Source organism: Notechis scutatus, chromosome 1 (assembly GCF_049901735.1).
Source record: "Notechis scutatus isolate UNSWTSFEM ecotype Mainland chromosome 1, rNotScu1.2, whole genome shotgun sequence".
Classification (NCBI taxonomy): domain Eukaryota; kingdom Metazoa; phylum Chordata; class Lepidosauria; order Squamata; family Elapidae; genus Notechis; species Notechis scutatus.
In genome coordinates, this window is record NC_142009.1 from 173,784,533 (window position 1) to 174,072,890 (window position 288,358).

The following is a 288,358-nucleotide window of genomic DNA, read 5'->3' on the forward strand; positions in this document are numbered from 1 at the left end:
CTCACTATATACCAATGATTGCATCTCAAAAGAGCTCTCTGAAGTTTGCAGATGATACAACAATGATTGGTCTCATTCGAGACAGCGATGAATCTGCACACAGACAGGAGGTTGAACAACTAGCCTTATGGTGCAACCAGAACAATCTTAAACTAAATACACTTAAAACTATAGAAATTGTGGTAGATTTTAGGAGAAACCCTCCTATACAACCACCTCTTACAATACTAGACAACACAGTATCAACAGTAGAGACCTTCAAATGTCTAGATTCTATCATATCTCAAGACTTAAAATAGGCATCTAACATCAAAAATGTCATCAATAAAGCACAACAAAGAATGTTCTTTCTGCGCCAACTCAGATCAAACTGTCCAAAGAACTGCTGATTCAATTTTATTTATTTTTATTTATTTATTTATTTTGATTTGTCAATCGCTTATAAGATAATAGGTATAAGTAAAAACATAGTTATGAATACATGAAATGGGTACATATAAGAAAAATAAAAGAAACAATAGGACAGGGACGGTAGGCATGTTGGTGCGCTTATCCATATGATTTTAGTTTTAGCAGTTTGTTGTGTACCACTGAATCAAAGGCTTTATAAAAGTCTATGTAAATTGTGTCTATTGCTTTGCCCTGATCGAGTTGTGTAGTCCATATGTTTTTGCAGTGTAAGAGTTGCAGATTACAGAATAGTTTTCTGAAACCAAATTGTTTATTAGAGAGTAGGTTGTTTGTCTCTAAGTGGAGGATAATGGATTTGTTAATAATTGATTCCATGACTTTACAGGTGACACAGCATAAGGAGATTGGTCTGTAATTTTCAACTAGGCTGGGGTCTCCCTTTTTGAAGATGTGGATGACCGTGGCTTGTTCTACAGAGGAATTATTGAGTCTGTCATCTGCACCTCTATAACTGTCTGGTTTGGCTCTGCAACCAAACAAGACAGACACAGACTTCAACGGATAATTAAAACTGCAGAAAAAACAATTGCTACCAACCTGCCTTCCATTGAGGATCTGTATACTGCACAAGTCAAAAAGGGCTGTGAAAATATCTACAGACCCCTCACATCCTGGACATAAATTGTTTCTACCCTCAAAACGACGCTATAGGGCACTGCATACCAGAACAGCTAGACACAAGGACAGTATTTCCCTGAATGCTTTCACTCTGCTAAACAACTAATTCCCACAACACTGTCAAACTACTTAATAAAACTGTATTACTATTATTATTCTCATCCTTCCTATTACCTATTCCCACTTATGGTTATAACCGTGTTGCTTATATGTTTACAATTTATATTGTTTTATTTGTTTCCTAGTATGATTTGATGCTTATTAGTAGCCTATGACTATCACTAAGTGTTGTATCGTATGATTCTTTATTAATGTATTTTATTTTTTCTTATGTACATTGAGAGCATATGCACCAAAGACAAACTCCTTGTGTGTCCAATCACACTTGGCCAATAAAGAATTCTATTCTATTCTAAAGAATTCTATTCTATTCTTAGGTCTACCAAAACAAACATTGTCTGTTTCAAGTGATGTTGGTATGGCTGGTTTACAATAAAACTGTACAATCATTGATCTAATTTCACATGTGTGCTAGCAGGGACTTTTATTTATTTTTAAAAAGGACATTAAAAAAAACTACAGCACAAAGAGAGAAAAGATAAATTCATTCATTTCATATGTCATATGGTGAAATTTCATTTGAAAATTCATTTCATATGTTCATATGGTGAAAAGAAAAAAATGAGTTTAGAATGTGACTAAAGGGTCTACCTAATTAACAGGAAAAAAAATATCCATACAGTTACTACTGATAATACAAATGCAATCCTTAAATTTAACATTAAATGTAGACCATATAGAAACATATGCTTCCTCTTCCTATTGTTAAAGGAGACTTTCCTTTTCTTAATACCAGGAAATACATTTCCATTTGCATAAAATTATCCTCTTTGCTATGTCCCCAGCTTGAAAGAGCCAAAACTCTTTGTGAGATGACAAATTCTAGAACTAATTTTTTTTTACTGGTTGTTTTTTGCTCTCGCATCCCAAATTACTGGTGTACTCAGACCATATTACTTGGTTAGCAGATGTTCAATTATATATATTGTCAAGCAAATGTAGATAACTTATAATCAACCTACAATGTCTCAAAGTCTTTAAAGCAATCAAGTTTCATCAAAGTTATTGATTCCTTGTATAGACATATTTTAGTTAAACATCTCCCCTGAATTTTCAAATTGGATTATTCCATAATGTTAACTTCTCATGTGATTTGGAATCAAAACCTCATTACTTCGCTATTAATGGTAAGCTTTCAAGGCTGGAAGTGAAGACCACTGTTCAATATATCAGAATGGATTTGTCCTTTTCATAGTAATGTCATCTCTAGTGCAATGAGATTGGTGCTGAGATTGAACATAAAGGTTTTATAATAATCCCAGTATTGCAATTAGGGAATTGGTTCTTAAAAGACCTAAATTGTGAGAATTACCTTTAGATTAAGGCAGTATTTCTAATAAAAGGCTGTCAAAAATGTCAAGTTATTCAATCTTTATTCATTAAAGAATGCACACATGTGAGACTCCACTAAAATTCTACATAGTATATGTGTTCAAGAAGACGGATAAGAGAAACATTTTAATATATAACATTATAAAAGAATATACAGCTATTTTTCAAGTGCTTTTTTTTATCAGTGTCACATTTATGTTGAAAATAACCAGCTTTCTTGCAGACTAATATACCTTTGGAAATCACCAATGCTTTGCTTGAATCAATAATTGTGTTGATAGCTGCTTTTCATTTCTAGCATGTGATGTCCTTAATAAGCTTACGTTAGTTGCCCACAAGATGAAATTTCCTCACATTTAATTCTGTGTTTCCTTTTCCCACAGAAGCTGTACTGTTTTAATCTATTGTTGACTACCTTATCCTGAACAGTTAGAGCCCTTCACAACCATAGCAACTCGTTCAATTGATGAGATGAGATACGCAACAGTTAATAGCATTAAAAATTTTATACTATTATTACCACACAGGTAATATTTATTATAATACAGTATTATACATCTGTAGGTAAATTAATTTTATTTATTAAATTGAAATTAAATTTATTTGCCATCTATCAAGGCAAATACTCTAGAACTACTATAGGTGACTTACAATAATAAAAAGGAAGAAAAATGAAAAGATACGTAAAATATCTTTCTTTACATCTCATTTAGCAGTTACAATCTGTTCCTTAAATCAGAAGCAACACCAAATGACCTTATCACAGAGAGAGAGAGAGGTGTTGCTAAGATTTGTTTCTGCTGATTTCAGTCACACAAAGATCTCTCTTACAGCTTTACTCTCATGCTGAAATGTGTCTGTTGCACCAAATTTGCTCATGCATGGTTGGAAAATGATTCAAAGATCAAACTGAACAAGTTTGGCCAACAGTATCCTAAACATGGTTCCAATATTATTGTCTTGACAGACAGTTAAGGATGCAGTCCTATAAACGTTTATTTGGAGTGTATGTCCCATCGAAAACCATACGATATATTTCTGAAGTGGTATGTACAACATTACGTGGTAAGAAAATCACAGCTTCATTGAAAAATAAGTAGAACAGAGGTGGTATTCAGCAGGTTCTGACCAGTTCTGGAGAACCGGTAGCGGAAATTTTGAGTAGTTCGGAGAACCGGCAAATGCCACCTCTGACTGGAGATTTTACAGTATCCTTCCCCTGCCACACCCACCAAGCCACACCCACAGAACTGCTAGTAAAAATTTTTGAATCCCATCACTGAAGTAGAAGATTAATCAACTTGGATAGCCCAAGGTGTATAGGTCCCAGGCTTGTCTCTTGGAATCTAAACAAGAAAGGAACATGAAAAATTATTTAATCATGTGATTGTTTAGTATGAGATAAAACATAATTATTATAGTCGACATTCTAGACTGCATATTTAACTTGCTCAATAAGATACAACACAACATACTGGCTCTTGTGGGCTGTTACAATTACGTGCAATGTAATAACCAATACATACTGTACACAAAGCATTTTCCTCCAATCTTGAGAGCCATAAGGAAAAGTGGGGTAAGGAGATAGAAAACTGTACTACTGCAAACCACGTGCATTCTATTAGGTTGGGAAGTTTTTATTGAAGCATAAAAATACCATAAAATGCTATTGTAATAAAATACATTTATTTTGCTTTATTTTAACTGCTTCTTTGCAAGGTTAATCTTAAATATTTCCAAAATATTTGGAAATCTGAAATCTGCTTTTGGTTAGTTTATTGACTTACTCTATGCATATATATCCTGAATCTTTTGTAAAACCTTGGATTGCTAGCTTTGCTCCATGAACACTGAACCTGACTCTCTTGAGCTGATAACAAATGGAAGTTTTGTTTTGCTCCAAATTGAAGGTCAGTGTTTTAAGAAGGCAACTATGAAGTTACAATTGCATGCATACTAATCTATGGTGCACGACATTTATGCAACATCTTTCAAATGTCCAGATTACTTTGCTATGAAATGAACTTTTCATGTTTAATGGGCAATAAAATAACATGATACTTTTTTTACTGCATTGCCTAACAACACACCAAAATTAAACTTCACAGAAACTCATAACATTTGAGTTGGTCCTGGACAAACTCATAATACTAAATTTCAGAGTGCGTAATTCATCTGAATGATCGAAAGCAAGGATAGCAAAAAACAACACCATTTTAGATTAGTGATATCAGTGAATTGGTGGTTCATTGAATCACCCAATCTTTATTACAGTCGTGGACCAACACTACAAACAAAAGCATTAAAAAATAGTAAAAAACAAAAAAAGGCAGACAAAATAATATATTGCAGTTGGTGGTGAATTATCAGTGGGCAGTTAAAGTTCATCTAATTTTACATACATCATAGCAAAATCAAAATCACATTCAAAAAAGCTATTTTGTATTGATCTGATAACGGTAATTGCATATAAAAATATAATTATTTCCCATATATTTTATTAAGCAAGTTGTTATAAATTGAGTCTGTGAGTCCTTATAGAAAATGCAGTATAGCAAGATGTGAGCTATAGTTTCAATGGCCCTTGTCCACAGGGGCACAGTCTCAGCTCATATCTTATTTTTTTGCATCAGCCCTCCAAAACTGCTGAGTGGTAAGGTTAGTGCCCTTCAGACTTTTGGGATGGTTATTTGATATAAATATCTTGCTTTAAGAGGGGAGATTTGACTGTTCAAATAAACAATCTTGAGAAGAGCAGCTTGATCTTGCTGGATTTCCAGATCTTTAATATGTGGTTTGTGCAATAAGTGCACATTCATACCCCATCATTTAAAAAATTGGTGGTTCAGAAGTGGGGGGAGTTTTGTAACTTACACAGTAAATCACAATAAAATAATATAGCAGAGTTTTAATCACATCAGGCAGTGGTATGATTAAATGTCTACATGATTTTGGAAACACAGAAGTGAAAAAGTAACTCCACCTTAATTTCGCTAGGTATCAGTTGACTGGCAGGCTTTCAAGATTCTGTTACATTATTCTATGGGTAATCAAGATTATTCCAGAAATCCAAGTGGTTCTTTCCTAAGTTTGCCATCTCACAGGGCTTGATGGGGGTGGGAAGATGTTGGGAGTCCCTCCCTCCCTCCCTCCCTGATTCCTCTTCCATCTGAATCCCCTAATACCTTCTGCAAAGTTGCTGGAAGAAGAGAAAGAAGATACTGAAGAGCAGCTTGAGAGGCAAGGCTTCAAGAACAGGGATAATTGACAGTCTCCAAGCCCATTCCTCCCATGGGAGCCTTTTCTGACTACAATAAAATTATCATTTATAGAGTTGATAATCTGGAACAATTATTCTGTCCCCCCTCCCCCCCCATCTTAACTTTTCCTTACTTAACAGTACTGAGCATTTAAGACTATGGTTTTATACTCTTTCATTTACAATCTTTGCCTTTCTGGTTGAAGTAGAAATGGTTAGAGGAAAAGGATAGAGGAAATGACAGGGCAGAGTCTTACCATTTCTGTAAAGTAATCAGCACAGGCCATGCGAATCCTCTCTACATTCAGTGGACTGTCCAGTGTGAAAGCAGAGTTTAATCCTCTTTCCTTCCGTGCAGTACCTACTGCATCTCGTATAGCAAAAAATACAGAGGATCCGAGGAATACTCCAGATTCCCCCAATCCCTGAAAAAAAAAAATGAAGGGAAGGGAAAAAAATATTGATGCAACATTCTTGTACAATAGTGTTTAAGGCTATACAGTACAGCAATTTCACACAGCTAAGAGTCTGATACAATCATCCTATTCTGTTAGTAGCATTCTAAAAATTCGGAATATTTTCAGTGCATAAAAGACAAAGCCCCTTGTGAACTGAAAATATAGAAAATGTATTACAGTTTATAGAAATTGCATCTTTTTCAACACTATACTTGGCAGATACTGAAGCTCAAATACTTTGGCCTCCAAATGCAAAGAGATGACTCATTGGAAAAGTCCCTGATGTTGGGAAAGATTGAAGGCAAATGGAGGAGATGGCAGAGGATAAGATGGCTTTAGATAGTGTCATCAATGCAATGGGCATGAGTTTGGACACACTCCAGGAGATAGTGGAGGACAAGAGAGCTTGGCATGCTACAATCCATGGGGTCATGAAGAGTTGGACAAGACTTAGGGACTGAACAACATCAAATGTAGTTAAAAGGTTCTTACAAACTCAGCTTTCACATAAAACAACAGGGAAGTCTTTATGGAGATCTTGCACTTTTAATTTGCATATTAAGTAATAAGTAAGCAAGATCCTCTTTCTTGGTCATCAATAAACATTTTACCTGTAATCACTTTATAAAACAAAACTTCTTTTCTTTTCAGGAAAATGTTTATTTTTACATATGATGCATACTTTACACACGATTTTGATTCTTTAAACCTATTTTATTACTTTTATAAAAAAAATATAAGATTTACTGCACATTGTCAGACTATTGAACCATGGTTTCTAAATTAATATATAGATTTTACTGTCCATATGTAGGGTTAACAGTCTAAAAATGTTCTGCCCAGATCGCTTTAACATGGAAAAAGTCCCTGAATTTTTTATTTTTTGAATATCTGATTTTGCTGTTTTGTTTTTAACATTAATTTATCACACAGACTTTAATTGAAGGGTTGTTCCTTGTGCTGTTATTTTTATTGTATCTTATTGACATAAACTGCTTGGAGTTTGGGCAAATCCAAATTGTTACAATAAAATAAAATAATAATCATGCCTCCTAGAAAAGTAACTCATAAACCTGGAGCACTCTCCAAGCTGTTCTTTATCCATTAGTGGAGAAAAAAAAATCGAACAAAATGGAGGTTGCATCCTTCCTCCCATCCACCTCCATCTTTTGGACATGATCAGGATCAGACCTTGCCTAATCCTATGAAACTCAAATTGACCCTTGGTCCAAGACAAAGCCCTCTTGTCATCCCATTTTAGCCAAATAATAGAAGTCCTCTCACCAGCTCATAGTACAGCCCAAGGGCAGCTCTAGGAACAACATAATAATAATCCTCAAAGTTCCATCCTCAATCAGCCTGAAGAATCAACATTCCATTTGTTTTAACAGTGGACATCCCTGGCTCAGCTGCCTTCTCCAAAGGCCCATTTTGCCTAACAATAGGTAAACTGACAAGTCCTGCCTAGCTTCCACAAACTGACTTCCAAATCTGATCTATAGGATTTCTTGATTTATAGCCCTTAACCTCAATAAAAATATTTGCTTACTCATATTTTGGGATACCCTCTTTCTTGCAAAGCAGGCACCCAGCAATCATTAAATAAGTAGATGGCATTGTCTTCTTGGAGTTGTGTTCCTTACTTCAATAGTCCCAGGACAACCCATATTATTTGCTTACCCTGGAGGAGTAGATAGCAATGGGATTTCTTGAGTTTGGCAGCAAGTAGGTTCTAAGATCTTCTGGAATATCACAAAGAACCGGTATCTTATATGTGTCAGGACCCAATGTATACTGCTGTCCTTCTGGAGAGAATTTTATCTCTTCTGATGTATAAAGTCCAAGTCCCTGAATAAAGCCACCTTCAACCTGAGAAAAATAAAATCCACACTTTGTTTTTTATATATATTTCTTCTAAGAAAATAATAACTTCTTAAGTTTTTCATACTAAGTATATTTCCTTGGGAATGTGAATATATACTGTAAAATGTGCTGTAAAAATAATCTTTTTTGTTCTTCTGCAGAACAGTAACTCTGACAATTTTCTTAAATTTGGAGATACCTATTAGACACTTCTGTTGACTTGTGAGAATCCACTAAAAGGAAGGATAGGGTAGATAATATCCTGACATGATAAACACATCCTACACAATATGCTTGCTTTCAGTTCTTGCTTAATGGTTCCATCCTATCCCAGGGTTTGGGGGACTTAAGGAAACTTTCCACAAAATGTAGAAAATGCATATTGGCTTTCTATTTCTTAACTGCCATGCACTCTTAATTTACATTCACATTGCAAGTTTCTTGTTATGTATTTTCTTATTTGCCGGTTAGGATTCTTTTGTTGCTGCATCATATTACAACTTCATCACATAAGCAATATTTGTCTAGAATTAAATGAATAGTAAGCAGCAGCAAGAATTGTGACTTCTCCATTCCAACAAGTCCATTCCCATGTCCCATTATATTCAATTACCGTATTTTACTATTACTGAAGGAAGACAATTTATTTATTACATTTATTCTCAACCCATTCCATATTGAAATGACTTTCAGGATACATTAATACTTTAATAGTAGGCTATGGCCTAAGGATAAAGAGAATCTCTTTCTCAAACATCCATTCTGAGAAATCCATGGATGCTTGAGATTCTGAACACAATATTTTTCAGCTGCAGCCTGAATGAATCAGCTACTACCCTTTGTTCTTCCAAGCACTGCTTCTGTTGCAAGTTTATCAGGCATCCATGAATCCTTCTTGCAAATATTTCATTGCTATAATCTTAGGCCCTTTACCCTAAGTACATCCCTCCTTCCTTCCATTCAGGTTTTTTTTCCAGAGGCAGATCACATATATCGTAGTTTGGTTGGAAAGTGAAAATAAAAAAGGATGCAAAACTAAAGAATGTCTTACAGTAACACATGTTTGTATACTAATTGTGATACCATAGGACAGCAACACTATTAAAGCAATCTGGAAATAAAAATGCCAAGATGAACTAAAAATTAATGCAGATTTGCACTGTTTCTCTCTACAACCATCATGCTTGGAAGCTTCTTAATATTCAAATGTGAAACAATACAAAAATAAAATAAAAAACCCAACAGTGTAGATAACCAAATCTATAAGAATGCAATGTGATCAATAAGAGAAAACTGAATTCTGCAGCATGGATATATGAAAACATCACACTCTTGTTTAATCATTCCAGCCTATCCCAGGATTGATAAGAAAATGAAATGATATGGTATCATTTAATTTATCTTTTCACATCTTCTATCTATTTACTACTAAAATTCTCATTGGCATGACATTTAATTGGGCAAAATAGTATATCATAGGGCAAAAAGCTAGTTCAAATGGACTAAATAACAGAACGTGTCCCAAAATCCAGAATTCATGACTCCTGAGGAAATGAAATTCAGGAAAGTCTACTTGCAGTTGCTGCACTGCAGGGCTGCTGCTGCTGCTGCTGCAGTCACATGATCTTTATTTTCAATATTTTGTAACAGTTTCCCAGCCAGTCTCACAATCCCTTGCCCCTTCTCCCATCTAACAGCAGCCACTTACCTGCCTGCTAGAAGTGGAAAGAAGGGAAGAAAGGAAGGAGGGTGAGAAGGAAGGAAGGATCTGAACAATAACATGCAACTGGGATTCATTTCTTTGATCTTTCAAGAAAGATTGTTGGCTTGTAGTTACAATAAGGGGGAATTTAAAATACGTACCTGTCCTATATCAATGCCTGGATTGATGCTGAAACTACCATCTATGACCATGTCAGTTCGGAGATTCTGTTGCACAGAAAAAATATCATCAAGACATTTTATAGCAGTTCAGGTAAAAACTGAAAATTGTGGGAATTCAAGCCTATGATATTATATGGACAAATTATGTTATTACCATAAAACTTTTGGAAGTTTTTCCAGCAGGCATGATAATATTTGGGGGCTTTGGCTGGAAGGCACTGCACCTTTGAACTTGTTCTCCTGGAGTCTCTAAGTATGGCTAAAGGTCTGCTACTTGAGGAATAGGCTAGGGGAAGGAGGATTCTAAGCACAATATTTTTCTCCATTTGATAGCTCTAATAGGATCTGTCCTGTCCCCCCCCAAAAAAAAACATCACTAACTGAGACCATAGAACAAACGCTATTCTTGGACACAGCTACAGAAACCACTTGGGAGTTCATGACAACTCTGGACCTGACCCAAGTAATTTGTGACTCAACTTAAAAGTCAGTCCACACATCAGGCCTGGCTTATATCTCAGTGCAGTGGCAATGTTATCTACAGTTGGGGAATATTACTATCAATTCCTTGTCATGGATGGATTTTCCTTGCTGATTCTTGATTATTCTGATGTCACAGGGAAGCAGAGCCAATTTGAACAGTCTGCCTCAAGCACCTGATAGATTCTAATGAGTTCCAAAAGGAATTTGGAGTGTTCCTGTGGTTCTGGTGCATGGTTCAACTGAGTCTCTAGTTGCTGCTTGAAATGAAGGCAGCTTTGGCCTTGGATCAGATTGTGCCTAAGTAGTTTCTCTAGGCACATGGATCCTGGAGACCCCTAGGCTTTCAGAAGAGTGTTGGTGATGAAATAAACTAAGAAAACTGTATAGTGTCCCTGAAGGAAAACAAACAGTGAATTTGACCAAACATGGGTAAAGCCTTTTGTAAGGATTGGCAATAAAAGCCATTTAATAATTATTTCTCCATCCCTATTGTATCTGTCAATAACCTCATCCCTTCTAAGTAAGAAGGAGCCCTGGGAATTCTTGTAGGGCTGCTGTGAAGACTATTTTAGTTAAATGTCAGACAAAGTTGCTCAGTTTGTCTTAGAGTTGGAATTCGGCTCTTCAGATTCCATGGAATTGCCTGAGGCAATTGGTGATCTGTGAAGAGTTTGAACTAGTTAGTCTTAATGAGATAGATGAGGCAGACAATGTCTTTCGAGCAGTGAATGATGTTCTGGATTCCTGTTCCTCCTGGTTGATTAAGGTTTCCTGGGAAGTGACAGGCAATGGGGTCCATGCAATGGTAAATACTTCTCTGTTGGAAGGGATGGTTCCATCCGCCTTGGAGGAGATGGTTGTGTATACCTTCTCCTTAAGAGATCATTGCTGAATGCAATGAATCTGGACAACTTTTATTCAATGTTCAATATTTCCTTTTTAGGAAGATTGATAATTGGTTGGCTTAAACTCCAAAGATCTCTGGAAGATGTAGATTATTTGAACTCTTTTCAATCAAGATTCAGGCCTGATTATAGTGCTTGTTGATGATCTCTTGGAGGCTCAGTATGTGAAAAATGTATCCATCCTGCTCACCCTTGACCTCTCCGTTGATTTTTGGTCACTGATCATGGTGTCCTACTATGCTGCTTTAGGGTATTGGAATAGAAGTATGGTGATTTTACTCCTTTCTTTAGGGCCGCTTCCAGTTGGTGTTAGCAGGGTGGAAAAAGTCAAGCCTGAAGCTCTGCTTTGTGAGGTGCCTCAGGGCGCTGCATTATCCCTTCCCCTATTTAACATCTACATGAAGCTGCTATCATCCACTGGCACAGGGTGCCATATCATCAGTATGCTAATAATACCCTATCCCAACCCCATCCTGAGCCAGCCAAGTAATGTCAAGATCATTTCCTGACGCCTAGAGACTGTAAAGGTCTGGGTCGGGGTTCAGTTTTAAGCTGCCCCCGCATTGTCAGTTCCTGATATTTTCCATCTTTAACTCTGTCAAAGGTACACTTCCCCAGTCAATGTGTAATTTTGGATTCATACTGGACTTACAGTAGGAGCAGGTAGTAGCTGTAACTGTGGGGGTGGGGGTGGCTGCGGGGGGGGGGCTGCGGGGGGGGGGCTTTGCACAGTTTCGTTCATCAATTGCGCCCAGTTCTGGAAGGTCTTGCTCATGGTGACTCATACCTTAATTACTTTCTGTTTGGATTATTATCACTTGCTGTACCTGAGGCTGCACTTGAACAGGACTTGGAAGCTGAGCTGCTCCAGGGAGCAGCTGCGTGGGCAGTCTTTGACATTTTTTGTTAATTTCTCGTATAACACTTCTGCTCCACAAGCTGCACTGGATTCCAGTAGGCTTTCTGGTGTGATGAAAGGTGCTAATTATCACTTACAAAGTCCTATATGACATGAGGGCAGGCTAGTCGTGGGGCTGCATCTCTCCCACTGTCTCTACTTGGCTGTCACCTCTTTGCCCAGATCTAGTAGAAGGTGTATGCTCTATGATGTGATTGGAATTTATATAAATAAATTCCAAACAGCATCAGGTGAGGAGAGGCCATTGTATGGTGTGCAGATGGGCACCTGGTTGTTTTAGGGCAGCACGGACCTGTAGAATCCCTTTTTGCAGGCTCTGATGCTCTTTCTCACAGTGGCAATCTTCCATTATTTTGTGATGCGACATATGGAAAACTGTGGCATAAGATCTATGCTAAAGGTAACATACTTAAAAAAAAACAACCCCCTCCTCTTCCCCTCTGAAAACTAGTCTTGTCTATGGACATCACCCTATTCCCCAGTTGCATTAATGTTCCACCCAGTGAGGATCTTCATTCCCTAATCCATCTTATACACAGGCCCCCAGCCACCAAAACATTTCCTGTCTTCTGCTAAGAAACCACCTACCTGAAAAAGATGCCTTTGCACATTTCCCATTTCGCCTAACATTGTCTGTGCCAAAGACTGAACTTGGAGCTTTCCACATACACTTCCACATATACTCCCTTTCCTGGCTCATGAATTCTCTGGTGGCATTGTCTAATTCCACAAAGATTGTTTTATAGTGTTGACTACATACCCTATAAAACTTTCCCCAGTCTGGTACAGCCTTCCTTGACGAGACACAACATGGATATTTCAGACAACTGCTTCCTCCCCATATCTGTAGGAGATGACCTGGCACTTGGCAGTATCCAATTGAAATAGGTTTTGATTTAATTGAGCCAGTAATTGCAAAAGTTTCCCAACTTGAGTGGCCAATTGTTGATATCTTTGAAATACTTGCTGATGTATGTTATGATCTCTCCATGTTTATCCTTCAAAATGTTTGGTGGTTGAGCATTGCTCCAGCACAAAATTTTCTGATCACTCAAACCTAAAAGGCAGGAGGGCTACTTAATCACCCCATAGGCTATCCCATGGTTGAGCAGAAAAGTGGAGATTATGATGGACTTACCTTATGATCACCAGTGAGACAGTCAATCTCAACTTCAGAACACGATGCAGCAAAAATAAAATATGGAAATGCATGACCTTCTCCTTTCTCCCAGTCCATATTGACAACATATCCTCTGGGAAAGGGGAAAAAACGAGAGTTTCCTTTAGAAATCTTTTGAAACAGACATACACAAGTCATGTGAAAGGACCAAATTAGATACTCTGAAAAAAATAAAAAAGAAGGATCTGGGATGAGATGAAGAAACTCCCCCTGTTTCAGTGGAAAATAACAAAATGGAAATTGGTTGCTAGATAGAAAAACCAGTGATAGTAGTCATTTCCTACTGTAACTAATTAAGGATTCAAATGAGACCTAGAATTTGCTGGGGTTAACTTCTGAATTGCCCAAGTTTGTGACTTAAATAAATAGGAAGCACAGCTTTTGCTGTGGACTAACACAGTGGATTAACACTGTGGACTGAGCTGCTCCAAAATAATAGCCTCTGCCTTTCCCTTTGAGTCTGTCAGTGACTTTTCCCAATCCCAATCCCAAAATATTTTTAGACCTCACCTGTTGGCCTATTTAAAACATTCACATTGAGCAAGATAATATCAGAAGGAAATCCTTCCCTTCTGTTTCTCTGTGCCTTTCCAGAAATTAAGGCACAGTCAACCTTCCTTTATGTCAGGATAAAATATATACAAGCATTACATTTTCTGACCTCATTATCACTCTCAATCAGGCTCCCTTGTGCATCAGTGCCCAATGGTTTTGTTTGTAATTAAGCTGATTATGCATATGCAGGGTGTGATAAGCAAGGCAGTAGCTGGATTCATCCCTTCATCTTCAGCATGGATCTGTTCTGTCCCTATTCATATCAGAAGCACCAGCAAAGCTAACTGAAGGGTGCCTCAGAGTTGAAAGGATTTGCAAGTAACAACACTGTTTCCCAAGGGACACCCAATTGCCAAAGGTAATTTGGGGAGGCTCCTTTAATGTCCCCATGGATCTGTTAAGAATTACTGGGTTAAAGTTCTTAAGAGTTCTATTGGCTGATTATTCTAATGCTGTTGTGCAATTGAGCCTTGTTTGAATATACTTGGTCATCAACTCTTTTCACCATTCAGAGGTCAGATAATAACAGCTGCAGATCACATTGTATTGCACAGGTAGACAGAAGCAGGGTCATTTGCATGCAAATGAAATGTGGTTGCTAAATAATGTAAAAGAACAATGAATTTGTAACTGGCTGACCAATTGCACTCAACACGTAGTCCTTAATGGAACTGCATCTACATGGAGGGAAGTATACAGTGGGGTACCCCAAGGCTCTGTCTTAGACCCCGTACTCTTCAATATCTTCATCAATGATTTAGACAAGGGCACGAATAGCCAACACTCCAGAAGATAGGTTCAAGATACAGAAGGATTTTGACAGACTTGAAGATTGGGCACTATCTAACAAAATGAAATTCAATGGTGAGAAAAGCAAAGTTCTATATTTAGGCAAGAAAAAACAAATGCTCAGGTACAGAATAAGTAGTAGTACCTGGCTCAATAGTAGTAACTGTGAGAGGGATCTTAGAGTCCTAGTGAACAACCACTTAAATATGAGCCAGCAATGTGCTGCAATTCCCCAAAAAGCCAACACAGTCCAAGGCTTAACAGAGGGATAGAATCAAGATCACGCAAAGTGTTAATACCATTTTTAATGCCTCAGTAACACCCCACTTGGAATTTTGCATCCAGTTTTGGTCACCACAATATAAAAAAGATGTTGAGACCCTAGAAAGAGTGCAGAGGAGAGCAGTAAAGATGATTAAGGAACTGGAGGTTAAAACATACAAAGAATGGTTGCATGAAAAAGAAGGCTTTAGGAATGATGTGATAGCAGTGTTTCCATATCTAAGGGGCTGCCACAAAGAAGAAGAGGGGTCAATCTATTTTCCAAAGCACCTGAAGGCAGGAAAAAAAGCAATGGATGGAAAACAATCAAGAAGAGAACCAACCTAGAACTATGGATAAATTTCCTGAGAGAACAATTAATCAGTGGAACAACTTGCCTCCAGAAGTTGAGGGTGCTCCAACACTGGAGGTTTTTAAGAAGAAATTGGGCAACCATTTGTCTGAAATGAAATACGGTTTCCTGCTTGAATAGGGGGTTGGACTAGAAGACCTCCAATACCCCTTCCAGCTCTGTGATTCTGTTTTCTGTTAACCTCCATGCAAAGAAACACACCTCTACCACATCTATGCAAATTAGAAGGATCACTAGCACTGGAGTCTAACTCTTTAGGAAGACACTCTTTAGGAATGGCAGGAGATAAGGGGATTAGAGGGATTATTATCCTAGAATGGCCCATAAGTGCCTTTTTCATACTGGGTGGTGAATAACAATACATTTTGCATACCTTGTAGTTGTTGAATTTTGTTAGTTTAAGGGGGGAAATATATTTTAGCACTGGTACAGCTAAGTGTTGCTTATGAATGTATTACTTACTAAGGGGATGGCATGAGATAAAGATAAAGACAACTTCATATAAACCCATTAGAAACAATATATGTGAGTTTGTATCACGGCTTACATTCAAATGGAGGTGGGGAAGGGTCTTCCCTAGTAATAGGGCCTTTGAGAACAATCATGTTTGCTCTTGCCCTCCCAAGACTGCAGAGATATTCAACATGTTAAACTCCCCTTAAGTCCTGATTTATCACCTTTGATATTGAAAATAAAGCCATTTAGGAATTCAGAAAAAGGAGACTTCCGGTTTGGGCTTCTTTGGCAATGGACCAAAATCCGCGATCATGTGTGGTTTCGATCCGTGCTCGCTGCTGGACCACCCCAAGCCGCTTGGATTCGGGGCTGAAGCCATCCTATAGAGGTGGTGAAGAAGAGGGAGGCCACCAGAAGGGTTGAGGAGAGCTGCATCTCTCCTCCTCGGCTGGCCATTACTCCCTTTCCCAAAGGCGGTTGTAGCAGTGGTCAGAAATGGCCACTTTAAAAAAGAACCCAACGGGACAAGATTGTGCAGGAGGAAGTTTAAAGGAGAAACTTTGACTGATTGGGTTGAACAGAGGAAACATCTATTTAAGGTACCTGGAGCTTGAATTACAAAGACTAATACTATTCCTAAAAAAGATTTTTAAAGCGGTGAAAGAGAAAGGGAAAGGAAAAAGAACTGGTTTTTTTTCTCTCACACTGACAGCTCTAATTGACTTTGAACGTTAAGAAGAAGAGATCTAAACAAGAAATTGATATTAATCCACTTTGATATTAACAGACTATTTTTAGCTGAAAATAAAGTGTCAAAGGGATAAAGACTCTTGGATAATTTAAAATTTTCAAAAAGAAAGAAAGCAGAAGGGAAAAAAAGAGGGTAGAATCTGGAAAAATGGAGGAGACCACCTGGAAGTAAAAAGAATTGATAGTGGAATTTTAACAAGACTTCTAAAGGACACATTGTAGCTGAAACTTTGTTACAAGATAACAAAGCCCCTGGAAAGGGAAAGTGAGAAAAGAAGCAAGAAACAGCTTTGGATTATTGAGTGATTCCTGGAATTTTGGATGGTGGATCCTAATGAAACAAAATAAAATCAATTGGGAGTTGTTTAAAAATCTTTAAAATGGCATCACTCCTTGAAGAGCTAAAATGAGACTTAAAGAACAAAAAGAAGAAGCACAAGAGGGAAGAGGATCTTTTGGCTTCATATTTCAATTTTTAGAAATGGAGATTTTGAACTATGAAAAAGAGCAAGAAATGCTTGCAGAAAAAGAAGGGCAGGACAAAGAAGAAGCCATCTTTAATGACCAAGCAATTTTAAGCAGGGTAAAAAAGGGAAAGGGGGGGGGAGTTAAAAACTTAAGACTTGAAGCAACAACTAAAAAAAAGAATAATTTGAAAAGTAACTATAAGATTAGGAAGAAGCAGAAGGGAGGATCACAGAAGGGAGAATTAGATAGAAAAGGGAACAAAAAGGGGAGGGAGAAGAAGAGGGGGAAGATGGAAAGGAAAAGAAGTTATAAAGGTCAGAAACAAGATATAGAGAAACAGGAAAAATGTACAAGAATTAAAGGTATAAGCTTATTTAAAAGACACAGAGACAATGGTTAAAAATTTAATTTAAAGAGAGGATTCTGCAAGGGTATATGAGATAGCATTGTTATACTAGAAATAGAAAATAGTTAGAAAATATGATAGATTATTAAAGTGACATAAAATTGGCATTGATATGTAATGGAATATTTGTTATTAATTAAAGGAAATAAAGAGGATAAGAGAATAAGACTCTCAATGATTTTTAAAAAAGGTATATAATTGAAAAGAAACATGGAAGATTTTTAATATCAGTTGACAGGATGAATTTGAATAAAAATAATAATTTTATTGACTACTGTTAATGACTATTGTTTTGCTTTTTGTTTAAAGACAGTAATGAGTAAAATATGAAATATAGGTGATTAAAGTGAATGAAAACTGATATTATTAGGTAATGTTTGTTAAAAGATGGAAATATTCTAAATAGAAATGTAAAAGATTGCTATCAATATTAATGGCTGAGCTGAACTAGATCACTAGAGATGTGCTATGTTCCTTCCTGCTTCAAACGTTCTACCATCATCTCAGTGCCAAAGAAGCCCTCCATCAAGGAACTGAATGACTACAGACCAGTTGCTCTAACATCTGTAGTTATGAAAATATTTGGAAGGCTTGTGCTGTCCCACCTGAAAACCAATGGAAATTAATACGTTAGTGAGAGTGTGTAATTCTGTTCTCAGGTGGTCTTTGTCGGCTAGGCGTTTGGTTCTGGAGATGAGGGTCTTGGCTACGGAGTTGATCTGTGCAGGGTGGTGATGGGATTGTGCGTTTAAGTAGCGGTTGGTGTGTGTTTTCTTCCGGTGGATGGTGTGTCCTAGGGAGCCATTGGGTTTTTTGTAAATTAGGATGTCCAGGGAGGGAAGTTGGTTGTTGGCTTCTGTTTCCATGGTGAACTGTATTTTCGGGTGTAGGCTGTTGAGGTGTGTGAGGAAGTTGTCCAGTTTTTCTTTCCCATGTGGCCAAATTACGAAAGTGTCATCTACGTATCTAAGCTAGAGTTTGGGTTTGTGTTCGGATTTGTCTAGAGCGTTGGTTTCAAAGTGTTCCATGTATAGGTTAGCGATAACAGGTGAGAGGCGTGATCCCATAGGTGCTCCTTCTATCTGTTTGTATCTTTTTTCATTGTGGATGAAGTATGTGTTGGTTAGGCAGTGGTTGCTCATATATATATATATATATGTGTGTGTGTGTGTGTGTGTGTGTGTGTGTGTGTGTGTGTGTATCTTTGGTTATTCGGGTTTTCTCCCGTGTAAGATTGGAAGTATCTAGGCAACGTTTCGATGAAGTCTCATTCATCATCTTCAGGCTTGTGTCTTCTGCTCTGTGCTTCTCAGAGTAATGTGAGCTTGCAGCTGCTTCTTCCTTTTAACTGCTAGTGGGGGTGTGACTTGATTGGGGGCTTGGCTGTGTTCTGATTGGGTGGGGGTGTGTTCTCATTGGCTGGGGGTCTGGCTGTGCTCTGATTGGCTGGGGGTTGGCTGTGCTCTGATTGGCTGGGGGTGTGTTCTGTTCAGGTGGGGGCTTGGTTGTGCTCAGGTTAGTCTTAGTTGCTGGGGGATTTGAGCTGGTGAGCTGTGATCCTGCTGTTTGGCTTCGTGTTCGTGGTAGTGCCGCATCTTCATGGTGGGTGTTAGTTCGCTTCATGTATGGCTCGGAGGGGTTTGAAGCGGGTAGTGATGCAGCTGCAGTGCGGCTTCTGGTCCGTGGTCGTGTCTCATCTTCTGTGTGGGTGTGAGTCTGCTTTCTACGTGGAAGTGTGGTGGTAGCATCTTGTGTGGCCCTCGTGGGTGTGGGTCTGGTGTCATTCTTCATGTTAGGTAAATGTTTGTCAAATTTCTTGCCAAACAACTACAGCCCTATGCAGAATCCATCAGCTCACACGTAAGAAACTCATTCCAGTTCATCGAGATCATAAAGAAACAAAACTTACAACCCAGCGACCTACTAGTGAGCTTCAATGTCATATCCCTCTTCACCCAAGTGCCAATAAAAGAAGCCTTGACAGCCATCCAAAACAAATACAACCCCGCCAAGCACATCCTAGATCTGACCAACCACTGCCTATCCAATACATACTTCACCTACAACGGACAAAATACAAACAAATAGAAGGTGCACCCATGGGATCACTCCTCTCACCTGCCATTGCTAACTTCTACATGGAACACTTTGAAACACAAGCTCTAGAAAAATATGATCACAAACTCAAACTCTGGCTCAGATACGTAGATGACACCTTCATAATCTGGCCACACGGGAAAGAAAAACTGAACAACTTCCTCACACACCTCAACAGCCTACACCCCAAAATACAATTCACCATGGAAACAGAAGCTAACAATCAACTCCCCTTCCTAGATATCTTGGTATACAAAAAATCCAATGGCTCCCTAGGACACACCATCTACCAGAAGAAAACACATACAAACTGCTATCTATACGCACTCTCACACCACCACCCAGCACAGATCAATTCCGTACCTGAGACACTCATCTCTAGAACAAAATGCTTAGCCGACGAACAACACCTAAAAATTGAACTACACACTCTCACTAACGTATTAACAGCCAATGGATTCCAAAGAAAGAAGATTACTCACCTAATCCAAAAAGAAACCCCAACCAAAATCCAAGACAGAGAACAAGAGAACGGCAAAGCCCTCCTCCCATATATAAAAGGCACTACAGACAAAATCAGCAAGATCCTCCAAAAACACAATATTAAAACAGCATTCTGCACAAACAGAAAAATATCCACCATCCTAAGAAACCCTAAAGACAAAATCGAGTTAGAAAACCAAGGAGTATACAAAATCCCTTGCACCGCCTGTCCCACCACATACATCGGACAAACTAACAGAAGAATAAGTGCACGCATTGAAGAACATAAGAACTCAATCAAAAAAGAAGAACCAACCTCTTCCCTGGTCCAACACCTCAAAGCCACAGGACATGAGATTGACTTTAAAAATACCAGAACTATCGCCAAAACCAAACACTTCAACAACAGAATAATCAGAGAAGCCATAGAGATAGAAAAACACCCACACAGCATGAATAAACGAGATGACACCTCCCGCTTACCAGCCATTTGGAAACCCGCCCTCACAAACAGACGAGTACCTAACATGAAGAATGACACCAGACCCACACCCACGAGGGCCACACAAGATGCTACCACCACACTTCCACATAGAAAGCAGACTCACACCCACACAGAAGATGAGACACGACCACAGACCAGAAGCCGCACTGCAGCTGCATCACTACCCGCTTCAAACCCCTCCGAGCCATACATGAAGCGAACTGACACCCACCATGAAGATGCGGCACGACCACGAACACAAAGCCAAACAGCAGGATCACAGCTCACCAGCTCAAATCCCCCAGCAACTAAGACTAACCTGAGCACAACCAAGCCCCCACCTGAACAGAACACACCCCAGCCAATCAGAGCACAGCCAACCCCCCAGCAGAGCACAGCCAGGCCCCCAGCCAATGAGAACACACCCCCACCCAATCAGAACACAGCCAAGCCCCCACCCAATCAAGTCACACCCCCACTAGCAGTTAAAAGGAAGAAGCAGCTGCAAGCTCACACTACTCTGAGAAGCACAGAGCAGAAGACACAAGCCTGAAGATGATGAATGAGACTTCATCAAAACGTTGCCTAGATACTTCCAATCTTACACGGGAGAAAACCTGAATAACCAAAGATACAAATACCCGCGAGAACCTCAGAGTATATATATATTCTTAAGTTTTCGCGGGTACTTACATGTATGGCATTCAGCTTTGTTCGGGTATTTTCCCATGTCATAGTAGTTGTGCTTTTAAAGTTGTAGCGACATTTCGGCAGAATCTAATCTGCCATCATCAGGCTTCTGTATAGACTCACAGATGAACACTATACAGAAGCCTGATGATGGCAGATTAGATTCTGCCGAGACGTTGCTACAACTTTAAAAGCACACCTATAATGACGTTGAAAAATACCCGAACAAAGCTGAATACCATATATATATATGTTTTCTTAAGTTTTCGCGGGTATTTATATGTATGGTATTCAGCTTTGTTCGGGTATTTTCCCACGTCATTATAGTTGTGCTTTTAAAGTTGTAGCAACATTTCGGCAGAATCTCATCTGCCATCATCAGGCTTCTGTATAATATTCATATCTCTCTCTCTCTCTCTCTCTCTCTCTATATATATATATATATATATATATATATATATATATATATATATATATATATATACACACATACACACACACTTTTTTTCAAGAACTTAGTGTGTATCTTTAATGGAATGTACCAAGCAGAATTCGGTTGATAATAGTTATGTGTTATAAAATAGAGGTTAGAAAATGAATGTTATAACTGTAAAGGCATAATTTAAACTTTAAACAAGATTTGAATGGATCATAATTAAAAGATACAAAGGTGTTACACTCCAGTCTAGTAATTACAGGGGAAAATTTGTTTTATGAGAAAAGAAATTATGAAATTGTAAACAGGATAGACAAAAGTATAAAAATATTGATTAGAAAGATACTGAAATTAGAAAAATATATGTAATTGAACTTAGAAAGGAATGAGATTAAAAATAAGGTTATAGAAAGCAAGGAAAGGGAAAAACTATTGAGAAAACTGTGAAAATAGTTATAAGATATGGATTAGAATACAGAATTAGAATAAGATGAATATGTAATTGAGTTTATGTCTGTATGGAGAAGTGATAACCCGGGAGCATGCTGTTCTAAAAAAAAGGATATTTTATTTGTATTTGTATGTTTTGTGAAAACCCAAATTAAACTCTATTTTTTAAAAAAAGGAATTCAGAACAAATTGCTTACTTGAAGAAGCCAGTAGCAGAGAGGCTGATGCTTTCCTCGTGGGCAGCTTTAATCTGAAAATGGTAAATTGTTAAGTGGCAATATTTGTAATACTGACAAAAATGTATTTGTGCATAAAATAACCAAATTGGGGATATTAAAGGTCAGCCTTTCTCCTTTGCATAAGAGAGGTGAGAAAAAAGTTAGGTTGAATTTGTTCTCCGCTTATACATCTAGGATTACCTCCCCAGAAATGTATCTTTGCTGACATTAAACAACTTCCCTGGATCCACATCATGGAATTTTAAAGACTGTGTATAGAAGATGCTTCTAGACAAATTTGCATGAAATAGCCACCTTACCTCAAACATTAATTTTATGAGTGCTCTACACACTTTCCACTTCCAATGTTCTTGAATTTACTTATAGCTTCTTACTCTTTTTTTAAAAAAAATATTATCCAAAATGTTCATTTAAAAGGGAAAGGATTATCTCCAAACGATACTGAGTTGATTATTCTATTCTTAGGCTCCTAAGAGAGTCCCTAGCACAGAGCATCAGTAAAGATTAGATGTCACTAGAATGAATTCATTGCTGAAATTAGATAACTTAAATAATCCAAAGCTCAGTAGATATCAAGAAGTGCCATATATCAACAATGCTCCATGTCAGATAAATTTAGAATTGCTGACTATTTTGATAGGGTGTTCACTTTAACTTCTGTGCTGTTCCTATATTTATGGTTAATGTGTCAAAAACTATTCTCCTGAAAACGTGCTACTAAAAGGATTAAAATTATTCTGTTTTTAAAATGTAAATGATACCTACCCAGTCTTCCCACTTTCCTTTAGGATTTTTTTTAATGATTGGCTCAAGGCGCTTCCTTAGAATTTGACACGCATTCTGTAGAAGATGATACCAAAGAAAACAGGAAAAATTAGTCCCAAAGAATACATTTATTGTTAAGATGTTATCCAAATTTTATTTTTAAAAGACACATTTAAATATTGCATTTTCTGCAAGAATTGGACATTTTTAATGTTAACCTTCATGACATGAATAATCGAAGGACTTTTTCTTAACAGAAACTACAATTTTGTTCAAAATTCTTCAACCATCACAGAATCTCACATGCCAAAATGCAGCACAAAAGAATACAATACTCTGCTTTGCATATCACAACAGAAAACGTGAGCACTTGTTATGAGGAAAAGAATAATAAAGCCGTTTAATTATTTTTGAAAGCAAACATAACTGAACTTCAATTACTGTTCTGCAACTACACAATAACAGAGAGCAGTGGAATGAAGATGCTATTTTACATGAAGTCAAAATGAATTTCTCTGGCCCAGTATTGTCTACTAAAGCTTCCCCAAGCAGATCCCCAAGCAGATTCTTTAATTCCCAAAAATTTCTGTGAGCTTTTTGCAAGTTTTAGCCCAGACTTGTTTGGATATTGCAGGCATTAGAGCTCAATCTCTTTGTAAAGGAAAAAGGTGCTCTATTTAAAAAAAAACTGATCTGTTTTGTTTGTTAATAATGCTCTAGCAACTTAAATATTTGATTAGATAATACCTGTTCCTTTTATTGAGATATTAAAGCATAAATTTGTGGTCTACTGTACACCAATTGACTAAACACAGGCAAATGAAGCATGGAAAGATATTGAGTAAGTTCATATGTTGCAGTAAATCATATTTCGTATGATCTATAAAATCACAATTATTTTTTGTATTTGAAACTCTGGTTGGTGAAATTTTGAATTAGCACTAAGGAGAAAAGGTTCTAGCTCATCCTCAGCCATGGAAACTGGGTAATATTAGACCAAACACTTTCAGCCCAACCCACTTCATAGAGCATTGTTACTGCGAGAAAAAAATAAAAGGGTGGGCCATTATGCATCCATATAGAGCTCTTGAAGTAGACAGAATGTAAATCTAATAAATAAACACTCCTCGCCCTATTCCCCCACAGACGCTGCCTAAGTTCACAAGTGTCAAAACCAAATAAATCACATATGCTTCAGGATGATGCGTGAACTCAGTTTCTGTATAAAGGCAGAAGAAACTTCCACTATGACTGTAATATAGCTGTGAAAACAGAAGGATCTTTGTTAGAAAAAGATGGCAACTTCTGGCAGTGCCCTATCTTTTAAAGTGAAAGATATAAACAATTTAATGGGACATTAAACTATTTCTTTTAAGACAAATGTCCTATATCAGGTTGGAACATTTTCCCATCTAGTTCAGCACTGCCTACTCTCACAGCAAGAAGCCTCCAGAGGCATAGGTCTTTCCTTTCACTACCGGTAATGGTTTGATCTTTTAAACAGCAGAAGCTCTATCGTTGAGCTTCTCCCCATCTTTCATATCTAGCAACAGCTGGAAAAAAAGGAAGTTTCCTATTCACAAAAAGGTATATTTTAATATCAGAAGGATTAAGTTCCATCACATTTCAAAATAATTGAAAAGAACACCACCAATTATGCATCTAACCTGGACTGCTTTCCCATTGACATCTGCGCCGATTGATCCCGCTGTAACAATTGCATTTGGTATTGTGACTGTCGTTCTTTCATACTGGTGTATGTAAGATAGCGGTATCTTTAATTCATGACTAGCCACCTTGTGGTTTTAAAAAAGAAAAAAATATTAGCATTTGTAATCTCCCTGGAGTTACAATCCAAAATGAAATTACAATTACTATTACAGGGAAAGTTTTGTTTAAATAATGTATTATTATAAGACATAAGTACAGGTCACGACAGCAGTTGGGACTGGAATTTCAGTTGTTAAACATGTGATCATAAAGTGTGTGACCTCATGTGAACTCATTGTTTAGCAATGACAATCTTGGCAGTCCACAGTGCCATCAATTAGTGGTGAACCCTGCGGGTTGTTAAATGAGAATCCCCATGTGACTGTGACATGGGAAGAGGTGCTCAAAACCAAATACCAGGCAAGCAAGCTGGCAGGGAAGAGCTACAGGTGGGTGCTAAGGAGTATGAGTGGGTGGATGCCATGGAGTTCGAGCAGGCCGTTGCCATGGACAGAAGTTACAGAGTGCAGGTGGTTTGGAGAGTGCCACAGAGTGCAAACAGATGCCGGAGGGAGATGCTATGGAGTGTTGGCAGGCGAGTCCTAAGAAGTATGAGATCCCCATGCAGGATCCTCTGGAAAAAAGGATCAGGACCAAAAGCAACTTGCAGGGACAACTTGTGCCATCCTGCCACAGAGTGCAAAGAGATGCTGTGGACATGCATTAAGGAGTCTGGCCTGGTGGGTGCCATGGATATGTACAATATCCTATGACCTGCATAGGGTATTCTTTGGCAAATAGGAGGCAGAAAAAAAAGTGACTTATAAGAGCAGCTTGTGATCTCCTGTCAGCTTTCACATTGATTTTGGTTGTGGGAAACTGGCAGGGAAGGCCACAAATGCTGATCATGCAACCATGGGATAGCACAACCATTGTAATTTTGAGCCAATTGCAAAGCTTCCAACTTGTAATCATGCAACCAAGGATACTGCAACGTTTTCAACTTAGAGCACTGGTCATAAATTCCCCTCATTCAGCACCTTTGTAACTTTGAATGGTCACTAAACAAACAGTCGTAACCTGGGGACTACCTATAATACTTTACATTATTTCAGTACAACATCTATACAGTAATGACTAGAGATTACTGAAACTCTAATGTTTAGAGAACCTAAATGTTTAAAGTTAGAGGAAAAGAAAAATCATAGTGTTAACTATAGTTTGAAATATGGATGTTGAGAGGTTCTTTACATTTTACATCCATAGTAAATATAGCATTAAAAGCAATTGCAAATAACATCAAATTTATTGTACAATAAAGGTTTCTGTCTTAAGCTGGATATTTAATACTGTTACTGTCAATATTGTTACTTATGGATTGTGTATGTTAAAGGGGAAAAAGACAAAACAAAATAAACAGGAACAATATTTTTAGAAAGGTAAAGGAAATAAGGCTATTTCATTTCTAATTTCCCTTTTTGTGCCTCTACTATTTTGCAGTGTTTATAAACATTTAGATCCCCTTAGAAGTCAAACTATAGCCATTTACATTTGCCAAGCTGCATAATATATTCTGTGTATGGGAACCATCCTTGCTTAAATGTACTTAATCTTCTATTGTGAATATGTGCTGTTAATTTTGCCATTGTTGCATATTCTCCAAGGTTAAATTCCCAATCAGATATTGTCAGAACTGAATCTTTCTTCTGGTGTTGTGCAAAATTTATTCTCACTGCTATAAGCATGTATATCTCACTAAATTATGATATTTCTTGTTAATGTTTTCTGTACGTTCCGTAAGAAAAATATGATTTCATTTCAAATATACAAATTTTCTGCATTGTACTACATACATACATACATACATCTCTCTCTCTCCTTCCCTCCCTCCCTCCCTCCCTTCTCTTTCCAGTACAGGTAATCCTTAACATACAACCACAGTGGAGCCTATCCATTGTGGCTGTAAGTTGTGACAGTCATAAAATGGTCACCCATATGACCAACCTGATTTTAAGGCATTATTTTGCAATGGTCATTAAGTATACTCCATGGTTAAGTGAATGAATGGTTTGCCATGGGCTGGTTTTGCTAAAACCAGAAGTAAATGTCAGTGTTTGGCAAAACCTTTGTAAAATGTGGTCACGTGATTGCAAAATGCTGCAAACAGTCATAAATATGGGCTGGTACTAAGTGCCCAATACAGTCAGATTACTATTGGGGGTGTGTGGGTGACCACCTGAACTTCAGAATTGGTTCATAAATATCCACAGGGAGGTTCATTATAACTTTGAATGGTCGCTAAATCTTGGAAATTATTGATAGAGTTGTGTGCCATCTAGAAAACTTTTTGTTTCCAATTTTCTTTGGAGTTGTATTCGGGATAAGCTTTATGGATTTGATCCATAATTTTTCCCATTGTTCCGATTGTTTCTTTGAAAATTTTCATCCATTTTTTCATATATATTTTTTTGTTCTGTGTCTGTGTCAAAATAAGAATTTATATCTGTGCCATAACAAACAGCATTGGTATGCGGGGTAGGTGGGGTGGAAATGTGAGGTAATTTGATAAACAAACAATGGAACATTCATTCATATTTATTTTTGGACAATAAATATATTGTAACCTATATGCATTCTATAGTAGCCCTCCCCAGCTGCTGCCTGTCAGATGAGTTGGTCATGCTGGAGAGAAATGATGGGGGTTGTAATTCAACACATGGAAAGGGCACTCAATTTGGAAAGATTTCTTTGTGCAAGTTAGGAATATTAGATTTTTAAAATATCTTAATTACCTGTAACATCTTGGTATTAATTCCTTGTCCTAGTTCACATCCTCCATGGGACAGTAGCACTGATCCATCTGTATAAATATGAACCAGAGCAGCAGCCTACAAAAAATAGAGATGTATTTATTTACTTATTTAACAAATGTTAGTTTTAATCTTTTAAATCTTGTTATACAGAAGTAACATATAGAGAATTGCCCTAGAAACAAAGTATGCTTTATCTACCGGTAGTATATAACATTTTTTTTTTAAAAAAAGGATAAAATGAGTCATAAAATCAAAGCATAATATTGTAGTATTATACATGTTACAAGTCTGTTTGGACTAGAAGTTGGAAACTATGAGTTCTCCCTTGAATCACCTGGGTCGCTCTCGCTCTCTCAACCCTAGGTAGAAAGAAGGTGCTAGCAAACCATTTCCAAAATGTTGCCAAGAAAGCTGCATAGATCTGTCCATGTAGTCAACAGGAATCATGGTTGACTCTTAAGATGGCTAACAATAACAAAGATTAAAGAAAGAATTCTCTAAAATGATGAGATACAGACTGGACTTCGTGATAAGTGATGGGCTGGAAAGCCTCTGGGGGCTTTGCTTTATTTGAATAGTGAAGTAACAAACATCTTATGATTTGTTGATTTGCATCTCAAGTAGATCAGTTTACTACTATTAGTCTACTTAATGTTATGACATTGTTCAAAATTACAATATAGGTAGTCTTCAACTTACGACTGTTTGTTTAATGACAATTTAAATTTATTCCAGCCTCAGAAAAAGTGCCCACCAAGAGGATGAAGGTTGAAGCTGGAATCTGGGGGAAAATGCCCTTCAAGTCACCAAAAGGATTTATAAAATGGTTTACCTTTCAATATGACATGGGACCGACCGATTATTCAAGACTTCTCAAATAATTAAAATTTCTAAATATTGAAAAGTAATCCTTATTACAACTTATAATGAGGGCAATATTCTTCCTAAACAACATATCATAAGAAGCTTGTTACATATAAATATGCAGAATATATAAATATATATAGCAGAAGAAAGAGCTGTGCCCTGGAAGTCTGGAGAAAAGAGAATTGTTTCTCACTGTGGCATTTTCCCAAAGGAAATGTACTCATCCCTTCAAAACTGCTGTTCTCTTGCAGTTATTATTTTACTTTTTTGGGAGGATCACATTCTGAAAAGTGAACATCTTGCCTGGTGGTAGAATGTGACATTATATCCAACTGAAAACAACATGGGGATGATTGCAATTCCTTTCTTCTTCCAGTAATTTTGTTTATTGAATTCCTCAGCAGCTTCTTTTCGGATGTAGTAATCAGACTTCTTCAAGCATTCTTTCCAACATGCTAGCAGATTTCTGGCATCCACCTTTTCTTTGTAGGGGGTTTCAGATATCGTTTTATATATATTCATCTCCCTGACCTTCAGTAGAGACACAGAAAATACTTTTAATTGCTCCATATGTTTAACAAAGCATATAAAACTTGGTATGTGCATTTATATATCCCGCATTAATAACAATTACCATGCCTTTAGTATGCTAAAAAAAATCACTGCAGTCCAAAGGTTGAGTCCACAACAGCCATCTGTTCTTTGAGCAGGAAATGAGAGTCCAGGAAAACCATCTGATTATGTGCAGCTCCGGTGGCCTAGAGGTGGAGCTCTGGCCTCACAATTGGGAGGCAGTGAGTTCGATCCTAGGCAGAAGCTAATATTTGGAATAGACTGTCCTGCTCGAGCAGGGGGTTGGACTAGATGACCTCTAAGGTCCCTTCCAACTCTGTTATTCTATGATTCTATGTCTCAGTTCTAAATGGGTTAGTGCAACCCCATTCAGGACCAGAGGGGACGTTTCCTGGAAGTGGGTAGTCAAAGAGCCACAGCCAGTCTTGCTAGTGCTCAGCTTGAGTCTGTCCTTCCCAACCACTGTTTCCAGGGGTAGGAGAAAACCTTGACAGAATTGCTTGGTTGGCCAGGGTCCAGCTGTACAGTTGAATATAGTCACCATACTGGTGATTCCTACCCTAAACATCTCCCACTGTAGATATTAAACAAGAGCAGTGACAATGTCAAACTCTATGGCACCCCACAAATCAGGAGCTTTGAACTTGACTTCTCTCCCTTCATCCCCCAACCTCATTATTATTCCCATGTCGACTCTGCCAGAAGCTCTATCAGTGATGTCTCAGTACTATGCCCTGACCTAAAAAGAGTCCAGATAATTTTTTCCTAGATTCTCAGTAGTTGTACCCTGACCATCTTCTTAATAATCCTCTCCCAAAAGATTGAAGACTGGACAAAAAATTGTGCTATGAATAGAAGTGGCAAGCATGCTAGCCATTGTGCAGAAAATACAGACGTCTGTCTACCCAGTGCTTTGGCCTTACTTCCTACTCTGTCTTCCCATAGATGCTTCCCTAGGTATACTATTTTCTGTTTGTGTTCAAGATACATTATGCTGAGTTTAAAAACATTTCTGTTCAGAGTGTTCTGTACAACAATAAGAATGTGATTTATTATGTTTCCTAAACATAATATAAATCTCCCACCCTTGATATTCATAGTAAAGATGAGAAGAAAAGTACTGGTGGTAAACGGCAACTTTGTATAAATTGTTCAGTATATTCTAATAGAACATGCATATAGTTTTCCTATGTATTCCTTTGGTGGATTCCCCCCTCCCAAAAGATACTACTAGCTATAGGAAAGCAATAAGTTTCATAACAGATTAATGGCCAACTTTGGAATGATCATTTTATAAATACAAGTCCAATGACCAAAGAAGGAGGCAGCAGGGACCACTTGCCCTAAGTCTTCTTAAAGCAGAGAGTGTCCCACACTGAGTTAAAATGATTAGTCTGTTCAAAAATTCCCAAAATTAGTACTCAAGAGAGTGTTCTAGAAGCATTGTTTCAGGACAGTCACTCTTAAGATATTGTAGGATGTTTCTTTGTAGAAAGATCACAGTTTGTTTTCACAGTAAGTATCTTTCATATCCGTTTGCTCTCAAAAAGGTGAATTATTCTATAATACATCCTAGTGGCTATAAACTAGAAAAAGCTAATTGTGCTTTAGATGCACTGAAGCACCTTTCTCAAGACCCATGTCAGAGATATCTAGAATGTTTTCTTGGGAAAATCCAGACTGTAACTCATGGAAGCTACTTTGTGGCAACTCAGTTTTCACCATCAGAATGAACATTTGTATAAATGTTTAAACTGGGACAGAAAGTTATCTCCCAAAGATGAATCATGGTATAAAATATTGTAATAATTAAAACAATAAATAAATCATGCAATTATTCAGCATGATGATAGAAGTTTATTTTCAGTCTTATCCAGTGGTGGGATTCAAATAATTTAACAACTGGTTCGTCCAGGGTCAGATTGGCTGTTTTGGGAGGCGTGGCCCATCCCCGCCCTCCAGCTCTGCCCCACATGTAGATGAGCCTCCCATGATGGCCAACCTGACCCTGGGAGAACCGGTTGTTAAATTACCCCCCCCCCCATCAAAGTAGATCCCTGACATTGTGCTACAATGGAGAAATGGGCTACAGAGTGGCCAGCATGAGGGAAGAAGGAGGGAAAGCGACTTTCTCCTTCCCTCCCACCGGCTGCTCCATTGCCCATTTCTCCATTGCAACACAGCACCCAGTATCCAGTTTGATGGAGAGGGGGGGGAATTTAACAGCCAGTTCAACTGAACCAGTGCAAACCAACTGAATCCTACCACTGGTCTTATTTGATATTTGTCATGAGCCTGTGGTACTGTTTGAGATGGCATAGTAATGATAAAATGATACACTGAGATAAACCTGTTGGTGCAAGGAAATTATCTCTGTGACTTACTGTCACAGAGACTTACTCTCTGTCTTACTGTAGCTGTCTGATTTTGGTTCAAATATAAGAGCAATTTCCCTGGTGATATCAAAGGACAGTCTGTCAATGGAAGCTGTGAAATCTCTGGAGATTTTTAGGAAGGGGCTGGACAGCCATCTTTCATGAATGGTATAGGTGGTTAGATCAGAGGAACTTTGTGTTCCCTTCCAAAGCCATGAATCTTTGATTCTATGAAGTATTGTCTATCCACGGCCTTAGAAGTTTTGCCTCTTTCAGCCAAGCTCCCCAACTGGAAATAAATCTGTCTGGGAGAACAGGCTTAGGAGTATTTACTGGGAGAAATATTCTGGTTTCTCTTCAGATTTTATAAATCTTTTACCTTTTATTAGAAGGGATTCAGATCCCTCCCCTTTCTGTCAATTCTATTCTGCAAATGAATACTGACATATCTGTGTTACATATGCAAATGCCAAAGCAACATTGTGGCCCTACTCTAAATTACTCTAAACACACCTTTTTTGCAATCCTTTATTTACCTTATCAGGTGGAAGATCAAGGCAGTCAGCCACAGCTGCTATCCACATTTCCGCACTTAAGGCTGATTGTGCAAATCCAAACCCTCGAAATGCAGTATTTGATGGTAAATTTGTCTTGCAGGCCCATCCCTGGCTTCGGAAGTTGGGGATATCATATGCATTAAAAGATTTTAGCACCACATACTCTATTACCTAATGGATTGGAATAGATAATAAACCTGTTAATTGTCATATCTTATGGAGTTACCCTCATATTTTAATTTTCAGCATCCTTAGGTTCCTGATGTCACTATCTACCTTTTATTTTTCTATTGTCCAAAAGATTATCACCTGACATTCACCAGCTAACACCAGTGGGGAAAGACAGTGGGAATATATACCAGTGCCATCCTTCATCATATGAGAAGTAGTGACTACAGAATTCAGCCCACACTCCTTTTTTAAAAAAAACTTCAAGTATTAAAACATGATGATTTGATGCGAAAGAAACTGTAGTCATGACAATACAGCAGCTTGCAACTATGATCAAAAAGAAAAATCTCCAAAATAATACAATACGTTGGCAAATCACAAAGTGGAGTTGGTCTGCTACACATGAAGAGCCTTCTCTATAAAACATAGGTCACAGGAGGATTATGTATATGAAAAAAAAAATCACAAACAGCACAAAATGTGGATGAAGGTGGAAAATAAACAGCTAGTTTATAATCAAATTCAAATCATTTGTTATTGTGGTCATTAAGCAGCAGAAGGCAAACATAACCCTGGGCGTAAAGTTGAAATGAAAAGGAGGAATCATATCTAGCAGACTATAACCATGAGGGTTCTACTATTTTTAGTTATTATATGCCTTATTTTATATGGGTAGTCCTTGACTTATGACCACAATTGGGACCACAATTTCCATTGCTAAACGAGGAGGTTGTTAAAAAAATTGCAGCCAATTTTATAACCTTTGTTTAGCACAATTGGTAAGTGAATCACTGAAGTTAAGTGAATTGCAGTCATTGTGCAAATCTGTCTTCCTCCAAGGCTTTGTTTGTCAGAAGCAGACTGGGTAGGTTGCAAATGGCAATCATGTGACCAAATGACGTGGCAATTATTGTAAATACATACTGGTTGCCAAGTGCCCAAATTTTGATCATGTGACCATGGGGATGCTGCAACACTTGTAACTGCAAAGAGTGGTTGTAAATAACTTTTTTTCAATGTTACTGTAACTTTACTAAATAAATGGTTGTAAAATGAGGACTACTTGTATGCAGCTATGCAGGACTTGGCTAGCTTACCTATTGTCATGAGACTGATGTTAAGTAGCAGGAACTGTGCAAAGAGGTAGTCCTCAACTTCTGACCTTAACGGAGTCCAGAATTTCTGTTGTAAGTCATGACGGTCATAAGTCAAGGTTTCACTTGACCAATGTGATTTTATTTTATGGTAGTTGTAAAGCTAACTAACACTAAGTCAATTCATTCCTATGTTCTGGAATCTGGCAAAAAATACTAAATTGCTATCACATGATCATGGAACATAGCAACCAGCCAAAAAAGTCAGCTAGTTCACAAGTGCTCAAAATACGGTCATGTGACTCCGGGTGTGTGTGCCATTGGAACTCTGAACTGGGTTAGAACTTTTTGTTCGAAGTCTCCACTGTGACGTTGAATGGTGACTTAGTAACTGGTTGTTAAGTGAGGACTATTTGTATTGCTGGGTGGTAAATCCTTTAATATTATTCAGAAATAGAGTAATTGGGTTGTTAAGCTCCTTGTAAAATTGGCAAAATCGCTGAATAAATCCTACCTATTTTGATTCACAGGGACATACTTGCCATGACCAGTACAATATATATATTGTATCGACCTTCTGGCACTGCTCCCTGGAGGGCACAGCATTGGACTAGAGTGTGTGAAAGCCCTTCTCCAGTTCAGGATATCCAACTGCAATGAGATATGCAGTTGGTGCTATGATATTTTCACTCTATCAGTCAGAAAAAAACAAAGGCTACATGAATTTGGCATACTAGATCCAACAGCTTCTGCTTGAGCATCAGGGTTGCTTGTTTGAAATCCACTGATAGTAAATAAGATGAAAGCCCTACAGATATGACAGCTTGCTATACAGTGTTTGCCTCCCCATAGTTTGAAATCTGTGCTCTAATATCAAGAGGTCAAAACTGTGTTAGTCTTAGCTAACAATTTAATACAGTCTGCCTATTCTAGTTCTCCTACTCACCATTCTGGTCTCTATGTGTATGGTTCCATCAGAGACACAACACTGGACTTTGATGATTGCTCTCAGGAATTTGGATTGAGTGAGTTCCAGTGGTACAATGTTGGGAGATGGCTCTAGCTATGCAATGTATGGTAACTATGCTGTGAATTTGGCTTCAGGTCAGAGAAAACAGGAGAGAAAAGAAGTACCATGTATATTTCCTTTTTCAATAAAAGGAAAAGTCTTCCTAAAGCAACCCTACTCCAATTTCTTGGACCTTTCCAGCTTTTTACACATTGCAAATTTTTGTCAGAGGCTGTAGCGTGCAGTGGAAACTCAATTGTTTTCCAGTTTCTCACCATTCACTTTAAAAAGTCATTTTTTTCTGAAACCAGCAGAGGAAAGGACTGGGGTAAGCCTCTACACAGGAGACAAATTCCTTGTGTTTCTGATCACACTTGGCCAAATAAATAAAGTATTCAAATATTCTATCATCAGCAAGTATAAGCAGTGGTGGGATTCAGTCAGTTTGCACTTATTTGGGAGGACTGTTTGTTAACTTTCTGAGCAGTTCGGAGAACAAGTTGTTTTTTTCCACTTTACAAGGCTAATCTTGTAAGGAAGGCTGGTAGGAAACATTCTGGTGTTGTTTCTAGCCTAATCGTTATTACTCTGCTTACAGAAACTGCTTCTCAGTTAAGCCTTATTACATTGTAACTGTTAGGAATGATAGTCACCTAACAGTTGGGTTGGCAATATATAAACCAGGATAGTTATTTAATACTGTTGTATCTTTAAGAGAGTGCTGTAATTGTGATTAGCTGAGGTTCCTCCGACGGCCATAAGATGGAGCCAGAAACCTGGTTTGCTCTCTCTCTTCTTGCATTTCCTGTTTTGCCATTTTGCCTGATCGTCGTTCTGCTTGGATTGCTGTGAGTCTTGCAAACTGTTCGCAAACTCCATTTACTGAACTTTGTTTATGATACTGGACTTTGTTTTTGGATTATCCCTGGACTGATACTAACTGTTTTAACCACATATGATTTGGACTGTTTGTTGGACTTTGTTTACCCATTTACTGGAAGTAAAACCTACATTTTACTATTCAGTGTATCTGTGTGCTGGTTGAGTGTTATTCAACATCACACTCACTACGTTTCCCTGAGTGCACTCATTCTCCTAATGGGGAATACCTCAACAGTAACAGCTAAAGGTTCTTGGCAGTACGCCCAGATTTACTGTCACCTAAGCTTCTCTGGAGTTTCTTTTTCTTTGCTGATACTTTGCTTTGCTTTATTAGGGGCTTGACTTTCTTAAAGGGGAAGGGGTATTTTAAGCTTTTTACTCTGCTTTAATGGTTCCTGGCACTGTCCTTTGGGGCTGTGTTTCCAAGAGGCAGGATGCAAGCTTGGGACTTATTTTTTTACTACTTTTCTGTGGGCATATGATCTTTCCTTAAATCTGGATGGTTTCCTTAGGACATCTTGTGAGGTGAATGAGACCAGCTAGTATCTTTAAGTGGTGCAAATGGATCTAAGGATTGCTTCTCCTGGGTGTGAAAGGGTGCTTTGTCAGTTATTTATTTTTCCACTGAGCACAGGAGTTCACTGAGTTTCACTGAGCACAGGAGTCTCTTGTCTATGGGGATTCTTCAGTGATCCAGGTCTGTCCCAAAGATTCTTTTTTCAAGAGACATTTGGACTTCCTTGGTTTCCAGAAAGTCCAGTTGCCTCTTGAAAAAGCACCTTTGGTGCTTTTGCATTGCTTTGGAGTGGCCAAGGCACATAATTGCTCATCGATAGTAAGATTTTTTTTAAAAAGGATGTAGGGGTGTGGATCCTCCAATTCGTTTTAGCTTTTTCTCATGATGATAAGGCTCAGTAAAATGACAACAGCTTATTTAGATATCTGTGGCATATACTAATTTTATTGTGATCCTGACAAGCTTGGGAGTCTTGAACCTGGGTTCCCTATATAATTTGTTAATTTGTCACTTTAGTTTGGCATTTTGTAGCCCAAATATGCCCACCCACTTTCTGGAGAGCTTAAATGACCTCTCTGTTAAAGGGTTTCACTTTATGAGCAAGAGTTGGCTGCTGATAGTTATCATTGCATTCGAACTATTTTAATTCCTCAAGATGTTCTGGCACCCTGCCTGATTTGTAACTCCAGCTTGCAGGTATTTTTAATTTAATGATTGGTACTTAGGGCAGCTTTTTGCAAGCGAAGAAGTTTTTTGTATTTTTGTACTTGACTTACAACACTTCTTTTAGTGACTATTCAAAGCAATGGTGGCATTCAAAAACTTTTACTACCAGTTTTGTGGGTGTGGCTTGTTGGGCACGGTCATGTGACTGGGTGGGCGTGGCTTTTTTTGCAGCCCCCAACCCATTTTTGGGAGCTTCCTAGCCACAGAGGAGCCTCGGGGGTGGTGGTGTCATTTTTGTTCCCCTAAAGCTCCTCTGGGGCTCTGGAAGAAAAGGAACAGAGCATGGGAGGGGCACACAGCACCCCTCCAAGCTCCGTTTTGGGAGCTTCCTAGACTCAGAGAAGCCTCTGGGGGGGCTTTTTGCTCTGGGGCTCTGGAAGGCAAAAAATGGAGGGGAGGCTGAGCTCCTCCCTCCATTGTTTGCCTTCCTGGGCCTCAGCAAGGGGAATCCTGACACAGCTGATCTTATCTACAGCTGATTGTCGGGAGGGAAAAAAAAGAAATACCTTAGGCGAATGTCAGACAGGTGGGCAGGGTGAGCGAGCATCAGGCGAGCATTAGGTGGGAGAGTGACCAGGTGGGGGGCATGGCCAGCCAGAACTTATTACCGGTTCGGTGACCCACACCAAATTCTTGCTACTGGTTCGCCCGATCTGGTGCAAACCGGCTGAATACCACCACTGATTCAAAGTTACAATGGCACTGAACAAAGTGACTTATGACTGTTTTTCACATTTACAACTGTTGCAGCATCCCCATGGTCACAAGAGGTGGGCATGGTGGGTGAAGTGCCCCTCGACATGAGTGATGTTGAGTTGGCCATGCCCACCCAGTCACATGTCCACCCAGCCACACCTACCCTGCTGGTCATTAGGACAGAGAACCAGTTATTAAATTATTTGAATCCCCCCACTGAGTATAAGATTATTTTTCTCTCAACTAGCACTAAATATATTGTTCTCATCTATGAGTCTTCTATTATAAAGGAACTTACCATTTCAGATTCATCTGGTGTACATCCACCATTTATGAAGATCAGAAGGTCAACAGCTTTAATTTTGCCATCTTTCATGAATCCCACCTAAAATCATAACAGTATTGTTAGAAACACATTATCTCCTTCGTCTGAATCCCCTGAAGTTTATTGGAATTTTCTCTGGGCAATGAAAGCACCAGCATTTATTACATCTTTAATTTTTTTCTTCAACAATTTTGATGGTCCTGAAAGGACAATAAGCTGTGTGTCAGATAAGCTTTTTTCTTGGGGAGACCATTTGATTGCTAATGTGTCTCCACTTAGGGAGTTTTCTTGACAGCTACTCATGTCTTTTGCTTAGGAGGAGATCCTGGAAAGATATAACTGAAAGAAGGGAATACTTCAAACTGTTAATAGATTGGCAGCTATTACAGGTGATGAAACACTAACATGACACACTTAAAACTGTCCAATTTTTGAATCTTTCTCAAAAACAGTCACAAATAAAACACAAGGAAGGAAGGAAGGAAGGAAGGAAGGAAGGAAGGAAGGAAGGAAGGAAGGAAGGAAGGAAGGAAGGTTCTGAATGGGAGATTACCAAAGCATGCATGAGAGAACTGACCAAAATAACTCATTAAAATATTTTTTTTTTGCCTTGGGTTAAACCTGCCCTATGTCTAGAAGATGGCTGATTTCTGCATGCTTTTCTGCACAGTCCAAGACATTGTGTACAGTATCGGTATAAGGGGAAAGAATAGATCAGAAAAAGAAATTGTGTTTTTGCTGATGGGCAAGGACAAAGTAAGTCTGTGTGAGGTAATAATTTAGGTATATAAAAGTGCTGCTTTTATAATAGCTTACTTTATATTTTCCATAAAGCGGATGTCGTCCTCCAACTATTAGCATGTCATCTTGTCGCTCCAGGATAAAACGAACTGGACAACCAGTTCTACAAAAATGTATGCAACATTATGTTAGGACACCAAAGAGCATATGTCATAGTGCAGGAATTTCCAAGCATTTGGGCTACTTTTGTATCAACTTCTTATGGGCATAAAATATATTTTATGATAGATAAGTGTCAATTTTATCACTAACATATCTTTCATAAAATATATTTTATGCCCATAAGAATCAGCAGGCAAACAGATTCTTCTCATTCTAGTTCACATTGCTTTTTGCCCCCTCAACATTTTTCTGTCTCTCTTCCCCTATCCCTCCCCCCTCCTCAGCAAACACAATATATAGTTGGTCCCAATTAATTTTATACCCTGCCTTTCATGCAAGTTAGAGCAGGGGTCCCCAAATTTGGCAACTTTAAGACTTGTGGACTTCAACTCCTGGAATTTCTGGGAGTTGAAGTCCACAAATCTTAAAGTTGCCAAGTTTGGAAAGCTCTTAGTTAGAGCCTGGGTATCCTCAGTGCCAGTGTCACATTTTAGCTACTGTACCTCACTGGCTTTTTATCTTTTAAAAATGCTTTCAGGCAAGTGCAGCCCTAGGGATATTCTTAAAAAGTTATGTTTGAAGCTGCTGCTTGGTTAATAGCATTCTGATTTTCCATTAAATGATTTTAACTAAAATGATAAACATAAAAACAGGTGAGGTACCCAAGATGACAAAAGGGCCCCAAAGTTGTGTATGGACACACTGGTGTTTATGGGAGATACATTTGGAAATCAAGCCATTAGATGTCAAAAGTATTATATATGTTTTTATATGCAAGTAGTATCAATATAATCACAATATTCATATACAACAGCTTAACAGACATCAAGTTTCTACCTAAATCCAAAGAAGATGATGTGTGCGAACTGGAGCACCTCAACAAATTCTGTATCAGATTATTAGGATATTTAACTACATTTCACTGATAACTTAACTGTAATATTCAAAAAAGCTGGTGAAAGAAAGAGAAGTACAACAATCTAATTTATATGGAAGGTACATTGTAGTCAATACTCTATTGCAGGAATGTCAAACTTACGGCCCGTGGGCCGGATGCATCATGGCCACGCCTGGTTTAATGAAGAGAAAAAAAGTGATGATATGTCATGTGACTCCACCATGATGACGTGGGTTTGACAGCCCTGCTCTACTGTTATTAAGTATGATGCAACTTTAAAAACAGTTAACTTTTAAAGCAGCCACCTGTCTTCTTATATAACATAAGAAGAATGAGGTGACTGAGTATCAGTTTAGGTAGAATCTCTGGGCCTTTATAGCTCTACACCCTAAATAAATAATTTTCTTCATAGCAAATTGGTGTCCATAATTTTAGAAAACCCGAGAAAATAAACAAGAAACCACTAAATATATGAACTGGGTTTTAGTTATTTGAGATGGTTGCACTTTAGTTTAGTACTTACTTCTTTGCAGCCACTGCTGCTGCCGCTGCAAAAAATGGAGGTTTAGTTGTTTTTCCGCCAAAAGCTCCTCCAACTCGTTTTGTATGACACATGATCTTATTGCTCTGAACATCTAATACAGAAGCCACCATATTCTATAAAAAAAATGCATTCACAGGTTTGTCTACACCTGTCAAGCAGCATATCCCCATTTAATTATTTACAGCATCATTACAGCTTTATTAACAAATATAACTCCAACTCTATGTATGGGGATTCTATCTGTACATATTTCTTTAGATCTACTGTTATTGTCAGTTAAAATACTCCAGACACTAAAACCTGTCTTGTGGAAGTGATTTTTGAATTATGCTCATTGGAGCTTCCCAATCTCATCTTAATCATTTTGCAAAAGGCCTTCTAGTTACTGCTCACTGTGATGAAAATAAACAGAGGAAGCATGTAGGAGGTGGGGTGCAGGGTTTCTTATCTATCCTCTCACAAAGGATAGGATCCTGTTCCAACAGTGGTTCACCTCAAACTGAAAAGTAATTTTAATGGCCTTTATTGCCTTCCTTGTTGTTTTAAATCTGTATTTAATTTTTGTAAATAACTGGTTATAACCCTAAATATGCTTTTCAAACAGTGGCTGGGCTGTCTTTCTCTGAAAACACTTTACTTCTCATTCAAAAAGCTCTTCAGTTCCGAACTGAAGAAGCTTCTTGGATGAGAAGCAAAATGTCTTCAAGGAAAAAAAAAAGGAAGCCCAGTTGCCTTTTGAAAAGCATCTTTGGGACAACCATGACATGGATGACAATCTCCATAGATACCTGGTTGTAAGCACAAAATAAACAGAGGTCATAAAATCAACTAATCTTAATATTATTATTAATGAACACAAAAGTCTTTGGATGAGTGGGTTTGTGATTTGTCTTGCCTCATAGTTACTGCTGAAGCAATGGCAAAACCTCAGGTTATCTCACCTGTACACCTGCAGCATCCTGAGTGGACACATATATATCCATAGTATTATCTTCTTTTCTTGGAATGATACACACACTATTTGTTTCCAGGTAAAAATGTTCTTGACCCCCAATATGGACTTCACCTATTAAAAACAATAGTACCAGCAAGATAAGTATCTGATTTCATTACTTAGTTCAAACTGGATCCTAACTTTGCCTTCCTCGGTGTGTATATCTCTCTGGATGCATTAGATCAATTCTCAAACTTCCCTTGGCAATACAGATTGGGAATTCTTGAAAGTTCATCAAATAACAGACCAAAAACAATAAAAGCAGAATGACAAACAGCAAAGAAATATCAAAGCAGGGAATATTTCATGCCATTATCCTAGGATTAATATTTCATTTTAGGCAAACCTTCTGATCCATAGGTGAAAAATTCACTTGTACTGAGTTTAAGCAAAAAGTCAATGAACGAACTGAATCTACACTATAGAAATATACTGGGGGAGGGTGGAACTGGCGTTGCGACGATATGGCATGCGATCTTGGACGTCTGAGATCGCTGCCGATATCTTTGCTCCTGGACGGTCCAATCGGATCTAAACTGTCCCGAAGAGATGGTGAATGTAAAGAGCGCATCCTGTCGATCTCAGTCCCTGGTAGATCCAGGAGAAGCTCTTTTTGCCAGCGGCAAAAGCTGCTGAAGTTGGGACGGCTCCGAAACGAAAGAGAACAGAAAGAGAAAGTGTGCCGGTTTGGTGAGAACTTTTTCTTTATTATAAGATTTGAAAGGGCACCCTAAGGAAAAGAACGAATCTGTAAATGTTTTGACAGAAGTGATTAAGCAGCGATTTTAAACAGGAATGTCAAAGTAATTTTTTTTTCTCATTGCTGGATTTTCTATACATGATTTTATATTTTGAAACTGGACTGGTTTTTTCTTCTTCCACCTATACTTTCTCTCCTTTTTGACGTTATAATATTTTAGGCTAGAGACTCCCTTTTAGTCATCTTTTTAAATATCTTTTCCCCTTTTTAATTAATTTTCATTATATTTTGTTTGGAAAAGGAGGGGGAAAGTGAAAGCAAAAGAAATTTTGTAACACTGCCAACTAGAGGCTTGGAAATATTTTATTTTATTTTTTCTTGACCAGACAAAGCTGAGAAAGAACTGAGACTTCTTTTCAAGGACATTGCCTGTTTGATAAGATAGAGAGAAGAGCATGGGAGAGTATTATTGCAGGTGCTCTTCTGGGTTTCTATTAACAGCTGGAGTCTGGTGTTGTAGCTTATAGAAAAAAAAGGTGATAAGACTCTGGAGAAGAGAGTTATAAATTTTAACAAAAGCCTTGGACAATCAAACAAGGTGCAGTGTGCTCTTTTTATTTTTTTTAAGCTGCGCTATTTCCTACTTTAACAAACCCCCTCCTTACTAGTTTACTTTTCGTAATAGCTATTTGGATTTTTGCCCTTTTGGAACTTGATTTTTGTCTTTCTTTTTGTCTTTTGAAGTCAAATTTTTATGTTTGCATTTTATTTTAAAGGAAAAGCTTCAGTATTAATGATTTCTTTCCTTTTTTTAAAGGGAGTAGTCTCTTTTCTTTTTTCTCTCTCCCTCCCTTGTATTTTTTCTCTCTATTTACCTTACATATTGTTTTTTTATTTTTATTTTTGTGGCTTTCTTTTTTTTCTTATGCATCCTTTTATACCTGAGACCTCTTAATTGGATTAAGGTGTTGAAGAACCTGAAGAACTTTTCCCCCCTCTTTTTTAGTTTCTTACCTTTTATTTTTCTGCCTTTTTCAGGATTTAACAATTTTTTCTTTTTTGTGTGTGTTTATGCTTTTTTCTTCCATGTTTGAGTTTTTACTGCTATCTAGCCAATCGATTGGATTAAGGTATACAAGAACCTGAAGAAATTATTATTATTATTATTATTATTATTATTATTATTATTATTATTATTATTATTATTATTATTATTATTACTACTACTACTATTTGGTTTCTTTTTTCCTACTATTTTTATTTGGAATTACAATTGGTTATTTTACAAGTGGATTAAGGTCTAGAAGAACCTGAAGATTTTGAATTGTTTGAAATGAGTAGGAAACTAGCAGCCCCTGGTTCCTCAACTTCTACTTCTTCCTCTTCACCATCTGGAGGACAATGTTCAATACAGACAATGCTACAGCAAGAAAAAGAACAGGAAAAAGTGACCCTGCAGACGATTATGCAAGGAATTCAAAATATTCAAATAAGAACAGAGAATATTGAAAAAAGAACAGAGAACATTGAACAAAGAACAGGGGAAACTGATGAAAAGGTGGAGAACATTCAACAAATGATGATGAAGTATGATGAGAAATTCCAAAAAATTGAAGAAGATAAACAAAGAGATTGGAGACATTGACAGCAGATTAACTGTGGTTGAACAAGATAAAAGTGGGATGCTGAGATGGGAGATGGACAGATCAGAATTTTATCTCAGATTCCAAAACATAGAGGAAGAAAAAGGACAAAATCTAGCTGAGATAATGATAGAAATATTGGCTGAAGCTTTGGAAATAACTAAAGAGAAGATGATGGATGGAATAGATGAAGTTTATCGAGTTTTCACAAGATATGCAATGAGAAATAGCTTACCAAGAGAAGTTCACATCAGATTTAGAAAGAAAGCCATTAAAACGCAAATATTGCAAGTGGCAAGAGAGAAAACATTGAAATATAAAGACAAGGAGATTGTGGTTTTGAAACAAGTACCCAGAAGAGTGAGAGAGATGAGAAGAGAATACCGATTCTTGACCAAATTGCTACTTAAAAAAGAGGTGAATTATAGATGGCTGATTCCAAAAGGTTTAATGTTCACATGGCAAGAACAGAGATACAGAATTGATTCAATTGAGAAAGCTGAATCATTTTATACAGAATTTTTCAGAGGGAAAGAGGAAGAGGCAGAAAAAGAAATTTTACTAATTGAATTCCAAGAGGACTGCCAAATGACGACTGAAAAAGAGGAAGGTGCAGTAGGTGGAAAGGAGGAAGCCAAAGGACAACGTGAACCAAGATCCACGAGAGCTGCCAAACCTAATTATAAAATATAACCATGGAAGAGAAAAAAATTGATTACAATTAATATAAATGGACTTAATTCAGCCGTTAAAAGAAGGAAAACTTTCCATAAATTAGAGAAATTAAAATTTGATATAATCTGCCTACAAGAAGTACATATTAAAAAGCAATATGAACAATTGTTGATACAGCCAAAACTAGGGAAAATATTTACCTCCTTGACACAATACAAGAAAAGAGGAGTGGTTTTATATATTATATTAAAGAGACCATTCCAGCGAAATTGATTTATACTGATGACGACAGAAGAATACTAATGATGGAAATAATGAATAATAATATGAAAACACTCCTGATTGCAATCTATGCCCCGAATGACAAACAAGAAGAATTTTATAAAAAATTACATATCAAAATAATTGAACTGGACTATTCTAATATAGTTATGATGGGAGATTTTAATGGAATTGTAGACAACAAACTGGACTATTCAGCACAGAAAACAATAAAGCAAAACAGAAAGACTCTCCCTAAATACTTTTTTAATATGGTAGATGAAATAAACTTAAAAGATACATGGAGAGAAAGAAATGCTAAAACTAAACAATACACCTTCTACTCAAATAGACACTTATCATGGTCCAGAATAGATATGATATGGATGTCAACAGAATTGTTAACTAATATTCAAGAAATAAATATTGAAACAAGTACTTGGGCAGATCACAATCCAATGACAATTAAATGGAAAGGACAAAGAAGAAGATCTAGATGGACGCTAAATAATACTATTTTAAAGGAAAAAGACTTCACACACTGGATGGAGAAAGAACTGGCTTTTTTCTTTAGAGAAAACAAAAAAGAAGATACATCAATTCAGAATGTATGGGATACAATGAAGGCATATGCCAGAGGCTCGATAATAGACTATACAAGGAAAAGAAATACCATGAAAAGATTAGCCTCTAAGGCATTAGAGGATGAGTATAAAGGACTTGAAAAAGAGCTACAGAAAATGCCACAGAAAAAGGACATTAAGTTAAAAATGGATATAACCAAACATAAAATGGGTCTAATAGAAAAAGAAGAATTAGCACAGAAAATTAGAGGTGCTAAACAGAATTACTTTGAAGATGCAAATAAACCAGGTAGATGGTTAGCATATAAATTGAGAAAGGAGAAAGAATCAAGGAAAATATTGCAATTAATAGATGACCAAGGCCAAGTTTGCTATGGTAGTAAAGAGAAGAAGGAAATCATACGAGACTATTATGGGAAACTATACGCACAAGAGAATATTGATGAGGAAAGAGTTAAACAGTATTTGCAGAATGCTAATTTTCCCCAGATACCTAAAGAGATTGAAACAATGTTAGAAAGCAATATAACAATGATGGAGTTAACTGAAGCACTCAAGAAGCAAAATAATGGAAAGGCACCAGGCCCAGATGGACTTCCGGCAGAATTTTATAAAACACTACAAGAATCGTTGAACCTTCCATTGCTAGAAGTTATGAATGAAGTTATGTTAAAGAAGAAGATACCTAAATCATGGTCAGAAGCTTATATTACACTTGTCGCAAAAGAGGAGGCCGATCCATTACAAATCAAGAACTATAGACCTATTCCCCTACTAAACGCAGATTATAAAATTTTTGCTTCAATATTGGCAGAAAGACTTAAAAAGTACTTAAACAATTTTATCCATCCTGATCAAAATGGATTTCTGCCAAAGAGACAAATTAAAGATAATATGAGAGTAATCTTGGACACTTTGGAATACTACGAGGCACATCCCGAAAAATAAATGGCTTTGATATTTCTAGATGCATAGGCATTTGATAATGTGAATTGGTGATTCATGTTATTACAACTGGAACAGATGGGCTTTTCTAAAAAATTTATTCAAGCAATAGAAGTTATACATCATAAGCAAAATAATGGAAAGGCACCAGGTAAAAAGGTAATGATAGAGGGAGAACTGACAGACTCTATTGATATAAGAAAAGGAACAAGACAAGGGTGCCCACTATCACCTCTGTTGTTTGTGTTAACCTTGGAAGTGCTAAACATTAGAGAAGAAAAAGATATAGGGATGAAAATTAAACAGGAAGAATTTAAGTTGCAAACATTCGCAGATGATCTGGTTTTCATTTTAGAAGACCCACTAGAAACAGCATCAAAACTGATAGAAAAGATAGAGGCATATGGAAAAGTGGCTGGTTTGAAAATAAACAAAGATAAGACAAAGATCTTGACAAAGAATATGCTATCAAGACAAAAGGAAGAACTGGCAGATCTCTTAAAAATTCAGGTCACGAATAAGATTAAGTACTTGGGGATACATTTGACAGCAAGATGCAGTACACTAAAAGAGAATAATTATATCAAACTTAAGCAGCAGATAGTGTTAGATCTGGTGAAATGGGAAAATTTACAACTGTCATTAATAGGGAGAATATCAACAATCAAGATGAATATACTACCCAGAATTTTATATTTGTTCCAAACAATTCCAATTAGGCTTGGAAAAGATTACTTTGAAGATTTAAATAAAATCGTGTTGAAATATATATGGCAAGGAAAGAAAGCGAGAATAAAGCTAAAGCTTTTGCAAGATGCTAGAATAAGAGGAGGATTTGGTTTACCTAATTGGGAGTTGTACTACCAAGCTACAAATTTGATGTGGGTTAAGGAATGGATAACGTTAAGAAATACTAGATTGTTGACATTAGAAGGACATGATCTGTTGTTGGGGTGGCATGCTTTTCTATGGTATAAAGGAACTAAAACACAGGGGTACTTTAGAACAGGGATCCCCAACCTTTTTGACGCCGCGGCCCGGTACCGGCATCAGCTGGGCGCCGCGGCCCGGTACCGGCATCAACTGGCTTTCTACCCGGAAAAGCTCACCGGAAGCGCTGGCGCCGCCATCTTTTTTTGATGAAAAAGTGCTTCCGGTGAGCTTTCTACCCGGAAAAGCTCACCGGAAGCACTTTTTTACCAAAAAAAGATGGCGGCGCCCAGCAACCAGCAGCCCGGTAAGAGTTGTTCCGCGGACCGGTATCGATCCGCGGACCGGCGGTTGGGGACCCCTGCTTTAGAAGACATTATATATGGGAGTCTCTGTGGTTAAACTGGGAGAAGACTAAAAGACAATGTTATTTGAAAATTCCAGTCTGGCTATCGACTATTGAAGCATTTTCTTATCCTATAATATATAAAAAGGAACAAACAGTTAGATATGGTAAAATATTGAATGAAAAGAGTGAACTTAAATCTATACAAAAATTAGAGGAACAAGGTATAATGATGAATTGGTTTTCATATACCCGAATACATTCAAGGTATGATAAAGACTCTAAAACAGGAGGTTTCTATGATAAACTGACTGATTTAGATAAGATTTTGACAGGTACTGATGAAAAGGTGATTAAAAAATTGTATGGATATTTATTAGAAATTAAACTAGAAGAAGAACAAGTTAAAGAAACAATGATTGCTTGGGGGAAGAATTTTGGATATGGGATTGATCTAGAGCAGTGGTTCCCAACCTTTTTTTCGCCCCGCACCCCTAAAGAAATTTCACTAGAACCTCGCACCCCCTGAAATAAATAATAAATAAAAATGCCAACTTATAGCCAATATCCTATTATTTACCTGGACTTTTCTCTCACCCCCTGAAATATCGTCTCGCACCCCCAGGGGGTGCGAGCATCCCAGGTTGGTAACCCCTGATCTAGAGAAATGGCAAAAAATGTGGTTTCAAAATTATAAAATGACAATGTCAACAGCATATAAAGAAAATTTGTATAAGATGTTTTACAGGTGGCATTTCCCCCCGACAAGAATAGCAAGAATGTTCAAGAACAAATCGGAAAAATGTTGGAAATGTCATCAGACACCTGGCTCATATTACCATATGTGGTAGACTTGTGCGGATGCTAAAAAATATTGGACTAAAATCCACACATGGTTGGAAAAAATGACAAAAAAGCATATAGATTTGAAAACAGAGATATTTTTATTGGGAATTTTACCTGAAATATATAGTAAAGAATTGAAATACCTGATTATAAATGTATTAATAGCGGCTAGGATTGTATTTGCTAAAAATTGGAAAAATGAGAAAATACCATCACAGGAGGAAATCATTAAGAAAATATTGGAATGTGCTGAAATGAGTAGACTGACATTTGAAATCAGAGAACAAGATGATAAACAATTTTATAAAATCTGGGATCTATTCTATCAATGGTTAGAAAATGAAACATGGTAATGAAATATGTAGATTCTTAGAAAATAATAAATATATAAAGATGTATTCTTTTCTTATTACATCTACAAAATGATTGTAGGATAGATTTGAGATGATAATATGAACTGTCACAAAACAATTTAAGTAAAATATGATTATTTCATAAAACATGAATGAATAGAAATATACTGCTTATCACTGGGACTTCATGGTTATTCAGGACTGATACTTCTTACCTTCAATAATTTTGTCCACAGTCTTAAATGCTTTTTCCACATCTCCTCTTTCAATTTTTTTATCTTTTGCTAAGAAGGAGTCATGATTAATTGCTTCCTGAAACAGAGAAGGAAATTTTGAGACCAAGTTCTAGAACTCAGAAGATAATACAGAATTAACGTATCACATTTTGTCTTGGTACAATTGCATTGATGTTACTCTGGTTAAGAAATTGTCTCATTGCAACTATGTACACAATTGGCTTCTTCTCAGTTCATGAAATAGCTGATCATTAAAATAAAATGAAATACCTGTCATGAAAAATAAAGAAACATTTCCCAAACTGTATTATTTCATATTGGCCAAAGGTAGGGAGACATTACCTGTGTGCTGTGAGTAGCACTCAGCTCCTAATTCTTATTCTGTAAAGATGCTCATTCAGTTTCATGTGTATAAATGGGAAACATATTTCAGATAAGCGTATGGTATAGCATACTGGCTTTGTTGAGTTGTACGATCTTTATGTGAGCCAAAGTATCTCTATCTTTCTTGACATCAGCAAGAAAGCAATGCCTGCCCCTTCTTAGGGATGCTTGGTGAATGTCTGATCCACACTGCCTGGATTAATGGTATTTGAAATTAAATGTCAAGGTTCTGAATGCCAAACTCTGATTGTCTCGGAGTGCTGACTCACTTGGGTTTGTCAATCGGAACCTTGACATTAAAATTATCTTCCAATTTATACTTGTGTAATTTTTAAGATGAGGTCTTACTCAATTACAAAATACATTTAAAACACATCTCTTACAAACAAATATCCAAACATGCATACAGGATTTTTTGACCTACAATACTTGTATTGTGCTAAAAAGTGTGCTTATAAATATACTTTTTTCTATTTTTAAATTATACAAACACAATAGAAGAAACCAGAATTGCATATGTCAAAATGAGGCAGGCTGAATATATATGATTTGACTGTTTTGGGGTTGAATTAGGAGTCATGTCTTTGAGCAACTGCTGAATACAGATCAGAGATTTTTTCATTTGGAAAAACCTTAAAATTGGGGAGATAAAATTGGGATGTGAGAGAAGGGATGAAGCTTCCCTAAAACCCATGGTGCAGATGGGAAACCTACAGAGGATTCCTGTATCTGCTCTTGTTAGCACATGAAAAATAAGCCCCTGATGTATCAGTTAAACACAATCTATTTTAGGTTCATCTCGGCTTTACTGGCCAAACAATAGATAAATAATAAAGGTGTCATAGAGTTCTTCTCTTCTTCTTTCTCTGTTCTTTTTGATTTGATTCTTTGTTGCAACAGACATTTCTCAAAAATGTGTAGAGAGACTTGCAAAAAGAAAAGAGCACTCCAAATAATTAAAGAACGGGAATAGCTTCCTGTTCGAAAAGGGAAAGCACTTTGAAGTTTTTGGTTTTAAAAAGCAAACTAATGGAGGAAGGGATGTCAGAATTAAATAAATGTTGTTTTCTCCTCTCATAATACTCTATTCTTGTGCAGTTGATTAGCAGTAGCTTAAGGACTAATATACAAGCCAGGATTAATGTTCAAATTCACTTAGCAATGGCAGCGAAGGCCCGCCTCCTAAGACTTGCCAAATGTAAGTCTCTAGCAGATGAGATAAGTGTTAAGTGAATCACATGGTTGTTAGGTGAATCACATGGTCTTTACATGAATCCAGCTTCCCTCATTGATGTCCCCCCCCCTTTTTTGCCAGAAACCAGTAAATGGGAAACCAATTAGAAACCAGCAAAAAAGGTTCCAAATCACAATCACATGATTTTGGGGCACTGCAACTGGTCATAAATGTGAGCAGATTGCCAAGCACCCAAATTGCAATCATGTGAACCCGGAGATGTTACAATGGTCTTAGTACAGTTCATAAAGCCTTTTCTCCAAAGGCTGTTGTAACTTTGAACCATTGTTAAATAAACAGTTGTAAGTTGAGGTCAAACTGTAGTTCAATCTGGAGGTGACTAGGACGTAACTAACTGTAAGTAGGGCCTCCCAGTCTAGGAACAAGTGCAACTGGAACACAACATTGAAGCTGTGCAAAGGCCTTCATAGCCACAATTGCCTCCTGCTCTTTGAGCAAGAGTCATGAGCCGGAGAGGTTCCCTGATTGTGCAGTGGGTCTATCTGTGGGAGTGCAACCTGATCCAACACAAGACGGCATAGTCCTAAAACTGGCAGGCCCCCAAACCCAAAACCGCTCTATCTTGCCAGGGTTCTGCCGAAGCTTGTTGTTTCCCATTCAGATCCTCACAGCCTGCAGACACTGGGATAAGATGTTCCTTATCCCAGTGTCTGCAGGTCCATCAGTCACCAGGGATGGGGTGGGGGGGCAGACCAATCTAATGGTCCAACTTCACTGCAGTGGATAATAGCATTAAAACATCTCATGGAAATCAGAGTGTGATCAGACCATGACAAAAGCAATAGCAAGAGTTCCCCCGATTTTAGATCATACAGCCATTGCTCCAACATGTTCACCAGATGTGAAGTGTGACCACTACTCTATGTCAGGCTCTGGATTATCTGAGAAGGCTCATGGCCATCATGGTGGTTCTGAACTCCCAGTCCACCTCAGACTCCACTCCTAGAGAAGATAGATTGAAGTCCCCCAGAATCATAAGACTGGGCAACTGACTCCATTGCCAAACCCAGAATGGAACAAAGAGTCTAGGCAGGGAGGTTGCTGTGCAGTAGTAAGACTGATACAACAGCAACAAGCTCAACTGATTCCTAGAGCCCAACTTAATGAACACAGTTTCACATTCAGTGACCTGTGGTGCATCGCTCCTTAAAGCTATAAGAGAATCCTGGATGACAATCAGAACACCTCCACCCAGGGGTGGGATTCAAAATTTTTAACAACTGGTTATGTGGGCGTGGTTTGGTTGGTGGGCATGGCTTGGTGGTCATGTTATTGGCTGGGCATGGTCAACTCAATATCACTCACATCGAGGCACGCATCTCCTCACCTGGCCTCATGACTGCAACAGTCGTAAGTGTGAAAAATGGTCATAAGTCACTTTTTTCAGTGCCATTGTAACTTTGAATGGTCCCTCCACACAAGCAAAGTACCAGCAAAAGAGGAAAAAAACTCCAGAGAAGTTCCAGAGACAGGAAGTCTAGTCCTGCCAGGAACATAATAAGGGTTAACAGAGAGGCAGTTTCTGTAAGCAACACCAGAATGTTTCCTTCCTGCCTTCCTTACAGGATTAGGCCAGTACTTTCTTCTAACAACCAGTTCTCCGAACTGCTTAGAATGTTAACAACCGGTTCTAGCGAATAGGTGAGAACTGGTAGAATCCCACCCCTGCCTCCACCCATGCCCAGAGTCTTGACTGATGCGGCACCTGAAACCCAGTTTGGATATATCTTTGAAAGCAACTGAGGGAGACCACATTGCAGACAGCTTGGCATTGAAAAGCAGTGGTCAAAAAACAGCATCATTGCAGGTTTGCTGATAGGCTATAGGGGCTGTGATCTTAGTTAAACAGTTAAGGCAAATAATCACTAAAATACAAAAAGTTTCCCAAATGTTTACCTCAATTGTCAGAATCACTTCCAGATCTTGATAGTCAATCTTTACTTTTTTTGCAGCTTCTTTTGCACACTCAAAGGATGTTGCGACGACACCACATATAATATGCCCAATGAATATTACCTGCATGAAACCCAAACCATAGAGACTGCATGACTTTTGAATACAATACAGTTTATAAATGTTTTGTAAGATTATTTATCTTTTTAAAACCAAAATTCCCAGGTGGGTAGAACATATTTTTCTCTCCCCTTCCCATAGATCATGGGCACCCCTAATATTCTCCTGAAGAGTTGTGTGGAAATCTTTGACTGCTCCTATGGGAGAGGGAGTGCTCAAATCAATAGTTATTTCTCCTTGCTTGATTTGTTAGTTTGGTGGTGATGATGATGTTATCCATTCAGTCATGTCTGAGTCTTGGCAATTCTATGCGCCAGGTCTGTCCACAACTTCTTGCACTGTTTCTTTGAGTTTTTGTATGCTCTATCTGATGTTATCTCGTAGGGGGCGTGCATAAGCGCGCTAATCGTGCCTACCATTCCTGTCCTATTGTCTTTTTTTATTTTTCTTATACGTATCCATCTCATGTATTCAAAACTATGTTTATACTTATACCTGTTATCTTGTAAGTGATTGACAAATCAAATAAATAAATAAATAAAATAAATTTGGCAGTCTAGCTTCCTTTTACCACTAACTCTTCACAACACAATTGCTTTCTCCAGTGAATTCTCCCACACGACACAGTAAAAATAAGTGAGACACAGTTTTGTGATTTTTCTTTCTAGTGACATGGTGTTATTGTGCTTCAGTACTTGCTTGTGGGTCACCTTTGCTGTCTAAGGAATACGCAGAAGCCTTCTCCAGCACCACAACTCAAACAAACTAATTTTCTTTCTGTCTTGCTTACAGGTAGCTACGGGAAACACAATAGAGTGGACTAACCTACATTTGGTTGCCAGGCTGATTGCCAGGCTTTTCCATATTCGGCTCATGTTCATCATTGCTATGTGACCCATTGCAATCAAACATTTTATTTCTGCGCTGCGTTCACCACTTTGAGCGAATTGCAACCCCAGGAAACAGAATTTTTCCAAACATTCTATCTCTTTACAATCAATTTCCATTTTGACATTTCCAGTCTTTGCAGTGGTCTTTTTAATGTTCAGGAAGAGACCAAAATTCTCACTTTCTTCTTTGATCTCCTTGATCAGATGTTCCAGGCCTTCTTTGTTTTTTTTATAGGAGACTTGTATTGTCAGGATATCGAAAATTGTTGATGTTTCTTCTTCGTATTGGTTGGAACCCTGACACCTCCAATCTTTACCCAGATTATTGATTCTTAGAAATCTAGCTTCCTCGTGATCATTTCAACATACAGATTCAATAAGAAAGGGGAAAGAATGCAACCTTGTCATTCCTTTCTCTATCTTAAACCAATCGGAGTCTCCATAGGATATTTGCGGAGTGACTTCCTGATTTGTGATTTTGCCAAGTTGATCAGATGTGCTGGTATCCCCAGGTCTTGTAGGGCTTTCCATAGCTTCCCATGATCAACACAATAGAAGACTTTCTTGTAGTCGATGAAGCACATATAAATGATATTTTGATAGTCACAAAAATTTTCCATGTTAGCTTATTTCACCAAAATCAATAATTTCCATTATTCTAAAAGGTTGAGCAAGCAGGATACAGGTAGTCCTCTACTTACAACCATTTATTTAGTGATCATTCAAAGTAACAATGCAACTTTAAAAAGTGACATATGACCAGTTTGCACACGTGCAACTGTTGCAGCATTCCCAAGGTCATGTGATGATCAAAATTCAGATCCTTGGCAACTGGCATGTATCTATGAGAATTGCACTATCCTGGAATCATGTGATTACCATTTCTAATCTTCTTAGCTGGCTCCTGACAGCTGGCTCCTGACAAGCAAAGTCAATCAAGGAAACCAGATTTGCTGCATTATTCACTTAGCAACTGCAGTGATTCGCTTAAGAACTGTGGCAAAGAGGTCATAAAATGAGACAATACTCACTTAAGAACTGCCTTGCTTCATAATGGAAATTTTGAGCTCAATTGCTGTTGTAAACTGAGGACTACCTGTAATTATAAATCTGTATCTTGGGTAAAGAAACCCTAGAACAGGAAGAAACTCCTATACTAACTAATATTGGCATAAGTTGTGCATAAAGCTTGTTTCAGGATTCCAGCGATTGCCCTAATTAAATCATGAGCCTTGAGCCAAGCATCAAAAGAACCGAGAAGATTTATTAGGAGCAGCCTTCCTATGCCTGTTTTAGAGTTGCCAGCTAGACTGTTACATGGAAATAAAATATCAAAACAAGAATTACTTCATCGTTTGCAAACACATCCTCTTTGCCATCACCATTTTTCCCTGGAATGTCTCGAGCTGTTACTACATCAACCACACCTGGTTCTTTCAAGGCTTCTGATAAATCAATGGCCCTGGAAAAAAAAAGAAGAAATATGTCCCATTCAGCTCAGTCCAAGGAATTGGTTAGATGATGTCTCTAATGTACAGTACATAGAGTACTTGTTTTGTGACCTAAAGTAAAGATCAATGATAAAAATTAGGTACATACTTTTCTTTATCTATCATTCCAAGCAATTTAAGACTATACCAGGTAGTCTACAAATTGTCTTCGGGCTCCAGTTTCTGATTTTACCCAGTTAACAATAAACAAACAGTGCCCTAATTGAGACTGAGCCTGTTGTTCAAAGGGAAGAAATCATTAAAATGCCTTTCAAAATGAGCTAAGAGACAGCAACTAGCCCAAAGTCTTTGTGCCTGAGGTGGTAATAGAACACAAAAACTCCAAACTCATTTTCCAAATTCAGTCTCACATTTTGATATACTAATAAAAAAAATGATGAGTGTATGTGGCATAGATTATATCAGAGATTTTATTTTATACTATTTATTCTTTTGAAATGAGACACTTATGTACTGCTGAAAACTTCAAATATGCAATGTTTAGAAATTTTGTAACATTTCTTTTTTTCTGTTTCATTTACAGTTTCTTGTATTTTTTATTTCCCTTTTTTCTTTTTGTGTATCATTTTGTAAAACTAATTATGAAATAAAATAAACAAACATTGGAAGTAGGGAAAAGACAAGGAAACCTGTAAAAATTAAGAATGGATTTCTTGTGAGATGAATATGGTGAACAAGAAAATCTAGTGCCTGCAAATTGTTTTCTACTCTTATTTTAAAGAATTGGATCCTGAACATCTCTCTTTTCATTTACTTTTTATTCATAACCTTCACTTTTGACCCTGACCACAGATAAACTTAAAACTTTTAAACAGATTTAAAGTGTGTTCTGAACCTGTGGAAATATGGCCCCAAATACACATTTCTCATGCCTCTTCTTTCATGTTACTTACAGAATTTTGGCATGGGCCCGTGTGCTGGTCACCACTGCCATGTACAGTTGCCCTTCTGCTGGTTCCATGTCGTCAACATAGACAGCTTCACCAGTGGCATGCTTAATACCAGACTCATGCTTGATGGGACGTCCCACAGGGTCCTGAGGAGGCTGTTGAGGATCTATATCCTGTCACATAATAGGAAGTCACTGAAACTATTGAAAAATGGCATTTATAAACCCCTTTCTATTTTGTTCCTGAGAAAAAGGTTACATTTCTACTTATTTTAGAGTTCCTTATTTTGGTGAACCAATAACCACATGTGAACTAGTGAGAACGTAAATGCATAGTTACAAAATGGTTCAAACAGTCACAATACCCACATATACAGAACCTACAACCACCGGGCTGTAGGTTCACCCCATTTTCTTTTCTAAGAATGCCTCTGGCATCTATGTGGGCCTGAGAGACATTGTTGCAAGTGTAGATTACAACTGGGACTGCACTTTGTTTTGCAATATTTCCCTATCCCACTCATGTTTTGAAAACAGAAACATTTTTTAAAAATAAAACTAAGTAAAGCAGATAATTTGATAGGCATCAATGTGTGTGTTGGAAGGATCACTGTCACTTGCAAAGACCTCATTGGGCACCTACATCATATATTGTCTGACTATTATGTACGTAACTTGGAAAATATTCCCAGTAATAGCAGAAAGCCCAGATTTCTAGAGCAAGAGCAAAATACCCTCACCTTCCAGAACTAGGTGAGTAATTAGCCAAGCCACAAATTCCCCTTCCCATTTTTGTAGGATCATTTCTGTTAACTGATTGAGATATTCTTGGCTATTTAGAAAAACATATTTTTTATCTACACATAACTCTTTAAAACTGACTTCACTGACCTGGTATACTTGCATGCCCTTTGGTGGTGTATCACAGAATTCACCTAAAGCACTCATGCATTCCTTCGGTAAATTAGGATAGTTGTCTGGAAACTGTAGGAAGTTAGGAATTCATTTAATATATTATACCAATATTTCAAAACTGATTTTGCTAGAGGGAAATCCAAAGTCAAAAGAGTACTGTTATATTCATTGTAATATTAACAATCATTTAGCATTATAAAAATCAACTTATTTTATCTCTTCTAGCTTCACTAAGTAGTGTTTTATTTGTGGTAGAGAATGGAAAGAACATTGGAAGTTGTCTATTTATATTTTAGATTCAAATTTACCATTGATCAAGTTTAAATTCTAAACTGGAAGGAGTTGATACAACACCATATCATAAAGTACGATGTGAAATTAGCTTGTTTCCCAAGTTCAGATTAACCACAATCTGCCTAGAATCAGACAAAAGTGCAAAATCAGAAGAGCTTCCTGATCAGAGGTGGTATTCAGCAGGTTCTGACCAGTTCTGGAGAACTGGTAGCAGAAATTTTGAGTAGTTTGGAGAACTGGCAAATGCTACTTCTATCTGGAGATTTGACAGTATCCTTCCCCTGCCACGCCCACCAAGCCACGCCCACAGAACCAATAGTGAAAAAAAATTGAATCCCACCACTGTTCCTGATGTATTATAGCAGAATATTATGATTTTAATTTACAGTAGTGTCATTTAAGACTCTGAAAATTATATTGGCCAAAACAATTAATGCAACTAAAAGGTTTAGATTAATGCAACTAAAAGGTTAAATCAAATTTTAGTTTATTCCAATCTAGTTCTATTCAATTAACCATGTTAGCAAAATATTTCCTAATAGATTATTTTTTTATATATGGATATGTTTTAGAGTAGAAATCTGGAGTCAAAGGACAGATATATATGGTTATGAAAGTCTATGCTTATTTTCATAACTATAATAAATATGTAGTAACCTGATGTCAGCCTATGTGCAAGCATGGTGAATAATTACTATCAGAAAGCATAGCATCTGCGGAGACATAAGTCTAATTTACACAGCTGTTCTTGGTGAAAGCTTCCTAGGATTACCCCCATATCTGAGCTGTTCAAATTCAGACAATGACTAGATGGCAGTAGAGTTACAATTTTCTGTATCCCCATTATAGTCCTAAATGTTTCTGTATAAATTTAACTGATGAAGTTAAATTTTTATTGGTTTCATTTCTATTCTTAGCCACTATGGATGTCTATATCATCAAATTGCTGATACAAAAAATGCTGTTTTATCAAATTATTGATGCATTTTGATATTTGATAAACATTGATTATTTTGTGAAGCTAAACCTTTTAATAGTTAATGTAGACAGGCCCATCTGATTTTAAAATTACAATAAGAAAGTCTGGTTGAAAAGATGGCAGACCTAGCACACACCTTTTACGGAGCTTGCTTATAAAGGAAAATGTGAGCAGCCAGTCCCAGGCCACCAAGGCAATTTTATCATCGAAATAGCTTTGGAAAAAACATTTGGGTGTACAGAAAGTCTATTATTTACCATATTTTTTAAATCATGTAGCACTTTCAGATAGAATCGGAAGAAGAAACTGATGAGCATAGTGCGTCTGTATTCTACTTTTCCACCAGGTGCAGAGGGAGAGAGTGTGATTTCTTCAAGAATTAACTGGCAAGCTTCATTCAGCATCTGTTCATTCCAGTTTCTGGGAGGGAAAAGTCATAAATCAAGCATGCTTAGATGAGCAAAGTGCAGAAGGGAAAATTTAAACGAGCAGCAATAAGCCCCTCCAAATATAGGAAGTCCTTGACTTACAGCAGTTCATTTAATGACAGTTCAAAGTAACAACTGCACTGAAAAAAATGACTTATGACCGTTTTTCACACTTATGACCAGTGCAGCATCCCCACGGTCATGTGATAAAAATTCAGATGTTTGGCAATTTATGATGGTTGCAGTATCCCAGGATCATGTGATCACTTTTTGTGACCTTCTGACGAGCAAAATTAAGGAAAAAGCCAGATTCACGTAACAACTGTATTACTAACTAAACAACTACAGTGATTCACTTAAGGCAAGACAGGTCGTAAAATGGGGCAAGACCCACTTAACAAATATCTTGCTTAACCACTAAAATTTTGGGCTCAATTGAGGTCGTAAGTTGAGGACTACCTGTACAATCCTGCACTGTAACCTCACTGCTTACATCATTGTTGACAGTTGTAGCAATACTATTGAATATAGCAATGACAAATTCAAGATTTACACAATAAACTTTTTGAGAATGCGGAGCTAATTCTGTGCTTTTATTTTGGGATAATTATTAGCATACATAAAGTTAGTAATATGACACTGTCCTCCTATGGAAATCTCTAGCTATTGTGCCAGTGCAGGGGTGGGATCTGACAGGGTTAACTACCGGTTCAGTGATTTACGAGTTTCGGTGATTTACGATGTGCTTTCCTGCACGCTGTGGGCACGTGCCTGTAAATCGTCATCAGCACGTTGCGTGCAGAGAAGCAGCCTTTGAAAAAGCCCTTTTCTCCTGCTTTTTTAACTGCAGCTGTGCCTCGCACGGCAGCTGAAGTTGAAAAAACAGGAAATAAAGGTCAGGTAAGATCCCGAGTGGGCGGGTGGGCAAAAACATCAGCAGACATAGACCCAGTTCTATGTCTGCTGATGTTCAGAGCTACCAGTTCTACAGAGGTGGACAGTGAGTGTTCTGAAACAGATCTGGGAAATGTACAGGAAACATCAGCCAAACATTTAGATTGGATTTGGATTTTTTACCCAAGGACTTGGGATAGGCAGATTATATTAGTTGAATTATTATTACATACAACCATGTGAAATTACAGCTACTAGTTCTGCTATTATTAAAATTATTGGATGTTCAAATTTACTCCTTTCCTGCAACCTCTTAAATCTGTCCAAAAAAGTTGAAGAATCTTCAGGAGGACCTTAGGGCAACACAGAGAGTTCAGAAGGAAGAAAACAAGAGGCCACCCCACTGGAGAAGGAACATTTCTCTTTCATATTAGATGGGGCTTCATCACAATTTCATTAACCCATGTTCTCTGAGTCCTCTGTGTAAATAATAAATAGTATCATTGACTTATACCTTCCAATGAGCTTCTGGCAGGAATTCCGTGCACTCACAGTTGTACAATCAATGCCTCCGTATAAAATAGTTAGATCCTGAATGACATCTGTGCCTGATTGGAAAAGGACTTTCATTGCAGAATTTGTCACCGAGAGTGCATTTCTTCTACGATCTGCCTGTCGGAAGGCTGATATAAATTCATTCTGGCAGAAGGAAGAAAGAGAATTTTACATACTCAAATGCTCTTTCTTAAATGCTCTTTCTTTCTTTTTTTTCTTTCTTTCTTTCTTTCTTTCTTTCTTTCTTTCTTTCTTTCTTTCTTTCTTTCTTTCTTTCTTTCTTTCTTTCTTTCATTTATTTAGTTCACATGTGAAAAAAATGCCTATCTTGAAAACATCTGCCTATGAAAGAAACAGAGCCAAGCGATATGTGGCATAATTAATGCTTTTAAACAAGAAAATGTCACCAAGACATTGAGCCCAACTACTAATATTATAGTCCTATGAATAGCATTACTTTAACCCACCTAACCCCCACCCCATCCCTCCAGAATTTCTCCTCCATCCAAACCTTGTACAGTTTCAACTTGTACTCTGAATAATGAGAGGAACAGTTTTCTAAAATATTTGGGTTACGTATGCTAGTATAGTGAAAAGGAAAAGAGATAAAAATCTCAATATGGGCTGGACAAAGTATACCACAATGTGTGGTTAGTTCTCAACACTGTGCATGCTAGTTTTTCCACAGGCCATGTGATCAGAGATGGAGAAAAATGCATGGACTTACTTCCTTTGAGAATGGAATAAAAACAGAGACAACAACTTCATTTTTAAAAAGGTCTGCTTGAGGCATTCGTTCAAGGAATTCATCATTTAGTGGAATCTTCCGTGTACCATCTGATAGAGGAAGTAATGATTTTGAGAGAAAGTGCTCTGTCAGACCACACAAAAGAGAAAAATACTGATATGCCCAAGAGAAGCATTTACGCAGGCAATGAATTATTCTATCATTTTGAATAATTTTTCACATTTGTATGACTGCTGACAATGAATAATTCTATTTTTTCCAAATTTGTTGGCCGTGATCTCTGATTCCCACTGACACTGTACCCAGAGTTTTCTATGTCCCAATCTACTATATATGCCTGCAGGAATGGAGATTCTTGGGGAAAAATACTCCCCTGTTAGAGTTCTTCCAGCAGGGATCAGCACTTTGAAGAAATAATTGAATAATGAAGCAGAGCTGCCGGAAATAAGTTTTTAATGACAAGAAACCAAGATGAGTGACATTCAGCAAGGCTTCTTGGCTAGCTAGAAAGATTAACATTCAAACATGAGTTTACAAACCCTTTCTGAGTTTTGGTCTAAAAGTAGTTTTTGGTGAAGTTTAATTCTGTGCTTGGTGACGTTTAATCCTGTGTTTATTGATGGGATAATTTTCCCTATTCGGCTTTGTTTGGAAGGAAAAAGGTTAATCTCTGTTCCTGAAAAGAAACTGGGTTGAGAAATCTGGCACTAGCCTGTGTCTATTTGGTCTGGTAATTGGTTTAATAAGCAACAGCTACTGTTGTGATTTAATTATTTGTATTGTGTTTGAATTTTTTCCTGCCTCATAGTTTCTTTTTCTATTTGGGGAGGGGGTCTTCCTCACTGCTTTAAAGGTTCTTGGCACTGTCCTTTTGGGCTGTACTTCCAAGAGGCAGGATACAAGCTTGGCACTGTTTTTTTACTGCCTTTTGGGGGGCATGTGATCTTTCCTTAAATCTGGATGATTTCCTTGTGAGGTGAGTGAGACTAGGTGGTGTCGTTAAGTGGTGCAAATTGATCTAAGGATTGCTTCTCCTGGGTGTACTCTTTCTGGAGAGCTTAAATGACCTCTCTGTTAAAGGGTTTCACTTTATGAGCAAGAGTTGGCTGCTGATAGTTATCATTGCATTTGAACTATTTTAATTCCTCAAGATGTTCTGGCACCCTGCCTGATTTGTAACTCCAGCTTGCAGGTATTTTTAATCTAATGATTGGTATTTAGGGCAGCTTTTTACAAGCAAAGAAGGTTTTTGTATTTTTGTACAGGTAAGCCTTGACTTATAACAGTTCATTTAGTGACCATTCAAAGTTACAATGGCACTGAAAAAAGTGACTTATGACTGTTTTTCACACTTACAACTGTTGCAGCATTCCCATGGTCACAAGAGGCCAGGCGAGGAGAAGCGCCCTTCAATGTGAGTGATGTCAAGTTGGCCACACCCACCCAGTCACATGGCCACCTAGCCACGCCCATCAAGCCATGCCCACAGAACCAGTTGTTAAAAAATTTGAATCCCACCCCTGAAGCAAAGTACATTTCTGAAGTGCAAAGTCTCCCCTCCCCTTTCCTTCCATCCTCTTCACTGTTTAGGAATTGCTGCTATTTGCAGCATCCGGGAAAAACTGAGACCAATTAAGCATGCTTTAATTTATTTCTAGCATTTAAAATGTGAGAGGTCACTAGTAACACTTATAATATTTATAATTGCAATATTACCCCATAATCTTATGGGAATATACCAGCCTTTCCATTTATCAGGTGCCCTCTAAGTTTGCTGGGACTAGAACGTCAGAATTCACAGCTAGTATGGCTGTTGGCTCAACACAGATGGGGCTCACAAGATTAGGCAGTCTAGTTTGCACACCGCATAAATACAAATATCAGGATGCTTTATATTTACCTTCTGATGCCAAATAGAGAATAGCTTTCCCAGCTGCCAGGACAGGGTTCAAATCCCAGGTGGATCCTCTGCTTACAATGTGTCCTCCTAAAGACTGAGGAATAAGGCTTATTTGCTTCTTGCCCACATCTCCATACAGATTTGAAATACAATGATAAGAAAATAGAGGTCTTTTTTATTCATAGAGTATCAAGTTAGTCAAGTAACCTTATTCAACATATAACAGTAATTTTAGCCTTGTTCAATAATAATAGCAATTTTCAAATGTTGGCAGTAAAATCTTGTATATCTGTATTCAGAAGTCCCACTGAATTCAAAGGGATCTGTTAATGCAAATGTCTCCTACATTATAGCTGAAAATTACTGCAACATATTCAATAAAAATTACCTCATCTCTACTGTCTAGATTATTTTTATTCATATTGTAACTTTTCCCATTATATTTATTTAAGTAAATGCTTTGTAACATTGATAATTTTATAGGAGAGCCTGCTGGGAGGATGTTATGAAAACTGTGATAATGGAGTTTTCACCTTTTATATATTTCTATATAACATTGCAATGCAAGTACAAAATGGCTGAAATTGTATTGTGATGTCACAATGCACATTTTATCATTTGAGGTTAGGAATAATATCAGTCTTGTGTCTCATGAATACTGAATTGGCTTGTATAGCTTGCCAATCAATGAATCACTCAAGAATTCTTCTTTAATTCTTAAAAGAAAAGACCTGTAAAAAAAATTACCATTTGAATTTCAATTGCTAGATTGGGGTTTCTTGGTTGGGGCCAGGGGTGGGATGCTACCGGATCAGCCCAGTTCTATAGAACCTGTAGTTGCAAAGAGCAGCTGACACTGAATCAGTTCAGTGTTTGGCCCACCTGCCTGCCTGGGCTCTAGGCTGTCCTTTATTCCCTGCTTTTCCCTCCTCAGCTGCTTTGTGTGGCAGAGCTGAGGTTGAAAAAGCAGGAAACAAGAGGATTTTCAAATGCTGCGCACCTGAGCACAGTGCTTGTCAGCTGTCCAGGTGGCACAGCTGATGATTTCTTGCAAATGCTGCACACACACGATATGATTGTCTGCAGTTTGGAGAACCGGCAAATTGCTCCACTGGCTAGCCTCTCCCCTCCCTGCCCACTCACTCCTTACCTGGCATGTGAGCCATCCAACTTGCCTGGCTTGGTAAGTTGCTATTTTTTCTTTTTTTCTCCCGACCATCAACTGTTCTGCTCTGCCAGGAGATTTAGATTAGCCAGAAAGCAGGAAATCCTTGGATTTCTTGCTTTCTAGCTAATGTAAAAGCCGCGCGCATGCCTGTAGATTGTCATCAGCACACTGCGTGCGGAGAAGCAGCCTTGAAACAGCCCTTTTTCCTGCTTTTTTAACTGCAGCTGTGCCTTGTTTGGCAGCTGAAGTTGAAAAATCAGGAAATAAAGATCAGGTAAGAGCCAGGGCGGGTGGATGGGCAAAAACATCAGCAGACATAGAACCAGTTCTATGTCTGCTGCTCTTCAGAGCTACCGGTTCTACAAGAACCAGCTACCAGTTCTGCTGCTCTTCAGAGCTACCGGTTCTACAGAGGTGGACAGAACCCACCCCTGCTTAGGACTGAAGCTTTTCAGTGCAGACTCAGGTAGCCAATTGCAGATAGATCTCTAAGTAGATCTGTGATTCTGTGAGCAACTCAATCTGCCTGCTTGCTTTACCTGCCTTTGGGTAAAAGTTGCTCTTTTGTAAAAATAAAAAATTCAATATTTACATACATGGTGGATTGTGAGTTAATTTTGTGAGTTTGCTTGCTAGCAAATGTTATGAGTTTGCTTGCAAGCAAATTTTATGTGACAGATTCAGGTAGCCAATTGCAGATAGAGAGATCTCTAAGGGTGATTCTGTGAGAACTCAGTCTGCCTCCCTGCTTTGCCTGCTTTTGGGTAAAAGTTGCTCTTTTTTATTAAAAAAATCAATATTTACATAAATATTTATAATATTTACATACAAGCCATGTCCAGCCAGTCACATGACCAAACCACACCCACAAATTAGGCCACACCCACAGAAACGTTTGTTAAGAAATTTGATTCCCACCCCTGGTTGGGGCCAATAAATGGACTTGTAACTCTCTAAGCTAGATATCAGAACAACACGTGGATTGAATATGGGAATGGGTACTTTCCTGCTAGTGGATTTTTTTCTATAGGTTGTGGAAGAAAAATATTACATAGATATTTCTCTTCTCACAATTGCCTGCCACTTTTTGACAAGTAGTCCATGCTAGATTGCTAGAAATAGATGAATCCTGCTCTTATATTCTCTGGAGATAATAGGCTGGGGAATAGCTTGTGGAGATGTGTAGAGCTAATGAGATGAAAGATGTGCATATTGGGAATGAAAATCATGTAGAAAACACACAGCCAGGCTTCTGATCTGTTCTCCAGCCAGAGTCCTCAGTTGCTTCAAGAGGGTGCAGTAAATCTTGGTCTTCTCCATTGGGAGCTCTGAGACAATGCTTAATAGTAAGTCTCTCAACTGGGCAAAGCGGGTGGCTGCTCCTATTAGTATGCCTGAAATCAAAGAATTTTCAAAGAGCATGATTAATAGGAAAATTAGAAACAATAACAGTAACAATAACAATGCAAAGTGTCAACTGAAAGAGAGAGAGAGAGAGAGAGAGAGAGAGAGAGAGAGAGAGAGAGGCAGGCAGGCAGGCAGGCAGGCAGATCTGCAGTCTCAACTAAGTCATATTTCTGTGCTGTCATTACATTGGATGCAATGTGATATGCAGCCTTTACAATGGAATAACAAGTAAAGCCTACTCTGCTAAAGAACAATTATGAGAGAACATGATATTTACGTGGGCATGCAACTACTCATAGTGGGTCAGGCTGGGCATGCCTTGTCCACAGCAGAGGAAAAAGAAGTCAGAAGTCAGCTGGGATCAGTAGGCCAGTGGAGTGCATAGAATATCAGGGGCATTGGGGGTTGTGTGCTGCAGCACTGTGGTAGCTGACCATGGGGTTAGACTTCAGATGACACTCCTCGGCAGTGCCAGGAACACTACAGCAGAAGTAACGGCCAGGGGATGGTGGCAGCCAGCTGAAACTGCAGAAGGCTCCACGTCTTTACTTCAGATCCAGCACTGCAGGTGCTACCACCACCACTGAGGTGTGCACTTTGCAGGAATGGGGAATGGGCAGGAGGGGGAATTGAAATTCCCCTGTGGTCATAAGTGCAAGTGGGCAGCTAAGCATCAGAATTTTGATCAAGGGATTACAGGGGAATTACAACAGCTGTGACTTTGGGATCAGGCCATTCATTCAGCACCACCATAACTTTGAATGGCTACTGAATGAACAGTCATTAAGCAAAGACCACCTTTAAACCTTTCTTTATTCAAAGACCTTCTTTGGCAAGGAGCTCACTTATTATTGCCATTCGTGCATGCTAGACACTGTTTAGCCACTGTCTCATTTAACAATCATTCCTAATTACAGTGGTGATGAAAAAAGTAACATAACCGATCCTCACATTTACAACATTTGCAGATCTGTAAAGTTAAAAAAAGCTAAAGTAATATCATAAGCATAGTCATGGTTTCACTCAGTGACCACCTTACTTAATGATCATGTTACCAGTTCCAATTATGGTCACTAAATTAGGACCACTTGTGAAAATTATATCACTTTTGCCCCTTATTTGAAATGGACATGTTTTACAATAGAAATGTACCGTTCTCTTCAATGCTGGTGACATGCAGTTCTGGAACCCTTATAGGATGGAGGAAAATGGGATAATAAACTTCCAGAAGTTTCCTATCAAGCCCTAATGGGGAGAAAATTAGAATCAGAGGCAAAACCAAAATTAGAAAGAGAAGGCAAAAACAAATCTTGGGCAGCAGAAACAGTCTATGCAAATGTTTACTATGCAGAGTAGCTGCCAGATGAACCTGTTATGAGTTCTGGAGACAACCAGAAGTAACATATATGGGCATATAAACTTTTGAGAGAAAAGGAATGAGCATGTAAGTACATAATAAGCCTGAAGCCATTCAGGGTGTTCTTTTGTACTTCTGGGCTTGAAAACACAACTGCCATCATCATGTCTACTTCTATCCTTAGAGAGCTATTTTAGACAGCTAGACGAGGACTATGCAACCTATATGTGGAACCCCAAGATAGATTGCTTTCATGTTGATTTATCCTCTTGCAGAGTAAGGGAATCACATTTTTAACGATCTCTTTCGAATAAAAAGAATAGCAAAACTGATGTTTCTGTTATAAAAACAGTAAAAAGCATGACTTTCTCAGCATGCCCATTTTCTGTATTAGGGACTTTGGGATTGGTTTTTATAAACAAAGCATATTCAAATTACATTCCCTCTTTGTTCCCTGTTGTAATACAGCTCTTTCTGTTATTTCATTCTCCTTCTTGTTTAAGTCTATACCTGGTAAATTGTCTTTAAAAAGGTAGCTTGTAACATTTTGTATCACCACTGAACAGCTCAATGTTCCAGCAACTTCTGTTTTCTATTACTGCAATAGTGTATCCATACCACCCACATATACATATACAGGAAGGAAGGGTACTCAGCAGCTTCTTCTCAGTGAATGCATTCAATAGTTTGCTTTATGCTTCTTCCATCATGTCACATTTCCTCATGTCTGACTATGTGACAAATGGGGTTTGATCTACTTACCTACACAGGTATTTCCTATAACAAGAGGTGCTTGTGGGTAGGTAGCTTTCAGCTGGAGAAGTTCTTTTAGAGATGAAGGAGAAATCCATGTTGTCCTTTTCCCATTGAAAACCAGAGTTTTCCCCCTGTTCTCTTCAGCCATTCTCTGTGAGGAAAGGCAACATTGATGGAGACTGTACATACTCTTAGTGTTACTCAATTAGTGGCCTTTTATACAGAGCAAAATCTCCTCCAGAGCATCTACTGCTTCTATCTCTCTTCTGTGGCTATGACATATCCAAATGAGTTGCTGCTTGATGGGCATGGATTGATGGACACATTAGGAGTGATAATATGTATAACTCAGTCTAGTACCATTCATTCATCCATGTTTCATGTTTCTTACTTCAGAAGAGCCATATTTGTTTTGCATGGACATGGGAATCATGTGCCATAAGCAACTGCTTCAGGACAAGTGGTACTTTGTGTGGGAATTTCAGGATTGTTTTTCAAGCATGTTTAAATAATATCTCTGCAATCTTGGACATTTGTTACTTGGCATCAACAGCTTGGTCACCATGTGAGCCCAACAACTGTTTAGTTTCCATTAAAACTGCAGCTTTAGACTATGCTTTATTTTAAAAGGCTAATAAAAGTCACTTATACTTCTGCAGATGGAACAGAGATTTTAAAATAAAAATTGGTCATTTCCAATGTGCACTTGTGTGGCTACTCTTTGACAAATATTCCCCATATTTTTTAAAAAGAAAGAAGTCAGCTCTAAATGTCTCATCTGCTAACTAACTCCTTCTGGCCTTTCATAGTTAAAAGAAAAAAAATAGGATAAATATTGCATTGAAAGTTTTACAGATTTATAGCAACTAGCTATAAAATGTTAGTAGTTATTAATGATTGAATTTTTTGGGGGGGGGGAGGGGGAACATAGGGAATGTAGTTGCCAAAAAAGATGCCATAAAAATGGAAAAGAAAAGCACTGAATTGAGAGGAGGCAATTATAATCAGCAGAATGGCCAGAATCAGAAAAAAAAAATGCTGTATCATACCATGGAGTTCCATCAGTAGCATAGTTCAAGACAATAGGCTACAATAAAGGAAATCTTGTAAAAGATTGTAAAACTTTAAAAGCTGGATAAAAGATTGATCTCCTACCATCAGTTCAGGAGGAAATATGTAATCCTGGGTCAGATCCCTGGGACTGAATTTTTCTGGCTTACATAGGCCTGAACACATCTAAAAGAAAATTATTATCATATCATATCATACCGTACCATACCATACCAGACAGAGATTAAAAATATATGTGTAATTTACAAGAGTGGTTATTGAATGGGGTAATGGGATTTCCCAAAACATGCTCAGCTGCTTTAGTTGACTCACTATCCATTTCAGATCATTCTTTGAATTCAGATGAATGCACAGGTCACTTGCATGCATTGTCTACCTTACTGATCATCTTACCAGAATAATGACATTTTGTTATTTACCCATAAGACCCAGTCATTTCTTTAACAAAGACATTTCCAAATTGGTCTGAAAGGAAAACAGAAATATGACCATAAGCACAGTCACAGTTTCATTTAGCTACACTCTGCTTAACAACCAAGTTGCCAATCCCAATTGTGGTTGCTAAATAAGCGCCACCCCTAATTATGAATATTAGCAGCATTTTTTTATAAATAAGTGTGCACATATTATATGTTTAAAAGAAAAATTGGGAGGGACTCTAAATCACCCTTCCTAAATGGATGTCTTTCACTTGTATTTGCTTTCAATTCCTTTAATAACTTAGCCAACATGATCCTAAGTGAGGGACAACACTCAGATGGAGGAATGTTTTCTAGGTAATCGTGTACAGTTGATCACTTTAAATATTGTTTGCAGAAAGGCAGCTATAACATTAATAATGAATGTAACTATTTATCTCATGCAGCCATGGTTAATTTAACCAATACTATTAGGATAACTCTCAATCCTAACCTTCACTTTTCAGTAAGCTGATGAGGACAGGCAATAAACAGGTATGAGTATGCCATTGCTACATATTAAATTTAGGTGGGATTGTCTTTAAGCACTCTGCCATTCAGCTTTTATAGTAATGATCCACAAGATGATCTCAACTTATTCAATGTCCAATGGTTATACACACCTGCTCCACCTTGTCACTGATACAGTGCAGGTTACTTCACTAAAAACATGTGCAATACTGACTTGAATTTTTAGATCCAATTAAGCACATGATTCTTTTCTATTAATGGGGTTTATTTGGTATGGAAAGAACTAGCCTGCTGTTTGTTTTATAAGTGTTTTTTCTCTCACAAACTTAGGTTATGCAGGTTGCCCTGTTGAATGGAAGCTAGCAATGAATGCAATGAAATCAGGGTGTAATAGTTGCTACAGAACACGGGAGCAAAACAACTATGGAAGAGGCAGAAATGAGAGAGTACCAATCTATAAAAGGGCACTAAGAATGATCAATGCAATTATGAGCCTATGAGCCTTTTGAATGTTGTAAGCAAATTACATGCTAAACATATATCACAAGTTCCAAGACTAGACAGAGATTTAGAGTGAATAATCCAAGATGAGCAGGCAAGATTTATTTATTTATTTATTTATTTATTTATTTATTTATTTATTTATTTATTTATTTATTTATTTAGTCAAGCAATTATAAGATAACAGGTATAAGTATAAACATAGTTATGAAAACATGAAATGGATACATATAAGAAAAATAAAAGAAACAATAGGACAGGGACGGTAGGCACATTGGTGCGCTTATGCACGCCCCCTACAGACCTCTTAGGAAAGGGGTGAGGTCAATAGTAGACAGTCTAAGGTTAAAGTTTTTGGGGTTTGGGGAAAAAAACCACAGAGTCAGGTAGAGTATTCCAGACATTGACCACTCTGTTGCTAAAGTCAAATTTCCTGCAATCAAGTTTGGTGCGGTTTACCTTGAGTTTGTATCTATTGTGTGCTCTTCTATTGTTATGGTTGAAGCTGATGTATTCATTGACAGGTAGAACATTGCAATATATAATTTTATGTACTATACTTAGATAGGACTGAAGGCGGTGTAGTTCTAGGTTTTCTAGGTCTAGAATTTCAAGTCTGGTGGCATAAGGTATTCTGCAACGAGTAGAGGAGTGTAGAACTCTTTTTGTGAAATATTTCTGGACTTTCTCAACTGTGATAATATCAGCTACGTAATGTGGGTTCCAGACTGATGAGCTATATTCAAGTATTGGTCTAGCAAACGTTTTGTATGCTCTAGTTAGTAGTGTGATATTACCAGAGAAAAAGCTACGCAGGATTAGGTTAACAACTCTTAATGCCTTTTTGGGTATGTAGTTACAGTGGGCTCTAGCACTTAGATCATTAGAGATGAATACTCCAAGGTCCTTGACAAAGTTTGGATCCTCAACAAGGTCTTGATTATTCAGCTTGTATTTTATTTTCTGATTTTTTTTGCCAATATGTAAGACAGAACATTTATTTGTTGAGATTTGAAGTTGCCATTTGTTTGACCATTCTGATACATAGTCGAGGTCTTTTTGAAGGGTAGCAGTATTGTCGGTGGTGTTGAATAGCTTTACATCATCAGCGAAGAGAACGCAGTTGCTCTTAATATGATCACAGAGGTCATTTATGTAGAGTATGAAGAGAGTTGGTCCTAGAACATTGTCTTAGGGGACACCACTGTTGACAGTTATAGAATTTGATAGGATGCTCCCAATTTTGACCATTTGTTGTCTGTTTGACAGGAATGCTTTTATCCAGTTATGAAGGTGTCCAGAGATACCATAAGATTTTAGTTTTAGGAGTAGTTTGTCGTGTACCACTGAATCAAAGGCTTTACAGAAGTCTATGTAAATTACATCTATTGCTTTGCCCTGATCGAGTTGTGTAGTCATATGTTTTTGCAGTGTAAGAATTGCAGATTATAGGATAGGTTTTTTTCTGAAACCAAATTGTTAGAGAGTAGGTTGTTTGTCTATAAGTGGAGGATAATGGATTGATTAATAATTTATTCCATGACTTTACAGGTGATGCAGCATAAGGAGATTGGTGTGTAATTTTCAACTAGGCTGGGGTCTCCCTTTTTGAAGATGGGGATAACCGTGGCTAGTGACCATTGGTTTGGCAAGGAGCTGGTCCTGAAAGATTTTTCAAAGATTATGCTTAGAGGTTCGGCTATGGCAGTGGATAGCTTTTTAAAGAAGTAGGCACATATTCCGTCTGGTCCAATGGATAGAAATGGTTTTAGATTGCATAGTGCTTTTTCAACATTGTCTTCTGTAAAATCGATATGTATTAGATCATTGTAGTTGTCTGTGGTTTGTCTAGGAAATACTTGGCATGATCCATTGCTGTTTACAAATACTGAGCCAAAGAATGTGTTAAAGAGGTTGGCTTTAATGGTGTCATTGTTGCAGTCTTTATCATTAGGTCCTCTCAGGGGTAGGATGGACCTTGAGTCTTGTAGTTTGTTGTTTACAAAATTGTAGAAAGCGTGGGTGGAATTGGTGTATAGAAGGTTTTCCTCTTGTTTAATGTGATAATTGGCGCATTCAGTCTTTATCTGGTGGCATCTTTATCTTTATCAGCTTTTGAAGTTGGCAATGTGACCAGATTTGTTTTTCCACCAAAGTGATTTCTTTTTTGATTGAAGCTTCCTTATTGTTATGGGTAATTTGTTTTTTCTGGTTTTGGAAGTTGTTATTGGTACATATAGTTTGATGATTCTTTTGACTTCAAGTAAAAATATGTTGTAATGGTCTTCAACAGTATTGCATCCAATGAATAGAAGTTGCCAATCAAGAGATAAGAGATTGTTGTCTATAAGATCATAGTTGCCTTTTTTGAAGTTATAATTGGGGATTACGTCATTGTGATGATTTTTGTGTGGACATATGTTGAGACAAAAGTCAATCATGTTGTGGTCACTGTTGGAAAAGGGTTCTTTAATTTGTATTCCATAAATTGAATTCAAACTATTGCAGAAGATGAGATTGAGGCAGTTGTTAAGTCTAGTATTGTTGGTTACTAGTTGTTCCAGTCCTAGTGTGGTAACAGCATTGTACAGGGCTGTATGAATGGATTCAGTTGTACATTCATTTATAAATTGTACATTTATAAATTGTACAGTTGTACATTCATTTATAAATTGGACAATTTATAAGAGATAAGTTGAGGTCACCAAGAAAAATGAGAGTGTGTGGGCAGGAGGCAGCCCATGTCAGTAGTGAAGTTAACTTGTTTGCATGAATTATATCACAGTCAGGGGCTCGATAGCAAAGAAGCGGATTGAGGTGTTTAAGGACAGTTCACAGACGATGGTCTCGGGAAGAGCAAGCTCTTGTATAATTAGGATCTCTTTTAGAGTTAGAGACTTTTTACAGAATATAGCAACTCCACCACCTCTATGGATTTCATGATCTGACCAAAAACTTGATATTATCTTGTAGTGGTAATGGAGTCTGGGAAAGATGCATTTAACCATGTCTCACAGCAAATATAATGCCAAATGTGGCTGAGCTTAGAAGGATGAGGAATTCATGCATTTTATTTGCGAGGCTTCTTGCATTTAAGATATGAAGTACTGGGTCTGGAGGAAGTAAGGGGCGTGCATCCCTAACGTTGGATGTTTGGGTGATGGATTTTGTGACGTGGGTTGAGGGTCTTGCTTTTGATACAGTCAGCATGGTAATCAATATATAGATTTGTATTACCTAATTCATGTAATCTTTTGAGCTCCCGGGATCGTACATGTTGTTGTAAGGTTAGATCAGGGTGAGAACGAAGGTACTAATGGTTGTTGTTGCTCTTTGTGAGTGAATTTATTGAGAAAATGAATTTGCGTTTGCTTGTTTCATTTTTGCAAACAACCCTGCAGAGGCGTGGGATCATCAAGCCATCTTTGTTTTTAAGCTCAGGACTGACACGGAATATATCAAGTATTTCTTCAGGGGAGATGGTTGATGCTTGATTTTCTTTGATGATGTTTCGAACGTTAGAGATGTGATCATTATCATTGACCTCTAGACCAAATAAGATGGCATTTGGTTGCTTCTGTTCACACTCAACGGTTTCTTTGATGAGGATGGGGATATCAATATTTGTAGGATTTTTTTTTTTTTTTGTGGATTGGGTTTTGGTTGTGGTTGTTGAGTAGAGATATGGTTTGTAGATGTTTGATGTTCATTTTTTAGTGCTGTCTCTTTTTTTTCAAGGTTTGCCAATCTAGTTTGTGTAGTGTCCAGGGATGCTACAATGGTGTCAAGGGATATTATACGTGTTTCAATGGTATCAACTCTTTCAAAAAGGGTAATGTATTTTTCTAGTTTGGGTCTGCATGGTGGACAGAAATATGGAAAAGCATTGGCGGATGTTTTTAGGAATAGAGCCATTTGCTTGGGTAATCCTAAGCAATTATGGTGCGCGTAGTTGTTACAAAGAGAACATTTGATTTAATCTTCATTCTCCTTTAAAGAAGAATTTCCTTACAAATAAGGCAAGAGCAAGAGTCTTGTGGTTCTTTAGTAGGGGTTTCTTTCTTTTTAGGTTGAGGTTTGACATTGGATTATTTTCCTGGCATGGTGGGTTTGTTGAGATGGTTTGTTGATTAGGTTATTCAATCAAACAAAGTATTATGGTAATCAGTAAAGTAATATCGTACCGAACAGTCTATTATACTAATCACACTAGTCAATTAATTTAAGTAATCAATAATCACCCTAATAATTAATTACACTAATCAATAAACACACTAGTCAATTAATTGTCCTAATCATTAATTTGCACTAAACATACTAATCATACTAATATTCAAAATAGTTAACCAAACTAATCAGTAACCACTAGTCTATGATAATCTATAGTAATATATTACTCACTAATGATAAATAATTGTAAAAATTAATTAATCATTTAGTAAGATCAGTTAATCAATTAAACAGAGTTATATTGGGAAAAATTAGGGAAGGAAGAGAATAATGGGAGGAAGAAGAGAAGATTTAGTTTGGGTAGTCCTGGTGGGTATAGGAAGAGGGCATATATTAGGTTGGAAGTATAGATGGAAGTCTTTTGGCAGAAGGTTACTCTTTACTCGTTTCTTCAGATCTTCAGTTAGTGATTTTTGGGAACCAGATCTGTCTTCACACGGATCTTCTTGTCTTCGGGCATATATTAGGCTGAAAGTAAAGATGAAAGTCTTTTGGCAGAAGGTTAATCTTCACTCGTTACTTCAGATCATCAGCTAGCAATCTTAGGGATTAGGTCTGCCTTCTCATGGATCCCCTTGTCTTTTGTCAGTGATCTTAGGAATTAGGCCATTGCATGAATTAGCAGGGCTGCACTCTGAGATCAGGACCTCTGATGTGGGATTTGATGATTGCAGATGATCGATGGTGTAGGCGGCAGTTTGGGCAGCAGTTTTACTGAAGGTCAGCACTCCGGGATCAGGCCCTCAGCTGTTGGAAGTTCAGCAGTTGGAGCTCTGCCGTTGATCCATGTTCCAATGGGTTTAGGGCTACAGTGCTCCCTTAGGACTTAGGAGCTTAGGCTCCTTGGGATCTCTGGTGGAGGCGATGGTTTTATAGGTTTTTATAGGTTTTCATAGGTGGGAAAGGCTCCAACAGGCTCTGGGCTACAGCGTTTTGAAGGAAATAGTAGCTCTGGTGCTCTGGGATCCCTGGCACAAGCGGTCCTTCAGGGTGGCCACAAGGATGGCAAGCGCTTCCAAAACCGGTCCTCAGTCACAGGATCAGGTGATTATTGCCAATAACTGATGCATGTGGCAACCTAACAGAGTCTCTTTTGATCGGGGATGAACAGCAAATCTTCCCACGATCAACTATTTATTTTAATGAGCAAGGGAAATGGTAGGGACCCACTCGTGATCAAATGACCATCGGAGTGAGAGCCTCACCTTGCTAGTTATACACCGCCATTTTCTTTCAAGATTCAGAGAAGGAAAATCAACAATATACCATATTTTGATACTCTAGTACCATCTGGTACAAAAATACACTCATAAAAAGAACTCTTCTCTCTTCATGGCCTTTCTAGATTTTAAACATGCCTTTGATTCACTTTCCAGGAATGGCAGAAAATAAAAAAATACAACTATTGACAAGTGCCTCCTCTTTCTATAGAGAAATAAAGCCCCACCTTAAGAGTGAATGCAATAGCAAGAGTCCCTCTCTGGCACAGTAAGTATTCAGAAAGGGGTGAACAGAGATGTACTCTGTTCTTTTTAACTTGGATGTCAGTTCAACAGTAGACCTTGTTCATTATCCAGATTTCTATGTGGATAAACTAGCAAGGTGCAAAATCCCTATACTCCTCTATGCTGTTGCTGCTGCCATAATTTTATAAACCCCCATATATTCCCTGGCAACAGGCCATATAAGAGAAATTGTCACATAGACATTATGTTACATTCCTGATTTATTTAGGATATGGCAGAGCCAAATATCTGTTTAGTCAGAAAGTAAGAGATATCGAATTTCAGTTTAAAGTTAATAGGTTGTCCCAGATGGTACAAATTGGATACAGCAGATAAGAGCACTTGAGAACCAGCAAGATATCTACAGGTGAAACTCAAAAAATTAGAATATCGTGCAAAAGTTCATTTATTTCAGTAATGCAACTTAAAAGGGGAAACTAATATATGAGATAGACTCATTACATGCAAAGCAAGATAGTTCAAGCCATGATTTGTCATAATTGTGATGATTATGGCTTACAGCTCATGAAAACCCCAAATCCACAATCTCAGAAAATTAGAATATTACATGCAATCAATAAAACAAGGATTGTACATAGAACAATATCAGACCTCTGAAAAGTATGAGCATGCATATGTACTCAGTACTTGGTTTGGGCCCCTTTTGCAGCAATTACTGCCTCAATGAAGCGTGACATGGAAGCTATCAGCCTGTGGCACTGCTGAGGTATTATGGAAGACCAGGATGCTTCAATAGTGGCCTTCAGCTCTTCTGCATTGTTCGGTCTCATGTTTCTCATCTTTCTCTTGGCAATGCCCCATAGCTTCTCTATGGGGTTCAAGTCAGGCGAGTTTGCTAGCCAATCAAGCACAGTAATCCGACGGTCATTGAACCAGGTTTTGGTGCTTTTAGCAGTGTGGGCAGGTGCCACGCCCTGCTGGAAAATTAAGTCAGCATCCCCATAAAGCTCGTCTGCAGAAGGAAGCATGAAGTGCTCCAAAATCTCCTGGTAGACGGCTGCATTGATCCTGGACTTAATGAAGCACAGTGGACCAACATCAGCAGATGACATGGCTCCCCAAATCAACACAGACTGTGGAAACTTCACACTGGACTTCAAGCATCTTGCAGTGTGTGCCTCTCCATTTTTCCTCCAGACTCTGGGTCCTTGGTTTCCAAATGAGATGCAAAAGTTGCTGTCATCAGAAAAGAGGACTTTGGACCACTGAGCAACAGACCAGTTCTCTTTTTCTTTAGCCCAGGTAAAACGCTTCTGACGTTGTTTGTTGTTCAGGAGCGGCTTGACAAGAGGAATATGACATTTGAAGCCCATATCCAGGATCCGTCTATGTGTGGTGGCTCTTGATGCACTGACTCCAGCCTCAGTCCACTCCTTGTGAAAGTCTCCAACACTTTTGAATGGCCTTTTCCTGACAATCCTCTCCAGGCTGCGGTCACCCCTGCTGCTTGTGCACCTTTTTCTTCCACACTTTTCCCTTCTACATAACTTTCTATTAATGTGCTTTGATACAGCACTTTACAGCATCTAACTTCTTTTGCAATTACCTTTTGAGGCTTTCCCTCCTTATGGAGGGTGTCGATGATGGTTTTCTGCACAACTGTCAGGTCAGCAGCCTTTCCCATGATTGTGCTTCCTACTGAACCAGGCTGAGAGACCATTTAAAGGCTCAGGAACCCTTTGCAGGTGTTCTGGCTTAATTAGCTGATTAGAGTGGGACACTTTGAACCTAGAATATTGAACCTTTTCACAATATTCTAATTTTCTGAGATTGTGGATTTGGGGTTTTCATGAGCTGTAAGCCATAATCATCACAATTATGACAAATCACGGCTTGAACTATCTTGCTTTGCATGTAATGAACCTATCTCAGATATTTGCTTCACCTTTTAAGTTGCATTACTGAAATAAATGAACTTTTGCACGATATTCTAATTTTTAGAGTTTCACCTGTATACAATCTAACTTCCCCCAGGGTGAGACTATTTTTCAAAGCCAGGCATTTTATATCTGCACTGCCGCAAGGCAGATACTCCAAACCCCTTTAACAGAGCATACCTGCCCATGTGGCGACAAAAGATCAAAACCATTTCACATACATTACTATAAAGATATTTATCTATGTAGTAGGCTGTATTGATATGATCCTTCTCATCTTTCTCATCTTTCCTACTACCTTTTCCTAATGGTATCTATGATTTATCACTCATTATATCTTATGATTGATTATTGTAACTATGATTTATGATATATGACCTATGTTGTTTGTATGTACACTGAGAGCTTATGCACCGGAGACAAATTCCTTGTATGTCCCATCACACTTGGCCAATAAAAAATTCTATTCTACATTATAGGAATATCTGATCTGCTTAAATTCTGCACCTACTATGTACATTTTCAGGAAGACCCGACTGTTACTAAATGAATCTTCTAGAAATTCCTGTGAGGTAGTCAAATTCTATTATGCCACACACATTGAAAATAAGCCCTACGGGAATAATTACTTCTATATTATTTATCACTTTAGATATAACACATACTAGCTATCTTGTTGTGTGTGTGTGTGTGTGTGTTAATTATGAATAGAAAATGTTCTCTGCCAACTTTTCTAAAGGAACTGAGAACAACAGGTATTTGCTTTAATCTCTTCTAAGTATATTAATCTTTTTTAAAAGCAAGACATGCCAAACACTGTTCACAGCATGGAATCCTGCTGGCTACGCTCAATTTTCTTGTTCCAGATCAAGTTTCAGAACCAAGAAACACCTGGATATTTATTCAGGTTTTAGGCAAAGATCTTCCTCTACTGTATTATTGAAAGGTGTGGTAAAAAATTTTTTAATTTGTGTGGAAACCATCCCAGGACAGTTTAATTTAAACATTGTTATATTTGAGTCCTGTCAAAGAGTTAATCAACAAGTTATACATATCCTTGTCAGAACTTGTCTCAGCACAAAATAGCTTTGGCAAGCCAAATGTTTAGACAATCCTTGGGGATCATTTCATTAAACTATTGAATTACAAAACCTCTACATCATGTATCTTTTACAACTGGTGAGATTTCACTTGACTAGTGAAGCAAACTAGTCTCCTCGTCCCCTAAGAATTATATTATTAATATTATTAGATTTCATTTAAAATTAAATTATATTACTTCTAAATATAGGTAGAAAATTGCTATTCCAACTTATAGCAACGCATAGATATAGAAGTATGTCTATTTATGTGAAAATAAACTTCACTGAACACTTCTGATTCAACAGGGAAAAATTCAGGTACTGTTCAATCAATCATTTAGCAATTTCCAATCATTTTTCATAGCAACCATAGGTAAGGTTATGAGATCTGGGCTGCAAACATCTGACCAATAAATGCCAGTAAATAGATTGAAAAAAACTAACTTGTGGACATTTGGATGTTATGTCACAATTTCTGTGACTTATTTATGTCAGATATTAGGATGCAAATACAAAGAGCTGTGAAGTAGCACAGATCATGCCAGTTGTCAGTAGGGTAAACTCTAACAAGGTTAGTATGGTAAATGTCAAAACCTGAAAAAAGGATATATTTTCCACTCCAGATAATGTAAATACTTTCAGACACTGTGCACCTTGTACATGTTTAAAGGCTAATTCCAAATCTAGTGTAATCATTAGCATCTTTTTATGTTGCCTATTAATTAAGTAGGCTGTAAGTAATGTAGTGGTTCTTGCCACATATATGTTACTAGCTGTCATGCCCTTGGTAGAGTCGGACTCTGAGGGAGAGGAGGAACAGCCGACAGGGAGTGGAGGTGTGGAGGAGCTGGAGGAGGGCAGAGGCTGGCTGGGCAGTCAGAGGAAGACCAGGCCCATCTCCTCTGCATTCTAGGACATGCAGGGAGGAATGGAGAAGGAAACAACTTGGCTTATGAGAGAGGAAGTGGCCATCCTCCTACTCATTGGTTGCAGCTGGGGAGACTAGTATATAAGAGAGATTTACGTTTTGGATTTTGTTACGTTTGTTACTCCAGGTCATCACACTAGCCATTTCCAAGGTAGAGGATATCAGATGAAAGAGACTTCATCATAAGATTGGGAATCTAGACATTCCTATAAGATTGATATATACCAACCAAAATAAACCCTTTGGGACTTGCAACATGAGTTCATTCATGAAAGCACAAAAACCATAAACGCTACAGCATACCTTTCCTCTTCTTAACGATGGATCTTCTGCATAATTCTCTTTCTCTTTACTCTCCTCTTTTTCCATGCAACATTTTCCACTCCCTGCCAACGGGCAGCATTCCTAAGAAAAGAATTTGTTCTATGATATTTAGGAATATTAAGATAACACTGGAGAGGGGGTTACTTATTATTGTTTTCAATTATTTTATTGCTGTATATTTCTTTGTCGTCTTTACAAAATAATCATTTCTTCTATCCACGTTTTCAATAGAACAGCATTTTCTTCTATTAATGGGCACTTTCAGGAAAATCAATGCATTGATCATCCATTGTTTTCTTACCGTAGAAAAAGCACTAAAGCTGTCCAGGATAGGTCTGTATCCAGTGCAACGGCACAAATTACCTGAAAATTATCACACACAAAACATTTATTTCAGCGATCAATAAGCATTTTGCATCCTCCTTTTAATGCATGTGCATTACTTGGGAAGATTAACAAACTAGTAGGAAGAAATATCTTCAAATAAAGTTTTATTCAGAGCATAGAAAGAATGCAACAGTTTTTCTTCCTAATAGTTCTCTGCAGGCATAGGATTGATCTCCATGGTGGAAGTGCTTCCCTCTGGTCAAATCTTTGCTCCCTTCAACAAAATAAATCTGTAGATTAAGATTGTTCCCATAAACAGATAGAATGTTAAAGGATACCCAAAAAGGTAGCCTTAACCATAACTTAATCAAACTTGATTACTTTATATATTTTAATTTATTAAATTATACATTAATTTGTGTATATGTTTTGTGCCATTTGTACTTCAAAAATATTTCAAAATACTGTAGCTAAGGCCAACTGGAGCCAAGACCTGGGTAGAAGGCTCAGTTATTGGTTATTTCCGCTTTATATTTTATATATTTTAATACAAGTAGAGAGCACAGAAGACTAATATTGGAAGTATCTAGTAGTAGATACCAAAGAAGGAAAGAACTGTTTGGAAGGCAAATAGATATACACAGGTAGTCCTCAACTTATGACCACAAAAGCCCAAAATTTCTCTTGCCAAACGAGACAGTTGTTAAATGAATTTTACGTCCTTTCTTAACCCAGTTGTTAAGTTAGTAGCATCGTTGTTAAATGAATCTGGCTTCCCCATTGATTTCGCTTGTCAGAAGGTTGCAAAAGGTGGTTATGTGACCCTGGAACACTGCAACCTTCATAAATATGAGTCAGTTGCCAAGTGTCTAAATTTTGATCACATGACTATAGGGCTGTTACAACAGATATAAGTGTGAAAAACAGGCATGTCACTTTTTTCGGTGCTTTAAATGAACACTAAACAAACTGTTGTAAGTTGAGGACTATCTGTAAAAATAGCTGCTTCTTTTGGTATATGTCTAAATTACTAACAAGCATGAAAAAAGAAAAAAATAATTTTTTGAAGAAAGGCAGCCTACCATCCAAAGATGCAACAATCTGCTCCATGCTGGGTTCAGGATGATTCCTCAGGAGAGAATACATAGACATCACCATCCCAGGAGTGCAGAAACCACACTGAGAGCCAAAACACTTTGCCAGCCTTTCCTGGAATCAAAATATCTAAATTTATGATCCACAGGAAAGTGTTATCTTGTAGATATATTTATAACTATTTTTTCATAGCCTGGATATGAATTAACCCTTGCTGCAATGATTTATTTTTGAAATGTTATTCTTATGACTTTATTATTCCAACTTTATACTGTATTTACAGGATTTCTAAACAGATTTTTCTGCTGATTATTACAAAAACCAATTAAGGATCAGCTTTTACTTTTTTAAAAGAGAAAATGTTGCATATACAACATATATCTAAACTAAGGCTGCAGAAATTATCACAACTGCTCTTTCTCCTCTGCTGCATACACTGCATGAATCCTGAGCAAAAGCTGCATAGCAAGGGCTGATGCCTGTTCAAATTTTCACCACACACAGCACAACCTCTATGCTACACTTGTTTTTCACTGCCTTAAACTGTAGCCTGCAGTGCAAGACTTAAGAAGAAATTTTCCTAATTGTTTATTTCTGTATTACAAGCTCTTACATGCCCACATTTTTTATGCATGGCCAGTGTCCATATTTTTACTGTCATATTTTTACTGTTAAAATAAATGAAAATGTTTCTGAAAATGGAGATCTCACCCATGGGAACAGAAGTCAAACAGTTGCATTATCATTTCAAAATGCCACATAAAAGTTCAGTTGCAACTCTTTAAAGAATCTGTGATAAACCTGATCCTACACTTCCGGTTTGTCGGCTTCGCGAGCGGCAGGGATTCGCGATACAGCGCGATCCCTGCTGCGCTAGCCGCTTTTGGTGCTCCGATCCGGACGGGTTCGGAGCTAAGGCTACCCTGCAGGGGTGGCTGAAGGTAAGGGGGATCCGGAGTGAGGTTTGGGGGTGTTGCAGACCCCCTTCCCAGCCGGCAGAACCCCCTTTTCCCAAGACGGTGCAGCGGCGGTCCGTAATGGCCGCCACAAAGAAGCTGCATCCGGGTAAGAATGCGCAGGAGGAAGTGGAGAAAGCTTTTGAAAAGAGAACGTTTTTTTGGTTCCCGGGACTCTGAGATATATTTAACAAAATTCCTGGAAATTATGGCTTTCTGAATGATACCTTCTAGAAGAGAAAATAAGCGGCAATTTGGTGGTGCTGAAAGGAAAGTTTACTCTCCTTCCCTACGGAATTAATAAGTGGATATTAAGAAACTTATTTTTTTTAGGTAAAAACTGGCTTTAAGTGATAAGTGAGAAGGGAGAGGACTAAAAAAAATATTTGTATGCTAAGACTTTGTTGGAGGAGATGCCTTAAGGATTTGAAGACTGAAATATATTGCAATAAGACTTTAAGAAACAGATTTGGACTTTCTTTTTTTCTGATTGATACTACCCCAGGAAGAGAAAGTGAGAACTTTGCCTTGGCTTGGACTGATTGATAATTTTGGGACTGTTTTTTTTTTTTTTTTTTTTGAAATATCTTGGTTGCTGCAAGAAGAAAGAAGGGGAAAAGAAAAGAAAAGATTTATAATGGCTTTTTCTGTTGAGGAACTGAGAAAAGAATATGAGCAAACAAAAAAGATGGTAAAGATGGTTTGAAAGAAGCCTTCCTTTTCTTAGAAATGGCGCTTGCTAACTATCAACAAACATTACAACAGATGAAGACAGCAGAAGAAGAAGAAGGAGAGGAAGAAGCCATTTTTAATGAATTTCAGAATTTAACCAAGAAAGAAGGAAGAGGGAAAGGAAGAGAAATGAAGGACTTAAGATTTAAAAAACACTTAAGAAGGGGAAAAATAAGGTGCAAAATCAATATAATGATAGTAAACAAAAGGAAAAAGGAACACAACAGAGAAGGGAAGCCAGTAAGGCAGAGGCTAGAAGAAGGGGGGTTAGAAAGGTTTGGTGGGGGAAGAAAGGAAGGAAAAAGGTGGAGAAAAGCCACAAAGTTTTGAAACTAGATGGGAAAAAAGGAATCTTTTTTAGGGATAAAGGGTAAAGTATAAATTCTTCAAAAAAGATTTTGCAAGGTACATAAGATGATATCGTAGCATTGTATTAGAAATAGAAAACTAAAATGGTTTAAGAGTTGATAAGAGATCAAAATGTTGAAATGTTTAGTAATGATTGATTTTAAAATTTAACAATATTAAAGGGAAGGTTTAGAATATTGAGTTTTAATTAGAGTTTAATAAGATTATGGTATTGATGTTATTATAAAATTTTTATTGTAGCATTTGTTTTTGGAAAAGGCAATGGGAATGTTATAAGATTCAATATTTAGATCTACTGCTTAACTATGTATTTAATTATTTTGGATTTACTATTTAGATAGAACGTACCAAGCAGAATCGGATTGGGTATTGGGTGTTATTTTAAATGTTAATTTGATTAATTTAGGGGGGAGATAGAAAGGCATCATACTCTGATTAGTGATTTCAGGAGAAATTCTTTTTTTATTATAAGGAACGAGACAAAGGGACAATAAAGAATGGACAAAAGATACAAATATAATGACTCAAATTAAGATGGATTAATTAAGATAGAATTAAGAAGAGTGAAATGTGTGGAGAAGCTAATATAGAAGACTTAGAATGGTAAATAAAATAAGTAATGACATGTAAGATGAGCATGAATACAATTGAAGTCCATGAAGAGAGAAATACCTGGGGCCAAGTTACTTTCCTAAAAGATCTTTTTTTTTTTCTTTATGTCTTGTGTGTTGTGTGTTTATGTTTCTGGGAGAATTAATAAAACCTTGCAGAAATATAGAATGAGAATAATGGTAACCAAGTCAGAAAGAAATAGATGAAATAATAATAATGAAATTGAATAAGAGTAAAGAGAAGTGAAGAGAAACTGGATAAGAGGTTTTTATATGCTTATATGGAAATGGTTTAAAATAGAATTATAGGTTTTATCTGACTTGTTAAATTTATAATGGAAAAAGGTTTAAGTATGTAATGGTTAATGATGATTTGTTTGTTTCTGAAAAATTAATAAAACTTGTTTTTAAAAAAAAAAGAATCTGTGATAAACCTGATCCTACATTTCAAGAGGTACTTCTCTTCTCTGGTAAATGTGGGTCACAACTAGAGGAGCAGATACCTTGGGACATATTGGAAGGAATCTGTGATGCAGTCACAACAACCAGATAAGGAGAACAAAGCAAAAGAAATATTGGGAGCTAAGGAAGCTGGGAACATCAAACTGTTAAGAGTTATTCTCCGACTCAGATAGTATGAACTAGGCTTGAGAAAAACTATAGGTTTAAATTCTCAATTCAGTTTTGAAAGAAGCACTGTAAGTCATCATATCTTAACTGATTTAAGCACATCTATTATTCTTACCTGTATAGGATTAAGTTTGGTCTTTGTGGTTCCCACTCCTTCTACAGTGATTATTGCAGCACCATGGATTGAGCACAATGGAAGTAGACAAGAGTTGGCTGGATAATGACTTTGGGTTGTAAAGGAGAGTATCCACATGAATAACCATTAAAATAGTTGCTGATGATCTCCACATCATCTAATCTGACATGTTGTCTTGGACCTCAGCATTTCATAGCCCTCCAGAGAGACCCTCCTATTGGGTCAATAACTTGGAAAATATTTGCTATGCCTTGAGACAAAGTTGATGCAAATTTACATTAAACATCCATGTATTGATTTTCATTAGATATAATAGAATTCATAAATAATTCCTGTGATATAAATTGAAATAAAAAGCTGTGAAAAGGGAACCTGTGTGCTTGATAGTCCCCTGCAAGACCCTTTCTTTCTTTCTTTTTTTTTTACACTTTCTTATTTTGAAACCAGACTTGGACTGGACAGCTATCAGGAAACTTTAGAATAGTACCAAATAGGACTGAATTAAAGGATGTATTCCATCAATCATGATTCTCCAATTATAACTGTTCTTACTTTGGTAATGGTTCAAAAGAATTTCAGCCAAGAGAAGTGATCCACAAGCTTCCCAGAGATCCACAAGCACCCCATATAATAAGGGAAGTGGTGAGGAATAATGAATATCTCCTTTTGAAGCACTGTAGCTTGAACGGGTATTTATTGTTTTAACCGAAACTTGGCATCAGGGCTCTTAAACACACAAGGGCCCACTGAGATTCCGACCACTTTATAACTCTGTTTTGATTATTCTTATCTGACAGAATTATTCTTTTTCTATCTGTACTCTCACAATTCTTTGGGGAGAAAGCAACCTCAGAGACTTTCCTTAACTTTACGTAATCTTTAGACAGAATCCAGTTTCCCCCTTTCTGAAGGATACTGTATCTTTTTGGTTTCAGGATTATAGGTTGATATCATCACAGTACAGGCCCCACAGCCTCCAATTCCACAGCCATATTTAGTTCCAGTCAGATGGACTGATACAGATGTATTGTTAAGGAAAGAAACATTGATTCCCATTAAAGACTGTATGTTTTGCCAGAACAATTTCCCCATTACTTTCAATTTCCATAGGGAGCAAGTGGGAAGAAAATAAATACAGGTTGTCCTCGACGTACAGCCACAATTGGGACCAGAATGACAACTGCTAAGCAAGGCAGTTGTTAAATAAGTAACGCCTGATTTTACACCCTTTTTTGCCATGGTTATGAAGCAAATCATTGCAAATGTTAAGGGAATTGTGTGGTTGTTTAAGCAAATCTGATTTTGACTTTGCTCGTCAGAAGCTGGCTGGGAAGATTGCACACGTTAAATACATGATCCTGGGACATTGCAACTGTCATAAATGCATGCTGGATACCCAAGCACATGAATTTTGATCATGTGACTGTGGGCATGCTGTGACAATTGTAAGTGCAAAGACTGGTAATAAGTCACTTTTTTTCAGCACTGTTATTATGTCAATGGTTTTAAGACGAGGAATACCTGTAAAAGTCTGGAAAGCTGGGAACCTACCGGCAAAAGTTATGGAAGCATAACTGTATAAACATTTCTAAATCTCTCCTGCTCCTCATATTGAAAGGTATACCTGGGGTCCAAAGAAGCCATCACTAAGGTTTATTCTGTCATTATCCTAACCAGGAAAAGTCAGGTGCCCTTAAAAAGTTAGGATACTAGAGAAAAATTATTATATTTTTACTGTTAAAGGTACATCCTGCCTTTTCTATAGGAACTCAGTAGTTTCTTTCACATTATTCCCCACAGGAGCAGCCTTGTGAGGTAAATTGAACTGAGAGAGACTGATTGCCCCCAAATTTATTTATTGAGTTTCTATGACTGAAAGTATGTTTCACATAACTGCAGAAAATATAAATTAAAAAAATAATCACAGTTCACTAAGGAAAAATGTAATGTAATTAGTTGACTTGAATTTGGTGGCTGTCTCCCAACAAACCTCACAGAGTGGTTGTTGTGGAAGAAAAAAGCAGTTAGAGAAGGGAGCACCATTCACCACTTGACTTCTCGAGAAAAAGCGGAATATATATCTATCAAATAAATAAAATTGTTCCATAAATAATCTTTTTCAGCAAATATGTAAGAATTATATTTGCATATACAGGTTGTCCTCGACTTACAACAGTTCATTTAGTGACTGTTCAAAGTTACAACAGCACTGAAAAAAGGGACCTATGCCCTTTTTTCACGCTTATAACCATTGCAGCATCCCCATGGTCATGTGACCAAAATTTGGATGCTTAGCAACAGGTTCATGTTTATGATGGTTGCACTGTTCCTAGGTCATGTGATCCCATTTTACGACCTTCTACAAGCAAAGTCAATGGGGAAGCCAGATTCACTTAACAATCAGGTCATTAACTTAACAACTGCAATGTTTCACTTAACAACTGTGGCAAGAGAAAAAAATTCTGTAAAAAAATACATATAATTTCTTTAAAAAAAATACAGTAAACATCAAGTGGCACTATAAATAATATCTTCAAGGCTTCTATACCAATATTTGTAAACTAAGAAAAATCCAAGTACAAACTTTTACTAGCTGGTTTGAAGTTCCACTTTTGGGAAATTGTCCCACAAAAATAAGGAAAGCCACATTTTCCAATTTTCTACTGATGCACCCATAACTGATATGTATAGTAATACTTTAGATCTCTCCATCAGTGCTATTATTTTAGGAAAGGCATTAATTTCTGAGGGCAGATTTCTGAGGATCTGCTTTGCATAGTCTGAATAAACATGAACCAAAAGGCTTTGTTTTCCTAGGAAACTGAGATACAGGAAAATTATCATGCATTTTGCATAATCAATAGAATTTATTATAAAATGCTGTAGCAAAAAAGGATACGCTCCTTTCTCAGGTAATTAAGCAAGTATTCTTCAGGATCGGGATAATTGTCTGTCACCTGCATTGAAAGAGCCATTGTAAGGATATAATGCACTTTTTCCCAATAAGCTTAATGTTGTTTTTAAGAGTGGAAATTAATATTGCACTTTTTCTTTCCTCTTACTTAGGCTTATCATTACAGGCTTACAAATCTCTTAGCATGTTTGAGTTAATTCAACTGAGACTTGAGTCATCTGTTATTATAGAAGGACAATGCAAAGTTGTTTGGGCTGTGGACATTCAGATACAATAAGACCATTAGGATAAGAAGGGAACAGGGGGACATGACATAACCCAAAAGAAAAACCATAGTAAATCAAAGAACAAGAAATAGACCTTCTTTCCTTTCATCCTCTCTTCTTCCTTTCCTTCCTCCCTCCCTCCCTCCCTCCCTCGGCAATATAGCTCTATTTACATTTTGCTCTCTGTGCAATGCATGAAAAATTCCTTTCAGTTTTGATATGTTTTTTTTAAAACAAGTTTTATTCAATTTTTCCAAAACAAAGAAAAAAAAGCTCTTTTCAGTGTACAACATAATTCCGGATCACCACTTTTACATGCAAATATGACAATAATTATCTATTCATTTTCTACATTCAACTTCCTATCTTACCCATTTTTAACTTAATTCTATTATTACTTCTCCATTCCAACTTTTACATAAGAAAAGGAACAAATAAATTAATCCTGTTCACTAACATTACTTTCATTCTAAACATCTTCTCAGTTCATTTCAATTTATTTCAAATATTTCTTAAACATTAATGTTTCTTTTAAGTGTTACCTTTTCCGTGATACTCTTTTCTCATTTAAATCACTAATAATTCCCATATCTTCATACTTATTACCTTTTAATTCTTTTATCTGTCAGATTTGCAATTCCATTGCATATTCTTTCCATAGATTCTAGATTAATACAAGCTTTTACACACAAAATAGAACATAGATTTTCCCTTCCCTTTTACTAATTTACTAATCACCTCAGTGGTTTAAATATACCTTAATTCCCTCATCTTTATTCCCAATAAACATTTATTTTAATTAGTTATAGTAATAATCATTCCCTAAAAAAAGAACTACATAACATTGTACTTTTCAGTCAGATTCCAGTGTATTTTTCCCCTTTACTTCCACAGAGTTTTATTTATAATACCAAAAAAATTAGAAGAGAAACAAACAATTACTCCATTTAGCTAGTCCTGGTCACTGAATTAATCCAATTTTAAAACGTCCTCACTATTCATTTCAATTATTTCAATATATATAATAAACATTGACCTTTCTTGTAGCAATAAAAATAAGAACATACATTCACCTACTAAAAAATATCAGTGCCCCTTCCAAGTTGTGGCAAACATTTCTTAACATGATTATAGATGATTTTTTAGTGGAATTTGATTCTGTAGTAGTGTGCATTTTGGCTTGCTGAGCACTAGGATGATGACATTTATAATTGCAGTTTGACTTATGATTTGACCAAATTATCTGTTCAAAACTCAGAAGTCTCTTTGCCCTAAGAGATCAGGGCAAAGTAAGAAAAGACTGCAAAAGTTTTGAAGTTTTGGCACTATTAAGAGTGATTGCAACAAGGCAATCCAAACAAGTGATCTTCAAAAAAAATCTTCATACTTGGAAATCATAAACAATGGTAGAAGACTGGTAATATCTTTATTTAGGAATTATATTGTTAGCATTTCTATACTTCTTATTCTTAGTTATTTATTACTAATATGGGCATTGTTTGTAGAACTACTATAGTTATTAGAGATTTTTAAAAAATCTCCTTTTTAATCTCTTTGTTTGAAATTCTTTTTTTCCTAGTGATTTACCTCTATTTAACACCTATTCATCGGTTTTTTGCATTCATTTTCTTAACATGTTCGTAATTATTTATTCTACTGCTTATTGCAAACATAACTGTCAAGCCAGGAAAACTTAACAAAGAACTGATAGGACATTTTTGGACAATTGGTAAACCTAAACATGCAAAGATAATAGCCCCTGACTGGAGCGTGTTCTAGTTATGGCATGTTTGCAGAAAAGAGATCAGGGCAAAGTAAGAAAAGATTGCAAAATATTAACACACTGGGAATATGAATGAAAGTAGGCTGTTTCCTGGGCATTTCTTTATATTTTACTACTCACTTTTGTGCTTTTATCACACTGTATTAGAATTACAAAAATATAAAAAAGCAAAATGTAGCTCACTTCAGACCTAAGGGATATTGAAAGTACCACATTTTAAACCTCTCCCTTCAAAATTTTCTAGTTGAAATTTCATAAAATATATTTCTGGATGCCTTCTTGTATTCTTGTATGTGTAATGCAAACTAAATTTTCTCTTGAGAATATCCGTTTGTAGTAAATCTGGCAAAAAGCTACTTAACATATTTGTAAATTGATGCTATAAATATAAAACTGCATAATTATCAGTTTTAAATAGAAAAATATTATCTGATTTAATTTTAACAACTTTTCAGATTATTGTTTAGCAATGTCTTAATTAGCTTAGTCTTGGCAAACCCTTTGCATTAATTATAATGGTAAAATAATGGTTACACAATATAACAAAATCATTTATACAACAGTTCAGTTCATTTAATTGGTTTAAAATCATTGTATTCCTGTCCTATCGGGCTGCATGCAAATACTTGGGGGAGTTATTTTACAAGTTAATAAGTATGTCACAATTATGTAGTTTTATTTCTGTGTAAGCAATTACTATTGCATGTACATAAATCTGTCCCTTGTACTGTAAAGATATAATATATTTTGCAAGTCAGAATGAATCACTGTGCAGTGTCAGGAATAATATAGTATCATAAGACATTCCTCACCTTCCTCAATTTTTTTTAAAGTAAATTTTCTGTTAAAGAAAAGAAATCCTTACCTTCCTTCCATTCACAAAAAATACAAGTTCATCTGATGGTTGAGGACAAGTCATTTTGCAATTGAAAAGCACAGTTTAAGAACTACCAGGAATGATGTGGTCAAGAATGAAGGATTTTGCAGTGGCAGTCAATTTCTAAAAACTAAACAACAAATGAAATAAAGAGGGGGGAGGAGCCTGAATAGAATTATTCAAAATCTCTTTGGAAGGTTGTTTTTCTCCATCTCTCAGCATAGGTGGATTTCTTTAGTTGGAAGAATTTAATACTATTTAGATGTAAATCAAGTTACTTTAAGAATCACTGCACTAGGCTAAGTCTAGAGTTCAAGAATTGGGAAGAAAACAACTTTTCCCTTACACGAAGTCATATTCATTTCACTTGCAGGTGTTCTAGTAGGGAATTTTATGAAGGGAAATATCCAGGAAAATGATGGGAGAACAGGAGGCTTGCAAAAAGTAAGAGATGAAAAACTCCCTTTCTTTCTTCTGTTGGGAAACTCTGCTAGATCACAGCCAGAAACCATGCTTCCTCCAGTCTGCGGAAAACTCTCTTCATGGAACTGGACCCTGGTGCCCAAAAGTTTGGGGGCCATTGCTCTAATAAGCAGTCCAGGGTTGGGCCCTAGCTGCCTGGCCACAGATGTAGAATCCAGTCCATTAGGAGCTGTGAGTCCAGAAGGGTCTCAAGTTGTGGCTCTTATTTTTCTGGTGAAGAATAATCTAACTGAGAATCAAAGCTGGTATTATCTTGGCTTCAGTAGCCGTAAGAGTTTTCAGCCACTGCGTTTTTCTTGGTTTCCTTCCAATTCAAGCATGGTTGGTTTCCACACACACTGCAACAACTTTTACTGGATCCCCCATTCAGCTCAGGGTGACATTATAAAGATGGATATCACATGCATATTGATAATAGCTCCTCCTAAACAGATGGGTGAATTCTTCTAGCACCTTCATGTAGATCAGTGGTTCCCAAACTTTTTCAGTCCACCACCCCCTTGGTGCTACAAATTCATCCTCGGTGCCCCCCACCCAGGGGTGGGATTCAAATTTCTTTGGGCGTGTCCTAATTTGAGGGTGCAGCTTGCTGGTCACGTGACTGGGTGGGCGTGGCTTTCTGGTCACATGACTGGCTTGCGTGGCTTGCTGGCTGGGCATGGCTTGCTGGTCACATGACGAGGTAGGTGTGATTTGGTGGTCATGTGACTGGGTGGGTGTGGCCAGATGACTGGCAAACCAAATACAAGTAGTTCTCACTTTATGGCCGGTTGTTTAGCAAGTGTTCTAATTTATGACTGGCCTCCCCAGAGATACTTGACCCGTTTTTGGAGTTTTGACAGCCATGCACACACATACACGTGACACACTCTCTTCTAACCCTGCTGGAGCAGGTCATTGCACTAGAATTGGCAAAGCATCTCTGATTAGATTCTAGCAGTGAATAAAATCTAATCAGAGATGCTTTGCCGATTCTTGTTGATTTGTTTTATTTGTATCTCATTATTTTATGTTGCTGAATTGCATTGACATGTGTGTCCCTTCTTGTGCACAACCCAGAAGCTTTTGTGATTCTTTGCAGCAAAAATTACCGACCTCTGGCTTTGCTCTACTTTTCAAACATGCCGACACTGCCGCATTCTAGGTGCTGGCCCCACAAGTCCACCCCATTGAGCCCACTGCATTGGAAGGACCTGCCCAAGCAAGTCAAGTCAATGGGGTGAACCTGAGAGAGGGAAAGAGAGAGAAAGGAGAGAGAGAGAGAGAGAGAAGGAAGGAAGGAAGAAAAGGAAGAGAAAAGGGAAAGAAAGAAAAAGGGACAAAGAAAGGGGGGGGGATGGAAGGAAGAGACAGAAAGAAAAAGAAATAAAGAAGGAGGGAGGGAGGAGAAAGATAATGAGATATATTCTAGTCCAATCACCTGCTCCAGCAGGGTTAGAAGGGAGTGTGTGTGTGTGTGTGTTTTCCTTGTAATTTACCAGTACATTTTGGTTTTGCCTTCTTCAGAATTGGCACTGTAATACATTGGGGAAAAGTAATTTTTAGGGTGGAGATCTGGTCCAATGGATCCTGTTTAGAGCCTTAACAAAATGTGAGAGTTTCCTGATAGTCTTGACCATGTTTTGTCCACAAAACCTTTAATAGAAGCCAAAGAGGTTTCAATGTGCTGGCAAAGATATTTCAATGTGGAAAAGGGCCTCAAACTAAACTAGGCCTCATTTTCAATCTGATGCATCAGGTCTCTCTCTCTCTCTCTCTTTCTCTCTCTCTCTCTCTCTCTCTCTTTCCCCCTCCCTCCCTCCCAGACTGGCCTTGCTCTACTTTCCCAATGTGCCTGCGGGGCTGGAGCTTCGAACATGGATAGATGGATGGATAGAGAGAGAGAGAGAGACAGACAGACAGAGAAAGACAGGTAGGTAGGTAGGTAGATAGATTGGTAGATAGATAGGTAGATAGGCAGACAGGCAGGCAGAACTTTTGGATGAATGTATGGATAGATAGGTAGGTAAGTAGATTGGTAGATAAGTAGGTAGGTAGGTAGATCTATATTGGTAGGTAGGTAGGTAGGTAGACAGAAAGACAGGTAGGCAGGCAGGCAGACATTTTGGATGGATGAATAGATAGATAGATAGGTCGGTCAGTCGGTAGGTAGGTAGAAAGGCAGGCAGAAAGAAATTTGGCATCCAATTTTGCAATGCCAACCTCCCCGGGGCAGCAAAGCAGCCGCCCTCACCCTCTTTGCTTCAACCCAAGGTCCACTTCCATCGGGCTAAGCAAGGGGAGGTACTCTGCACATGCTCAGAGACTCCCAACTTTAGTGAAGCGTTCTACCCATCTTTATACTCCGCCCGGGAGGAGGAAGGCGTGCAGAAGCAGCCCAGACCAGTGGAGGCGGAGGGAACGATCGCTTGGAAACTTAGCAAGCAAGCAAGAAAGAAAACGCAGGGTTCAGTCGGAAGAACCGGGCTGCAGAGGGAGGCTAGGCTCTAGGTCCGGGATGGCCACATAGAGCCGAACCGAACTGAGCCACACGCCTTGGAGAGCCACAGCTGCACCCACCCGCATCCTGCGCACAAGCCCGGCTGGCTGGAGAGGCGGAGGCCAGGCAGGCGCTGCACGCTCCCTTGTTCTCCTCCAGGGAAGGGGGCCCTAACGCCAGACCCACCCCTTTCACTGCGCGCCTTGGGAGGGTTTTGCTTTCGGGCCTTCTGGCGCGCCTCCGCCACTTCCACCGGAGAGGGCAGCCTGCAAGCTTAAGGCGCCCTCTTTCCACCACCTCCCACATCTCCCCCTCCCCCGGCTTGGCAAGGCTCACTGCGCGCGGGTTCTGCATTTGAGGCGCTGGCTACGAAGCAATGAAACAGTCAATGGGCTGTGTGGCCGGCAGTCAGTGAGCCTGTGGGGCCAGCACCTCGAACACCCCCTTGCCATGTCTTAGCGCCACCCCTGCCGGCCCCCGTGCCTTTTACCGCCTCCCTTTTTTTAAAAAAAAACAAGTTTTATTAAAAATTTCAACAACAAACAAATCATTACATATTTAAATCTTTTCCTGTCTTTCTACAGAAATTTCCCCAATATTCTCATAAAACACAAACAAACACAAACAAACATAAAAAAAAATCTTTTAGTAAAGTACCTTGGCCCCAGTTACCTCTCTTTGCATGGGCAGCGCATATCACTCTTCACAATTCTATCTTATTTAATCCATCTTAATTAAATCATTATATTTATATCTTCTGCCCATTCATTATCCCTCTATCTCTTCTTATAATAAAAAGAATTTCTCCTGAAATCACTAATCAGAGTATGATGCCTTTCTATCCTCCCCCTAAGTTAGTAAAATTAACATTCAACATAACAAATGCCCAATTCGGTTCTGCTTGGTACATTCTATCCACCAAAAATGTTTAAATACATTGTATCCTCCTTTCCTTCAATATTTTATTACATTTTAAAAATCAATCATTATTAAAGACTTCAACATTTTAATTTCTTATTAAATCTTAAACCATTCTAATTTACTATTTCAAATATAAATGTTACAATACCATCTTCTGTACCTAGCAGAATCTTTCTTACAGAAGTTTATATTTCATCCTTTGTCCCTAAAAAAATTCCTCTTCTCCCATCCAATTTTAAAACTTTGAGGCTTTTCTCCGCCTTTCCCCTTTCTTTCTTCCCCCACCAAATCTTCCTACCCCCTTCTTCTTCTAACCTCTGCCTTGCTGGGATCCCTTCTCTGTTGTGTTCCTTTTTCTCTTGTTTGCTATCATTATATTTACTTTGCATCATATTTTTCTCTTTCTCAAATGTTTTTAGATCTTAAGTCCTTCATTTTCCTTGCTCTCTTCCTTCCTTCTTCCTTAGATAAGTTTTGGGATTCAATTAAGATGGCGTCTTCGTCTTTTCCTTGTTGTTGTTCTTCTGTTTCCATCTGTTTCATTGTCTGTTGGTAATTGACCAGCGCCATTTCTAGAAATAGAAAAGCTTTTTCCATACCATCTTTGCAGGCTGCTTTTGTTTGCTCATATTCATCCCTCAGGTCTTCAAAAGGAAAGCCATTATAAATAAATCTTTTCTTTTCTTTATTCCTCTTTCTTCTTACACCAACCAAATATTCCGAGAGAAAGGTAAAGCAATCCCAAAATCCACAATCCTCAATAAATCCAAGCAAGCCAAAATTCCCCCTTCCTCTTCCAGGGTGGTATCAAACAAATAAAAGAGAGTCCAAATCTATATTTTAAAGCCTTATTAAAATTATGTTTCTGTCCTCAAATCTTCAAGGCATCTCCTCCAACAAGATCCAGATTTATATATTTTCTTTATCCTCTCCCTTCCGGCTTAATTCCGTCGGGAGGGAGAGTAAACTTTCCTTTCAGCACCTCAAAATAGCCGCTTTTTTTCTCTTGTGGAAAAAATCATCAAAAAACCTTCTTTTCCAGGAGTTAAATTAGATAAATCTCAAAGCCCTGGGTCGACCAAGAAGAACTTTCACTTTCAATAACTTTCTCTTCTTCCTCCTGCGCATACTTGCCCGGCTGCCGACTTCTTTGTGGCGGCCATTACGGACCGCCGCTGCACCGTCCTGGTAAAAGGGGGTTCTGCCGGCCAGGGAGGGGGTCTGCAACACCCCCAGACCCTTCCTCCGGATCCCCCTTACCTTCAGCTACCCCTGCAGGGCAGCCTTGCTCCGCACCCTGTGGTGGTTTTAGCTCTTTTTGCATGGGAGAATAGCAGTTATTCCTATGGATGTTTGTACAACCCATGAGGAAGGATGTTTGACACTATGATGCACACCCCAACTTCCATGCTTCTTGTATCCTGGTATGGAACTCACTTGAACCTCCCCAGTGGAGACTTATGACTACCATAGGTCATAATTTTAAATTAGAAAATGCTTTCTGAAGAGGAAAGAATTAAGTTCTCACTTCATCTCTCTTGATTTACTGTAGGCTTAGTAATCTTATTTTGTAAAAGATGGGGAGAACATAGTGAAACTCACTGGAGAAAATACCTGACTGTGCGCTACATATATTTGACCCCAAGGAATTTCAGGTAATAGAAAAACCAGTTTCAATTGGTCATAATTCTGATGCTGTGGGTGCCACGCTGCTTATTATTGGAATTATATCCACACTTGCAAGACCTGTAAGATTTGTTATTTAATCTGAAAGAACAGCACATTTCCGTAACATATCTCAGAGCAAATAATCCTCATAAATATCAACTTGTGGCACTGGAGAAAGAGGAGTAACTTGATAACTTCTAACATTTTTGGCTAGAAACATTTCTTGAGTTTCACTTCTTGGGTTCTTGGGATTTTGTTGGGTCTCAGTTAGGTGGTGACACCCACTGTCTCCTTTAAGCACGCAGTTTGAAAGTTGTCTCTAAGGTCAATGCTTAGAAAATGGACTTTTATTTATTACTTTTCTGGAAACTTGAAACAGTTCTTTGCAGAAAAGCAGCACTTACTACTGAGAGATTTCTTCAATCCCACCGTTAAACCAGTTTTCTTCCTTATCTCATGTTCTATGCACAATAAAATCATTTTCTCCATCATTTCTACAGCTGGATTAATGATGCACATGGTTATCTTGGCAGTCAAAGAGGAGAATGTATGATGGCACTATGGAATCTAGTAGCATTCTTCGCAATTATGTTGCACACAGTAGATTCAGTCAGATTAAATATGTATCCTAGGGATGAGGAACTTTCACAAACTTCAGTGTAACATAGTATAACCAATTTCATTTCTAGTGTTAGAGATGTTAATTCCAACCCCTCCCACCATCCACAGCATGTAAAGAGTTCTGATGCTCACAGAGAGAGACTATGGGAAATGCAGGTTTAGATTAACATTGCATATTCACTCCTGGCTTCAATATCACTTTGCTTTATCACAAATCCAAATTAACAATCTTATATATATAGATGGGCCTCAGGAGAACATCTTTTACTTTTCTGCCTTCTGCACAGAGGTGGATTTATAAACTGTACAGATGCAGATAGATAACTCAACAAGACGTCCATAACAAAGGACATTTATTGGTTCATCAGGTATCCTCATAACTCACATTTGTGACAAAGTTCTTCTTTAATGACCAATCCTTTGTATATCTGCCTTGTAGTAAAAGATGGTTATCTCCTAACCCATCTCGTAGCAATAGAAAGAAGCTGCCATGAGTTAGAGAGTTCAGACAAAGAATGAGGGAAACTCCCCCAACCCTTCGAGGGTCAATTTAGTGACGAATCAGGATTACAGATGTGGTCACATGATATGGACTACATTTCCCAGGATACCTTTAACTACAATTACCATGATGCCTTCCCTTAAGGGGACAGCTCATAATTCCTAAGTAACTATCCAATTCCCATAGACTGGCTGGGACAGCACTGTCAGCTGGTGCTCCATTCAAAATCCAAGAAAGAAATACTTAGACTCTTTTAATTAGAGAAAAGATATCTTTTACTGGAAACGAAGTGGTAGCAACAAGAGGATTCTGAATCTGAGGAAATAGGCACGTAAATCACATATACAAAGTGATGGAAATGTTCCCACCCCCAATAGTTCAAATGGTTCTTCCAATTAAAAGTTGTGAATATCATGACGTGGACATCTTCAGGTGGTGATGAAGTTTCTGTCCGTTGACCTTGGCATACTTTGATAAAAGTTTGCAGCTGCGCAGAGAAAAGAAAGCTAAGCAAGAAATAGAAACCTAAGCAAGAATGCACTCTCCCCCCTCCTCACTTTATACAATACTAGATTGTACCACCTCCAGCTCGCTTCCCCTACTTTCCCCCCCTCCTCCCCCCATTACTTATGGAAGCCGAAAGATGCAAAGCAAAAGTAGAAGATCTTGAAGGCTGACAAGCACAGATGTCCCTTTCATTTGCAAGGGAGTTGAACAAGATGTTGATGGCCAGTTTGGCCCCACAGTAACAGAAGTAACTATTTCAAGTATAGAAGTGAGGGTCAGGATGCACAACTAGAACATGGCGTAATAAATTCCAGCTTGTGGTAGTAAGTTCTAGTTAACTCTGCTCCATGGCTATGAAAAGGAATGGGAATTCATGCTCTTAAAAGAAGGTACAATATAGTACTGCAACTTGGTTCAGACTGCTTAAGCAGCTGGTTAAATATGGGAGTCAAAATGTTTATTAGGACCACTTCTGATTTGAAGATTCACATCAAACGGGGAAACTTGAATTGGGTCAGTTTGATATTAACAACAAATTTCATTCATTTTTCAAATTTGATTTGGAAAAAGAAAATGGTTTGGAGCTTTTGAATTGAATTGAATTTCTAAATACAAGTTTCTTGCTGCTTGATACCTTCAGTATTGCATTCAGAAAAACAAATCAAAAGGAAATTCAAAATGAGTGTGCGGTAAAAATTTAAATTTTCTAAGTGAGTAGAACTTATTTTGTATAAGTAGAGTATAGGACTTTTGAACTTCCTGATTCCATCTGATTTATAGAATAAATCAGACTTACTCACCAGAGGTTAATTGATATCAGTCACTTGGGCCAGACTTTATATTTATGAAGCTCTCATTAATTTGAAAATAAGAATACTTGTGATTTATTTATTTATTTGCCCAAGCCTATACTAATTTTAAGAGCTACTTTCTTGTTTGCTTTGAATTATATTGGCTTAACAATAGTGTTTAGCTGTTATAAGAATACATAGAAAGTTTTAAATGTGTACAACTGTAACATGGGAAGGAACCAGAGGTGGGTTTCAATTTTTTTAACAACTGGTTATGTGGGTGTGGCACGGTGGGCATGGCTAGATGAGTGTGGACATGGGACTGGGTGGGTGTGGCTTCTTTTTTGCACACACCTCCATGCTCCAGTCTTGGGCCTTCTGGGCCTTAGGGAAGCCTCCTGGGGGATGTTTTTCTTCCCAGAAGGCTTCCCTGGGGCCCAGGAAGGCAAAAAATGGAGCATGGGGGGGGGGGGCCTGAAGCCCCCCCACTCCCTGTGCCTCAGGGAAGCGTCCTGGGAGAATCATTAAGACAATGTCAGATCCATGTATCTGTCATTTCTTCGGTGGAAGAAGAAAAGGGGGGGGGAGTCTGATAAAGAAATCCTTTCTTGATGTAACCTGAATATATTTAATCTTATATCAAATTTGTATAACCTACACATGATACAATGGAGGGAGAAAACCCAGATGGCTGGAACCTATCACCTCTGAGAGGCACAGCCAGGAGATGAGAAGACCATAAAAAATTCCACAGTGAGATATGCCCTGAGAAACTGTGAAAAAGATCGTTCCTTACAAAAGGGATGGGGGGGAAATTAACATACTGGCTTTTGTTTCACTAAATACACATCGAGATAAGAGGAGGGGTTCTAAACTCCCTTATCTATCCCTGTATGCCTGAGATACTTTAGACGCTGTTTTGAACTCCTACATGAATTGTCTCATCTCAATAAAGGATTCCTTTTGATACGTTTGGTTTTCAGAAGTTCATTCTTGTTAATTGAATGGGAAAAAGTTCTGTAGCCTGACATAAAGCAGTGTCTGCAATAGAGGTCAGCCTGGAGAGGAAATTAAAAACAAACAAACCAAACCCTTCACTCTATCGAGGGGACCCTGCAAGAAAGGAAAATGTCTGAGTACAGCAAGGACCAAGGGGAAGCTGAATGCTGGGGAGAAACGTCGACAGTTATCCAGCCAGATACTGACTTGGTGCACTCCATCGAAGATAGCGAAGCTGCCTACGAAACCTCCACAAAGCCCTGGTGGTCTATAGACGTAGGAAAGAGAGACAGCTGGGACGGAAGAGCCAGGGGAGTAACCCTGGATGGAAATTGTAAACCTGGATGGAAATTGGAGCTGGAGGCCCTATTGGATCAGGAAGGATGGGGCGAGGAGCCACCAGCCGACGACTGACTGAGATGGTACATAAATTGCCTCGTGAGGGAAGCCCTAGAGAACCTCGAGGTGAGGGATGCACCAGGATGCCAATGCAGGAGAGCGAGGGAACCAGAAAATGAGAGAACCTGAGCCGCCAGCCCGGATTCAGTTGAGAATGATTGAGCAGCAGGACAAGCTGAAGAACCAGCAGCCATACCAGGTACCCGACCCCTAAATGCCCCAGAACAGGGGATTAACCCTGGCCAACCCAGAGACATACAACTGCAGAGGAAGGTCCCACCCCGGGAGTAAAATTCGAGGGGAACCCCCAGAAACTGGGATGTTTCCTGGTGCAAATGCTCACCTACATGCAAGAATATGGGCAGAATTTCCAAACCCAGGGATCCCGAGTATGAGTCATTACTCTGGCAGCAGCCAGATGGATGGTGATGCTCCACAATGTCAATGCCCCAGAATTAAGGAACCTCGACTGCTTCATGATGGCCCTATGCCACCACTTTGTAGACCCTCTCGCCAATAGAAAAGCCCAAGACCGCATCAGAGTCGTAAAGCAAGGTGGTCACCTGGTAGCTGAATACACCGAGGAATTTCGTGACCTGACTGGCCGGGTAGACTGGCCCGAGGATATCCTAGTCTGCTGGTTCAAAGATGGACTAAATGATGACCTATACGCTGCCTGCCTGGCCCGTGGGGCCCCAAACTTCCTGCATGAATGGTACATGATGGCAGAGGAGGCAGAGATAGACATGACTCGTAACTGGTACCGCAGTGGCAAGTTTTGGAAAAGATCCCCACTCCTGGGGAAACGGGAAATTTTCAAACCTCAAACCACCATGACTCCAAGAACATCTGGTTGCTTTAAGTGTGGAAAGGAGGGACACCACGCAGCAGAATGCCATTCGAAAACCCCTGCCAGAAAGCCAGACCACCCATCAGGGGGGAAACCTGGAACATCCAGCCCTCGAGGAAAGGAGACTGGCCTGAGAGGCCGAATAGCTGTGGGATTCTGATCCCCCCCAACCCAGAGGAAGAATCCCCAATGCTCCAAGGGGATCTGAGCCAGTCCGAAAGCAATCTGGAAGACGACCCGCTGGTAAGCAACCCAACTGAACCAATCACTCTACCCCTAGGACTGTTTATCCCCAGCTGAGGGAAGGTGGAGGAAGTTGCAGCATTGCTGGATTCGGGATGCACCCGATGCCTAATAAATCCAACCCTTGCAGAGAAATTGGGGATCCAACTGAAAGAAATGGAAAATCCCATCGCTTTCTGCCAATTAGATGGAACTATAGCGGGGGGAGCAAGCTAGGTTTACCACAGAACCATTGAAAATAAGACTAGGGAACCATAGTGAGATACTCACATTCATTGTAGCCCCAGGAATGGAAGAGCCGCTGGTCCTAGGTCTCACATGGCTGCGGAAATGGAATCCAAAAATAAATTGGAGGAAAGAAACCATATAATTCCAGAGAGACGTAATATTTACAAAAAGCTCAGAGGAAAGAATAAAGAAAGGAACAGAGAACAGAGAATCAGCCATGACTGGACAGTCGGCTGAACCCATTAACATCCCCAATGAGTACCAGGATCTGGCCCAAGTATTTAGCGAGGAAGCTTGTGATGAACTCCCATCCCATCGCGCCACAGACTGCACTATCAAAATCCTTCCAGGGGCTAAACCCCCAAAACCAAAAAATGTACTGCATGTCTCCCAGAGAACTAAAAGAACTTAGAGCATTTATCGACAAAAATTTAAAAAGAGGTTTCATCAAACCCACCCGAGCAAAAATAGCTGCCTCAGTGCTATTCTGCGAAAAGAAAGATGGCTCCGTGTCAGATCCATGTATCTGTCATTTCTTCAGTGGAAGAAGAAAGGGGGGGGGGGGAGACTGATAAAGAAATCCTTTCTTGATGTAACCTGAATATATTTAATCTTTTTTTTAAAATAAATTTTATTAAGTTTCCAAATTTTGAAAACATAAAATAAAACTTTATACATTGTTATCAACATCAAGACATCTTTTGCATCTCCTCACATTTTTCAGTATATGTATTTACTTATTCCTTTATCATTACATCTTACTATAAATCAATATCTTTTATCCTTACATCTCAATCTTCTTCATGGTATATTTACACGTTTACATATTCCCTCATTCTTTTCCTAATTGCCATTTTATTTTATTTTTATTTCTAAACCACTCATACCAGGCATACCAGGCCCTATAATAAATTGAATCTTCTGTCTTTTATTTTCATCATTAGCCTGTCCATCTCTATACAATCTATTATTATTTTTATAACCATGCCTTCCAGTGGAACCCTTTTTTCCTTCCAGAGTTGTGCGTATGAAATCCTTGCAGCTGTTAATATATGTAGCATAATATATCTATCTGTTTTATTGCATTTTTGTGTTATTATACCTAATTTAAAAAGTTTCCGGATTAAATTCAATTTTCTGATTCGTGATTTCTTCTATCTATTGTCTAATTGTATTCCAATATTTTATCACTTCCTGGCATGTCCACCAGATATGAAAATAAGTGCCTTTTTCTTTTCCACATTTCCAACAATTTGGGTCTGAGTTAAACATTTTTGCCAATCTAGCAGGAGGAAGGTGCCATCTGTAGAACATTTTGTATTAATTTTCCTTGTATGCTGTGGATGTAATTAGTTTGTAATTTGATCCCCACATTCTCTCCCAATTTTCCAGGTCTCTATTGTGGCCAACATTTTTCGCCCATACCACCATTGTCTCCTTTGACCACCACCTCTTCCATTTTAAAATCTAGTAGAAAGTTTTATATTCTTGAAATCATTTTCTTTTCCATTTCTTGTAGAATTTTATCTAATTGATGCTTTTCCATGTAGAAACCAAATTATTCTTTGTCCTTCTGATATCTCGCCTGAATTTGCATGTATGGCCACCAATATATCTTTATATTTTGTTGCTGTAATTCTTGTCTCATTTTTAATCTTCCTTGTGTGTCTAATAGGTCTTTGTAATTCCTCTTTTTTCCTAGATCCATTGCATTTGGGTAGATTTATGCTTTCATAGTTGACAGCCAGTTCGGTATTTTAGTATAATGATTCTTTTTAATCTTTTTCCATGTCCGAATGAATGAATCTATCATCATGTGTCTCTGAAAATATGCATGCTGTTTACATTTCCCACCCCATAGGAAACTATGCCACCCTCTCTGCAAGTCGTGACTCGACAATACTCTTCTATTTTCCAGGTTGATCCAATCTTTAATCCGTACCATAGCTGCAGTCTGATAATACATTTCCCAGTCAGGGAATCCAAAGCCACCCCTTTCTCTTTTGTCCTGTAACAATTTCATTTTTATCCTAGCTTTTTTCCCATCCCAAACAAATTTACTTGTTATTTGATCTAATTCTCTAAAAAAGGTTTTATCCAATCTTATTGGTACAGTTTGAAAAATATATAGAGGATATGGGAGTAAAATTAATAAAGGAAATAGAGGAATTTGGCAAGGTCGCAGGCCTTAAGAGTAATAAAAACAAAACAAAATTATTGACTAAACATTTAAAAGATAAGCAAAACAGAATTAGAAGGAAAATTGGGAATGCAAAGTGTGAAAAAGGTAAAATATTTAGGCATTTGGTTAACAGCAAGATGCTCTTCAATCAAAAAAGATAGCTATGACAAATTAATAATACAAATCAAAAAATAATTGGAAATGTGGGGGAAATTACAGCTATCACTACTGAGGAAAATTGCGGCAATTAAAATGTCTACCCTACCACAAATTCTGAATATATTTAATCTTATATCGAATTTGTATAACCTACACATGATACAATGGAGGAAGAAAACCCAGATGGCCAGAACCTATCACCTCTGAGAGGCACAGCCAGGAGATGAGAAAACCATAAAAATTCCACAGTGAGATGTGTCTTGGGAACCTCTGGAAAAGTTCATTCTGAAAGGGGGTGGGGGGAAATTAGGTATGCCCTTGGAAACTGTGAAAAAGATTGTTCCTTACAAAAGGGGGGGGGGAATTAACATACTGGCTTTTGTTTCACTAAATACACATGGAGATAAGGGGAGGGGTTCTAAACTCCCTTATGTATCCCTGTATGCCTGAGAGACCTCAGATGCTGCTTTGAACTCCTACATGAATCTCATCTCATCTCAATAAAGGATTCCTTTTAATACGTTTGGTTTTCAGAAGTTCATTGTTGTTAATTGAATGGGAAAAAGTTCTGTAGCCTGACAGACAGCAAGAGGGATCCTGGCACAGCTGATCATCAGAACAGCTGATCGTCGGGAGAGGGGAAAAAAGAAATACCTTAAGGAGTGACTGGGTGGGGGAGAATGCAGTCAGCAATGTTGGCCATGTGCGTGATGTTGCACAAGTGCGATAAGGACTGACTGAGTGAGGAGGGACAGGCGGAAAGGGGCGGGGCCAGCCAGGGGCATGATTTGCCAGTTCTCCAAACTACGCAGAATCATAACAATCAGTTCTATAGACCCAGTCTGAACCGGTAGATTCCCACCCCTGAAAGGAACATGTTTCAAAATTTATAATAATAATCATGACAAAATAGGAAACGTTCTGTTTTAATTCCCCTTCTCTACGTGTTTATAGAAGATGTAAACAAGTGTTCAGTTGAAATTCTAACAGCAGCTCCTATATCAACTTCAGAATGGAAGGGCTGGCTGGGGAGCACACATATCCCTATTCAAATAGAAGCAGGAAAATTGCTAGTTTCAGGATTTGCAGGCATTTGAGATACATGCCTTAAAACCATTAACAAAGTAGCTGCCTTGGCAGCTAGACACACAACATTTATTAGAAGGCAAACTGATGACCTTGCTTTCCATCATATCCTCTGACTACTGTATAACCTTCTGTTACTTTAATTTTGTAAAAAAAATTATGTGGGCCCTTAGTAGGCATTTGTGAGTATTTAGCACCTCTTGGTTTCTTTTAATTTAAAGGATCAAAAGAATAATTAAACGAAATTCAACATTTGCCTGTAAGGCATCAAGAGCAAATTTGTGTTGATATGTATCATGTTCCCATCCCTGAATTAGAAAATGTATTGCTTACTTTACGTTTACTGCTACTCTATTTATATCCATTCCAACAGAACCAAATGAACCACTGGGGCATTAGAAAGGTTGCGGTATTTCTTGTGTAGAAATGAGATATTAGATATTGGAAGCTTTAACTCTCAGAAATCTAGGATGAAAAATTACAATTCACATTCTATTTAAATGTAATGATCTAGAACTTTATCCATAAAACAAGCTAAATGTGTTATAACCTCAAAGTTTGCCTGCAGAAAAATTTGTGAGTTTCAAAAGATTCTAAAATTTTAAATTCTATTAGAAGAGGAATACTGAAAAATAGACCCAAAATAAGGATGTGGAAAACACTGGAGCTAGAAAAACTGAATAATTTTCCAACACCTCAACAGCAGCCATTGCTGGCGCTCACAATGAAGTCAGGATGTATTGACACATCTCAGAAGTGGTATCAGTTGGCTTCCTTCAAATACAATTGAACCATCTTCTCCAATGATTATTGTCATTTATAATTTAAAATGATTTATAATTGACAAATGACAATTATTGTCATTTACAATTAAGATTCTCTGCTGTAGCTCCTGTCCTGAGCATATGCACCAAGACAAAATGTGTCTATTCACACTTGGCCAATAAAGAATTCTTCATTCATTCATTCTGTAGAATATTCTTCCTTCAAAGATTAAAATGGTCCCAATTCAGTTAGGTTTTTTGTAAGGCTTTATAATATAATAAATAAATGAATGGATGAATAAATAAGTAAATAAACTTGGCTATATACCTGGGCCTGGGGCTCTGAATATGTTAAGAGCCTGTTTTGTGGCTCTACTGTTAATTTGTTAATTATCTTTGCTGTTGTATATATTTATTTTATGATTATTTTTATTGGTTTTAAATGCTCTGTTTGAGAGCTGCAAACTGCCCAGAGTCACTTGGTTGACTTAGGTAGGCATAAAAATTAAATGAATAAACAAAATAAATAAAACATAAAACCATTAAGATAAAAGATGGCAACATGAAGAACCAAGGGAGCCTCATTCTCCTTCATCAATGCCTGGGTAAGGGCCAAGTCTCCATGGCTCTTCTAAATAACAGCGGAGTGGGGGCCAATTGGATCTTGGGGGGAATCTTGTTCCAGAGAGCACACTCTGCTACAAAGAAGGCATGCTTCCAGTAACTTGATGACATTGATCAATTGAAGGAATTCAGAATCCATCCCTACAGGATTGCATTGGCTAGGCAGATATTATGGGAGACAGGCAGTCCCTCAAATAACTATGCTTATCCCATTTAGGCTTGAACTCTGAAGAAGAAACCATCAATAAGCAGCCAGTTGCTAGATGAACTATTGCCTGAGGAGCTTCACTGCCCAGTGTCCTATCCCAGGCCAAGCACATACCAATACACAAAGAGGTCGTTGCTCAATATTGCTCAGGGAGACAGCAGAAGAGTTCACAGACAGGAGAAAGAATGTGTGGCAGTTTAACAGAGGTCCAGGAAATGTAATCTGAGTCAGATAGTCTGTAATCAGAAACTCATAATGTCTTGAAAAGTACTGAGGGAAGAGCCAGAGATCTGGTCAGGAATTAAGATAAGATCTTAATTCTTTGGAAAATGCTAGGGCTGCGCAGCATTTGGATTTGAAATGGTAAAACTGGTTTGGGGGCTTCATGTGATCTGGCAAAACAAACATTTGATTAAAAAAATGGAAACAGAGGTTTTCATTCATACACTTTCTCCTGTTTTGGTTCAAAGGTGAGTAAATTGTATCACACTTGGAGGTCTCTTTCAGGCAACCACAGCAGAATTGCATTTTTGGGAAGAAACCTATTTGCCCTGATTGGTTATGTGTCCAGATAGATAAACCTTCTCCATGACAATCTATACCCAGCCTGTTCTTTCAAATCTCCAGCAGAGCATTCATCATCATCATAAATGAGTCCCCCCTCCAGCTGCTATTCTTCTTTTTTCTCCCAGCTTTCCCAGCATTGGAGTCTTTTCTACACAGTTGGGTCTTTGCATAAGGTGTCTGAAGTAGAATAATTTGACCCTGGTTCTTTGTGCCTTAAGTGACAACTCTGAGTTGATTTGTTCAATTATACATTTGTTTCTTTTATTGATTGTCTATGTTATTCTAGGAGTCTTCTCCAACACCAAAGGTCAAAGAAGTCAATACTTTAACTACCTTTAATAATTCTCACTTAGCAATAGCAAGTGATTGTGTACTATTGCAACAGCACCCATTTTTCTCTTTTTTGTTCTATTTGAAACAAATTTTACTTTCCCCCTTTTTTTGGACTTTCTCTTTCCCTCTTTCCTCCTCTTTCCCCTTTCATTCCTTTTTCATTCCTATTCTCTTTCCCTTCCCTCTTGCTTCAGTTATTCCAGTTATTTCCAGAACATTGGAATAATTTGAAAAATGGTTTGTCAACATCTTTCACAAGCTTCATTTATTTATATTAGAAGGATGAAGCATGCAGTGATATGCACAATTACTTGGGACTTAGTCCTGATCAAAATCAGTAGAATTCGGAGCATTGTTGTTTTAAGATAAGATAAGATAAATTTATTGTCATTGTGCTCAGGAACCTGAGAACAACGAAATAAGGTGCTCTTTCGCAACATACAACTAAACAACACCAAAAGATGTATACAAATAACAATATAAAACAAATTAAAACAAATAACAATTTAAAAACTGTACAACCAGGATATATATATATGTTAAGACCACCAGATTCATAACTCTGCATTTAACCTGATCACAGCACTTGGGTAAAAACTATGTTGAAATCTACTTGTCCTGGCTTTCAGCACTCTATATCGTCTTCTTGATGGTAGGATCTCAAACATCGGGTGGCCTGGATGCGAAGGGTCTCTCAAGATCTTTTGTATCTTCCTTCTACATCCCATGTTGTACAAATCCTCCAATGAGGGAAGAGGACATCCGCTGATCTTTTGTGCCCTTTTTATCACTCTTTGGAGTGCCCTTTTCTCCGCCTCTGTACAACTCCTAAACCACACACAGAGGCAATAAGATAAAATGCTCTCTATAGAGCTTCGATAAAAGGCAAGCAACAGACTTTCTGGCAGTTGTTGTGATCTTAAAAGTCTTAAAAAATACAGTCGTTGATGTGCCTTTTTTTCTAGGGCTAAAGTATTTGCCCCCCATGTTAGATCCTGTTTCAGGGTGATACCTAGAAACTTACATTCTGCCACCTGTTCTACCAAAACACCATCGATGTACAACGGCTGAATGTCCGAACTGCTCTTCCTGTAATCCACTATGAATTCCTTCGTCTTATTTATATTAAAAATAAGATTGTTTACTTTGCACCAGAGGGACAGCTGATGAACTTCATCCCTGTACGCAGACTCATCATTATCAGAAATGAGTCCCACCAACGTTGTATCATCTGCAAACTTAATGATCTTATTACTCAGATGAATGGAGGTGCAATCAGACGTATAAATAGTGAATAAAAGTGGACTCAATACACAGCCCTGAGGAGTGCCAGTATTGAGGATCTTCGCAGAAGAGATATGTCCATTCATCCTAACCCTTTGTGAGCGATGTGATAAAAAGTTCAGAATCCACCAACATATGGAGTCCGGTAGCTTCAGATCTTTAAGCTTAGACATCAATCTGTGGGGTAATATTGTGTTGAAAGCAGAACTAAAATCAACAAATAATATTCTGATATACATTCCTTTTTTCTCCAAGTGAGATAGAGCAGTATGAAGAACAATATTGACAGCATCCTCAGTAGATCTGTTTGTTCTATAGGCAAACTGATAATTGTCAAAGGTAGCAGGAAGGCAAGAAATGATGTATTTCCGAACTAACTGCTCGAAGCACTTCATTATCACAGAAGTCAATGCTACCGGCCTGAAGTCATTTAAAGCATTTGCAGGTGACTTCTTAGGTACTGGAACAATAATAGAAGCCTTTAGACAAGTTGGAACAAGAGACTGTAGCAAAGAATGATTGAAAATCTCAGTCCACACCCCGGCTAACTGATCTGCACATTCTTTTACTACACAACCAGGAATGTTATCAGGTCCTGCAGCTTTTCTAGAGTTTACCGCTTTCATTATACACCTAACATCATGTTCCTTCACAACAAGAGGAGCACAATGCTCGGTCCACAATGGTAGTGGTGATGGTAACTCCACTTCCAGTTGGTTCATCTCAAACCGGGCATAAAAGGTGTTTAATTCCTCTACCAACTCATGTTTTCCACCCATACTAGCCTTTTGTGCTTTAAAATTAGTTAACTGCTGAATCCCCTGCCAAGCTTGTCTCAGGTTATTATTAGATAACCAGTCTTCTATCTTTCCCTTGTATGCAGCCTTGGCTTGTTTAATACCACGCTTCAAATTTGCTCTAGCCACACTATACAGTGAGGCATCTCCAGACTTAAATGCCTTATTTCTCTTGTACAAAAGGGACCTAACAGTGCCAGTCATCCATGGTTTTTGGTTTGGGTAGGATCGAATACACTTGTTCGTCGTAACAGTATCAATGCAATGGGCCATATATCCCAAAACTGCAGCTGTATAATGCTCTAAATCTTGATGTTCAAAAATATCCCAATTGGTTCGCTCAAAACAATCTTGAAGCTGCGTAATCGCCCCCTCAGGCCAACATTTTACTGTCTTTACTACTGGCCCCCCCTTCTTCCTTTTAGAAATATACTCAGGAGCCAAAACCAGAGATAAATGGTCAGACATGCCCAGATGTGGTAGCTGCAGAATCCTATACCCCTGTGCAATATTTGTGTAAACTTTATCTAAAGTATTCAACCCCCTGGTCGCACATCTCACATGTTGATGAAATTTTCCATATCACAACTGGAATTCTTATCAGGAAAGCAGGTATGAGACTTAATAGAAAGTGTTTAGTGCAAAGACAATATAGGTGTTCTCACTGAAGAAAACTAATATATGAGATAGACTCATTACATGCAAAGCAAGATAGTTCAAGCTGTATTGTGTCATAATTGAGATGATTATGGCTTACAGCTCATGAAAACCCCAAATCCACAATCTCAGAAAATTAGAATATTACATGCAATCAATAAAACAAGGATTGTACATAGAACAATATCGGACCTCTGAAAAGTATAAGCATGCATATGTTCTCAGTACTTGGTTCGGGCCCCTTTCACGGCAATTACTGCCTCAATGTGGTGTGGCATGGAAGCTATCAGCCTGTGGCACTGCTGAGGTATTATGGAAGACCAGGATGCTTCAATAGTGGCCTTCAGCTCTTCTGCATTGTTCGGTCTCATGCCTCTCATCTTTCTCTTGGCAATGCCCCATAGATTCTCTATGGGGTTCAAGTCAGGCGAGTTTGCTGGCCAATCAAGCACAGTAATCCCACAGTCATTGAACCAGGTTTTGGTGCTTTTAGCAGTGTGGGCAGGTCCCACGCCCTGCTGGAAAATGAAGTCAGCATCCCCATAAAGCTCGTCTGCGGAAGGAAGCATGAAGTGCTTATAGGAATGTCTAGATTCCCAATCTTATGATGAAGTCTCTTTCATCTGATACCCTCTACCTTGGAAATAGTAGTGTTACCTGGAGTAACAAACGTAACAAAATCCAAAATGTAAATCTCTCTTATATACTAGTCTCCCCAGCTGCAACCAATGAGGAGGATCATGGCCACTTCCTCTCTCATAAGCCAAGTTGTTTCCTTCTCCATTCCTCCCTGCATGTCCTAGAATGCAGAGGAGATGGGCCTGGTCTTCCTCTGACTGCCCAGCCAGCCTCTGCCCTTCTCCAGCTCCTCCACACCTCCACTCCCTGTCGGCTGTTCCTCCTCTCCCTCAGAGTCCGACTCTACCAAGGGCATGACAGCTAGTAACATATATGTGGCAAGAATCACTACATTACTTACAGCCTACTTAATTAATAGGCAACATAAAAAGATGCTAATGATTACACTAGATTTGGAATTATCCTTTAAACATGTACAAGGTGCACAGTGTCTGAAAGTATTTACATTATCTGGAGTGGAAAATATATCCTTCTTTTTTCAGGTTTTGACATTTACCATACTAACCTTGTTAGAGTTTACCCTACTGAAAACTGGCATGATCTGTGCTACTTCACAGCTCTTTGTATTTGCATCCTAATATCTGACATAAATAAGTCACAGAAATTGTGACATAACATCCAAATGTCCACAAGTTAGTTTTTTTCAATCTATTTACTGGCATTTATTGGTCAGATGTTTGCAGCCCAGATCTCATAGCCTTACCTATGGTTGCTATGAAAAATGATTGGAAATTACCAAATGATTGATTGAACAGTATCTGAATTTTTCCCTGTTGAATCAGAAGTGTTCAGTGAAGTTTATTTTCACATAAATAGACATACTTCTATATCTATGCATTGCTATAAGTTGGAATAGCAATTTTCTACCTATATTTAGAAGTAATATAATTTAATTTTAAATGAAATATAATAATATTAATAATATAATTATTAGGGGACGAGGAGACTAGTTTGCTTCACTAGTCAAGTGAAATGTCACCAGTTGTAAAAGATACACGATGTAGAGGTTTTGTAATTCAATAGTTTAATGAAATGATCCCCAAGGATTGTCTAAACATTTGGCTTGCCAAAGCTATTTTGTGCTGAGACAAGTTCTGACAAGGATATGTATAACTTGTTGATTAACTCTTTGACAGGACTCAAATATAACAATGTTTAAATTAAACTGTCCTGGGATGGTTTCCACACAAATTAAAAAAATTTCACCACACCTTTCAATAATTCAGTAGCCTAAAACCTGAATAAATATCCAGGTGTTTCTTGGTTCTGAAACTTGATCTGGAACAAGAAAATTGAGTGTAGCCAGCAGGATTCCATGCTGTGAACAGTGTTTGGCATGTCTTGCTTTTAAAAAAGATTAATATACTTAGAAGAGATTAAAGCAAATACCTGTTGTTCTCAGTTCCTTTAGAAAAGTTGGCAGAGAACATTTTCTACTCATAATTAATACACACACACACACACACACACACATACAACAAGATAGCTAGTATGTGTTATATCTAAAGTGATAAATAATATAGAAGCAATTATTCCCATAGGCCTTATTTTCATTGTGTGTGGCATAATAGAATTTGACTACCTCACAGGAATTTCTAGAAGATTCATTTAGTAACAGTCGGGTCTTCCTGAAAATGTACATAGTAGGTGCAGAATTTAAGCAGATCAGATATTCCTATAATGTAGAATAGAATTTTTTATTGGCCAAGTGTGATGGGACACACAAGAAATTTGTCTCCGGTGCATAAGCTCTCAGTGTACATACAAACAACAAAGTGATAGGTCATAAATCATAGTTACAATAATCAATCATAAGATATAATGAGTGATAAATCATAGATACCATTAGGAAAAGGTAGGAAAGATGAGAAAGATGAGAAGGATAATATCAATACAGCCTACTACATAGATAAATATCTTTATAGGAATGTATGTGAAATGGTTTTGATCTTTTGTCGCCACATGGGCAGGTATGCTCTGTTAAAGGGGTTTGGAGTATCTGCCTTGCGGCAGTGCAGATGTAAAATGCCTGGCTTTGAAAAATAGTCTCACCCTGGGGGAAGTTAGATTGTATACAGGTGAAACTCTAAAAATTAGAATATCGTGCAAAAGTTCATTTATTTCAGTAATGCAACTTAAAAGGTAAAGCAAATATCTGAGATAGACTCATTACATGCAAAGCAAGATAGTTCAAGCCGTGATTTGTCATAATTGTGATGATTATGGCTTACAGCTCATGAAAACCCCAAATCCACAATCTCAGAAAATTAGAATATTGTGAAAAGGTTCAATATTCTAGGCTCAAAGTGTCCCACTTTAATCAGCTAATTAAGCCAGAACACTACAAAGGGTTCCTGAGCCTTTAAATGGTCTCTCAGTCTGGTTCAGTAGGAAGCACAATCATGGGAAAGGCTGCTGACCTGACAGTTGTGCAGAAAACCATCATCGACACCCTCCATAAGGAGGGAAAGCCTGAAAAGGTAATTGCAAAAGAAGTTGGATGCTGTAAAGTGCTGTATCAAAGCACATTAATAGAAAGTTATGTGGAAGGGAAAAATGTGGAAGAAAAAGGTGCACAAGCAGCAGGGATGACTGCAGCCTGAAGAAGATTGTCAGGAAAAGGCCATTCAAAAGTGTTGGGGACTTTCACAAGGAGTGGACTGAGACTGGAGTCAGTGCATCAAGAGCCACCACACACAGACGGATCCTGGACATGGGCTTCAAATGTCATATTACTCTTGTCAAGCCGCTCCTGAACAACAAACAATGTCAGAAGCATTTTACCTGGGCTAAAGAAAAAGAGAACTGGTCTGTTGCTCAATGGTCCAAAGTCCTCTTTTCTTTTTTTTTCTTTTTTTTAAAAAACAGTTTTATTAATTTTAACAACAAACAAAAACACATAAAACATAAAAACATCATCCTTTCCTTCATGAGTTTACAGACAGTGTGTCGGTTGGTTTACCACTTTTTTTTGTGCATCCATTTCATAGTCTCCATTGTAGTTATATTACATAATAGCTCATATTATCAATCAACAATTATATAGCCTGATATTATTAAACAATCATTTGACTATAATTTTATTAATTCATACTTTTTATTTTATTAATTCATACTTTAACGAGATAACTATAGTTTACTTAATTTATTTTATAGCAAAACATAAAGTCATATCTTAATAAGACATACCAAGTCTATCTTAATAAAATTTTATAAAGATAATATCAAAGAAAAAAAGAAATATGTATTCATTGTTTCCTAAAGTTCTAAATATTCTATTATTATATTTTATTATCTAGCCATTGATAGAAAAGGTCCCAAATTTCATAGAATTGTTTATCTTCTTGTTCTCTAATTTCAAATGTCAATCTACTCATTTCAGCACATTCCAATATTTTCTTAATAATTTCTTCCTGTGATGGTATTTTCTCACTCTTCCAATTTTTAGCAAATACAATCCTAGCCGCTGTTAATACATTTACAATCAAATATTTCAAATTTTTATTGTATGTATCAGGTAAGATTCCCTGACATTTCCAGCATTTTCCAGATTTATTGTTGAACATTCTTGCTATTCTTGTCGGGGGGAAATGCCACCTGTAAAACATCTTATACAGATTTTCTTTATATGCTGTTGACATTGTCATTTTATAATTTTGAGACCACAATTTTTGCCATTTCTCTAAATCAATCCCATATCCAAAATTCTTCCCCCAAGCAATCATAGTTTCTTTAACTTGTTCTTCCTCTAGTTTAATTTCCAGTAAATAACCATATAATTTTTTAATCACTTTTTCATCAGTACCTGTCAAAATCTTATCAAAGTCAGTCAATTTATCATAGAATCCCTCTGTTTTAGAATCTTTAACATACCTTGAGTGTATTTGCGCATATGAAAACCAATTCATCTTTATACCTTGTTCTTCTAGATTTTGCATCTTTTTAAGTTCACCCTTTTCATCCAATATTTCCCCATATCTGACTGTTTGTTCCTTCTTATATGTTATAGGATAGGAAAATGCTTCAATAGTTGATAACCAAACTGGAATTCTCAAATAACATTGTCTCTTAATTTTCTCCCAGTTTAACCATAAAGACTCCCATATATAATGCCTTCTAAAATAGCCCTGCGATTTAGTTCCCTTATACCACAGAAAAGCATGCCAGCCCAGTAATAAATCATGTCCTAGTGTCAACAATCTAGTCTTTCTTAATGTTATCCATTCTTTAGCCCACATCAAATTTGCAGCTTGATAATACAACTCCCAATTGGGAAGGCCAAATCCTCCTCTAGTTCTAGCATCTTGTAAAATTTTTAATTTTATTCTCGCTTTCTTGCCTTGCCATATATACTTCAACACAATTTTATTTAAGTCTTCAAAATAATCTTTGCCAAGCCTAATTGGTATTGTTTGGAACAAATATAAAATTCTAGGTAAAATATTCATCTTGATTGTTGAAATTCTGCCTATTAATGACAGTTGTAGGTTTTCCCATTTCTTCAGATCAAGTGCTATCTGCTGTTTGAGTTTAATATAGTTATTCTCTTTCAATGTAGTACATCTTGACGTCAGATATATCCCCAAATACTTAACCTTAGTCGTGACTTGAATTTTCAATAGGTCTGCCAGTTCTTCTCTTTGTCTTAATAACATGTTCTTTGTCAGAATCTTTGTTTTATCTTTATTTATTTTCAAACCAGCCACCTCACTGTACGTCTCTATCTTTTCCAATAGTTTTAAAGCTGTCTCTAGAGGATCTTCCAGAATGAAAACCAAATCATCTGCAAAGGCTTGTAGTTTAAATTCCTCCTTTTTGATTTTCATTCCTTTTATATTTTGGTCCTCTCTAATATTTCTATTCAACACTTCCAAAGTCAATACAAATAGCAAAGGTGATAATGGACATCCTTGTCTTGTGCCTTTTCTTATGTTAATAGAGTCTGTAAGTTCTCCCTCTATCATTACTTTTGCCGTTTGCTTATAGTATATAGCTTGCTTGAATAAATTTTCTGGCAAAACCCATCTGTTCCAGTAGTAGTAACATAAATCTCCAATTCACATTATCAAATGCCTTTTGGGCATCGAGGAATATCAAAGCCATTTGTTTTTCGGGATGTGCCCCATAATATTCCAAAGTGTCCAGAATTACTCTCATATTGTCTTTGATTTGTCTCTTTGGCAGCAAAGTCCTCTTTTCTGATGAGAGCAACTTTTGCATCTCATTTGGAAACCAAGGACCCAGAGTCTGGAGGAAGAATGGCTCTCCACACTGCAAGATGCTTGAAGTCCAGTGTGAAGTTTCCACAGTCTGTGTTGATTTGGGGAGCCATGTCATCTGCTGGTGTTGGTCCACTGTGCTTCATTAAGTCCAGGGTCAACACAGCCGTCTACCAGGAGATTTTGGAGCACTTCATGCTTCTTTCTGAAGATGAGCTTTATGGAGATGCTGACTTCATTTTCCAGCAGGACGTGACACCTGCCCACACTGCCAAAAGCACCAAAACCTGATTCAATTACCGTGGGATTACTGTGCTTGATTGGCCAGCAAATTTGCCTGACTTGAACCCCATAGAGAATCTATGGGGCATTGCTAAGAGAAAGATGAGAGACATGAGACCGAACAATGCAGAAGAGCTGAAGGTTGCTATTGAAGCATCCTGGTCTTCCATAATACCCCAGCAGTGCCACAGGCTGATAGCTTCCATGTCACGCTGCATTGAGGCAGTAATTGCTGCAAAAGGGGCCCAAACCAAGTACTGAGTACATATGCATGCTCATACTTTTCAGAGGTCTGATATTGTTCTATGTACAATCCTTGTTTTATTGATTGCAGATTGTGGATTTGGGGTTTTCATGAGCTGTAAGCCATAATCATCTCAATTATGACAAATCACGACTTGAACTATCTTGCTTTGCATGTAATGAGTCTCTCCCATATATTAGTTTCCCCTTTTAAGTTGCATTACTGAAATAAATGAACTTTTGCACGATATTCTAATTTTTTGAGTTTCACCTGTATTTCTAAGGATAGATCCAGGGTGTAATTTTTTTTAGGGATAGAAAAACTTCAAACTATGTAACTTTGTTCTGAAATCATATTTATTCATCTATAGCAGCTAAAGTGTTATGATTTTTTTCATTTTACTTACAATTTATAACTTTTGAAATAATTTTAATTCAGAAAATGCTATATAATCTTTAAAAAGGTTAAATTTTTATTGATAACAAAATGTTTTTCAATATATACTTACTTTGCTTATTTCATTTTGAAACTTGGTTAGATATTAAAGAGAACAGTTAAAGGAAAACAAATGGAATCACGAAGAAAGAAATTATGAAATCTATTTAAAGGATAGTGTATTCATAGAAATCATTGTTATCTATATATTTCCTTTAGATTAATCTGGATTTAGTCTTGAAATTTTACTTTGAAGACTGGAAAATTAAGAAATGTGTCCTTTGTAGCATCCTCCTCAGTTTGCTATAAAACAAAATGATTAAATCACTATTGGGTATAAAACGGAATATTCATACTGAGATTGGTAAAGGTGTTAATTTATAGCAGTGATTCCCAAACTTTTTCGGTCCACTGCCCCCTTGATGCTACGAACTCATTCTCGGTGCCCCCCCACCTGGGGGGTGGGATTCAAATTTATGTGGGTGTGGCCTAATTTGAGGGTGTGGTTTACTGGTCACATGACTGGGTGGGCGTGGCTTGCTGGTCATGTGACTGGGTGGGCGTGGCCAGGTGACTGGCAAACCAAATACAAGTGGTCCTCACTTAATGACTGGTTGTTCAGCAAGTGTTCTAATTTATGACTGGCCTCTCCAGAGCTGCTTGACCAGTTTTTGGAGTTTTGACAGCTTTAGATCAGGGGTCTAAATCCCACCCCTGCCTGTGTGTGTGAGAGAGAGGGAGAGAGAGAGGTTGGATCAGATCTCTCTCTCTCTCTCTCCCACCAACGCCAGAAAGCCACCATCAGTCAAAATTCATATTAGTGGTCTCCGGGATTTAAAATTATGAGTTTGGTGGTCCCTAAGGTCCAAAAGTTTGGTGACCCCGATCCAAAGGAATAAGCCTGAGAGAGGGAAAGAGAGAGAGAAAAGAAAGAGAGAAAGAGAGGAAGAAAATAAAGAGGAAAGGGAAAGAAAGAAAAAGGGACCAAGAAAGAGGGGGGATGGAAGGAAGGGACAGAAAGAAAAAGAAATAAAGGAGGGAGGAAGGGAGGAGAAAGACAATGAGATATCTATTCTAGTCCAATCACCTGCTCCAGCAGGGTTAGAAGGGAGTGTGTGTGTGTGTGTGTGTGTGTGTGTGTGTGTGTGTGTTTCCCTTGCAATTTACCAGTAGATTTTGGTTTTGCCTTCTTCAGAATTGGCACTATAATATATTGGGGAAAAGTAATTTTTAGGGTGGAGATCTGGTCCAATGGATCCTGTTTAAAGCCTCAACAAAATGTGAGAGCTTCCTGATAGTCTTGACCATGTTTCGTACACAAAACCTTTAATAGAAGCCAAAGAGGTTTCAATGTGCTGGCAAATATGTTTCAATGTGGAAAAGGGCCTCAGTCTAAACTCGGCCTCATTTCAATCTGATGCATCAGATCTCTCTCTCTCTCTCTCTTTCTCCCTCCCTCCTTCCCTCCCTCCCTCTCAGACTGGCTTTGCTCTACTTTCCCAATGTGCCTGCGGGGCCGGCGCTTCGAACATGGATGGATGGATGGATGGATGGATGGATGGAGAGAGAGAGAGAGAGACAGACAGACAGGTAGGTAGGCAGGAAGGCAGGCAGGCAAACAGACAGACCTTTTGGATGGATGGATGGATGGATGGATGGATGGACAGATGGACGGACGGACAGACAGAATGTGACAGCGGTGGCATTTTTGGAAGGCAGTGGCAGCGGCTTTTCCCAATGTGGTGCCGCATTCGAGGCACCGGTTCTGGAGCATTACTACAGTCAATGGGTGCCAGCGCCTCGAACACCCCCTGCCGCGTCTTAGCGTCCCCAAGGGGGCTGGCAGAGGGGGGCTAAGAGGCGGCAGGGGGGCATTCGAGGCGCCTGCCGGCCCTGCAGTTTCACCCATTGACTAGCACTGCTCCGGAGCCGGCGCCTCCAATGCGGAAGCGGTGGCACGTTACATGCCGCCATGGCCGCGTTCGACGTGCTGCCCCCCTGCCGCCTCTTAGCGCCCTTCTGCTGGCCCCCTTGGGGATGCTAAGAAGTGGCAGGGGGGGCGACAATGCATTGAACGCTGCTGTGGCAGCACATAACGTGCCACCGCTTCCGCATTGGAGGCGCTGGCTCTGGAGCAGTGCTAGTCAATGGGTGAACCTGCAGGCCGGCGCCTCGAACGCCCCCTGCTGCCTCTTAGCGCCCTGCCAGCCCCTTGCCTCTTAGTGCCCCCTAAGGCATCCCTCCACCCCCAGGGGGCAGTACCACCCACTTTGGGAACCACTGATTTATAGTATATCTATCACTAGATGATTTGTATTAATTCTTGATACTGCAGGCCGAGGGTTACCAGACATCTGGCAAAAAGAAACTTGTCCTCTTTTTTTGTCCTCATGTCCTCTGTCTGAAAACATAGCCTTAAAATCATATATTGTCCATCTTTTTCAGTATTTAACAAGGTTTCTCTTCCTATGCAGCTTTGTTTTCATAGCACAGCACTTGTCTAATACAGATAGTCCTCAACTTACAACCATTATGGAGCCCGCTATTATGGTCATAAATCATGACAGTGGGTCATCACATGACCAGTCCTGATTTTACTGCTTTTGAATGTTGCTTATTAAATGAACATAGCGATTGTAAAGTGCATGCAGTGGCAAGCCCATTGTTCACTGTGGAGCATTTTTCTCTCTGAAAACCTGAAGTAAACACTGGTTTTTAGCAAAAAACATTTTAAATCATAATCACTTGACCAAAGGATATTGCAAATAACAGGAATGCAGGTTGGTTTCCAAATGTCCAAAATATAGTCAGACGATTATGGGGGAGAGGCTGGCATAAGAACTTTGGAACTGAGATCTAAGCACCTTTTGAGGGGAGCCGTCATAACTTTGGTTGCTAAGCAACTGGTCATAAGTCAATGACTACCTCTAAGTGCTAACTGCAAGTTAGTTATTCTGTGACCTTAATTAATTGATTAGTATTCTCTTAGATTGCTTGCTCTGCTATCTGAAATTAATAAGACCTTATTCAGTTATAAAGCTTGTGGCTTTTTCTCCTAACCAATCGAGCACATTCCTGCTATTGAAAAAACAGGCTTTCTGGTGCTAGAAAAGCAAGTTTATATGCATGTAGGCCTAACTACATTTTTTTGGCCAATTTTTCACTCTAATTTTTGTCACAGGTGCCAAAAAAGTTAAATAGTGTGTCCTCCTTTTCCCTCCATTTGCTTTCCTTTCCGTCTTCCTTTGACTGATGAGATATCTGATAAGGGCATGCAAGGCCTCACTCTTGTGATTAAAGAGTGGCACTACTCTTAATGTTATCAGCTGAGTCCTTCTGAAACTATCCTTATTTTTCCTTCTGAAATTTTCTATGATAACAAGAAAGGTCAGAGGTTTAAGAAGATATACATTTTACAAGTTAGGATGCTGGATCTGGATAAGAGAAGATTTTAATTCAAGTCCTCTCAGAGGACAAAGTGAACATTGAGAAATTTTGGGCAGTTCATTCTCTTAACCCAAATAACTCACTTGACAATTACAGAGATTGATTTTTCTCTGCCTCTTCGGCTGAATCCTCACAAAACATTGTTATGTGCACGATTACTCATAACAGTAAGAAAAGTAAGAGCCGCAGTGGCACAGTGGTTAGAGTGCAGTACTGCAGGCTACTTCTGTTGATCAACAGCTGCCAGCAGTTTGGCAGATCGAAAATCACCAGGCTCAGGGTTGACTCAGCCTTCCATTCTTCCGAGGTGGGTAAAATGAGGACCCAGATTGTTGGGGGCAATATGCTGACTCTGTAAACCACTTAGAGAGGGCTGGAAAGCACTGTGAAGTGGTATATAAGTCTAAATGCTATTGCTATAATGTGTATTCTGGAGGACTAGAAATGGACAGGTAGGGAGACTAATTTTACCTTCTGATAAATAGGTGATTCAAAATCTCCCAAAAGTCTAAAAAACTGAAAAGTCTGAAATGTTCAGCCAACCCTTCTAGCTATGAGTTCACGTATTAAATCAGTACCCAAGAGGAAGTGCAGTCTCTAGGCTGAAAAAAAATGCATATTTCTAGCATAAAAACTAGTGTAGCATATGAAGTAATTTTAACAGTTGCACTGAGGTAAGCCAATCATAGTGATAAAAGCACTTTGAAAATTTTCAGAAAAGGTTGACTAACATTTTAACCTATATCTATTGCTCATGCCTGAAATGTACTAAGAATTTTAACCCAGTGAATCCCCTTTATTTTGTTAGAATTATACAGATCTATAAAAAGAACTCTGCTCAAAGTGAGAATAAAAACAAAAGGATGGAAAGAAGTACAAGGGAAGAGATCTGCAAAGAAATGATTATCCATTTTCAAGAAAGATAAGCCCAACCTCTCTCAAATTTGCGTGAAGAGGAAAATTAAACGCTGAAATTCATTTAATGATGACAACAACCACCTTGTTTATAGAAGTTGTTGAAATAAATACAACTTTCATTTTATGGACTTTAAAAGGGTTAGTGTATTAAATATGTAATTCATTATAAATATCTACTCTATAGTAATTGTAGAAACCAAATTGTTGGTTAACAAAACCCTCTAACTTTGATATGTCTGCTGTTATCAGAAATCAAACTTAACAAATGAAGAATTTACTTTTTGAAAAACAAAAGAGATTAGGGAAGAAAATATGACCTTTGGATGCTGGGTTCTTTGTAGCAAACTGTTGTTCGCCTGAGTCTAATAGATGGTACAGAATGTTCTTCTATATCTTTCTTGGATTTGGGATTTGAATTTATACCAATATTTGTCAATTCTTGAAGAGGCTTGCTCCATGGAAATTCAATTAACACTTAAATCACCAGTTAGAACTATTTTTAGATTTTTAAAAAGTTACCTATGGTTTTTTTTTAGAAAATATGTTATTTTAGCATAAACTGCCCAGAGTCACTTGACAGTGAAACAGACCACATATCAGTTTAATAAATTAATAAAATAAATCAGCTCCGTATGCATATCTTTGAAGATCTTTGAAGCATCTTTGAGATGGTTTAGAATCTTATTATTCATAAATTTCGCCAAACTCATTGGAGAAAGCTTGCTGCCCACTATATGTGTTGTAGAGCACAAAAAGATCTAAATTTATCTTTCTTAGGTTTTAATTAGACCAAACTCAAAAACAAAAAGACCTTTCAATCAACTAATTTATATTCATATTCATTTATATTCATATTCATTTATATTCATATCCATGACTAGATCAAAAAGAGTTTTGTGATTATTTTGAAACATTAAGAGATGTATTGTACATATACTTTCTTGATGACCAGTGCCTGTACATTATTTTCACTTGTCAGATACACTAATTATAGAAAAATAAATTGACACTTAAGATAAAGGCCATGGAATACAAGCGAGAGTTACAATATCTGACATGTTAGGGGGGTATCTTATAGGGTTGGTAGTGAATGCACCTCACATATGCGGAGAGATCCCATTTACCATCAAGAAACCAAAAATGACTTAATGTTAGAGACAAGGAGGCCACTATACCTAACTCCATGCTTCTAGGTATTATACCGAACATGTATTTACCATCTGGACCAAAAATCTGCAACAACTGTGTTTGTCCTATTTCCGTTGATGGGCATTTTTGTCTGAGTCTTTTGTATCAGGCATTCTTAGATTTATAATGCCATTAAGAAAATGAAAGTATAAATAAGTAAATAAGATGCTAACATTTCTTTTTTGTATATGGTAGCAATAATTTAGTTTTGTGAGGTTTTTTTAGTTTTCAACCAGAGCAAGTATTTAGCTGCATCACAATTAGGATTACACATACCAGAATTTTGCACTGGCTTTCTGTTGCATGATTCATAAATTATGTCTGCCTTCTTTGTAAAATCACAATCATTTTCTTCTTGATAACACCTTTCAGATTTATTTATAACAGGGATATTCTCCTTTTTATTTTGATCACGCATACAAACAAAATAAGTTTTTCTGCTTGGCTTTGATGTGAAACCTTCTTTTTCATTTATTGCTTCAATAGAAATTTCAGGATCTTTTAGGCAACATGAAGTTACTCTTGGAACACTGAAAATTCTTCCTTCCTTTTCAGATGCCTTATGTGGAATATTTTCATCATATAATTTTTGATTGTGTAATTTCTGTTTCACATACATTTTTTTCTCATTAAGAGAGCCTGGATATATAATATATGTCTTCCAGATAGCTTTTAAAAAATTATTTTGTCACTTTGAAAAATCTTTGAAACATCTAAAACATCTGTACATCCTTCTGCATTGTGTTTGCAAGTAACATCTTCGCTGCTGCATCCACATTTTACATTGGTTCTTTGACCATGTTTTGTTTGGCATATCTGCATTCCTCTGAGCCAAATCTTTTCAATTTTCTTAAATACTGCATGTTTTCCATTTCATAATAGTTTGATTTGTTGATTTTGGAAGTATCAGGATAACTCTCATTTATGTTTAAATTTTCTTGTTTATCCATTTATGGGGCTTGCCAATGGTAGCAAATTTTCAACATTACTATCGTGTAATAAAGTAGGAAGTATAGTAGATTCTTCCAAATTTTCTGTTGGATTCTGCCTAATTACTCCCTCTACTGTTTCAGAAATTATTTTTTTCTTCCTTTTCTGACTCTAAAATATTAGTAGTTTGCAGTTGACAATTGAGATCTATTAAATGCAGGTGCTTGTAATTTTTGTTAATGTATTATCTTCTTTAACATCTTCTTTATTGGCATTTTTCAGTTTCACTTCCCAGGATGTTGTCTTTTCAAACAATTCTACTTTCAGTGATAATTTTTTATTTGATTTAATGGTTGGGTGGTTTTTGGAACATTTTCATTACTTTTTTTGGTTCATTGCTATATTTTTTAATGTGTTTTTTTGTACTTGCAAATGTTACTTTTCTTAGATTTCCTGAAATTTTGTCAGCTTCAACTTTATTAAGTTTCTTATCTCTAGATTTAATTATAACTGTGGAAAGGGAACTTCACGAAGACAGTAGTGTCACTCAAACAGGAAAAGCCCAAGGGGAACATCAGGCCAGCCATAAAACAAACTTACATAGGAAAAGGAATCAAATAAAACGTATTAAAGAATCCCTATAGACAAAAGCCTAAGTAATTAAGAAAACTAGACAAATAAGAAAAGGAAACCCTTACAAACACAGGACATACCAAATAAGCAAAACAAACAGACAAAAGACACAAAAAATATATAAATTACAAAAGAGACAGACAGGAGATTGCCACAAGACAAATATGAAAAAACCATTATAAAGCTAAAAGAGATTAGGAAAAACCGATAATACAATCTAACCACCCCGCGGAGTTTGCCCTCCGGCAGGAATAAAGACAAACAGGATTTGAAACATTAAGCACAAATACAAACTTTCACACGAAATCAACTCACAAAGGGAGAAAAGGGTATAAAAAACCAGGGACTTACCATAAGAATCTAGGTAGCCCAGGAACACAGACTTCTCGCTGTCCCCCGCCTTCCTGAAAAATAAAAAGATCCAGCTTTCAAGCAGTTGTCCGTATCCTTGCGCCGGAGCTCTCCCAGCGGGAAAATCGAATCCTCGAAGAAAAGGCATTTTGACACCTTTCAACATAACTATTTCCCAGGTCTGAAATTCACTTGCAGTTAATTCCATATCAGTATCATATATAGTTTCCTCTGATTTTTGACTTTTTATTAAATCTTCTTTGTTCATGTAAACAAGCTTACTGCTAGGTTGGGAAGTCAATTTAATATGTGAAACACCATTTGGGTCTCTCTGATTACTGATTACTCTGGCCGTGCAAAGATGCAATATACAGTTACTATCTCTTTTGGTACCAAAATTGTTTAAAATAGGGTGAATAGTTGAAATGCACATTTGTTTCTTTCTTTCCATGGATTGGAAAGGGATTATTATGTCCTTTGACAGACTTTCATATTCATCTGCAGATGATGCATAATCTAGAGAGGTACTATTAGAGATTTGTTTCATATGAGACTGCTTTTCTGAAAAGCAAAATCAAGAAAACTTTAAAATGTACAAGTTTTATCTTAATATTTATAACATTGGTTTTATATTGCTATTATACAAATGAAATCTTCTTTCAGTACTAATCACAATGCAATATTTGACTGACTTGTAGACCTTTGCAGAAATATTCATTAGGACATGCATACTTTAAAAATTATTATGAAGAAGTACTCTGGATATTCTGCTGGCACATTATCTCTCTGGTATTCATTACTTTATTTTTCAGTTATTTTTAATGAAAAAATCATTTTTTCATTAAAAAACTCAAGCAGTTTGAAACAAGAATTTGCAGTTATTTTAAAAGTTGCATTAACTTAAATGAGTCAATTCCTAAAAGTGCCACATTTTTCAAATGATTTTTCTATCTAAAAAAAGTCTATTTTAATACATTTGTTTAAAATGCCAATCGAATTAGTCATATTATCAGGGCTTCTCTGAAGATTATATTTGAATCAGTATTCTCCTATATAATTTCCTTTTCACCAACTATCAATTGTTTTCCTTATGTAAGGATAACAGATAATAGATAACAGATCATCAGAGTTGGAAGGGACCTTATAGGTCATCTAATCCAACCCCCCGCCCAAGCGGGAGACCCTACACCATTTCTGACAAATGGCAGTCCAATCTCTTCTTGAAGGTCTCAAGTGATGGTGCTCCCACAACTTCCAAGGGCAAGCTGTTCCATTGGTTGATTGTTCTCACTGTCAGAAAGTTTCTCCTTATTTCCAGGTTAAATCTCTCCTTGTTCAGTTTCCATCCATTATTTCTTGTCTGGCCTTCGGGTACTTTAGAAAATAGTTTGAATCCTTCCTCTCTGTGGCAGTCCCTCAAATATTGGAAGACTGCTATCATGTCTCCCCTGATTTTTATTTCCTTTCCCTTTAACATTTCTCTGTTTTTTGGCTTCTGAATTAGCTAGCTGACAGAATAAATTCCAAATGTTGCATTATTCTACAGCATGTATTATCTTTCATTATTGTCTTTGTTCTGAGTTCTTGAGGTGAGGTCTACTTTCTTCCCAAACATCATCTCATGGTGGACTTTTGGAGCATTGAGAAATTTAATTCTATTTGTCAATTGTCCAGTCTCTCTCAGAAAATCACATCTGAGTTTTGTGATGATAATTTGGGATGAATTAGGATCTCTCTCTCTCTCTTTCAGCATAATATAGTAGATTATATCCTACTCCACTGCATAAAAAATAATACAGTATACCTTCTGGAAATGTATTTGTGGCAAATACTGTTTCCATTTTATTTATTTCACTTAGTTTTGGCATTTGCTTAGAGTATAATATCTACATGTCCATATGATCTGCTGCAATTTCATTTGAGAGAACAAATATCTGCTTAAAAGGGCCATCTGTGTCACATATAAAGAAGTTCCCTTTTTTCCCTCCATCACTTTCTACAATATGAGGAGTGATCAGTAGGTCTGAAAGGAAAAGGAAAAGGAGAGAATTATTAAGATATAAACATTTTAAAAACAAAATGAATTTTGATAATATGATAAACTGTGTTTACACTTTAAAAAAGGAACAAAATAAAGGCTCACAACTTAAATAGTAGTGAAAGATGATTTGAGCCAGAATACAAAAGTATTCAATTAATAGCATATCATATTATGAAAACATGCCCACATACAATGTAGAGAAAATAAGAACTAGACTTAAATATTTCATTTAAAAGCAATTGGATATGCTACGTAGTCACAATATACAGTAATATAAATTGTAGCTTGTGCCAGCAAAATAAAAACAAATGATAATTTCATAAATTTTCTGATGTGAAATTAACTCATATATTGGATATGCATATTTTGGATTCAAGAGTGCACATATTTTTTTCTGAGTAAAAATAACCTCTGAAACTATTTCTAAAGTAGCCCTTCACAGTTGATTGCATTGGCAGATTTTCCTGTTTTCATTTCTATCTGTTTAATATTTAAACTCAAATATTACCTTATTTGATTTTTTGAAAGCTTAGATTCATGACCAGAATTGCTGCACTGAGCATCATCCATTGTTACAGGTTTTGGAATACACTATTCAAAGAAAAATATGTTAGCATACTTCCCATATTCCAAGTTTTCCATGATTTGAAATTCTGAAACTTGGGGCTGCTCTTGCAAAATGGAACATCTTGCACCTCATATCTCTTACTGCATCTTGTCTTTTGCCATTTTTATGGTTAGATGGGGAGACAAAACTGCAGTTATCTCTTCATTTTCTAAGAAAATACCATTTTGATCAAAGAAGCATGAACAAACAGATCATGCTAAAAAGCTGCCTTTTTTCTTCACTTGAAGCTGGCTTTTAATTTTTCCAACTAAAATATTTAATGTTTTAATTTTTAATATGAAAAGTCGAAAGTGCAATAAGCCCTGGACCTTGTGAGCATGTTCATACTTACAGTGTTTAGATTGTGAGGATTTTCTCCAAGGAAATATTAATCAGTAAGCACATTCTTCTATTGCAAGTAGTCCCATTTAGCCATACATTCACAACTTTGGAGCATCTTTCTCAGTTGTATGTTTTGCTTAGTGACCATGTCATTTAGCGACCATTTCACCAGAATCAATTGCAGTTGCTAAATATAAGCCCTGGTGGTGCAGTTGTTAGAATGCAGTATTGCAGGCTTTCTCTGCCTACAGTCTGGAATTTGATTCTGATGTGCTCAAGGTTGATTTAGCCTTCCATCCATCTGAGGTTGCTAAAATGAGGACCCAGATTGTTGGGGGTAACATGCTGACATTGTAAACAGCTTAGAGAAGGCTGTAAAGCACTATGGAATGATATATAAGTCTAAATGCTATTGTTATTGTATAAGGTTCAAATGTTTGCAGCTGTTGGCTGGGACAACAGCCCCCAACCTTTTGGGCAGCAGGGACAGATCCCTTGGAGAGATGTTTTTACATGGACCCTTCCGGTCGTGCTTTTGTGTGCTGCCTGCATCCCATGGATGGAGCTTTGCTTGTTTGCCCAGCCTGGTTTCTGGCATGCCATGGACCGGTGCTGGAACAGGGTTTGGGGATCCCTGTTCTAGTCTGTTTCATAAGGGTATTCTACTGTATAGGAAGGCGGGACCTGGCTGGGGGGGGGGGGAAGAGAGGAATGGGACCACACAAGCAACGGGCTGACGCACATGTGTAGCTTGACTTGTATGAACAGCAGCCTGGTGCGCATGCACACTCATCTTGATTGCAAGTTGAGCTGTGTGTGCATGTGCATGCATGCGGGCCCGCTGCTCATGTGAGTCAAACTGCATGCATGCACATGCACCAGCCCACCATTTACTGTGTGTCTGCATCACCTGTAGCCCAGTTATGAATAGGCCACAGGGGATGGTGAACCCTGGACTAGGAAATATAAAGCACACAACGTGCTCATATCACAGTGCTTATTTATAAAAATATTTATTTTACAAAAACACAGATCAAAATAAAAATCATGTGTACACATTGTACACTTACAACAGAAATTTCATTTTGAAGTATTAAAATATTTAATTCATATACATTATTTTATAAATAATTTTATATTAAAACATACTGTTTTGCACTACTGCACCCCCCAGGAAAATGATGGCAACATCTCTCCTAGAGTTCTGGATAGCTTTGAAAACCTGGCTTCAATACCAGGCATGGGGTTGATTTTTGTTATTTGTTTAATGGCCTTTGTTTTGTTATGTGGATTTTATTACTAGAGCACATTAATATGGCCTGTTTCTGTTGTTTTTAAGTCTCTTTTATTTTTGTGCACTGTCCAGGTCCATTAGAGATGGAGAATCAATGAATTTAAATAAATAATAAATAATATATGTAGATCTGAACTGATGTCTATATACGTATTTCAGGTGAATAGAATGCTGGTAATTTTTTATTCACTACTTTTTTCTTGTATTTTCACCATATCTCAGAATAAAGTCCAAAAATATCTGAAAAAAAATTAAAATTAAGATTTGTAATGATGAGGGCACATACCTCAGAGAAGGTGCTTAATTCAATTGCAGTTATAATATTATTATTCATGAAGGCTTGAATTTCTTTTAGAGTTTTGTTCTGTGTATTAATAAACAAACAAACAAATAAATAAATATAATACGTTATTATTTATACAACCAAAGTACCGTATTTGCCGGCGTATAAGACGACTGGGCGTATAAGACGACCCCCCAACATTTCCACTCAAAATATAGAGTTTGTTATATACTCGCCGTATAAGACTACCCCCTCTTCCACACACCTTCCACTTTTGCACTTCTTTTTTTTTTGACGCACTTTTCTGCTTTGGACAATTTTGAAATGAGCTAATCCAATTTTGAACCAAGAATATGCAAATAGCTATGGAGTTTAGAAATGAGTTTTAAAAATATTTTTCATTGCTTACCATTAAGCGTAAAATATGTTGTAAATAAAATGAGAACACAGGAAACGTTCTCTTCTCAATACAGCTGATCTCTCTCTCTCTCTCTCTCTCTCACACACACACACCAAAAACCCGGACACTGAAAAGGCTGCCAAGGAACAGTATATTCAATGCCTTCTCTTTAATCAAGAAACAAGGAATTCCTTAGAATCTTTTTTTTTCCCCAAGTGGCCCTCTTTAAAAAAAAAATGGAGGTAACACTTTCATTCAAAAAGTCTTCCAGTATCTGGAGTCGCTCAGACATATTGAAGTGAGGCAGGAGAGTAAGTGAAATTTGAAATGATCCAGCTACCGTTTTCTTCCCCTCCTGCCCAAAGGCCATTATCTCCACGTCAAAACGAACGAGGGGAGGCAAAGAAGCCAAACACGCTAAAAAGGATCTCTTTATTTTCCTACACAAGGTCACACCTACTTTTCCGCATTCAAAGGACAACCTCTCCTCACCACCACCACCACACACACACACACACACCCCAATACCCGCAAACAATGTTCTGGGCATTAATCACCTTTGCTACATTAACCTGGTAAATTTATACCCTGCCTCCCCCAGTGTTGCTTTGACGGCAGGATTTCACACAGCGGGCGCTCGCTCGCTCTCTTCTCCGCTCTCCCACCGTTCGCACATGTTGGAAGCACCGTAAAACCTGATAACCCACCCGGGGCTCCCCATCCTTAACCTACAGCCGCCCGCATGCAAAACCTGCATGCAAAAAGAAAAAAAGAAAAAGAAAAGTACGCCGCACGTGAGGATCTTGAATCCTCTCCTCCCCACACCGCTAAGGAAGGAAGAGGGGGAAAGGTTGCGCAGCGCGTGGCGAGTGACACCCGCACACACACACACACACACACACACACACACACACACCGCTCCCCCAGCCTCCCTCCCGGCTGCAACTCAAGCTCGAAGTGGGAGTCGGAGTCCTCCCGGCGTATAAGACGACCCCCCCACTTGGAGGCATGTTTTTCAGGGCAAAAAAGTCGTCTTATACGCCGGCAAATACGGTAAGTAAGAAAAAAAGATTTTTCTTTTTAGATTTTTAAAAAATGTTAATGTTAAGACAAAGAAAGAGGTAGTGTTGAAACATATTTGATCTAGGGAAGCATAATAAGTCTATATTCACATTATTTTGAGACTGAAGATATGCCTCAGCTACATTAGCAAAATGTCTGCCATGTCCAATGTGAGTTCAGAATGGGATTTTAAAAAACACCATAAAAATTGTACACATGATGCAAAAAGCTAGTGATGAACCAAACCCTTGGGAAACATTTCATCCAATTTCCCCTTTCCAATTTGCCCATATCCATTCAAACCAGATAGTATAGAAGGAGACATGGCAACATAAAGTTTTAATAACATGATGAGGGATAGTGCTATCAGTCTGCTAATGACTTATATAATGTTGGATCTGCCAATGATATATGAAAGATTCAATTGATGAATCTGCCATGGTACAACATATTTGGCATTTTGTCATTACAGCAAATTTCTAATAAATCTCATAGTGTCTCGATTATTGGACTATGAGCATAAGATTTTATCTAAGCAGACTCCCTAAATGATTATTTTAGAAATCTAGGAAAGAGGTAATAAAAAGAAGAAAATCCAAAATTATTAATTTACTCATTTGAATTTCCCCTGACACAAAAGCTAAAACAGCCTTCCAACAACCAAAATGATACACGGACATCATCAGATGGTATGGACAGAAATCAATTTCTTATGTAATACAGTATTTCATATAAGATTAATATTTACCAGTTAATTGAATTCCCAAGTGCAGTGCACAATAAGGGAACTATAACAAGTTAGAAAATTGACAGAAGTTCCTATTTTCTAGACAAGAAAGAGAGAGGCATTCCTTTTTGGAAATGCTGGTTGGTGAAATTAGAAATTGATTAAATGGATTATTTTGCACACTGCTAATAGCTATGCATGCTTACAAGCAGGATAAAGGCAAATGGATGTTATCACATTTCTATGTATTCTAGGAACAGAGATAGGGATATTTATTTTATAAATATCTAGGTATTATTTTTCCTTGGACTGAAATTATTCATTGTGGGTTTGACCTCCAATTATTTAGTAGGGAATTTTCATCATTTCCTTCTCTGCAGGAGCTCTCAATCAGAGACAGCCAGCTGGGTGTAGAGTTAAGATGTTGGGTTAAGAAAAGGAGACCTTAATCCACCTTTAGCCATAGAAGTTCACTGGTGATTTTGAGGCAGGGAAAAAGAGAGATAACATAGTTCAGGGAAAAGAGAAAGAAACTCAAAGTAACCATCCTCTGATTCTATTTGATATAAGAGAAGATAAAGGGAAATTCTGGAAGGCTTTGAAAATTCTGTAATTACAACCTAAAACAATTAAATAGCTTTCCTATAATTCTTGCTTTGTTGTATCCCTGACATAACCTATCTTGAAGAATGAATACAATGTATGTCACTTTCAGCTTCTATACAAAAGACAGAATATAATTCTAATAATTAAATAAATCCAACCGATCAGATTCTGAGGTTATTCAAGGAATTGCAAAGAAAAATTAAAGTGCCCCCTTAACATTTTACTGATATAAATTGTTCTATTAATAGGAAGGAATAATTGGACATTTTCTGTTATTTGTATTTTCCTAAGCAGTGAATCAAATATTAGGTCCCACCATTTACTTTTTAGAATGTACCAAGTAACTTAGCTTTCGGTGAAGTAAGATATTCTGCAAGTTCAGCCCATCCAATTCTTTCTGTAATAACAACTTTTCATTTTTCAGCCGCTGAGAATTCTCTTTTTCTGTACTAAGGGCTATGGCCAATGCCTTATTATAACGTTTCAAAGAATTTTTAAAAAGTGAGGAGTTGCCTGAATAAAATGAAAAGAAAAAATAAGGGCATGTTCATACTGTTACTATCTCTGGTCCATAAATTCTCAGAAGTAGTTTGAATAATAATGACATAATCATATTTTTTTCTAAACTTACTATACTGTCATATTCAGTAGTGGGATTCAATTTTTTTTACCACTGGTTCTGTGGGTGTGGTTTGGTGGACGTGGCAGGGGAAGGATACTGTAAAATCTCCAGTCAGGGGTGGTATTTGCTGGTTCTCAGAACTACTCAAAATTTCTGCTATCAGTTTTCCAGAACTGGTCAGAACCTGTTGAATACCACCTCTGGTCATATTGCTGGAGCGTAGAATACCAAAGTGGGAAATATTAAATAGTCACATTTTACAGCCTAGGAAACCAAAATGAAGCCAGAGAATGATTTATCAATCAATGACTTTCTGCAATCAAATTATTTTTTCACTGCTAAAACAGCCTTCCAACAACCAAAATGATGCATGGATATCACCAAATGGTGTGCACAGAATTCAAACTGACTAGAGTATATTATTGGTAAAAGTAACTGGAAGAACCCTGTTATAATACAGTAGCAAAGATATAGCCAGGATCAACTGTGGAACAGATCACAAATAACTCATATGATTCCAAGTTAAGCTAAAGTAGAAGAACAAAACTAATCAACATTCATAGAACGATCTTGAGTATATCCCATTATTTTCAGAGTACCTTGGGAATTGCATTGAAATCCTGAACTTCATTAACAGGGAATCTGAAGAACTGGAGAATGAAATTGAAGTTGTTGTTAAGGATGAATGTTGAACTTAGAAAAAATGATGAAACAGAAGAAAGAAGTGGATATTAGAATAGATGATAGAAATTGCCAAGAGAAAAGAACTAAAGCCAAGAAAGAAATATCTCATGGAAGAATAAAGAATTTCAGGAAGTGAAATTTTTTTTATATATATAAAAAGAAATATTACAATAACATGTGTAAAGACATTGAAGGTAGAAACAGACCAAAATATGTCCTAACTCAGGAGATTCCAATCTCGAATTGGTACACTACAGCAGGAGTCTTCAACCTTTCGGACCTCAGGGACCACTACATTTATAATTTTAAATCCCGCAGACCACTAATATGAATCCAGTGTGTTGCTGGCTGAAGCGCCTGGACTCCCAATAGGGGTGGGATTCAACTGGTGTTACTCCGGTTCGGTGACTATGTTCGGTGACTATATATATATATATATATATATATATATATATATATATATATATATGTATATGTATATGTATATGTGTATGTGTATGTGTATGTGTATGTGTATGTGTATGTGTATGTGTATGTGTATGTGTATGTGTATGTGTATGTGTATATATATATATATATATATATATATATATATATATATATATATATATATATATATATATGTATATATGTATGTATGTATATCTTTCTCTCTCATCTCTCATGTCTTTCTCTCTCTCTCATCTCTCTGTCTCTCACCTCTCTTTCTCTCTCTCAGAACTCTCACTCTCTTATCTCTCTTTTTTCCTCTCATCTCTCATCTCTCTTTCTCTCTCTCATCTCTCTTATCTCTCCCCCTCCTTCTCTCCCCCCCTCCCTCCCTCCCTCCCTCCCTCCCTCCCTCCCTTCTCTCTCTCTCATCTCTCTCAGCTGGGCCAGCCATTGTTTTGGGGCAGAGAGGAAGTTGTGCGTCTCCCAGTCGTGCAGCACCAAAAAGGGCCTGAAGAAATGCCCACGAGACCCAGCAAGAGATGAAGCTTCGCTCCCGCTCTGGAATATGGAGCAAATCTCCATTGCCCGCCCTTCCCTTCTCAGGCCCGGCAAAGAGTAAGTGGGAGGGGTACGTGAGGGCTGAGGTCAGCCAGTTGTGGATTCAGCCAACAGGAAGCCACAGCAGGGGAAAGAAAGAGCCACAGGTTTCTGACAGCCGTTGCTTCAAACCACCTGTGCTGCCATCCCCCTCCCCCTTGCCACAACAGCACCATTACCTCGTTCCAGCCAGTGAGGGCTGTGCTGCTCCTTGCACTTTGCACCTAACGTCAGTAGTGATTAAATGCTTTGAAAGACTGGTGTTGAGGTAATTCCCCATTAGGAGAATGAGTGCGACCAGGGAAACGTAGTGAGAGTAGTGAAGAATAACACACAACTAGCACACAGATACACTGTATAGTAAAATGTAGGTTTTTACTTCCAATAAACGTTTAAACAAAGTCCAGACAAGCAGTCCAAGTCATTCACAGTTAAAGCAGTCAGTTTTCAGTCCAGGGATAATCCAATAACAAAGTCCAGTATCAAAAACAGTTCAGTAACAGACTTACATCAAATCCAAGAAGAACTATGATCAGTCACAGTCAATAAGGAAATGCGACACTCTCCAGAACAACAGAACAGGAACTAAACAACCCAGGTTTCTGGCTCCATCTTATGGCCATTTGAGGAACCACACCCAATTACAGTTTTAGCATTCTCTTAAAGAGACAGTATTAAAATGTCTATCCTGGTTTATATATTTTCCAACCCAACTAATAGGTGACTTACATTCCTAACAACTGGTTTTCCAACACCTTAGGACATCCCTCCCACCAGACTTTGACAAACATCAGTTTGCCTACAGGGGGAACAGGTCGACAGACGATGCCATAGCTACTGCCTTACATCCTGTAGCGAGCCATCTGGAGAAACCCGGAAACTATGTCAGGATGCTTTTCATTGACTACAGCTTGGCCTTCAATACTATCCCGCCAAGCATCCTTATCGAAAAGCTGACTGACTTGGATTTTCTCTCTTCCATGTGCGACTGGATCAAAGATTTTCTGAGGGACCAACCACAAACAGTGTGTGCTGGGACTGTCACATCCACCTCCATGAAGCTTAGCACTGGCTCCCCACAGGGCTGTGTGCTCAGTCCCTACCTGTTCTCACTGTACACACATGATTGTGTATTGTCTCATTACAGGTGGAGACAAAACAGCATACAGTGGGGAGGTTCAAAAATTATCCTCATGGTGCCTAGAAAACAACCGACACCTGAACATCGGCAAGACATAGGAGATGGTGTTAGACTTCTGGAAGAAGAGAGAGGAACCCGCTCCACTTTACATCGAGGGGGGCTGTGTGGAGAGAATTTCCTCCTTTAAATACCTGGGAGTCTACCTCAGTGAAGATCTTACTTGGAAAATCAACACAACCCAGGTGGCCAGAAAGGCCCAACAGAGACTCCATTTCCTTAGGGTCTTGCGAAAGAATAAAGTGGAACAATGACTGATGACCTCCTTTTACAGGTCCACAATAGAAAGTGTCCTCAAATGTTGCATTATGGTGTGGTATGCTGGCTTGACAGCCGCGGATAGAAAGACATTACAGAGGGTGGTGAGTACAGCACAAAACATCGTGGGCTATTCCCTGATACCAGTAGATGACATTGCTAAGGCTCGTTACCTTAGAAGACTGAGGAAAATTCTCAGGGACAACTCACATCCCAGTCAGCACTTCTTCACTCTCCTACCATTGGGTAGGAGATATAGAAGCATAGCCAGCCACACCAACAGGCTGAAGAACAGTTTCTACCCGTGGGCTGTCGGACTTCTGAATGGAAAATAACTTCATGTCAACATAGTATGATGACATAGTATGATGCGGGGCTGGTGCATTGTGCAACAAGTCCACATAGTGTAATAAGATTGGGACTGTGTTAGGGACTTCTGTCCTCACTGTGAGTTGTGTTGCGGGGTGTGTATGTGTGCACAAAGGGAGGCCAATCTCATTGTACACATGTTGTACTCTGACAATAAAGGTAATAATAATAATAAACCTCCTGCAAAGTTGCAAGTTGCACGTGCCTCCGTCTATGGCGGAGATTTCCAGCTCCACCACAAGCTGCCTGGCCAGTCCCATAATCCAGAGCTCTACTCCCAGGACTGGCCCATTGATCATCTGGAGCAGCTGCTCCACCCAGGTGCATCATGGACTACCAAAATTTTCTCGCAGACCACTTCTGCACTAAAGGATACCAGTGCATAGATACCATCCAGTGGTGGGATTCAAATATTGTTGCCACCGTTTCGGTGGGTAGGCTTTGCGCGCATGCACACACAAACATGCACTTTGCACAAGTGCAGAGGCATTCTATCTCACCTCCTGAAAGTCTGCACGATCCTACATGACTATTCTGTGCCACACAAAGCAGCTGCACTTCAAATTCAGCAGATAAAAGTGAGTATGGGAGCCCAGGCAGGCGGGTGGGCCCAACAGCAAAGAGGCAGAGAGAACCAGTTTGGTCTCTGCTGCTCATCGCTCCTTCCGGCTTGCCAGAACTGGGCCGAACTGGTCAAATACCATTACTGATACCATCTATGGCGAAACAGACTGGTTGCAAATCAACAAAGGAATGGGATAAGGCTGTATATTTATTGATTCAACTTAAATGATGAATATATATTGAGGGAAATTAGATTGGAAGAAGATGAGTGTGGTTTTAAAACTGGGGTAAGAAAAATCAATTATGTGCTATGCTGATGTCACTATTCTAATAGTTGAAAGATTGAGATTTCTAATTTTGAAAGACACAGAGTACAATAAAAATATAGGACTACATTTGGTACAAACTAATGACAAGTTCAGCAACCAACCTTAGAACTGGAAATGAAGATATTGAAGTGATATGCTGGTCTATGACTATAATAATAATTTGATTTGATTTGACATTGAAGTGAGCCTTTTAAAAGATTATGCATTTTAAGTTCAACTATCAACAGTAAGGGAACCAAAATCAAGAAATATACTGCAAAGTAGCATTTGATATAATAATTATAAAGGACTTAGAAAAGATATTTGGATGAAGATTAGAATTGTGCAGGCAATGATTTTCTTATAACTCTCTATAGAAGTTAAAGTAGGATTTGAAGAAGGTAGAAAGAGCGCTCTCTCCCACTCTGTGTCTCTCTTTGTCTCTCTTTCTCCTCCCCCCCTTCTGTATCTCTGTATCTCTCTCTCTCCTTGTTTCCCTATCTTCCCCTCTCTCTATATCCAGTGGTGGGCTTCAAATTTTTAACAACCAGTTCTCTGCCCTAATGATTGGATGGGTGGGCGTGGCTGGGTGGGCATGGCTAGGGGTGTGGCCAGGGATGTGTGACAGCACTCAGCCTCCTGCAGCATTCTGCCAGCCAAAATGGAGCACGGGGGTTAATTAAATGTGGGTTTTGCTTTGTAACATCCAGATTCAGCAAGTAAGGGGTGTGAACTGCACAGAAATACACTTTTATTTAGTTATGAAGAAATATCTCCAAAGTCAGATGTGCACTAAATGTAGACTGACTTTTAGCTACAGACCTTCCCAGCAAAGAGTAAATTTTGAAGCTCCAGATAAAGTGGGTTCATTTTAAGATGAGTAACCACAATTTGCACGTTGGAGGTTCCTAAAGGAATGCCGGGAAACTCTGTATTTTAAAGAACAATTTGAGGGATATAGCCCTTCTTTGCCTGAGACTGTAGAGATCTGGCACCAATCAAAACACTGTTTGTGAAGCAACTGATCAACACTGACAGCGTAATCCACTAGTATATGAAAATAAGAGCAGGGGCGGGCCCAGCCAGCAGATTTGCTGGTTCGCCGAACTGCGCAGAATCTTAACAACTGGTTTGCTTGGAATCTTAACAACTGGTTTGGTGAGAATCAGCTACAGCCCACCTCTGTCTCTCTCTCTGTATATATATCTCTTTATGTCTCTCTCCCACCCCCTCTCCCTCTCTGTATCTCTCTCTCTATGTCTCTGTGTGTGTATGTGTGTGTATCTCTGTATCTCTCTTCTCTCTCTTGGAAAGCCAAGGCTGGGCCAACCCAGTGAGCTCTCCTTGGGGCTCTTTGCTACTCCTTTTCTTTCTCCTTGGCAAGTTTTTGGAAATCCATGCTGGCTGAGGAATGAGCGTGAGCTGCAGCAGAGGCTTCCCTCCTTCTCTTCCTCCTCCTGCCTCCTTCTCCTCTCATGATCCCCTGACCGGCTGTGACGAAGCCAGGAGGGTGCACACGAGCGGGGAGACCCCCCTCAAGCAAACAGCTGGGCTCGACCAAAGCACACAATGGCGGAGGAGGAGGAGGAGGAGGGAAGAGGAGGAGGAGGAGGAGGGAAGCCTCCGTCATGGCTCATCTCATTCCTCAGCCAGCATGAATTTCCAAAAACAATCACTGCTTTATAAACCATTAGTAAGATGGTATCTGGATACTGCATCCAGCTTTGGTCATATTACGAAAAAGATGCCAAGACTTTGGAAAAAGTGTAAAGGAGAAAAACTAAGATGGTTAAAGGCCCATATGAAGAACAGTTGCAGAAATTAGGTATGGCTAGTCTAGACAAAAGAAGGGCTAATGGCGACATGATAGCAGTATTCCACAATTTGGCTGCCACAAAGGTAGGGAGTCAACTTATTTTCCAAAGCACCAGAAGGCAAGACAAGAAACAATGGATGGAAACTAATTAAGGAAAGAAGCAAACTGGAATTAAGGAGAAATTTCTTAACAGTAAGAACAGTTAAGCAGTGGAATAGCTTGCTCTTGTAGGTTGTAGAAGTTGTAAGTGCTTCATCACTAGTGGTTTTTAAGAAAAGACTGGACAGCCACCTATCTGAAATGGTGTAGGGTCTCCTGCTTGAGATGGGGTTGGACTAGAAGACGTCCAAGGTCCCTTCCAGCTCCATTCTGATTGAATTGATTAAAATGACTCACATTACTATAATTTGGACAAATTGTATAAATATCTCACTCTCTGGAGAAGTTGGAAAAAAGGGAAATCAGAAGCAAGGTGGTACTGGGTAGACTCAATTACAGTGGCAAAGGGAGCACTGATGGAAGACTTGAAGAGCAAGAGTGACTTGTTGGCACATAATCAAGACAATGTAATAGGTCCAACATTCCATTAGTTCTCAATCTTGTTGTTTTTAGTTTATTTTGCCTAAATATTTTTGGTAACTATATACAGATATTGCAGAAATTCAAACATTTTATTTTTGCAAGCATGAGTTTGATTACTTATAATTTAATTAGCACTTACTAATTATCTTGGTTTTTATTTTAAATGCAAGAGAAGCATTCAGCTTTAGAGCTCCATTCTTTTTCTCCATCACACATTTTTTAATACCTCTAATGGTAAAAAGGGAAGATGCTTCAGGCATTACATAAATTTCCATCTTTAGTTTATTATCCTGAAGATCTAACAATATCATGAAAAATATATATTAAAATTTGCATTTTAAAATATTTTGAAGTGTGTGAGTTAGGGAACAAATTCCTTGTATGTCCACTCACACTTGGCCATACAAAGTATTTTATTCTATTTATCTCTATTATTCAGCCCAAATATATTCATGTTTCTAAATATAATGACAATCATACCTCTAAGATCACCTTAACAATTCAGTCCAGTCATCCAATTTAAATGCATACTGTACTGAAAAAGTCAGTTCCTCAACAAAATTTTATATTTTTAAAGAGATCAACATTTTCAAATCTCTCTATAGCTCAGAGCAACAGTTCACAGAAATTATTTATGACATGTACATAATATTCCTGTTTCTTTTCAGTTAAAATTTACATTAGCTTCAGGACATTCTGGCAAACTAATATTCTCTCTTGATCATATGTTATTGGCATTAGCAGAATAATTGTTTCTAGTCTAAAATTTAAATTATTATGCCAGTTCCTGGAAAAAGTAGTTTTTCTTATTTAAGACAAGACCCCAAGACACCACTCAAACATATTGTATATGATGGAAAATGTAGTATTCTGCCCACTAGATCAGGGGTGTCAAACTCAAGGCCTGCGGGCCGGATTTGGCCCATGGGGTGCTTAAATCTGGCCTGTGTGGCTGGCCTGGAAATATCAAAGGACTGGCCTGCGGTGCCTCTCAGCTAAAACAGGCTGTGTGTGACACCCCGTGCCATGTTTTCACCCTGCATGGCCTCCTGCAGCACTCTGCCAGCCAAAACTGGGCCAAAAAAGGGCTGAAAAGCAAGCTGAAAAACAGGCCAAAAAACAGGCCCCAAATGGACTGAAAATGGGCCCAAAACCAGGCCCAAACAGCTGGAAAAATGGGCTAGAAAACACCCAAAAAGCAACCTGAAAATGGGGCAAGCCAGCGGCCTGTTTTCGGCCAACAGGGTGCTGCAGGAGACATCTGTCCTGCCCCCTGCCACTCCTCCGCCGCCAGCCCACAGAGGAGAACTACAATGCTGACCGACCCTCAAAGAAATCCAGTTTAACACCCCTGCTCTAGATAATTAGCTAGTATGCTATATCAGCCATGTTAATGAGCAGACTTTGACTATTTTTTTACTTGAAAATACCAACACAAAACCTCAAGTCAGGCGAGTTTGCTGGCCAATCAAGCACAGTAATCCCACAGTCATTGAAATACGTTTTGGTACTTTTAGCAGTGTGGGCAGGTGCCACGTCCTGCTGGAAAATGAAGTCAGCATCCCCATAAAGCTCGTTTGCGGAAGGAAGCATGAAGTGCTCCAAAATCTCCTGGTAGACGGCTGCATTGACCCTGGACTTAATGAAGCACAATGGACCAACACCAGCAGATGACATGGCTCCCCAAATCAACACAGACTGTGGAAACTTCACACTGGACTCCAAGCATCTTGCAGTGTGTGCCTCTCCATTCTTCCTCCAGACTCTGGGTCCTTGGTTTCCAAATGAGATGCAAAAGTTGCTGTCATCCGAAAAGAGGACTTTGGACCATTGAGCAACAGACCAGTTCTCTTTTTCTTTAGCCCAGGTAAAACGCTTCTGACGTTGTTTGTTGTTCAGGAGCGGGTTGACAAGAGTAATATGACATTTGAAGCCCATATCCAGGATCCGTCTATGTGTGGTGGCTCTTGATGCACTGACTCCAGCCTCAGTCCACTCCTTGTGAAAGTCCCCAACACTTTTGAATGGCCTTTTCCTGACAATCCTCTCCAGGCTGCAGTCATCCCTGCTGCTTGCGCACCTTTTTCTTCCACACTTTTCCCTTCCACATAACTTTCTATTAATGTGCTTTGATACAGCATTTTACAGCATCCAACTTCTTTTGCAATTACCTTTTGAGGCTTTCCCTCCTTATGGAGGGTGTCAATGAAGGTTTTCTGCACAACTGTCAGGTCAGCAGTCTTTCCCATGATTGTGATTCCTACTGAACCAGACTGACACCATTTAAAGGCTCAGGAACCCTTTGCAGATGTTCTGGCTTAATTAGCTGATTAGAGTGGGACACTTTGAGCCTAGAATATTGAACCTTTTCACAATATTCTAATTTTCTGAGATTGTGGATTTGGGGTTTTCATGAGCTGTAAGCCATAATCATCTCAATTATGACACATCACGGCTTGAACTATCTTGCTTTGCATGTAATGAGTCTATCTCACATATTAGGTTCACCTTTTACGTTGCATTACTGAAATAAATGAACTTTTGCACGATATTCTAATTTTTCGAGTTTCACCTGTATACTCGTTACATTCTGCAAAGATATCTTCGGCATGTCAGGGTTGCTAGAGCCCTTGTCATTCTCTCTGTGGCAGGCTAATGGATTTGCCCATGGTAGGAGAGCAGCTGGCTTGCTACCTGCTGCATTCTGATTGGCACAAGGAACATACTGTCTCTGCAGGGCATCTCAGAAGTTTTGTCTGCATTAACAAGGGCTCAGATAATTTTCCCAAATTACATAAATTACACAGACTCTCTCTCCATCACTGCCACTGCTTGCAGCAGCTCAGTACTATTATACGAGGACAGCAACTCTAACAGCATCTTCTCAGGTGCAATAAAAGGATCCTTATGGGGGCAGCAAAATATTACAGTGTATTTTCCTTCCATCTTCAGGACAGGAGGAAAGCACGAAGAACCTATGCAGTTAAACTCTTATTCTGGTTTTCTAAGAAGGAACTAGCCTCTTAACTCTATCCTGGGTAGCACCATAATGCAAGCTTATTTCAACAGTTATCATTTATAATCTGTCTTTCATTCAAGAACTCAAGGCAAAACACCTCAAAGTCCCTCCTCATATTTCCCCACACACACACACCACTGTGAGAATAGGTTAGCAAAAAAGAAAGGGACTGGAGTTTAGAAGGAAAATCTCTGCATTAGAAAGGATTTTTGAGCTCCTCCGGATTGTCTATGCTTTCAGAGAGCTCTTGGTCTCCTATATTAATGGCTTTTTCTGAGAGAAAAATCTTGAAAAATTGCAAGTAGAGGCACAAATGTTTGGACCCATGAATGATAAAAGCCTCTACTGCAAACATTGCTACCAGTTGCATTCTTTTTCCACATGGGAATTAATTTGTACTTCTGAACTTTAGCATTCAGATCAGATTCTGGGAGTCACAACTCAAATTAAATGCCTTTATGGAATACCTCCTTATTTATTAGAAACCACAAGTAGATAGCAGGAATGATCAAAATCTTCAGGCCCAATCTTTACTCAAGCCAACAACAACTGCAATATGTGTATTGGATAAACTACGTTTATTCTTCTGAATTATAGAAAAAATATGCTGTGGTGTTTGCCTATGTGTACAAACCTTCTTAGGGAGCAGAAAATAAGTGGAAAAAATGCTTTAATATTGAGAGGAAGAAAGTGATTCCGACCACTAACAGGAAAAAAAAGGGGAGAGCCATAACACGTCATAATTTCTCACCCGGGACACTTCAATAAACTATGCTTTCTTTTTTGTTTGTTTTTTGTTTTAAAAAAGCCCGTAACTCCGAGTCTTTCCAATTTAAGAGAAGGGATGCAACGCTCAACGCCAGAACCGTTTAACTGCGGCCACGCAAGAGCGCGAGCGTTGCGTGCCTCAGGCGCGCGCTGCCATTCAGCACCTAAACGTTACGAGAGACGCTGGCGCGCGTGGACCCGAGCCTGGACCCGCTCGATCGAGAAGAGCGATCGATGGACAGCTGGGGCTATAGGGAGACTCGCTCGGCTAGTTTCTTCCATGACGGGGAGCCTTTTGGCTTTCTAGACGGGCTCTATTCTTGCCCTGTTATCCTCCTCATGCTTGCCTAACCGCGCGAGGAGGCTTATGGAGGAGGGAGGGACACTTTTTTCCAAGTGGTTTCTTGTTTTGTCGTCCTGTTGCATCTATGGATTCTTGTTCCGGGGGCTAAATCCAGCCCGGCCGTGACTCCACTTCCGCCTCCGTCCTTTCCGCCGGATTTGGAAATGGAAGCGGTAGAGACGGTAGCGTGAGAGGAAGGCGGGCTTCCGAGTGCCAGTCTCGAAAATTTCTGGGCGGAACCTCAGCCTAGGAAGGTAACGGACCGCATGAGCCGCCTCCCTCGGATCCCCTTATCCCGTCTCAGCGAAGCCCTTGTGCTCACGGCTCCCTCTTCCTCCTCCTCCTCCTCCAGCCACTGCTGTTTTCGGGCTGTAGAAGGAGGAAGGAGAGTGGCTTGGGTGTCCTCCCTCCTTCCTTCCTGCCCGGATGCTGCGTGTTCCTCCCTGCCCTTAGCAACGTACATAATTTCTTATTAAAGAGGCAAAGGGGGCAGCTTGACTGATTTAGCAGGGGAGCAGGATTCTTTCAAATGCAAAAATCCAGTCAACCACCGGATGGCAACCAAGAGGTAGTAAAATTTGCTGGCTTCTCGGAGCTGTCCACATTTTTACACATCGGCTCTGATAGTTTTGTTTCCAGGGATAGCTGCATTTACTTTATGTGATGGTGATATTTAGCAGGCTTTTAAGGAATTTTGGCAGCCGATCTGTAAACTGGATTCTTCCCAACAGTAGAAAAACTGTTGTCTTCCAACTGTTTCATACAACAGCTCTGTACTCTTTGGACTATTGGACATGGTTTAATGTAAAGAATCCAGCTTGCCTGGCCAATATCCATACTTCAAATTGTACAGCATGGTCATTGCTTGTTCTAAATTCCTTCTTGGATCTTAGAATTTTAGAAAAGAGAGATACACTAATTGCTGGATCTAGCAAAGAACTCTGCTGCTCAGTTTGGACCTAATTTGTGTCAGAAACATTAATGACATGGCAAAGCTCTCTAGGAGGCTTGTCTTATTTGGACAATTTCATTGGACCTAGGCATTTTTTCCCATTTCTAGTCCCCTCGTGTTTTCTCATGGCACAGTATATTTGGAAAGGGGAATAGGAGCCCATATATTGTTGTACTGTATACATCAAGATGTTTTATTATTATTTGCTAAACAACTTTATAAACCAGGCTGTTTTTATGGATTCAGTGTATTTGTCTAGAAAAGTCATAGAGCATGTGCATTTATTTGATTTATAACCCGCAGTAGCACAGCAGCTCAAGGTGGTGTACAAAGTGGCTGGCTCCTATTTTTCCCCACAATGGTAATCCTACAAGGTCTCTATAGCTTGGATAATCTCTTCTGAAAGGAGGTTCTAATAAAAACATATGTTTCTCTTGGTATTTAGCATTTTGATGAAAAATATATACTTTATGCTATGGTTCACCATTTTACTATGCCTATTTTATTCAGGTAAGCAAATATTTATGGCATTTCAGTCTAAAATTATAGCTGCTCAGTATTTAGAATTGCATATTGGGTCATTACTTCACAAGTTTCTCCCAGAATATATTGGATAAAGGAAGAAATGTCTGAGGAACATGGTCTGCTCTGGTTCCAAACAGGTCTTTCCAAGTGTAGAACATCACTTTCCCAACATACAGTAGGTCTAATGTAACCAAGTTTCTTGGGATTAATGTTAAATAAGAATAATTGGATTTTCAGTTATGCATATAATTTGTTTTCGCTGTAATGGTTGAGGAAACAAGGCATTTGTAAATTACCTACTGTTGGGATGCCCTCTAGATGTGTCAACTGCAATTCACAACATTCCAGCCACCATGACTGAGGAATAAGAATTATAGCAATTGAATCACCAACAATTTTAAGAATGCTTGGTTAGAAGTATGACCTGCATGTGCATTCTCATGATGGTATGGATCTTCAGCATTTAAGAGATTTCCGCTAATTGTCCAAAGGATTGAGCTGAAACATCAGCACAAAATTTAAGTCATGTAACTATTGTTTTTGGGTGATAATGCTACCAAAATGCTAATTTTCTTAATCTCCTAAATTCAATTTTATATAAAATTTATTTCAGGTATCAAAATACATAATTTAATCAACAAAATTAACTGCAGAAGTGATGGATGACAGCAAGTCTGGAAAGATGGTAGATATTATTCAACTTAATGTTGGAGGCTTTATGTATACCGCTAGACGTGAATCTTTATGCCGTTTTAAGGATTCAATGTTAGCAGCTATGTTCAGTGGAAGGTTTCCTTTAAAAATGGATAATTCAGGTAAAAACTTCTTAAATTGTAAATAGTTAAAATTTGAAAAGGTGAACAAATGCATTTCAGCATTTCCCATATGATAACTTGGTTGTAGGCTTCTTTGCATTATTTTTCCTATGAGCTTGACTACCACTTGATTTCTTCCTTCTGCATTCGTTCATTCTTATGTACAGCCCTCATTCTGCAGATGTACAATCTGTTCTGTCTCACTTTTCTTCTTTCCCAAAAGATGAAAGAATACAAACTCACACAAACACAGGCAGGCAAGCTGGCTCAGACTTCACAGAGTTAATTCTTTGGAACTGATAATATCCTTGGCATTCCAACACCCACTGCCTGCCAAGTCCGAACTGATAACAAATAAAAATCTACTCACAGAAAATTACAAGGCAGTCCACAAAAATCGTTCACGAAGAAAATCTGAAGTAAGATTAAACTTTGTCCCGTACAAAGTTCCAGCTGAAAACACACCCACTTTTATCCCCTGTGGGGTGTGGCTCAATGACTCAGCTCACTCTCTGACCCTCCCATGCCTCCTACGTTGCTGCTCACGTTTCTCTCTACGACGCTGCTTAGGATCAAGCCAACACTCTTCCTCTTTACTACCTGTCAGGGGCTGCTCCGATATGCCTTCCTCCTGATTAATCTCAGGCTGTTCCTCTCGGTTGTCTGATGAAACCTGAGGCATTATCAGGGAGGAAGGCATTGCCAGAGAGGAAGGTCCTGGGGAGGAAGGCATTCCCAGTTCCTCCTCCTCATCTTCCAGGTCTTCTTCCTCTGACAGCATAGGCTCGGGAATCAGGGCCACAACACAATCTATACCATTTCATTCTATATAGAAACAAGTGTCTTGAGCTAAAGCCCAATGCACAGTTGGGGATGTGATTAGAGTTAAAGGGGAATTATTTCATCAGTTTTTTGTTAGTATTTAGTGGGTTAGAATTTGGAACAGAGGTTTGCACTTTGTGGCTTCAGGCCCATGAAAGCTTCATGTATGGCCCAAGGCCTCTCCCAAAGTTCTATCAAACTAATTTATAATGGAACAGAAGAGTAAATTTATTACATGTTAGGGAATAATACTAAGTTTCATGTTTAATTATAAATGGGAATAAACCATTATCCAATTTCTTCCTTGTTTGTTTTTTGATGTGGAGCCTGTAGCATGCCATTAAATAGCCAAATATGGTCCTCATAGGAAAAAAAAAGTTTATACTTCTATCCTAGAGGGAAGAAATAAAAAAAACTTTTGAAATAAACCCACTTAAGCAAATATGATATAAAGAGTCCTTGGTCAAGAACAGTTCAACCCTGAGCTACATATATTCTCTTCTATAAATATGAGGTTGGAAAATGTAATTTCTAAGTAGGTGTTCAAATTTGACAGAGTTGAACAATTCTTTCTATATATACAGAAGTAAACTAGCATGGTTTATGCTATAAAGTAATCTTCCTGATTTGGCTTCTATTAATCCAGTACAATGTGTTGAACTACATCCAACCTGGTTAATACAAATTAAAAGTTTAATTGTATTTTCTTCTTTGTTAACACAGATGTACTGGGCAATATAATATACTACAGTAATGGAGGTATATAATGTATGTGTACATTTTTTGTATCTGCTTTCAGGAGCATGCCTTATTGATCGTGATGGCAATCTTTTTAAATACCTCTTAAATTATCTTCATGGAGAAGTTTGGATTCCTGAAAATGAGGAAACACGGATTGCATTACAAGAAGAAGCTGATTATTTTGGCATTCCTTACCCTTATAGTCTTGTTGACCACCTAGCTAATGAAATGGAAACATATTGTTTTAGAACAAATGTAGAACTTAAGAAGGTCAGAGTTTTCCTATGTTCTTCAATTATTCTGCAATATATACTCAAAATTTAATGAAGGACAAGCAATGCATATTTCTCAGCTGGAAAATAACTGTTACCCTTTTATTTGGGCTTAATCCACCAACTACTTTGTCTAGGATGGGCTGGCAGTAAAAAACTTTTTTTAAAATGTTAGCCATTATGTATGTATGTATGTATGTATGTATGTATGTATGTATGCATAAATGTGAATAAATATTTATTTATTATTCATAGGACTAAAGGAAATATCTGCAGTGTAATGTACAAATCCTCCCAATCCAATGGTAACAGACATTTTTCACGCACTTATATGCATGTTTTTATGCATACATTAAAACATAGCCTTTCACTAATGGTAATCACAGCTCAGTTATCCATTTCAATATTACTGTATTTTCCTTTAACATACTTCTAATAAAAATCTAAAATTTTGTCCGCACATTTAGCAAATATTGGCTACATATAATAAATACTTAAAATATTGTTGTTTTTCAGAGTAGAAGTGGTAAGACTGCAGATATCTGGGTATTTATCATTGGCAAAATGGTATAGGATTACATTGACAGAATTCAATATTTTGGATACTTTTTAATAATTCAAATTATGTAAAATATATTAAATAGCCAGATTGTTTAATTGAATATATGTGTTTATATACTCCTTTTCTAGGTACTCGTAGGTTTTTGTGACTCTTATGGCTTAATATGCACTAAACCAACAGTTTGGGTCTTGCATTACCTCAACACTTCTGGTGCCAGCTGTGAGAGTAGAGTAATTGGAATATATGCTACAAAAGCAGATGGAATAACTGCAATTGAAAAGGAACTAGGAGGACGAATAAATAGTAGAAATATTTACAAAAGGTGAGCTGTTTCTCAGCCAGGTGATTATATATTAACCTAAGATTATAAGTGGTGGGACTTATCTCCAGGGGGGTGAGTCTGCCTACCGAGATGAGGTGGACCAGTTGCTTTTGTGATGCTGAGACAATAACTTGGTCCTCAACACCAAGGAGCTTATAGTGGATTATAGAAGGAACAGATCAGACATCCAGCCCTTGCTTATCATTGGAGACCGAGTGGAGCAAGTGGCCAGTTTTAAGTTTCTGGGTGTTATCCTAAAAGAGGACCTGACCTGGGGTGCCCACATTGCAGCACTGGTCAAAAGGGCCCAGCAGAGATTATACTACCTGAGACTTCTCAGAAAACAACTGAATTAAAAACTGCTGGTGACCTTCTACTGCTGCACCATAGAGAGCATTTTAATATACTGCACCTCTGTATGGTTTGCCAATTGCACAGTGGCAGATAGGAAAGCACTCCAGAGGGTTAATGTCTTTGCCCAGAAGATCATTGGTTGCCCTCTCCCCTATTTGGAAGAGCTTTATAGCTCCCGCTGCCTTAAGAAAGTTCAAAACATTCTCAAAGTTCCATCTCATCCTGGGAACCCTTTTTTTGAACTATTACCATCTGGCAGACTGTACAGAATAAAAACAAGGACAAATAGGCTGAATAACAGCTTCTATCCCAGGGCAGTAGCTCTTTTGAATTCTGCTGTATAGTGCAGTGTTGGTGTTGGGGGTTTTCGGTTCAATGTATGAAGGGTGAAGGATGTGTGTTGTATTTATTTTCATGGTCATGGTCACGATGTGCACTGAAGATGGTGTTTGATTTCGTTGTATGAGGTGCAATGACAATAAAGTAAACTAAACTAAACTAAATGTCCAACTATTACAAAGTCTGCATTACTATTACTATTAATCTTGTCATTACTCCGTATCACCCATCCCCTCCCACTTGTGACTGTATGACTATAACTTTGTCGCTTGTATCCTTACGATTTATATTGACTGTTTCCTGATATGATTTGATTGCTTATTGTACCGTATGACTATTATTAAGTGTTGTACCTGATGTTTCTTGATTCTTTGACGAATGTATCTTTTTTATGTACACTGAAAGCATTTGCACCAAGACAAATTAGTTGTATGTCCAATCGCACTTGGCCAATAAAGGAATTCTATTCTAAAAGAATTCTATAATTTGCAAACTGATTTGCAAACTAAATGAATTTATATAACTCATTATGCAATTTCTGTTTAGGGAAAAAAGGCAGATATTCTCCAGATGCTTTAGACTTCAGTACTACTCATTCCTTGTCATTGTGAATGGTGACCATCATGGGACTTGTTCCTCAAGAGCTACCAGGAAGTTAGGTTCTTACTATTGTGCTCAACAATAGTGGCAGTTTTCTAAAAATAAACAAATCTTTCCCTATGTCAATCCTTTTGAGATTTGTTTATTGACACAAATTGGTTAAGATTGTAGTCTTATTATCTAGTCACAATAATGTAGTCCCTTTAAATGTAATACAATAGAAATTACTAGAAGAATATACTGTCTTAATTATTACTTAGAGTAACATTAAAGATTTAATATTAAGACTTTCCAGTTACGTTTCTATATTGGTGTGTTAACATCTGCTAGAAAATGCCTGCAGATACTCAGTTTCTCTGTTCTGGAAAGTTTGAGTACATCTAATTCAGGTTTGAAGGATATATAGGAAAAGGAGAGCAACAGAAAGTCCAGTTATGTAACTAGATTTCTACTTCTGTTATGTCTGTGTAGTACTCTGGATCTTAATTGTTATTAATAAAACTAAGCCTGGAATATTTAAACATATATTGCCCAGAAAATACTATAGATTAAACAGTAATTCAATCAAATGTAATTAAGTCATTGAACTAAACATTTAGTAGAACTAAATGTTACTCTTGTTGTCCATTCAGTTTGCTTGCATAAGGTCTATCTATTTATCTGGATAGCTAGATGGAGTTATTATGTAAAAATAATTAGGCAAGAAAGAATGCTACATTTAATCTTACAAATCATGTTATCAACATTCAGCAATGACAACAGTGTAATACTAGTGCTGATGCTTGGCTGAATAAAATAGTTCACTTAAACACATAATTGTGCCTTATTGCACTATGTTCAGGGGTAGGATTCTACCGGTTCGGCCTGGTTCGGGTGAACTGGTAGCTCCAAAGATCAGCTGGGAGCGAACCGGTTTGCTCCGAAGATCAAGGTATTTCCTTCCCCCCACCGATCGACTGTTTTCCGAAGATCAGCTGTGTCATGCGATTTAGATTGGCTAGAAAGTAGGAAATAGTTGGATTTCTTGCTTTCTAACTAATCTAAATTGCGCAGCACAGCTGACCCCCCTCTCACTCTTGTACTGCTTCGCCCAGGAGGCTTCCCTGAGGCCCAGGAGGCAAAAAACAGGTTGCAGAGGGTGCTGTGCTGCCCCTTCTGCGCCCTGTTTTTGCTCCCAGGAGGCTTCCCTGAGGCCCAGTAGGCAAAACAAAAACAAAAACCACGCCCACCCAGTCACATGACCACCTGGCCACACCCACCTACCCATGCCCACACAACCGGTAGTTAAAAAGTTTGCATCCCACCCTTGGCTAAGTTGCTTTCTTTCAACCATAGTTTCTGGAATATATCACAATCTCTGGGTTCAGATATTATACCAAACCAAAAATTATGTTTTAACACAATATGGAGTCATCAATTGCAGTTTATAAACTGTGCTTCATGGTCCACTATGATGTATGAACTCAGCTATTATAACTTTTTTTTTATCATATAATGAAAATAAATGATGGTTTAAATGCAATGTGATAATCCAACTCAGGGACCCATTGAGATTAATCTTAATATCCTTCAATTTTCTGTTGAAGAATATTTTATAAGTTGGTGCTGCTACTTTTGTTAAAGAGAAATTTCAACAATGTTATCTTAAATGTTTAGATCATAGGAATGAATGTTCACATGTTTATGATTCTTGGGTAATTAAAAAGTAACTTTAGCAAAGTTTTGTTTTTCATTTAGTAAAACAATTTGTCTTTTTCTACATTTTTTTACTAGAGAGGCTGGAAACAACATCCAGTACATATGGAGTTACTATTCAGTAACAGAACTGAAGAAGATAATGGATGCATTTGAGGCTTGGGAAGGAAGAGGTGTGTATGTATGTGTGTATTTCTACATTTGAAGATGGAATTTAAAAAAATATATATTTATGGTTGGGAGTCGGCTGTTGAAAGTTAGCCAGGTTAGGTATTTTTTCATTTATTTTTTATTCATTTTATTCATTCAGCAACATAAGAAAAAAGGAATAACTGGCTCTTAAGGTAACAAACCAGTATGTTGGCATTATTACTCAGGCTCAACCAACCAACCATCTATTATTTCACTATAGTAAAAATTTAATCAGCAATTGTGAAATACAAGAAATACCATTTCAAATATCATATATTGGGTTCATGCTATCATGTGCTGGCATTTCTGCTAGAACAAATATTGTGAATTTTGAAAACATGCACACACTTCCCTAAAGAAGTCAGTTAAGCGTAATAGCCATTATTTTGTTCCCTTTTTAGAAACATATTACTACTTCAGGCAACTGCCTGAAATTGAGAAAGGTAAAAAATAGTATTATATACATTATAAAAAGGTAAAAAATAGTGTAAATTAGAAAGTAGGAGTTGCATCCTGCAATATCTCCCTCCCTCCACATACAAACAGAATGACTACAGCAGGTTGACAATCTTCCAAAGGTTGGGAAGTGTTCAGTAAAAGTAGGGGTCCCCAACTCTCGGTCTGCAAATCACTTCTGGTCTACAGCCCATTGGGAATAGGGCTGTGGAAGTGGCGAGCGAGTATGCAAAACTCCATTTGCGGATGCATGGGATTAGGTTGTGCACATGAAACCACCCCTTTCTCCACTGTTGCTGCCTGCTACTGGTCCAGAGCTGGAAAGGTTGGGGACCACTGAGTAAAAGGATGAGGAGAAGGAACAAGATTTCATATTTTTATGTCAGTGACTTCACTTATATAATGCTGGATGTAATTCAATTGTGTATGTAGAAAAAGATATTCAGAATATTGCTCTATAATTATGGGAACACAAAGCGAAACTCTTGTAATGAAGATATGTTTCCAGTTGGATTAACACATTCCTTATTGCATATCAGTGAATTTCAGGTAGAAGTTACCAAATTTATGCATCTTGAATATTGTGAAATGATATGTTTGAAATTACAAGGTGCCAGCTACTGGCGAGTACCACAGGAGCTGATAGAGTGTTGGACTCTTGAGGAGCATTCTTTGAAAGGAAGCCTTCAGAATATGTCTCCAGTACATAAACGGTAGGTACTGTGGTTCATTTGCCTGTTGTAGCCTTTAAGTGGAATAAAAGTTATATTTGCACTTAAGTTTTTGTATTCAGTATCTTTTGATAGAAGAATCATGCGTGTTACCATGCGATATGCAGTTAGTGTGTTATAGAAGGATCATTGAACCCTCCTTTCAATATGTTAAACAATATTATTACAAAATACTAGAGTTGTGTATCTGTTTTGATATTAGAAAGAAATGTTTTAGACCTTGTGCAAGGGCAGCACCTGTGCTTTCATTAAAATAGTGCAACTTTTTTCTGGTCTCCACTCAAACCTGAAATAAAAGTGCTTTTGCTTTAAGAGTCTCATTTAATTAATTAATTAAATTTGAATAACCCATCTCAACAAGAGATTCTGGGCAGTGAACAATCTTAAATCAATCTTCAATGAAGGCATTTCTTAAAGCAGCAGTAATTTTTTTTTCACTCGTGGAAACTTCTTTAATGAGTAGTGGAGAGATGCTTCTTCTCCTGCTCCTCCTCCTCTCATAAAAATCCATGTTATTCTCTTTACTATAAAATAAAATGGAAGCCCATTTTGTAATACAATAATAAACATAAGAAAAATATACTTGAAAATATGCTGAAATCCTCATCCTTGATGTTTGAAATGTCTGATATATATGTATATACCATTTTAGGCAGATATTAGAGTAAAATAATTTTTGTATATGTTGAATATACTTCTGTCTTTACTGGATTCAATGGACTTAATGATTTTTTTACAGACGAATATTTGGTTCTCCTGATGAGGAAGAAACTCAGCTGAATAGCAGAATAGGTCGGAAGCCAGTTCAATTCTCTGGCCCCTCTACAAGTACCTGCATCAAAGTTAAGAATTCAGCTTCTTTAAAGATAACAGCATCTTCACATGCCCAAATGGCTCTTAAGTGTCATAGCAGAGATATTTCTTTAACAAGCAAAAAGATTTCCAGTACTCTGTATGCAAGGACCTTACCATTGACTAAAAATTCTCAGGCCTCTCTTAGAAATGCTGACCATGGGGAAGTTGGCCAAATGATCCCAAAGTCTCCCTCATCCAGAAAGTCTGTAACTGGTCGGGTGATAAAACTGAAGCGGACTCCACTCTGTAATGAATTACGAACTCAGCATTCTTCATCAGTTTTGAAGAAAGTTAAACAGCAATTTCCATCTGCTGCAATTACTGCTACTTCTACATGTCACTCATTAAACTGTGAGGATTCAGGCCTTTCCCTGAAGTGCACTGGTATCAGAGATGGTCTCCAGAATAGCCAGCTGAGTGGTGATGTGTGACACTAGTTTCTAAGGTCATTATTTTTTAACAACAGAAACTTTTACCACCTGAGAGGACAAAACAGTCCCAGGTTGCACAAAAATATTGGAAATAGTCAAAATGCTCTAGTAAGATGGTGGATGGTAGTCATTTGGCGTTAACTTTTGTAAAGTACATTATAAATCATGAAGTATAGATTAAATGTGGAACATTGGTCATTTTAGAATATTATTTATGCTAGATTGGGTACGTTCCAAGGTTTTTAACTTTTCGAAAACTTGTGCAGTTTGTTCTGTGCCTACTCAGCCTTCCATTCTTCCGAGATTGGTAAAATGAGGACCCAGATTGTTAGGGGGAATAAGTTGACTAAACCGCATAGAGAGGACTGTAAAGCACTATGAAGCAGTATATAAGTGTAAGTGCTATTGCTATAGAGAACAATAAAGTCTCTTCCTCCTGAAACCAAGATTTTTACTCTGCCATTGTTCTGGCTGTTCTGCTTTCGATAGGTATGGCCACATATTTCTAAGATGTTAACCATGTTATATTAAACATATATTAATATGGTTTGAGGTATACTGTCTTATTACAAACAAATCTGAGATTCTTACAAAGATAGGTTCTCTGAGTATGCTTAGAAAATTATCTTTGGAGTCTATTCTTCCACATTCTCTCGGAATGTTGCTTTTGCTAAATGGTGGGGTTTCCCTATAACTTGCTCTGTACTTCCCAAGCATTCTATTTCCCTACGTAGCCTTCTGGTCCTAACATAAAAAATAATATTTGATGATTAGAAAGATATTTTCCATTAATACCTTAAAGTTTGAAAATACCTTCTCTTAAGGCTATTAGGACATTTTCCTACCACCACTATTTCCAATTATGTCAAAATCCTTTCATTCCCATTTATCCCAAGTGAACTAAATAGTGCTAAATACTCATCAGTCAATATCCCAATTTCATTTGGGGGGCATTTGTCTGGCTATATAACTCCTTCCCCATTCAGGGAAGGATTGAAGTATCAAGGCCTCATTACCCTTGAAAACTGAAAAGCATGCTGAGCACTTGTTTGCAAATGGGAAATGGATTACTGCACTCATAAGTTCCATGTAACTGTAAGCATTATAGGAGCAAGGCTAGTTTCTGACAGGTGTGTCATTCTTTTCTGAGTATTTAATCTTGTAGCAGCCATAGGATCATTCTGAGTTAGTATTCCCCCTCCTTGTAATAAAGAAACAGAATGAGCATTGGAGGTAAAGTCTTTTATCTCTGGAAATAGACAACTATTTCGCCTAGCAATGTGAACAGATGTTTGTAACGGTGCTGTGGGCTGGTCAGATTTGTACAAAATATGCAACAGTACTCAAGGCTCATTCAGAGGTACTTTTTAGAGATTTAGGCTTTCTTTAATCTTAATGGATGGCTTTGGTCTTCTGGGCCAATACAAGCCTGTGTAAAACAGAGGCACTTGACTATCAATAAATGCGACTTCTTAAAAGGAAATATTTAATTCTTTTAAGTCCAGAGATGTGTGACTTATTTTTCCTTTTGAAGACACTGAATGGGAGCAGTGTCTTCCTTTTGAAGAGCTGAATAGAAGTTAGCTATGAAAATCCTAAAAGTAAACTAAATTCCCCTCATCATTTTTGGCAGCGTGAGAAGAAAGAAAAGGTAATATGCTTATATTGGTTAAGATATTTGATAAGGATTTGTGAGACTCCTTATGTTTAAGGAGATAGTATAACTAATGGGAAGGAAGGTGAATTTGCCCCCTTTCCCCCTCCCAGCAAAGATGGTCACAGTAATTGCATCAGAGGCTCAAGAGGGCTGGTGGAAGATGAAGTAGCCTATTGCAATAGTATTAGTGGGAATGTTAAGTTTACCTTCTTGAACCTCAAGTAGGAATAGTTCCTCTCCCGGAAAAAAAAAAAGGAATCTGAGACTGAAACACATTCAATTTTTAGTCTACAAAAATAATCAGTCATTAAAAAGAACTGAAAGGTTTGGAAAAACTGTACTGTGTAAGTTATATAAATTTCAAAAGAAAAAAAACCAGACATTTTACAAATATTATAGCATGGAACAATTAATATATAGTTTTTCTACTATTATGATTGATCTTGAGTATTTTTCTGGATATGACATTAGGTCACACAGAACTATGAGATCTGTCATATACAATTGTTGAATTCTATCTAATATGGGAAGTGTGAAAAATGTTATGTATTTAACATAACAGTCTACTACTAGAGATGCCAATATTTTAATTTTTTAATACTGAATGACTGAAAACAAACTGGGCAGTAATTAACATTATCTGTAATCCTCTTACAGTTTATTTCTCAATATCAGTCTAGTATATCTGTAAGTACTGCTGGCTAAAGCTGCATTATTATTAAAAAATAATCTTGAGTATATTGAGCAAAGCTTTCCATGTAGAAAACAAGATAAAGTTAAGACCATTTTAGCAAGTTTGGTTTACCACAATTGTAATATTTTTCTCAAGCTATTTCATCAGTACTTGTAGAGTACACAACAAGGGAGGGGAGAAGCACCTTTAGTGAAAAAACTAAGATTACTGTTATCATGCCACCAAAGTCACAGCTGGCACCGTGACTGAAAGGACAGGTGTCTCTCCAGAAGTCTCTATTCTTGGAGGACATAAATTACAGGGAGAACCTCTCGCTATATTGCTGCACAAAGGACTGGGCTCTGTAGGGTCTGAAATAGGATGCTTTTGCTGTTTTTTCTCTGGATATGCTCCCTTTTCTAGATTTTTTATGGGAGTTGGTTGCTCTTGAGTTTTTACCATGCCTCTGTTTTTGGGCCTAAAGCTATGATGGTGCTGCCGTCGGTATTCATGTCGGGAGTGACTTTTCGGGTTGCTCTGATCAGACTCATCACCAGGATTTTGAGGCTTGAGAGAACTATTGATTCGAATGCCATGGTAGTGTGCATGAAATCTTCGTCTCGGACCTGAAGACACATTCTGTTCAGGAAGAAAAGAGAACACCGGGACTCATTTCAGTGCAATTTTAGCTCAATTTGTTAAAAGTTAGGTGGGATTATTACATCTACCAAAGCATATATATTATATTATGCATAACAACAATCATTGAGGCTGTTCTAATGACCCCATCAACTTTGCTGCCTCTACTGGCTGGAAGAATAAAAATCATACCCTTCCCCAGTTCCTAGTTGGGGGAACTGGGGGTGGGTGGGAAGATAACAAAACAATAAGCTACTTATTGGCAATTTGGTTGAATTGCTACTACTGTAATTGCATTCTTCTGACAGTAAGACAAAATGACACTGGACCTGGCTTAGCTCAACTTTACCATGTTTTGGAAAATGAAACATTTTCAGTGTTCAGTATTTGGTTCAGGAATGGGTGCAACACTAGTCCAGGAATGGGTGCAATTGGCACACAAAGATAAATTTGTGCAAAGGACCACTGGCCATGGTTGCCCACTTGCTCTTTTAAAAGGAGTCATTATTTCAAAGAGAACCCCAAATTGATTACAAATTGATTAATTGAAGACAGATTTATAGCCATCACTGAATAAACCTGGACATAACAACAGTTAAGCCTATTCCAAAACACTTTTGGAACAACAGATTGTTTTCCAAAAGAATGAAGTAATACATCATTCATTCATCAATTCATTCATTGTTCTGGAGACATTTCATCAGCTAGATAGAGTTGGTATAAATGGAAGACAGAAAAGGATTCATATATGGATGTGAGATTAAGCCATCATTGTGATGTCTTCAATTCATTAATCAATGCGGCTCATTTTTGACTGAAAAAAAAACATATTCTGCTCTTGTTAAATTTTAAGAACATAAGAATTAGCTTAAAAGTGTCTTAAAGTCACTTATATAAATCAAATCCAAAGTTGTTGCAGAATCTAATATTTTAATAGTACAGCATTTAAAAGAATTTCTAAATCTGGGAAGAAATTGACCTGATGAAAATAATCTCAACTATAAGATGTTTCTCATACAGTTGTAAATTTTTAATTTTATAATTTTTATTCTAATTCACAGACAAAACTTTTTCCTTGGCCTTTACCTGTTTATTTGTAGAAATTACATGAGAAGATGATTGTGTAACCGGGAGAACTTGGCTTGAAACTTTAGTTATTGCTGTTTTATGATCAGAAGTCTTGGCAGGAGTCTGATTAGAATATTTTTGGTTACATGTATTTTGCGTGCTGGTCACTGATTTTAAAATTTCTGATTGAAGGAACATACTGGATGGTGTTCTAGAGGAGTAATTGTTTTTTGGATGGAAAACTACAAAAAAAAAATGCAAATTTTATCATATAATATATTGACATGAATTCCAGAAAAATTAAACCAAAGGCATTATATTTACTAGCTATGAAAATGGTTCTAACAAGTGTTTTAAAGAGCAATTAATGAAGAAGCTGAGACTTTACTACAACTTACTTTCTCCACACTGTAATATCTGCATTTTTAATTGTTCAGTGTCACAGGAAAAGCGGGCAGCTCTACCCAATTCTTCATCATATTTACGTTCACTTACAAAGTGCTATAATGAAGGGAAAAGTAACATAAATAGCCTCACATATTAAATAACTGGAAAATCACATTGAAGTCTAATGTGTTGAACTAAAGCTTTTTAAGGAGATAAGTGTTCCAATCTTAAAAGTTTGGATATTTTTTCTATTTTATAAAATGCTATTGTAAAATCTGATTCAGAATCCTCACATTTGATAGAGGGAATGCTTGTCACTGGAAAAAAAAAACTACAGTTATACAAGGGAGTTAAGCATGAGGCTCAAAATAAAACCAAAAATTCTGCAACTTTAATAGAACTGAAAAGAAAAACAGGAATATTATTATGCTTATACATATATACTGAATACTGTTACTACTCTTGCTACAAAGTACAAGAGAGATAGCATAGTTTTAAGTAAGATGCCATTCTTAAAAAGCTAGATTTATACTTTGCTCGAGCCTTGTGGTGAGAACCTGTGGCTCTAAGTGCTGAAACAGATGCATTACCTGTAAACAGCTATGTTTATTTTCAAGAGAAATACCCTTTTAAAGTTGACCTTAATTTCAGCTCGCAATTCAGCCAGCTGAGTCTCGGCCATCTGACTTGCCAAATCTGTTAGTCTCTTTAATTCTTCAGCTTTTTTCTGACGTGCAGTCAAAATATCCACTGTCAAAGAAAAAAGGATAATGCAAAATGTTAAATACTCATGTGGAAGAGAAAACCACTATGAAAAATTAAGTGACCCCTCAATGCATGAAATGACTTCTTTCTTTGTTTACTTATGTTACGTTATCTGTATCTTACCTTTCTCTAAAAAGCCCAGAGTGGGATTACTCCCCCCCGCCCCAATGCTATGTTAACAGTTTTCCATTCACCTTGGGAAAATTCTAGACTTTCTCTTCTCTACTACAATTTGCAGGATTGCCTTTTCCCAAGAAAACTGAATGATTTAAAAGGAGAGGCAGGAATCACCCTAAATCTGTTGGTGCAATATTGGAAACCAACTTAACCCAAGTAACTCTTTCATCAGTCCTCTGCAAAGACGTAATAGCCTTAAGCGCAAATAAACTTTTAATCTCATTTTTTTTCTTTTCCTTCTGCCACTATTGGCTTGAACATATTTAGCAAGCATTACTTGATTTTTTTAAATTTCCAGTATGAAAAATATGGAGAAATATCATACATTGGATTTATATTTTTATCTTAATAATTTAGACCACATGCCTAGTAAGATTCATAATAGTGGACCTGTACAGGAGAGGGCGGAGCTGGCGTCGCGACGATACGGCATGCAATCTTGGAGGTCTGAGATTGCTGCCAATATCTTTGCTCCTGGACGATCCTATCGGATCTAAACCATCCCAAAGAGACGGTGAAAGTGAAGAGCGCATCCTGTCGATCCCAGGGACACCGCAAAGTCCCTGGTAGATCCAGGAGAAGCTCTTCTTGCCAGCGGCAAAGAGGCAGCCATTAAAGCTGCTGAAGTTGAGACAGCTCCGAAACGGAAGAGAACAGAAAGAGAGTGTGCCGGTTTGGTGAGAACTTTTTCTTTATTCTAAGATCTGAAAGGACACCCTAAGGAAAAGAAAGAATCTGTAAAATTTTTGACAGAAGTGATTAAGCGGCGATTTTAAACAGGAATGTCAAAGTAATGTTTTTTTCTCATTGCTGGATTTTCTATACATGATCTTATATTTTGAAACTGGACTGGTTTTTTCTTTTCCATCTATTTTTTTTTCTTTCTCCTTTTTGATTTTGTAACCATTTTAGGCTAGAGACTCCCTTTTAATTATTTCTTTTTTTAAAATATCTTTTTCTTTTTTTTATTAATTCTTATTGCACTTTGCGTGGAAAAGGAGGGGGAAAGTGAAAGCAAAGAAACTTTGTAACACTGCCAACTAGAGGCTTGGAAATATTCTATTTCTCTTGTGACCAGACAAAGCTGAGAAAGAAAGAACTGAGACTTTTTTTTCAAGGACATTGCTATTTGATAAGATAGAGGGAAGAGCATAGGAGAGTATTATTGCAGGTGCTCTTCTGGGTTTCTATCAACAGCTGGAGTCTGGTGTTGAAGTTTATAGGAAAAGAAAAAGTGATAAGTTTCTGGAGAAGAGTGTTATAACAAGAGCCTTGGATAACTAAACAAAGTGCAGTGTGTTTTCTTGCTTTTTCCTAAGCTGTGCTACCCCTCCTCAACAGTTTACTTTTTGAAATAGCTATTTGGATTTTTAGTTCTTTGGAACTTGTCTTTCCTTTTTTTTATGCTTGTCTTTGGAAGTTAATTTTTTACGTTTGTTTTTTATTTTAAAAGAAAAGTTTTACTATTAATGATTCCCTTCCTTTTCTTTTTAAGGGAGTAGCCATTTTTTCTTTTTCTCTTTTTGTCTTTCTGGTACTTTTGTTTCTCCATCTACCTCCAATACTGGTTTTTTCTTTCTTTTTATCTTCCTGGCTTTTTTTTTTCTTTTTCTCTTATGCAGCCTTTTATATTAGAGACCTCTTAATTGGATTAAGGTGTTGAAGAACCTGAAGAATTTTTCCTTTTTTTAGTTTTCTATTCTTTACTTTTCCGTCTTTTTTAGGATTTTACAACTTTTCCTCCTTTGTGTATGTTTATGGTTTTTTCCTTCATTTTTGAATTTTCATTGTTATCTAACTAATCGATTGGATTAAGATATACAAGAACCTGAAGAAATTATTTTTTCTTTTTTATTATTATTATTACTATTTGGCTTCTTTTTCCCTACTATTTTTATTTGGAATCGCAATTGTTTACTTCACAATTGGATTAAGGTCTAGAAGAACCTGAAGATTTTGAATTGTTTGAAATGAGTAGGAAATTAACAGCTCCTGGTTCTTCAACTTCTACTTCCTCCTCTCCACCATCTGGAGGACAACGTTCAATACAGACAATGTTAAGGTAAGAGAAAGAACAAGAAAAAGAAAATGAAAAAGTGAGCCTGCAGATGATTATGCAAGGAATTCAAAACATTCAAACAAGATCAGAGAATATTGAAAAGAGAATAGAGAACATCGAACAAAGAACAGAGAACATTGAACAAAGAACAGGGAAAACCAATTAAAAAGTCGAGAACATCCAACAAATGATGATGAAGTATGATGAGAGACTACTAAAAATTGAAGAAGATAAACAAAGAGATACGAAGATTGGAGACATTGATACCAGATTAACTGTAGTTGAACAAGATAAAAGTGGTATGCTGAGATGGGAGATGGACAGATCTGAATTTTATCTCAGATTCCAAAACATAGAGGAAGAAAAAGGACAAAATCTAGCTGAGATAATGATAGAAATATTGGCTGAAGCTTTGGAAATAACTGAAGAGAAGATGATGGATGGAATAGATGAGGTTTATCGAGTCTTCACAAGATACGCAATGAGAAATAGCCTACCAAGAGAAGTTCACATCAGATTTACAAAGAAAGCCATTAAAACGCAAATATTGCAAGTGGCAAGAGAGAAAACATTGAAATATAAAGATAAGGAGATTGTGGTTTTGAAACAAGTACCCAGAAGAGCGAGAGAGATGAGAAGAGAATACCGATTCTTGACCAAATTGCTACTTTAAAAAGAGGTGAATTATAGATGGCTGATTCCAGAAGGTTTAATGTTCACATGGCAAGAACAGAGATACAGAATTGATTCAATTGAGAAAGCTGAATCATTTTATACATAATTTTTCAGAGGGAAAGAGGAAGAGGCAGAAAAAGAAATTTCACTAATTGAATTCCAAGAGGACTGCCAAATGACGACTGAAAAAGAGGAAGGTGCAGTAGGTGGAAAGGAGGAAGCCAAAGGACAACGTGAACCAAGATCCACGAGAGCTGCCAAACCTAATTATAAAATATAACCATGGAAGAGAAAAAATTGATTACAATTAATATAAATGGACTTAATTCAGCCATTAAAAGAAGGAAAACTTTCCATAAATTAGAGAAATTAAAATTTGATATAATCTGCCTACAAGAAATACATATTAAAAAGCAATATGAACAATTGTTGATACAGCCAAAACTAGGGAAAATATTTACCTCCTTGACACAATGCAATAAAAGAGGAGTGGTTTTATATATTAAAGAGACCATTCCAGCGAAATTGATTTATACTGATGACGACGGAAGAATACTAATGATGGAAATAATGGACAATAATACAAAAACACTCCTGATTGCAATCTATGCCCCGAATGACAAACAAGAAGAATTTTATAAAAAATTACATATCAAAATAATTGAACTGGACTATTCTAATATAGTTATGATGGGGGATTTTAATGGAATTGTAGACAACAAACTGACATACAGCACAGACATACAGCAAACTGACATACAGCACAGAAAACAATAAAGCAAAACAGAAAGACTTTCCCTAAATCCTTTTTTAATATGGTAGATGAAATAAACTTAAAAGATACATGGAGAGAAAGAAATGCTAAAACTAAACAATACACCTTCTACTCAAATAGACACTCATCATGGTCCAGAATAGATATGATATGGATGTCAACAGAATTGTTAACTAATATTCAAGAAATAAATATTGAAACAAGTACTTGGGCAGATCACAATCCAATGACAATTAAATGGAAAGGACAAAGAAGAAGATGTAGATGGACGCTAAATAATACTATTTGAAAGGAAAAAGACTTCACACAGTGGATGGAGAAAGAACTGGCTTTTTTCTTTAGAGAAAACAAAAAAGAAGATACATCAATTCAGAATGTATGGGATACAATGAAGGCATATGCCAGAGGCTCGATAATAGACTATACAAGGAAAAGAAATACCATGAAAAGATTAGCCTCTAAGGCATTAGAGGATGAGTATAAAGGACTTGAAAAAGAGCTACAGAAAATGCCACAGAAAAAGGACATTAAGTTGAAAATGGATATAACCAAACATAAAATGGGTCTAATAGAAAAAGAAGAATTAGCACAGAAAATTAGAGGTGCTAAACAGAATTACTTTGAAGATGCAAATAAACCAGGTAGATGGTTAGCATATAAATTGAGAAAGGAGAAAGAATCAAGGAAAATATTGCAATTAATGGATGATCAAGGCCAAGTTTGCTATGGTAGTAAAGAGAAGAAGGAAATCATTCGAGACTATTATGGGAAACTATACACACAAGAGAATATTGATGAGGAAAGAGTCAAACAGTACCTACAGAATGCTAAGTTACCTCAAGATACCTAAAGAGATTGAAACAATGTTAGAAAGCAATATAACGATGATGGAATTAACTGAAGCACTCAAGAAGCAAAATAATGGAAAGGCACCAGGCCCAGATGGACTTCCAGCAGGATTTTACAAAACATTACAAGAATCGTTGAATCTTCCATTGCTAGAAGTTATGAATGAAGTTATATTAAAGAAGAGGATACCTAAATCATGGTTAGAAGCTTATATTATACTTGTTCCAAAAGAGGAGGCCGATCCATTACAAATCAAGAACTATAGACCTATTTCCCTACTAAATGCAGATTATAAAATTTTTGCTTCAATATTGGCAGAAAGACTTAAAAAATACTTAAATAATTTTATCCATCCTGATCAAAACGGATTTCTGCTAAAGAGACAAATTAAAGACAATATGAGAGTAATCTTGGACACTTTGGAATACTACGAGGCACATCCTGAAAAACAAATGGCTTTGATATTTCTAGATGCACAGAAGGCATTTGATAATGTGAATTGGCGATTCATGTTGTTACTGCTGGAACAGATGGGCTTTGCTAGAAAATTTATTCAAGCAATAGAAGCTATATATCATAAGCAAACGGCAAAGGTAATGATAGAGGGAGAACTGACAGACTCTATTGATATAAGAAAAGGAAGAAGACAAGGGTGCCCAGTATCACCTCTGCTGTTTGTGTTAACTTTGGAAGTGCTAAATAGAAATATTAGAGATGAAAAGAATATAAAAGGAATGAAAATTAAAAAGGAAGTTGCAAGCATTTGCAGATGATCTGGTTTTCATCTTAGAAGATCCACTAGAAACAACATCAAAAATGATAGAAAAGATAGAGACATATGGAAAGGTGGCTGGTTTGAAAATAAATAAAGATAAGACAAAGATCTTGACCAAGAATATGCTATCAAGACAAAAGGAAGAACTGGCAGACCTATTGAAAATTCAGGTCACGAATAAGATCAAGTACTTGGGGATATACTTGACAGCAAGATGCAGTACACTAAAAGAGAATAATTATATCAAACTTAAACAGCAGATAGCGCTAGATTTGGCGAAATGGGAAAATTTACAACTGTCATTAATAGAGAGAATATCAACAATCAAGATGAATATATTACCCAGAATTTTATATTTGTTTCAAACAATTCCAATTAGGCTTGGAAAAGACTACTTTGAAGATTTAAATAAAATTGTGTTGAAATATATATGGCAAGGTAAGAAAGCGAGAATAAAGTTAAAACTTTTGCAAGATGCTAGAATAAGAGGAGGATTTGGTTTGCCTAATTGGGAGTTGTATTACCAAGCTACAAATTTGATGTGGGTTAAGGAATGGATAACTTTAAGAAATACTAGATTGTTGACATTAGAAGGACATGATCCGTTGTTGGGGTGGCATGCTTTTTTATGGTATAAAGGAACTAAAACACAGGGGTACTTTAGAAGACATTATATACGGGAGTCTCTGTGGTTAAACTGGGAGAAGATTAAAAGACAATGTTATTTGAAAATTCCAGTCTGGCTATCAACTATTGAAGCATTTTCTTATCCTATAATATACAAAAAGGAACAAACAGTTAGATATGGTGAAATATTGAATGAAAAGGGTGAACTTAAATCTATACAAAAACTAGAGGAACAAGGTGTAAAGATGAATTGGTTTTCATATGCGCAAATACATTCAAGGAATGATAAAGATTCTAAAACAGAAGGTTTCTATGATAAACTGACTCATTTAGATAAGATTTTGACAGGTACTGATGAAAAGGTGATTAAAAGTTGTATGGATATTTATTAGAAATTAAACTAGAAGAAGAACAAGTTAAAGAAACTATGATTGCTTGGGGGAAGAATTTTGGATATGGGATTGATCTAGAGAAATGGCAAAAATTGTGATCTCAAAATTATAAAATGACAATGTCAACAGCATATAAAGAAAATTTGTATAAGATGTTTTACAGGTGGCATTTTCCCCTGACAAGAATAGCAAGAATGTTCAAGAACAAATCAGAAAAATGTTGGAAATGTCATCAGACATCTGGCTCATATTACCATATGTGGTGGACTTGTGCGGATGCTAAAAAATACTGGACTAAAATCCACACGTGGTTGGAAAAAATGACAAAAAAACATATAGATTTGAAACCAGAGATATTTTTATTGGGAATTTTACCTGAAATATACAGTAAAGATTTGAAATACCTGATTGTAAATGTATTAATAGCGGCTAGGATTGTATTTGCTAAAAACTGGAAAAATGAGAAAATACCATCACAGGAGGAAATCATTAAGAAAATATTGGAATGTGATGAAATGAGCAGATTAACATTTGAAATTAGAGAATAAGATGATAAACAATTTTATAAAGTTTGGGATCTATTCTATCAATGGTTAGACAATAAAGTATAGTAACGAAATATGTAGACTTTTAGAAAATACTAAATATATAAAGATGTATTCTTTCCTTATTATATCTACAAAATGATTTTAGGATAGATTTGGGATGATAATATGAATTGTCACAAAACAAATTAAGTAAAATATGATTATTTCCTAAAGCATTAATGAATAAAAGTATAGTCAAATGATTGATTAATAATGATACCAATGTATTTAATATTGGATTGAAAATACGAGATCATATACAATGTAATTGTAATTGAAGACTACGAAATGAAAGCACAAAATAATTTGTAAACCAACTGGCACACTGTATGTACATATATGGAAGATTTTAATTTTAATTTCTACTTACTGGCTCCTTGTTTAACCTTGTTGACTTCTGCCATTAAAACCACTTCCTTGTCGATGATACTGAAAATGGAAAAAATTTAATTTAGGATATTAATAAGATACTTGATTAATTATGTCCTTCAAAAAGGTTTTCAAACAGAATTTATAGTAAGAGTTGTGAATAATATTGTTTTCTGGAGAAAATGTAAATAAAAATGTAAAAAATCAACTTTGTTTTTGCTTCAGATTCATTAAAATAGATCTAGTTCTTTCTATATTAGTGTACAGATCCACCATTAAACCATTATAAACAAATGCAATCTGGCTAATAACACAATGTTTTTGCCCATATGTTCAGTTTATTTATTTATTTTATTTATTTATTTAGTAGTGTTACATTCTTATATACGATCTTTAAACTCACTAGACATGGACTTAAACCAAATCATGTATATATCTTAGTTTGAAATTGTGGAGTGTGTCAAATGCAGTCATTATCAAAGTATTCTATAATGGTTTAATCATTGTTTATTTCTATAATGCTCATGAGACTCTATTATAGCTACACTGATGATTCCACAATATAATTCATTTTTTAAATTTAATGTTGAACCTAATAGTATATTTTCTACCGATCGAACATGGTTTCATCTTCTCTGCTAAAGTTCTCTTGGTTCATTTAACCTGCTAAATGGGATTTTAGAAACTTCAAAATTAGTCCCTTCCAATTCTGTTGTTCTTTATTCTAAAAGTGTATCCTAATGTAAAGAAATATGGAAAGTAGTAACACATTGGACATTTATTGATCTACATGACATATCTTCCTGCTGTACAATTCCCCATCCAATCTATAAGTTAAAAGGAAACACTATATATGAGCTTGTGGATTGACAGTTTATACATACAGTCAACTTTTCCTATCACTGTATTGCTGTATATTGCTAAATACTCAGAAAAATGCCACATGCATCTTTTTCTTTTTCTCAAGAGGGTAAGAAAAGGCACAAAAGAGATGTTTTGAGAGGTGTAGAAAAACTGTTTGATCAAACACATCCCAGGATCCTCTGGGTTTTGGCAAAATGTTTCTTACACTGATAGTTTCAGTTTGTAAAATGCTATGTGCTTTGGGACATGGTGTTTCATTAAATTACTCCCTTTATGTTTTAGAACATCGTGTTTTATGGATGGAATTAACTTAAATATACTGCTTAAGAAATAACTTACACAACTGCCAATATCTCCCTGTAGATGGCACTCTATGCATATTCAATAGCGCAATATTGTACCAAGATCATTCACATAATTATTGCATTAGCAGCAATAGGCAGATGGTACCCTTCTCCAGTACACACTCCTTTTAAGAAACATTTAAAATCTCTCTCTTTGTAACTTAGAATTCACCAGGAAGGCATGGAAATTTCTAATGGACAGATTCTTTAAGAAGGCAAAAGTAAGTAGGTTACAGGGCAACTGAACATTGTACCTTTGATTGGATAGCACTTGATTCCACATTTAGCTACAGAGCACTATCTTCTCATATTTAATACAGGTTAATGAGATTTGAATAATCCATCGTAGAACATCATAATTTAACATTAGGGTATTTACATAAGCTCTTTCTGCAAGGCTCACATATTTGCTTTGGAATTAAGCCCTTTAAATGATTGTTTTATTTCAAGGTGTGACTTTCAAATTTCCACTGTGATGTTGATGGCTGAAATACTTTGTCAAGGCCAATATTTGTCTTGGTTGCTCTTTCCTTTTGTTCTTGAAAACGCTTATTTTGGTCCATTTTGCTAACTGGGATTGGATTATCCAAAGCTGGCTTTTAGCTGATGGGAAATGCTTCCTGTGCATGAGACAGGCTCCACTTACGTGGCTTACCTTGCTTCTCCTGGTGGGAGACTTTCTGGACTACTGTGACTTATGGCAAGGAGAGCTGGAGTAGCTGTAGAGATGTGTGAAAATTGGATACAGGTAGTCCTCACTTAATACCACTTAGTGAATGTTCAGTTACAACACACTCCCCAAAGGTACTTATGAATTTGAAGTTCCAGTGGCACTTGCCCTGTGTCACATGACTGCATTTTGGACACTTAGCTACTGGCCCACATTTATAGACCATGTGCCCCATGGACATGTGAGCACAATTTATCTCCCCCCCCTCCCAGAAACCAGCATTTACTTCCAAATTATTTTCTAATTACTGCTGCCCTCACTTATCTCCCAATGGTACCTCATGTGACATACTTCCCCTAATCCTGATCTGTGAAAGCAAGAGGGCTCCTGCAATCTACTTGTTTTTTGTTTCCTTAAAATTGGAAAAAGTTGTGTCTAGGAGCCAAAAACATCACTCCCTCCTTTGTGGGAAAGGAGATATTTCCCTTTTGAAACTTAGATGCTAGCTGGCCAACTGTTAAGAAATGTGGAGCAGTTTGGCAGCCATTAATTATTTCCTTCTGTCTTCACAAATTGCACTTCTTGCAGAATCTGAAATGTGAAATACTTGTAGATAAAGACTGAATCAGAATTCTTAGCATGTCAACAAAGTTCAGAAATTTGAAAAAAAAATTGTAAACTTGACTACATGATTCTATTCATACAAGGTGCTTAAAGCAGTTGTAATGGGATGTGTTAAATACCTATAATCAGACATAATAAAGAATCAGATTCTGTTAAAATCAGTAGGTAGCAATAATCCAACTACACTGCTTGAGATGGAAGCTAGGAATAATAGATTTTGAAAAACTAATTTTTTTAAAAAAAATATGAAAAAAATTAAGACTCTGGACCACATAGCAATAGAGTAGAGTAAATGCTATAAAGAATTTTTGTTATCCTCATTGCTCCATACTAGCAATAATATAAGGTTAAAAATTGACCAGATTTTATAGTCTTAAGACTGGATGATGCTGTAATAAACGGAAAATGTTTCTTAAATACTTAACAGAGCTAATGAAAACTTACTCCACTCAAGGGCTGTGGACAAGATGAAGGGAAAAGAATGGAGTTATAACTGCAAAAAGAGACATGGTCAGAGCATTTTGGGGCTGTGGGAAAGGCCATTAGAGAGCCCTTAGAGAAGTTTGGAAGTATGTTAATTTAATGCATAATAGTTGGCCATGGAAACTCTTTTTAAAATCAGCCCAGGGGAGAAAATATGGCCCAAGTAATTTGCCTTCAAAAATATAAATTTTGCATCTTTTCAGCAGAATATACCTAATAAAGGACAAGAATTATTTGGGTGCTTAATGCATGATTGCAGATCTAGAAAAGTTATTTGAAACTCTGTCAAATAAGTGATGAATAGAAATGCTGCCTCGCTAGGGGAAAGAAATGAGCACCCCTTTTATTCAGCTAAGAATAAATGATAGTTGTTACATTATGTATTTTTGTGATGGTTTGGAATATAGCACTATTCTATTATTATATCAATTGAATTAGCACAATGCTCAAGATTTGCATAGTAAAACTCATTCTTATTCTGGCTGCAAAAAGAAATTTTAATAGAAGATTCAGACATGTAAAAATTATCCTAGCAAATGGAGTTCAATGTTCTTAAAGTTAGGTAAGTGCAAAATTCCTTATTTCCAACCTTTCTTATTTTAATGAAACTGGGCCCCGATAACAAATACACACACACATGAAATAGTTTTTCTGTCCATGGAGCTCTTATCTCTATGCTTGACTATACTGTGATGCTCTTTCATTTCCTACTTCATCTGTTCTTTACAGTGTAGATATTCTAGGATAATATCTATACTGTATTTTAATCTAAGGTAGCCAAAAGTCAGAAAGAATCAGGTAGCAACTTGTCACATGGAACACTTTTTGCTGTACAGGCAGTCCTTGTTTAACAACCACTTCTTCAGTGACTGTTTGAAGTTACGACAGCACTGAACAAGTGGTACGTATGATTGGTCCTTGAGGTTTCAGCCATCCCAACCGCCCTGGTCATGTGATCATGACTTAGGTCTTGGTAACTGGATTTTATTTATGGTAGGCGTACTGTTCCGTAGTCACATGACCTTCCCTGACAATTTCTCATAATAAAGTCAATAGGAAGCTGGCAAGAAAGATTGCAAGTCGCTCTGATAAGTTATTCACACCTTCCTACTTCCATCAGCAGCCATCCCTGGACCTGCTCTGCTTGCGCTGAGCTTTCTGGGATACTTCTCTCCTGCCTGGCAGCAGCCACTTTACCTGCCTGTTGGCCTACTTGCAAGCCACCTGGAATTTGCTTAACAACCTATGATTCCCACTTAACAATGGCAAAAAACAATGCTGGGAGTGCTATTACTAAGTGATGCAGTCACATGACACATGCTAACATGGCATTACTTAATGATGGGAATTCTAGTCTCAATTACTGTCATTAACTGAGAACTACTTATAAGTTTCTCTCATTTACACATGCTATTTCTCTAATGTGAAATATATCACCATATCATCATCTGCCAGCAATGCCCTTATTCTACTTGGGCAAAAGACCACACTATGTGCAAATGGCCACAAACTTAACACCAGGTCTGAAGACAAGGTAATATTAGAGCATTTCAGCCTCCCTGGATATTCCATTACTGATCTCAAAGTAGCAGTTTTGAAACAAAGAAACTACACAAGCACAACTGAGCATGAGACAGCTAAGCCGACAATCAATTTCAAGTTATCTCAAAGGTCAAAACAATAGGATTTTTAATCATTGGAATTGTTGGATAATGTACCTATAATCTGCGCCCTATGGAACCTCCCTGTGCAAAACCATCCTGTCATTCCCTCCCCTCCCAAATATTTAAATCTTACAACATTTTAGCTATACAGTTGATGGAATGACCCGTTGCTTATGAAAGCTTCTAACTTACAATAAAATGTAGTAGTCATAAATAGTGCAACCAGACTTTTCCTGACATCTGTTCTTTATGGAAACAAAACCTGCAGAGTTAAACTAATGCTCAGTATAGGTTTCTGATTTTTCACTGTTTTAAAACCAAGCATTGTGGTTTTCAGCTCATAAGGAATTATTTTGATTGTAATGTTTACAGAATATTATATACTGTATATTATTAATATTATATACTGAGGGTTTTAATATTAGATGACACATAAGGTTTCAACTACTTAGACTGCTAATATATACTGTTATATGCTAGAGAATGACTAGCGTATCATAGTATGTATTAGACTGGACTAATATACAGGTCTTTGATACGTTAGGTGCCTGTGACCATGAACACATTCTATTATGGTATTCCCTTTTGGGGTAAGCAATGTCATGCAAAGCATAGAAAGTAAGAAATAGACAAAAAGGTAAATAATCAGAGGAGAGAGAAAGAATAAAATATATCTAATAGTCTACAGTAAGTATGTCAAACTTGCAGCCCATGAGCCGGATGCATTACACGCTGGCTATGCCCACCCCTGGTTTAACGAAGGGGAAAAAAGTTGTGATACATCACATGACAACAACATGTCGTCATGAGTTTGACACCCCTGGTCTACAGCAATGCCATTCACTACATCTCTCTATCCCTTTTTATGTGGAAAGTATTCTTGCTTCAATACCATATGACTGGTTCCTTATTTTTGTGATATTCCACAAAATCTTAAGATGATGATGAAGTGGTCCACATAAAGAAAAAACGGGGAAACATCAGATTAGATAGCAGCTGTTCCATGGTCTTAAATATAGACCATTCCTGCTTACTTAGAATTAAGGTAAGGGAATATTAAATTGAGGGGTCAATTGAAGCAGCAAAAAAGTCTTCCTTATAGAGTGAGAGCCGAATGGTATTTTTTGTAAAATAATTACATCATTCTACTTACCAGTTATGTAATTCAGAAAAAGCAGCTTTAATTTTCTTTACTGAATTATCCACCTCCTCTTTGACCATCATGCGGTATCGAGTCAGTGAAACAGTGCAGCGCTGAAGATCTTTAACAGATTTCTCAATATTTAGACCTGTAAGAAAAAAACAACCATCATCCTTACTACGCGCTACATTTATATTTCAGCTTTTCTCTAGGAGCTTGAACCAGGGTACCTCACACTCTCTCCTCAAATTTTACCTCTACATCAAGAACCCTGAGACTGGGCTGAGGAAGGAAGGCTGAACCATAATCACCCAGAGAGCTTTCATGTTGATACTGACCTCCCTGCTCTTGATTAAACACTTCAATCACTAGAACACATTGCCTCATCAATTGCTATTTCACTAACAACCTTGATTATAAAAAGATCAGATATTGATGAAGCAAACATGCAAACAGTTATACAATACTTATTATAGATATATTAAGAAGTTCTTTGGGAATTATACAGGGTATGTTTTAAAAGTACAACAATTTTAGAAAATAATTGAAAAAAAACAGGGGGTATTCAACCGGTGTTACTACCAGTTCGGTGACTACGTCTTGCGTAGTCCCCTGACCAATATTGTAAACCATATCATTTCAATTTTGTCACAAAAAGAAGGCTATTCTTCTGATCTCCTGTGTAATTGAGAGAGACCAGGAAATTCTGGAGGTTAAGGACAAAGAGGCTACAAATACATCTAACTTCAGCTGGTAGAAAGTGGTACAAAAGACAGAAGCCGCAGGAAGAGTCTCATTATAATAATTATACAGGATCCAATCTGGGTCAGTCGGTGGGATCAGAAGTTTAGTCTTCCAAGCTTTTGAACTCATGCTGGAGCCCATCCTCAGGGAACTTCTCTGTAGCAGAGTGTGTGCTTTGAGCTATTCTATGTGTACAACAAGTACTTGTACAAGTACTTAGGAGGTGAGGGCTTGGCAGCACAAGAAAACAACGGCCAACAACTTAGTATCATCAACACCTCAATCAACATCTTGAAAGCTACACTCAACAGGCACCATATAAACACCACACACAGAATAGCCAAAGCACACATTCTGCTAGAGAGAAATTCCCTGAGGATGGGTTCCAGCACAAGTCCTAAAGTTCAGAAGACTGGTCCCGGTCACCAACCCAGATTGGATTCTGCAACATTGTCCTGGGACACATCTATTCACCTTCATTCATAATAATTATATGATTTTGTAACTCAAGTCAGATGCTACCAGATATATTTGTCTATAAGATAAGAAATATATTTACTTTTACAGGATAGGCAAAATATAATTACATTCACTTCTGAAATGAATGGTGAATAGCTGGGAATGATAATGAATATTTATCCAGCTGAATTGAATCATAATCTGTGTTACCTCTTTTCTGGATTAAATCTTCCGCTTTCATTTCAGGATTAGATGAAGGGACATGCAGTGATTTAATGGTGGTAGTTGGTACTTTTAATTTTGTACTACCAACATTGCACTGAAGTGGTGGTGAATATTGGAAAGGATCAGGAAGCTCTCTGCTATTTTGTTCTGGCTCTATAGATGCTTTTGTGGATTCTTCTTTTTTGTCTAGAAAAACAAATAAATAAAACAATATAAATGATATGCAAGCAAGACCAGAAAATAGTCTTGTGTCAAGATGAGCAACAAATAAATTTAATAAATAATAACATTAATCTTGGACAGTAAACAGAAACACTGAAATAAAGCAGAAATTATTTCAATAGGATTTATTTGCAGAACTGCCTTTTTAAGATTGCCTGAAGAGAGGTTGCTATGATTCAGGTACAATCAATCAAGTTATTTTGAGACAAAAAAGGCATATCTTCTCAATAAAAGTTTAATTAAACCTTTTTAATTCAGCAAACAATATTATATTCCAGCTACTTTGCTGATTAGGACAAGTGACAAAAATGCCCAAAATAAAGAGGGAAGCAACGAAAATGGTATCAGAGGACAGAACAGCAGAAGCAGCCAATCATGTTGCATGGCATACTGTACACGCCAAGATCAGGCAAGTGCTCTGCATTATGAAATACTGTGCAGAAAATAGTTAAGAAAATCACCTCTAAGGAGACTAAAAAGAAGAAGGAAGCAAAAGCTGTGAGATCAATCATATAAGATAGGGATATGGGAGAAACTGGTTTAGCTCACATCTGAATGTCAATTCACATTTGCTATAAAACTATGTGGTTGGGCTTAGTTTTGGGGGAGGAAAATAAGGGGGAAAAAATCTGCCTCTGCCTACCAGCATCCATCGGTATTCATCTGGCTAGCGCCCTGTCAGTGTGTAAGAGAGTTGAGGCCTGTTTGGAAAGTGAACCAGTATTTGCTGTGTGAGCAAGGAGACAATAATGTTATGTACTAAAGCTGCTTGGTGCTGTGAAACTAAAACTGAAACTGAAATTCCTCTCCTCTGCTTGTGTTTTGCATTTGGAATGTATTTCTTTTCAGCTGGGGGGGAGTAGAACTCCTTAGCATCAGAGCATGTTGATAATAATATACAAAATACTAATGCTCTGATGATCATTTTGAAAAATTCTTTCTTAGTGAGCACCTAGAAACCAAAAGGAACATATATGCCAAATTTCAAGTTTGTAGGCTTTACGATTCTGGAGATTTTGTGTGCACATCTTCTTTAATATTCATTTGATGTATATCAAAACATTGGAGAGAACATTAAGGTAATACATACACACACACAAAATACCACTCATGCATCATCACAAAATCATCACAAAATGATGTATGAGAGATTTTGTGATGATGCATGAGTGGTATTTTGTGTGTGTGTATGTGTTACCTTAATGTTCTCTCCAATGTTCTGATATACATCAAATGAATATTAAAGATGTGCACAAAAATTTCATTTAACCGTGAAAAATATATATTAAACTACTTAAATCCTGGCTGACTGAGAATGGTGGAATCAAGCTGATCTTAACATACACACACTGACCTGCTATTTCTGGTCTTGCCATTCTCCTGTTCTTGTATTCCCAGATCTTTTCTTCATGAGGATTTTTTGATTTTTCACTGGCATATTTGCCAGGGAAAGTATCTTTAGCACAGCCATTCAGCTGGCAGTCATTTACTTTTTGGGATTCCAGAGACACTTTTTCTGTTCCATCTTCTCTACCCTTTGTATCTTTGTTACGGTGATGTTGTTTTGATTTGCTTCTTTTTCTTTTGCTGTTCTGCATTAAATAAGGTTAGCAATATTACTCCACATGGGTCATGCTGCAATAGGAAAAACAAATCCACACACATTTCTTTCTTTCAACTGCAAATTCTATTCAATGTACTAAATGTTATTATCAGGGCTTCATTCATGTTTCTTGAAATACATATGAAGTAAAGGAAACAAGGTGATAAAATAATTATAAACAGTTACAACTGAGCATTGGATGTTTAAATAAAATTATTTTTAAAAGCATATAGCCTATTTAGCTCCCCTGAAATGTTTTTTTTAAATTTTGCCCATTTTATTCAGTCACTGGTACATAAAAGGAGAAAAGGGGATGTTTTTCTGAAGAATGCTATCTCCAGAATTATGTGTTAAATTTTGCAACTGTTGGATTAATTATAATAACTCCCCATGCTCCAGAGAGTCTACTCAATAATTAGGCTAAGTTAAAATTGTATAAATAAAAGTGAGAAACACTAGCTAAAATCTGTGATCTAAACAGAACCATCAGAGTTTTCTTGCCTGTTGAAAGTAATTGTTATGTATGTGTGCGCAAGGATTTCTAAAGAGTTTGGTAAAAGAAACTAAGATGGTGGCCACAATGGCGCAAACAAAGCTGCTCCTGCTTCTTATGTACGACAAGTGTAAAAAGTGGGTGGAATTGTCATTCTATCATAGTACTTTAATTTTGACTATACCTTGCATAGACTCTATGTCTATATGTAGACCTCCATATAATGACACTCTGCCCATCACACACACATAAGAGTGAAGAGCTCCACACTGGATCCAGTTTAGTTTGGACCCAGTGTTCAAACTGTTTGAACTAGTGTTCAATGTTAGTATTAGTTTGGATAGAGCAAGAACATAGCAACAAAAAAGAGATGGTTTCTTAGTATCAGGTGGGGTACATATGGCATAAAGAACACAGATATAGCTTTATTGGGCTGTTGTCAATGTATCTTCATTAATTTGTGTGGCTTTAACTTGGTAGCCATCCCTATATAATTGAGATAGCAGCTTATAATGCTTATTATGCTTACTGCAAATAAATACTTTAAAAAAATTATTCAAGGATTAGTTAACAGAGAAGAACTGTTTATTTAAAAAAAAATTCAAAGATTCAATAAGGTGGGCTACTTCAATTGTTTTGATTTTTTGTCAAATTATACAGGACACTCTGCAAGTACACAGATGGCAACTGCAAGGAATAATTAAAATTAAAAGTGCCTATTGATTATGAAGCCTCTTGTGTGCAGATGTGGAACTATGCTCACTAAAAAGCAGAACATCTGGCAAAAAACGATGGCCACAAATCAGTTGCTCAGATCTGCCTGCCTGTCTAGCTAGCTAGCTAGCCAGCTAGCCTTTGGGGGCGCAATAGCTTGGTGGTTAAAGACTCTCAGCTTTCAGTCGGCAGCCTTGGTTCAAGTACCAAGCACTGCACGACAGGGTGAGCTCCTGTTACTTGTCCCAGCTCCTGCCCACTTAGCAGTCCAAAAACATGCAAATGCAAGTAGATAAATAGGTACCAATTCAGTGGGAAGGTAACAGGATTCCATGTATCTCAGCATATAGTCATGCTGGCCATATGACCACGGAAGCATCTTCAGATAATGCTAGCTCCCTCAGCTAAGAAACGGAGATGAGCACCAATTCATTGGACAGGGGAAATCATTAGCATTACCATTATCCTGCCTTTATTATTTTTACAAATAACTTAAGGCAGAGAACAGTTCCAACACACCTTCCTCCTCCTGTTTTCCCTACACCGGCAACCTAGTGTGGCGAGTTGGGCTGGCAGAGAGTGAGCAGCCCAAAGTCACCCAGTTGGTTTTCATGGTTAAGGCAGGACTAGAACTCACTGAACCCCTGCTTTCTACTGTAGTGCTTTAACCACTAGACCAAACTGATTTCCAAATTTTATGCAGATATGAGTTTAAATAATTAATTCAGCTTTAGAATCCATTACCTTCTTTTTCCCAGTCATATTCCATTCTTTTAGAAATTGAAGTGCGCTACCTGAACAGGAGAAGAGAAGGAATGATCAATATACAATAAGCAACAATAGTGGCTCAGAAGAGTTTCCCATCTTAGAGTGCCGCTGATGTTTTGTTTTTTTTAAACAAGTTTTATTAATTTTACAGACAAACAAAGCATCATTAAACATTAAAGACATTGAACCTCTTTCCATTATAAATTTTTACAAGGCAAATAAAACATTGTTTTATACAATACAATTCAAATATATCCCATTTCCACTTAAGTATTTTTTAAGCAAATTTCTCATTATTTCTCTTTACTCTTGTTCAATTACATTTCTTCTATATTTATCCATTTTATACTCATCATATTCATATTTCCCTCTGCCTTGTTTACAAATATTCCTCTCGCTTTCTCCCAAGGTTTTATTAAATCTAAATCAGACATACACACACAAAACACAAAAACATAAAACTTCTTTTTAAAAAGTAGCTTGGCCCCGGATTACCTCTCTTTGTATGGACTTCAATTAAATTCATGTTCAGCTTATATGCCATTACCTCTTATTACCCTTCTATATCTTTATTATAACTTCTCCCCGCTTTCCACTCTTCTTAATTCTATTTTATTTATTTCATCTTAATTTAAATCATTATATTTGTATCTTTTGTCCATTCTTTTCCAATTATCCATTTATCTCATTCATATTAGAAAAAAAAAATTTCTCCTGAAATCACTAATCGAAGTATGATGCCTTTCCATCGCTCCCCTACATTAACATTTAGGGTAACACCTAATTCCCTATCTAATTCTGCTTAGTACATTCTACTTACTAAAATAGTAAATCCATAAAGTAATTAAATATATAATTAAACATTAAATCTCATAGCATTCCAATTATCTATTTCAAAAACAAATACCATAATAATAAGTTCATACAAACATCCACACAATAGTCAATTAAACTCTATACTTAAACTAAATGTTTTAGACATTCCTTCTAATATTTTATTAAATCTTAAAATCTATCATTATTAAACCTTTAATATTTTAATCTTTACTTAAGCCTTATAAAATTCTGATTTTCTAATTCTCATACAAATACTACAATACTATCATGTACCTTGCAGAAACATTTTAAAACACAATTATGCATTACCCATTATCCATAAAAAAAGATTTCTTTTCCACATCTTATTTCATACCTTTGTGGCTTTTCCCCCTTCTTCCTTTCTATCTTATCCCATCTGGTCTTTTTACCCCCTTCGCTCCCCCTCTGTTGCATTTCTCTTTTCTTTTGCTTTCTAACAGTATATTGATTTTGCATCTTATTTTTCTCTTTCTTGGATGTTTTTTTAAGTCTTATGTCCTTTTTCCTTCCTCTCTTTTTCCCTCCTTTCTTGATCAGCTTTGTAGACTCATTAAAGATGGCTTCTTCTTCTTCTTCTTCTTCTTCTTCTTCTTCTTCTTCTTCTTCTTCTTCTTCTTCTTCTTCTTCTTCTTCTTCTTCTTCTCCTCCTCCTCCTCCTCCTCCTCCTCCTCCTCCTTCTTCTTCTTCTTCTGTATCCTCCATTAATTGCTGTGTTTGTTGAAAAGTAGCAAGCGCCATTTCTAAAAAGCAAAAAAATTCTCTCACACCGTCTTTACCTTCTTTTTTTATTCTACCATAGTCCTCTCTCAGTTCATAAACAGATAAAGCCATTATAAACCTTTTCTTCTTCTTTTTTCTCTTCTTCTTCTTTTTAAAACAACCAAGATAATTCAAAGCTTAAAACAATTCCCCACAATCCCAAAGTCATCAAACAATCCAAACAGAACACAAAGTTCTTCACACTTTTTCTTCCTGGGGTAATATCAATTGGGCAAGGGAAAAAAAAAACCCAATCTGTATTTTAAAGTCTTATTACAATTAACTTCCAGTCTCAAAATCTTCCAGGCATCTTCTCCAACAAAATCTTAATGAAAATTTTCCTTTTGTCCTCTCCCTTCCCACTTATAACAGAAAGCTTTAAATTTTTACCTTCTATTAAAATCACAGGATTTTCAATATCCGTTTGTTAAATCCATGTGGAAGGAGAGTAAACTTTCTCTTAAAACACTTTCACTCGCCGCTTGTAAATCTCTTCTGGAAACAAAGTATCTTTCAAAAAATCCAAATTTTCAGGATATTACTTGTATTACTTGTATCTTATAATCCAGTTCAGCCAAGAAACTTTCGCTTCAGCACTTTCTCCTTCTTCCTCCAGCACGATCTTGTCCAGCTGTCAGCTTCTTTGTGGCAGCCATTACTGACCGCCGCTCCACCGCCTTGAGAAAAGAGGGTTAAGCCGGGTGGGGAAGGGGTCTGCGAAGACCCCAACCCCCTGTCCGGATCCCTCCTATCTTGGGCTACCTCTTCATGGCAGCCCTAGCCTCCAGATCGATGGATCGGAGGCACCAAAGCGGCTAGCGCGGCAGGGATCGCGCAGGATCGCAAATCCCTGCCGCTCGCGAAGCCGACAAACCGGAGGTCAGAGTGCCACTGATGTTTTAATACTCTGGAAGGTGTTCACATTTTTAAGAACTGTCCTTGCAATTCTGAGATGCATCAAGAATGCTTCTCTACATTTAAGAGACAGGTTTGGTTTCTTTGGCTGTCAGAGTTTGGTACTATCTCATTAATTTCTTATTAAAATTATTTTTCCCTCAGTGGGTCTGTTTTAGTAACCTTTCTAAATTATCAGCAAAGCAGCCATAAGTGATAAAACAAGAAGAATAGCCTCCTTTCAAGAAATGTTGAATATTGCCTTTTTTTTCAGCCTTTATTTCACCTATGCAAAGAATGAAATGTTTAGCAATTAATGCTTGTTTCTGAAGACTCAGTGAAATGCAAAAAGCATACAGACCATCCATAAAAGCTTGTACTGCCTTGTTTACATTGTTATCAAACTGCTGTAACACCAGCACTATCTCGTTGTTGCTTTTGTTGGGAACAACTGAACGCACTGCATTGATCTGCAAGTAAGAGAAAAATACAGTTTGAAACAAGGAAAGGGCTATTAATGCAAAACAAAATACAAATCAAAAGACCAATTTGTGTTGTATTTTTGTAATACGAATTTGCAATTATCTTTCAGACTTGCAATAGCCTATTTGTATAAAATAATCAGAATCTCTTAATGTCAGTGATACGATAGAAAGAACATGTGAAAATTGGTTCCCCTTTTTTACTATATGTCTAATAAATCCCATATTGCAGTTAAGCTACAGCTGCTTCCCCTTTCTTGGCAGCAACTTTTTCCTCTTCCCACCTGAAAATTAGTCCTGACATTTCTATTTATTTGCATCCTGCAGTTGCTTGTTAAATTTTGACCAGCTTTTCAGACCAGCTTTTCATACAAGGGCAGCTGTTATATACACTGTGCCAGCTGAGATAGGCTTTTGACATTTCAAATTTGATGAATAGCATTTTCATGTTATAAATTTTCAACAAAACTAAATGTCCCACAAGCCCTGTTGTCTGCTTTCATCTGGCTATCCAACTGGTCTATAACCATTATGCCTCTTCTAGGATAATACATGATATGCATGATGGAAATTTTCAGAGATGTGCTTTCTATTTAGCCCAGGTCATTGCAGAAGTATGACTATACCACTGAAGATGGGTAAAGAACAAAGGATGATAAAAACATCTGCATCCCATACTTCAGACACATTATGTAAGACCTAGATCTCTAGAAAAGATTCTGATGCTGTGGAAAGTGGAATGAAAAATGACCAGTGGCAAAATGGAAGGACGGAGTTATAGTGGGCAATAGGTGCAACATTGGAAAACCTGAAGGGCGGGATAATTATAGAGAAAATCTATGTGGTCACTAAGAGTCAACACTGACTTTTGATAGCACATAATCAACCAATAAATCAATATCAATCAATCAATCAAGTTGCTAATAAAAATATCCCACCAGTTACATGTATTATGTTGCTTAACTCACTTTCCAACCATCAATATCCCTACAAATGTTTTTTAAAGTGTCACTGATTTGTGTTAAATGTGTGATGGTTTAATAAAAGTTGGTTTTTGCCAATAAATAAAGAAATAAAAAAATAAAAATAAAAAAAAGGAAAGTTGGTTTTTGCTTTGCTTTGCTTTTGGCATTTTTAATTCTTAATTCTTATTTTTGTTTAATGGCTGCAAATTTTTTGTTCCTCTTAAGTCATAAATATGCAGAACCTCATGCATTAATTAATAACAAGCAAAATTTATTTCAGTGGGTCTAATTTGCGTGTTAAATTATACCTGCTGACATTCTGTTATGTCAACATTTTATAAGGATGTATGTATCCTGTCATCTCCTGCATCTAACCACAAAGGAGAAGCTAACACAATAGAGCATGATGAAGACAAGACAGGCAATTAATTAATAGGGAAAGTATCTTAAGGAAAACTAAAGAAATTTTAGATTGCAAAGTTAAGACGTGCCCTTGAAGAAAGTGGGCTTGACTTCTATGAAAATACAAGATAAATATAAATTTAATTAAACTAGGAGGAAGATTCTGAATGTAGGAATAATACTGATTATATAAAACCATACAAGGTATTAAAATTGGGTGTCCAAAAAGTCATAGCTACTGACAAAAAATTACTTCAGTAATAAGAGGACATATATCAACTGATATAATGTAGTGCTTGTAATGCTGGACTGTGACAAGAAAACCCAGGTTCAAATTCCCAATCAAACATGGAGTTCATTAGATACCCAACCCAGCCTGATGGTGTTGCTGTAAGGACTAACTAATGAATGATACAATGATACATTTTGAGCTCATATTATCCAGACCAGTGGTCGCCAACTGGTGGGCTGCGGGCCACTGGTGGGCTGTGAGAAAATTTTGGTGAGCCACAGAGAAATCTCACCCCCAGAGCACCCCTACAAAGCAATTAATCCAGGCTGTGCAGAAACACAAGGCTGTGCCACCCACATGGCCCGCGGGAACCATCCCCACCTACTCACGCCTTACCCGGTAAACTTGCCTGCTAAGTTGCTATTTTTCCTTTTTCTGACCATCATCTGTTCTGCTGTGCTGGGAGATTTAGATTAGCTAGGAAGCAGGAAATGGTTGGATTTCTTGCTTTCTAGCTAGTCTTTAGATCTTTGGCTCAGCATAGTCGAACCTCCCTTAGGACTGAAGGTTTGCTTGCAAGCAAATTCAGTGCAGACTCACGGCAAGCAAATTTGAGAGACTGAGCTAGCTGATGGCAGATAGATAAATCTCTGAATGATTCTGTGAGCAACTCAATCTGCCTGCTTTGCCTGATTTTGGGTAAAAGTTGCTCTTTTTTTTATAAAAAATTCAATATTTATATAAATATTTATAATATTTACATACAAGCCATGCCCAGCCAGTCACATGACCATCAAGCCACACCCACAAATTAGGCCATGCCCACAGAACCGGTTAGTGGTCTCTGGGATCTAAAATTATGAGTTTGGTGGTCCCTGAGGTCCAAAAGGTTGGCGACCCCGATCCAGACAACAACAGCCTAGAGCTGAGTTCCAAACAGGAAAGGGGATTTGTTATATAGCAAAACCTGAGATGCATTCGTGTTATCAAGAAGCAGAATTTAAACATTTTTGTCTGAAGTAGGAATGCAGGGCAGCTAGCTCAAGGACATCCACCAAGCATGGGAATATCGACTAAGTCTTTCATCTTCTATGGAAAGCTGGAGTGCGCATTGTTTAAGGTTTGAATGGACTGATCTATGTGTCCTGTGTGCTGCATGATGTGATCATTTAAAATTGTACCTTTTCCTTGATGTTTGCTGGTGAACTGATTTCTGTCATCTCCTACTTGAAAGTGCTACAATAAACAACTGCAAGCTGCAAAACAAAATACATACAGCAAGTTATGCATATAGTATGAATACTTTAATTTTCTATGTCCTGCCCATTCAAGAATAGGACTGCTAATGTTTTAAATTTTTCTACTGCTTTAGTCTAATAACCTAAATGTCATGCAGAAGGCCTGGAAATGGCTCATTTATCAATTTATATAGATCAAATTTCTATTAATAACACAGAAAGAGGCCATGACATCCCCCTCCCCCTATCAGCTGGGCTGATAGTAAAAGGAAAATGACACATTCTCAGGAATCAAACTGCGGAGACATTATCTGTTCATCAACAAATGTTTTTATTAATGGAAAAATTACTTTTGGAAGCTCAAACCTAAAAAATTTCTACAATTCTTACTTTGGGCTTACTATGGCAAGACCCTACTGCCCTAGGCCTTAGTCTGGCCAAATAAAAGCTGTGTGTGAAGGGAGAGAAAAAAAGCAAAATTCAACGTTACTAGGAGTAAAAATAAATATCTGAAGTTGCAAAAGCCAGATTCCATTTTAAAACTTCAGCCCACACAAGTTCAGCATTGAAAGAACTATTTCAAGAAGACGTAGCAACAAAATTCAGGAATGAATATATTTGAGGAACAGTGATATTATTTTTCATTAATTATTTCAATATATTGTATATTACAGATGGTCCTTGACAACAGAGCCCAAAATTTCTATTGCTAAGCAAGACAGTTAAGTAAGTTTTGTCCATTTTACAACGTTTCTTGCAACAATTGTTAAGTAAATCACTGCAGTTGTTAAATTAGTAACATGGTTATTAAGGGAATCTGGCTTTCTTGCTAATCAGGTCATAAAAGGTGATCATACGACCCCAGGACACTGCAATGATCATAAATACATGCCAGTTGCCAAGTTTTGATCCTGTGACCATGGGGAAACAGCAATGGTTGTAAGCATGAAAAATGGTCATGTCACTTTCCCCCCCATGCTGTTGTAACTTTGAATGGTTTCTAAATGAATGGTTGTAAGTTGAGGACTACTTGTACATAACAGGACTTCATAGAGTTTAAGTCTGCAGGATTTATTTTGTTTTGTACCAGAACACTGGATTACACGAAGTATGGCAGTTACCAAAAATATTCCCATCAACTGGAATACTTCAAAATAATATAGGACTGTTATTCTCAGCAGCTTTAACCACCATAGTCATTAGTGAAAGATGCCAGAAGTCACGGATCACCTGCTTCTAAAATTTATGGCTGATCGACTTGGTCATTAAGAAAGCTGATTGTGCAATGAGTCTTAGGAACTCTCTAGGGGCATTCCCTGGGCCGGCAGCCTTTATTTGGAGCAGACCATCTGAAATATAGCCAATGTCCAATCCATATAGAACTCTTAAAAGTGATCACTGGCATCATGAATGGTATTTGGAAACTGGTGACCAATGCAGCTCCCACAACATTGATGTTATACAACAGAACAGTTAATAAGCAGGCTATTGCATTTTGCATTTGTTATTTCAAGGACAATCCCAATGAAAACAGTCTAATTGTTAGGTGACAAGGATGTGAGTGACTATAAAACTGTGCCTTATATTACAGGAATAGTTGGAACTACTAACCAGCTGAAGATGAGTACAGAACCTCCAGGACCCAACTTCTACATACTGTTCCAGGAATTGAGAGTTCAGGAATATCCCCAGAATGCATATCAACTCTTTTGGGGGAGCCCAACTTCATCCAGAGCTAAAGTTGGTAATGTACTAGAACTAATGCAAAACTAGTCACTCAGTTTGCTAGGATTGAGTCTCAACCCGGTTCTCTCCATCTAGACCTTAGTGCTTCCAGGTCAAGAATTCCATTGCATCTTCCAGATATTCCCATTGTAGAGATGTATAACTGATGTTAGCCTTATGAGGTAGACCAGACAGAAATATGAACAGATGAGCTAATTCCAGGGGTGGGTTTCTACCGGTTCTGTCCACCTCTGTAGAACCGGTAGCTCTGAAGAGCAGCAGACATAGAACCGGTTCTATGTCTGCTGATGTTTTTGCCCATCTGTCCGCCCGGGCTCTTACCTGACCTTTATTTCCTGATTTTTTCAACTTCAGCTGCCATGCGAGGCACAGCTGCAGTTTAAAAAGCAGGAGAAAAGTACTTTTTCAAAGGCTGATTCTCTGCACGCAGCGTGCCAATGACGATTTACAGGAGCGCACACGCAGCATGTAGGGAAGCACATCATAAATCACCGAACTTCATAAATCACCGAACTGGTAGTTAACCCTGTCGGATCCCATCTCTGGCTAATTCTACATTATTGTTAAGATTATTACATTAATATATTCTTGCAATCTGAAAGTATATCCCTCCCTCTGTCTCCTTTATAGCCCATGAAGCTAGTGAAGGTCTCTTCTGAGCTTCTTTCCCCACCCACATTCTCACTGTGGGCTAAGCTACCTTTTCTCTTATCCCTTGGCTGTATCTCTACATCCTGTCTCTCAAGGTCAATCCCACATTCCATTACTATTATATTTGGTCTCATTTCCTTCAGAGGTTGTAGCATTAGTCAAGCCCTGAGCCACCAGAAAGTGATCTGTCCATTTAAGTTTCTGCTTTGGTGAAGATAATGAAGTAGGCACTAATTGGGATATTTGGCATTTGGAGTGGAATAAATTAGCTCAGTCCCATTTTTATCTCACATCTTATTCAATACATTTTTATAAGGAAAAACTAATAATCCTGAACCAAAGAATTTATTCTGAGTACCAAAATATAATAGAACTTGACTTTCATTATAAAATTCCCAGCTATCCAAATTTCATTTACTTTAGCACTACTGTATCATTTAAGGTGATTGCTCATTTATATTTAAGACTAACACAAAACAGGTATTACAATGAAAAACCTTACCTCAAGATTTGCTTCTTCCTTTCAGATTTGGAATATTAAATATTAAGAGTATAGTATATATGTGGAAAGTCTTTTAAGAAAAGGCTGAAAGTCAGCTTCAACACTTTCTTTCTTTCTTTCTTTCTTTCTTTCTTTCTTTCTTTCTTTCTTTCTTTCTTTCTTTCTTTCTTTCTTTCTTTCTTTCTTCTCTCTCCTATCTTCCCTCCTTCCTTCCTTTTTTTCTGTCACTGTATAAATTATCTTGGATGTAGGAAGGGGAAAGAGAGTAAACGAAACAAATACTGCTAACCTTCTGGGATTGGTTTCTAAGCACACTAAACCTGATAGAGAAAAAATGCTTTCTTAATCTCTTTCATGGCAGGGATAAGAGGCTGTAAACTAATAAATATTATGACTTTATTCCAAGACATGGCTCTTATCTTGCAAGATATTCTTTCAATATAATAGCCATATATTGGAAAAAGCTAAACAAAAGCTTCCCATTTCACAAAAATTCTCTCTCATGTATAAAGGACCTAAGCAACGCTGGATGGACACGATCAAGGCCGATCTAGAGATCGCGAAGGCAGACCCGACATACGTGGCAGACAGAGAGGCGTGGAAGCAGTACTCAAGGACATTAGCGGACCTCGCCAGAGCGCGAGACAAACGCTGAAGAAAAAGAAGAAGAAGAAGAAGTATAAAGGGGCTTTTAATTTTCTTCCAGAACACATACAAACATTTTTTTAAAATTGCCAATGCATCCCCCATAGTGAATGGAAATAAAGATGACAAAATACATATATATTTATATTTTAATTTCAAAATTGAAAAAAGAAAGGGAATAGCAAGCAAAACATATTGCAAAGAAAACCTGTTTTAAACATAAGAATGCCTATCTTTCTGTTCTCAGGTTTGTAAACTATTTTTAATGATTATGAGAAATGGATATGCAATAATAATAATAATAATAATAATAATAATAATAATAATAATAATAATAATGCAGAAGAAACAGTGGACCACTTGGTATACTGCTGCAAGAAGATTGCACAAACTGACTACAAGCAGTGGCATGACAAAGTAGCAACAATGGTGCATTGGGAGATCTGCAAGAAATATCATTTGCCTGTAAGCAAGAAATGGTGGGGCCATAAAATAGAAAAAATCATGGAAAATGAAGAAGTTAAATTGCTCTGGGATTTCAGAATCCAGACAGGCACTTGCCACATAACACCCTGGACTTAAGAAAGACAAAAAAGTCTGGATAGTGGATGTGGTAGTGCCTGGAGACAGCAGAATAGAAGAGAAAGAACTGGAGAAGATAACAAAATACAAAGATCTACAAATAGAAATAGAACGACTATGGCAAAGGCAAGCAAGAGTAGTACCAATAGTAACAGGCGCCTTGGGTGCAGTCCCAAAACAGCTGGAGCACCAATTGAACACTATCATTGACATTGACAAATCTGCCACCAGCCAGTTGCAGAAGGCGGCTTTGCTTGGAACTGCTTCCATCCTGCAATGAAATCTGTAACACCGTGAAACATCCAGATTTTCCTATCCCAAGTCCTTTGGTAAGGACTTGATAGGTAGACAAAAATGCCAAACCCAGTCTCAATATCTGGCTGACTGTGCAATGAGTAATAATAATGATGATGATGATGGATATGTACCATACTTTACACCCATGAAGAGACATTGACAGGTTGTACCTCTCAAGAAGAATAGGGGGCAGAGGACTATTGCAAATCCATCAAACTATAGAAGAAGAGAAACTAACTAAGAGAAACTGACTATGTGAACCAAAGTACAGAAAAACTGCTGCAGAAAAACTGCTGTGAAAACGGAGAACATTATAAAAACAACAGAAACAAAGGCAGAATATAAGGAAAAACAGCTGGATGACAGATTAAATGGATAAAAAACCAAAGCTTTGCATGGACAGCACTTGAAAAACATTGAAGGAAAATGTGAGTTGCAAAAGACTGCGCTACTCGAAACAACTGTCCACCTGAGACCAGGTCCCCTGGGCAATCTCGCCGGCTAGAAGGGCCCCTCAACCCTGGAGGCTGGAATCTGTGGTGAGAAGAACTCTGTCTGTTTCCTTGAGTGGATGACCTTTCCAGACAGCTGGGGATTGCCAGAACCTGAGGGAGCGAAGGACTTGTGGAGGAACCTGAACCGTTGCAGAGTGAGGTGTCGATGATCACCCCGAGATGAAGCAACCTGGTTGCTGGATGGAGACGGCTCTTCTTGAAGTTGATGGAAAACCCGTGGTCTTGCAGGAACTGCAGTGTGATGTGGAGGTCACGAGAGGTGGACTGCCGCGATGTCAACTGGATCAGGATGTCATTCAGATAGCACTGGACCCACACCGAATTGATCGAAGTGAAGCCCTGCCAATGCCACCAGGATTTTGGTGAAGACCCTGGGAGTTGATGAAAGCCCGAAAGGTAGGGCCCAGTACTGGAAATGCTTGTTCTGGTAAGAGAAATGAAGAGACTGGCGGTGATGAGGCCAGATAGGAATGTGGAGGTAAGCCTCCGTAGGGTCTATTGAAGAGAGGAGATTGCCCTCCCGAATGCTCGCTAGAATTGAATACAAGGTCTGCACCTTAAAACACCTATAAGGGATGAATCTGTTCAAAACTTTGAGGTTGAGGATGGCTCGCCCACCCCCAAGGCCTTTGGGATCACGAAGAGGCAAGAGTAGAAACCAAGCCCTTGTTGATCCACCAGAACTGGCTGAATGGCTCTGATGTCCATGAGGTGTTGAATAGCCCATTCCATCAGGGCCTGTCTCGACCTGTCCCTAGATATCGGGCAGGAGATGAAGAATCTTGGGGGTGGGGAGAGGAAGTCCAGTTGGAGGCCTGACCTCACCATCCTGAGTGCATAGGCATCCGATATAGACTCCTCCCATCTAGCAAAGAAGGCTAAATGACCTCCGATGGGTGGGGAGGAAGGGCATTCACTTTGAGCATCGGAAAGAACAACCTCCTCTTCCTCCTCGAAAGGGCCGTTTACTCGAAGTCTGTTGCTGTCTACCTGCTGTCTCAGGACACTGCTCCTGACGAGGGGGGAAAACCTTCTGGCCCCTGGAAAAATGAGCTGAGGATTTGGTACGGAAGGAAGAAGGCCGGTAGTAAGGAGTGGGATGGAACTCAGACTTCCTCCCCGCCGAGGAAAGAACTTTTTCTTGCCCTGGTTTTCACCAAATATGGCTCCAGGGTTTCGCCAATTTGTCTCCAGCGCATGGGGCTGAGGCCAGCTTCCACTTACGATGGGAATCAGACTGCCAATATCGCAGCCAAAGGAGCCTCCTAGCTGCTACCGATGAGGCCATGGCTCTCGTTGTAAATTTGGCTGAATTCAGTGTAGCATCACTGTGAATTCCGCCACTGTAATGATCTTGTTTAGGTCCTGACGTGACCTAAAATCGGTGATAGGAAGCCGATCTTGTAATTGGTGCAACCATCACAGAGATGCCCTCATGAAAAGCGAGGTTGCTATGGAGGCCCGGACCGCCCAAGCCACTGCTTGGTGGGTGCGCTTGAGCATTTGCTCTGACCTCTATTCCTCCACCTTGAGGATGTCCTCTGGCTCAGTGGGAGTGCCTGATGTTGCAAACGAGGTGACCACTGGGGCATCCACAGCTGGAACCAGGAGCGCATTGGCCAAAGAAGGGCCCACATTGTAGAATCGCTTGTTATGTAATGATGACCGAGGCCCTGCTCCTGGGGAGGCACACTGTTCCTTAACCAAATCCAGGAAGAGCAGAGGGAATGGAAGAACCTCTGCATGGACAACAGGTTTTGAGAACAGGGAGTCACCGTGGCTACTGGAAGCCATTTGGGGTTCTGGAGCCACTTCCTCAGGACTTAACTGGGCTGTGACAAGGGCCTTATGTAGAAGCAGTTTGAACAGGGAAGATTTAAAAACCGCTGTGGAGGGGATTTGATCAGATCTAAGCCCCTCTTCATCAGATTGATTAGGGTCCCTGATCTCCCCTTCCCCTTCCTCTGAAATGGGGGAGCGACTACGTTCAGAGGGGTTGGTATAATCCCTGTCCTCATCCTGCTCCAATCTGATTGGGTAGATGGGTAGCTGAACTGGTGCTGTCTGGGGAATCCCCTATGGGATGGGGGGACCCCTTGGGAATAGCCAGGGGCTAAGGACTGAGCTCCCTCCAAAGGATGGAAGAATTGCTGAAACCCTTCAGCTAGGCCTTGCCTAATGGCCACAGAGACCATGTCCCTGATGTCATCATGTCTGCCCCCTGCAGGGTCCACTGGATGCAGGCCTGAAGCAGTGGGGTATAAGTAGCCTCAGGCCTAGGCTTAGGGCTGCTTGAATAACCTGACCGGGGGGGGGGGTAAGAGGGACCTGAGCCCCAGGCAGCCTGTCTAGCGTTGGGCCCAGACCAACTTAGATCCTGAGGTAAAACTTCCTCCTCCACTCTCTCTAGAGACCATGTTAAAAGATGACTAGCAGAACTAGATGCAGCCTCCCCAGCCCTGGTTATAACCTCTGGGCAAATCTGTGCTTCCCCTGACTGAGAAGCCTGTTGGATCTGGTTTCTCATCTGCTCCAGTGTCTTAGCAAACTGCTTTTCCAAAGCAGCATGCCTTTTCTGTTCTGATTTGGAGGTCTTCCTGGGAGCCAGGGCCTTGGCCCTGACCTTTGCTGCAGCTGCACTCTTTGCAGAGTGGCCTCTTTGTCTTTTTCTTTTCCTCCCTGGGCTTTGGGAACTCTGGGCTTCTTCCAGACCAGGTAGGTCTGATTGGGCCATTCCGCTTTCCATCATAAAAAACAGGACAGACACCAGGGGTGTAGAAACTTCCTCCACAGCAATGCTGCCTGAAACAAAGGCTAGGTGAGCTGTGTTAGCTGTGAGGCTCTAGAATGGACACTTCCACCAGAACAAAATGGTCAACTGCCACTCAAAATGGCCACCCACCTGGGGTGGCCCAGTTTACTCACTTGCTCCTTAGGCTCTTTCAGGCCCTGAGCAATCTCAAGTGAATGGAAACAGTTGCGAAATGGCACAGGAGCTCCGAAGATCAGCATGTGAAGAGGTCTGGAGCTCATTAAGAAGCCTCTGCTTGTAGCAGCTGAGAAACTGTATGGGGGGGTTCTTCCCTATGATCACAGTTCCTCTCTCCTTAAAGCACAGCTCCACTGGAGCCCCGGGAGCTTTGCAGAAGCCTTTCTTTTTGTTTTGAGGCTTTTTTAAAAAGGATCACTATTGCTTAAATTTGCTAACACACAATATCAGGGAGAGGGGGAGACTGGTGAACTCTCAGAAGAAGAGGAAGAAATACATAGAGTAAAACCTGATAGAAGATCAGGGCCCCAAGGGACGAGCCAGAGACCCCTATGGTGTGCAGGTTGCAAAGGAAACCACCCCTGGGCAGTTTGCAAATTCAGGGATGCAATCTGCTGCCGATGCGAGAGAAGGGGGCATATTGCTGAAGCATGCAGAGCAAATCTGCCAGCATACCCCAGGCAGAGATAAGCAAGATTTCCCTAATCATCCACATGGTCCACAACAAAGGGGATTCCAGAGACCGCTAAATTCAAACTACAGGCGGGAAAATAATAGAATGGAGAGGGATAGAGACTATGAGCACACAATAATGGGGCATTCTGATCCCCATAAATCAAAGAAATTCAAGATCACAGTGATAATAGGAGAAAAACCTTGTAATATGAAAATTGACTCTGGATCCTACATATCTATGATGTCCTGGACAACTATAAAGGAAGCAATAGGAAAAGGGAATTTTTTTTGCCAAATTAGACTTGGCTCAAGCCTATCAGCAGTTACCTGTGGATGAAGAAACAGCAGAAGCTCAGACCATTGTAACCCACAGGGGTGCTTTCAAATGCAAAAGACTGCAATTTGGGGTCAGCATAGCCCCAGGACTATTTCAAAGCTTAATGGAACGCCTACTACAGAGCATTGTGGGGGTGGTACCTTATTTTGATGATGTACTCGTGGCAGCAGAGGACAAAGAACAACTTAAACAAAGACTAAGGCTAGTCCTGAGCAGATTTCAAGAAGCTGGCCTTAAAATCAAAAAAGAGAAATATCACATAGCAGTACCAAGTGTTGAATTTCTGGGATATCTAATTGATGAGACAGGTATACACCCCACAGATAGTAAAATAAAAGAAATTAAGGAAGCTCCCACTCCAACAAACAAAACAGAATTACAAGCTTTCCTGGGACTTTTAAACTTTTACAGTATTTTTCTACCACAGAAAGCGACAGTTGCTGAACCACTTCACAGACTTGATCAAAAAGCAGAATGGACTTGGGGCACAGAGAAGCATCTGCTTTTGAAACCATAAAAGGACTCCCAATTTCTAACTAAAACATTCAACAGTCAATGTTAAAATACACCCTATATGTTACTTATATTTTTCTAAGCACTAATGTAATGTTCCTGAACCTGTGTGGCATACACAGGCAAAACAATAGTAGCAATGGGACAGCATTTTAACTATGCATTTCAGGGGTGCAGAGCAGAGCAATACATGGCTAGTCAAAATACTTGCAGAGCTCAAGGAAGTTGTATTCCCCAAACTCTGTTCTTGCTTGCTTGCTCTCTGCTCTGCTTCACAGCATTAGTGGGACAGCTGGGTGGCAGGCAGGTGTACATGAAGTGCCTGCATAAGATGCATCTCTTTAAGGAATCATCCAATACTTACTTTTCAGTCTAGTTTTTTGGTTCATTGGCTGCATGAAGACATTGGTGATTTTGGAACAAAATATACCCTTGGAATATACTCAACGGAATATACTCCTTGGAATATACTCAAAATATACTCTTGGAATTTAGTTTCTTTGAACCAAGTGTTTTATTTCCCTGTAAGTAAATGTCCAGCTTGGGGTTCTGGAAAGGGATGGGATTATGTGGTCAAAGGTATGAAAAAGTCCAGCTTCAATTTCCACTGAGTCCTCAGTAAACTTTCCCACTTTCTGTATGTGTTTTCTGTCTGTATGGAGGGCCCTGTTTGCTGGAGAAGGGAGGCTTTGCTTTATTTGCGAAGTCTACTTTCAAATATATCTGAGAGACTTATGTTCTTTTTAAACTTAGTGTATTGAACACTGGCATAAAAAAGCATGAAAAATAAGTACTCACCATACATCAACATCCTCCTTAGAAAACAATTGCAAGGATGAATTTAAACACATAATTTAAATCTGTTTTCATTAATAGGGAAACAGAGATATAAAAAGTAGGCAGGAATAAGACTCTGGACCCATTAAAGTAAAACCAGTTTTCATTTAAAGGCAAGTCATTGACCAATAATCAATATGTATGTGTAAGGGTAAGTTACAACTCTGTCAGGATGCTTGTCTTACAGGATACTCTATCCTCCACCAGATACAGACCTGTTGACCTTCTGGAAGGCATGAAAATCTAGGCCTCTTATTAAAACTTGGATGGTTCAGTCAGGGCACTCAACTTTTAGCTGTTTGTAAATTTCATTTCTGTTTTCATCTTGTTTGCCACACAAGGTTCCTCTCATAGATTGTTGACTGACTGATGGTGTTGTCCTAGAAGTGGGTGCCATTTTGAGAGCAGACACAATTTTTGGATTGTGAAAATTGTGGCTGCTTCCAAAATGGCACCCACTTCCAGGATGGCACCATGCAATTTCTTTATAGGAAGACTGCATAGCAGATCAACTGATTCCACTTGGGAAAAGCGATCTTTGAAAAAGTTAAGTAAATGACGCAAGTTGGAGGAGAGGAGGCCCAAGGGTGTGTGTGGTGTACTGTTCTCACTCAGGTCTGCTTTTCCAGTGGGAACATTGTTGCATTCTGATTGGTTAAAGAGTTCTGACAGCCAAGTATAAAAAGGGCTGTCAGAAGGGTTGATCAGCTGCTGTTGTTGTGAGCCAAGCAGCCTTGCTTAGCAAGCTCTGTTAGCACAATAAATGGTTAATGTTTATTTCTAAGCCTCATTTCAGTCTGTGCCCACCGCTGTTCTTGGTACTGAACAGTGTGGGACCCAGCAGTGCAGGGAGCAGGCCAAGGCCAGGAGTACACAACCAGATGAGCATTAGGCCTAAGGACCCAGAGAGATGGGACGGGGAGGGGAGGGTAGACAGGTAAGTTGGGGCAGTTGTCATCAGTCATAAGAGCAGGTGCATTGTCAAGCACCCAAAAATTAACAAAGTGACCGCCATAATTTAAAAATATACCATATTTTTCGGAGTATAAGATGCACCAGACTATAAGACGCATCTTGGTTTAGAAGAGAAAAATAAGAAAAAAATATTTTGCCTCTGTGTGTCCCATTTTTGCCCTCCCCGGCACATTTTTGGCCTGCAGAGTGACTCTGGACGCCAGGGAGGGCAAAAACAGTATGCACAGAGGCTTTGAGAGGGCAAAAATGGACCTGTATCCACTGTATAAAACGCACAGACATTTCCATCCACTTTTTTAGGGGGGAAAGTGTGTCTTATACTCCCCAAAATACTGTACTTTTATACTACACAGAAACATTTACTGTTCAAACTCATAGTTCTTTCTTGACTTTAATATTTTTTTTTTCCATATATACAGTACTTAACATACTTATTACTTGCTTGGGTGTCGCTAAACACTATACCCTAGTGTTTAATTTGTATTGTCATTTCAAATTTGAAAATAATTGCATCAGAAACTGGAATAGATTATATATGCATTCACATACTCCAACACACACACACACACACACACACACACACACACACACACACACACACACACGTACATAAACAAATAATGAAAAGCATACAAATAAAACAATATTTTCAATTTTGATACAATATTTTGCTCTATCAAAGAAATAATCAACCTTGCACTGGTTCATTTTTTTCACCTTGTATTGTTTGTGATTGTCATTTATAATTTAGATGTTTCCAGTTTTTCAATTCTTAATAATGAAAAGTTTTGTCTACCAATACAATTTTTTGTTAATAACCCACTTGTAAATGGTTTGGAACACTGCCATGCCAGTATATTTATTAAGCCTGCCAAAGAGCATTTGCAATGAAAAACATCATTACAAAGAATCACAGGTGATCTTTCTTTATGGCATTGTTACAGCATAATTAAATTTTATCTGCTTATTTAATCACTGAAAGAAATGATATGTTGGCAAATATGCAGGAAAGAAAAAGTTGAATGTGGTTTATCAAATCGATTAAGACAATGAGACTGGAAACACATTATTCGTGTCAGATCCATGTATCTGTCATTTCTTCAGTGGAAGAAGCGGGAGGGGAGGGGGAGGCTGATAAAGAAATCCTTTCTTGATGTAACCTGAATATATTTAATCTTATATCAAATTTGTATAACCTACACATGATACAATGGAGGGAGAAAACCCAGATGGCTGGAACCTATCACCTCTGAGAGCCACAGCCAGGAGATGAGAAGACCATAAAAATTCCACAGTGAGATGTGTCCTGGGAAACTCTGAAAAAGATCGTTCCTTACAAAAGGGGTGGGGGGGAATTAACATACTGGCTTTTGTTTCACTAAATACCCATCGAGATAAGGGGACAGGTTCTAAACTTCCTTTTCTATCCCTGTATGCCTGAGAGATTTTAGACGCTGCTTTGAACTCCTACATGAATTGTCTCATCTCAATAAAGGATTCGTTTTGATACGTTTGGTTTTTAGACGTTCATTCTTGTTAATTGAATGGGAAAAAGTTCTGTAGCCTGACAATGTGATTCTAATCCACAGAAACATTTTGAAAAACATGAATAATTTTAAAAGAGAAAGTATTATAAATTTAGTTGCAAATTTATTATTACAAGACAAAAGTATACAAGAGAAGCAAACTGTATTTAGAATTTCCAAAATATGCTTGTATGAGAAAAAATGTGTTTGCAACTGAAGCACAAGAAATGACACAAAGCTATCAAAAGGAAGCTTGCAAAACAAATTATCATTATTATTATCAGTAAAGGGATATGTATACTTGGGAATAGGTTGTAATACTTTTCTTTAACTGACTTATGAGATTACATGTCATGAGTTTTTAAACAGATTGGGCGTTGGTTCTTACCTGATATGCCCCTTCTCGGCGAGCCGCGAGGAGCATCCAGAGACTGGGATGTGCTTCTGAGTCCTCTTCTTGCAGGCTGAGCTTTAGATGAGGAAACGCTCCGCCCCCTCACGTGACACCGCGCAGCGTCTCCCCAGTTTTTTGCGATAACGAGGAGAGGTTATGAATTCCATCTAATCAACTATTGGCTCCTTGGCTGAAACAAGAGTCCCCACCAGACAGAGAAACTAGGGTGGGGCTGGATGTTCCTCGCGGCTCGCCAAGAAGGGGCGTATCAGGTAAGAACCAACGCCCATTCTCCCTCGAGCCGCTCGGAGCATCCAGAGACTGGGACGTACCAAAGCTTGGCTGTCCTACGGGTGGGACTCCATCTGGTCCGAAGGCCCCTCCGGATCACTGATGACCCTCTGTAAGACCCGTCGGCCAAAAGAGGCCTCTGCGGAGGCATACGTATCTATTTTGTAATGTCTGATAAACGGGGACGGAGAGGCCCAGGTGGCTGCCCGACAAATGTCAGCGATGGGGGCTTGCATGGCCCAGGCCGCCGAGGTGGCTGCACTCCTGGTGGAATGGGCGGTTATTCCACCAGGTGCGGGCAGAGATTGGGAAAGGTAGCACCTGGCGATAGTCGCCCTGATCCAGCGACTGATGGTGGAGGGAGAGACCTTGAGCCCCAGTGTCCTGGGCTGAAAGGAGAGGAAAAGGGATTCCGATTTTTGCAGGGATTGAGTGCGCTTAATATATATACGCAAGGCCCTTCTAACATCTAGGGTGTGCCAGAGGACCTCCCTGTCCCTCGAGGGCCTGGGGCAAAAGTTTGGTAGAACCAGTTCCTGTGACCTATGGAAGGGTGAGTTAACCTTGGGTAGGAAGGTGGGGTCGGGACGAAGGACCACCCGATCTGCGTGGATCACGCATAGATCGCTCCTAACTGACAGAGCTGCTATTTCCGAAACTCGACGAGCAGAAGTAATAGCCACTAGAAAAACTACTTTAAAAGTGAGAAACTGAAGGGATGATTCCCTCAAAGGCTCAAATGGATGACGTGTAAGAGAAATGAGGACCTTGTTGAGGTCCCACGTGGGGAACCTGTGAACAGTGGGAGGGCACAGGTTGGTGGCGCCCCTAAGGAAAGATCTAACCCGGGGGTGATGAGAAAGGGAACCGTAGTTATCACAGGAGACCACGGTTGAGAGGGCAGAAACTTGCCGTCTCAGGGTGTTAGGTGCAAGCCCTTTGCGAAGGCCTTCCTGAAGAAATTCCAGGATCTGTGCCACAGAAGGGGAGAGGGGGTCAACCTGGGACCCACTACACCACTTGCAAAAACCCTTCCAAGTGGCATCATAAATTCGTGTGGTGGAGAGTCTCCTAGCGGCCAAAATAGTGTCGATGACTTGACTGGAGAGTTTCTCGCTGGTCAAATGGATCCGTTCAACCTCCAGACGGCTAACTGGAGCCATTGGGGCTCCGGATGCAGAAGGGGCCCCTGAGAGAGGGAGACCCTGTCCGGGGGGATCCGCCATGGGGGCGCTACCGACAAATTGCGGAGGTCCACAAACCACGGTCACCTGGGCCAATAGGGAGCCACCAGGAGAAGGTCTGCTCTCTCCTGAATGAGTTTCTGTATGACCCTGGGAACTAACGGGAGTGGAGGGAAGGCATATAGGAGCCCTGGGGGCCATGGGCAGCGCAGTGCGTTGTGATTCTCCGACCCGTGAGACGGATACCTGGAGAAAAACCGTGGAAGCTGCGTGTTGGACGGGGAAGCAAAGAGATCCACCACTGGCAGGCCGAATATTCTGGACGCCTCCTTGAATAGGGATGGATGGAGACGCCATTCTGTTTGGTCCACCGTTGCCCTGCTCAGCCAGTCCGCCTGAGTATTGTCTATTCTGGAGATGTGTTCGGATTTTAGTGATAGGAGGTTGGATTCTGCCCAGCAGCAGAGGCGCTCGGCCTCCCTCATCAGCTGGATAGACTGGGTGCCCCCTTGCCTGTTGATATGGGCCTTGGCCGTGACGTTGTCCGTGAGAATGAGGACGTGATGTCCACGGACCTGAGGGAGGAAGCTGCGCAGGGCCAGGTGGACGGCGTGAAGCTCCAGCCAGTTGATGCTGCATCTTTGCTCTATCAACGACCACTTGCCCTGTGCCGAGAGCGAGTTGACGTGAGTGCCCCAACCGGATAGGCTTGCGTCCGTAGTGATGGTAAGCCGTTGAGGTTCCGTGAAGAGGTGGCCCCTGTTGATGGCGGGGTTGGTCCACCAGAGGAGAGACGTGAGGACCCTTGGAGAAACCTTGACTCTGGCCTTCGAGTTGCTCCTTACGGATCTTTGGAACGGGAGCAGGAACCACTGAAGGGATCTGCTGTGTAAACGGGCCCAGGGAATAATTGAGATGCATGACACCATTTTGCCCAACAATTTAGAAAGGTCAAGTAAGGCCACCCTCCTTGAACGCCTAACCTGTTTGACCAGGGCTTGAATGCTAAGGAACCTCTCCGAAGAGAGGAAAACTCTTTCTGGAACCGAATCAATTATGGCTCCTAAGTGGGTGATTCGGGTGGATGGGGTAAGTTGGCTCTTTTGCCAATTGACTAGGAACCCATGTGCCCGTAAGGCGGAGAGGGTGACTCTGGTATCCCTGACTGCCTGGGACCTGGACGGGGATAGAATAAGGATATCGTCCAAGTAGCAGTGGAGGCGGACGGGGACGCTCCTAAGGTGAGCCGCCAGGGCCGCAAGGACCTTGGTGAAGGTCCTGGGGGCCGAGGCCAGTCCAAAGGGTAGGGCCACGTATTGATAGTGAAGGCTATTATAACAGAACCTGAGGAACTTATGGTGAGAGGGCCTGATTGGGATGTGGAGGTATGCCTCCGAGAGATCTATGGAAGATAACCAGTCTCCTCGCCTGGTACCTAAAAGAATTGATTGCAAGGTGTGCATTTTGAATTTGCACTGGATAAGGTGACGGTTGACGGTCAAGTCCAGTATGGCTCTCCAGCCCCCAGAGTGTTTGGGCACCACAAAGAGATGGGAGTAGAATCCCCTTCCTCTCTGAGCTGGAGGGACGGGTTGAATGGCCTGAATGTCAAGCAGATGATGGATGGCTGCCTCCATTAGTGCCCGTTTGGCGGGATCCCTTGAGGTGGGGGATGGGATGAAACAATCGGAGGGGGTGGATCTAAACTCAAGGGCGAGACCAAACCTGACGGTGTCCCTAACCCATGCATCGGATGTGGATTTGTCCCATTGGGCGGCGAAGTGGCTGAGGCGGCCGCCAATGGGGAGGGAGGAAGAGGCTCTATCTGGATCGGTGGTAGGGCCTTCCTCCCGATCGGAGGGGGTGGACCTAAACTCAAGGGCGAGACCAAACCTGACGGTGTCCCTAACCCATGCATCGGATGTGGATTTGTCCCATTGGGCGGCGAAGTGGCTGAGGCGGCCGCCAATGGGGAGGGAGGAAGAGGCTCTATCTGGATCGGCGGTAGGGCCTTCCTCCCGATCCCCGAAAGGGTCTCTTATAGTTGCCGCCGCGTCTGCTTCTGTCGCCAGAGTCCGAGCGATCCTGGGATCGGAAGGAAGGGGGTCTCGGGTATCTGGGCGGGAAGGGGGTTGGTAGAAGGGGCGGGGAAGCCCTCTGAAAGGGCTGAGAGCCCCTTGTCTCAGACCTTCGAAAAAGGGAGGGCAGATACTTTCTCTTGCTGCGGCCCTCGACCAGCAGGGGTTCCAAGGCCGGACCAAACAGTTTATCTCCCTTGATGGGAGCAGTGGCCAGCTTGACCTTGTTCTTTACATCTGCCTGCCAGTGTTTGAGCCACAGCAGGCGGCGAGCCGTGACGTGCGACGTGATGGCCCTGGAAGAGAACTTTACCGATTGGTAAGTGGCGTCAGCCGAGAACTCGGCTGCAGCCACCAGCTTCTCTATGTCCTGGTGTGCTCTCACATTGGACGCGGGGACGTGTTCCCTGAGCTGACGTAGCCAGCGGATAGAGGACCTTGTGAAAAATGAAGCGGCCGTAGCCGATTTAATGGCCCAGGCGTCGGATAGATGGGCCCTGCGCAACGCTAGTTCCGTCCGCTTGTCCTCAGGTTTCAAGGCCTCTAAGGCCTCACTGGGGGTAGAGGAGGAAGCAAGACCCACAATGGGATCGTCAACCTCCGGTATGTTCAGAAGGCTAGACATTGCCGAATTGAGATTAAAGAATCTCTTGTCTTGGCTAGAGGGTGTAGGAGGGGTCCCTGTGGAAGTAAGTTGTTTGGCTACTAGGTCTACGAAGATGGGTGGGGACGGGATGACCTCAGCCTCCACCACTGGTTGAGTGAAAATGGAGTCCTCTGGGCCCTCTGGGACGGGGGGGAGGTCAGGCGACTGGGGAAGAAGACCAGAGACGTTCTTGGCCTTAAGGAGGATGGATTTAAACATGTGAGGCTTGAACAGCCCCCCAGATACAGGTTGGTCGGGAGAGGTCCCCTCGTCCTCTGACATTTCCCCCTCCATGATGTCTGCCTCTAAGAGGGGTTCACTGTAACGGGAGGATCCCATCCGGGAGTCCTCTTCCTCTTCCCTGAAATCCCCAAAGTCCCCTTCCTCCTCCTCCTGGGCCCCAACCGGAGGAGGGCTGCCCCTCTGAGAGAGTACCTGATCAACCGGGGGGACCGGTTGTGGAAGGGATCTGATGGATAAAGAGTCGTGCTCGGAAGCTCGTGGAGAGAAGCCTGATCTGGTCATGTGCTGTAGGCCCTCTGCAATGCCCTGGCGGATGGCCGATTCCATCCAAGCCCTGATGTGAGCTGGAACCTCGGAGGTAGAGGGTTCTTCCTGGCGCAGACCAGCAGCCGTGGGTGTGAAGGTGGCTTCAGGGGTCCGTCTAATAGGAGGTCCAGGGGTCGAAAGACCCTGAAGTGGACTGCACCTAGGAAGGGAAGAAGGGTCTGGGGGGGGAAGAGGTTGAGTAGAGGTAGGGGGGGTGGGAGAAGGAAGGGCTGAAGGTCCCGAGCGGGACTCCCTTGAGCGCCTATCAAACTCCTTTTCCAACGCTTTGTGGCGCCTTAAGGCGTCACGTTGGGAGGCCTTGGAAGGTTCCTTGTCTTGTCTAGAGCCCTTAGGTTCCTTGTCCTGCCTGCGCAAGTAGTGGGACTTTGCCTTAGCCTTCAAAGAAGGATGTTTAGAGAGATTGTCGTCTGCCATGTTAGATAATGAGTACTAGTAAGGGCGGTTGGCTCGCCTGGATTAGGCCTGGATAGGGCCGGGTGAGGATTGAGCTGGCCCGCTCCCCCTTTTGGAATTTGATATGTACAGAGATAACAAACAGTAAAGTATCTATGTAATATGATATGTACAGATATATATATACTTTGACCTCTAGTTTTTTTTTTTTTTTACACCAGTTGTATGTACAGGTTATCCGTATATATACATATAGCTACGAGAAAAAATTTTGTACAAAATTTTTTTACTTCTTTGCGATATAATTTTTTTGATTTTTTTTATATATATATATATATATATATATATATATATATATATATATATATATATATATATATATATATATATATATATATATATATATATATATAATATAAACAGTAACCGTAACAGGAAGGAACTATAGCTGTATCTCAGTACAGGCCGGATTAGCCAAATAAACGCCTGAGGCCTACAGCGGAAAAAGCCTCTGGCAGCAGGCCTCCAGACAACAAAAAGAAAACCGGAGCGGGGGGGCTGCAACTTCGCCCCGATAATGGCTGCGGGAGGCCAACAAACAATAAAAAGAGCGAGCCAGGCAGATTGCTATGGGCAGCTAAGCTTTGACCCAAGGCCTGGGGCTCCAAAATTCACCACAGCAACAGGTTGTAATGAAGCCAAAATGGCGCCCGACCACGATGCGGAGCCAAGATGGCGGCCGCGAGCTGAACTAGGTTGGGGCACCTTCGGGATGGAAAAAAGGGCTTGGCTGGTCAGCTCAGCGCGCCTAGGGCCCTAGGGGCGATGGCCCTCCCGGTCGGCGTTTAAGGTGGGGAGGAATCCAGCAATAAAAGAAAACGCGCGCCACGAGGCAACGCGGAGGCAGCGACGCGATCTGATAAGGGGGGGTCGTGCTAACAGCGCTGCAAACCCGCTGCTTGGCCCCTAGAGACGGGGAAATATTTCCCTTGAGTCCAGACCCTTTGCGCAGGATGAGGATGGAATATCAAACCTTAGAAAGATGAAAAAAGGATGAAATTGAATATAAATCTTGAATCAGCCAAGGAGCTGTTTCAATCACAGCCTGACTCTTCGAGGCTGAGCAAAAGACTGGGGAGACGCTGCGCGGTGTCACGTGAGGGGGTGGAGCGTTTCCTCATCTAAAGCTCAGCCTGCAAGAAGAGGACTCAGAACACATCCCAGTCTCTGGATGCTCCGAGCGGCTCGAGGGAGAATGATGAAATTACCCTAGGGATAATACTGACGGTTTTCATTTGTGATGATTAGAAACTGCCTGATGATTTCAGTCACCATTGTCCAATGGACTGAAATCCTGTATTTAATTCTGCATATATGTTCTGCTTTCACTCTTTTTATTTTATATATCAGAGATTTTGTGGTATCTAATCAGAGATAGAGATAAATAATGAAAAAATAATTTTTTTTCATCATATATATGGGTGTGATATCCTATCTATCATCTATCTATCTATCTATCTATCTATCTATCTATCTATCTATCTATCTATCTATCTATCCATCCATCCATCCACCCAGCTATCTCACATGTGTTCTTTATACGTGCATGTGCATAAATGTTTTATACACACACACACACAAAAAAACAACACACACAGAAAATTAGCAGCAATAGACATGTTTTCCTCAAAGTTATATAAACACTGCTCTAAAATAATTTTTGGCTGTAGGAACTAACTAAACCCTTCCCAAATCTTTTGCTTTATCTAATTTATTTTCTATTGATCTGAACAGCTGGCATATTTCTATCTTCCCTAAAACAGGAAAATGTAGGTGCCAAATACAACAATTTTCTTTAACACAAGCATACATGAAAAATGAAAGCACTGTTGCAAAGAGCATTCACTTTCCAATCTTAAAAGGCAATGGGTGCCATGGTGGAACTAACAGATAAACTAAATCAACAAAGAAAATGCAGAGAGAGACAGAGGGAGCAGGTAGACGTAAAAAAAATTACTTGAACTGGCTGCCAGCACTTAATCTGATGTGTGTTCATGATTGCATCTGGCTGAGTCCAGAAGAATGCTTGAAAAATGAATTATCATGACAGACATTTTTGTATTGCTGTGTATCAAACAAAATTAGTCCTGTAGTCCTGCAAATTATTCTAACTGGTATCCAAAAACAGGTTAACTTAGTTAAAAACATTTTTCTTTACAAGCTTTTAAAAATCTTTGGTGTCTTAACCCTGTTTGATAATTTTTAACCCCAGTTGTCTTATTTTTGCTTCCAAATTTTACTGATAGGTTTCATTAAATCTTTATCAAACGGATGTTTTATTTGCTTCATATTTTACTTTGCACTTTAATTTTATAGCTGCATTGTAAGCAGGTGTTAGAAATCTGTAAGCATTATGCTGGGGTTTTTTTTAATAACAGGATTATGCCTTGAGTGAAAAATTTCCTTTTCTAGGAAACCATTAGATTTGAAAATCACTAATTCAGTTTATAATATTCTATAAAAATATTACCAGAATTACAAGACAGATCTACACAAATGTTTATTCACACAACATACTATGTCGTATATCAGTGTCATGCCCCCCAGAGTCGGAGTCTGAGAACAGCTGACAGGGAGTGGGGGAGTGGCTCCATTGGCTGTGGAGGAAACTGGGGAAGGGCAAAGTCAGGCTGGGCAGAACAGGGGAGAAGTAGAACAAGGGAGAGGGGGTTCAGAGCAGAGGTGATATTCAGCAGGTTCTGACCAATTTTGGAGAACTGGTAGCGGAAAATTTGAGTAGTTCAGAGAACTGGCAAATACCACCTCTGACTGGTCCCGCCCCCATCTATTCTCTGCCTCTCGAGTCCCAGTTGATCGGCTAGGTCTCTTTTTGTTGCCCTGTACAGGAGAACGGAGCTGGAAAGCAGGTTAGTGGGGTGGGGAGGGAATGGGATTTTGCAGTAACTTCCCCCCTGGAGTGGAGTAGGAATGGAGATTTTAGAGTATCCTTCCCCTGCCATACCCACCAAGCCACACCCACAGAACCGGTAGTAAAAAATGTTGAATCCCACCACTGGTTCAATGGAAGACCAAGGGACACCCCCTCTTCATCCTAGGGAATGCAGGGAAGAACGGAGAAGAGAGCAATATGGGTTCTGTAGCTTATGAGGGAGGAAAGGGCCCTGATTCCCTTCACAAGGTGGGAAAGGAGTTTAAAGGAGAGGCATATGAGAGGGATGACTGTTGGGAACAAACATTGAGTATATCTTGTGTTGGCTATGGTTATCTGGCATCCTCCCAACTGGTTTGATTTACGACCTTGTTATTTTATTTCTGGAACTACATATCTTGCTCTGCCAGATTTATTACCTTATTTTGCCTTGTTGGGTTTATAGTTTAAAGTTTTCAGTTTACAATGTTTGGACTGGAATATCTGCCGCCAAAGGCTGGTGCAAGTTTGTGGGAGTTTTTGTCCAGACCAGAAGGTAATCAGGTCATTGGGGGTAAAAGTTGGAGCTAATAAATGAACTCATTCTTATTCTCTGGCTGGGTTGCCTTTGTGCCACGCCCCAGGTTATCACAATCTGTCTATGTCTGTCTGTGTCTGTCTGTCTGTCTGTCTGTATCTCATAAAATCTTAACAGCTGTGTAATGAGTAATCTTTAATTGTGAATTTACCTATAAAATCTGACAGAACTTGCAACTAATCTATTCTACTGAAGCAGGGACCACATTTCACAATATGACATAATAGAGAAAAAGACGACATGAAGCAAACCATTGCTTTTTCTGACACTGCACTGATTACAGGATGTCATTGTCCAGCTTTTAATGTTAACACTAATGTCAGGCCATATTAACTGCTGCATCACCATCCTTCGTTTCAGCACACATAAAGTGTGAAACCCTGCAAACTCCCAAACCTGTTTGACTGTCCAAGATTTGTGGCAAAAAGAATTTTTGTAGAATTTTTTTCAGAATGCCTATCAGAATATTTTTAGCTATTTTCTGAGTAATTACAGTTATGAAAAAACCATGTAATATATTCAAAAGTATTTCACTTCTGTTAAGTAGAAGAAAGTGGACCTCTAAAGGACGATGATTTATTTTCTATGAGATCTGGTCACCTTTTTAGATAAGCCTACATTGAAAGTGTGGTGGAAGTCATGACCCATTTGGGAGGCTGTCAGGGTTCAGATGGAGAAAAACAGATTCAGACTCATGCCAAATAAAGTGGAATGGCTATTGAGGAGTATGAATGATTTCAAGACTCCTCCAGGAACAGAACCCAGAACCATCTGGGAGTCCTCCTAGAATCATGGCTGTGGCCATGAGAGCTTTTGCACAGCTTCAGCTGCTGCACCAACTCTGCGGCCCTACATGTAACAAGAAGAAGTGAAGATGGTCATTCATATGGTTTGTCACTTCTTAATTGCATGTTTATAATTATATATGCCATCACATGACGTTTTGTGATTTTTTTTCCCTTTGGGGAACTGGGGTGGGCATCAGAGGTGGTATTCAGCAGGTTCTGACCAGTTCTGGAGAACCGGTAGCAGAAATTTTGAGTAGTTCAGAGAACCGGCAAGTACCACCTCTGACTGGAGATTTTACAGTATCCTTCCCCTGCCACGCCCACCAAGCCACGCCCACAGAACCGGTAGTAAAAAAAAATGAATCCCATCACTGGTGGGCATGGCCTCTGTGTGATACATCAGGCCCTCAGGCCACCAGTTTGACATCCCTGGTGTAGAAGCATGTATATTTAATTATGAGTGGTAGAACTGCTACATTACACCTCTGCTGCATGAGCTGTACTGGGTATCAGTAGGTTTCTGAGTACAATTCTAGTTGATGATCACTATAAAGTCCTACATAGCTTGAGGCGTAGGTATCTTGGACATTGCTTTTACCAGTTAGTTTATGCCTGTCCTACACAGATGATCAAAGAATATCTGCTAAGAAAACCCCCACCTGTGACACAATATACATATATACACACAATTCTAGTTACTATTTTAATTACTTTATCCTGGGTTTTACCCTTTTTAGTATGTACATTATGTACTGTAAGCTGCTTAGTGTCCAGTTTTCAGGTCAAGATATACCGGATAAACAAATAAATGAAATTGCAGAGAAAATTACATTTCTGATTCAAAATAAAAATAATCAATATTTCTCAACATGAATTCAAGTATCGATGATACAAATTCTGCCCTGTTTGGACACAATTAAACTATTTTTTTTACATAAGAGTGAGAAAGAATGGATTATATTATTGGCCTTTTGTACTATGTGTACATATCACAACATTAAGTCACTCTATATTTTCCATTTTCAATAAATAGAAAAACAGGTTTTCTGCTAAAGGACTTTAAATTGTGAAAAATAATAATGAACCGCTTTGACCAAAGTAACTTACATGTCTGTTTTTCAGTTTCCTCCAAAGTTGTAAGAATAAACACATATTTTTTTTCATTAGGCAAAGAGGTGGGCAGCCCACAATGTCACTTGATAAATCACATGCCCTTTGTTTAAGAATATCGGGATTAAAAGTTTTATTATTTCCTGCATGAACAAACACTGCAAACCATTTTCTGAACTGTATGATTTGTTTCCAAAAAAATTGCTGAACCCTTCCTAGAACAAGATTTGAACAATCTTCCTTATCGCATCCCTTCTTCACAGATATTAGTTTCAGATTTCAGCTACAATTATTGACTTAAGCTGACAAGACAGGGAAAGGGGTATTGACATGTTTACAACTTTTCTTTTGACCATCGTTTGTTTTGGAGGAGTCATCAAACTCAGGGTCATCTTCCTTTTCAGGAAATATAGAAATATATACAGTACTAATTAAATAAATAGAAATATAGTACAAACCACACAGTGAATATAAGGAATGAGTTCTGGATAGTAAAATTCCAATATCTGACCCTCTATTAAATGACGACTCTCTATATTTTATTTATGTTGTAGTTTATTCATAAGTAGAAATATAGTATCACTGATATTTATATTTATTTAATTTAATGTGCTGGGTGTCTAGTATAATTTAATTTGAAGAATATATAAGAATTCCTCGAGTTACAGCAGTTCACTTAATGACCATTCAAAGTTACAAAGGCACTTTAAAAAGTGACATGATGGTTTGTCATTAAGGACTACCCATATTGCAGTGCATAGTATAAAATACATGCAGTTTGCATATGTGCACGTGAATTTGCATAAGCAGCATAGATGGCATTGCACTGTATTGTACAGTAACATAGAGCTTTATTCGCCAAAATATCCATCATCAGTTCTCTCAAAATTTTCAGTGTCAATCAGGAGGAATGAAGTTAATGCCATTTAATAATGTAATGGAAAGTTACAATGTAAATACTGCAATTGACAAGGTGATTTCTGTAAAGGAACTTGGCACAACTCAATCACAATCTGGGTCTAAATGCAGTAGAAGAAAGCATCTATTAGAAATTGAAAGCTAGCATGTACTTTCAAATATGTCATTTTACTAAATGGCATGTATCAAAATGGCTATTTTAAGGTTGTTTATATCACAAAGAACAACCTACAAAATTATAGGCATTGCAGAGCAAAGTACTGTGTTTCTCACAAAATAAGGCTGTGCCTTATTTTTTTTGAGCCCCGAAAAAACGGCTAGGCCGTCTTTTCAGGGGTGACTTAATTCCCCCCCCCCGGGCAGCCTTGCCACCAGCCGCTCCTAACGGGTGATCATGGCGAAGCGCAGAGAGCTCCCTATTCCCACCAAACACCTTTGCTGCAGACCCAAGACTTTGGCACCAGCCGCTGTTGCTTTCCCTTCTGCCCATTCCGCCGCCACGTTTGGAGCTGCCGCTTCCATGTTTGGAGTGCCGCTGCCATTTGGAGTGCCGCCACCATTTGGAGCACCGCCGCCACATTTGGAGCTGCCGCTTCCGTGTTTGGAGTGTCGCTGCCATTTGGAGCACCGCCGCCACGTTTGGAGCTGCCGCTTCCGTGTTTGGAGCTGCCACCATGTTTGGAGGGGCGGCGGCGCTCCAAATGGTGGTGGTGCTCCAAACAGCGGCAGTGCTCCAAATGCGGAAGCGGCAGCTCCAAACGCAGCGGCAGCTCCAAATGCGGACATGGCAACTCCAAACAGCGGCAGTGCTTCAAATGTGGAAGCGGCAGCTCCAAACAGCAGCAGTGCTCCAAACAGCAGCAGTGCTCCAAACGTGGAAGCGGCAGCTCCAAACACGGCGGCAGCTCCAATCGCGGCGGCAGCTCCAAATGCGGACATGGCAACTCCAAACAGCAGCAGCGCTCCAAACGCAGCGGCAGCTCCAAATGCAGAAGCGGTAGCTCCAAACAACAAGCTCTTCCCCCTTATTTTGCATGTTTTAAAATAGGCCTAAATTTGGGGGGAGTGGCTTAATTTGATTTTATGCCAATAAAACATGCTGTGCCTTCCTATTGGTGGAGGCCGCATTGTTGGAGAAACACAGTATTATGTGGACACAGTAGTATTTTCCACTAAAATGTTTGGCATTAAACCTCAGATTGATATCTGTGGTCTACATATCTCTAACAGTCACAGGATTTTCAAAAATAGCTTAAATATTCTCAGTTTTACATTGATTATTTTAAAGGTATGTTGGACAGCAGATTTCAAATCATCAAAATATTTACAATATGCTTTAAAATATTGCTTTATTTTAAAAAAATGTGTGACAAATGACTTTAGATTTTTCTCCTGCTCTATCTGTTTATATATACTATTTCTAAAGCTTCATGGCAACTTGTTCTATGGGGTTGTAGATATTTTGAACTATATAATTTTATGATATGACTTATCTTTTTAAAAGATTTCCCACCATCCTCTCCACTTTCTAGCAAGATGTCTTCCAGCTCATTCTACCTGCTTTCATGGAAGACTATCATAAATTGGCTGCCAAAATCCATACAATCACTAGATAGCAGCAATTCTGTGAGCCTTACTTCAACTGTTGTTTTGTGGGGTGGAACTTGGAGGCAGTATGATGGCCTGCAGGTGGGAGGACAATGTATCTGGCCTTCAAGCAATCTGTGAATTGGTGAGGTAGAATGGTTTGGGTGGACAGAAAATGCACAAGGCAAAATGAGCGGCTGAGCCCTGAAGAAAACTTCCAAAGAGTCTTTGTCCTTCTTCTTGGTGGGTCCCTCCCCATTGCAACATTCCATTTCTTCAAAAATAAAGATGCTTATTACTTTTGTAGGTAAATGAGGAAAAAGGAGGAAGAACTAATCTCTAACTGGGAAATCTTTTTTCTTTTAATTATGCCAATAGCACAGTATAACCAGGGTATTTCTTAGTAGAGTTAATTAATATTTGCTTCTAGAAAGCAATTTTATTATTTTTCAATAAAACTCTTTCTTTCCTATCATTAGGGACAAACAAAACCATTTTTGTGTGAACATCTTCTTCGCCTGCTATGAGGTAAAAAGACCAGACCCTGTAGCCTCTGTCTTCCAGCCTTCTGATTCCCAGCCACTCACCCTATATGAACATCAAGTGAGACCTGCACTGAAGGCTGTGAATCCCAGTAAAGCTGCAGGTCCAGATGGGGTGCTGGGGATAGTGGTAAAGACTTGGGCCGATCAATTAACAGGGGTCCTGACAAATATCTTTAACATCTCCCTGCAAATGGCCTATGTTCCATCATGCTTGAAAACAGCCACTATTGTCCCAGTCCCCAACAAAACAGCAATTAACTGTCTAAATGACTACAGACCTATTGCGTTAATGTCAGTAATGATGAAATGTTTTGAAAGACTGATTCTCCAACACCTTAGGACATGCCACCCATCAGACTTTGACAAACATCAGTTTGGCTACAGGGGGAACATGTCGAAAGATGCCTTAGCTACTGCCTTACATCCTGTAGCAAGCCATCTGGAGAAACCCGGAAACTATGTCAGAATGCTTTTCATTGACTCCAGCTTGGCCTTCAATACTATCCTGCAGAGCATCCTTATAGAAAAGCTGACTGACCTGGATTTTCCCTCTTCCATCTGCGACTGGATCAAAGACTTTCTGAGTCTTCATAATTGTGTATCGTCTGACCCATCCACTGTGATCATTAAGTTCACAGATAATACTAATGTATTGTGTCTCATTACAGGTGAAGGTGAAACAGCGTACAGGGGGTAGGTTCAAAAATTATCCTCATGGTGCCTAGAAAACAACCTGCACCTAAACATCAGCAAGACAAAGGAGATGGTGTTAACTTCCAGAAGACGAGAGAGGAAGCTGGCCCACTTTACATCGAGGGGGGGCTGTGTGGAGAGAATTTCCTCCTTTAAATACCTGGGAATCTACCTCAGCAAAGATCTTACTTGGAAAATCAACACAACCCAGGTAGCCAGAAAGGCCCAACAGAGACTCCATTTCCTTAGGGTCTTGAGAAAGAATAAAGTGGAACAATGACTGATGACCTTCTTTTACTGGTCCACAATAGAAAGCGTCCTCACATATTGCATTACGGTGTGGTATGCTGGCTTGACAGCCGCGGATAGAAAGACATTACAGAGGGTGGTGAGCACAGCACAAAACATCATAGGTTGTTCCCACTAGATCAGGGGTCCCCAACCACCGGTCCGCGGACCGGTACCAGGCCGTGGAGCACTCTCTACCGGGCCGCAAAGAATTTTTAAAAAAAATGGCGGCTTTCTTCACCTTCGGTGAATGCTGCTGGGATCGGGGATCAAGGACACAAATGAAAGAAGGGGAGGGAGGAAGCAACCGAAGCCTGTCCTTCTCTCTGGGTCAGCTCTCTCAGTCGCTCTCTCGCTCCTCCACCAGCCCAGGAAGAAACTGCTTCAAAGAAGCGGGGGGGCTTTTCCTGTTGCCGTAGTGCCTCCAAAGCGCCCGTTTCTCCCCCACTCCGCCCGCTTGCCCCCCCGCGCGCGCGCGGGGTTCAACCCAGTGCTCCGTTCTGCCTGCCTGCCTGCCTGCCTTCGTTAATGGTTGAATCGAAACAGCTTCGGCTGAGTAAAAGAGGCGAATAGTTATTATTCTCAGCCGAAGCTGCTCCCAAACAACCAGAAACTAAGGCAGGCAGGCAGGCAGGCAGAACGGGACACTGTGGATTGAAGCGCGCGGGCGGGCAGGGTGGGGGTGGGGGTGAAACGGGCGCTCGGAATAGCTGCGGCGACAGGAAAAGCCACCCCCCGCTTCTTTGAAGCAGTTTCTTCCTGGGCTGGTGGAGCAGCGAGAGAGCGAAGCCTCCTTCTCTTCTCTTCCCCCGGTCCTTGCAAAAATTTTCTGCTTGAAACCGGTCCCTGGTACAAAAAAAGTTGGGGACCACTGCACTAGATGACATCGCTAGGGCTCGCTGCCTTAGAAAAGTGAGGAAAATTCTCAGGAATGACTCACATCACGGTCAGCACTTCTTCACTCTCCTACCATCAGGTAGGAGATATAGAAGTTTAGCCAGCCACACCAACAGGCTGAAGAACAGCTTCCGGTTGGACTTCCTCAGTGATGGACCCAAATCTGCGATTGTCCGCAGTTTCAGTTTGTGCTCTGTGTTGGAGGGCCACGATCTACCAGATTTGGGACCAAAGCCACCCCGTAGAGGTGGCAAAGAAGGGGGAGACCACCAGCTGGGTTGAGGGGAGCCACATCTTGCCGCCTTGGCTTGGCATTTACTCCTCTCCAAATACAGCAGTAGCAGTGGTCAAAATGGCCACCCTGAAAATGAAAATCTGATCAGACAAGTATGTGCAGGAGTGGGGAAGAAGGGGACAGCTTGAGTAACTGGGATAAGCAGAATTAATATCTAAATAGAAGGTACCCTGGAATTAAAATACCTAAGAACTTTTGGGAAAGATTTTTAAAGTGGCGATAAAGAAGAGGGGGGGAAAGATTTGAGAGCTGGAAGTGGCTTTGAACTTTGAAACAGAAGCTTGAAGAAGAAATCAGTGTAAATGATCTTGACACCAAATAGGCAAATTTAAAGCTGAACTTGAAAGTGTCAAAGGGAAGATAAGGAACTTTTGAAACCGAAAAGCCAGAAAAGGAGAAAAAGCAGAGAAAAGAAAAAAAAGGGGTGGAACTTGGTTATAGCAGAGAGTGCCACCTGGTGCTAAAAGAAATTAATTGGGAACTTTTAAAAGATCTTTAAAGAATACAAAGTAAGTGAAAACTTGCTACAAGAACCCCCAGGAAAATGAAAGTAAAGCTTTGAACTTTGTAACAAAGAAAGAAGTAAGAAGAAACTGTTCTGGGACTGTTTGGTGATTTTGGAACTCTGGATATTGGATTATTATATCCAGTAACTTTATAGTGTTTGGTTGCTTAAAAGTATTGAGAAGTGTTTAAAGATGGTAGAACTTTTTCTGGAATTGAAAATGGAACTAAAAAACATGAAAGAACAGCTGCAGGAGAAGGAGAATCATTTGGCTTTGCTTTACAATTTCTGGAAATGGCAGTTTTGGAATATGAGGAACAACAAAGAGCTCCAGAGGAAGAAGAAGAGCTGAATAAAGGAGTGGCCATCTTTAACAAACAATTGGGACAATTGGGAGGTCTGAAGCGAAAAGAGGAAAAAAAGGGAATTAAAAATTAGAGATTTGAGGAGGTAAATAGAAAAAACAACAGTTTGAAAAATAAACAAAATACAAGGAAAAGGCAGAAGGGAGGATTATAGAAGGAAGCACTAAAGAGAGAGGGGGACAAAAATTGGAGTGAGAAAAAGAGGGGAAAGATAAAGGGGAAGAGAAATTACAAGAAACAGAATCAGGAAATAAAGAAATATGGGAAACGAACAAGAATAAAAAGAGTTTGTTTGAAAGACACAGAGACAATGGTTGAAAATAAAATTAAGAGGGAGGACTCTCCAAGGTGACAAGGGAATGTATTAATATATTAGAAATTATAAATTATGTAGAAATTAGGAAGATATATGTTATTAAAGTGGAAGATGAAACTGGAATTGTTAATTAAGGGAATGTCTGTTAACAGTTAATTTAAATATAGAGGAAACATGTATACTTAATGACTTATAAAAATATAATTGAAATGAATGATGAGAAGGATAGAGATATGAAAATATGTATATTAATGTATATTAATGATCTATAAAATATAATTGAAATGAATTATGAGAAAGATTGTAAGGAGATTGATATGAGTTTCTAGGAGAAAGTTGAATTAATTTTTTTTCTTTGTTGAAATTTAAAGTGTATTAGAGGTAATTTAAAGGGAAAGTACCATGCGGAATCTGACTGAAAAGGGATTTATGTTATAATATAGTTATTAGGAATTGAATGTTATAATTGTTTAAGTGGACAATTTCAAAGTTGAATGTTTAATGGGTTTGAAAGGAAACTAATTATAAGATATGAAGGTGACACACTCTAAATGGTAATTATAAGGGAAACCTTGTTTTGTAATGTGGGGGATTTTTTTTTGGTGGGGGAAATGATGATATAAGAATATGCAGTAACATTGTAAACAGGACAGTTAAAAGTATAAGTATAATGACTATGAAGATATGGAAATTTTGAAAAGGAAATGAAATAGATTTGGAAATGAATAAGAAAATTATAAAATAAGCCCAAGGGAGATATTTGAGAAAAATAGAGAATATATAAAGTAATGATAAGAAATTGAATATGAAAGATGAATATGTAACTGAAATTATATCTGTACGGAGATGTGAAAACCTGGAACCATGCTGTTCACTAAAAAAAGATGTTCTATTTTCTTTTTGTTTTGTGAAAACCCAAATAAAATTGTTTTTTAAAAAAAGAAGAGTGAGGAAAATTCTCACGGATGACTCACAGCCTGGTCAGCACTTCTTCACTTTCCTACCATTGGGTAGGAGATATAGAAGCATAGCCAGCTGCACCAACAGGCTGAAGAACAGTTTCTACCCATGGGCTGCCAGTCTTCTGAATGGAAAATAACTTCATGTCAACATAATATGATAGATTTGCAGGGCTGATAACTCAACATGGAGGCAACTTGCAGATTATGTTATGGGTGCAGAGTTTCAGGCAAGTACATTGTAAGTCTCTGCATATGGAAGTATATCTGAAAGCATGAACCAAACTGGGCTAGAATGTATTAGACTTCTGTGGATTATGTTGAAAGGGTATCTGGCTGAAGTAAAGACCTATCAGACATTTATTGTCAGCAATGGGTTTCATTGCTTCATTGTGCTTTTCAGGAAAGACAAAAAAAAATAGAACAATGCTGTGAATGAGAAATTCAAGGAAACTATTTCAAAGAAGCAAACAAAAGTAAAAGCACAGGTAGTCTTTGACCTACAACCACATCAGAGCCCAAAATTTCCATTGCTAAGCAAGACAGTTACATCAGTTTTGCCCCATTTTACAACTTTTCTTAAGTTGTAAAATGGAGTGATTAAGTGAATCACTGCAGTTGTTAGGTTAGTAACATGGTTGTTAAATGAATCTGACTTCCCCATTGACTTTGCTTGTCAGAAGGCCACAAAGGTTAATCACATGACCCAGGACACTGCAACCATCATAAATACAATTGCCAAGGTCCTGAATTTTGATCGCATGTCCACAGGGATGCTGTAATGGTCAGAAGTGTGAAAATGATCATGTCACTTTTTTGAATGCCATTGTAACTTCAAACAGTCACTAAATGAATATTTGTAAGTTGAGGAATATACTGTAAAGCAATGTCCAAGTTTGCTTACTGAATTGACAGCATTTGAAAAGTGTATTGTTTGCACTTAAAAGTATATAGAGGATTAGATCTTTCATATTCAAATTCTGGAGAAGCAAAACAAGGAAAACAAAAAGGAAAAACAAATTACCAGTGAGATTTGTTGAAACTACTCATGACTATAGTTAGGAAAAAAATCATTTTTATGCAATCATCAGTTGACACAAAATCCTCCAAACCCATAATCCATCCTGTGAAATAATTTATATGTCAAAAAAATAATTTCACAAAGATTATGTACAAACTTATACCATAACATTTCTTGATGTTTCTTAATAGGCTTGCCTGATAAATGTTGTTAATGTCACTAAAATCCTGGTAATATCATATGAAATTGAAGAAATACTCTATTCTGAGATATATCAATACTTTTCTTCTTACAGGAATCCTCTAAATGGCTTTTCTCTTTTTGTTTTTTTTTAAAGTGGTCTGGTTGAAGAAAAGGAAAATGAATATATAGAAATATATCCTTAATAGTTTATAATATGAAAAGTTTAATGTTCTATTCCAATCTATAACTGTAGGTAATTCTTTTCTTATGACAAGTTGTTTAATGACGATTTCAAAGTACGATGTCTCAGAAAGGTCTGAAAAGCACTTACAGCCATTGTAAAACATTGCACCTCTCCTGCATAGTCATGTGATTATGATCTGGGTACTTGGGAAAAAAAATAAGATGTTTCATTCTCTTCATGTTTTCTTGGAAGTCATGGGACTGTTTTCACTGAGGACAACTGAGGTCATGGGACTAACTTTCACAGAAATCTCCATAAGAATATATTTTAAGAGCCCAACCTATGCCCTTCTAAGGTTAAAGTTGTGCCCTCTTTTTTCTGTTATTCCGAATCTAAACACAATGCCCCTTTCACACAGCAGTACTCTAACATTGTCAAGTTTTTTTTAAATTGTTGATTGCATAAGGGGAAAGCTGAAACATAGATAATGTATTTTCTCACTGTTTGTCAGCAAAATCTGCTGAGCCAGCACCATTATTTCAGATATTTTCATTTTTCAGTATTCACTGCACAATCCAGGCAGAAATAAGAACAATCTTAACATCCCCAACCCAAGCATTTGAACTTGATAGACAATGACTATGATATATTCGCAGCCAAATTTTGGATTCCAAATCCTAGAAAATATGGAATCTAAGACAGAATTCTAAATTATAATTAACAATGATTTAGTTTGCAATTATTCTCTTTAAGCGTTATGCCCTTTTTATCCTCAAGGTACAATACAAAAGGCACAAGAAAGCCTAAAAGGGTTGTGCAGCACTTTGAGTTCAGTTTGAAAAAAGCATTTTAAGGACCTATAGATAGATGCTACATTTCATCATTGAGTATTCTGAAGCAAGTGCCTAATAACCTAATTCCTAATAAAGTAGTTTTACCCCTTGACAACAAGAGATATTATTCTAGGGTATTCAGAATGATTAACATATGATGTAACTAACATTCAAAAATCATCAAAGAATTTGTGTCTAGTTTTGAGCACATCCCTATTTTGGGCTTAGTTTTATTTCATCTGGACTTTGAAGAATCAGGATAGGAAGAATATTGGTGCTTTGGGGGTTGGAGACACCTCATAACAATACAATGGACATCCAAGAAAACAAACAAATGAATCATCAAACAAATCAAACTGGATTTCTCACTTGAGCCACAAATGACTAAGCTCAGATTATCCTACTTTGGATTCTTTATGCAAAGACCTAGCTCTCTTGGAAAAGTGCTGAGATAGGTGAAAGGAAAAAGAGGATGAACAGCAGCAAGGTGGATAAACTCATTTACAGTGGCAATGGATGATCGGTTGGAGATCTGAACAATCAGATTAGGGATCATGCAGATCGTGGTCATTCAGGATTGACACTGATTTGATGGCACATAATCAACTAATCAATCAAATGAATCAATTTCTTTCAACAAGTGCTAATAATGATCGTCCTTACAACAAAAAAGCACGGTGAATGCAATTATCTTTTTAATAATGTTACTGCTAATACATTTACAGAATTAATATATATTAACACCTTAACAGACCTTATAACACTCAACTGAGTGGACTTGCTAAAGTTTTATATCTAATCTTGTACCCTTAAAAAAAAAACCTTTTCTCAGACAAATACTTGCACTAAAACAGTAATATCCAATGAAGAAGTACTTTGGCATTTTTCTATAATGATATTTTTTTTCCACCCAGTACCAGCTCAAAAACATGCAGAATACCACAATGTTGTTAAGGGCTGTTATTTAACTTAGCATGCCATTTCAAGCAAAATACCAAGTGGTTAAGAGATCAAAACATTCCATTAACTCTTCCTTATAGCTTGGTGGTTCCTTTTCATATTGCATTTCTCTATATATGTAAAGTATATATTTTCATAACTTTGACATATGTCATCCAAGTATCTAATAATATCTTGATTTCAAGGGTGTCCTTTTCAAGATCAATGTAAAGATAAATCTCCTCATTCCGGAGAAATGATGTATTTTAAATAAAATATGTTACTTGTTTCCTATAACTGCATCCAAGTGTAAAAATCAACACTGTAAATCTACATCCATTTTTAATCATGTTTTCCTTTTTCTTAATAAATGAGAGGCCAACCTGTCTTACATAGCTGCTCATGATATCTTACTTCCCAGCTGTATTGAAATCTGGAACACCTCCTTCCCCAAAGATTGGAGGGTTGAGCTGATTTGCCTTTGCTTTAGTTGTAGGGTAATTGGAAGAAATAAAGAGCTAGTTTATGGGTTCTGTTTCAAGGTTTTTAATATGCTGTGCCTCCTGAACCTCAGTTCTTGGTTTAAAAAAAAAAAGCCAGCCAAAAGCTTCACAGCTCTCCCTCAGTAGCTCAAACAAAACCACAATGGATGGAAGTGAATAATTATTTTGTCTCTTTCCCTCTGCAGCACTGGAGCAGCTGGGAGGGCAAAAAAAAAAAAAAATCCCCTCACTTTTGTGAAATGAAATGGTGAAGGTTTTTTTAGGCTGGAGCAATGACTTTCATTTTTTAGCTTTTCAAGTCTGCTGATATAAAGAAAATAACCAGACACCCTCCACTTTCTTCTGAGATTATGAATGGTTGAGTAACACAGTGGTTGGAAAAATCTTGGAAAAGATGCTCAATCCCCCCTCCCCACGTTATTTGAAAAAAAAATGGTTGAAAAATATTGTGGCAGTCTGCGCATGGCCTTCCCGAGCTCCATTTTCACTGGCACAGGCACCCTGGGCCGGTCCTTTGTTGTTTCCAGGGTGACCCCATGGGCCAGATCTAAGCATCCTGCAGGCCAGATCCAGCCCAAGGGGCTTGAGTTTGACATCCCTGTTTTAGAGAGTCATTGAGGCCACTGGGAAATTTATCTATGTCATCAGGTTCACCTGAGTAGTGCAAATGAGTGTGCAGCCTTCTTGGAACTGTTGAAAGGACTGTGCTGTAGACTGGAGATAGATGATGTCCTATCCCTCCCCCTCTGTTGAGAAAGGGCTATTCAATTTTGACACAGATGCCCTCTTTAGATGGTTTGAAAGAAGGGTCAAATTGAACAGCCCTCCCTCAACAGAAGGGGAAGGATATGACAGCATCTATTTCCAGTCTTTAACACAATTCCAAGAAGGCTCCACACCCATTTGCACTACTCAGGTGGCCTCAATGACTCTCTAAAACAGTGGTCCCCAACCTTTTTTGTACCAGGGACCAGTTTCATGCAGAAACACTTTTTCAAGGACCGGTGGAGTCCGAGTTTGGTGGTTTGCTTGCAGACGTTTCATTACCTGACTAGGTAACATTTGATGTTGTTACCTAGTCGGGTAATAAAACGTCCGCCAGCAAACCACCAAGGTCAGGGAGCGCCAAGTCCTCCTCATTGCAACCCTGAGCGACAGATATTCTCTTCTATTGGGACATTTAAAACGGAGGGTTTAAGCTGCAGATTCAGGAACTGCGCCTGGCTGAGGAACGCCTTCAAAACTGAGCGCTGGGTGGCGGCGGCCCACGGCTGTCTCCGCGGCTCAGGACAAGTCCCTGCAGGACGGCTGAGAAGCCCCGCCTCTCGGCCCTGCCTTCCTCAGCCTCATCCCTCAGGTGTCTCCCTCCCTTTAATAACTATTCGCCTCTTTTTCTCAGCCGAAGCTGCTCCGAAACAACCAGAAACGAAGGCAGGCAGGCAGACAGAACGGAGCACTGGATTAAACCGTGGGCGGCTGTGTGGGGGTGAATGGGCGCTTCAGAGGAGCTGTGCCGACAGGAAAAGCCACCCTGCCGGCTTCTTTGAAGCAGTTTCTTCCTGGGCTGGTGGAGGAGCGAGAGAGCGACTGAGAGAGGAACGAGGCGGGAGGAAACCGAAGCCACTGAGCCGGAGAGCAGGATAGGCTTTGGTTCCTAGAGGGCTGGCAGGCACTTCGGGGGCCTGGCGGCAATCGGGGGGCTGATCTGAAACTATGGCTTCCTCCCTCCCCTTCTTTCCTTTGTGTTCTTGATCCCTGATCCCAGCAGCATTCACCGAAGGCGAAGAAAGCTGCCATTTTTATGTTATTTTTATTTTTTATTTTTATTTTCTTTGTGGCCCGGTACAAAATGATCCACAGACCGGTACCGGTCCGGGGCCCGGTGGTTGGGGACCCCTGCTCTAAAATAATGCAAATGACCAGCTTTCTGCAAGGAGTATAAATCCTTCCATTCCTCACCATCCAGTCAGAGTTGAAGAAGCTTTTTGAATGAGAAGTGAAATGTCTTCAAAGAAAAACAAGAAAGTCTAGTTGCCTCTTGTAAAAGCACCTTTGGGACAACTATGACCTGGATGACTGATAAATCTCCATAGATGTTACAGTTTAATATTAAAGTTCAATAGTAAAATAATATTAAAAATAATATTTTAATTGCAAATATTAAAAGCAATTTATTATTTATATGTTTAGGGGGAGTCCTAAAAGCACTGGTTCAAAAATTAGGATGGAAGATACAACAAGCACTTGCTGGGATAGATAGATACATAAACTATTCAATAACTAGTACATGTCCCACCTTAGCCATGAAAGCCAGCTGGGTAACTTTGGGCCAGTCACTCTATCAGCCCAATCCACCTCACAGCTGTGGGGAAAATAGGAGGAAGGAGTATTGGACATGTTGGCTGCCTTGAGTTATTTGTAAAAATAATAAAGGAGGGATATAAACAAACCAATTAACATTTATGGTTCAGTCTTAAAGTGGACTACTCAAAAAAGTAACAGAAACCACCAGACCATAAAGAATTGGTGAGTTCTGCTTTACAGTTAAGGCATATATATGCTTTTGATGCAGATTCCCTAAAGCTGAAATGGAAAAGGTGGCTCTCCCATTTTGCTTCATTTCTTTTTAAATATAGCAACCAGCAGTTAATGTCTCAGGCACGAGCTTCCTACAAATAGTTTAGTATATTTGGATATGTGGTTTTTGGTTTGGTTCTTTTCTGATTTAGCAATGTTTTAGCAATGCTTTTGTTACCAGAAAATAAAACAGCGTAGTTACTTAAGTAAATGCTGTATCTGGAACTCCATTCTTTTCAGTGGTAATTTTACCTAAGAACCAAAAAAACAGCACAAACTGTGATTAAATATTAATTACATGTTAATTTAAGCCGTGATACCCTTAAATATTTTCTAATTATTCAGGTACCTTTAAATATCTTGGGGGAAAAAAAAGTTTTCCCAAACATATAATGGGCACTTTCCTACCTTTTTTCACCCTTCAAGCTTTTAAAAGAATCTTGAAAGTGATCTGTGATATTCATAATTTCTGTAGACTTGTAAACTAGATGGAAATCACTGCAGCAACCAAGCTACTACAGATTCTGGACCAATAAAATTCACTTAACTCCTTTTTGCACAACATAGGACAAAAAGAGAAAAAGCAATAGATTGGTTTTGCACACTGGTTGTTTCCATACTAAAAAGGGGGAACAAAAACAAAGCGTTTCTAACTTTTACCACCTATTGAAAGAGGATTATTTTTGTGGAGTTATTGAGGGAGAACTACTAAGCCCTAATGTAAATTTCCTTATAGGAAGTTTATTTATTTATTTATTTATTTGTCAAACATGTACTAGATAACAAGTATAGGTATGAACATAAACATGAACGAAGGAAGTAAATATAGACGGCGACAGTAAGACAGGGACAATGGGCACGCTGGTGAGCTTATACATGCCCCCTTTAAGAACCTCTTAAGAATGGGGTGAGGTCTACAGTAGACAGTTTGAGATAGAAGCTGTGAGGGGGGTTGATGCTGTACCAATGGAGTCGGGTAGAGCATTCCAGGCGTTGACCACTTTGTTGCTGAAGTAGTATTTTCTGACATCAAGTTTGGTGTGGTTTACCTTGAGTTTGTATCGATTGTTTGCCCATGTATTATTGTGGTTGAAGCTGAAGAAGTTGTTGACAGCAAGACATTGTAGCAGACAATTTTGTGTACTATGCTTAGATCAGACTGCAGGCGGTACATTTCCAGATTGTCCAAGCCCGAAATTTCAAGCCTGGAGGCATAGGGAATTCTATTGTGAGTAGAGAAATACCTCTGAACCCGCTCAATTGTGTTAATGTCTGATATACAGCATGGTTCCAGATAAGCTGTATTCAAGAATTGGTCTGGCAAAGGTTTTGTATGCCCTGGTTAGCAATTCAATGTTACTGGAGAAGAACCTTCCCAAAATTAGATTAACAATTATTAATGCCTTTTTGGCAATGCTGTTACAGTGAGCTCTGGGGCTTAGATCGTTTGAGATGAGTACTCCTAGGTCCTTAACAAAGTGAGGGTCATCTATGAGATTGTTTCCACCCAACTTGTATTTGGTGTTCTGATTTTTATTGCCTATGTGTAGGACAGAGCATTTATTAGTTGAAATTTGGAGTTGCCAATTACGTGACTATTCTGACATATAGTCAAGGTTGTTTTCTAGGGCAATAGCATTGTCAGTGGTGTTAAATAATTTTACGTCATTGGTGAAGAGGACGCATCTGCTTTTAATATGAACACATAGGTCATTGATGTAAAGCAGAAAGAGTGTGGGTCCTAAAATGCTGCCTTAGGGGACTGCTGTTAACTGGTGCCAGATTTGATAGGGCCCTCCCTATTTTGATTATTTGTTGCCTGTGACAGGAACATGGCTACCCACTTGTGCAGGGATCTGGAGATGCCATAATAACTTAGTTTCAACAGTAGTTTATCATGCACCACTGAATCAAAGGTTTGCAGAAGTCTATGCAAACTGTGTCAGGTAAAGTTCAGGAATTATAAGATGTGAAATGAAACATCTCTAATGGATAAAAGCAGCAGCATTGTCTTTCAAAAGCCCAAGCAACTGAACACAAAGTAGCTCCTTAATGCAGCTGACCTACTTGAAAAAAATAAGCTCAGCTCTATAATATAACTATATTGATATCATGGGAACACAGAAGTCTAGAGCTGCTTTCAAGTGGGCACAGAATTCTTGTGTGGAAGGAAGAATGCAATGCTTAATATACTTCTAAAATGCCAGGAAACCAACAAAGCTGGGATTTCTCAAGGCTCAAATTCAAAGTAACTTAAACCTCTGACTGAAGAAAGCACTTCCTAATGGTTTATATTAATTATATTCTTGTAGATTATTAACAGAATAATCTATAGAAAATTACAGCAAACTCAGCACTATTGTGTACCATTCTGGGGGAAAATGCATACTTTTGGAGTCTTTCAAACACAAATTCTATTCTAAGATTGTATCTGATTTTTGGCTCTTAGCATATTTTTATATGGTTATTTCTGTTTTGTTTGCACTTTACAATCCCTTAACATATTTGAAAGAAAACTTTTGTGCCAGATTTAAAATGCGAATCATTTTTCACACCCCTGGAGCTGCCACAGCTCTACATGTAACAAAAATGCCCTTGCCACATTTCACACAAAACAAGATAAATTATTTGCCAGCAAATTCCTCCCCTCCATGTTTTTAATACCTTGATACAATTTTTTGACTATTTGCAAAATACACACAAACAAGACATATTATAAAAGATAGTCAGACTGCTGTGACAACACAAACTTTTCTGTTAAGATGTCTCTGCTAGCTACAATGATGAAATGGTAACATGGCAATATTTTTACAATTGCATTATCTGCACAATTGTGCTAACTTGATTTCTAGAACTTCTAGGGATATGACTGAGAAAGAGTGAATTAACAAGTGGGGGGGGGAACCAACCTTTAATCAATTGTGTTTATCAGTCAGGAAACTGATGAGAAGGCTTAAGAACATGATCACTTAGAACAGTGGTTCTCAACCTGTAGTCTGCAGAGGGGGGGGGGAGCTGCAATATCATCATAGAGCATCTGTGAAGGTTTGAAGAAATGTAATGATTTAAATCTTGAGTTAAGTCCATGGCCACAAAAGGTATTAAAGAGGCCTGTTGTGAAGAAAAGATTGAGAACCTCTGATTTAGAAGGTTGCTTCTATCCCTTCCTTTAGTGAAAGCTACAGTGAAGATTGATGATGGACAAAGGAACTAGGATGCATGACAAAACAAGAGCAGAACCACAAGTCCCAACATTGTCAAAGAAAGAAACAAGCAATAAAGCTTTACTCAAGTTTTAGTTATATTGGAAGGAAGCCAGAATATATTCTGATTTAATCCTTCCAACAACTCAAAAAGATTGGAATGAGGCAGGTCTGAACAAGGAGTGGCAGGAGAGCCCGTAGTCAATAGACTATAGACACATTTAAGAACATGTACAATGAAACATCCTAAGGAAAAGCCCATTTCAGTCTGTAAATATAAATTATATAGCATAGACACAGAGTAGGTTTATATATACATATTGATTCAAAATAATTCTGGACTCTTACAATGTATTCCCATAGCTAAGGTTACCTATATGGAGCTTGGAAACTTCAACTGAAGGTTGCCAATAGATTGGCAATAGGCTTAGCTTCAGGGAGCATGTAATTCCCTGCTTTGAAATTTTTAACTGATGAAAAGTCTGGTTCAAGTTCAGTTCAAGTACTGGTTATACTCTGGAAAGGCCTGTTGAGAACACTATCTTCTCCCATTGCAGCCTGTCCTGGTATTCATATCTTTGAAAGAGGACGCAATTCAAGAGATGACCTTCTCATCCAGGCTTTTGACCATCTTAGCAAAAATAAATAAATAAATAAAAATCGGACTAATAAGTATTCTTCAAGTAGGCTCTGACTGATCAAGTTACAAATGTTTTTTTCTAGTTTTTTTTCCTAGTGTGTGTTCTAATGATGTTTCAGTTGTATTTTTAATGTTATGATTTAACATTATTGGTTGGCTGCCATAACCACCATCTGTTAGTGGAGAAACAGGATATAACTCAAATAAATCTCTTATATTACCATCCGTTGTTTAATGGAATTAACTGAACAATTCTAAGTAATCTGAAATCTTATTTGGACTGGAGGAAGGCAGAATGCCTTACATAAATATCCACTGAAAAAGTATTCAACCTATTTAACACTTAATCAGCAAATTGAAAATTCAGCAAATCTCCTGAATTAGGAGATTTTGCAAAAATATCATGTTTTTGCTTTAATTATGTTTCTAATTTCAAGGTCAGAGAAACAACGTTCAGAACCAGGGCTAGATTATGATTCCTCACTAAATGCTTTGATAATGTTAGCAAGGCAGGAACATATTTTAGGACAGGGGTGTTATACTTGCAGCATCACGGCAGCGTCACATGACGTATTGGGACTTTTTTCACCTTCACTAAACTGGGCGTGGGCATGGTCAGAACGATGCATCTGCCCCACAGGCTGCAAGTTTGACAGCCCTGTGTTAAGAAGTATCCAGTTGTTGGGAATAAGTCTGTTATTTTAATTTAGTATTATGTTTTTAACATGTGACAGTTTTATTTGTTTTGATTCATTATTTATTCCATTGCACTCTCCTTTCCATAATGCTTCAGGGCTGTATGTGTATAATTAGTTACTTCTCAAGCAACCCAATTCCTGCTTCTGACACTACATTTTTCCTTCTCCAGATTCCTGTTATTTCTCATCCCCAAATAAATAATTAAAAGACCTTCCAGATTATGAAATTGCTACCCAGATGTGGCCCTCTCCTAAAGCATGATGAAAAGCCCCAACACTGCAAGGAAGCTGAAAAGTTTACATTAGAGGCCATTTGCCTTTTTGACAAAGATTAAATTTAAGACTCATAGTTATTGTATCTGTTTATCAACATTTTTGGATGTGCAGTTGTGAATTAAATAACATTCTATGAGTGTACATATGACACTGTCTCATTTTTGTATCCTATACTGAGTGGATACTATTGTAATACACACATTTTTAAGGCATGTAATCTGAAATGTTGACCATGACATATCAACTTGGTATCTCAAAATACAACAGTATTTGGTTTTTTTTAACAGTATGTAGACAAATTAGTTCTCCTCCTACTCTTCCCACCTATCAATAGAGGAGCCCGCAATTGTAGTTACAACCCAAGCAAAAAAAATAAATTCAATCTAAACATTTCAAAACATTTTGAAAGTATAGAATAAAAGCAATCCTCTTGTTGCTCTCACTAAATAGTTAATGAATCTCAAGACTATGGCAGTAAAAATGTAATATAGAGGAGGATGAGGAATGTGAACAGTTCCTGAAACCATAGTTTAAAAAAGCCAGAATCTTGATGAAAATCAGGGAAACCATTCATTCACCATTTGCCTTTTAACTTTAGCACAATTCAACCTTATAATTTTGAGCAGCTCCTCAAAAAAATATAACGCAGCCTTTCCTGAAAAATATTGCTGCCCTAATACCTGATTGCAGTTTTTAAAAGCTGCCCAATCACTTAATATAATTACTTTTCCAAGTCATGTCAAATCAGAAATTCCACAATACCATTCAATAGTTATATTAGAAAGTACCTTATTCGGGGGTCGGAAGGGGCTGTTACAGCAAAGGGAGTTGAAAATACAAGAATATAGATGCCTCCTCAGATTCCTGCTTGCAGAGCATTAATACTGTACAGCGCTGTAGTGTAAAACGAGCCTCAGAAACAAAATACTGTAGGGTTCACAGTTCCTGCCTAGTTAGTTAATAAGCAAACACTCGACCTCTGGGCTTCCCACGCACACTCCGATAGGATCCAAGAATGTCTCGAGCCATCACGTCCCTTTTTTCAGGGATAACTGTGCCATTTCCTCAAAACTGCAACGTTGCGATTACCCCTGCTCTTGAAAGAGATTAACAGTGCAGTGTTTGTTTATGTATGTTTGTGTGTGTGTGTGTGTGAGAGAGAGAGAGAGAGAAAGAGAGAGATGACATAGTATGATGTGTGAATATTTGTGTAATATATTTTATTTTGTAGAATATTAATAAACTGAATATTAATTAAACTTCCCGTTCAAAATACCAGATTTTGTTTTCTTTACCCCGCTCCTCCCAGCGCTATCCACTTAACTGCACTTCGCTTCGACCAAGACAAGCAGAGCTGGTCAAAGAAATCATCTGGAAGGCTCTGAAGGGCTAACCCGCGATTATTTCCTTCCTCCAGCAATGCTGGATCGTAGCTCCTCCGAGGGTCTCCGATCCGTTTCGCAGAAAAGCAGCAATCATTTGGCACCATTTACCTTCGGAGTGGCAGCAAAGCATGAAGGCGCGCAGGTCGGGGCGTTCGTCACGGCGCCTCACCTGGCGCTCACCCAATGGTCTGGTCCCACCTTGAGCGAAGCGGCCCGGGCAAAGAGAGAGAGAGAGACAGGTCTCCGACGAGAAGCAACAGGACAACGAAAGGCGAGTTGTGAAGTAGCGGGGAGATTCCAAAGTTTCTTCCTTGAGTTTCGTTTTCCCGTAGCAGCTCAAAGCTGGCGGTGCTTTCTGTTCAGCTGGCCTTCTACAAGCGATTCAATTCCCTTGGCTCGTCACTCAAGCCCAGATGAGCCCTCCTCAGTCACTCCCATCTCGCAGGGTTTCCCCCTCCCTTATTCTATATACAGTACTTACATACACTTACCCTCTCTTCGCTATAGAGGGGAAGGCTCACTTCCTCTTCAAATGCATTCTCTTAATTGTCCCGTTATGAAATGACTTCTCAGGCGCCGCAGACCCTTTTCCCTTTGCATGCCAAAATGCAAAGTGCGGTTTCCTACAGCATCGCATTTTTTTGTAAGTTGCTGCTTGGATCTCAGTGCAAGCGAGTGAGTCTGTTCGTGCACGCCTGCGGGGGCGCGCGTGTAATAACGACAATTCAGTGAGACATAGCCAACATATTTTCTAGCTGAGGCATTAAAAAAAAAAAGCAAGGAGGAGTTTCTTACAATCGGGCGTTTCTAACCCATCTCTCTCTCTCTCTCTTAACAGGATGGGAGGTTAAACCTTTTGGAGCAGCTTTTCCATGGTCAGAAGTGATGCAGATACCTAAAGAGATTGAAACAATGTTAGAAAGCAATATAACGATGATGGAGTTAACTGAAGCACTCAAGAAGCAAAATAATGGAAAGGCACCAGGCCCAGATGGACTTCCGGCAGAATTTTATAAAACACTACAAGAATCGTTGAACCTTCCATTGCTAGAAGTTATGAATGAAATTATGTTAAAGAAGAGGATACCCAAATCATGGTCAGAAGCTTATATTACACTTGTCCCAAAAGAGGAGGCTGATCCATTACAAATCAAGAACTATAGACCAATTTCCTTACTAAACACAGATTATAAAATTTTTGCTTCAATATTGGTACAAAGACTTAAAAAATACCTAAACAATTTTATCCATCCTGATCAAAATGGATTTCTGCCAAAGAGACAAATTAAAGACAATATGAGAGTAATCTTGGACACTTTGGAATACTACGAGGCACACCCTGAAAAACAAATGGCTTTGATATTTCTAGATGCACAGAAGGCATTTGATAATGTGAATTGGCGATTCATGTTGTTACTGCTGGAACAGATGGGCTTTGCTAGAAAATTTATTCAAGCAATAGAAGCTATATATCATAAGCAAACGGCAAAGGTAATGATAGAGGGAGAACTGACAGACTCTATTGATATAAGAAAAGGAAGAAGACAAGGGTGCCCAGTATCACCTCTGTTGTTTGTGTTAACCTTGGAAGTGCTAAACAGAAATATTAGAGATGAAAAGAATATAAAAGGGATAAAAATTAAAAAGGAAGAATTTAAGTTGCAAGCATTCGCAGATGATCTGGTTTTCATTTTAGAAGACTCACTAGAAACAGCATCAAAATTGATAGAAAAGATAGAGGTATATGGAAAGGTGGCTGGTTTGAAAATAAATAAAGATAAAACAAAGATTTTGACAAAGAATATGCTATCAAGACAAAAGGAAGAACTGGAGGATGTATTGAAAATTCAGGTCACGAATAAGATCAAGTACTTGGGGATACATTTGACAGCAAGATGTAGTACACTAAAAGAGAATAATTATATCAAACTTAAGCAGCAGATAGCGCTAGATTTGGCGAAATGGGAAAATTTACAACTGTCATTAATAGGGAGAATATCAACAATCAAGATGAATATACTACCCAGAATTTTATATTTGTTTCAAACAATTCCAGTTAGGCTTGGAAAAGATTATTTTGAAGATTTAAATAAAATTGTGTTGAAATATATATGGCAAGGTAAGAAAGCAAGAATAAAGTAAAAACTTTTGCAAGATGCTAGAATAAGAGGAGGATTTGGTTTGCCTAATTGGGAGTTGTATTACCAAGCTACAAATTTGATGTGGGTTAAGCAATGGATAACATTAAGAAATACTAGATTGTTGACATTAGAAGGACATGATCTGTTGTTGGGGTGGCATGCTATTTAGGGTATAAAGAAACTAAAACATGGGTATTTTAGAAGACATTATATATGGGAGTCTTTGTGGTTAAACTGGGAGAAGACTTAAAGGCAATGTTATTTGAAAATTCCAGTCTGGCTATCAACTGTTGAAGCATTTTCTTATCCTATAATATATAAAAAGGAACAAACAGATATGGTGAAATATTGAATGAAAAGGGTGAACTTAAATCTATGCAAAAATTAGAGGAACAAGGTATAAAGATGAATTGGTTTTCATATGCGCAAATACATTCAAGGTATGACAAAGATTCTAAAACAGAAAGCTTCTATGATAAACTGACTGACAGATAAGATTTTGACAGGTACTGATTAAAAGGTGATTTAAAAATTGTATGGATATTTATTAGAAATTAAACTAGAAGAAGAACAAATAAACTATGGGATTGATCTAGAGAAATGGCAAAAATTGTGGTCTCAAAATTATAAAATGACAATGTCAACAGCATATAAAGAAAATTTGTATAAGATGTTTTACAGGTGGCATTTCCCCCTGACAAGAATAGCAAGAATGTTCAAGAACAAATCTGAAAAATATTGGAAATGTCATCAGATACCTGGCTCATATTACCATATGTGGTGGACTTGTGCAGATGCCAAAAAATATTGGACTAAAATCTACATGTGGTTGGAAAAAATGACAAAAAAGCATATAGACTTGAAACCAGAGATATTTTTATTGGGAATTTTACCTGAAATATATAGTAAAGAATTGAAATACCTGATTGTAAATGTATTAACAGCAGCTAGGATTGTATTTGCCAAAAACTGGAAAAATGAGAAAATACAATTACAGGAGGAAATCATTAAGAAAATATTGGAATGTACTGAAATGAGTAGATTGACATTTGAAATCAGAGAACAAAATGATAAACAGTTTTATAAACTTTGGGATCTATTCTATCAATGGTTTGACAATAAAACATGGTAATGAAATATATAGATTCTGAGAAAATAATAAATATATAAAGATTTTTTTTCTTATTATATCTACAAAATGATTGTAGGATAGATTTGAGATGATAATATGAACTGTCATAAAATAAATTAAGTAAAATATGGATTATTTCGTAAAACATGAATGAATAAAACTATAGTCAAATGATTGATTAACAATGATATTAATGTATTTAATATTTGATTGAAAATATGAGAATATATATACAATGTAATTGTAATTGAAGACTACGAAATGGAAGCACAAAACAATTTGTAAACCAACCGGCACACTCTATGTATATACATGGAAGATGGCTTGATGTTTTTATGTTTTGTTTGTCTATGTTTGTCTTAAAACCAATAAAAAAAAATTTTTTTTTTTAAAGTGATGCATCTCGGGGTTGTGTTGTTTACTTTTTTCCTCAAATATTCGGGAATTGTGAGACTTATTTTTCAGAAGTATCATCAACCTACCCTAAAATTCAGAGATAAAAGTATAGCTAACTGCATGCTTATTCATTAAAGAAATGTATGGCCTAGCTACACGGTCTGTAGTGGTAGTCCATTTATGTAAATCAGAGCTATTGTTTTTTACCTTGTAGGTGATGAGCAGCATAAAAATTAAATAAATAAACCCCCTTTTCTGAGTAATGCCTGTACTTAAGGCAAAAGTTATTTATTTGACGATTGGTTTAAAAATGACCATAAACAAGCAGTCCTACTCAGCTTTATTCACAGGATAATGCTTTCAGGTGCCATAACACCCAGATTTTAGAGAGTGAGTTTACGTTGCATCCAATATTTCATGTTATAGGTCTGCATATCAATGCGGTAGTATTTTCTCTCATGTAAACGTGTAGGTATTTTCTCTCATGTAAACTTGGAATGTGCTCTAATGTTATGATAGTTTGAAACCACATTACCGATTCTTCATTTTTTGGCCTCCAAACTTGCATTTCTGGTTTATTAAAATCATAGTTTTGCTATTAGAAGATAACAGATTTTCATCTGATTACAGTTCTTTTATACAGTCAAATATTTTCTGCATTTGCAGTCTCCAGAATATTATTTCTAATTATTCTGTATATAGGGGCAGTCAAAATTAATATTTTGGAACATTTGAACGTTTTTATATTTATATATTTTAATATATTCTATTTTTATTATAAGTTCTTTTCTAATTACAAAGCTCCAGCATGTGTTTTGTATTAGGCGGCTTAGTGAACATTTGGGGAATCAGTGGAGACTCTTCTGGAACACAACTGCCATTCCAAAACCAACTGGGAAAAATAAAATTTACAAAAGACTTGGAGAGTAGTGTTAAAACATTTGAAGTATAAGATAAAAGCCTTAGAAAGCCTTAAAATACTTTGGATGTCAGAAGTGTAGAGAAAAATATGGAAAGAGAGCAAAGAATAAAATTAATCCATCTGTTTAGTTCATGTTTAAACTATATCCATTCAGCCAAAAATCAGTCATTTTATTTTTCCATTTCAAGTACATAAGAATTTAAACATGCTCATATAATATGTGTTGCTCCATTAGGAAAAATACTTTTTGAATTATAGCAATATATTGTCCAGGAGTTTATATACCACTAATATAATTCAAAATGTTTAAGTTATATATTGAAAATTTTAATCTTCAGACATGCTTCCATAATTGGATATTTTAATAATTTGAGCTCAAATGACAGGAAACATTTTTTATAAGTCTGAGGTCTTTTCTTTGCTCCAGGAAAGTCCAAATATAGGAAGATGCCAAAGCCCCATAAAATAGTAACATTTGCTCCCTCTTTTTGAATCACATTTGAACTTTTTTTTAAAAAAATTTTTTTTATTGATTTTATAATTAAAACAAACCAACAACACACATAAATGAAAGAGAGAAAAATAAGAAAGGGAGAAGAAAATAGAAAGAAAAAAATAGAAAACAATTAAAAACATTCTCATCTTCAACAGTTTGTAAGACCTCTTTTTTATCCTTATTTTATGCCATATACACACACCTAATCTATGTATCACTACTATGGATTTGTCCTATCCTCTTGCCTTTTAGTGTGAAGTCTATCTTTGGTCTATCCATTTGTACCAGCAGTTCTAGCTGTTGTAGTATATTGAAGTGTCTTTATTTTTTAATGCCAAAGTTAATTTGTCCATTTCTGCACAACTTGAAATTTTTTGAATGATCATCTCCTCTGATGGAACATGAGGCTGCTTCCAACATTGTGCAAAAGCCAATCTGGCCGCTGTCAAAATGTGTATTATTATATATTTCACCTTTTTTGATATTTGTTTATCAAAGATCCCTAACAGAAAGGACTCTGGTTTGAATTCGATCTGTTCTCTTGTCATTTCTCCCAGCCAATTTCTAATTTTCTGCCAATATTTTTGAGCTTCTGTACAGGACCACCACATATGGAAAAAAGTTCCCTCTTTTTTTTTGCATTTCCAGCAATTCGGACTCATATTGGGGTGCATCTTCGCTAATCTCGAAGGAGGAAGGTGCCATCTATAAAACATTTTATAGGCGTTTTCTTTATATGCTACCGATTTTGTAATTTTATTATTTCTACCCCAGACCTTTTCCCATTCTGTTATGGTGATGCTACGTTCTATATTCCTACTCCAGGCTATCATGTTTCCTTTTACAATTTCTTCTTCTAATTCTACTTCTAATAAATAATTATAAAATTTTGTTATTTTTTTTTGCCTGTTCCTAATAAAATTTTATCGAATTGCTGGAGTTTGTTAATTCCAAATTCTTTCTTCTCCTGTTTATATCTACTTTGAATTTGAAGATATGCCCACTGATCAATTTTTAGTCCCCCACATTTGAACTTTTACTTGAATGCAGATAATAGTATTTCAGTCAAAACAATTGTGGTAGAGAAAGAATCTGAAGTGAAGGAATAGAAAGCACAAGTCCCCTTTGTACTGGTAATTTCTCTTCAAAATCTCCTATTCTTTCTCTGGATACATAGCTATGACAATAAACCCCCATTTGCAATCTTGTTTGCAAGGAGGACGTGGAATGATTGGTGCAGAATCAATTTTGATAAAAGTATGGGGGAGGGGGGCCTCATGAGGAATAACAATTGGGTCAGAAGAATTATATCATTTGGGCTGCAAAGATGGAATGTTTCCTAAAAGCTAATGAACTGTGGGATATTCTTGAAAACCCACCCCAAGCGCCTTTAACTGCTGCAGATCAGAGCAATGGCTTATAAGTTTAGAAGATGATCAGTTTATCAATGTAGCTGATTTAAAGACTGCAAAGGAGGTCTGGCAGAAATTAAGGACTGTACAGTGAGTGTGTCAGCATACAATATCGTGCAATTATCAAGAAAGTTGAACAGAGCCAGGTTGCAACCGGAAGAGTCCATTGAGCAGTGTCTGGTGAACATGCAAACTTTCTTTGTGGAGTTAGAACAGCGTGGGATACAGATTCCTGAATCTCAGAAAGTGCTTTTGGTTTTAAACAGTCTAGATGACCATGGTATATTGTTTCTTCAGTATTTAAATGCAAACCAGAGCAGGAACTGTGTTTGGAAGCATTGAAAGCGTGTCTGATAGCTGAAGAGCAGAAACGCCATTTTAGAGAAAGACATGAGAAATCCCTGAGGAGGGGGCTCAAGGAGCAGAATGGAAAATTCCACAGACTGGCTGTCTCCATAGAAGAGAAGAGCAGCAGGGGATATCAGATTATAACCCAGCAACAGAGGTGGTACTTCATTTGTGGTGAAACGACTCACTTAAAGAAAGACTGTTTGCAAAGGAAAAAGTTTTTGCAAGGAAGAAATTATTTGCAAGACAGAAGAAGCAGTTTGCGAGGAAGACAGTTAGCTGATGGACAGGCTGCTGTTGCAAAAGTCAGCTATTGCAGGAGAAGTCGATGACTAATTGACTGTGGGGCTGGTCAAACAATTGTTAATAATTTTAAATTGTTTCACAGGATGAATGCAGATGCTGGAGATGCAGTAGCCTTGGCAAATGGCAAAAAGGCTAAAGTCATTGGAAGAGGCAGTGTGCAAATTCCATATCTGGAAACAAGGTTTAATGATGTTTTGTGTGTGCCTGAAATGGAGCATAATTTGCTGAGTGTCTCTAGTTTAGACAAGCAAGTATTTAAGAGCACATTTGTAAATGGGAAGTGTCTCATTAAGCAAAATAGCATAATATTTGCAAAGAGCATAAAGCAAGACAACCTTTATGTGTTGCAGGGACAAAATATTCAATGTGCACAAACATTTGGAAATTTGGCACAACATAATTCATGTGTTCATCTCTTGCACCATAAGCTTGGCCATGCCAATTTCAAAATTGTTCAAAAAATGGAACAATATGCAGAAGAGTTGCATGTAAAGGGATGTAAGGCATATTTGGATTGTGCAGTATACAAATCATCAAAGTCCAAGTGAGCAAGAGTAGCACAAGGCAGACAACAAGGGCTCTAGAGCTGGTACATGCAGATTTACTTGGGCCAATGCAAGCCAGTTTGGGAGGAACAAAGTATGCACTGGTCATTGTAGATGACTATAGCAGGTTTGGGTTCTGCTATTTATTAAAGAGTAAAATAGAGGTGCTACAGAAATTTAAGAAATGGGTAAGCTTTGTAGAAAGAAGGTATAAACAACAGGTATGTCAGCTGCAAACTGACAGAGGTTCAGAATTCATGTCAACAAGTTTTCAACAGTAGTTGGGACAGTTAAGAATAAAACACAGGCACACAAATCCCTACACAGCAGCTGAGAATGGTGTTGCTGGAATGGAACCTTACAAACCATGAACCACTGCTAGAGGATTCTGGTCTGAGCAGGTCATATTGGGGTGAAGCCATGTTGACTGCTAATTATTTAATAGGTTGTGGAGTTCCTCCATTAATGATACTCTATATGCAGTGCTATATGGGAGAAAATCATCTCCTGCACATTTAAGGGTGTTTGGAAGCAATGCGTGGGTGCATATTCCAAAGGCAATTAGAAGAAAGGGACAACCAAAGGCTAGAAAGCTCAGGTTTTTGGGCTATGAGCCAGGCTCAAGAGCTATCGCTTTAACGATGGGAGCAAGAGAATAGTGATTTCCAGGTCTGCTAGCTTTGCAGAGCAAAATTGGAACAGAATTGATGCAAATTTCTGGAATGATTCACTTAGTGACAGTGATCCACTTAGTGATGGTAACTCAGTGACAGTAACTCACTTAGTCTCAGCGTTCAGGGAGGAGAAGCTGAACAAGATATGAAGCAAGACAGGATTGAAGCACAAGAGCAGTCAATGCCACACAGTCAGAGCGATGGAACAAGGGGATTCCATCTGACAGGTATTCTGCTAGTAAAGTTAAAGTGTATAATGTATGGTATGAGCCAAGAAACTATAAGGAAGTTTTGGCATTATCTAAAAATTGAACAAGTAAAATGGAAAGAAGCCATGGACAAGGAAATGAAATCCATGGGAGAACATGAAGAATTCACATCTATGACTTTGCTACGGGGTAGCAAAGCTGTAGGATGCAAGTGGGTATACAAGAATAAAGTACTGCCCAATAATGAGACACAATTTAAAGCAAAGTTAGTGGCACAAGGATTTTCACAGATGAAAAATGTGCACTATGATGAGGTATTTGTGCCAACTGTGAAGAGTGAAAGCATCAGGTTGGCACTCGTGTTGGCAGCTGCACATAGCCATAAAATTTGGCATTTTGACATAACCACTGCATTCCTCAATGCAGAATTAGAGGAAGAAATTTACATGGTTCAAGCACCTGGTTATGAAAGTAAAAAGTCTTAACACGATGTATAAGTTGAACAAGGCCATTTATGAGCTGAAGCAGTCAACCAGGAATTGGAATATATGTCTTGATAAGGCATTGAAAGGTCTTGGGTTCAAGGGTTGTAAGCTGATGGTTGCATATACACTGGAAAGTTAAAGGGTGATTGTCAACTATTAGCATTTGTGGATGATCTTTGCTTCATTGCAAAGGATATATCACAGGTAAATGAATGTGCTAATGAGTTGGAGAAGAAATTTGAACTAAAGAATTTGGGAGAAATACAAAAATTATCAGACATAGCTTGTGCAGTAAGCATTCTAAGTCACTTCAATTGCATTGGATATGTTAAAAAAACGAATTCTCAGGTATTTGGAGGGAACTGAATGTTGGTCTTAAAATTCAGGTATCTGAAGAATAATTGAATTTACGTCTATTCTAGTTATGAAGGGAGGGGTGTCAGAGTATATTCATGAACTGGAATAGAGCTTAGTAACAAGATCAGTCAATGAGAGCTGAATTGGGGGCTGAAACTTAAAGAGAGAATCTGGGTGTGGTTCTGTGCTCAGCTCTAAAGTGAAAGAGAAATTAACTTGCTTGCTGAAACTGATATCTGCTCTGAGCTGCTGCTTGTGTTTTTGATTATATTACGTTGAAAGAATCTACAAATGGTATTGTAAACTTTACTCATATTATTATTAGTTGAATCAGTCATCTCTGTGTTTTCTGGACTTGAATTTCTGCTGCAAAATCTAACACAAACTTTCCTTCCCATTCACACCAATGGTTTGTCCCATCTTTCAAAATCTGTTCTGCTGATTATATTAAAACTTTCCTACCTGGTAATTTTGCCATTTGAAATTAGTCCCTCAGGCCTTTTTTTCTTACAAGATTTTAGATCTGCCTAATAGCATAAGAAAGAAAGAATTTGGGAGAAAAAATTTAGTGCATGAGCAGCTGTGGGGAGTATGTGGGGCTCAGGAACCACCATTTTGATCAAAATAATAAAAGCAGTGTTACAACATTGTGCCCCTTTTGGCCTCTGCCCCTTTTGGCCATCATGTGTGCATGAAAGGGGCAGAGTACAATATCACAATCATTTGCTCTTCTTCCCCTCCCTGCTGATGCCTCTAGCACCATCCTCAGTCCCTGGACTCACCAAACATTCCAAGGGAGATGTGCCATCCCCGCCAGATGGTCCCGGTTCCAACTACTCTTCCTCCTCTGAACTGTGCTCCAATGGGGCCATGACATTGCCAGAGGACTAGAAAAGAGTTCAAATCTTCAAATGGGGGAAAAATAGATCCAGGAAACAGAACAATCAGACTGACATCAATACCTGGGAAAATCCTGGAAAACATAGCAACAGATTTGCGAGCACCTAGAAACGGCCAAAATGATTACTAGAAGCCAACATAGGTTTGTATTCAACAAGATAATGTTAAGGTAATAAATAAAGGAAAGAAATAAAATATAGCATTAAATAGAGAGTTACTCTATAGGCATATCTTACCTTGATGTTAGGCAGTTGTTTTCCTATGTATGTAGAAGGATTTATTACTCTATAGGCATGTCTTATCTTGATGTTAGGCAGTTGTTTTCCTATGTACATAGAAGTATATATCTCTATAGGCATTTCTCATCTTGCTGTTGTGGAAAATATTTCTCTAACCTTTCACGTGTTGTAAAACTAGCCTGCAATTAATTACATCTCTCTCATCTGAAGACACATGATTTTCCCATCTAAATAAATCAGAATCCATCTGGTTTATGTTCCACCCCCTTGAGAATGGAACGTACTCCCTGGGACCGTAACTCCCTACATCTGGAGCAATATACACCTTTTGAAGTATGCTGTTAATAGCCCTCTTAAAAGGTCAATTGTGATCGATTAGCAAGACAATAGGAGAAGGAATAATGAAAGATAAACAAGTGTCAGAAGGACATTTGTTTTTTGCAGGAGAGATGTAAATCAAAGTTAGAGTGTTTTACAATGCAGTTACTCTACTTCTAAAAGAATCTTAAGGTATAAGAAGAGTTACTTTCTTCTATGTGCTTTGTAACTTTCCTTACATATCTGTGTGCATGAGAGGAGAGGTCTTACCCTTTTATTGATCAATAAAAGTTAGATTTTGTTATTCAAAGCCTCTTCATTTTTGGCACATTGTGATCTTAAGTTATGGCCAAATTTTACAATGTGATTCATTGGTTAAAAAAGTGAGGTCCTGCACCTAAGCAGAAAAAAAAAATCAAAAGTGGTGATGGTATAGAATAGGTGATACCTGACTCAATAGTAATAACTGTGATAGGGATCTAATGCACCACCACTTAAATATGAGCCAGCAGTGTGCTGCAAGTGCCAAAAAAGCCAATGCAGTCCTAAGATACATCAATAGAAATATAGTATCAAGATCATGAGAAATAATAGTACCATCCTATAGTGCACTAGTGAGGCCACACTTGGAATATTGCATCCAGTTCTGGTCACCACAATACAAAAAAGATACTGAAGCCTTAGGTAACAGGCAGAAAAGAGCAACAAAGATAATAGAGGCTAAACTGTATGATGAGCAGTTGAGAGAGCTAGGTATGTCTAGTCCCATGATGGTGAACCTATGGCACGCATGCTGCAAGTGGCATGCAGAGCCATCTCTCCAGGCACTCCAGCTGTTGCTCGTTGCTCTTCTGGGTTCCAGTGCACTCATCCCAGCTGGTCTTTACAGACATGGGATCGCTGGAAACCAGAAGAACAGCTCCCCTGCATGCATGTGCGTGCCAGCCAGCTGGTCTTCATAGGCACGGGAGCACCAGAAACTGGAAGAGCAGCTCCCTGGCACACATCAGCCAGCTGGTCTTCTCATGTGCATGCATGTTAGGAACTGGAATACCAGCTTCTGGTTTTCTGCGCTTCTGTGCAGTGCGCTAAGGAACTGAGCTTATGGTTTCTGGTGCACGCATACACGCTCCCATGTCAGCACTCAGTGCCGAAAAGGTTCGCCATCATTGGTCTAGCCTATAAAAGAGAAGGATTAGGGGAGACATCATAGCTGTGTGCTAGTACTTAAGGGGCTGTCACAGAGAACGGGATCAACCTATTGTCCAAAGCAGCTGAGGGCAGGACAAGAAGTAACAGGTGGAAGATCATTAAAGACAAATCCAACCTAGAACTAGAGAAAAATTTTCTGACAGTGAAAACAATTAACAATAGAATGGCTTCCTTCCAGTAGTTGTGGGTGTTCCATCGCGGGAGGTTTTCAATAAAAGATTGGACAACCATTTGTCTGGAATGCTTTATTTGAGCAGGGAGTTGGACTAGAAGACCTCCAAAGTCTCTTCCAACCCTGTTATTTCATTTCTATGTTCTAAGAATTCATAAATAGTTACTCAAAAAAGGAAAACAAAAACAAAATAAAATTGGTTCAGGGACCTATTTCCCATAATTTAAATGTATGGAATGAACTGCCGTAGTTTCCCATTGCAATGGCTTAAATTGCCCTTTTTTGGAACAACAAGCAACAAAATCGTATTTTAATGATTGAATAGTTTCCTCTAAAGCCACATTAGAGGATTCAGTTGTTTGGCTATTGTATAAAGCTACTGTATGGAACTTGTTAGATTTGAAAAAAGGTTGGAAAACTGGTCTAGTGTACCTGTCCAGAAAGGCCCATGTGAATTACTATTGTATCCATGATTTAAACAATTATCTGAATCCCTTTCCTTCTCCACCAAATTTGCTTTTCACTCAGGTTTTCCATATCTGTCCTTGATCATACTTAACTAACTTGATCCTCAGACCCTATATCAGTAAAAGTCTAAGATTATACCAGTCGCTGATATTTAATCCCCTTTTGACCTATGGAGGTTACACATAGAAAACATAGCATCAATGAATTAATTGTGTGTGGCTGGAAGAACCTAGCTTGAAATCAACATGAAACTAATTTGAAACAGTACAATCGTTTTACAAGAAAGGTGAAATGTTTCAACCCAAAGGGGTATATCAGAGAAGAATCTGGCAACTGGTATTGTAGTGTTGGCTTACAATGGAAATGCTAGATTTCAGAACCTGTTTGAAAAGTGAAATCAGGAGAATCAAAAATAGCTTGAACAAATGTTTACACTGCTTGCTGCTTTATTATTTCATATGATGTTGTTTCAAACTGAACCATTGGACAGTACACTTCTCATTCAAACGTCCTTGCTTCAAGACATTGTTCAAAACAGCAATCATCAATCATTTATAAATCTATAATTTACGTATTAATTATCTACATGATGTCCTCTCGGTAATTTGTAAAAACCTGTTAAAAACATATAAAAGAAATTGATATAAAATAATAAAAACTGCCTCATCATTAGGAAGCTGAAAAAACCTCTCAGAAATAGCATGGCAAACTACTTTAGTATCATTGCCAAGAAGACTGCATGGACATCCTGACATAGATACCAGGTACTATTTACAGTACTTTTACTTAAGGGAAACATTCCTTTAATACTACTAATTATAACAATAATAAATACTGCAAAATATATCACAGTAACTCTATGTATATTTCAGTAATTCTAAATTCACACTCTGTCAAGGACCTTGGAGTATTCATTTCAAATGATCTAAGTGCCAGAGCCCACTGTAACAATTATTGAATACAGCTCAACTGTCTGGAACCCACACTGCATATCGGACATTAATAGAGAGAGTCCAAAGATATTTCACAAGAAGAGTCCTCCACTCTTCTGCTTGCAACAGAATACCTTATACTACCAGACTTGAAATTTTGCACTTAGAAAACTTAGAACTACGCCACCTTCAGTCTGACCTAAGTGTAGTACACAAAATTATCTGCTACAATGGCCTACCTGTCAATGACTACTTCAGCTTCAATCACAACAGAGCACAAAATATATACAAACAAGGTAAACCACTCCAAACTCGACTGCAGAAAATACAACTTCAGCAACAGAGTAGTCAATGCCTGGAATGTACTACCTGACTGTGGTTTCTTCCCCAAACTCCCCAGACTTTAACCTTAGACTATCTACTGTTGACCTCACTCCATTCCTAAGAGATCTGTAAGGGGCGTGCATAAGTGCACCAATGTGCCTACTGTCCCTGTCCTAATGTCTCCCTTTTATCTGTACCTATTTCATGTCATCATAATCATGTTCTAATTATATTTGTTATCAAATACGTGCTTGATAATATACACTGCTCAAAAAAATAAAGGGAACACAAAAATAAGACATCCTAGATCTGAATGAATGAAATACTCATTATACCCATAATACTCATTAAATACTTAGTTCATTACATAGTTGAATGTGCTGACAACAAAACCACACAAAAATTATCAATGGAAATCAAATTTAGCAACCCATGGAGGTCTGGATTTGGAGTTACACTCAAAATTAAAGTGGAAAAAAACACTACAGGCTGATCCAGCTTTGATGTAATGTCCTTAAAACAAGTCAAAATGAGGCTCAGTAGTGTGTGTGGCCTCCACGTGCCTGTATGACCTCCCTACAACGCCTGGGCATGCTCCTGATGAGGAGGTGGATGTTCTCCTGAGGGATCTCCTCCCACACCTGGACTAAAGCATCCCCCAACTCCTGGACAGTCTGTGGTGCAACGTGGCATTGGTGGATGGAGCGAGACATAATGTCCCAGATGTGCTCAATTGGATTCAGGTCTGGGGGACGGGCGGGCCAGTCCATAGCATCAATGCCTTCATCTTGCAGGAACTGCTGACACACTCCAGCCACATGAGGTCTAGCATTGTTGTGCATTAGGAGGAACCCAGGGCCAACCGCACCAGCATATGGTCTCACAAGGGGCCTGAGGATCTCATCTCGGTACCTAATGGCAGTCAGGCTACCTCTGGTGAGCACATGGAGGGCTGTGCGGCCCCCTAAAGAAATGCCACCCCACACCATTACTGACCCACTGCCAAACCGGTCATGCTGGAGGATGTTGCAGGCAGCAGAACATTCTCCACGGCATCTCCAGACCCTGTCACGTCTGTCACATGTGCTCAGTGTGAACCTGCTTTCATCTGTGAGGAGCACAGGGCACCAGTGGCGAATTAGCCAATCTTGGTGTTCTCTGGCAAATGCCAAACATCCTGCACGGTGTTGGGCTGTAAGCACAACCCCCCACCTGTGGATGTCGGGCCCTCATACCACCCTCATGGAATCTGTTTCTGACCGTTTGAGCAGCCACATGCACATTTGTGGCCCGCTGGAGGTCATTTTGCAGGGCTCTGGCAGTGCTCCTCCTGTCCCTCCTTGCACAAAGGCAGAGGTGGCAATCCTGATGCTGGGTTGTTGCCCTCCTACGGCCTCCGCCACATCTCCTGATGTACTGGCCTGTCTCCCACTATAAATTATAGATTTATAGTAGCACCTCCATGCTCTGGGCACTACGCTGACAGACACAGCAAACCTCCTTGCCACAGCTCGCATTGATGTGCCATCCTGGATGAACTGCACTACCTGAGCCACTTGTGTGGGTTGTAGACTCCGTCTCATGCTACCACTAGAGTGAAAGCACCGCCAGCATTCAAAAGTGACCAAACCACCAGCCAGAAAGCCTAGGAACTGAGAAGTGGTCTGTGGTCACCACCTGCAGAACCACTCCTTTATTGGGGATGTCTTGCTAAGTGCCTATGCTTTCCACCTGTTGTCTATTCCATTTGCACAACAGCATGTGAAATTGATTGTCAATCAGTATTGCTACCTAAGTGGACAGTTTGATTTCACTGAAGTGTGATTGACTTGGAGTTACATTGTGTTGTTTAAGTGTTCCCTTTATTTTTTTGAGCAGTGTATATATAAAGCATTCCAGTTTTGGAATAGTTCTCAACTATTCTCCTATTTTGCTTTTTTTCCAGTGGAAAAGGATCTTGGATAATAATTGTAAGGTTTAATTAGAAAAAGCTGAAGCTCAGCATTTTAAACTTATGTTTATAGATAAAGCACTACCAGGCCTTAACTGCAAACATCCAGGCAATTATTAGGCAATTATTAGATAGCACCAAAGAGTTTCCTGAATCTCTTTGCCACCTTCCAATGGTTGTAACTCTTTGTGGCCTTCTAAACTTGCAGCCTAGGTAATTAAAGTGAAGTATTACAGGCAAACTTTGCCCACAGCTTGAAGTTCAATCCTGACAGGTTTCAAGGTTGACTCAGACTTCCCTCCTTCTTAGGTCGGTAAAATGAGGAGCCAGACTTTTGAGGGCAACATGCAAGTAATATTGTAAACTGCCCAGAGAGTGCTGTAAAGTACTATGGGGCAGGGGTCCCCAACCACCGGTCTGCAGACCGGTACCGGTCCATGGAACAAGTCCTACCGGGCCGCTGGTTTGCTGAGCGCCGCCATCTTTTTTTGATGAAAAAGTGCTTCCGGTGAGCTTTTCCGGGTAGAAAGCTCACCGGAAGCACTTTTTCATACAAAAAAGATGGCGGCGCCCAGCTAATGCCGGTACCGGGCCGCGCCATAAAAAAGGTTGGGGATCACTGCTATGGGGCATTGGGGAGGTATATAAGCCTAAATGCTATTGTTATGGGAGCCTAGATTGGCAATCAATGTAGATAGCAAAGCCCTGGATAATTATATATTATTCATCAGTCTATTTTACCCTAAATCCCCTTTTCAATCTCAACCACATGCATAACTTGTAATAATCCAAGTCTGTCATTATCAGAGTGTAAGGCACATGATATTTGGCAAATGATAAAAGGACTCCAAAACACTTGCTTAAATCTCTGGTCCAGGAGTATCTCCAGACTTAGAAGCTGATTCTCATAAGGTGGCAACCTTGTCTCAAATGCCAGATAATCAAAGAGATCAACTACCTGCAGAGAGTATCTCAGCCTTTTCTGGAGTCTTATTTTCTAGACTGAGATTTCAGCTCTGTTACACTGTTGAAATATTCATACCAAACATGAACTACATCATCTTGCTGGGTGAAAAACAGAAGATGTCATTCTTAGCAGTTACAATTCAGTCTTCATCTCCTAACTGGTAGTCTCTCCTATGTAGATGTAACAAAAGAAAAAAAGACTGCTAAGGCTTTTTTTTCAGAATCTTGAATATATTTTAGAGGGGAGGATAAAAAAAATAAAAAGATCTTTCTTAGCTGTATACACAGTCTTTGTGATTTCTGCGTAATAGGTTAACACAGGAATTCACCAAACAATTACATTACATAAATTGTAATTTTGAAATAATTTTACTCAATATCAACATAAAGTATGTAAAGAAAAAATATATGCACTAAAGAAAGTAACAATATTGGAAATCAATAAATCTTCTCAAGGCTCCATTAAGTTTCAGGAGGGTTCCAGATTTGTTTTAATATGTGCATATGATTCCTACTATGTCCTTAGTGTTTTATATGAGGCCAGTTTGAACAAGGGACATTGCCACAACCAAGAAACAGAATGAGAGCTGCATGGACTCCAGCCCATTAAAGATTGTATATGGTGACCAAGAATCAACAATTAAAACAGAATATGGAATCATTAATTGGTTCAAAAGTGGTACAAGAATTATGTATCACCATATCTATTTAACTTATATGCAGAATATACAGTATAATGAGTATATTAAAACAGAATATTTTCTTAGTTTCAAAAATTATTTATGATTTATGATGAATCACCATGAAATATAAACTTTATTTGGGAAAAAGATTGGTGAATCTAGAAAAAAAGTGTAGTGACATCACATTACTTAAAGTGACATATTATGGAGGCCAAGAATTCCCAAAATGTAGCATGTGACTGAAAGCTGGGAAAGTATGAGAAAGGCTGAAAAACTTGAGATCTTTGAATTGTGGTGCTGGAGAAAATTGTTGAAAATACCTTAGAATCAGGGGTGGGATTCTACCGGTTCCATCTAGTTCTATAGAACCGGTTGTTATGATTCTACGCAGTTCAGAGAACCGGTAAATCGCACCACTGGCTGGCGCCGCCCCTTCCTGGCCCACCCACTTGCCCTGCCCAGTCATTCCGCATCTTGCTGGCCATTGCTAACCTGTCTTTGCCCGCCATTGCTGCCTGCCTTCCCCCACTGACCTGATCTCCCTGGGTGAGTGAGCCTACAAGCAAGCCCCACCCCAGTCAAGACAACTCCCGGGCCAGCCTAGGCCGCTGCGCTGTCTCCCCACCCACCCCTCCCCGGGCTTACCTGGCTTGCTTCACTGCGACCTAGCTAGGTAGCTGTCCCACCCACCCCCACTGCATGACCATGTCCGGGCTGGCTGGGAAGGAAGGAAAGGTCTCCTCGGGAGGAGGGAGCGATCTGCCATGCGGCTGTGTCCGGGCAGGAGAGAGCGATCTCCCCTTTCCCCCGGCCAGGGAGAAACCGTGCGGCTGTGTCCGGGCTGGCTGGGAAGGAAGGAAAGATCTCCTTCTTCCCCTGGTGCTGCCATGGCTGGATCCGGCCAACAAAACTCCCCACTGCCAGGAAGTTCCGAGACGCTCAGCAAGGGCCTTCCCATCGGCACGAGAGGCTCTGCAGCCCTTCTCGCCGATGAAAACAACTGGAGCATGCCACCACCACCACCACCCCTCCCCCAGGTATGGAGAGCCCCAGATCGGGACTCGGCACACAGGGCATTGCTGGAGCTGAAGGTGCTGGCCTTCCCCTCTGCCACCAGCTGCGGGAGAAGGAATGTTGGGCAAGGTAAAGCCAAACCGCTGCCCAGGCAAGAGCTGCCGGGGGGGGGGGTGGGGGTGGAGATGGGCGAGGCTGCAGGGCAAACCTGGCTGGAAGTAGTTTGTAAATCTTCCCAAAAGAGGGAGGGGAGTAAGCTCCACAGCTGTCCAGGATGATTTTATAATAAGAGAAGACCTGGGTACATTTTTATTAGACAGCCTTTCCTAACAAGACTGATTTTTTTGCTTGTATCACTGTTGGTCTCAGTGAGCAACTCATCTGCTTTTTGGTGCTATGCAGTTAATCATGCATTGTTAAGTCCCCATCTTTTCTGAGAGCAAGATAATTATGTTTATCAATTGCTAATATCACCCTCCTGAGTAATTCTCTTTGGAGCACTTTCCATTTTGACAACTTAGGAAAGAAGTATTGTCTTTTGGGTTTACCTGAATTAAATCCAGGTGTAGGCATCAGAGAAGGGTTAATTTGAAAAGAGCAGTAAAAGAAAAGCACATTTCTGTACATAACAGAAAGGAAAGGAAAACATTGAGAAGTGTTGAGGAGCTGAGGAGTGTGTGTGTGAGTCAAGGAATTCCAGACCGGAAAGATTGTTTTGTATTCCAGTTAAATTAGAAATGGTTCTTTGTGAAGGATCTGTGAAAATTTTGGAATATTGCAATAAGGACAAAGAAAAAAAATATAAAGCAGAAAGATTTAATTAAAGGAGAAAAGAAAGAATGGTAAGACACCCACTAACTGACTGCTTTGAAAATACCTTTCAAATGTGTGTTTCAATTCTAGGATTGGAAATATTTGCTTGACTGTATGCTTTAATATTCAAAAGGAATAATCTTTATCAGTATAAGCAGAGATGTATTCTTCAAGCTTTAATGCATTTTGCAAAAATCATTGTACTAAATGAATATCACTGTAGAATAATTTAAACATTTAATGGAGAGTAAAGTAAGATTTTACACAGGCAAGAAAAAAAATGTATAGAATAGGTGGTGCCTGGCTCTACTGGAAGTAACTGTGAGATGGAAACTTATCAAACAGATCCAACCTAGAAATAAGAAGAAATTTCCTGACAGTGAGAACAATTAATCAGAGAAGTGGGATGCCTTCAGAAATTGTGGGTATGCCATCACTGGAGGTTTTTAAGAAGAAATTTGTCCATAACAGTATAGGGTCTCATGCTTCAGCAGGGGTTGGACTAGAAAACCACCAAGGTCTCTTCCAACTCTGTTATTCTTTATAAATCTCTCCACTCAGTCTTTCCAAGAGAATGGTGATAAACAATATTTGCAAATGTCCATCAGGTCTTCTGATAGCAAAATCTCATCTTATTGGCTAGTATCAAGGGGAAGATAACTTTGAAAAAGCTTCCTCTCTCACCATAACATGAAAGACGAAGTGAGGACTGGCTGGGAGGGGATGGGTGAGGAGAAGCCAGGCGAGGCGCCCCTCCATGTGAGTCACATCGAGTTGGCCATGACCACGCCCACCACCACATGACCACCAAGCCATGCCCACAAATTAGGCCACGCCCACAGAACCGGTTGTTAAGAAATTTGAATCCCACCCCTGCTTAGAATGAAGAGAAGCAGGCTGAATACCAGATGAAGTAAAACTGGACAGCTCAATAGAAGTATAAATAATGAAGTTAAAACTTAAATAATTTGGATACATAATGAGAAAGCAAGAATCATTGGAGAAAAACCTGATTTTTGAAAAATGTGAGCGAAATTGAAATAGAAGATTAGAGTTAGAAGACAAAGAAACAAACATAAGCTTACAAGAACTGAAAGAAGCAGTTACTGATAGAAAAGTCTGGTAAAATTATGTGAGGCTCAGAAGAGTCAGAGGTCACTGAGCAACAAAAATTAATGACGTGACATGGATCATAATCCTAGCAATCCCACTGTTGCTTTTATGGTGATTTTCAAGTCCAATTTTTCATTATGAAAAGGCTCATTTTCAAGCTAGATATATCTGAGAGATATAGTTATATCTACTTTATGAAATACAATTTTACATCTTTACCTCTAAGGCATTACAATTCCAAACTTTTACTTCCTGTTATACTGTATTTAGGCAGCAGAGAACATATCCTTTCAGATGAAAACATCCTGAAATCTTAATTTAGACTGTGTATTATTTTACTATTTAAAAATTACACGAGAGTAACCTAATATTTTTAAAAGGTCAATAGAGGAAGGAAAAAAAGCACTAATACTAATCTCCTTATTTCTGGATCAAGAACAATTGTGAAGTTCTGGATTATAAACAGATTTCAGGAAGACTTCAGTCTACTGGAGAGGGCAGATGGACAATTGGCTTCCTTGGTAAGAATTTATTAAAAATACCTTGGTTGTCTTGTTTATGCATAATGCAAACAAAGTATTTTAACTTTTGTTTAATAATAGGCAAGTTAGCATATCAAGCTAATCCAAAAACACACGATAATTTAGCATCATGTGTGAACAAGTCCAATATTTCTTGGCATCAGTTTTTCCAAAATATACTTCTAACAATGAGACAACTAGTTTTCTGATCTAGTTTTCTGATCCAGGAATGGCTGAGTGATTTCAACAGTGTTTATTTACTAACCTGAGCAGTTAACTGATCCTCATGAAAAACTGTGTGCAATTCCTAGTGTATCATAGTATATAATTAGTGGATTTGCCACGTATGTTTTCAGACCACATATCAACTTACACTGTGTCTCATTTCATATTAACAGAATGAGTGAGTTGAAAGAGACCTTGGAGGTCTTGTAGTCCAACCTCTTGCCCAGGCAGGAAACTCCATACCATTTCCACTCTTTTTATAAGCCTCCAGTGATGGGACACTCACAACTTCTGAAGGCAACCCATTCCATTGATTACGGTAATCATACTGTCAGGAAATTTGTCCTTAGTTCTAGATTAGTTCTCCCCTTAAATATGTGAGAAACATTAGTACTGTTGATATATTGCATTTATAAGTTTAACAAATATTTATATCGTATTTGACCTCAAAACTCTGAGAGGTTTACATGTTTGACAATTAGGAACCATGGAATTTCTGGCTGCTTTCATATCTTCATATTTAAAATCCTATGGACAACTTAGATTGATTTAATGTCATTTATTTAATGCATCATAGATTATGTCCAAAAACAACCCCTCCTTTTTTTCCCCTTCATATTATGGTTTTTCTATGTATGTTATTTATAAAGCTGTGTTCAATCCACACATCTCCTGTTCCATTCTATTTCAAAGAAAACCTCATCATAACCAAAACAAAACCTGTCGTATTTTAAACACTGAAATTTTAAAAACTTTATTTAAAACGTGCATGCACATGTTAGAACATCTCAGGTGTTTAGAAGAGAGAACTGGGAAAGGAGAATGAATGACAGCTGTGATGGGGAAAAAAATGATGCTGTGGAGGCTGCACAAGAATGAACTGTACTATCACATGGCTTCCAGACCCTCTGGAAGTTTTGTGGTCTGGACCCTTCAAAAATGGCATAAGAATTGGGCTTTTCGGAGGCTAAAGCAACCGTGGAAGAATATTATCCAGTGTAGCTTCAACAATAAAGGTCTCGTATAGGCTGGGGCTATGTATGGGATGTATGTGCCGGCTATCTCATTTAAATATGTAAACAGTTGTTTCTGTTTTGTAAAGTATGTGCATGTGCAGGTGTGACGTGAACAGAGTCAGATAATGCAGTTTCTGATTTTTTGACACACTAAGCCCAAAAGGTTCATCAATCATCATAAGTCTGATTGATCTGTCCTGCAGCTCACTCAAAATGGGGTGAGTGGGGAGGAGTTCCAGAGGCCATAAGGGAGGGGCCATGCCTGCAACAACCTCAAGTAATGGGTAGCACTGGACAGATCCCCCTCCAAGCCTCTCAACAACTCCATTGTTGTTAATGCAATATGCTAGACTGTAGCCACAAACTGAAGAAAATGGAAGGAAAAGATCATGGAAAATACTATTTTAAAACTAAGTTGTAGCTGTGGATTGAGGAGGAGATAAAGGCAATGCCATGTATAAAACATTAGTGGGGTGTGTGTGGCATTTTGCTGCCATGTTAGGAGAATATAAGGATGAGCCAAAGTGGCACTTTTGCATCAATGAGTCAGCAAAACAACACTGGTGTGAAATTTGCTGTCCTGAGTTTTGTTAATATTTATCCTGCCTTTATAGTATTTATTTCATATCCTGCCTTACTTATATTTATTCCCAATTGCTGTCATTACCTGACTTTCCTTCAGAGATTGGTAATGAAGCATAACAGATTATATCCAGGCTGCCTTGGAATAATGGGAAGTTGATTCTTTTAGGACTGATGCAGTTAAGGGTGACTTAAGCCTGTCTAGATAATGCGATGAAGTTATTGCAAAAAATAAAACCTTGCAAAAAGCATATTTGTGCTGTGATTAAGTGGAAGTAGGGTAAACTCAAATTGGTTTATTAGATCAAATTGTTCCTGCAATATTTCTTTGCTTTCTGTTTCAGTTATAGCATTTTCTTTTAATGTTGTATCTGGGCAGGACTCTACCCCGCCTTTCTTTTCAAATAGTGTTGCTATGAGAAACTTGCAAAGTACATAATATATATTGCATTTTAATCTTTGCAGCTGGTATAGCAGACATATGTTTATAAATTCTTTTCCTATTCAAAATGTCTTTGTGGTGCATTGCTTCATGAAGATGAGAAATGCAACGTCTTGAAAATTGGATGAAACGTTTATGACATTCTGCACAAACACCTTGAAATGACAAGATATTATATGAAAAGACTGTGACTCCCGACCAGCAGCTTTTTTAGTTTCTGCAGTTATCCAACAAAAAAAAATTGCTCTAGTTAGATCAGTATTATGTAAGATAAATAGAATTTGCACACAAACAAACAAACACACACACACACACACATAAAATTTAAATGCTGCATTTTCATTGTTCTCTATCTATTTTCCCCTAAATCTACAATAACTTCAGATCAGTGGCAGATTCATTCGGGATTGCCCCATTGGATATTTAAATAATGATTGATGACAGAGCTGAATGGGAGTTACTTTCATATGTATTATGCTATAGCTCCTACCTAGAACGGGTGATATGACCTTTCAAAATATGCCATAGGTTGAACTGTTGCCTTTGTTGTGATGGTAAAATGTAAATTAGCCTGTTATTGTACATGTTGATGCCCCAGCATTTTTCTTAATTGGCTAAACCTCACAATGACAAAATTTGGAAATTGTCTAAAGTAACAAGAGTTGAAGGTCTCAAACCTAATCTCTCAGAAGTCTCCTCTCACTTTCTATTTCCCAATGTTCTGTTATAAATGATTTTAGCCCTGTGAATAAAGGAAAGTGGCAGGTGAGGCTCCATTCAAAATCCAAGAAAGAAACCCTTAGATTCCATTGTTTTAGAGAAAAGGACTTTCTCCCTCGAGCCGCTCGGAGCATCCAGAGACTGGGATGTGCTTCTGAGTCCTCTTCTTGCAGGCTGAGCTTTAGATGAGGAAACGCTCTGCCCCCTCACGTGACACCGCGCAGCGTCTCCCCAGTCTTTTGCTCAGCCTCGAAGAGTCAGGCTGTGATTGAAAGAGCTCCTTGGCTGATTCAAAGAATTCTATTCAATTTCAACCTTTTCTTCTCTCTAAGGTTTGATATTCCTTTCCTCCTCCTGCGCAAAGGGTCTGGACTCAAGGGAAGTCTTTCCCCGTCCCTAGGGGCCAAGCAGCGGGTTCGCAGCGCTGTTAGCATGACCCCCCCTTATCAGATCGCGTCGCTGCCTCCGCGTTGCCTCGTGGCGCGCGTTTTTGCCTATTGCTGGATTCCCCCCCACCCAAAACGCCAACCGGGAGGGCCAATCGCCCCTAAGGGCCCTAGGCGCGCTGAGCTGACCAGCCAAGCCCTCCTCAACGTCTCGAAGGCGCCCCGACATAGTTCAGCTCGTGGCCGCCATCTTGGCTCCGCATCGTGGTCGGGCGCCATTTTGGTTTTCCAACTTGTTGCTGCGGTGAATTTGGAGCCCCAGGCCTTGGGTCAAAAGCTTAGCTGCCCATAGCGATCTGCCTGGCTCACTCTTCTTATCGTTTGTTGGCCTCCCGCAGCCTTTATCGGGGCGAAGCTGCAGCCCCCCCCTCCGTTTTTTGTTGTTGTCTGGAGGCCTGCTGCCAGAGGCCTTTTTTCCGCTCTAGGCCTCAGGCATTTATTTGGCTAATCTGGCCTGTACTGAGATACAGTTATAGTTCCTTCCTGTTACGGTTACTGTTTATAAAAAAATAATAATAATAATAATAATAATAATTTTTTTAAAAAAATATATTACAAAAAGAAGTAAAAAAAAAATTATACAAAATTTTTTCTTGTAGTTATATGTATATATACGGATAACCTGTACATACAACTGGTGTAAAAAAAAAAAAAGAAGAGCTTAAATAGAAATCAAAGTATATATATATATCTGTACATATCATATTACATAGATACTTTACTGTCTGTTATCTCTGTACATATCAAATTCCAAAAGGGGGAGCGGGCCAGCTCAATCCTCACCCGGCCCTATCCACAGGCCTATTCCAGGCGAGCCAACCGCCCTTACTGGTATTCATTATCTAACATGGCAGACGACAATCTCTCTAAACGTCCTTCTTTGAAGGCTAAGGCAAAGTCCCACTACTTGCGCAGGCAGGACAAGGAACCTTCCAGGGCCTCCCAACGTGATGCCTTAAGGCGCCATAAAGCGTTGGAAAAGGAGTTTGACAGGCGATCAAGGGAGTCCCGCTCGGAGCCTTCAGCCCTTCCTTCTCCCACCCCCCCTACCACTACTCAACCTCTTCCCCCCCCCAGACCCTTTTTCCCTACCTAGGCGCAGTCCACTTCAGGGTCTTTTGACCCCTGGACCTCCGATTAGATGGATCCCTGAAGCCACCTTTACACCCACGGCTGCTGGTCTGCGCCAGGAAGAACCCTCTACCTCCGAGGTTCCAGCCCACATCAGGGCTTGGATGGAATCGGCCATCCGCCAGGGCATTGCAGAGGGCCTACAGCACATGACCAGATCAGGCTTCTCTCCACAAGCTTCCGAGCACGACTCTTTATCCATCAGATCCCTTCCACAGCCGGTCCCCCCGGTTGATCAGGTACTCTCTCAGAGGCACAGCCCTCCTCCGGTTGGGGCCCAGGAGGAGGAGGAAGGGGACTTTGGGGATTTCAGGGAAGAGGAAGAGGACTCCCGGATGGGATCCTCCCGTTACAGTGAACCCCTCTTAGAGGCGGACATCATGGAGGGGGAGATGTCGGAGGACGAGGGGACCTCTCCCGACCAACCCGTATTTGGGGGGCTGTTCAAGCCTCACATGTTTAAATCCCTCCTCCTTAAGGCCAAGAACGTCTCTGGTCTTCTTCCCCAGTCTCCTGCTGACCTCCCCCCCGTCCCAGAGGGCCCAGAGGACTCCATTTTCACTCAACCAGTGGTGGAGGCTGAGGTCATCCCGTCCCCACCCATCTTCGTAGACCTAGTAGCGAAACAACTTACTTCCACAGGGACCCCTCCTACACCCTCTAGCCAACACAAGAGATTCTTTAATCTCGATTCGGCAATGTCTAGCCTTCTGAACATACCGGAGGTTGATGATCCCATTGTGGGCCTTGCTTCCTCCTCTACCCCCAGTGAGGCCTTAGAGGCCTTGAAACCTGAGGACAAGCGGACGGAACTGGCGTTGCGCAGGGCCCATCTATCCGATGCCTGGGCCATTAAATCGGCTACGGCCGTTTCATTCTTCACAAGGTCCTCTATCCGCTGGCTACGTCAGCTCAGGGAACACGTCCCCGCGTCCAATGTGAGAGCACACCAAGACATAGCGAAGCTGGTGGCTGCAGCCGAGTTCTCGGCTGACGCCACTTACCAATCGGTAAAGTTCTCTTCCAGGGCCATCACGTCGCACGTCACGGCTCGCCGCCTGCTGTGGCTCAAACACTGGCAGGCGGATGTAAAGAACAAGGTCAAGCTGGCCACTGCTCCCATCAAGGGAGATAAACTGTTTGGCCCGGCCTTGGAACCCCTGCTGGTCGAGGGCCGCAGCAAGAGAAAGTATCTGCCCTCCCTTTTTCGAAGGTCAGAGACAAGGGGCTCACAGCCCTTTCGGAGGGGCTTCCCCCGCCCCTTCTACCAACCCCCCTTCCCGCCCAGATACTTGAGGCCCCCTTCCTTCCGATCCCAGGATCGTTCGGACTCTGGCGACAGAAGCAGATGCGGCGGCAACTATAAGAGGCCCTTTCGGGGATCGGGAGGAAGGCCCTACCGCCGAACCAGATAGAGCCTCTTTCTCCCTCCCCATTGGCGGCTGCCTCAGTCACTTCGCCGCCCAATGGGACAAATCCACATCTGATGCGTGGGTTAGGGACACCGTCAGGTTTGGTCTCGCCCTTGAGTTTAGGTCCACCCCCTATGATTGTTTCATCCCATCCCCCACCTCAAGGGATCCCACCAAATGTGCACTAATGGATGCAGCCATCCATCATCTGCTTGACATTCAGGCCATTCAACCCGTCCCACCAGCTCAGAGAGGAAGGGGATTCTATTCCCATCTCTTTGTGGTGCCCAAACACTCTGGGGGCTGGAGAGCCATACTAGACTTGAAACGGCTCAACCGTCACCTTATCCAGCGCAAATTCAAAATGCACACCTTGCAATCAATTCTCTTAGGTACCAGGCGGGGAGACTGGTTATCTTCCATAGATCTTTCGGAGGCATACCACCACATCCCAATCAGGCCCTCTCACCACAAATTCCTCAGGTTCTGTTATAATAGCCTTCACTATCAATACGTGGCCCTACCCTTTGGACTGGCCTCGGCCCCCAGGACCTTCACCAAGGTCCTTATGCCCTGGCGGCTCACCTTAGGAGCGTCCCCGTCCGCCTCCACTGCTACTTGGACGATATCCTTATTCTATCCCCGTCCAAGTCCCAGGCAGTCAGGGATACCAGAGTCACCCTCTCCGCCTTACGGGCACACGGGTTCCTAGTCAATTGGCAAAAGAGCCAACTTACCCCATCTACCCGAATCACCCACTTGGAAGCCATAATTGATTCGGTTTCAGAAAAGGTTTTCCTCTCTTCGGAGAGGTTCCTTAGCATTCAAGCCCTGGTCAAACAGGTTAGGCGTTCAAGGAGGGTGGCCTTACTTGACCTTTCTAAATTGTTGGGTAAAATGGTGTCATGCATCTCAATTATTCCCTGGGCCCGTTTACACAGCAGATCCCTTCAGTGGTTCCTGCTCCCGTTCCAAAGATCCGGAAGGAGCAACTCGAAGGCCAGAGTCAAGGTTCCTCCAAAGGTCCTCACGTGTCAACTCTGGTGGACCTACCCCGCCATCAACAGGGGCCACCTCTTCACGGAACCTCAACAGCTTACCATCACTACGGACGCAAGCCTATCCGGTTGGGGCGCTCACGTCAACTCGCTCTCGGCACAGGGCAAATGGTCGCCGATCGAGCAAAGATGCAGCATCAACTGGCTGGAGCTTCACGCCGTCCACCTGGCCCTGCGCAGCTTCCTCCCTCAGGTCCGCGGACATCACGTCCTCATTCTCATGGACAACGTCACGGCCAAGGCCCATATCAACAGGCAAGGGGGCACCCAGTCTATCCAGCTAATGAGGGAGGCCGAGCGTCTCTGCCGCTGGGCAGAATCCAACCTCCTATCACTAAAAGCCGAACACATCTCCGGAATAGACAATACTCAGGCGGACTGGCTGAGCAGGGCCATGGTGGACCAAACAGAATGGCGTCTCCATCCATCCCTATTCAAAGAGGCGTCCAGAATATTCGGCCTGCCAGTGGTGGATCTCTTCGCTTCCCCGTCCAACACGCAGCTTCCACGGTTTTTCTCCAGGTACCCGTCTCACGGGTCGGAGAATCACAACGCACTGCGCTGCCCATGGCCCCCAGGGCTCCTATATGCCTTCCCTCCGCTCCCGTTAGTCCCCAGAGTCATACAGAAACTCATACAGGAAAGAGCAGACCTTCTCCTGGTGGCTCCCTATTGGCCCAGGCGACCGTGGTTTGCGGACCTCCGCAATTTATCGGTAGCGCCCCCATGGCGGATCCCCCCGGACAGGGTCTCCCTCTCTCAGGGGCCCCTTCTGCATCCGGAGCCTCAATGGCTCCAGTTAGCCGTCTGGAGGTTGAACGGATCCGTTTGACCAGCGAGAAACTCTCCAGTCAAGTCATCGACACTATTTTGGCCGCTAGGAGACCCTCCACCACACGAATTTATGATGCCACTTGGAAGGGTTTTTGCAAGTGGTGTAGTGGGTCCCAGGTTGACCCCCTCTCTCCTTCTATAGCACAGATCCTGGAATTTCTTCAGGAAGGCCTTCGCAAAGGGCTTGCACCTAACACCCTGAGACGGCAGGTTTCTGCCCTCTCAACCGTGGTCTCCTGTGATAACTACGGTCCCCTTTCTCATCACCCCCGGGTTAGATCCTTCCTTAGGGGCGCCACCAACCTGTGCCCTCCCACTGTTCACAGGTTCCCCACATGGGACCTCAACAAGGTCCTCATTTCTCTTACACGTCATCCGTTTGAGCCTCTGAGGGAGTCATCCCTTCAATTTCTCACTTTTAAAGTAGTTTTTCTAGTGGCTATTACTTCTGCTCGTCGAGTTTTGGAAATAGCAGCTTTGTCAGTTAGGAGCGATCTATGCGTGTTCCACGCTGATCGGGTGGTCCTTCGTCCCGACCCCACCTTCCTACCCAAGTTTAACTCACCCTTCCATAGGTCACAGGAACTGGTCCTACCAAACTTTTGCCCCAGGCCCTCGAGGGACAGGGAGGTCCTTTGGCACACCCTAGATGTTAGAAGGGCCTTGCGTATATATATTAAGCGCACTCAATCCCTGCGAAGATCGGAATCCCTTTTCCTCTCCTTTCAGCCCAGGACACTGGGGCTCAAGGTCTCTCCCTCCACCATCAGTCGCTGGATCAGGGCGACTATCGCCAGGTGCTACCTTTCTCAATCCCTGCCCGCACCTGGTGGAATAACCGCCCATTCCACCAGGAGTGCAGCTACCTCGGCGGCCTGGGCCATGCAAGCCCCCATCGCTGACATTTGTCGGGCAGCCACCTGGGCCTCTCCGTCCCCGTTTATCAGACATTACAAAATAGATACGTATGCCTCAGCGGAGGCCTCTTTTGGCCGACGGGTCTTACAGAGGGTCATCAGTGATCCGGAGGGGCTTTCGGGCCAGACGGAGTCCCACCCGTAGGACAGCCAAGCTTTGGTATGTCCCAGTCTCTGGATGCTCCGAGCGGCTCGAGGGAGAATGGGCGTTGGTTCTTACCTGATACGCCCCTTCTCGGCGAGCCGCGAGGAGCATCCAGCCCCACCCTAGCTTCTCCGTCTGGTGGGGACTCTTGTTTCAGCCAAGGAGCCAATAGTTGAGTAGAAGGAATTCATAACCTCTCTTCTCGTTATCGCAAAAAACTGGGGAGACGCTGCGCGGTGTCACGTGAGGGGGCGGAGCATTTCCTCATCTAAAGCTCAGCCTGCAAGAAGAGGACTCAGAAGCACATCCCAGTCTCTGGATGCTCCTCGCCGCTCGCCGAGAAGGGGCATATCAGGTAAGAACCAACGCCCATTTACTGAAAATTGATATGTGTCAGCCTTCAAGATCTCTTCTACTGCTATGCATCTTTCTCACTGCTCTGCATCTTTCGGCTGTCATTAGCAACGGGGGGGAGGGGGGATTGGAGGGGAAGAAAGCTGGAGGTGTTACATTCCTGTGTTGTAAATGAGAAGGAGAAGGGGGAGTATAAAATTCTTGTTCTTAAGTTTCTGTTTCCTTGCTCAACTGTCTTTCTACTGCGCAACTGCTAATTTTTATCAAAATATGTCAAGGTCAACGGACAGAAGCCTCATCACCACCTGCAGATGCCCACATGATCACATTCAGAACTTTTAATTGGAGGAAGATCTTGGACTTTGTGGGGTGGGATCAATTTCATCCCTTTGTATATGTGATCTGCGCGCCTAATTTCTTAGATTCAGAATTCTACCTGTAGCTACCACTTTAAAATTCAGTAAAAGTTTCTTTACTCTAATTTATGGAGTTGAAGTATTTCTTTCTTGGATTTTGAATGGAGCTCGGACTGACAATATGGTAGCATCAGAGGAATACAAGATCTGAGGCAATAGGTGCGAAAATCACATATAGAAAGTTATGCCAATGTTCCCACCCTCAACAGTTCAAATTGGTCATCCAATCTGAGATGTGCATAATGTCATGTGGGGCATCTTCAGGTGATGATGCAGACATCTGGCCCTTGACCTTGGCCTGGATAGATAAGATGCTGCGGCTGCACAGTAAGCAAGTAAGCATAGACAAAAAAGTTTTACAGTTCACCCTCTCAAGCTTCCAGCAATCTTTCCCCCACACACATAGCCCAATTTATCCCCCCTCCCCCCATTACTATGGCAGCTGGAAAGCCAAGCAGAAGAAGGAAGCTTGAAGGCTGACATTTAGCCCCCCCTGCAAAAGAGGCATTATCCTTAGGAAACAAGAAAGAATAAAACAATAGGAAAATAAACATTCCAAAACACTATAAAACATTACAAAGAAGTTAAGGTTTGTCAGGATATTTTGAACAAAATGCTTGTATAAGCCCAGGGACTCTGATATCTCGTTCACGCACCCATTCCGACTGAGAAGGAGGGAAATGTTTCCAAACCATTAAATATTGGAGTTTTCCTCTCTGTTTCCTCAAATCCAGAATTTCTTTAATCTCAAAATTTAATTCGCCCTCAATCAAAAGAGGAACTGAGGGGTTTGGTCTGGTCAGGTCGCAAACTGGACATAAGTTCAGGTTTTAACAAATTGACATGAAAGACAGAGTGAATCCATCTAAGTGTCTTTGGCAATTGTAATTGTACTGCCACAGGATTTACAATTCGTATAATTGGGAAAGGTCCCATGTATTTAGGTCCCAATTTTTTACATTTGTGTGTGGTTTGTAAATACTTAGTGGATGAGAGACTTTGTGTTTTTATTGTGGCTCCTGGGATAGAGCACCCCCTAATACTGGGGTTGCCCTGGCTCCGGAAATGGAACCCCCACGTTGATTGGAGGAGGGGGTCATTGCGCATACGTACTGACCAACGCCCAGAAGGGGAGGGGCAATCTCAACCTAAACTCAAGAATCCCACTGAGCTGGCCTCCACTGGCACTGAGAGCCTGAAATGGGAGGAGAAAATTCCAGAGGAATATTGGGACTTAAAGGAGGTATTCAGTGAAAAGGCCTCGGACGAGCTTCCCCCTCATCACTCAACAGATTGCAGCATTAAAATTTTACCCGGGGTGAAACTCCCAAAACCGAAACTGTACTCGATGACACCGTGGGAGCTAGAAGAGCTGCAGTCATTTATCGATAAGAATTTGGAATGTGGTGGGGACTTCCGGTTTGTCAGCTTCGCGAGCGGCAGGGATTCGCGAAGCTGCGTGATCCCTGCTGCGCTAGCCACTTTTGGGGCTCCGATCCGGACGGGTATGGAGCTAGGCTGCCCTGCAGGGGCAGCTGAAGGTAGGGGGGATCCGGAGAGGGGTTTGGGGGTGTTGCAGACCCCCTCCCCGGCCGGCAGAACCCCCTCTTCCCAAGACGGTGCAGCGGCGGTCCGTAATGGCCGCCACAAAGAAGCTGGCAGCCGGGTAAGAATGCGCAGGAGGAAGTGAAGAAAGTTTTTGAAAGGAGAAAGTTTTTCTTGGTTCCTAGGACTCTAAGACATATTTAACAAAATTCCTGAAAAGTATGACTTTCTGAATGATACCTTCTAGAAGAGGAAAAAAGCGGCAGTTTGATGGTGCTGAAAGGAAAGCTTACCCTCTTTTCCTACGGAATAAATAAGTGAATATTAAGAAACCTATTTTTTTTAGGTGAAAACTGGCTTTAAGCGATGAGTGGGAAGAGAGAGGACTAAAAAAATATATTTGTATGCTAAGACTTTGTTGGAGGAGATGCCTTAAGGATTTGAAGACTAAAATATATTGCAATAAGATTTTAAGAAACAGATTTGGACTTTCTTTTTCTCTGATTGATACTACCCCAGGAGGAGAAAGTGAGAACTCTGCCTTGGTTTGGACTGATTGATAACTTTGGGACTGTTTTATTTTTTCTTTGGAATATTCTGGTTGTTGTAAGAAGAAAGAAGGGGAAAAGAAAAGAAAAGATTTATAATGGCTCTTTCTATTGAGGAACTGAGAAAAGATTATGAACAAGCAAAAAAAAATGGAAAAGCTGGTTTGAAAGAAGCCTTCCTTTTTTAGAAATGGCGCTTATTAACTATCAACAAACATTACAACAGATGAAGACAGCAGAAGAAGAAGAAGGAGAGGAAGCCATTTTTAATAAATTTCAGAACTCGACCAAGAAAGAAGGAAGAGGGAAAGGAAGAGAAATAAAGGACTTAAGATTTAAAAAACACTTAAGAAAGGGAAAAATAAGGTGCAAAATCAATATAATGATAGTAAACAAAAGGGAAAAGGAATACGACAGAGAAGGGAAGCCAGTAAGGCAGAGGCTAGAAGAAGGGGGGGTAGAAAGGTTTGTTGGGAGAAGAAAGAAAGGGAAAAGGTGGAGAAAAGCTACAAAGTTTTGAAATTAAATGGGAAAAAAGGAATCTTTTTTAGGGATAAAGGATAAAGTATAATTTCTTCAAAGAGATTTTGCAAGGTACATAAGATGATATTGTAGTATTGTATTAGAAATAGAAAACTTAAATGGTTTAAGAGTTGATAAGAGATTAAAATGTTGAAATGTTTAATAATGATTGGTTTTAAAATTTAATAATATGAGGGAGGTTTAGAATATTGAGTTTTAATTAAAGAGTTTAGTAAGATTATGGTATTGATGTTATTATAAAATTTCTATTATAGTATTTGTTTTTAATATTTAGATCTATTGTTTAACTATGTATTTAATTATTCTGGATGTACTATTCAGATAGAATGTACCAAGCAAAATCGGATTGGGTATTGGGCGTTATTTTAAAGGTTAATTTGATTAATTTAGGGGGGAGATAGAAAGGCATCATACTCTGATTAGTGATTTCAGGAGAAACTTCTTTTTTTTATAAGGAACGAGACGGACAATAAAGAATGGACAAAAGATACAAATATAATGACTCAAATTAGATGATTAATTAAGATAGAATTAAGAAGAGTGAAATATGTGGAGAAGTTAATATAGAAGACTTAGAATGGTAAATAAAATAAGTAATGCTATGTAAGATGAGCATGAATATAATTGAAGTCCATAAAGAGAGAGATACCTGGGTCCAAGTTACTTTCCAAAAAGATTTTTTTTATGTTTTGTGTGTTGTGTGTATATGTTTTTTTTGGGGGGGAGAATTAATAAAACCTTGCAGAAATATAGAATGAGAATAATGGTAACTAAGTCAGAAAGAAATAGATGAAATAATAATAATAAAATTGAATAAGAGTAAAGAGAAATAAAGAGAAACTGGATAAGAGGTTTTTGTATGTTTATATGGAAATGGTTTAAAACAGAATTATAGTTTATCTGACTTGTTAAATTTATAATGGAAAAAGGTTTAAACATGTAATGGATAATGATGATTTGTGTGTTTTGAAAATTAATAAAACTTGTTCTAAAAAAAAAAAAAAGAATTTGGAATGTGGTTTCATCCAACCTGCTAGACCCCGGGTAGCAGCCCCAGTATTGTTCAGTGAAAAGAAAGATGGCTCCCTTCGTTTATGTGTTGACTACAGAAACCTCAACACTATTTCCTCCCCTTGATGAAGGATATGTTGGCCCACTTGGCCAAAGGGAAATTTTTACAAAACTCGACCTGAGAGAAGCATACTACCGAGTTCGAATTAAGGAAGGGGATGAATGGAAAACTGCTTTTAACTGCCCAATGGGCTGTTTCCAATTCAACATTCTTCCGTTTGGCCTACGGGGGGCCCTGCAGTAGTTATGCAAATGATAAATCAGGTTCTGCAAGAACATTTATACAAGGGAGTGCTGGTTTATCTTGATGGTATTCTTATCTACATGGAGACTTGTGATGAACATGTGAAACTAGTACGTTCTGTTCTGGAAAAACTTTGAGCTGCTGAACTGTACGCAAAGTTATCCAAATGTGAATTCCACCAGGAGAAAATTGACTATTTAGGCTATCACATATCACACGACAGAATAGAAATGGATCCGGGGAAAGTTCATGCCATTTTGAAATGGGCCCCTCCCTGCACCAGGAAACAACTGCAAAGTTTCTTGGGATTTGCTCATTTTTGCCGTCAGTTTATCCCTGCTTTTGCGAAGATTGCATTGCCGATTACAAATCTCCTAAAAACCAAAGGGGAATTGAAACCAAAACCTAGTAAACCCCTGGAGTGGTCCATGGAGTGCCAAGCCACTTTTGAGACGCTGAAATGACTGTTTGCTGCTGAGCTGGTGCTCAAGCACCCGGACATGGACACCCCTTTTGTAATCCAAGCCGATGCAAGCGACGTAGCAGTTGGGACAGTGTTACCACAAGCAAACGAGATGGGGACTCTGCAACCGTGTGCATATACTTCCCATAACCTAACTGAAACCGAAAGAAGATGGGCCATCTGGGAAAAATAAGTTTTTGCAGTTCTCTGGGCTCTGTTAACCTGGAGGCATTTCTTAGAAGGGGCAAAACACCCATTTGAGGTGTGGACGGATCATAAAAATTTGGAGGCTTTGAAAATGCCTCGGAAGCTGTCTCCCAAGCAAGTTCCCTGGGCGCAGTACTTTAAGCACTTTAATTTTTCATTGAAGTACATTCTGGGGGGAAGAACTTCATGGCGGATGCTTTATCTAGATTACCTCAATATAATAGTGCTCACCAAGAAGTGGTACGGCCTATTGTCCCAACCAAACAGTTGGCAGCTCCAGTGGTTACCAGAGCCCAGAAAAAGAAGGAGGTTGATTAATCAAATGATTTGACTGCACAATTAAGAGATGCTCTAAAACTTGATGATTGGTTCCTTGCTCACTCAAATAACTGAATGGTTAGAGATGGATTGGCATGGGCGGGGGCCAAATTATATGTGCCAGCAAAGCTGAGAAACCAAATATTACAGCAAGCTCATGACTCTAAAGCTGCTGGACATTTTGGATTCGTGAAAACCTTACACTTGGTTAAAAGGCAATTTTGGAGGCCTACCTTGAAAAAGGACATTGAGACTTATGTGGCTAGCTGTCCTATCTGTGCCTCAGCCAAATGGCCTCCTGGTAAACCAGCAGGCTTACTACAAAATGTGGCTAGACCAACGGCTCCATGGAAGGAAATTTCTATGGATTTTATAGTGGAATTACCTGAAAGTGGGGGGAATACAGTTATTTGGGTAGTAACTGATTTGTTTTCCAAACAGGTACATTTCATACCTTGTCCGAAAATCCCATCTGTGAAAACATTGGCTAAACTGTTTATTTTACATATCTACAGGTTACATGGGGTTCCTGAACGCATAATCTCAGATAGGGATGTCCAGTTTACCTCAAACTTTTGGAAGGAGTTCCTGAAGTTATTGGGCTCTGCCCAGGGCTTAAGCTCTGTCCACCACCCACAAACCAATGGGGCTTGTGAGAGAACTAACTTGGTATTGGAACAATATCTTCGATGTTATATAATTATCAGCAAGATAATTGGGCTGGCCTATTGCCATTCACTGAGGTGGCATATAACAATTCGGTACATAGTAGTACTGGGTTTACTCCATTTAAAATGGCTTCAGGACAAGACTTTGTACCCATACCCAAGCTTCCACAGGAGAAACCTAACATTCAGTCATTAGATGAATGGATAACACAGCTCCAACTTACCTGGCCGGTTACCCGTAAAGCATTAGATGATGCTCATCAAGCTCATAAAAAATTTGCAGATAAAAAGAGAACTCCACAAAAACCATATCAAGTGGGTGACAAGGTCTTTTTATCCACCAGATATTTGCAGACCACACAAAAGTCAAAAAAGCTTGGACCTAAGTATGTTGGACCTTTCTCAATTGAACGAATTGTGAACCCTGTGGCAGTCCAACTGAAATTACCTAAAACCCTTCGACAGATCCACCCTGTTTTCCATGTTAGTTTATTAAAACCTGAACATACATCCGACTTGAGACCAACTCAGGTTGATCCCCCCTGTACCATTGCTAATTGAAGGTGAACAACATTTTGAAGTTAAAGAAATTTTGGATTCTCGAAAACGAAGGGGTCAACTCCAATATTTGATTGTTTGGAAACATTTTCCTCCTTCCCAGTCTGAGTGGGTGAATGAGAAGGATGTTAGAGCTCCTACACTTATCAAGGCATTTCGTACTAAATATCCTGATAAACCTTAAAAAATAGTATGATGGTGTTACATGTATAGTTTCTATTACCTTCTATTTTTATCTTTTTTAGGACTAACGTCTCTTTTGCAGGAGGGCCGAATGTCAGCCTTCAAGATTTTCTCCCTTTGCTTTGCATCTTTCAGCTGTCATAAGTAACAGGGGGAGGAGGGGGGAATGGTTATGGGAAGTGAGCTGGAGGTGTTACAAACCAGAACTGTATAAGCTGGAAGGCGGGGTAGATTCTTGCTTAGGTTTCTATCCTATCTATTCTATGCGCAGCTGCAACTCTTTATCAAAATATGTCAAGGTCAATGGACAGAGGCCTCATCACCACCTGGAGATGCCCACATGATGATATACACAACTTTTAATTGGATGAACCAATTGAACTATTGGGGGTGGGAACGTTGCCATTACTTTGTATATGTGATTTACGCGCCCATTTTCTCAGATTCAGAATTCTTTTGTTGCTACCACTTGATTTCCAGTAAAAGATATCTTTTCTCTGATTAATGGAGTCTCAGTATTTATTTCTTGGATTTTGAATAGAGCACCAGCTGACAATATCTCTGCCTTGCCCTGATATGTTCCAATGCTATATGTGCTCTTGAAAAAAAAATATTTGATTAATTATCATGTTAAGAGAGAACAGAAGGGAGAGAAGGAGATGAACCATATGAAAGCCTTAAAATCTGATTTCCTGAGTAAAAGCTGATGTCATCCAAGCACAAATAAACAATTCCAGTTATATAGTTATATTTAGATAATGAGGTGGCTGATTGGGAATATTTTAATGTTGCTAGCAAGATAATTATGATATACTAAATGTGCAAATATGTTTGTGTGTGCACAATACACACACTCAATACATTCACATGATTAATGTGCCAGGAAAGAAAATGAATTCCACTGAAAGGTTATTGTATTCAAAAAGTTTAGAGAAACAGATTAAGAGAGCTTTTAAATTGCCACAAAGCAGAGAGGTAGGACATCTGTTTCACCCTTATCCAGGATGTGACATTCTCAAAGGAACACAGGCCATAAGATTTGATATCTAAGATTTCATCTCAATAAAATGCCTTCCAGCTATTAATGCAGGTCATTCAATTTGGCATCCAATGATTTCCAGCTGTTTGCTGTTGAATATGAAAAAGAAGGAATGTATTTCAGTTACCAAGGACAAAGAATGCATTTTGAATTAATTTCATAAGGCTAGTTTCTATAACCAACAATAACAAATTAAAGGCCTTCTTCAAATTCAGACTCTCCAAATGTATTTGTAACGATTCCCAACCTTCCCAGTTAGGATGGAAATTCACTGTTGTGTATGAGTCATATGAATTGCAATCAAATGCACAACATTTGGAAAGGTTGAATTAAATTCTTATCATTTTCAATATATGAGAATATGTATTCACTATAATTTTAAATATATGGGACATTCTCCAGAATTTTAAAACAGAGAATTAAAATTTTTACCTTAATTAAGCAATATGTTTTTAGTTCTCATGGTTGTGCATATTCACGCACAATTATAATCCAACCTCTTGCTCAAGCAGGAGACCCGATACCAATTCAGAGAAATGGCTGTCCAATATCTTCTTAAAAACCTCCAGTGATGAAGCACCCACAACTTTTTTTTTTTTTAAACAAGTTTTATTAATTTTTAAAACACACAAATTATCATTATTCATTACATGTTTAAACCTTTTTTCATTGTAAATTTAACAAGTCAGATAAATTATGATTCTGTTTTAAACCATTTCCATATAACATACCAAAACCTCTTATTCAATTTCTCTTTACTTCTCTTTACTCTTATTCAATATCATTATTATTATTTCATCTGTTTCTTTCTGACTTAGTTACCATTATTCTCATTCTATATTTCTACAAGTTTTTACTAATTCTCCCCCCCCAAAAAGACATATACACACAACACACAAAACATAAAAAAAATCTTTTTGGAAAGTAACTTGGACCCAGGTGTCTCTCTCTTCATGGACTTCAATTATATTCATGCTCATCTTACATATCATTACTTATTTTATTTACCATTCTAAGCCTTCTATATTAACTTCTCCACATATTTCACTCTTCTTAATTCTATCTTAATTAATCATCTTAGTTTGAATCATTATATTTGTATCTTTTGTCCATTTTTTATCATCCCTTTGTCTCATTCCTTATAAAAAGAAGAAAATAAGTTTCTCCTGAAATCATTAATCAGAGTATGATGCCTTTCTATCTCCCCCTAAGTTAATCAAATTAATCTTTAAAATAATATCCAATACCCAATCCGATTTTGCTTGGTACATTCTATCTAACTAATACATCCAACATAATTAAGTACATAATTAGACAATAAATCCAAATATTAAAAAAAGATACTATAAGAAAAATTTTATAATAACATCAATACCATAATCTTATTAAACTCTTTAATTAAAACAGTATTCTAAACCTCCCCTATTATTAAATTTTAAAGCCAATCATTTTTAATCATTTTAACATTTTAATCTCTTATCAACTCTTAAACCATTACAATACTACCATCTCATCTTATGTACCTTGCAAAATCTTTTTTTTTTAAAAAAAATTATACTTTATCCATTATCCATAAAAAATTCCTTTTTTTCATTTAATTTCAAAACATTGCAGACCGCCGCTGCACCGTCCTGGGAAAAGGGGGTTCTGCCGGCCGGGGAGGGGGTCTGCAACACCCTCAAACCCTTCTCCGGATCCCCCCTACCTTCAGCTGCCCCTGCAGGGCAGCCTAGCTCCGTACCCGTCTGGGTCGGAGCCCCAGAAGCGGCTAGCGCGGCAGGGATCGCGCAGCTTCGCAAATCCCTGCCGCTCGCGAAGCCGACAAACCGGAAGTCCTCCGAAGCACCCACAACTTTTGAAGGCAAGCCATTCAACTGTTCTCAATTGTTCCCACTTTCAGGAAATTCCTCCTTAGTTCTAGGTTGGTTCTCTCCTTGATTAGTTTCCATCCATTGCTTCTTGTCCTGCCTTCAGGTGGCTTTGGAGAATAAGTTGACCCCCCCTTCTTTGTGGCAATAAGATTTATTGAAGTTAACAATTTTAGAGGATATAAATAATTTTGTTGTGTACATTCATTATTGAATGAAAAGTTAAATTGACTTAGAAGTTAATGAAAATAAACTTATAATTTTTGGCCAAGTTCAGAGACCCGCTGAAAGCTATCTATCAGCTTTGGAAGCCATATTGAGATCCGATGCTCCCACGCTGCCAATTGAGCCTGGGAAAGTGGGAGGGGAGAATTCATTGGAGTATATCTAGTTAGACATAATAAAATTCTTTTTCTGATTCAAGGTCAGGTCATGTTGCGCATAGTGAAAGGAAGTCTTACTTTGGGACAGATGATGATTGGGCCATGTGATGTGGTGATGGATGTAGGTGATGGATTTGTAGTTTTTACTTTTTGCAAGGAAGCCCGGAACTTTCAGATTCAGGATTCCACAGTTGTGCCAGTTACTATCCAAATGAAAGGAACTTTTCAGAGATGCCTGTCTCAGAGTTATTGGTTGGAATGGAGGTTTACTGGAATGCTGACACTATCTTATGAGTTATGGACACCTGTGGTATATATATTTATGTTATCTGTATATTATTAAGCTATTGTTTTCAAATATCTAGTGAATAATACATAAATTAATTATGCTGATTTTGCAGAAGGGTTTAACATTAATTATAGTTATCAGTTCATGATTTCAGAGACCCATTCTGTTCATTTTTTTGTTTTGAAATTTCAAAACTGAATAAAATAATAATGCTAAAAATATTTATGATGCTTCTGATAGTATGAAACTTGATTAGCTTATACTGTGAGACTGAAATACCAAGACTGAAAATTGCCAAGTATAGCAGGAAATAAAGATAAGCTATCAGCTGAGATAATAAAGCCAAATGAACAATTTAAGGTTCAAATCAAAGGATTTCTTAATTGTAATCTCTCAGAGCTGAGAGAAGAGAGGAAGCATAAAAATAAATATGTGATTATTGATTTGCATTTCTAGCAACTGGCATAATTTTAACAGTCATCAATCATTTACATAGGAATTGGTGTGAATGAGATCTGCAAGATGCAGGAAGGCTCCTGTTTGGTCTAGAATTTGGCAGACATGTTGACTCTTCAAGTGTGGTTGTGGATGAAGGAACTGCACTTTATAGAAGAAAGCTAAGAAGCAATCTCTGTTAAGTGTATTGGGTTCTACAAAAACAGAAGAACCTTATCTTGGTTAGCATTCTATTCCCATAGGACGAACCAGATGGCTGTTAGCCAATATTTTGGCAACTTTTAGATGTGTGGACTTCAACTCCCAGAATCCCCCAGTCAACTGGAGAAGGATGAACAGTGGTTTTATGTGCTAATCAAACCCTGAATTCTATGGAAAAATGAACAAGTTCCCTTTCACTAAAAGTATGAAACAAAAATGGATTAGAGCCAAACAACAACATACTGTATATACACCCACAAAGACGGCTAGCATAGATATGTAAAAAGTCCATAGAGTAGTGACTTACACTGTAAACTTTTGGTTTACAAAAATAAAAGTTTCATTTCTATAAGATCCATATATGAATGTATTGGAGAATGAGAATTAATTGCATTTTACAGAATCTTGGAATCTGCTAGCAAGAGGAGCTTGAGTTTGTTTGGGGGGAAAGTGTTTCCAGATATATTTCAATTTCTTGTCATCCTTATTCCAAGATTGAAAATTATTTTTGTTCAATTTACTCACTAAATGACACCCAGGCTTCTTAGGGATAGTTGCAGAATCAGACATTATGACCAGTGGTGGGATTCAATTTTTTTTACTACTGGTTCTGTAGGCGTGGCTTGGTGAGCATGGCAGGGGAAGGTACCTGCAAAATCCCATTTACCCTCCACCCCACTAACCTGCTTTCCAGTTCCGTTCTCCTGTGCAGGGCAACAAAAGAAGACCCAGCCAATCAGCTGGGACTTGGGAGGCAGAGAATAGATGGGAGCGGGGCCAGTCAGAGGTGGTATTTGCCAATTCTCTGAACTACTCAAAATTTCCGCTACCAGTTCTCCAGAACTGGTCAGAACCTGCTGAATACTACCTCTGGTTATGACCCACACCAACTTTTTTGGCCTAAAGGGGCACACATTGCAGTAATTTGTGCAGCAAAGGAGATATGCTGAGTGAAAGGTGTCATTGTGGAAGCATAAGACTTCCATGAGAAATTTTAAAAGGAAGCTGTGTTGGTCTACAATTTCCATTAGCTAGATCTAGACCTCCCATTGGATGTACCCACTACAGAATTGTTGGGAAATATAGCCCAACAATTTTGGAAGGGACAAGCTGAGGAATGCTGATTTAGATAATAAGTTTCAACATCAACTGGAAAATAACTTCCTGCTTATAGCAATTATGGAAATATGACATATTTTCTCTACTATTTAAACATTTGGAGCATCAGAGTACAAATAAGGTCATTTCTGTATATACCTCCTACCACCTCCATGCAATTATGTTTTCATGGAACACAGACACTTCTCAATGTGGCAGTTCTTTGTGCAGAAATTAGTTCTGTGATCCTGAATTGAAAGTGATGTTTACATACCAGGTTTATAGCATTGACTTGAATGATGCTTCCTGACATAGAGCTGACCCCTAAAGCTGACAGCAGTCTGTTTAGTGTGCTTGCAATAAATTTAGAATAGCCATTGATTTTTACTCTAGCATTTAATATCTGGCAGTATGTTATCTTAGGTAAACCTGCTAAAAGCAATCCAAAGTGCAGATGACAGGAAGAAGATAAGATCAAGCCATTTTACATTCTATGAAACTATTCTGCTGATTTGCTCTAAATAACATACCCAGTTTCTTTGTGTATTTGAAATGGAGAAAAATCTGTTAAAGATTGATTTCCTTCCTTCCTTCCTCCCTCCCTCCCTCCTTCCCTCCCTGTTTTTTTTTCCTTCAATGAGCTTTGGACATTTATCTTAAATGATACTATGACCTGTGCCAAACTTAAGGACAAATAATGTGTTATCTCACTGTATAGAAAAGACAAATAAATTCTCTCCAAATGAAGACTAGAAACTATATTTTATTGAGATAGGCTATAATTACAGAATCCTGCAAACTTAGTTGTGCTTTATTTTCTATCTTTCTTATATTTTAATGAATCTTGCCTGAGCAGTTTCTGAATATCATCATACTTTCTGGGACTTAAAGAATGTTATTGCAATCTTGTCAAAATTATCTCCCTTTGTCTCTACAGAACAAAAGCTTTCCAGGAACTTTCGGTTGAGTAAGAATTCAAATCCAGTTCTTCTTTTCTAAACTTGGGTAAGGAAACCATATCTAGGCTGCATAATTTTAGATAAATAAATAAACAAACATAATAAAGCAATAATGTTAGATGGAAGCAAAGAGAAAATAAATAGCTAAATAACCTCTGCCATCTGATGATTGTCTGGAATACTGCTGCACTCATATAAAGGCCCAATCCAAGGTATTTCTGCTCTTTGTATGCTGATAATTTTCTGTAAGCCATCACAATGATCAACAATTTTTGATTTAGGATAATATGAAATGAGCTTATTTTAAAGCCTGATTCTGGATTGTTGCTCTAAAGCTGCATGTTGAAGAATATTAAATTATAGCTAGGCTGAAACCAAGAAATCAAAATTGCAAAACATTCTTTATAGAATTGTGAAGAATTAATCTTGAGCAGATTATTGTTCATATATTGAGAGATGCAGAAATTTACCTCTTCAGGTTTTTGCTGTCCACTCTTGTTCTGAATTAACAGAAAGTGATCCTATGAGAAAGCAGGAATTTCTTCCCCTTGAATGCAGGGAATTGAAACTTTTGATTCTCCAGTTTTTATAATACTTTAATTATAGATTGTAGCAAGAAAATACTTGGTTTTATTCTAAGGGTCATGGAATCATTGCCGTTTTTCAGGTATGCATAGTCCATGGATGAAACACAGTTGTTGGTTATTTTTTTCTGAGTAGACATATGCTTTTTCAAAATTAACTTCTAGGTTGCTGCCATCTACCATATTGATTACGCTAAAATATTCCTTGCAAAACCAAACAAAAAACAAAGAGTCCTTTGCTTTGCAGCATGCCTGTCTTTTAAATAAATGTTTTAAAAGTCCATTGAGGGAAATTATCTAGTGGGCACTTTTAAGATTAGGTAAGGTTTCCCCTGTCCAGTTGCACAAGTCAAAAAGACTGCACGAGTCAAAAAGAGGGCTGTGAAAATATTTACAGACCCCTCACATCCCGGACATAAACTGTTTCAACTCCTTCCCTCAAAATGACACTATAGAGCACTGCACACCCGAACAACTAGACACAAGAACAGTTTTTTCCCCGAACGCCATCACTCTGCTAAACAAATAATTCCCTCAACACTGTTCAACTATTACAAAGTCTGCTGTCAGCCTTCAATATTTTTTTCCTTTGCTTTGCATCTTTCGGCTGTCATAAGTAACGGGGCGGGGAGGGGGGCATGGTTATGGGAAGTGAGCTGGAGGTGTTACAAAACAGAACTATATAAGTTGGGGGGGAAGATTCTTGCTTAGGCTTCTATCCTATGCTATGCGCAGCCGCAACTCTTTATCAAAATATGTCAAGGTCAACGGACCGAGGCTTCATCTCCACCTGGAGATGCCCACATGATGCTTTAGACAACTTTTAATTGGATGAGCCAATTGAACTATTGGGGGTAGGAATGTTGCCATCACTTTGTATATGTGATTTACATGCTCATTTTCTCAGATTCAGAATTCTTTTGTTGCTACCACTTGACTTCCAGTAAAAGATATCTTTTCTCTAATTAATGGAGTCTAAGTATTTCTTTCTTGGATTTTGAATGGAGCACCAGCTGACATCTGCACTACTATTACTGCTAATCTTCTCATCACTCCTTATCACCATCCCCTCCCACTTGTGATTGTAGGACTGTAACTTTGTCCCTTGTATCCTTACAATTTATATTGACTGTTTCCTAGTATAATTTGATTGTTGATTGTACCCTATGATTATCATTAAGTGTTGTACATTATGATTCTTGATTCTTTTTTTTTTAAACAGTTTTATTAATTTTAACAACAAACAAAAACACATAAAACATAAAAACATCAACTTTCCTTCATGAGTTTACAGACAGTGTATCGGTTGGTTTACCACTTTTTTTTGTGCATCCATTTCATAGTCTCCATTGTAGTTATATTACATAATAGCTCATATTATCAATCAACAATTATATAGCCTGATATCATTATTAAACAATCATTTGACTATAATTTTATTAATTCATACTTTAACGAGATAACTATAATTTACTTAATTTATTTTATAGCAAATCATAAAGTCATACCAAGTCTATCTTAATAAAATTTTATAAGGATAGTATCAAAGAAAAAAAAAGAAATATGTATTCATTGTTTCCTAAAATTCTAAATATTCTATTATTATATTTTATTATCTAGCCATTGATAAAAAAGGTTCCAAACTTCATAAAATTGTTTATCTTCTTGTTCTCTAATTTCAAATGTCAATCTACTCATTTCAGCACATTCCAACGTGAAGTAAGATCTACGAGAGCTGTTAGACCTAAATACAAAACATAATCATGGAGGAAAAAAAACTGATTTCTATGAATATAAATGGACTGAACTCAGCTACCAAAAGAAGAATTTTTTTTCACAAATTAGAGAAGTTAAAATTTGATATAATTTGTTTACAAGAAGTACACATTAAAAAACAACATGAACAATTACTGGCACGACCACAATTAGGGAAATATTTATTTCCCTGACTCACTGTAAGAAAAGAGGAGTGGTTTTATACATTAAAGAAACTATCCCAGCAAAATTGATTCATACTGATGAAGATGGAAGAGTATTAATGGTTGAAATAGTGGATAATAATACAAAAACACTACTGGTTGCAATTTATGCCCCGAATGATAAACAAGAAGAATTCTACAAAAAATTACATATGAAACTAATTGAACTGGACTATGCTATTATAGTTATGATGGGAGATTTCAATGGAATTGTAGACAATAAACTGGACTATATAGCAACAGCAACACGACAAAATAGAAAGACTCCCTAAATCCTTTTTCAAAATGATAGATGAATTAAACTTAAAAGATATATGGAGAGAAAGAAATGCTAAAATTCAACAATATACTTTTTACTCAAATAGACATTTATCATGGTCCAGAATAGATATGATTTGGACATCAACATAATTAATATCTAATATTCAAGAAATAAATATTGAAACAAGTACATGGGCAGACCATAATCCAATGACAATTAAATGGAAAGGATAAAAAAGAAGATCTAGATGGACATTAAATAATACTATTTTAAAGGAAAAAGACTTCACACAATGGATGGAGAAAGAATTGGCTTTCTTCTTTAGTGAAAATAAAAAAGAAGATACTTCAGTACAGAATGTTTGGGATACAATGAAGGCATATGCGAGAGGACTAATAATAGACTATACAAAGAAAAAGAACGTTAGGAAGAGGCAAACCATCAAAGCTTTAGAAGTTGACCACAAAAAACTGGAAAAAGAACTACAGAAAATGCCACAGAAAAAAGATATTAAATTTAAAATGGACATAATTAAACATAAAATGGGTCAGATAGAGAAAGAAGAACTGGCACAAAAATTAGAAGTGCTAAACAGAACTATTTTGAAGATGCAAATAGGCCAGGTAGATGGTTAGCATATAAATTGAGAAAGGAGAAAGAATCAAGGAAAATATTACAGTTAATAGAAGATCAAGGCCAAATGTGCTATGGTGACAAGGAGAAAAAGGCAATTATCCGAGACTTTTATGGACAACTATATAAACAAGAGGATATTGATGAGGAAAAAATTAAACAGTATTTACAAAATGCTAACCTACCTAAGATACCTGAAGAGACTGAAAAAATGCTAGAAAGTACTATAACAATGATGGAACTAACCGAAGCACTCAACAGACAGAATAATGGAAAAGCACCAGGTCCAGATGGGCTTCCGGCAGAATTTTATAAAACACTACAAGAATCGCTGAGCATTCCATTGCTAGAAGTCATGAATGAAGTTATGTCAAATAAGAAGATACCTAAAACATGGTCAGAAGCTTACATTACACTTATTCCAAAAGAAGGGGCCGATCCATTACAAATCAAGAACTATAGACCTATTTCTTTATTGAATGCAGATTATAAAATCTTTGCTTCAATTTTGGCAGAAAGGCTTAAAAAATACTTAAATAAGTTTATTCATCCTGATCAGAATGGATTTCTGCCAAAGAGACAAATCAAAGACAATATAAGAGTAATTCTGAACACCTTGGAATATTATGAGGCGCATCCTGAAAAACAAATGGCTTTGATATTTCTAGATGCCCAAAAGGCATTTGATAATGTGAACTGGAGATTTATGTTACTACTACTGGAACAGATGGGTTTTGCCAGAAAATTTATTCAAGCAATAGAAGCCATATACTATAAGCAAACGGCAAAAGTAATGATAGAGGGAGACTATTAACATAAGAAAAGGCACAAGACAAGGATGCCCATTATCACCTTTGCTATTTGTATTGACTTTGGAAGTGTTGAATAGAAATATTAGAGAGGACCAAAATATAAAAGGAATGAAAATCAAAAAGGAGCAATTTAAGCTACAAGCCTTTGCGGATGATTTGGTTTTCATTTTGGAAGATCCTCTAGAGACAGCTTTAAAACTATTGGAAAAGATAGAGATGTACGGTGAGATGGCTGGTTTGAAAATAAATAAAGATAAAACAAAGATTCTGATAAAGAACATGTTATTAAGACAAAGAGAAGAACTGGCAGACCTATTGAAAATTCAAGTCACGAACAAGGTTAAGTATTTGGGGATATATTTGACGTCAAGGTGTACTACATTGAAAGAGAACAATTATATTAAACTCAAACAGCAGATAGCATTTGATCTGAAGAAATGGGAAAACCTACAACTGTCATTAATAGGCAGAATTTCAACAATCAAGATGAATATTTTACCCAGAATTTTATATTTGTTCCAAACAATACCAATTAGGCTTGGCAAAGATTATTTTGAAGATTTAAATAAAATTCTGTTGAAGTATATATGGCAAGGTAAGAAAGCGAGAATAAAATTAAAACTTTTACAAGATGCTAGAACTAGAGGAGGATTTGGCCTTTCTAATTGGGAGCTGTATTATCAAGCTGGAAACTTGATGTGGGCCAAAGAATGGATAACATTAAGAAAGACTAGATTGTTGACATTAGAAGGACATGATTTATTACTGGGCTGGCATGCTTTTCTGTGGTATAAGGGAACTAAATCGCAGGGTTATTTTAGAAGGCATTATATACGGGAGTCTTTATGGTTAAACTGGGAGAAAATTAAGAGACAATGTTATTTGAAAATCCCAGTTTGGTTATCAACTATTGAAGCTTTTTCTTATCCTATAACATACAAGAAGGAACAAACAGTTAGATATGGGGAAATATTGGATGAAAAGGGTGAACTTAAAACGATGCAAAATCTAGAAGAACAAGGTATAAAGATGAATTGGTTTTCATATGTGCAAATACATTCAAGGTATGTTAAAGATTCTAAAACAGAGGGATTCTATGATAAATTGACTGACTTAGATAAGATTTTGACAGGTACTGATGAAAAAGTGATTAAAAAATTATATGGTTATTTACTGGAAATTAAACTAGAGGAAGAACAAGTTAAAGAAACGATGATTGTTTGGGGGAAGAATTTTGGATATGGGATTGATTTAGAGAAATGGCAAAAATTGTGGTCTCAAAATTATAAAATGACAATGTCAACAGCATATAAAGAAAATTTGTATAAGATGTTTTATAGGTGGCATTTTCCCCCGACAAGAATAGCAAGAATGTTCAAGAATAAATCTGAAAAATGCTGGAAATGTCATCAGATACCTGGCTCATATTACCATATGTGGTGGACTTGTGAGGACGCTAGAAAATATTGGACTAAAATTCGCATATGGTTGGAAAAAATGACAAAGAAACATATAGATTTAACACCAGAGATTTTTTTATTGGGAATCTTACCTGATACATACAATAAAAATTTGAAATATTTGATTGTAAATGTATTGACAGCGGCTAGGATTGTATTTGCTAAAAATTGGAAGAGTGAGAAAATACCGTCACAGGAAGAAATTATTAAGAAAATGATTCTTGATTCTTAATGAATGTATCTTTTCTTTATGTATACTGAGAGTATTTACGCCAAGACAAATTCCTTGTTTGTCCAATCACACATGGCCAATAAAGTATTCTATTCTATTCTATTCTATTCTATTCTATTCTATTCTATTCTATTCTATTCTATTCTATTCTATTCTATCCGACTCTAGTAGGCGATGCTCATCTCAGTTTCCTAGCCAAGGAAGTCAGCGTTGTCTGAGGATGCTTCTGTGGTCATGTGGCTGTCATGACTATATGTTGAGGTGCCCAGAATGCTGTTACCTTCTCACCAAAGTGGTACCTATTTATGTACTTGCATTTGCATGTTTTTGAATTGCTAGGTTGCCAGGATGCCAGGTGCCTTATACAGATCTTCAAAGGCACAAATTAGGAGATCCCAACCAGAGATAGATTCAGTTTCCTATATCTAATCTCAGAACATCACAAAAAATGACAATATAAGATGGGTAATATGTCTCCATGAAACACATTGCTTATTTTGCTGCTATTGTTTTAGCTATAGAAGTCTTCTGATTCATTTTTATAAAAGCATAGAATCCATCACAGATCTAGTGCTAGAGACACAGCCACAAGAGAGGAAGGAGGAATATTACTAGCCATCACTAGGAATCTTTGTGGAATTTATTTTGGAATTTTTGTGCAGATTTTATAAAATTAAAAATAAGCCAGAAATGAGAAGACATATGTATGAGAATAAGTAAATATATAAAAAAACCAATTGATACCTAATACAGAATGATTTATTAATCCCCAGTTATTATTTAATAGTGCAAGTAAAATATACAGAAACAGCTGCAGTCAACAAAACTGAATAGGCATGTAACACTTGTGAAGTAAAGTTAATTTTCTTTAAATAACCTAGTTTAAACATGCCACAACATTGCTTTTATTTTGCTGCAATAGCTTAACATGGCTATTATTCTGAAAGTTAAATTTTCATACTGGCTTAATATGCTGAAAATTAGCATTAATTTTTTCTTGGGATTCTAACTGGAAACAAATGGCCTTCAGGCTTAAGGTGATTCCCATACATAGGAGACACATATTTGGACTGGAACTCATTTTGATGTTTTTCTTTTGTTTAACCATGATGTAAGTAATTAGGCTTTTTTTAGGTCAGGATCTTTCCAGAAAAAAAAAACTCTTTAAGTTTTCCATTGCAGTGCAATGGTTTCCAGAAACTTTTCTTTTACAGAATCATGCCAGAAAGGCCTGGCAAAGAAAATGATAAGCTGGCAAGTAGAAGCAGAGTAGACAAAAAGAGGACCTTTTCCAACACAGTGAATAAATGGGACAACCTACAGGGAAATATTTTCAAACTCACAATATTGCATATAAACACTCATATACGTGCTTCTTTATATTTGTTTACAGTTAATAAATTATGAGCATCTTTACATATAATGGTAATCTGGTGCTTGATAATATAAATGGATGAACATGTAATGAATATGAACATGAATATAAAAATGTGTGGAGCATGTATATTTATTTCCATTCATTTATGAACATGAATAGAATAATACGTACAGTTTATTGGAGATATCCAATGCAGCTACTGTGAACAAGAAAAGAAGATGGAACCTATACATTAACATAACCCTACAGGTTATTACCCTTAGGCAATATATTTCATTCCAAGGATTATTTCTTCCTGGGATAAACATGAAAGCATGTGCTTTCTTGTGCATTATCTTCAGGACAAGGAGAATGAAATATTTTAGATACAATGGTTAGAGATTCTCAAATGACATCCATTTAAAAAAATAAGAATGTCTGGGTGCATATTCCTAATCAAGATCAACAGCAAACCAGGAGCAAAATCAAGGTGGGAAATATCTCATATATAATATCACAGTGAGAATTTACATGTAGGTAAAGGATGTGACCAAGTGGGATGATTTTTAAAAAGATAAAAAAAATAGAAGAATTCAAGCTAATAGGAATTTATTTCTGAGCTACAATCTGCTTTTACAATCAGAAATAATCTTAATTTCAGAAATGTATTCTGTTCAAAGTAAATGTTGAAAGCAGTCTGGCTTGGGCAAAGGGATCTAGCCTTAGTTTTTTTTCATAGTAAATATTTCTAGTACAGGCTTCCTAGATTTAAACTGAATTTAATATGTCATAAAGGATAACTGCCAGTTTAGGTGGCCTATAGCAATAGCACTTAGACATATACTGCTTCAAAGTGCTTTACAGCCCTCTCTAAGTGGTTTACAGAATCAACATATTGCCCCAACAATCTGGGTCCTCATTTTACCCACCTCGGAAGGATGGAAGGCTGAGTCAACCTTGAGCCTGGTGAGATTCGAACTGCCAAATTGCAGTCAGCTGGCAGTCAGCAGATGTAGCCTGCAGTACTGCATTCTAACCACTGCACCACCATGGCTCCTATATTACATCAATTAACATATTTTAAAGCCCAAAGCGCTAAATGTTTTTTGGGTGTGATGCAAATGTTATGCTTACAGGGGCATCCACACTTACAAGTTGTGCAATCAAAATTTCTGAGATCCTTATTTCAAATTACCCTTTCTGTGGCTAATGTGCTTTTCTCCCTAGAACTCAGATTTATCTCAGTTGAGGCTTGATTATGACACTCCCAGTTGAAGTACTTGGTTTTGACAAATTTGGGGAGGTGAATCACTACACCAGCTAGTTCTGACAGACCGAAACCAATCTTCTGGAAAGAAACAAATACTGGATGACTTGTCTTATTATGGGTTTACCCACAATCTGTACCTTTGTTAGGCTTGGATGAAACCAGAAGATGGCTCAAACTGAGATTTTTAAGTCTTAATTTACCAAGAGGCAGAATTAACACTTCTAAACCCTATAATAAGCTTACATATCCTCCTTTTATAATTTCTCAATATACATATCTATATCCATTTCTAGGTGTATTTTGTGCAAGCATTAATATATATTTATTTTTTAATTGACATTGAATGTATTTTTAATTTATGCATATTTGGTCTATGATTATATTATTTTAGTAAACTAAAACTGAACTAGGTGGTCTAGATCAGGGGAGTAAGACTCAAGGCCCGCGGGCCGGATCCAGCCCATGATGAGGTCAGATCCATCCCATGGGGCTGTCCTGGTCTATCCAATGTGAAGAGGAAAGATTGGGCTAGCCAGGCTTTGGCCCAGTCTACTTAATGCGAAGAGGAAATATGCCAGCAGTTTGGGGAGTGATGTCAAACTAGCCACGCCCATCCAGTTGGCCATGCCCACCCAGCCGGCCACGTCCCCCGCAAGGTCAACTACAGTCCTGATGTGGCCCTCCATGAAATTGAGTTTGACACCCCGATCTAGAGTAGATATAAAGTATATATATATATATATATATAAAATAGATTCTCCAAATCCCTCTAAAATTTATTTAATAATATAAAGCTTAAAGTGGCTCAAAAATGGAAAATTCATGAAAAGTAATCATGTTCAATTAATAAATATGAATTTATACTCAACAAGACTTTAAATTTGATTCTTCTGAATATCAGTTTATTTCTCTATAGCAGAAGAGGAAAAAGTGGAACCTGTTGCCAAATAATGTCACTGACACTCTTATTGATACCTCGCTGTCTTTGTCTTTTCTGAATATTCAGTGCTAGTGGGAAAGACAGAGATAAAAGAGACACTGGGATAGAGAATATATTCATTTTGTCCTAACTTGGGATATATTCAGATTTTAGGCTAGCAATATTAGAGAAAACAGATCAGTATTTAGAGTAATATCATTGTTATTTTCTTTGAAGTGATTTAAACAAAATTAAAAGTATGTGTATGAACTCTTAATAGCAAAGAAACCATGTTCCTGAACCTTCTACATAACAGAAATAATCGAAGTTCTCTACCAGATAAATGGTTTAAACAGGAAACTGGAGTTCACCACATGAAGAACTGGAACATAACCTTATGATTTCTGTCATTTTTGTAAATGATTCATTGGAATTTATATTTGCTCACTGTTAAGACAAACTATGGGTTTCAATCCATTGGGTAATAAAATAGGGTTGGTTCTTGCCTTGCTCTCAAGTTGGAGCAATAGCTCTATTTAATCGAAGCCTTCCTGAACTGAAAAAAATAAAAGTTGTATTTACTTCCTCTTTCTCCTCACCCCTACTGTGTCCTTCCTTCAATACAATTGCAGCAATGTAACTTTTATCTCATTTCTGCATTCAGCTTGGGTAAGCTAAATTTCCACAGAAATGTGGCATTTGATATTCATCCACGAGATTGCAATAGATTGGTTCTCTATTGTCTATGTTTTGCAGACTTGCCTTAAGGCAATGGAGTAATATATTGGAATGGGATGGATACAGTGATTTTCTATGCCAAATTAAATACTGCAGCTTCTTCCAGGCCAAGTTGACATCATTTCTACATGACAACAGGAAGGGATCTGCTCTGCATCTGGCAGGCATCCTCACTGAACTTCCCTTGCATTTCACTTCAAATTTCAATGGCATGCAAATGAGCTCCATATGGACAAATCAAATGCAAATGAACTACACAATGAATGGGGGATGCAAAGCTTTAATTCCATCCTTAGAGCTCTGAAAGAACAAGGCAGTCTGGGTAAAGTTTTATAGCCAAGGATTTAAAAAATAAAGCCATGCATGCATCGTTAAAGGGTCCATACTGAAAATCTCCAAATGAGCCACGACAAAAAGAAAATGGATTGGCTACTAATGGGATTATGGCTGTTGCTAAGCTGCTCTTATCAGTGGAACAGAATAGCATGTTGGTAGAGTGAATCTTTATTAGTATGACTATATTCTAAACAAGACATTTTTATGAGGCTAAAGACTAAAAAGTAGGCAGAGATGAGAATAGCATCCCCTTGTTTTAGCTACAAATAGGTGGCCTAACTCAAAGTACTCTTATTAAAGGCAGAAGCCACTTCTTGCCCACAGCTAGGTCCAATTAGCTTTGAGAATATTTTAATACAGAATTAGAAACAGTAAAAAGATAAGGTGTCCTCTACTTGTAAAACAAATAGATCCAGATTTGACTCTCTGATGGCCATGGAGATTAAACCTCTGATAGGCTACATATCAAAGAGGTGATAAGGAAAGCAGCAGTACCATCCTAAGTCTCTTGCTCCTGTATGGCTACTAAAAAAATAAATCAGTTCAGCTCTACTATCTACTCCAGTAAGGAAAGCGGCATAATTCAAGTGAAAACCCTTCATAGGCATTATTATTTCTTGAAGTATTTTGAAAGAGAAGTATTGATCCGATTGGTTGTTCAGCAAATGCTGCAATAAATGCTGCCTGCTTTTAAATCAAGGGTCTTCAAACTTGGCAAGTTTAAGACTTGTAGACTTCAACTCCCAGAATTCCTGAGCTAACATGACTGGAGGAGGAATTCTGGGAGTTAGAGTCCACAAGTCTTAAAACTGTCTAGTTTGAAGATCACTGTTTTAAATCATAGTAGAATTCGATTCACAAATCTTCATGTACCTGGTGTCCACTTTCTGGTGTCAATCCAAATATCTAGCTTGTAAGGACCCTCCTTCCTTGTTCATATCCCAATAGAGAAACTCAGAGCATATAGAATTCTTTATTGACCAAGTGTGATTGGACACACAAGGAATTTGTCTTGGTGCAAATGCTTTCAGTGTACATAAAAGAAAAGATACATTCATCAAGAGTAAAGAATCATCAGGTACAACACTTAATAATAGTCATAGGGTACAATAAGCAATCAAATCATATTAGAAAACAGTCAATATATATCTAAGGATACAAGCGACAAGGTTACAGTCATACAGTCACAAGTGGGAGAAGATGGGCGATAAGGAGTGATGAGAAGATTAATCATAATAGTAGTGCAAACTTTGTAAATAGTTGGACAGAGTTGAGGGAATTATTTGTTTAGCAGAGTGATGGCGTTTGGGGAAAAACTGTTGTTTTGAGGGTAGGAGTTGAAACAGTTTATGTCCGGGATGGAGGGGTCTGTAAATATTTTCACAGCCCTCTTTTTGACTCATGCAGTATACAGGTTCTCAATGGAAGGCAGGTTGGTAGTAATTGTTTTTTTTTCTGAAGTCCTAATTACTCTCTGGAGTCTGTGTCTGTCTGTCTGACAAACCAGACAGTTATAGAGGTGTAGATTACAGACTCAATAATTCCTCTGTAGAACTGGGTCAGCATATCCTGTGTTAGAAGAATTGGCAGCTATTTCTTCCACAGTAACGGTTCAGGTCATAGCCCCTCAGGTAAGTTTAGGCCCAGACCTTCCCCCCATTTCTGATCAGGGATGGGAAGGCTGCTTTTTCAAATGCAAGTTAACAAGGCAAGGTTGAGTACCACTTTGATGAAGAGAGACCGACACAGCAGAACAGAGGTGGTAAAGAGAGAGAGAGAGAGAGAGAGAGAATCAAATGCCTCCTTCTCTTACCAGATATTTTTGATTTTTAGGAGTCACTGTTTCCCTACCTGTAGGAGTCTGATGACACCTGTTGACTTGGTAACCCAGCTAAGGATTGAGGGAGGATGTGCTCTGTTGCTCAATGAAAAGTTTACATGCATGACTATTCCACTGTATCAAATGAACTATAATGTTTGCATTCATTTGATGCATGGAAAAAAAATTATGTGTATTAAGAGAGTGTGTATTAAAAAAAAATCTCCCAACTGTGTGGGAGGAAATAACTGAATGCTTCTGAATAACTGAATCAATCCAGAGGGGGGGAAAAAACATTTGGAATCTTTTACTTTAAGCATTTCAATAAGCCTCAAAACTAGCCTTATATAACTTGGTTTCTTTAAGGCAGAGGGAGAAGGAAGAGAAAGAGTAGACTGGGGAGGGGAGGGGAAAGGAGGTTGTCTTTGATTCAGCTCCATTCCAAAAATAACTAATTGCTGCAAAGAATATTTGTGGGTGTGTCTGCTTCAGCTGTGCTCTCTGTTCTCAGCTAGGCAGAAGATCAAGAATCATTTATTTATAAAATTTCAAGGTTGGATTCTAAGGAGTTGGGGGCTTTTGTACAGAAGATGATGAAAAATATGCCAATAAAAATCTCCCTTTCAGGCTTTTGTGATGCCAACCATTCATAACTGCTGTCTCCTTTTTATTATATTTGAATTGTCTTGGTAAATTATCTCTGAGGATGATTCCACCCACATGCAGTTGTTAAGATTATTTTTCAGAAAATGTTGAACATTCTTCCCCCAGCAAAAGGAAGGAAGGAAGGAAAGAAGAGGGAGGGAGGGAGGGAGGAAGGAAGGAGGGGGGGGGGCAGAAAAGACTATACTTTTTAATAGAAATACCTGTTTTTCCCACAGATTTTAGGATCCAAAAACATTTTTGAGCAACTCAGATATTCTTGCCACAATTAAGACAGCTTCATTAGATAAAATGTTCATTTTGGAGAGAATTCTAATGTTCCATTCTCCTAGAAGGATAGAAGCTCCCTTAAAATATTGAGAATGATTTCCTATGTCAGAGTTTACAGTATTGTGCTGCAAATCACATTTATTTATTCTGAAAGCTCATAATAATACTGTACACCATCAAAATAGATATATCCTTCCTATTGCTCTTTAAGGAAGAATGGATCTCCAGTTCTAGATTGGACAGGTTCTAACTTAAGGCTATCCAGAGAGGTTGAATTATTATTTCCATCATCCAATCAGCATGAAGTTATTGTGAGTTCTTACAGCTGAGGTGATAATTGCTATAAACCATTATGTCTAGGAGTCCCCAAGTTAAATTCAGTTTAATAAAAGGCAAAGAAAGTTACACCAACCTAAAGCTTGCTGGAGGAAGGGCAACTCTTATACTATCCATCCCATAATTATAACCTGGAAGAACATCATCATATTCCAGACAAACATGACTCCAGTCAGAAGGAAACTCTCTTCTAAGGAACTTAAAATTAAGTATGGGGGAGCATGTAAGGTGTCTGGGGACAAGGGGAATAAGGTTTTACAAATCATAAGCCGCAACTGACTGTTTCTGGACTGCAGTCCACTTGGGTCAGTTTAAAAGAAGTGTTCCAATTACTGCTAATCACTATGACAGATGGCAAGTCATTAAATGAAATGTCTTAATAAAGTGCCAAAAAAACAGGAATCTGGTAGCACTCTTTCCAAATAACAAATGTTATTAAAAGGCATGTTTTTGGCAAATTTCAGTATTACATTCAATTTTGATGTACATTACATTCAATTTCTCAGCTATTAAGATTGTTGGCCGAGCAGGTACAAAGATAGCCAGAGAAATTATTAAAGCCTGGAAATGGGCCCCTTGTCAGTCAACAAGAGTGCTGATTTAGATTAGATACTTAGGAGCCAAGGATTTGGCAGCATAAGGAAACAACAACCAATGACTTAATAGCCAGCCATCAACACCCCAATCAACTAATAAGAAGTCCCAGCCAACCAGGTACTACATAAATACTATGCACAGAATAGCCCAAAACACACATTCTGTAGAGAAAAGTTCCCTGAGGATGGATTCCAGCATAAGTTCGAAAGTTGGGAAGACTTAACCTCTGGTCCCAGTGACCCACCCAGATTATATCCTGCAAAAGAATTAGGGTATGGGTCTTTGAGGGGGTGGGGACTGTCTCAGACTCTGCACTGTCATAACAAAAGAGCCATGCATGCCTCCTAATCTGCTTCAAACATCCGAACTATGTCCAGCAACCAGATAATTGTGAATCAGATGTTAATCCGATCAAATTACTTTTTGGGAGAAATTATCAAAAATAGAATTTGAATTATTTTGTATCCAAAGTAGAAATTACACACGAACCTGAAGGTTCCCTGCCCTCATTAATTTAGACTTAATATTTATAGTTACAGTTCCTGATCTTTCCCACAACTTTTAATTCTTCCCATTTTCTTGCTCCTTCCTTAGCTGGGAGTTAATACTGAGGATAGAAAGTGTTCACTGGCATATTAATAAGCAGAGGAGAAACTGACTTTGTCATTTTACCCATGAAATCTCCCATAGAAGTGACAGCCATGCATGATGAACATGCATGAATTAGAAGTTTATTAGCATTCCATCAGGTCTGAGGAATTTAAAAAAAATATTTCTCAAAATTCTGGGTAATGCTATGCACATTTCCCCAATAGTTTTGGTGATTTTGCATGTCCACCCATATGGTAGCCTGTTCCTTCAGTTTGGTGGCATTTTCAACATTTATTGCTGTTTGTCTATTTGTCAATTATTGACAATTATATATCATCAGTAAAATATGATATACCAGTTCTCTCTCAAGTCATAACTAAGAGAGACCCAGGGGGCATTTGTATTCACAATGATTCATCCTCTATGTTTGTCTGTCTGAGAGACAAGCATCAGAAGTTCCAGGAATTTATTTTAACTGTGGCAATTAATTGTGCTGACCAGATATAGTACTGGACAGAACACCTGCCTGCCAGGTTTTCCTTTGTCAAACACCATATTGTCAGCCCACTTACTTTTAAGAATCAGAACAACTGCTCTATGGTGGGTTGATCCAGAAGTTCCCTAAACCTGTGCTTGATATTTTTGAATCTCACATTTAACTATCTGAGCATTTTAAAGAAGAATAAAGCAAAATGGAGTTTTACCTATTGAGATAAGATCCTTCTCCTTGAAGTGGACTTGTATATGTGGGAGAAGATGAAGCTATAATCTCCCTCCTATAATCTTCTCCTGACCTGTCTGGAGATTATGGCTGCAGCATTGAAGATGAAATGCAAATGCAAATTACCATTCAAGGGAACAGAAGCTAAATCTACAGGTATTCCTCCCAAGGGATACCTGCCAGACAGTAAATGAGCTTAGTAAGACCATCAAGATATATGAAGAAGTGAACTTTTGGACTCTGTAAGCTAACAATATGTTAAGATATTGACAGTTTCCCTAGAGATCTGATATGAAAACCATATACTTTCGATGTCTGTTGTTATGTTAACATGTGAGCCTATACTTATAAAACTACACATTGTATTCTTGAAAAAAGAAAAAAAGATTATACATGTATAATATAATTAAAACAAGAATCAGTTCCAATTCAATTCTATCATTAATATTAATATTCATTTAAATCTTAACATTTTGCACATTACTTTTCAAATAAGCAATGGGAACAATTATAAACTTTCCATAGTTAATTCCTCCCCCTCTTCACTTATATTTTATAAAACATTGACTAATTAAAATGTTCCCGTTTCTTCCTAATTCAATTTTCTCATTTATTTTATTTCATTTATTTTATTCACAATATTTCTCCAAACCACACCAACTACTTTATCCCTCTTTTTAATCATATGTTGTTTCCATTTTTCTAAAATTATTTCTATTACAAATATAACAATACAATCTTATGTACCTTCACAGAATCCCCTTTTCAGTTAGATTTTCACCCATTATCTCTAAATAAGTCCTGTTTCTTTACATCTTGCTCCAAACCTTTATAACTTCTCTTCCTTTCCCTCTTCCCTCTCTTCTTCTCTCTCCCCTTTTTGCCCCCCTGTCTCTCCACCTCCATTTCCCTCTTCTGTATTCCCCTTTTCTGTTGCTTTCCAACATTATATCCACTTTTCAAATTATTTTTCCCTTTTTTGGCTGTTTTTTTAGGTCTTAAATTCTCCATTCTCTTTCCCCCCTTTCCCCTTTCTTCCCCACATAGAGTTACTTGTTTATTAAAGATGGCTTCTTCTTTGTCCCAGTCTTCTTGTTTTGCAATCTTTTCTTCTTGTTTCTCATAGTTGGAGATCTCCATTTCTAAGAATTGAAAAATGAAGCCAAAAGAGCCCTTCCCTTCTTGTGCCTCTTCTTTGTATTTTTTAAGTTCCATTTTCAATTCATCCAGAAGTGATGCCATTGTAAAAAAATTTAAACAACCACCCAATTGATTTTAGTCATTCAAATATAAAAACCAAAAATCCAAAAGTCACCAGACAGTCCAAATACACACAGCTGTTTCTTTTTACACTTTCTCTTCCTGGGGTTACTATTTAGTTGCAAAATCTCAGTTAAAATGTATCTTTTAGAAGTCTTGTTGAAGTTTTACTTTAGATTCTTTTGAAGTCCAGGCAGTCTCCTCCCTCCAGATCCTGCCCTTATTCTTTTCCTCTCCCTTCCTGCTTATAAAAGAAAAAAGTTTTTAATGTCCAGAGATCTTTATTGTCCCTTTGGCATTTAGTTATATTTTCAGCTTAATTGCCTATTGATGCCAAAGTGGATTTTTCTGATTTCTTATTCCGATCTCTTAGTTGTCAATGTAAGGAAGGAGAGAGAAGGAAAAAAAACCCTTTCCCTTTTCACTTTCTTTCGCTGCTTCCGACCATGGGAGTGATGTTATCTTTTGTAAAATTTAAATTCCAGGGTACCTTAATTGTTGTTTTTTCAGCTTAACCTGGTCAGCCAAAACTTTCACTTCTTATCTTCCTCCTGCACTTTCTTTTCCGGTTGAGTTCTTCTTTGAGGCAGCCATTTCTGACCGCCGCTCCTACCGCCTTCGGGAAAGGGAGTTTGGCCAGCTGAGGAGGAGAGATGCGGCTCTCCTCGACCCTGCTGGCAGTCTCCCCCTTCTTCACCACCTCTACGGGGTGGCTTAGCCCCGAAGCCAGCCGGCTCGGGGCGCTCCAGCGGCGAGCCCAGGCAGAAACCATGCACGATCGCGGATTCCTGTCTGTTGCCGAAGCCCTTCAAACCGGAAGTCCCCGAGCCTGTACTTATACCTTTGTTTGGCAAAATACCAATAAATGTTCTGTGAACAAAGTAATTCTTAATTTGAATAGTCATTGCATCCTTGTAACTTCTCAACATTAAACAGAATGGATGAATAGTACAATAGTTTTTACCATTGTAGGACATATTTTATCATTTAGGAGATATCTCTTATAAATGGTAATATTGGAATGTATTATTCAATATTCTTGCAGTGGAATTATTAACATAGTGTTGTTTTATGGCTTTTTAGTTATAAGAATTACAGGAAGGACACTCCAAATGAAACAGAAGACCCTTTATTGGCAATTTCAATAAAGGAATTTAATGGTAGTTGCCAGAGATGGCCCTAAAGAACTGCAGGAAAGATTATGAGTTTTTTAATCTCTAACTACACGGAAGAAGATGGAGCAGAATTCTAGAAAAATCAGGAAAGGAGTCCATTTTTCTTCAGACATGGAAACACTTGGGGTTTTATGATTTCTTGTAAGAATACATGCTCAGATTTCTGAAGTTTGTTCCAAGCCCATTTCCTAAGCTTAGTAAAAATGTTTATCTGTTACTGTTCATCTAGAAGATACTATGCCAAATATAATAAGCAGTTCCATTAAAATTGGTGGACTAGGCTGAAGTTTTTCTTGTAGAAAGCCTGTGGGAAATAAAAGAACATCAGGAAACGATTTTTAAAAATGCTTGCTAAATTAAAATATAATAAAATTTAATATATGTATGTTTGTGTATATATAGAAGAAGGAGCTTGTTTTTAAAAAAACACATTTTATCCATGCCAGATGCTATAATTAAATGTTATAATGCTAACACATAACATCTCCTGGAGCAGCCCATTACTACACGATTCAAATATATAATATCAGAAAAATTAATGGCTGCGACTTTAGATAGAGATTTCTATTGTGGCTATAAATAAAAAAATTATTTAGTCAGAATTAGACAGTATACTGTGAAAAATTCTACCCAATTTTTATAGTTATAGTCTTTCTGTAAACTTATGCTGTATAGATTGTATTGATCATAGTGCAATCCTACAAAATACTATCTCAGTGATAAATATGATAATACCAATTTTAATAATTTCTATAACTGTATATACAAAGATCTGAAAAACAATTTTTTGTATTAATGCAGATAGCGAATAGACTCCAAGAAATGTAAATTCAAAACTTAAATGACTTTTACAAGCTAAGCAAATATGGTTAGTTCATCATCAAAAGTTCAATCTCAGGTTTTCAAAGTGTTTACAAAACAAATGAAAACAAAAAGGCCAACTAATAATAAAAATCCAGTGACCAAATAATATAAATGTGACTTTGTGGATCTTTTAATAAGACGGTTGTGTAAGTTTAGATTCCAAAAACTGATGTAGAAGAGACAATGAATTTTATGCCCATGTTCAACAGGAATTTCTCAGAGCTTTCAAGAAAGATGTGCTATTTGAGATTGGAGACTGGAATGCCAAAATTGGAAATAATGAAGAAAACATAGTTGGACAATATGGTTT

At 38.5% G+C, this 288,358-nt stretch overlaps 5 protein-coding genes across 16 annotated transcripts; 2 read left to right on the forward strand and 3 right to left on the reverse strand.

Annotated features, from left to right (window-relative positions):
* Positions 1-1,619: 1,619 nt before the first annotated feature.
* Positions 1,620-89,967, reverse strand: AOX1 (aldehyde oxidase 1). The gene is made up of 35 exons (XM_026667922.2): positions 89,863-89,967; positions 86,934-86,991; positions 84,951-85,047; positions 84,014-84,122; positions 80,588-80,714; positions 79,480-79,541; positions 79,158-79,259; positions 67,866-67,946; positions 66,717-66,861; positions 65,750-65,842; positions 64,433-64,584; positions 62,023-62,116; positions 60,102-60,211; positions 59,334-59,518; positions 57,755-57,917; positions 56,201-56,293; positions 55,314-55,483; positions 54,257-54,371; positions 51,903-52,022; positions 48,347-48,443; positions 40,796-40,920; positions 39,834-39,967; positions 38,326-38,413; positions 37,483-37,569; positions 32,069-32,260; positions 28,888-29,115; positions 27,697-27,792; positions 24,862-24,990; positions 23,195-23,269; positions 22,388-22,440; positions 13,451-13,565; positions 9,985-10,050; positions 7,939-8,127; positions 6,058-6,225; positions 1,620-3,887 (listed from the first exon to the last, which is right to left on the reverse strand). Exons 1-35 carry the CDS (start codon positions 89,914-89,916, stop codon positions 3,834-3,836), a joined length of 4,026 nt encoding a protein of 1,341 aa, XP_026523707.2. The 5' UTR covers positions 89,917-89,967; the 3' UTR covers positions 1,620-3,833.
* A 30,741-nt stretch (positions 89,968-120,708) lies between these two features.
* SGO2 (shugoshin 2) lies at positions 120,709-138,579 on the reverse strand. The gene is given in 12 exon segments (XM_087956690.1): positions 120,709-120,884; positions 121,875-122,267; positions 122,431-122,507; positions 122,509-122,687; positions 122,689-122,751; positions 122,787-122,901; positions 122,903-123,038; positions 123,669-124,039; positions 126,062-126,144; positions 128,083-128,160; positions 131,212-131,387; positions 138,444-138,579. Coding segments are annotated over 12 exon segments (1,983 nt in total).
* A 4,009-nt stretch (positions 138,580-142,588) lies between these two features.
* On the forward strand, positions 142,589-153,645 carry KCTD18 (potassium channel tetramerization domain containing 18). 2 transcript variants are annotated; one of them, XM_087950362.1, is made up of 7 exons: positions 142,589-142,688; positions 144,525-144,726; positions 146,348-146,559; positions 147,252-147,445; positions 150,512-150,618; positions 151,692-151,794; positions 152,552-153,645. In XM_087950362.1, exons 2-7 carry the CDS (start codon positions 144,570-144,572, stop codon positions 153,096-153,098), a joined length of 1,320 nt encoding a protein of 439 aa, XP_087806488.1. In that variant the 5' UTR covers positions 142,589-142,688; positions 144,525-144,569; the 3' UTR covers positions 153,099-153,645. The 2 variants fall into 2 exon arrangements, with proteins under 2 accessions (XP_087806488.1, XP_026523714.1); XM_026667929.2 differs by having other exon boundaries at positions 150,512-150,606.
* Positions 153,646-154,326: 681 nt separating this feature from the next.
* On the reverse strand, positions 154,327-226,569 carry SPATS2L (spermatogenesis associated serine rich 2 like). 11 transcript variants are annotated; one of them, XM_087950325.1, is made up of 13 exons: positions 226,274-226,512; positions 225,891-226,153; positions 182,364-182,438; positions 179,463-179,571; positions 176,567-176,616; positions 174,367-174,604; positions 172,776-172,976; positions 171,375-171,510; positions 165,574-165,632; positions 158,163-158,272; positions 157,534-157,636; positions 157,154-157,377; positions 154,327-156,067 (listed from the first exon to the last, which is right to left on the reverse strand). In XM_087950325.1, the coding sequence occupies exons 3-13, from the start codon at positions 182,400-182,402 to the stop codon at positions 155,663-155,665; spliced, it is 1,674 nt and encodes a 557-aa protein (XP_087806451.1). In that variant the 5' UTR covers positions 182,403-182,438; positions 225,891-226,153; positions 226,274-226,512; the 3' UTR covers positions 154,327-155,662. The 11 variants fall into 11 exon arrangements, with proteins under 11 accessions (XP_087806451.1, XP_087806463.1, XP_087806413.1 ...); XM_087950337.1 differs by lacking the exon at positions 225,891-226,153 and having other exon boundaries at positions 226,274-226,569; XM_087950287.1 differs by lacking the exon at positions 225,891-226,153 and having other exon boundaries at positions 158,148-158,272; positions 226,274-226,565.
* A 25,159-nt stretch (positions 226,570-251,728) lies between these two features.
* Positions 251,729-252,808, forward strand: LOC148133110 (uncharacterized). Its single transcript, XM_087957265.1, has one exon. It carries the CDS (start codon positions 251,729-251,731, stop codon positions 252,806-252,808), a length of 1,080 nt encoding a protein of 359 aa, XP_087813391.1.
* The last annotated feature ends 35,550 nt before the right edge of the window (positions 252,809-288,358 follow it).

Bases quoted from the DNA above. Each gene is read 5' to 3' on its own strand.
- AOX1 (XM_026667922.2), bottom strand. From the start codon at position 89,916: ATGACTTGTCCTCAACCATCAGATGAACTTGTATTTTTTGTGAATGGA. The intron at 54,372-55,313 runs GTAAGTAACATG...TTTTTTTTCCAG, and splicing joins CGGGCCCATGCCAAAATTCT to GGCCATTGATTTATCAGAAG. The intron at 6,226-7,938 runs GTAAGCAAATAA...TTTTTTTTTCAG, and splicing joins TTGCTATCTACTCCTCCAGG to GGATTGGGGGAATCTGGAGT.
- KCTD18 (XM_087950362.1), top strand. From the start codon at position 144,570: ATGGATGACAGCAAGTCTGGAAAGATGGTAGATATTATTCAACTTAAT. The intron at 144,727-146,347 runs GTAAAAACTTCT...ATCTGCTTTCAG, and splicing joins TTTAAAAATGGATAATTCAG to GAGCATGCCTTATTGATCGT. The intron at 146,560-147,251 runs GTCAGAGTTTTC...CTCCTTTTCTAG, and splicing joins CAAATGTAGAACTTAAGAAG to GTACTCGTAGGTTTTTGTGA.
- SPATS2L (XM_087950287.1), bottom strand. From the start codon at position 182,402: ATGACAGAAATCAGTTCACCAGCAAACATCAAGGAAAAG. The intron at 172,977-174,366 runs GTCAGTGTGTGT...TTGTTTTTCTAG, and splicing joins GGCAAGACCAGAAATAGCAG to ACAAAAAAGAAGAATCCACA. The intron at 157,637-158,147 runs GTATTTCTCTTG...CCTTCATTATAG, and splicing joins TTAAGGTCAACTTTAAAAGG to CACTTTGTAAGTGAACGTAA.
- LOC148133110 (XM_087957265.1), top strand. From the start codon at position 251,729: ATGGGATCCTCCCGTTACAGTGAACCCCTCTTAGAGGCGGACATCATG.